This window comes from Centroberyx affinis, unplaced genomic scaffold, assembly GCF_046629955.1.
Source record: "Centroberyx affinis isolate AG114_WGS23_722 - 3 ecotype Tasmania unplaced genomic scaffold, CSIRO-AGI_Caff_v1 ptg002885l_1, whole genome shotgun sequence".
Taxonomy (NCBI): domain Eukaryota; kingdom Metazoa; phylum Chordata; class Actinopteri; order Beryciformes; family Berycidae; genus Centroberyx; species Centroberyx affinis.
Window position 1 is genome coordinate 1 of NW_027281014.1, and position 206112 is coordinate 206112.

General features: G+C 43.8%; 9 protein-coding genes across 18 annotated transcripts; 5 read left to right on the forward strand and 4 right to left on the reverse strand.

Annotated features, from left to right (window-relative positions):
* Window positions 1–9418: 9418 nt before the first annotated feature.
* Window positions 9419–24304, reverse strand: LOC139658377 (RAS guanyl-releasing protein 1-like). The gene is made up of 17 exons (XM_071536500.1): window positions 23979–24304; window positions 23027–23202; window positions 19169–19274; window positions 17578–17640; window positions 17325–17456; window positions 16603–16756; window positions 16248–16421; window positions 15297–15413; window positions 14918–15193; window positions 14330–14410; window positions 13978–14082; window positions 13692–13801; window positions 12948–13092; window positions 12677–12713; window positions 12079–12210; window positions 11082–11413; window positions 9419–10966 (listed from the first exon to the last, which is right to left on the reverse strand). The coding sequence occupies exons 1-17, from the start codon at window positions 24113–24115 to the stop codon at window positions 10832–10834; spliced, it is 2412 nt and encodes an 803-aa protein (XP_071392601.1). The 5' UTR covers window positions 24116–24304; the 3' UTR covers window positions 9419–10831.
* Window positions 24305–26664: 2360 nt separating this feature from the next.
* LOC139658375 (delta-like protein 4) lies at window positions 26665–62644 on the forward strand. Its single transcript, XM_071536493.1, has 19 exons — window positions 26665–26794; window positions 27088–27156; window positions 27295–27324; window positions 27599–27672; window positions 27807–27893; window positions 27991–28095; window positions 28192–28272; window positions 28424–28567; window positions 28661–28852; window positions 55716–55970; window positions 56511–56568; window positions 57125–57388; window positions 58436–58496; window positions 58868–58998; window positions 59256–59425; window positions 59681–59900; window positions 60020–60761; window positions 60974–61082; window positions 61235–62644. The coding sequence occupies exons 1-19, from the start codon at window positions 26665–26667 to the stop codon at window positions 61238–61240; spliced, it is 2928 nt and encodes a 975-aa protein (XP_071392594.1). The 3' UTR covers window positions 61241–62644.
* Window positions 62645–64211: 1567 nt separating this feature from the next.
* On the forward strand, window positions 64212–66690 carry LOC139658385 (glutathione-specific gamma-glutamylcyclotransferase 1-like). The gene is made up of 3 exons (XM_071536510.1): window positions 64212–64650; window positions 64844–64879; window positions 65876–66690. The coding sequence occupies exons 1-3, from the start codon at window positions 64480–64482 to the stop codon at window positions 66296–66298; spliced, it is 630 nt and encodes a 209-aa protein (XP_071392611.1). The 5' UTR covers window positions 64212–64479; the 3' UTR covers window positions 66299–66690.
* Window positions 66691–80643: 13953 nt separating this feature from the next.
* On the forward strand, window positions 80644–81494 carry LOC139658380 (rho-related GTP-binding protein RhoU-like). The gene is made up of 3 exons (XM_071536505.1): window positions 80644–80809; window positions 80899–80957; window positions 81048–81494. Exons 1-3 carry the CDS (start codon window positions 80644–80646, stop codon window positions 81492–81494), a joined length of 672 nt encoding a protein of 223 aa, XP_071392606.1.
* Window positions 81495–83163: 1669 nt separating this feature from the next.
* On the forward strand, window positions 83164–93610 carry LOC139658379 (zinc finger FYVE domain-containing protein 1-like). 4 transcript variants are annotated; one of them, XM_071536503.1, is made up of 12 exons: window positions 83164–84514; window positions 84545–84607; window positions 84743–85247; window positions 85842–86056; window positions 86401–86507; window positions 86618–86726; window positions 86892–86989; window positions 87206–87323; window positions 87465–87635; window positions 87863–88043; window positions 88168–88281; window positions 91089–93610. In XM_071536503.1, the coding sequence occupies exons 1-12, from the start codon at window positions 84098–84100 to the stop codon at window positions 91319–91321; spliced, it is 2331 nt and encodes a 776-aa protein (XP_071392604.1). In that variant the 5' UTR covers window positions 83164–84097; the 3' UTR covers window positions 91322–93610. The 4 variants fall into 4 exon arrangements, with proteins under 4 accessions (XP_071392604.1, XP_071392603.1, XP_071392605.1 ...); XM_071536502.1 differs by having other exon boundaries at window positions 83164–84614; window positions 84750–85247; XM_071536504.1 differs by having other exon boundaries at window positions 83164–84614; window positions 84750–85247; window positions 87248–87323.
* Window positions 93611–93991: 381 nt separating this feature from the next.
* LOC139658384 (zinc finger protein DPF3-like) lies at window positions 93992–112542 on the forward strand. The gene is made up of 10 exons (XM_071536509.1): window positions 93992–94027; window positions 99919–100079; window positions 100487–100594; window positions 103089–103216; window positions 104570–104665; window positions 105535–105598; window positions 107502–107642; window positions 108367–108480; window positions 109147–109983; window positions 110436–112542. Exons 1-9 carry the CDS (start codon window positions 93996–93998, stop codon window positions 109305–109307), a joined length of 1005 nt encoding a protein of 334 aa, XP_071392610.1. The 5' UTR covers window positions 93992–93995; the 3' UTR covers window positions 109308–109983; window positions 110436–112542.
* A 3827-nt stretch (window positions 112543–116369) lies between these two features.
* Window positions 116370–148179, reverse strand: LOC139658376 (regulator of G-protein signaling 6-like). Of its 6 annotated transcripts, none has more exons than XM_071536497.1 (16): window positions 148096–148179; window positions 126842–126941; window positions 125867–125917; window positions 125654–125760; window positions 123810–123861; window positions 123101–123165; window positions 121666–121742; window positions 120549–120630; window positions 120067–120141; window positions 119703–119804; window positions 119477–119559; window positions 118972–119097; window positions 118427–118613; window positions 117379–117468; window positions 116755–116811; window positions 116370–116447 (listed from the first exon to the last, which is right to left on the reverse strand). In XM_071536497.1, exons 1-16 carry the CDS (start codon window positions 148177–148179, stop codon window positions 116397–116399), a joined length of 1389 nt encoding a protein of 462 aa, XP_071392598.1. In that variant the 3' UTR covers window positions 116370–116396. The 6 variants fall into 6 exon arrangements, with proteins under 6 accessions (XP_071392598.1, XP_071392596.1, XP_071392595.1 ...); XM_071536495.1 differs by having other exon boundaries at window positions 119387–119559; XM_071536494.1 differs by having other exon boundaries at window positions 116755–116814; window positions 119387–119559.
* Window positions 148180–153799: 5620 nt separating this feature from the next.
* On the reverse strand, window positions 153800–200026 carry LOC139658382 (signal-induced proliferation-associated 1-like protein 1). 2 transcript variants are annotated; one of them, XM_071536508.1, is made up of 21 exons: window positions 199822–200026; window positions 175606–177316; window positions 175338–175468; window positions 173895–174083; window positions 170924–171098; window positions 169754–169857; window positions 169289–169446; window positions 164980–165559; window positions 163488–163762; window positions 163020–163277; window positions 162549–162695; window positions 162238–162401; window positions 161746–161828; window positions 160876–161294; window positions 159638–159862; window positions 158612–158771; window positions 158183–158387; window positions 157572–157721; window positions 157217–157331; window positions 156830–156908; window positions 153800–155912 (listed from the first exon to the last, which is right to left on the reverse strand). In XM_071536508.1, the coding sequence occupies exons 2-21, from the start codon at window positions 177089–177091 to the stop codon at window positions 155769–155771; spliced, it is 5247 nt and encodes a 1748-aa protein (XP_071392609.1). In that variant the 5' UTR covers window positions 177092–177316; window positions 199822–200026; the 3' UTR covers window positions 153800–155768. The 2 variants fall into 2 exon arrangements, with proteins under 2 accessions (XP_071392609.1, XP_071392608.1); XM_071536507.1 differs by having other exon boundaries at window positions 158612–158798.
* A 2477-nt stretch (window positions 200027–202503) lies between these two features.
* On the reverse strand, window positions 202504–205803 carry gpx2 (glutathione peroxidase 2). Its single transcript, XM_071536506.1, has 3 exons — window positions 205736–205803; window positions 203649–205603; window positions 202504–203351 (listed from the first exon to the last, which is right to left on the reverse strand). Exons 2-3 carry the CDS (start codon window positions 203868–203870, stop codon window positions 202998–203000), a joined length of 576 nt encoding a protein of 191 aa, XP_071392607.1. The 5' UTR covers window positions 203871–205603; window positions 205736–205803; the 3' UTR covers window positions 202504–202997.
* Between the last annotated feature and the right edge of the window lie 309 nt (window positions 205804–206112).

Below are 206112 nucleotides of genomic sequence, written 5' to 3' on the forward strand. Positions count from 1 at the left end.
AAAAGGTGTGCATTAATAGCAATGCATGGAAATACATGCTGCCACTACCATGGATGATGAAACATTTTGCTGGATTTTTAGAGATACTGATAATAACTTAAATTATGAAACACTATCACAGAGTGAATCATTTATAATTTAGAGATATTGAATGATAACCTTCATTTTTTTTCTCTCAAACATGTATATGCAGTGTTTGGTATGGAACTCATGATACAATAAACTGGTGAAGTGTGACTCTGTTTTGGCTCTACTTTCTGTCCTTTCCACTTCCCTTTTGTTTGTACATTAATTTAGGTTTTCTAAGGAATTCTGCTCTCACCCCCTGTGTGTAGTCCAAAAATAAAGTATCCTGAATATATTTATGTGTACAATACTGGTACAATTGCACCAGGCTACATAAATAATGTACTTCAGATAGGAATCTACAAGTGTGGACAAGTGTGTACAACAGTACATTTTTCCTGCTTAGCCATGACTGTGTGTGTGTGTGTGTACAGTAAATGAAGCATCGCGTTAGTTCAGGCAGGGCACGGACGTCACGCGTTGCTAGTCATCTACCAGCTGATCACCACACACACCAATCATAATCCATTCTCATAACAAGGCGGTCTATTTAAATGGCCTCCTCCTACACTGATTCCTGCTTCACAACTGCTGCACACTCTGCTGCTTGGTAAAGCTTTATGCTACTGCTGCTGTTACTGGTCATGCTGCTGCTCCTACCTGCTACAAGTTGCCGCTGGTCGCGCTGATTTCTCGGGCTCAAGATGTCTCATTTTCGTCAGATGAAGAATCTCTAGAGGCAGCACCATCGGCCTCCAAACCCGCTGTCGGAGCTTCCATCTCGCAAAATACAGTCTTGTAATACCGCTTCAAGAAGGCATTGTCAAGGAAAGAATGGCGTTTGCGCGACTCATCCTGCCGCGACACTGCCGCGACTCTCACAAAGGAGCGAGAGTCCGAACTCTGATTACTTCGAGCCGACGGCCGGTCATTATATCCAGCTCTCACTCGGTCGTGAATGTCCGCTTCAAGCCTGGAAACCGGTCTTTTCCTGCCAGCGTCAGCGGCCATTAGACCCCACCGCGGACCAGGGCATTCCCATGGGATTTCATTGCAAACAATGACGTCATGGCGCCGATAAGGATGCTGGGAGTTGTAGTTCCCATTGCTCCACTTCACCTAAGCTGAGTATTTGCATTGAATATTTGCTCTTATTATGGTGCAAGCATGCATCATTATGGCTGGCTGGGCGAGCTCCATTTTCGATTCAGTGTTGCTGTGTATTTAAGCATAATGCTGACATGCGGCTGCTTAGCTGGGATTGTAAGCTTGTACTACAATTGCTTGTTGCTTTACATGGGTCTGCAATAGTTAAATGCAGCTCATTTTAGTGAGAAGCAATTTCTTGTTTTGGGGGATTTTTTGCGCTCCTTAAAGAATCTCTCCCTTATATTCGACTGGACTCTTGATATTGTCTCAGCTCAAGCCATGAGTGCATATAGCCTAATTGATACTATTGCTGTCGTCAATAAATTGCATATGACATAAGAGATGCTGCATAAGGTGGTTGACTGGGTTTCACTGCTTTGATTTAGGTAGTATGACCTCACACGGGATGCATGCTTGCATCCCTCCCAAGAAGCAGTAGGTGATAGCTGAGGTCTGCAGCAGGCTTGCTGCTCACATAGATATTTCACATAACTGTAGGATGGCCTCTTTCAGGATGCATGCTTGCATCCTTATTCTTCAGATAATGAATTTCTGAGGTCTGCAGCAGGCTTGCTGCTACACATAGATATTACACATAACAGTAGAATGACCTATCAGGATGCATGCTTGCATCCTTTCATGTAGGCTCGTCTGGTGCCACTGCTTGAGGTCTGCAACAAGCTTGTTGCTACACATTGATCTTTCATTATTGATCAGCTGGTAACTTACTAAGAATCGGCTGCACCAGTTATGTTTGCCATATGGTTCTGTTTGGGGGATTTGCATGGCGCCCCTGCTATACCTTCAGCATGCTTGCCGGGTAAGCAGGGAGCTGCTCGAGCAGGGCCATATCCGCCAAATATAACTGTATTACCATTAGTTGCAATTAATGGTTTCATCTGTGACTAAAGTGTTCCTGACTGAAATGAAGCATCGCGTTAGTTCAGGCAGGGCACGGACGTCACGCGTTGCTAGTCATCTACCAGCTGATCACCACACACACCAATCATAATCCATTCTCATAACAAGGCGGTCTATTTAAATGGCCTCCTCCTACACTGATTCCTGCTTCACAACTGCTGCACACTCTGCTGCTTGGTAAAGCTTTACCTCCACCTCCCCAGCCTCCACCTGTTATAGTCTATGCAATCGAGCCACGGTGGCTCTTAAATGTCAACACTACTGAGTATTGCTGCTCTGGCTCTGCTCTGTCCACTCCCATGGGGGGATTTGCATGGCGCCCCTGCTATACCTTCAGCATGCTTGCCGGGTAAGCAGGGAGCTGCTCGAGCAGGGCCATATCCGCCAAATATAACTGTATTACCATTAGTTGCAATTAATGGTTTCATCTGTGACTAAAGTGTTCCTGACTGAACTATAGATCTTGATTTATCGTCAAAACACCCACAACTCACAACCAACATACAGAAGCATCATGACATCTCTCCCTCAGTTTGTCCAACAGCATTGCACCTCTCGCCCGCTCCTCTGGGATGTGGCGAGTTTGAGATTTTCTGACATGCTAAGTGAAAGGTTTCCTGGCGGTGTGATGTATAAATGAAGAGCTGTGGCTGCACTAGCCTGAGCTGTCAACTCACATTACCTGTGGGTGTCCTCCTCTGACGCTCTTAGCACTTCGCTAGGCAGGGGAAGGTCAGGAGTCAGTCATATTTCTGGACCTCGCGGGTCGATCGGAAGGCTGCAGCTTCTGACTCCCTGACTCATCCAGCAGCTCGTTCATGGCTGATGCCTCTGCTGGAGCAATTTTAGCCAAGGTGTGTCTCTCTTACGTTAGTTGAGCAGAGACGCTCCAAGTTCGAGTATCAGGAAACAAACGAGGACCATCTTTCACTTCCCATTAGCTTGTTTTGAAGAAGGTGAATACAGTGCTAATGGTCATTCTCCAGGGAAGCCTATGGGGAGGAAGGCATCAAATCACATTAAGCAGAACAGTTGGCCGCTCCCTGTGGGTCGGCTGCTCACAGATGGTGGAGAGTTGTGTGTGATGTGTTTAAGTTCTCTCAAGTTGACCCAAATTAACTTGCGCCCATCATACTACTGACTCCAGGGATCAACGTGGTAATCCTTGACGATCTTAATGAAAAACAAAGGTGGGAAGTAAGACCAAGTAGCAAGCAGGAGTCTTTGTACAGAGTGGGTTTCTGTGCAATGTTTGCGATTCAAAAAAGCAGGCTGTCCAATATCTGTCATAAATGAAATTTCACAGTTTAAGTTCTTAACATGTTAGATATACAAATGATGCATCCATCCTAAATGGCTTATACAAGTCTCCTGTAATCTTTGACTCCTGAACAGGGGCTCCTCACTGTGACTTTGACAGTAACCCGGAGGAATGTTTTGCTCATGTGCCTCATTGGAAGACTTTAATACGCTGTCGGTGCACATCAACTCCCTCTAGATCCATCCAGGCCTTTGAAATCTCTGGTGAGTGACTGTGAAAACGGTTCCTCTGTTGGCCTTATCTTGCTGTGCCAAGGCCACGCTCTAAAATACAGCTGAAAGGCAGCTGGTTTTGCCTAAAATGGGTGCCGGATTACCTTCAGTGTAGCCCAACCTATTTCTTTCCCCACGCGAGCGACTATGCAGCTTTTACTTCCCACTTCTTTCTCGGAGGTCTGACCTTCAAAGAGAATGCAGAGTAGATGTGTTCAATGAATGATAGAACTGGCTCTATTTCAGGACCTTTAAGTGATGTAGCGACGCTGGGAAGTAAGCGATATCGGTTGCTTTGTGTACTTATCACCGTAGGAAACTATCACTATCACCATATCCTGCAGGCAGACATGTAGACTGTGTTGTACATGTGGATTGTCCTCCTATCTAGGGTCAGTGGAGAAGGGAGCTGCAGGTGGTCGGCCACCAGCGACCAGCAGACGCTTAAATAACCTGCTGTCATTCATTAAAGTCCTGTGGCTATTTCAATCAGCCGTGCTGGAGAGGCGTTGGACTGATGGTCTCTCTCTCTCTCTCTCTCTCTCTCTCTCTCTCTCTCTCTCTCTCACTCTCTCTCTCTCCCTCTGTTTCTCTTTGCCACACTGGGGACCAAAGCTTTTTGCTGGAACAAACAACAGATCATTATACATAAATACAGGAAAAGACTTCTGAGGCAACTCCAAGCACCATTATAACTCTACTCCATGAAGACTAACAGTGGTTGTGTTTCAATAGGTATGCTGCCTGCAGTTTGAGCATCCTTTGGTTTCTAGCATTAACACACTGTGTGCTTAAGTGAAAACCACACGCACAGTCAGGTTTGCAATGTTGAATCAGGTGCCTGGAAATATTGGCCCACTCCAATCTAAGGCCTAATTATAGTGAATTAAATCCGTCAGGGAGACATAACTGAATATGATATGCGGCTTGGTGCCACTGTGTACCATTTGTCTAACAGTATAGTATTACATCTAATTTGTATTTTCACCTTTTATAGGGCCGCATTCGGTGGACATGCTACAGTTATTGCAGATGATTCATTTTATGTGCTATCACATTGTGCATAATGTATTCATATAAAAAAACATTGCTTCAGTTATTAAATTTGTCTTCCCCGTTCCTCTCCTCTCTCTACTTCCACGGAATCCAAAAGCTATTACAGTATTTGATAGCTCTGCTACTGCTGGAACATGCATTTTTGAGCAAACTATCATTGTTTGGAGATACGCTGTGTAAATGTACTGTGTACACTTCTGGTATGCATATTGAGGTGCAGCAGCTGCAAAGGTCTTGCCTCGAGGAAAACAATAAAGGCCTGCCAGTACAATAGAAAATGTGTGAGTACAGAAATTAATTCAGAGTTAATGTTCTCTGCTTTATTGTGTCTTGCAAGACTTAGCAGTAAGTGGAATAGCAAATCTACAAGCTTGTACATGTTTTATTGTTTTAAAGTGATCACAGACAACAATCTTTATGTTTTATTAAGTTTGTTGTGTATGATTATATGAATATAGGGTACAGTCATGCTCAAAATATTTTGAACTCCTGGACTTGTTAAACATTTTGTTAGAAGTAAAGGCATACAATTCAAATATAAACAAGATATAGTGTGCAAAAGTAAACACCCATGTTGTCTTGGACTAAATGGTGTATTTGTTTGTACATTTCATATCATTTTCATAACAATTGATATTATATAATTTCAAATCATTTAAAAAAATGTCCATTCAATACTGTTCTATAGAAAACTGGTCTGTTTAAGGGATCACAGAGAGGTTCTGGGATGATGAACTCTAATTCAGAAAATAGGAAAATTGTGTGGAATGTGTGTTTCACACAGGAATGACATTTGAGCCAGTTACTAAGGTCTTACATATATATATATTATATATCAGACAAGACAATTTCACTGAAAGTACACTCCGTGTGTGAGAGGGTGATAATTAATTTTTTCATTTGAAACCTTGGGAACTGTATTTCACTGCCATCCCCGTGTGAACTACATGTTCTCCAAGCTAATCTCATATTTTTTAATTAGAATCCATCCTATAGCCTAAAATCCTTATTTTTTCACTTTTTCTGTCATAGTTTCTGCAGATCTCAGTCATACAAAATCGTAAATAACTGATTTTGTAGCACGAGTTCACAAACTTTTGACTAAGCTTGACTAAGAAAGTTATAATGTATAACGTTGTCTCCTCTTCTGATGATATTTGCTCAGTCCTCGGTCCTGGGCACATAAGAGTTAGAAGAAAATAACCCAACTTGTCCAGCACAACATTATGACAATTTCTGTGTGGAAACAGGAGAAGGGGAGTTTAGAGGATTTAGATACAGGCTGGCTCAGACAAGTGCTTGATCTGCTCTATCTTACTTACCTTCTTAAGGAATTCTCAGCGGGATAACTCTCTCTCCTCCCACCGCTCCCTCTCCTCCTCGTTCTGTTCCTTTGCTGCAGTGCTTTGCCTCAGCTTCCTTGATCTTGGCAATCCGTTGTTTCAGAAGGTTCTGTTGATTGTTGATGGTGCTCTGGTCGCTCCAGCACTGCAGCATCTGCTCTTGTCTCAGCCCTTATCTCTCCAGGTTTTTCTTCTTTTTCAACTGCTTCTCTCCTTTCTTCCTCAAAAAATCCTCCTCCTCTGCAATCTTTTTTCCTGCGGTACTCATTCAGTTAGATGCCAAAGCCTTGATTCATGCCATTCTCTTTTTCACTCTTAGTGCGGGAGAGAACATTACATCAAACTGTATGCTGCAATTTGGCAGTTTAATTTTGCATAACTTATTGGCAAATAGAAGCCGCATAGAAGATGAAATACAACCTTTTCCAAATTGTAAAGGTCTGCTCTTCAATTCGTCACACGTCTGATCCACCAGGCAGCACTTATTCCAATGGAATTGCTACTTTTAATACTGGTTTGCTTGTTATTTCTCCATCTCCTTCCACCAGAATATACCTTCAGGGGCAATAACAAGCAGTGCAAATTAATCTACTTACTTCTGTCTGCTGCAATGGTGATGTGTGAATTTACATTAATCTCACATTGCCTAAACAACATGCTCTATCCCGCTTTCTTTCTCATGATGTGCATTACTGTGTTAAAGCAGTAATTAACATGCTGCAGAACCACACAAACTAATTATGATAGGACACAGAAAACCAATCCAAATAAAGAGGATCATGCTTTCTTATAGTGTCTCGCTCTTCTTTCATGTACAATATACAGTATAACCAGCATTTCTCAGCATTGCGGCTCTGTTTGTAGCCAGTCAATGTCTATGCCAGACCCATTAGGGAGCCATTACTATTACTGCTATTAGGTTCCTACAGAAGAGACCAGGAAGAGAAGTTGTGTAATGTGTGATGCCAATAAGACAAATAGTCTGGAGCCAAACCATTAGAAATACACGGGACATGAATTTGTGGAACCACAGACTAGTTTGTACTCTTACGACCCAAATGACTTTCATTCTGCAGTAGTGCAAAGAGTTCAGAGAAAGAAAATGGACTGATGTCCCCATGTGGATACTGTCACAGTCCACAGTGCTGCTCACAAATTCATTGTGGATGCAGCGGCTCCAGGTTTTTCCTCTTGTGTCTCCATTCTGGATTTACCAGGGACTGATAGTTTACTCATATTATGAAGGAGCTGGACTAATAAAACTACATGACAGTTAAAGGCCAAAAAGGACACAGGTGAGTTATGATGTTTACCTCGGCGAACTCCTATAGAGCCCGTCTCCCGCTCCACTGCTCCACTATCATCAAGGTTCATTAAAAAGTTCACCACAGCTTCTCAGAAGTTTTTAAGCTACCTCCAGAAAATTTCTGCAAAATGCATGTCTTTCCCTCTCTTTCCTTCTTGACCCCTCCCCTCCCCTACACACACACACACACACACACACACACACCACCCCCTCTTTCTCTCTCCCACTCTCTCATTCTCTCTCTCTGCTCTTCCACAAGGCTCCTTTGGCCATCATTAGAACTTAATGAACTCAGTTTAATAATCCAGGGAATTAGCTGAGTTGAGTTAGGCGGTGGTGTTGCTGTATCCTACAGGCTTTGTGGCGCTCTCCTTCGTGTTTGAAATGAGCATTGCCTAAGTGTTAAATGTGTTGTGTTCCGATTGTGTTCTCTGTGTCCCACACTCCGCTATCGGGGGGGACATAATGGGATGTTCCCACATCTTTCCCTAATTAGTTTCGGAGTGTGTTCATTAGACTTAGCAGATTTAGTTAACTTATGGGTATCTCACAATGGCCCAATTCCCCCAAGCGCACTGATGTCTGGGTGATAAATCATCTCTGTCTGCCTGCCATAATTAGGCTGACTTCTGAAGTGTCATAGTTTGGGTTTTGCTCATGCTGTCTTAATGTATGGAGGCCTGAGTTGTATTGTGTTGTACATATGCCTTGTAATCTCCTTCAGGCTTAAATGCACAACCATTAATCGTGTTTACATTCCCTGATGGACTTATGAATTGATTTTATACTAATATATTTATCTTTATGATAGCTGTGTTAACATGTCAGGGTAAATGTATTTCTCCCCTAAAGCTTGCGTTACAGCCTTGATGAAAATAAAGGGTTTTCCAAGGGCATCGTCCCCTGAGTTTAACACATGTTCTCTCTGTCACTATTTCTCAGCCAGCCATGATATTGGAAATTATTCTGCATTAGTGTGCGTGGAGCCTGGTAGTCTTGGGTGTGACTTCCCTGCAGCTGGGTGTCACATTCAAATAGAAGTAAATTAGCTGTCACCAAGGCTAGGCTTGGAAGCTGCTGCTGTGCCTCAGAGACTATTCCTTTTCTTTGGGTTTCTGCTGGGTTTATCACTAGCAGCCGATACAGCGGGCCGCAAGCCATTACAGCTACATGAAATGAGGAACCACAGTATAATTTGAGTCGGATGGTTTTCTCTATCTGAGGAGGACTATTTCTTCAGAGGTAAAATAACGTGTTATGACCCCCTGCTCTGTGTTGCGGTTGAAATACCACTACAGAAATGCATGTATTGAATCATAACAGCCAGAGTTGTGTAGCAATGCCATGTCATCTGCTGTCCACAGTGATGCTGAAGAAAGCAGCATGATTAGGTATTTGGTTTGAAGCTCTGCTCCTCCAACAGCAGACCTCCAACAGTTGCCCTCTCATTATCTACAGGCCAGCATTAACTGTGGAGCTAGACTCATTACCAGCAGTGAGGCCCAAGGGACACAGCAAATTGGCAGAGTCTTGAGACATCAGGGGGACACAGACAGATAAATAAGTGTCTTCGGCATTTTAATGGTTAAAATCTGACATATCCAACATTCACCATATTGCTGATGTTTACAAACTCACTAGTTGCATAAGTTCCCTGCAGGTCTATATTGCAATTTTGTCAAATGAAACTCTGCTTATCACTGAACTGAAGATATATATATATTTTTAGACCTTTTTCAATGTATTATTAAAGTTACAATTAACCACAAAGAGGGGAATGATCTGTTTTCAAAGTTTCTCAGCTTCTCTAATAAGACAGAAATCTTCGGCCTTAATGTTAAACACACTACATCTAATTAGAGTGAAACATTTGTGGAGGTTCACACAGGAATGATATTCCTAGTGAGTGTTACTTTCACATGACAGAAATGAAAACATCCAAATTTGGCAACACAAAGCTGAACTGCCAGGGAGGAATATTATGAGGCTTTAGTGACCCCTAGTGGTCAAGGAGAGAAACACAGGCAATTATTTTAAAGATCTTTATTATAACAAACAATAAGAACAATACTGAGAGAAAGGAACTATGATGGCACCGCCATATAGTGGCACTGGATATACTGTATTTACAGTACATTACAAACACTTGTAATGGAGAAAATTCCACTGAATCCCATACACAGCACGATACGGCTACTATGGACTACACAATAATATAAATGATATGACTGTACAGTAAAAAAACAACAACAACATAATGCAAACACACACACAAGCATAAATAATTCAATGAGAGTACCGGTATATAAAATGTTCAGTTATCAGATTTTTTATGTGATGAACTGTGTAGTGTTTCAGACAATAAATATTAACAGAAGCACTGGAAACATCTACACTGATATAAATGTTACAGGGACAGTGATGGAGAGCAACAACACTTCTGTACACCATCTCAGTGTACACCTTTCATTCTGGTGCACTAACCAGTGGCTACTGTCATCATGTTAATAATAATAATAAAAATAATAGTAATAATTATAATAATTATAATTATAATAATACCAGAAGGAAATAAGAAGAAAAGAAAGAAGAATATTTATACTGCAGTGGATGTAACTTTCATACTCCATAACTGCCTTTCAAACTTCAATCTATGACTTTAGAAAATGATTTAGCAGCAAACTGTTTACTGCAGTCATTGACTTTTGTTTGTAACTTCCATATATATGTATAGTGTATATTTAAACTCAAATACTTAGCCTGATAACTTGATCCAGAGCTGATCAGGCTCATTCTGCTATCTCCTTCACTCTAAAATACTATAGCCGATGTAGTTCATCCATTGTATTCATAACTAAGTACTTTTGACACAGGAAACGCTATTCCACCTGCAAACTATTCTGTATGGTACGCTAAATAAGGTGAGTCATGTTGAAGACTATTTTCATTCTTCTTTGAGCTATAAAATACAACAAAAGGACAATAATTTGGATTCTACTTCTTGACACTTCATACTATCTCAGTTGTAATACTTCAGACACCAGGCTTACTCCAACTCTTAACTCAGGCTTGCTGGCTTAACTCAGGCTTGTTGGCATCTTCACACGATTTTAAGTTGGTAACCTACACTTATTGTATTAATAACTGGCTACAGAATTCACTGCTGTCAGCTGCTTTCAAAAAGCTGACACACCCCAGAAAAAGATCTTTACCTAGTTACTTATTAAGACCCTATTGGTGGTACACTGACTGGTGTTTTTGATTGGCGGCGTCCCAAAACATTAAAACACCCTGTCTGGCTGAATGCATTGTATCCCATTTTATACGATATAATGCAGATTTCCTGGGTGTCATTGTACTGATTCAATGTTTGCAGTGGTCGTGACCAGTAAGTAGAACACTGGATCCAGATTTACACATGCTGCCATACGGGGGCAGCACCAGCCTCCATGTGTGGCTAGGAGGAGGAGTCCTCCTCAACAGGGTGGAGGGCGTGTCTCTTCAGCAGTGTCTTTAGTATCTCCACCTCCCGCTCCGTCTCCTTCAGCTTCCTACGTAGTGTCTCATTGTTTTTCTGCAGCTTCTGGTTGTCCTGGGAATGACAGGTCAGACTCATGTTATCTACCTGGGGTGCAGTCATGCACTGTAAGAAACACCTGGAAGGACAGAAACAATCCGCCGTGATGGAATATGGTTCTGACACTCACCGACTCCAGAGATTCATAGGTGGGTTTGCTCTCTTCCTCTGGTTCCTTGGGCTTCTGCACGATGGAGGCTCTGTTCTCCCACTTGGCACAGTGCCGCTGCTTGCGCTGGGGCACCGGGCTGGGGCATGGGGTGAGGGGGGGCGGCGCCGGGGCCAGGAGGGAAGGCTGAGGGCGGCTGGACTCTGAGGCTGCGACAGGGAGATGGGGTCCCTCCGTCTGGGTGCCACTGTGGACCCTCTGAGGCCTTCCTAGCTTCATGTGGAACGGGACCGGCGACTCCGGGCTCCAGTCTTTGCATTCATCTGGGTAAGGGAAAGGACCTTCCTCTGAACCTACAACCGATAGGGAACCATTGGAAAATAATTCAAATGGGACAAACATTGCAGATAGTCAATCATGAGGAACTTGACCTTCCATTTTGAGAAGTGCTGTATGATAAAGCCTCTGTGTTTCAAACCTTGGTACATATGTGAGTCTATATTAAGTTAAGTTGAAGGTTCATAAGCTCCAAATTTAGCACTTTTCTCGCAGCAGACAGGAAGCTTTCAGTATTACTAAGTAAGTGAAACTGCTCCTCATGACGGCTAGAGCAGAACAGAGCGGACAGCGGGAAATCACCCAGCCAGCAGGTCCTGCACTCTTTAGTATGTTTCCATTAGCTAGGTCAAACTAAGATTAAATCATGACTTGTGATTTTCAATTTATGTGTACAGTGTGGCAGATGGTGATTATGATGAAACAGCACTGCATGATGATCCACATATGCCTTAATGTTTTTTTGCCACCAGATGGCGCTAATCAAACTGACTTAATGATGACTGCTGTGCCACATGCATATCACTGTCACTATAGTTCTGGTGAGGGTGCATGTGCAGAAACCTGTGTAACCATGTGTCAATGTGCTGTATGTATCAGTTAGTGAGTGTGCATGCCTATATCATTAAATCTGACTGTGTGTGTATGTGTGTTTGCGCTGAACCCCACCACCCCCACCCACCCTCTGAGGTGCCCATGGTGACAGGCGTAGAGCTTGGTGTGGGACTGTCAATGGCGCCGGTCCCTTTGGCGTTCTTCTTGCACTCAAATGCCACCTGGTCCTTGCACAGCTTGTGGCAGTTCATCCCACAGTCTGAGCGGGCCAAAAGAATGCAGACAAGTCAGAGCAGGAACTAGCATTTGTTAAATTTCATCAACTCGCTCGCGACCGTACTCACTCACTACTTTCCTTTCTTTGAATGATGTGCATGCTGCAAGTGCAACTCTCACCACCTTTTGCATGCTTACTGGCATGTAAACAATTTATTTCTCAAAATCTTTTGAGGGAAAGGGGGAGGGGGGAAAAACTGTGGTTTTGACTGCAGACTCCACAGTCTTTCATGTGCTGCAAGGTTCAGCTCGCAGTATGCAAGACAGAAAACCACACTACACCTTCTTAAGATAACTCTGCTCCCCTGTCTTACAGCAGACACTGCCAGTACCTTTTCTAAACATTAACTGCTTGTTTAATCTATGCAGGATACTAACTGACATTTGGTAAATAAAAACAAATGGAACATGCTGGAGTTGCACAAGATTGAGTGCAATGAGATAATTACCTTTGCATCTATAGCCTTGTTTGATGACACCCCACAGCTGTGAAGGAGAAGAGGAAGTAAACACTGGTTTTCAAAGAACTGAAGAACAGCATACAAAAGATACTGTAAACTGACCTTCAATGTTTTAATCATTTCTTTACAATGTAATAGAGCAATAAAAACAATGGTATAAAAAGCCAAATTAATTACTTTTTGAGCACTTGTAAACAGTGGTGAAGTAGTTCCTGTATCTTATCATACACCCCTATCCTTGAGTTGTGCAGTGACTTACAAATCCTGAGCAGTTGTCGCAGAAGGTGGGCTTCATGTAAGTGGCCTCCTGGAAGTTGTGGACAAAGCCCAGACCCAGCTTGGAGCAGATGACACTGGCCCGCATGAAATAGGCAGTGATCTCCTCTCTGTTGATGAGCCCTTCCCTGGATAATCCCAACACATATAAATACTCATTTACTATTGGTAATAGAGTAGTAAACAGTACATAATGGCAAATGACCAGTTTCATAGACATGTTTTAGTCTAACTAAACTAAATAATACTAAACTAAATATTTTTTTATGATTGGTGACTGCAATCCATTGTCCCATGTGTACAGTAATTGTCTCATATATTTACCACTTTACATAATGCTTTGTAACTCAATTTTTCTATTCTACAACCCCTTGGGATTATGAAACCCTCTCAAAACCCACTGGATAAATCTCAAAACAAGGCTTTTCGCAGTGTCGATAAGCTACACTGAATCGATTTCAGATCTTCACTGTAGCAACATATATATACATTTTAACATGTTCAGTAAGAGGCTGCATGTACTGGACTGTGCTGCACTGGGCTTGCATGAGAGCATATGGGTGAATATTAAGTGGCAGGGTTATGGTTAGTTCTGCAGCTATTTTTTTAGTTTCCTGTTCACTCATCACTACAGATACCACTTTTGTTTCCTCTCCACTGCAGTCACAAGTGTGAGAGTGCGTGACCCGCCAGACAAGCCACAATGCGCAGGGTCCACTCCACTCACTTCTCTTTGTCCATGACACAGAAGGAGAAGGGAAAGCTAGCAGCAATTTTCTCAAAGTCCTCTTGAGAAATGAAGCCATTCTCATCATGGTCGTAGTTCTTAAAAACAGACTGAAACACAAGAGGCAAACACCATTGTTGTCAGATTGCCAGTGAACAATAACCGACAGAGCAGATTCTCAAAATGGCAGCATCCAGAATAAAATAGTTAAATTAAATGATAGTGGTTATATAACAACATTACTGAGTAGTTGTGTAGAGGCTTCACTTTAAACTGAGACACTCACATCCACCATTCTCTGCACATGCTTGCTGATGGTTCTGGGGTCGGGTTTAGGAGCCACTCCTGATGCCCAGTCCACAACCACTGGAGGTCTAGAGGGGGTGGCTGGCTAATAGAAAATAAATCAATCATCACAACAGCCTTGAGCAGGTGAACAAACAAGTACGGTATTAACTGAGTGATTCAGAACACTAAATCTATGTTTGAACTCCTCTTCAGCAGCCAACATGACTGGGCTTCCAATTGTTCCATTATTCAAACAGAAGAGTAATGTTTAAAAGCAAGGCATGGTTTGAATTTTGTGCCAGTTGGTGAACAGGTGTTAAACTCTATCTATAGTCGCCTCTGTCACTCACGGGTGCTTTACAGTTCTTGGGCTCCCTGGCATAAGACAGCTCATAGATCTCATCCTCGGTGTAATAAAGGTCCAAGGACAGCTGTGGAGAAGGAGACGGCAACGTTGAAATTTAGGAGAAAAGAGAATATTTTTTCTGTATCTCTAGACTTATCTTTGAAATGTGTTTTGATGAGAGGAAAACTAGGTTATGGGGTAAACTGTTAGCCCTTCAAGGAAAAATCTGTTGTTCAATTGTGATAAAAGCAAGACATGCAGATCGCACAATAATACAGTAATCTGCACTCGCTCTCACTCTCACTCACTTGTCCGCCACACACTCATAAATGCAGATCATCATCACACCCACACAAGCACACACACACAATCTGCATGCTGAAACACACCAACATATGGGCTTGCATTTGGGCTTGAATTAAACACCATCAAAAGCGTTTAAAACAGGGTACAAAACACAAAAAGTTCAAAGTCTTAAATCTTATGCATCATGTAAAGCTATATAATAATTTAATACAAGTCTAAGGTGCAAAGAGACTCCTCATGAAACAGCAATGGCAAAGCTACACCTGAAGTTGCGCTACTAGTTTACCGTCAATAGGTGGACCAGGTCCTTGTTAGCATCCAGCCTGGGTGGGACCTGCTGGAGCTGGATCAGCTCGTTGATGTGGCTGTAGAGCGCCTGCAGCTTCTGGACGTTCACCTTGTTGTCCTCCACGTAGTCCGACATGGCCTCGTTGACCGAAATCAGGTCTTTGAGGTGGACGCCCAGGATGGGGATCTTAAAGCCTGCACACCTGCTGTACGCCTGTCTGTAGTTGTCATAGTTCCTACAGGAGGACAGCAGGTCCGTCATCTCATTCAGGACCTGTGGAGTGAACAGGCACCGGTGAGTCTACAGCTTTCAGTTCTTTTGGAGGTTTTATTGTAAATAATTAGGATAAGGGACTGTGTGGCCAGTCGTCCCGTACCTTGGTGACCTCGTTGGGAACATGTGAGCTGGTGTCCTTCAGTCTGGAGATGGCGCTGTGACAAAGGCCTCCCACCACCGCCATTAGTGTGTTGTAGTTGTGCATAAGATGGAGGCTCTGACACACACACACACACACACACACACACACACAACACAAACACACACATGCACACACACAGATAAATACACATAATTAAACTCATTCCAGATAGCCCTAGTTACATAATCCACAACACCGCAGTTACATAAGCCACTCCTATTGTCGGCCGTTTCTTACTGAACTCTGATATCTCACTCGTTTTGGCAGAGCTTTGCCCTCTCTATCAGGTCTCTTAATTCATGCTGCAGCTAGCAGCATTATGGTGCAAAATTCATTTCCACAGCAGTGGGCTTTGAGGTTTACGGCAGTGAGCGGCAGCAGCAGACTGGTGCATTAACAGTGCAAGAGGTCCTCCAGAGTTCAAGCCCACCTGACGCCTCAATAAACCCAGCGCATCACTTCTCAATAGGCGGCACGCAGCTTCACATGGAGTGGTTTCAATAAGCGAGGCCTGATCAGCTACACTCACTAGTCGTTTCTCTCTTCTCTACTTCCCAACTCCTCAATGTCTAAGTGTCGTCCACTTGATGACTCCATTAGCTTGCACTCAGTTAATATTTCTGTATTGGTGAAATCTTTGATGCACTAAAAGCCTGTTGCAGAGCTCTTGAGAATCATTACCAGCCCTCTGTGAATATGCATTATGCAACCGCCAATTATGCAGCATCTATAATGTTGTTCATCTCACAGTGCAGAGTGTGACAATAGGCCTTCATTAGTTAGATAAGGCATGGGAACAGAAGCAGGCGATGGGGAAATGTGTTGAGAATTGTTCCGTGAGAATTCTTCGTCAGACCCGCGAAACAGGAACAGAAACTGTAATAGTGGTAGCGAGGAGCTGATGACTACCTGCGCCACGTGGATGAACTTGGTGAAGACCTCAGCTCTCAGCTGAGCCGTCGGCCTGCTCAGCACCATCAGCTGCACCCACTGGGAGATGCCGTTACACAGGGCGATGGAACGCTCCATCACGGGGATGTCCTTCATGCAGCAGCTGCGGATGTAGTTCTGATAGTCTACAAACTGGCAGAGAACAGAGGAGGATAAATAGCTGCACAGGAAACCGCTGTAAAGCATTTTCCTTGGGGAGGAAATACCAAATCGTTTTAATTTCACAAAGTATTCTCTCAAAAAGGAAAATCACGAACACACAAAAGACAACCTGTATACACTTTGTTGCGTTGGCATTAGTGCGCATACTCACTGATATCCTACAGAAGGACTTGAACTCCAGGAAGGTGAGATGCTCAGCCAACTCAATGGGCTCCAGGTGGTCAAACAGAAGAGAGACCTTCCTCTTTTTACTGCTGTTAGCTTTGATCTTCTGGCTGGCCTTCCACGACCAGTCACGCTCATTTCTACAACACACCATGGAACATAAGATGACCGCATTCACAACAATGTAAAAGGAGGCATTTGAGCTGCCTAATGTCTTGCCATAATCACCATGATATATTAAACACAACCATTAATTATTATTATTATTATTATTATTGTTGTTATTATTATTATTAATAATTAATTATGCCACTTACTACATTAATTAGCAAACATTTCTGACAGCATACTTGTCTCATGGGTCACATGGGTGGTATTGACATGAACTCTGTATCTTAAAGCATTAAGGCGTTATAGCAGTCTAAAGAAAATCTGTTTTTAATCATTAATATGCAAATTTATGTAGCAAGGTGCTCCAAAATCAAGTCAGATCAACTACTCTATAGGAGGAACCTGTGGTATAAGTATAAGATTCTATCATGTATTGTTCTTGCTTAATAAATGTGAAAATGACAGCTTTAAGCCATTTTCTCAATATATATTCTGGATCATGATCAGTGTTTCAGTCTCTTCTATGACTGAACAAACAACTGAGAGTCATGAAGCTCTGATGTCTCAGTCGCCAGCTGGTCAGAGATAAACACTTACATCCATTTGGTCTCTAGGAGAGAAGAGAGAGGCTCCTGCCCCTGGTCTCTGATCAGCTCTCTGAACTGGTCCAGGCTGTCTGACAGGCTGTGGTGCAACCGGAACATCATCCAGAACTCCTGGATCCAATACCTGGACGTGAAACATGACACCATGTGACTAACACAAAACATACAATTTCATATACTACCACAATATGTGTGAACTCTGTGTGCTGTTAGAATTCGGCCCGCTGTGATTGGACAACACTGACCTGATGAGGTAGCATATCCTCTGGCACTCTGCAGACTGCTCATTATCCACCGCTGTTTTAAATGTAAGGACTTAAGTTAAGGAACAGATGAGGCTGATTGATGATGAGAGGCCTAAGCAAACTGTGGTCTCATTGTCTTCTCAGTGAATCAACTAATCTACAGCATTGTTCAGGACAGAGAGTTAATGTTTTGGGTAAATAATGAGCATGCTGTTGATTACACTGCAGAATATCTGGTGCAAACAACTCATTAATAAAAATTAAAGAAACTAAACCAAAAGGCAAACAGAAGTGACATTTGGTAATGTGGGAGGAGGTGACCGCAAAAGGGAAAACTGTGATGTGCATCGTTGAATGAGTCATTCTGGTATTACAGAAGTACGTGAATAATCAAATGTGCTGGGAAAAGACACAATCCATGTTTCACATACAGTAGGGAAAACAGAAAACACACACAGTAAGTACGACACTCTGATCATGTGTTCATCAATGTCATGAGTCCATGAGAACATTATTCCTTAGGTTGGTCTGCCCTCCATTATGTGCAGGGTGACCAAAACTCACTAGCACTGTGGATTTATGTACAGTAAACACAAAGCATTTCCTTTTTCATATGAAGCAGCTAAAAATAGACTGACACTATGGCTCTCAATTGGCAGAAATCAGCTTGAAGTGATGCACATAAAAAGGCTAATTGCGTCATGGGAGCAGAAGAACTGCCCACGCAATCCCAGAGCCAGACTGTGATGAAGCCTGTTAATGGCTCCTGTGTCTGTTCCTTGATCTTAACCCACACGTTGAATTTATTTGATGTATCCTTTTGGGCCTTCGGCTCAGAGAGGAGAGGGTTAAAAATAGCAAAGAGGTGCATTCGGCGCTCTGCAGGTCTGACGTGGGTTTTCGTGAGCAGGGGCCTCTTAAAGCAATGGAGGGTCTGTGTTTATATATAGTTGAAGAGGACTTGTGCTGGAAAGAGCCAGAGGTAATTAACACCTGAGACCCCAAGGCTCCTCACTAGGCCAGTAAGCCCCTCTGAGAGGCTTCATGACGCCACTGCTGTATCCTGAATGGAAGCCTAGATTGCAGGCCCTGTATTGAAAACACAAGCCACTACAAAAACACATGGCTTTTTCTTTTTTTTTTTAGACATGAAGTGGGGGAAATGATGGGTTGGAATCAAGCATTTTGAATGGGAACAAATACAAGATGGTAATAGAAAGACTGTAGCTTGTAAAATGCTTGGGATACAGTGGGCATACTTTGAATGCAGCACAGAGGGAAGGAAATTTATGCTGCGGAGCTAAAAATGACTAAATGACAGAGATCTGAAAGCTCCGCAGCGACTGACAGCTGGGGTAAACACGAACTGCCACTGCCTATCAAGTTTTACAGTCACAGCTACGGCACACCGCACTGTAAGCCAAGTATGAGTTCGATTGCCCGTTGCCGTTGACAACCGAGCGAAAGCGGCAAACAGCAGAGCCGGTCAAGATCTGATCCCACGCTATATCTGGCACTCCAAACTGGCCATGCCCCCTTGTGCCACATTCCTCTCTGAATCGTTTGTCTCTCTCAGAGTGCAGAAGGATATAGAGCGGTGAGTTTGTCCAGGAGATCGCTGGATGACATGAGGAGAAGGTGCATGGTCAGGGTGATGTTCAGCAGGTGGCTGCTCCCACACACATAGCCATCTGTGTCTGCAACAGAAAAACATGCACACACTTCAGTGAACCCCCACTCCTACACAGTGGAGCGGCATATGTCTATTACAGCAAGTTCATAGTGATGTACAACACAGAAATAAGTTTGTGTGCATCTTTTTTCCCTCCAAGCCTCCCCCACCACCACCACCACCACCACCACACACACACACATACACCCTCCCTCCCTCCCTTGACTCCCTCAATAGCCCAGACAAACAAACAAACAAATAAATAAATAAATGTTTTTGTGTGATATTATCCTTTTAATTATTCAACAGTGATCCTGTATGTGTTATCAATGCAAATCGCAACATTGATCTATGTATCAACGAGCAGTAGAGGGTTAGTGTAACCATGTGCAGCACCAAATGATGTACACACACCATAAAACATTTCATAATATTAGTAACAGGCATTGTATGACTCTCTGTGGTTTGCTATCTGCTCATATCTCACTTCCTTTCTTTGTGACCAGACCACCTTTCCTGTCTTGGTCGTCTGTCTCTACACTACTGACATCATGGGATCCCTCTCTCATCAACTACTCTGTGGTTGAGGAGTATGTAGAAAGAGACATAATGGGTCTATATATGTGCAGTAAAATAATACATCATGCCACAATGTCAGATCTGACCTATAATTGCAGAATATACACTTTTCTGCCCACTTGAGCGAAGAAGCACACCACGTATCTTTTGAGAAGCATAAAACCACTGGGCTAAATACATTCAATTAATGTTTGACTTAAAGGGGGATAACACTGAATTCCAGCTTTGAAAAATATAGTTTATGTTCCTTGGGACATTTCAGTCTATGTTGAGGCATATTTACCTCTGTCTCCCACAGAAGACAAGCTCCATAGAGAATGAATTGAAAACATTAACATGGAGACTATAACAGTAAAAAAGAAAAAAAAAAGTCCTGGATTGGGAAGTCAAAGCCATGAGAACAACAGGTGTGAATTGTTAAACTGAGTGGTATTCCCCTTTAAGGTCTGGCAGAATCTTGACACCATCAAGGACATTAGGTTTCTATGGACCCACTTTGAAACCGTATCTCCTTGGAAATACTTCAGACACCATGGCAACGCGTTTTCTAATCTTTGTTATCTATATGCAGTGGGCCACTCCAGCAGCTGACTAATCCTGCTGCCACATCCTGCATGGGGTGTGTTTCTGTTTGTAACACTGCAGTCGCTACCACCTAAACCCAGTGAATGTCAATGACCTCACCAGTCCTGGTTACCAGCAGTCTGTGTTATTATTTACATGAGAGAGAAAAAGATAGTTGTACTCAAGTGATAAAATATTTACTGTATTGATAACAGCATATATGGTAAAAATAGTAAAGCTTTGGTGTAGTTAAGAGTATACACAGGTATACAAAACATCAGCAGCCACTCTTTTTCTGGGTATTTAGGGCTTTGAGTCAAAATCACATGTAATAGTATAATATTTCCCTACACTATTTCACCTAACTAAATGTTTTTGCTACTTTAATTCACAATCTACACTCATGTTTTACTTCAAAATACAGCAACAGCCAGGTGTGAATCACCCAAACCGAGACCTTCGGCAAAATCTATAACAGGAAGCCTTGATTCTCCATCAGGTAAACAATTGCTCCATCCTTTTTTTCACAACTTTCCAACCACTAACCCTCCCTCTGCCGGGTTAATTGCAGAGGAAATCCCCTCCGGACCGCTCTGTTACTCACTGGAAAATTAGGAAAGCTGCGGGCTGCTACACTTGAATAGGAGGGATACTGTAAGACGACAAACACCGCCGAGGGCACGGAGCGCTCGGCCTACTTTCAGGGTTATCTGACGCATTCATCAGCCACTCCGAACCTGCGCGGCGCATTTCCTTGTTTTGACAGAAGCTATCAGAATGGATGATCCCTTTGTTTTAAAGGAATCCGAGTCAGATCCGGGCCGATGCTTATCTCTCTGTACATGAACAAATTTCCCCATGAATAATAAGGGCTCACTCTAACTTTATGGACATTGTTTGCATGCCATATTGTACACATTATATTCACACTGTAATGAACAAGAGCTTTGTACCAGGCTAATAGAAAACTTCAGTTCTCAGCATAAGAATGCAATATTTTTAAGCTTTTTGGTACATTTCAGTACCGACTGATGCCTTAAAATTCATGTGGATAAAAAAAATAGATTTATACAGCAATGACAGGCATCACTTTTTAGATCTACCCATAGCCTCGATATTGAACACGTTTTGAATGTGCAGTGCAACAGTGCAGTGTGGTCTAGGGACAGAGAGAGATGATGTCAACAGCTATTGATCCCCGCCTCACAGCGCTCTGCATTTCAAAGACTGGTCAGCATCTAAGGATCACTGTTTGGGGAGCTGACCTTTAGGCCCGACCGGGCTTGAAGCTGCCATCAGGTAATCCTTCAAATAGCTCTTACGTGCACTCTCACATTTGAAAAGGTGGCAGGAGCCACGGACCTCAGGGGTTCGCCTGTGATGTGGGCTGCACTCCGCTTTATCAGGAGCAGCTGTTCCAGCAAAACCCCAGTCGACACATACTGTACCAATGACTGTGAGATACTCATCTTCAGCACGTACTGCACATATCTCAGAAGATTTTGCATAATGACACTCAAATGACTTTTCAAACCGAGCAACAGATTGTTCAGAAAATACTGTAGGATAAAGCATTCTGGGGTTCCTTAACTCTTCCTCTCATGAATTCTTGTTTATTGAGTTTGCTTCAATTATTTCACTGTGATATGTGAAAAGAAAAATGAATTTGAAATCACCAGCAGGCTATTATTGCCCTATTCTACCTCTCAACAGATAAAAGTAGTTAGTAGGGATGTTCAGGCCCATTGTATCACCTCTCCATTGCTCTTGCTTCATTTGTGTTTCCAGGCAACGGCGATTTGAAAGCTTTTCTCTTCAGAGACACAATCACCATAACTCTGAGAGCTCTCCAGACAACTTGCTGAAGCCCACGATCTTCACTTGATTGATCAACTAAAGCCTACTCAATCATTTTTGTTCTTTTAATATAAAAAATGTCTATAATATGACTAATTTGTAACATGTTGCATAAAATGAAAAAATACAGATACATTACTGCCTGAATTAGGAAGTACAAGTAACGCCTAAAACTGCCCAAATATAAACAATTGATCATCAAAAAACATTTTTGTCAACATTTTCAATCAACATAATATTGCAAAATCAGAATCAGAGACTGATTTCACCTTAGAAACCAAATCTTAAATCACAACAGAAACTTTTTCAGCTGTGTTGATAAGAAAAGCTATTTCACTTTCAAATGCTACGCACCCGTCTCCAATTGATCATAGAGGCCTGCCTGTACTTGTCTATGATTTATTCTGAGTAAAATGCTGAGAAATCAGGGACAACCAAGGAAATACACAACAGGATGGTGTGATCTCATATGAGGTTCAGCTTTGCCAGTCCTTAGATTTATAATTACCTGGATGGTTTCTCAAAAGCAGAGCAAGCAATTACTACAGGGTAGCGTAAGTCACCCCATCACTTCAATGCAACAAGACTAAGCGCACACATCCCTTTTTAAGAAAGACAGTGAAAGAATTGCAGACTTCAGTGCACTGTAACTCAGCAGCAACACAAGTGTGGACCACAAATACCTGAGCTACTACACTCCTCTGAGTCTTTCAACTTCGTCAAACTCTTCTACTCCTGCCAACTGGAGAGCAGCGAGGCAGGTCAGCACGGACTTACCGAAGGCCTGCAGACAGGCCTGGATGAGCTCCTCCCAGCTGGCCCCTTTGGCGAGGTGTCCCAGGGACGTCATGGCCTTGCCCTGGGTCATCTGGGCCGGGCCGGGCCTGTGGAACCTGGGAGGACGGCCGGGAGGAGAGACTCTAGACCTGGAGCTGCATCCCGCAGTCGCCCGCCTTGAGAAACAGCACAGAGGAGGAGTGAGGGGGGAGGAGGGCCAGGAGGACAGAGGGGCTTGTTGGGAGAAGTGTGTGTGTGTGTGTGTGTGTGTGTGTGTGTGTGTGAGGACTTGTAAGAAGTAGCCTATATGTGTATGTGTGTGCATACATGTGTGTATATGTTGCAAAGCTGACACAGACCACATTCTTATAAGACAACAGACTATACTGTACAACAAATAGGAAAGAATTTGTCTAATATATTTTACAAAAATGAAAGCTATTGTGTGAACATCAAAAACAAAACACCTGGGATTTTTCTGTACAGCTATGCTATTCATTGTTCTCATTTCCTTCCCTGAAGTTGGGGAAATAGCCTAACTGTTGATTGCGGACATCCAGTTTAAAACGTCGAGAGACCAGTAAACAAGGAGGATAGATTGTTCTAAAAAAATGTTGAAATATCCAGTTCTAAGTGCAGCATGCCAGACAATAACAACAATTCAGACTGAGGAAAATTGATTTGATTGCGCACAATAACCAAACCTAAAAGTTTTGCGTACAGTAAAGCGTGTGTGGGTAAAATTCAACATGTTTTTCACGCTCGCTGATACAGTATGTAGTCTAATCTTGTCCGAAATAAAGACATAATTTTATTTACGGCTATACATACAGTCATAAAAAACATCTGATTACTGAAATGATCAAGTTACTGTTGAATAAGCACGCACATTTTCGCACAAATCGTCCCTGAAATAGTTTAGTTAAAACCACGAAGAGATTATTTAACTTACGGATCTTCCTTTTCCTTCTCATTTGACGTTATATTTTCGCTTTGGTTGTTTTCTTTTGATTGACATCCCATGGCGAGATACTGGGCAACGAGCGGCTGAACTAGGCTGTCCATCTGTGTTCTCCTCGATGGGAGCATTTCATCGCTTTGCTTGGCTCTGTGCGCGTCCGCGATCTCAGCATTGTGCTGACTCGTCAATGAAGATGACACAAATTAAGATTCATCCAGCTTGTCTCTGAGTGGGCGGCCGCGTTGGAGCCTGTCACTCAGAAAAAAAGTAACTCGTTACTCATTACTCGTTTCATAAGCAGGCGAATGCTCTGACTTTGTCTCTCCGTGGGCGCAGTAATTCGTTACATTACACCCGCAAAATTGACGGTTATGCATCTTGTCATGCCTTCAAAAATCGCGACAACTCAGTTTCCTCTCTTGTGAATGATTAGGGGAACCAAACTGTTCATGTCATTCTTTGGCTTGATAAAATCAAAATAGTGGCAATAGGCCTATACTTCCACCCTTAAAGTGACAAACTATTAGTGTGAGACGACGACAACGAATTGTGAAGAAAATTTATCATAAACTGTAGTTCATAGATATAGGCCTATGTCTTAAAGACAATGATAGGTGGTGTAAATCAACTTCACCCTGATATTTAGAGGGGAAGTAACCACTTCTGTTTTGATTGGTAACTCTAGCCTAAAATACAATTCCTGAAATCAAAATAGTACTAATAGTACTACTGAAAAAAGTGTCACACTATGCCACATTACTGAGTAACTTTGTGGGTGGAAATGTTCCCCATTGTGAGTTACACAGGTTGCCAACAAAGATTTGGTTGGGTCAGTGGGTCCTAGAGTCCAGGGACCCACAGAGACCCTTGAGGGGCTTCCAGACTTCAACAAAATGAGGAATAGTTACATTGTAGTTTCATTTGAAGTTGGAATGATGAAAGAATTATATATAGGCTACATTTCTATTTTGACCATAGGTTTCACTCTCCTCTCTGTAATCTCCCCACCTACAGTAGACAGTTATTCTGGTCTATATCAAATCATATAGTCTGATCAAATGGGGGGTAACGCAGACAAAATCAATGGCCCAAAACGTATGTAAAATTAATATGTTTCGGAACGCCTGTATGTGGTGATTCCCTCTGTAGTTTCCCTCCAAGCTTCTGTCTGAGCAATCTGCAGAACAGGAAAGGGTGGGTCTTCCTCCAAAGCTGGCAGTGGTTGGTTGTTCCACTATGGCCTATATGGAGCTCAAAGCTATTGTACCATAGGGGGTCCTGGGAGGATGTTTCTGCAGGCCTGTTCAGCTGCATTAAGAAGTCTGCAGAGTCTAATCAAAATCATCCGGGTGGAGAACAGCGCTGTGTGATAAGGGTGTTTCCATAGAGCAGACGACAAGCCAAATATGAATAACGATAAATTGGTTAATGTTTGTTCCCTAGAGAGCTTAATCCCAATAATGGATTCCAAGGAACATAAAACAGATTGCTGTAAATGATCTCAGTACAGATCTTTTATTGATTAGTCATGCAGAACAATGAATATTACCATGCCAAATAACAAGACTTGACTTGCATATATGCTGCAATGGATGATGCACCAACCCTAAAACATAACATAATTTGTAATGCAATGTCTTGCCGCTTTTCTTTGGCCTCAAATAATCTCATTCGACCAAAAAGGGAATTTTGTGAAATGAGTTCAGCTCTTCAGGATCTGGAGCTTAGTGTTTGCCTCTTTCCATCTTTCTCCCCACTTTGATTGAGCAGGCTCAAGAGGAGCAATACACACCGCAGTCTTCATGTTGACAAAGGCACTGACTAATGTGTACAATCTGTGATAAAGTCTGAGACAGCTCTGTGCATTCTGCGCCCCAGTGTGCACTCCCTTTGATTAAGTGCCACCCCTGTGTGTGCTGTCTGGAGATGAACAGTACTTTAGTTCATTACTTTCCTTACAGAGGCAGGGTGAAGTCATGAGAACTTGTCTATTAGCAGCTGGCTATCACTGGAGATAGTGGGCTTACCCTCCTCTGTATTGCCGCTGTTATCTCAATAATGACATAGATTTATTGTCTACTCAGGCTGTTGGGGCCTGTGATGCCTTAAGCCTGCCCCCATGTGGCTAAAGGCCCTTCTGCCTCTGGTTTCACTTCTCTTTGTAGACAATGAGCACAATCCACAAATGTAATGCTTAAATGAATTTTCACTCTTTGTTCCGCTTTTAGTGGTCACACATTTTTGTGCATACTTGTGCATACATACGTGTCTAGTAAATTAATGAAAATATCACTTACATGCTGATATGCATTTTCCGCAGCAGATGGTGACTCTGTGCTGCTTGATTTATAAAATAGAACAAGAGTCATTAAAATAATGTTGTTACAGGGTCCATTTTGTTATTAGGCCTATTTCTAACTGAAGCACTTGAATGCGCGACAATTCGTATTTAGCCTAGGACTGGGAAGTGGAAAGTAGGAATTAACAAGGAGTACATGAACGCAGCATTAAAAGTTGTCTTAATGCGTCACGTGATAGCGCCCTGGTGTCAGGGTGTAGCTAGCTGGTAGCTAGTTCTTACTGCAGTTGTTAAACACATGTGGACAGCTAAATATATCTGAGCCGTAGCAGCTCCTTTGTTTTATTGATTGAAACAACTCGTATATGGCTGGTAAAAATGACAGTGGACGACTTCCAGTTCGCGGATATCCTCAAAGGAAAGCGCATCAAACTGACCCTCAAGACTGCGTCTTATCTCGGCGTCATCCAGCGCATCAACCCCAACAAAACAGTGGTTTTAGCGGACGGTCGGTCTATTTTTTCTTTGAACATGCATTGCCGTTCACAACATTGTTAAATGATGTATGTATGTATGAATGTAAATTATGTTGACAGTTGCTGTAGGCTACATATTACACCTTACTGGTGCTTCAACCTTGTGTCCTGAAAACCATCCAGTTAGGATAGCTAGTGAACAAAGTTAGCTAGCTGCCGTTAGCTGGTATGCTAGCAAGGTAAGTTACTGAGTGAAATTATTGGTGCATCACAAAACAATACATGCATTTGTCTGACTGCAATTTTTTTTGTTTGTCTATTTCAGTTGTTAATGGCCAGAATGGCAGAAAATTCCCCGGGCTGAAACTGTTCTTTGGGCATGAGATTGTGAATGGTGAGTGCTAGCTAGTCTTTCCCCTATCATTAGACAGGGCCAAAGAAGGTCAAGCAGCTGGACTAAATACTTAGCAATAGATCTTTCATCTCAAGCCTTGTTATATGAAATATCTTTTTTGTATAACTTAATTTGCAGTGGAATTTCCTGGTGAAACAAAGAGTGACAGTGGGTAAGTAATTAAGCAATCAGCAATGTGTAAGTGTTGGTGACAACACACAGTGTCTGGTTGTTGCTTGCCCATAAACTGCAATATGCAATCTGTTGCACAGAAAAATTCCTCACCATAAATTTGAAGACCACTTGACTGTAGAAGAGTTTCAGCCATACAGGAAGAGCATCATATTGGGTGAGTTTGATTATTAAAGAAAAGAAAAAAGGACAGGACATGCTTTGAATGACTAGCTTATCCAGAAGATTTCCATCTATGTCTTTTTTGCAGATAACGACGAAGGTGATGAAGAGTTTATCAACTTTGTAGTCATTGATGAGTTTCATGAGAAGTTTGGACCTGCTGTGAGTTGATGTATAGTTAATGATCTGTTTCATAAAGTTTTCCCAGTATGTAGTGGAGCTGGAGGAGAGGTGTGTCCTGTGACCTGTTGTCCTACAAAGTCTCTAACCCGAGTTGTCATCCTCTGTTTACCTAGGTGATGCACATCAAGAAGCAGCAGGTGATTGGTATCGGAGCTGATGGCCTCGAGGTGTTTCAGCATGGGAGACTCTGCTGGCTGCAGGTGAGGAGAAACATCTAGTACAGCAGGGAGATTTATGAAGACTGGCCATATTTTATCATAAGAAATAAAAAACTTGGGGTATTCTTCATTTTTGTAGATCGCCACTAAAAACAAGGTGTACCTATTTGACATCCTGTTGCTTGGAGCCCGTGCCTTTAAGAATGGTCTCTCCATGATCCTGGAAAATGAGCACATACTAAAGGTGAGCAAAGTGAACACTGAGATGACAAATTCAATGCAGTTGAAGTGATGATTATTAGCAGTGTGATATCTCTGTGGAATTGTACCTTCTGTACAGGTGATTCATGACTGCAGAGCCATTGCTGGATGTCTGACTGTACAGTTTGGAGTAAATCTAATCAACGTCTTTGACACACAGGTACTGCACAGTAGCCTACCGTGAAACATTTTTCAGAAATCAAACTCAGTTATGTCTTTAAGATTTGCAGGGGTCTTATAGACTATTTGTTGTTGGGCTTGTCTGTAATTTTATCTTCTGTTTTGCTTCCTGATTGTCTGCATGTGTTCAGGTGGCAGATGTCATGTGCTTCTACTCAGAGACGGGGGGCTTCCTTCCAGACAGAGTCAGTACTCTACAGGAGGTGGTGAGTCTCCATCTGAAGGTGCCTTCCTCCCGACTTTCATCCCTCCAGATGAAGTCACAGCTCAACAAGGTACACAAACCCCATCTAGATATCCTCACGGTACGGGAGAAACTTTGTAGATGTGTCTGTATGTGCTGTACTCATAAGTGTGTGGTTGTACAGGAGGAAAGGGAGATGTGGTACAAACGTCCATGTCCTGTACCGCTGCTGAAGGTGATGGCTCTGTCGGTGATCCACCTGCAGCCTCTGAGACTGGTGCTGCTGGACGCTCTCATGACCGACTATATGGGCCTGGTGGGCTCCTACCTCAACAGCAGCCACAACCAACCAGGTGAAATGGAGCACATAAGTATGGTGGGTAATTCACAAACATGCACAGATGCACATGCACATACACATGCACAGTTTTTGTGGCGACACATAGCTGATATAGAAAAAATGAAGACAAATAAGTGAGTGAACAAATTAAAATCTGCTCATATCTCTTTATTGAATGTTTTACACAGTACTTGATTCTACATGCAAAATAGTATTGGAAACTGGTGGTGAGTGACGAAAAATGTATAATATTTTGGCGAGTAAAGATTGTTCTGGCAAGTACTTTTTCTTTAGTTAACCAGCCCTTGGCAGTTGAGCCAAAAATTTCACCAAGATTTTTCCAGACAGTCTGAAGATTCAAACTGGCAACCTTCTAGTCACAAGCCCACTTCTCTAACTTATAGGCTACTGCTGCCTCATTCTGATGCATGACACTGTTGTAAACCTCCCCAGTCCTTGCATGACCTAGAGGAATATGTAGAAACTGTGTATTTCAGCAATAAACAGCGGCTAATAATGCCCCTTGGCTGTGTTAAAACTCCATCAAGCAGCTTATTGCTTTTATAAAATGGCAGCAATACACCATTGTTTTAAGAACGCCAACGTTCAAGAAATCTTTTGTTTTTGACCGACAATAGGTTATTGTTTCACTTCATCTTTCGCTCAAGGAATATAGTTTTTGAACATGAGCTAAACAAAGTGGTTGCTAGGTGACGCATAAGTACCCTATAATTACTGATTTTTGGTCAGTGCATTAATATATAAATTAACTTATGTGGTTAGAAGTGTGTGTTTGTTCGGTATCTTACAAATGCTTCAAACGTGACTTGGCCAATCAGAAGTATGTGTGAACCATCTGTTTTCTAATATAGTAAAACACAGAAGCACAAACATCCTGATTACCTGCATGCGTCTGCAGGACAGTGCGTTGGAGCTTCCCAGGGAGCTGAGGGAGCTGGAGCGCATGCGTCAGGAGCGCCAGGATTGGGCTGCTGACCGCTACCCTGTCACAGAACAGGGTCTGCTGGCTCGCTTCCAGCCCCGGCCTCAGCCTCTGCCCCAGACCTCGCCTCCAGCAGAGCAACATATTCAGGATCCTGTACCCCAGATAAAGCCAAATTCCCCTGAACCTGCAACTGTGGAACCCCCTTCCCCAGCACAAGTGGACCCTTTCTATCACCAACTATCCACAAACCCCCCATGGATGGCCAGTCCAGTCCAGTCGACAGCCGCTAACTCTGCAGCTGTGCATCCCACCCCCGACCCAGTGGCCCAGGTAACGGTCCGTGTGTCAGACCTCAGGAAGCAACCGTCTCTCAACAGCTTTGTGTCTCCAGCCGCAGGCCAAGGACTCATGGAGGTAGTGATGGACACAATGGGTAGCGGGAGGCCCGCGGGAAAAGACCTGCAGCCATCCTTCCCTGTCCTCCCCTCTATAGGAAGAGGCTTTTCCCTCCAGATACCACCAGCCCAGGTCCCCAGGGAGAGCCCCGGAGACATGAAGACTCCTGGGAGGATGGAGATGGCTCCTCCAAGTCCCAGCTCCAGGCGTGCCCAAGAAGTGAGGGCCCAGCCTGTTCCCAAACCTAATGTCCTGCTTGGAAACATGGGGGGAGGCCATTTTATCCCAACGCCCCAGTCCCTTTCCTCTCCACTCAGTCAGTCGTTCAGCTCCTTCAGAAAGACATAGAAGTGCTGTAAAACCTGCAAAGACTTGCTCTGTAAAAGTTTGCTGTTCAGAAAGTTGTGTTGCTCTACAGTGACCAGTAGATGGCAGTAAATATTCTATTTTGTTTAAAAGCTTATTGAGAAGCCAAGTGTTTATGAAAATTGTTCATCATTTGTGTTTAAAAAAACAACAACTTTTTATTATTTGGATTTTATTGAGCATTTTGCATGCCAATTTAGTGGCATGCCTCTGTGACAAAGGGCATGGTGTTATGTCTGTTTTGCTCTTGCATTTCATTTGTATTCATATTTCACAAGGTCACAAGTGTTTTGCCAATAAATCCTTTCACTTTTGCTTTATGAGTGGTAATTCATTGCACTCTGAAGGTACACAGTCATTGCTTTAAAAACAGAAAATGTGCCAGTGAACTTAACAAATCAGCTTATTTGATGAAATAAACAAACATCCAATATATTTTTATGATAGTTTTTTATTGCACAAAATGTTTTCTGGAAATGCCTATATGCCTGCTCTGTCTCAAAACATCAGAGAATAACCGCATTAGCTGTTGGAACATAAATTACAGCCAAACACGGCACCAAATACCCATTGAGCCTAAATGTGTTAAGCTTATCGTGATTGATTGACTGTACAGCTTGGCTTCTGTGTTGCAGTTAATTGAGGGTGAAAAGCAGAGACAAGCATTGATGGATCTGCTGTTAATTGTGCAAAAACATTGTTAGCTGACGGTTCTTTTGATTACCGATGACTGGAAAACCATTAGACTTGGCACAGGCTTGAACTTTGAAATTGGCTGTCTGTCGCTTCAGTCACTGCTGTAGTTCAGATGAATATGATCACAAGTGGCCCACACCTGCCATATTCTACCACGGCGCATTGAGCAGATCTTATCCATGTCGTGCTGGAAGAGGTGCCATGCCGATCTTACAGAGAGGCGCTGCACAGCCATTTTGCCTGGGATCAAAACAGGATACGAAGACAAAACAAGGCATGGAAACAACAGCAGGGCATTGCTGCAGCCTGCGCCGCAAATGGGCCCCCCGCATTAATCACATCTTATTGCCATGGTTATCTACATACAGAGGCTTGGGCTCTTGCCAGATTATTCTAATTGAAAGCATGAAACAGATAAAGTAGGATTTTAATTAACTGGGAGGCAGCCCGGCATAAAGCCTTAGCATCTCTCTTAGCAACCAGCTCCTCCTCAGCTTCTGCTAAGGACAAGCAGGGTGGATCCTACCCATATGCCTCCCTTAACCCTTTGAAACACTGCTGTAGCTGCTCTCAAACTGTATGCGGGTGGGTGGAGCGTGGAACAAAGTTTTAACACGTCAAAACATTTCTTTTGTGTGTGGGAAAAACTTAACAGTGGATGCCGTCTTTGAGCTGCTGCTCTAACAGTTTAAAAGTAACTGTGGTGGAGTCTCATGTGAGGCTGCATTGTCTGATCTATTCTTCCAGTTTCCGGAACGGGAAATCCACTGAACCAGTCCAATGTTTCAACGATTTGGGCTGTAAACACTTTATTGCAGTTGCTTGCATGTATTTGCTTGTAGGATTCAATACCAGTCCCGTGTGGGTGCAGGCTGACAGCTCATTGTGTGCCTCTCCGAGTCTGTATATATCTGCGTCACTCCAATATGAAGACTGATGGGGGTGGGGGGGCAGAATACAGGTCTCCATGGAGCTGTGGAGGACAGGCTCCTGTCATTGACGGCCAGAGTGGGGCTCTTATTTTAGAGGACCTTGCATTTCCTGTCCGTCACAATAATGCCTTATGAGCTCCACTTCCTGTTTCTCAGGCCTGGGAGGAAGGAACAGGGCGCTTGTCACACGGTAGTCACAGCTTCCTCCCTCCTCGCCCCCCCCGGCTCCCAAACTTCAGACAGTGTTGTGTCCTTCAGAGGGAAAGATGACTGCACCTTCAGCATCACAGCAGGATGCTGCTAGACTATTTTTAGGTTCAAGTCGGAAAGGTAGCATACAGACATAAACACAAACCTTAGGATGTCCAGCTGTGTTGATTTTACATCCGAAAATGGAGGTTCGTCTGTGTTGGGTCGATTGTTGTTTTGACTTTGTGCAGTGGGAACCAGGAGGCCTGCTGTTTGCTCAAGGTGTAATGAAAACAGGCCATAAACAACCATTATCACTGTTGAATGTTGTTTCACAGACTTTCTTATTCACACTTTTGATTTGCTGGTCAAAAACTATACACATAACAAACTTATAGATATTTACCATAGATGATTGCCTATTGGAAAAATTCAGATTGGATATCTGAATTTCTATTACACCTACCGTTCCAACCGCAGTGTATTGTCAGTGGGCACAACATGTCAGAGCTGGACCACAAAGCAATCCAGACACGTGCCAAACTACATTATTGATCACCTGGGCTTGTCTCCCCTTTGTGACAGAACCCAAAACAAATGCTATTGCGTCTCCCTATCCACCACTTTATTTACTTTCTGCCATATTATCGTCATCCTGAGGGGGCTCCAATTACCAATAACACTGCCGGGACATGGTATTCAGAGCAGGCCAGTGCTCCTAGGCAACCATCCCTCCTCTTGATCAGTTAGGCCACAGATTTGTTCATAATTAATAGGTTTTCATTAATTATTAAGCACGGAGGAAGGATAATTTACTGAAAACCACCCGCTTTAAATGGCACCTTGTTAGAATTGTTTTGTTGCTGGTGTGCACTCCTAAGCACATCATTAAAATTCACAGTTGAGTTGGCTGGCGAAGTGCTTATTCAGTTCACAGTGCATTTCTCTATTAGCACATTGAGCTGAAAGGAGAGAAAAGCTGAACGCTGAGTTTGGACCTCTGGGCCGTCAATAATCCCACTGTGAGTGAGCTCTTCAAATTTGTCCTCAGTCGTACTCGCTGTGATAATCAGTAGGCATGGATGATTGAGTCCTGCCACATAAACACCTCAGCTGTCCTGACAAAGCTAATTGCTGGCCACAGCTCGCACCTGGGAGTCGGTCTGTTGTCTGAGTGCAGCCTGAAGAGGCAGAGTCGGCCAGAAGCGACCGGCTCGTTAGAGAAACATGATCTGCTGGTCTTACCTGAGCAGTGTGGCACAAAGAGACACATCGATAAGCAGTATGCGGCATTTCAGACCTGTGGCACAACAAATTAGATGCATGTCAACGAAATAATCTCAATTTCATTATTCATGTAACCACATGTAATCCCTTTGTACTTTTGGGATGGGGGTAATATCATCAATTATCAGGTTCTTCTATGACACCACACTACAGCCCCAGCCCATCTTCCATCTGTTAGGAAAATGAACACTCAACTTCTCTCTCTCTCTCTCTCTCGCTCTCTCTCTCTCACATTACAAAATTAGCCCCTTTTGCTCAGCCCTGGTCATATTCAACGGCAGAATTAATATTTAACGTGAGAACGGCCAGCCTATCCAGATGGCCACTCAGGTAGAGCAAAAATGAGAACAAAACACAGCATCAATATTTCAGCGTGCCTTACTAGCGGTATGTATGTGATGCGTGTCGCTGCGGTCAGTTCCATAATGAAACTCAGCACAGGAAGGCCTATGATCACCCCTAAACACACACGGGCACACAGACACAGATGCACACACACGGTCTGCGTCTTTATGAACTGCTGTTCCGTGTTTACCCAGGCAGCATGAAGCATGGGGACCCAGAGGGGCTCTCCAAAGGAATCAGCCATATTGTGACCTTCAGCTGGAGCAGACGAGCTCAGAAACAGGATGAGTGACAGGCGAGGGAGCAGATGAGAATTTGTTTGGTGCGGAGACAGCAGGCCTTTGGAATGTCAGTCGGACAGATGCAGTACAGTATATTCAGTGTATGTATACCTATAGATAGATAGCTAGATAGACAGATTGATAGAGGAAGAGAGAGAGAAATGCCTTCCAAAACTGTGCTGGATTGGCACAAACATGAGGGAATAAAGGTTATTTGAAATCTGGGACTCCTACGCACTGTACCTCGATAGTCCCCTCCCTCTTATTTTTTTAAAGGTTATTTTTTTGGTGTTTTTGCCTTTATTTAATGGTCCACAATAGAGAGAAACCAGGAGACAGTGGGAGGCTCCCAGGCTGGATTTGAACCCAGCACATTGCAGGTACATGGTATGCACCTTAGACAACTGAGCCACCAAGATACTCCAATCCATTCCCTCTTCTGAAAGAAAAAAGTTTGCCCTTCCAGTCCCAAGCTTAGCTCAGGGGCTGAGGCTAAGGACACAGCGGGATTCAACCACAGAAACGCTCCAGCACATCAGAATAGCAGCTGAACGCTTCCGAACATTTTGGCCCTCACTTTACCAACCGCAGAGAAACTGGCCTGGCCGCAGTCCCCCGGGCTCAGTGACGCCTCTCTCGTTCACGGGAGATAATGACAAAACGAGCGGGATGTTAATGATTTGCGCAAATGAACATGGACATGTGTCAACGACAAGCATGCAAATTAATGATGCAAGCCCCCCAATGAGCTTTCAATGTTCAGCAATAATGCTGTTTTTTGTTTGTGTTTTTTTTTTCTGACAAGGGGATTCAAATCATTGTCAATAAAATATAAAATGGTACTTTGGGAGACATCTCCAAAAATCTGTTCATGTTGCCATTATTGATCATTTGTAACAACATCAGTGGGTATAAAAGGGAAAAAAGTGTCTTTCAGATTTCCTGCATCACTGGCTTTGAGAGATTTTCAGGCTTTGCTTGATTGAGAAAGGCCACTGTTGGTCAAAGGAAAAGGTGTTTATTCACCACTATTTCTGGTAATTAGTTATCAGAATATTGGCAGCATCCTCAGCTACAAATGTCTTTGATTAAAAAGATGGGAGATTAGCTTTTGGCAAGTTTGGCATAATTAAAGCCTGCATTGTGCAAGGTGCGTGTGTGTGTGCACGCACGCATGAGGGGTGGTTATAGCCACAGGGAGGGACTGGGAGGAGACGGGGTGGAAGGAGACTCCCTGTGGCTGGCTGAATTAGTGCCCGCTGGTTTGGCCTGGCAGCTGCTCTCTGGGCCTGGCACACTGACAGCCTGGCACTGTGATGCTGCGTTGTCAGGGCCAACCAGCAGACTGCGAAGGAGGCGCCAACGGCAGCCACACCAAACACAAACTTCACCATAGCAGGCTTTGTCTTCGAACCGGCTCGCCGTACTAGCATTACTTGTTGTGGCAATATCATTGGATTAGTATGAGATTAAGTTTGGTAATTAAAAAGGGCAAATTACATTCATGTCATCAGGGAAAATGTAAATGCCTCCCTAAACCGATATGACATTTAGCCATAATGAAAAATGTGACCATTATGTGTTTTGAGCACCCAAGTTATTGATTCCAAAACAGCCTGGTGTCAAATCATGCCAGTGACAGCATTGCTCTGTCCCTCTGTGCCATGAATAGGTAAAGTAAGGAACATGTCCTTATGATTCACTTAACTGAAATTCAATTTGAAATGCTCTTTTTTGTCAAGAATGCTCAACAAAAGCCCTAAATGGGGAATCTAATGTGATACACAAAGCAATGCCATCTGTTTCAACACCTGCTTTTACTACAATAATATGAAAACCACATGGCCACCCATATGTACTTTACAGTTTCACTGAAGAGCGTAGACAACTCTCAGCCTGATATGGTGGTGGAAAAAAATGTTTGCTGATGAATATTTTACAAATAGATTATGTGAACTTCTTTTTCAATAGTCAGTGTGATTGTAATTTCATCTTTATCCTTTCAAACAATAAAGTTTAGTTTTGACAATATGGTCCGTCTATATTAATCTTAAATCTAAGGAACTGAACTGACAGTTAAGACCATGTACATTTGAATCTGTCATTTCTACTGCCAAATACCCAACTACTTTGTCACCATAATAGTGACATACTGTAAGTGTCATCATGTATCTGCTGCAGGCTGCTAAAGGTGTCTATTGAGTCTTTGACCGCCCGTGTGTAGAGGGTGTCAGTGGTGGGATTTGGGGAGATCCTGGGCCTGGGTGGGCCTGCCAGGGCCGGCTGGGCCTGTCTTGGCCCAGATGCAGGGGCTTCTGTCCAGGCATGGCACTGGGATATCAGCGGGGCCCAAGCTCACCAGCTGCTATCTCCTTGTCACAGACAGCTGTATCTGAATATTCATAAAAAGCACAGATTAATGTGTGTTTGTTTGGCCCCACCTGGTGTGCCGTCAAACAGGCCGGAGGACGCAGTGTGTGACTGCCCAAAGAAGTCGTAGACTTAGACTCTTGGGCCACACTACATGGATCATGCATGGAAAACTCCCAGAGTCCCAGAACTTGTGTCTGGAAGGGAGGGACAGGACAGAGGAGGGGGAACTAGGCTGAGTCCTGCAAAAAGTGGATCAGAGTGAATGCTGAGCTCACTCTGTAAACCCGTTCAAAAATGGATTATATGTGTTACGACCTGCCAGTTTATTGACTGTGTATATATTTTGGACATTTCAAATCTGGCTATAGGAAGACAGGAGCAGCTGCCCATCCATTTGCCATGCAATGGCCGCTCCAGTGGCTCTAATGCCTCAGCTCTTGCTCTGTCCAACTTCTACTCGTTGATGCCATTCATCTAGCGCCAGTAGGAGATGAGGAGCAAAGACTCACTGCCTCTCACATTCACATTCAAAGCAATGGCCTCTGTCCCTAACAGTGGCTTGATCAACCTTGGCCTTCTTTGAGAAAAACCCTGCGTTTTGGACGGGAGTTTCGGTTGGTGTTTGGTCAAGTAATCTGCTGGCCAACCGTAATGGAACTGGTGAATGGGTAGGAGTGTTTTGAGATTGGAGTTCTATAAAATGAGCAGATGGTCTTTACTTCCCTGCCTGAATAAGTGGAGTGAACCAGTGGGCACACAGAGGGAGATTTGTGGGTAAACTGTTTTACCTCCCCTCTCTTTGTGTTGTAATGGGGAAGGCAAAATGGCTGCTAACTGCTGGGGGACACAATGGCGTGGTCCTAATGAGAGCAAAGTGTTTTGGTGCTGCTGGTATAATGAGGATGAAGTGGGACAGCTAATTATTGCAACCATCTGAAGTCATCAGGGCCAGACTGGCCTACATTTTTACCACAATACAATTCAAACGCAAATGTTGTCCGCTATGTTTTAATTAATTTGTGCATTCAGATAATATTGAAAACGGATCATTGAATCCCACATTCATTCGCAATACCACAATCCCACATTCATTCATTAAAGATTCAGTACATCTCTCTAAAGTGAGCAGAGGGAAGCTGTTCGTTGCGCTACACTGTGTTGAAGCAAAGCAAAAACTCTTCAGACCAGATTAAACACATTTAGGAGACACTGTGTGAGAGTAAAGGTGCGCTCGTTTAGCAAACAGATACATAGGAGCATCTTATCACCGCAATGAGCAGCCTGTGCTAATCCATCACAATTTAGTAAGACCTAAGGTAATTGGGCTTATTGTTTATTTGCTCAAGCTGATGCTATAGCCCTTATCTTATGTCTGGTCCCTCACCGACCCTGAGAACATGTTAGGCTGAAACAATAGCAGCAATACCAGCTGTAAAGTCACACGTCGGTGATGCTGCAGTACTTTGTTATACACTGGTGAGGGTCTCACACAGACACATTTGTCTGGTGGGCGTCTTGGTGATTTGTGGAGGAAACTGCTGTGTGGGTGTTCCTCTCCCATTCTTCCCAGCGTCATTCACTCCTCCACAGCTGGATCCCTGTCTCTCAGGTGTCTCAAAAGGATATCGTAAAGGGTTAGTGTACTCAATAAACAAATTTCCCCTGTCACCCATCGCACACCTAATGAGATGGCATTTTTGAGTGAACCGTTCCTTTAATGTGCCAGTGGAGCTGACTTGATCATATTGGTCTGAATGCGTTTGTAAAAAGCCCAGAATAACTTTATTTTGCTTCCAATCTGTGATGAATTACATCTTGTTCCACTGTAATAGCTCAGTAATGTTCTCTGATAATGAGCTGGACTACTGACTTTCCTTCCCGAACATGACGTCAATCCGTTGATTACAGAGTGGGTTAAATCCTTGAATAATCAACGTACAGCCTCTTCGTTCACAATGAGCTAGGAGTGATTGCTGTCCCGATGCCCAGGCAGAATCAAACTCAGTAGTGGTGATTTGGATGGGTGGGTGGTTCGGGTTAGGGCTGGTCTGAGTGGGTGCAACACATGAACAGCTATGACCACAATTTAGATACAGGAGGACCCCTCTAATTCAACTTGTTTTACATGGTAATGAGTGTAGAGTCAAAGAAGACACTGACTTTGTAAGCAAAATCAAAATATTATCTGACATGGAGAACCACAAGAGGGCATTGGCAGCTGGTACAGACCCTTTATTCTTGTTTCAATCAAATAAATACTGTAAAAACATATTTGAAATACGTTTAAATCTGACAAACCAACATTTATTTTAATCTTGTGCCTCCCTAGGCAATACAAGTGCCCAAAGTGTGTCTGCACCTGATCCACCTACAAAAACTGGCGCCTGTCTGCCTAAATGTGCCAAAACGTGCATAAATGTGTCATTCTTCCCTGTGTGAAAACAGGGTGTCTTGACTCTCAGTGTTATGCACCTGGGACGACACTTTCCAAAACTATAGTTGTTGTTTTTTTTAAACAAATGTAACCAATTTCAAGTTGAATTGCTCCATGAGTATGGAGGACCACAAGTGTCACGGAAATAGTAATAAAGCATTTCATTAATTAACAACTAATTGTACAACAAAAATAGGCATTAATACATTTGTTTACAGATTAATTTATAAGACTAAATTACAAAGTAATTAATTATTTGATATTTTTAATGGGCAATAAAAAGAAGAATTATAAAAAGATTTTACAAATGAAATATTAATCCATCAATAAATAGTTCAAATTAAAAAGGGATTTACAAAAACAACCATAAAACAGTCAATAAGTACATCATTTAAAAATACATTAATTAATTCATAAATAAATAATGGAATTAAAAAATCTATTTGAAAATGCAGTTTAAACAGAAATAAATAACTGGATTCACAAATTGAATTAAGAATACAGATTTTAATCAGGCATTTAAAAAGGCATGTCCTTTTCCATTTGCATTTCCATTTCCCCGCTGCTTTTCCTTTTCCGATTAGCTATTCGATTTGCTTAGTCATTTAGCTTCTCCTTTTAGCCTCTCCATTTAGCCTTTCCGTGACACTTTGGGCCTTGAGTGTTGGACATTTAAGAGAGTGAAAGCCAAGGCAAAATGCCCTGGCGCAAGCACGTACACTTATGTTCCTAAAAGGGTCTTCTTGGCGCCTAAACAGTGTTGGAAAAGATAGCTAGGGTATGAGGCGGATGGGGCTCTCTAACCAATCAGAGAGCTTGTTACATCCCATGCCTAATTTGCATTGTTTTACCTCGTTTTACCAGTGCAAGGCCCAAAGTGTCATGGAAAGGCTAAATCTTCTTTGCCCATCCTCTTTGCCCATTAAAATATCAAATAATGAATTACTTTGTAATTTAGTCTATTTATTCATAGATTAATAAATTAATTTGTAAACAAATGTATTAATGCCTATTTTTATTGTACAATTAGTTATTAATTAATGAAATGCTTTATTACTATTTCCGTGACACTTGTGGTCCTCCATACATGAGCAGTTAAGGCTGTCTAGCCCAGAGGTCGGTTTGTCATTCTCTCTTAAATAGAAAAAAACAAACTGTTTTATTGTATAAATAAAGATAAGAGACACATGCTATTTCATCATTGAAATTTATGTGGGGTTGGAAAGTGTGGGTGTAACAGAGCTCACAGAGCCCTAAAAGGAGACATTTTTGTAGAGACGCACAGTTTCCCATCAAGCCTGTGCCTTTGCTCCCTGTGGCAGCAGGGCCACAGCACTTTCCCATTATTATGAGCAGTCCGGAGGAAAAAGTCAAGCAAATTGTTTCCAGGTTTTACTCTAATCAGGGGGAGACCCAGGTAGCTTCCACATCGGGCTGTGGGAACACAGAGGGAACCAGGACGCAGTAGGGCTGGGCCACAGTGACATAACATGATATAGAATGGGCTCTTCCCTGCCTCTTCCTGCACACACACACACACACTCACACAAACACACACACACACACAAACAAACACATAGCGCACACAGGCGCACACTTACATTGACACTTCCCAAATTGATGTCAGATTTTGGTTAAACTAAACACGTTCCCACATGTCAGCTGTAATTGCTGTCAGTAACATTCTCCATATGTATCAGTCATATATCAGTCTTTCATGCATTATTCTCAGGTTGTCAGCCGGGGGCACCCATAAGAACAATGCGCATTGTGCTGTGTGACAGTGACAAACCCCTGCAATTCTATGAATGGGTCACACCGGGGGATGACACCCATATGGGGGGAAATGGGTGTAGATTAGCAGGGGAAATGACACAGCTTCCACCAAATTTAATTGTGTCACCGACAAAACTACAGCAGGAGCTGTGAGGTTTCAGAGTTTCAATAGCAAGATGACATCAGGTACAATTTAACAGTTCTAAATAGTTCCAGTTTATTCCAAGTCCGGTTTCCTTTTTGCTGGTGAATTTGGTGTTGTCATGCTAAACAAACAACACAGATTCCTGTAAAAGATGTAGTTTAGATAATAATCACATCAAAGGTATTGAACATCACTAATGCATTTATAGAGGCACTGTATTTAACACTCTGCAAACTTCAATTCAACATACTCAGCAAGCAGCCAAGGTGGGTCCTCCAGCAAGGTAACCACAATGTCTGATCAGGCGGAGTCCCCTGTCCAGAGGAGAGTCTCATTGTCTGAGGAGGAGCCATGTTGTCTAGAGAAGGTCCCATTCTCCTTTGTGCCCTGATAGATTTACCAGCAGCAACAAGGAGTAAGGAGTCCCCCTCTCCCATAGGACAAACAGGAACCGGCCTGAATGTGGCCCAGATGCTTATCTATCGCTCTCATGAGCCTACTCTATGCAAAGAGACAGCCTTGGAAATCAAATGGTACTCTAGATAATAGTGTGTCATAGCACATCATTGATGTACTAGGATGGGGGAAGCAGGTTAGAAATCTCAATTAGTAATCTTGAACCTTAACATGCGTTCAGATTCCTCAGGGTCCAGCTCAGACTATGTATTTTGTTTAATAGTAAGAAAACTGACAAAAAGTTTTAAATCAGTTTTCAATCAATAGATGAAATTTAGAACAAGTGTGAAAATTGCACAGTCGCTGCAACTGAAACTAACTCAGCCAGTAGATTTAAAAGCTTTTGTCGATTTTATTTTTCCTCCCACCCTTAATTGCCTTGTGTTTTGTTCTCCTTCCAGATTTGCATCTGCAGTGCCTCTGATATCTGGCCAAATCGGAGGCTCACAAAAGTCCACCTCACACACTCAGGATGCCCAAAGAGCACCGAGCCAAACTAGCAGTCCTGTTCCATTTGAATCTGTTTGTTTCTCCCCCAGACACACCTGCAGTACAAGGAGAAAGGGAGCCAACAAACGTTTTGGGCTTCCAATGTCATCCAACATCACACAAAACATCACCCGCTTTAATATTGTCATCCTGCCATCTTTCCCTCCAGAATAGTGGGTGCCATGGTAACAGCGCTTTAAGCAGATTGATGATGGGACAAAATAGGCCAGGCAGAGAGGAGTCTGGGGTAGTGGCCATCTTCTCCTCTGCCTCGGTGCACCCAGACCGATGTGGGACGCTCCTGTTTGCAGTCAGTATTGCGTTTGTCTGTCCTATCTCCATACACTGTGGGGTCTTGAACCATATCATAGGTGGAAGTAACCAACTTCCATACTAAGATCACTTAGAATCTAATAGAATTGGGATCTTACAAATAAAACACTTTATAGGAAAACAACAGGCAAAGCTGAAACTGAAAACTGGATCGGATATAGATTAATTGTTCTGGTGATGAGCTTCAGTTTGCAATGTTTTTCTTGTCTGCCAGTGTTAATCTTCGTCGGTCAGGAAATCAAGAGATGCAGAGCTAAACAAATGCACGCTCATTCTCAATGAGGCGTACAGTATTTGTTCCTGTGCAAAAATGGAGGCACGCCTGTGATACATTGTGACATAATTTAAAGCAAACATGCTTAGCTTTGCATAAACAATCAGAGCTGGAGAACAATCCACTCTGCTATAAGGGAGGAACTTAGTTCTACTTCCTTCTGATTTCCCCTACAGTTGCAGGAATACTGTTATTTTATGGTGGGGAAGTTGTTTTCATACTGAATCACAGCCATTTTTCATGTTCCTGATGATTGCCAGGGTCCCCTTTCCCCTGCCTTGCAACATTTCCTTATCAAAGCAATTTTGTAAAACCGTTACTTATTTGGCCTTATATCAATAGCTGTGCTGCGTACTGACGGAGGTTTTATGTGTACCAGGGGCTAATCTCAAGGTTGTGTGCTTAACTTAGTTGGTTCCCAGCATAGTTTAGCCTGGCATGAGGTAGCAGGGAGGGACCCAGCTGCAGGCGCTCCAAACAGGGCCTCATGTGTGACCTGCCCGCCCCGTCCAGGGGGGTATGACTGCACGCATAGTTGGGGGGTTCCCATGTCACAGCTGAAGGCATGCTGATGTCGTGGGCATGTTTTATAGCATGTTTTTATTTTTGACCCTCTAACAAACCTCTTGACTGTTTAGAGACCTTCACTTTCTGGCCCCACTCTGCTCAGTGTCAGTCTCCGCATCCCCGGGGGTCATTTCTATCCATGGGAACACTGGTTGTGACACTGGGATTCCCGGAGGGGATGGTACAGGGAAGAGCTTGACAGAAAAGCAGGGGGAGGCCAGAAAAGGCATACTTCCATAGTTAGGAATTCTCTGGTGCTGGCAAACTGAGGGGGTTGAGGTCAGGAGGGGCATGCTGTGGGGAGGCGATGCTCGGCCAACCTGCAGCTCCCTGTGCGGCTGGGCCGTGTGTTTTTTTAGGGAGACCTATAGGGAGTCGAAGGATGTGTGCCCTCTCCCTGGAATAGGTCACCTCTACGTGACCTTGATGATGTAGGTGAGACCATAAGGGCTGATTAAGGGCCAGGATGTGCGTGAGACATCCTCCGATGCTCAGGAATTCCCTTATTAAAGAGGGTCATGTTGATGGTCAATGGGAATCAGCCTGCAGAATAAACAGGGACGGTTCCTTCAGCCATTTCAAATAAACACACTTTCATTTACTTAACATGGAAGTGGTTGACACAAATACATTTCCTAATGGCACATTTTCTTATGGATTAGGTCAAAAAGCTTAACTCTCTTCAAATCACAAGGGAGAATAGCAATTTGTCAGTCTGCTTAAATTAAATTAATCTTAAATTAAACTTATATTTTAGTCCATCTAGTCCATTAAACAGATGCCAGTCTGAATATAACAAACTCTCACAATAGAACAGAAGTAGACCACAATAGAATAGAATTACCATTTAAGAGTCACATGGTATGACACATATGGAAATGCCCAGTACATGGTATTCAGCCTGTACATCAGTGTCAAGCATTCTGAGGGAAGCATAAAATGAGAAAATTCCTTCCAGTTAGCCCATAGTTTGGGGCTCTGGATAATGTTTTTCATAATGGCCTGAATTGCAGCAATTAGAGAGACCCATTAACATATCTGTTCGATGTATGGTTCAGCGCCGGGGCCACGTCAGGGCCCTGATTTTGTTGTTGTTTTTTTCCCTTTCCTGGCTCTCCCCCCTTCTCATGTCTGACAAATCGTTTCCAGCTAATTTACGATGGTCAGACTGTGGGAGAACAATACCCCCGTGGACGTAACACAGCGCAAGCTCTACCACATGTTGCAGAGAGGAGCGAGGTGCTCGCAGGAAGCACTTGCTGAGATAACAAGATAGTAAGGAAAGCAGGGCCGCTGAAAGGCCATGCAGGGGACCGCATAGAGGAAGGGGAGGGGGGACAGAGGGAGAGGGGTGACGGACTAGGAAGGAAAATGTCCACCGTGGGGGGGTCCGTTTGAGGCCGAGGACAGTAAGCTGACCGTCAAGGAGATGTGCGTATCTTGTACGCATATGCCCTTGTCTGTGTCTGTGATAAGGACACTCCATGTAAAAACAAATCCTAGGTTATGTAGTTATTCTTTGGACATAGCAATAATGTGGGGAGTCATAACTCAGTTGACTGAGATATGAAGCTTCTTGGGTATTGGCCAATGCCTCTTTGAGCCACTTGGCTGACCAGCGCAGAGTCTGTGACGTCACCAACGCTAAAACCCTGCCAGGACAAATAGATCTCCACCAGCATTGAGGGGCAGGGTACGACCCACGCAACCAAGCAGGGAAGCATGCGCGTGTGTTTTCACTGTCTCTCTCACACACACACACACACACACACACACACACAATGCACAGCCCTGCCTCCTGCGAGAGTAAACGTTTGATAAAACAGTTTAGAAGCGCATCTGCAGAGGTCGATTATATGTATTTAGCCCAGATAATGATTTCTGGATCTCATGTGCACTATAATTACAGACAGCACCTGTGCCCATTGCCCACCTGCAGTCATTACCATGAATGCCAAGCAGCAATTTAACCATAATTATATCAACAAGGGAAAAAGGAAACAAGCAGTCAGCTACAGTAAGACTCAATTACTTTACCCTTAAAAATGATGCTGCATTTTCAATGAGAAGGGGAAAACGTGGTCTAAGTAGGATTCCTGGAATGACCAGCAGCCAGTAGCCAGTGCATGAAAACATTTGAAAATCCTCACCTCGGGGCGTATCAGTGTTTAAATCTTGCCAGCTGGGTTAGGGTTGAGCAATACAGGTGACATGGAGGACAGCAGGGTCAGGGCTATCGTTCGGGCTGATTGATGAGCGTGCTTGTTTTCACTGAGCCCAAGTATAGGCAAGAGGAGGAAAAGGAAAGCCGTCTTCAAGGCTCCCGTGTTTGCGTTCTGAGGACCGAGGTGAGAGGTCAGCCAGAGCTTTGGGGCTTAGCTTATTAAACCGATCCCTCCGTTTGCCAGGGAGTTCTAGAGAGACAAGGGGGGAGAGAGGGAGGCTGCAAGGACAGGAGGTTCACATGTGAATCCTCACACCGGTGGATGCATGCTAAAAAACACACACACCTTCAAACTTGCCTGCGTGTTTCTCCTCTCTACAGTCATTCTGATGGGAAAGGAGAAAGGGGGAAGTGGCGAACCCTCTTAAGATCAATGAATGTGGTGGAAAAAGGAGTGGCCCGGGGCAGCCAATAGGGGCCGGGCCGCAGGGAGCTGGGGGAGATAACGTAAACAAGGAAACCACCTGATGTGAGCGGGGTCAGATAAACGCACAGCCCTCCACACAGGCAGGTGCTTCCTGAGTCCTGCTCTCTCAATCAGTCGAGCCTCGCTGCCCCCTCTCTCTTGCTTTCCTCAGTCTGTTTCTCTGTTTTCCCCCGATCTGTCCCCCGATCTGAGTTTTCCTAAAAGTGTACTTGATAGATAGCGTGATGGCATGGTTTGAGGTCGAGCCACGTTCACTGCCTGCTCTCTTCACGCCGAAGCCAAGAGTAAAACATTATGGGACAGTAAAAGGCAGAGTGCATTGAGATTCACTCATGTGATGACCATCGTACGAGCAGTAAAGATAAGAGTGGCTCGCTGCTTGCCACTGGGATAGCTAACAATGCTTCATGGCAAACATGTTTTGCTGCGGTCTGTGCCTGCAGATAGAGGACCTTTACCTTTGTAGGAGAGTGTGAGGTGAATACTAGAGATTGCAGAGACACTCGGTGTGTTTCCAGCCACAGATAAACAATCTGCACAGACTGATAGAATACCTCTTCATCTCTCAGCACGCCTCTCTTTCTCCTCTTCTTTCTCTCTCTCTCTCTTTCTCTCTGTCTCTCCCTCTCTGTCTCTCCCTCCCTTTCTCCTTCTTTCTTTCTTTTTCTCTCTCTGCTGGCTAGTCTGGGATTGTTTTGTGCTGTCCAATGAGGAAGGAAGTCGGTGTGAGAAAGTGCCTGTTTTTTTGGGACCAACAGGAATTGGCCTCATCACAAGCGGTTCCTTTTTTTGCTGCTGGAACAATGCAGTGGCGTCACACCCCTCGACTGGACCTCGGCATTTCACATGGAAAAATGTTCCCAGAATTCCGCTCCCAGGCTCGGGGTAAGGCTGAGGATGGGGTGAGGGTGAGAGGGCCGGGGGTGGAGGGCGGAGGGTGACGGCTGTTAGCAGAGCGGGTGACACAAATTGACCAATGGACACTTGTCACTGCCACAACCACTCAACTATGGAAAGCAAAGTTGCACCAATTCGAATTTGGTGTGCAAAATGAAGATTTAATACTTACAATTAAGTCAAGATAATTGTAAGTTAAACTCTCAATGTAAGCACAGAACAGTTTGACCCAAAAGAAAGTATAGCAGAGTCATTGTTGAAGTCCTGCTTGAATAAAATAAACCTTGTGAGGCTACATCACACATAATAAATACAAACTCTGGATGTGCAGCAGTGTACAAACTCATAAAACATCAGATTCTTCCCATCAGTGGTTAAGGAGAGAGAGCTTTTCAAATGCCGCCCAAAAAAAATCACTGGTGACTTGCGTAAAATTACAAGCGTTTTCCTACTGATGACCGTGGTCAGTGGTGTCCTGCCGGCATCTGACCACACAGATGAAAGGCTCAGTGAGCGGCACTGTGTGACAGGTCAGCTCAGCGCTCCTCAGGGGTTACATAAGCTTCTCATAGCACCGTGTTTGTAATTACCGTGAGAGGGTACACACTGCTGCTCTCTCAGAGCCTTATCAGCTCCAACATATCATACAGAGTTTGGTCTGCGAGCATGCGGCTCGGCCTACTGTGGTTCAGTGCTGCATTGATGCAGTGCACCCGAGTGCACCTATAGGTTACGATGATAGTGTCTGCAACCACAGAGGTTCCATTAGTCACAGGCCTACAGGTAAGGAGCCAGTATCAACAGCAGGGATGTAGTAGAGGGTAGAATAGAGTTTACTCACCTTTTTAGGCTGACACAGATTCATTCATTACATACATCATGCTAAGTATTAATATCAAACTGATGCAACTTATATAAAGTGTATGGTCTCTGAAGGGAGAAAATGCATAAATTAATGTTTTTTATTTACCCTGATCAACAGAGTAGCATCAACTCAAAAGCCTCTGCTGAGGCTGATACTGTTAGGTGGAAATTAACTCAGTTCCATTAACAGGCTATAATACTTTCCTATCTCCCCCAATGTTGCATTCATTTTTTTCAACTCAGTAACTGGTAGATGGTTCACCAAAGGTGGACCAAGGGCAAAAAGACACTGAGAACATCCTTACCTTTTAAATAATATCTATAAAGCATACTCTCTCTCTCTCTGTCACTCTTTCTCTCTCTCTCTCTCACTCTCACTCTCTGTCTCTTTCTCTCTCACTCTCTGTCTCTGTCTCTCTTTCTTTCTTGTGTGCGTAGCATCACAAAACCTTTGCATGATAATAATGACATCCATTGCAATGTAGTATTGCAATATATCACAATTTTCTATTTTTTTCAATTGACTATGATTTTAAAAAAATTGAATAATACCACTGTTAGAAATAAAATGTCAAAATCAATTATGCTTGTGAGCAAAAAGTCATGAATCTCTTTCAATGACCATTTTCTTAATGTTCAAGAACATCAGTTTCTGCTTTGCTGTGATCTTTCATGTATTGCCTTTAAAAACAAATATCAGCATAATGCTAATATCAATACAATATGATGAGGGTTGGCATCATGACATTGTATTGCATTGATTTTTCCTCAACTTCAGCAGTATAGCGCTGTTTCTCCTGGGCAAGATAAACAAATTACTGCTGGATAGGGGTTAAATGTGCTAGGTCTGCACTTATTCTATCTGTGTCATTCATCACCCTGGCTAATAAATCACCATGGGATGTATGAGAACGCAAGCTCTGCACAGGAAGATTAATTAGCATGGCGCAGTTTACATAACTATTCATCTAAATCCATTAGAAGTGCTCCCGCTTTGAAAGAAAACATCAGAAATCCATATGTCTACATCTAGGAGGGTTAAAAAAGGAAACCCGCAGTACAAGCCATCGTTATGTCACTAATCCTTTGGACAGCAATGAGATATCACACTTCTCACACATTCATATTCCTCGGTTTTCCCTCATAAGGAAGAAATCAGTTATTTAGCGTGTGAGCATTGCATGGAGTGATGTATTTTTCAAAGGATGAAATATTAAAAGCATGACATCTATTCTATGAGTATGGGCTGGAGAACACGAAGCCCTTGAGAGAAGTCGGACATCGGACAGAGACATGAAAATTGCCTATGAGAGCCGAGTCAGGAGAGTAAGGAGTGGGGCAACTGGGGAGTCATGGGGTCAGGCTGGAATAACACTCCAGCCATTACCACTGGCAGCTAGGGAGCTCCTCCTGGGCTGTGGGGCCGACTGCAGAAAGTAGGCCACATGCATCACTCCTGCAGTCTGCCAGTTAGGCCCTGTGAGAAACATCAGCCCCTTCAAACCCATCTCATCAGAGGAGGTCCAACCTCAATGAGGCTTCACTAGACAAGCAGGCTGCAGCCGTTCTCCTCACCAGCAGTCTCCCACAGAGAGAATTAATCAGACGACACCCAGTCAGCCCCTGTTGTCTCAGCGTGAGGCTGAGTAAGCATGGATGCAAGGCTTGAATGATATCAAACATGGCGCCAAGCCCACTCATTGGCCACAGGGACGCAAATTGGCCATGAAGACATATACATCTTCCCTCTGCGCTGTACACTTCTGTTAATGTCATCAGCCAGCACTTAAGTTGACTTGGATGACAATCGCTCTACACAAAGGGACGTGCATCTGTTGTTTGCTCTACGGAGCAGAGATGGGTTTGTGTGTATGTACACAGCCAGCAGTTATGAGGTCAACTGCAGTTCAGCTAAATAAATGGAATCCAAACAAAAGGTCGCATTTCACTGTGAGGGATGCTGAAAGCGTCTGTAAGTAATGCTTGACTCTTGGTAGGACGCTGAAGAGGCCTTGCTTAGGTACAACACAACAGAGACAGAGTTAGTAGAGTCCTCACACTGCTTGAGCCCTCATCTACAAACACACACATTCCCCATCCATTACCCATGCACATACACTCCCACAGACGAGGACACAAAGCACAACAAATTCCCAAGAACCGCTGTTCGCGAATCGGAAGCAAAGGTAGGAAACTGGCCGAGCATTGACCAAATGGGAAAAGGACAAAATAGGAATTTCAAATCCTCAAAGGAAACAACAACGGACCCTCCTAAAATACCTCCTGGTCCGTCCATATAAATAAACAATAATATGACCAGTGGACCATGGAGGTCATGTGCCCCTGGTCAGGAAGTGGAGGAAGAACAGCAGATAAGAGATCATTAAGTCTCTGGATAATTAAACCAGAATCGCAGGCCTTTATCGTACCAGATCACGCCATCTAACAGCGTGGCATGCCAAGGTGAAATTACCAGATCCTAATCACTCTGATGGTGTTCAGCGATTATGGTGAACTTCCCCTACGGTGACATCAGGTCAGAGTCCATTCCAACTTTGAAGACTAATATTGGCTATTACTGTAATGAAAATCCCCCCTGCCTCTGATAGTAAAGCCAGACAAACTGTGCCTGTGGGATTTTTTGGGTATATAACTTGCATCTGTGCTGCCAAACCACCAGTAGTCAAGGGAATGCACCTGTTCCCTTCTCATACTAACAGGTAGATTTATGCCTGATGGGCCCATTGTCTCAGGATGGTCGGGCTGAGAAGCTATCTGGTGCGATTTTAACAGCCCTCTTCACACCACTCTTCCCGCTCCTCTATTTCTCTCTTTCCCTTTCCTGCCGTGGGGTTTGGTCTGATGATGCTTTGACTCTCGCAAGGAAGGATTTCCTCAAGGCTACTTCCGCGCACACAATTAGCCTTGTGCTTGTAATCATTCAAATATTTGCTTGGATGAAAAAAAAAAAAAATAAAAAACATGTTCGGCTTTCATGTGCTGTGCATGTCCTTCACATATTCCTTTTCTATTCATGTGCAGAAAATATAAATACACATCAATTAAAAAAAACAAAACAGGAACAGGAAGACAACGACAGATAGACACTATTAGAAATGTATCTCCTTAAGCTGAGCAGGATGTGACATCATTAGGCAAGAGTGACAGATGTGGAGTCTATCCGGTCCCTGCTGACGCTCCATGTGTCGAAGGTGGAGCCGGTCTGTTAGGATCAATAGCCTGTATTGAAGGGATGGTTGGTCCTGCTGGCCGGTAGGAGGGAAGTGTGTGCTGCTGTTCCTGTACGGACGTCCCAATGGATGGATCACTCTTTCAAACTTGGTGGGGTAAGGGGGGCTTTTGGCACACTGGCACACAGGCAGCTGTCACACACACACACACACACCGCCTCAGATCATCCAGAAGCCTTGAAAAGTTTGTTGTTGAACCTCATATTACACTACAGGCATAATTGATGTTTTGAGGCCGCGATCCAGCAGGCCTCTCAGCACGTGTCCAACGAGCTACCACCTTCTCAATAGCCCGCATCTTTACACCTACATGCATCGCTAAATGGTGTCAGTGACTAAAGTGTGTTGTCAGTTGCGCTGTAAGGGTAGAGGAGTGCTGACACGGCGGTGTTTTGTCAACAGAGCAGCAACAGGGTGGCTGGAAAGTTCCAAAACAGCCCGGGGCTCCTATGAGACAGACAGGCGTAATGTCAGAGGCTCTGAATTCAGCTTAATGTCAACTGAAGGTTTGAAGGTTTATACTGACGATAAACTGGTGACCGTAACAGTCTTGTATACACTGGATCTTTAGAAGTCATATGTCTAAAAGCTCGGAGACATCACTTGATCCGGAGCTAATCAGTTTTTGCTCCCGAGGTGATACTAACATTTAACAATATGAAACACTAAATCACACTAACTAGGATGCCATATACTGTAGCATTACAAACTCATAGGAAACATTTTGAAGACATGCACTCAAGCAACAGGCTGCTGAAATTCAACATTTAAAATAATCCTTGTCTTTACCCTGAGCACATTATCTAAAAGTCTTTTTGGGATCATTCCATTTTCTCCCACATTTTCAGTTCAAACAAAAATCCCAACAAAACTATATGAAGGGAGTATTTTCTGTAACTATGGGTAGGTTGATGGTTAAGACGGGACAGTGAGGGAAGGCAAACAATCCTTGCCTTTCTAATTGTGGCAGCAGGTGATTTCTCCTCTGAGGGCGACATGGTTAGATGCCTCAGATCCATTGGCAGCGCACATCAAAAGCCCCATTGATTTGCTGGACAGATTGGGGCATAGAGATCAAATGCGCTGTAAAGAAGTGTTAAACTGCTGTGCATTAAACAGGGCAGATTTCTGGGCTAAAAGGGGCCATCTGTTAGCACTGTAGCTAATTTCCTATTGCACTTGCCCAGATTGTTGATACTATTGGAACAGTGACCGGGGCAGGCCCATGTCAGGCCTTACAGCCTTACAGCCTACTGATACTGCATGTTACAGAAAGGAGAGAGAACCAGTCTGAGAGGACAGCATGATAAAATAATTCTGTAAAACCTATTATTGATAAAATGATAAATGCGACTATCCTCAGGAAAATGACACACAAACACAAAACTGGTTTGTTCTCTAGCCTCCACTATTTGATACTGTCACCATTTGACAGTATATCTGTGGCAGTTGACATTTCAGTCAGGTCATTTGTCCAAATACAAATTTACAGTAAAGACAAACTGGCATTCAGCTGAGGGAAATTTAATTACAGAAGGTCTTTGATCCCTGCTATACTGATGAAGGATAAAATAATCCTCATATGTTTTGGAAATAAATCAGTATCAACAGAGTCCATTGGTGTGACTGTAGGCCTGCAGTATGAGCAAATGTGCCTTGTGTTGCTCATTTCTCACATCCGAAGAAAACCAAAGTCCAGAGTGACAGACAGCTGAAACAGCGTGTCCCTAATTGGATTAAAATATCCGTGGTTTGAGTAATGAGATTTCAAGCATGTTAAAATCTGTAAAGTATGAACAGCTTGACAAGGCAAACTTTCCTGCGAATACAGACATTACAAATCTGCCAAGCAACAAAACAATTACATCAGGCAATTTGTCATAAATAGCAACTTGCCTATTAAGTCCAAGTCCAAAAGCTCTTTCATACCTCTTCATTTCCCAATCAAAATGTTATTTTTAGGGTTTGGATGCCAGCTGAAAAGCCATAGAACAATCAGAAGTCAGCTTTACAAAACACTGTCACAAAGAAAAATGATGCCCAACAGAGGGCTGCAGATGGACTTGCGGAGGGCCGATGTCTGGTTTCCAAGGCTGTGTTTATTCTAGAGCAACACAGGAGAAAAGAGCCTGTTAGGTTATTGTTTGCATTGGCCAAGAGTAAATAACCCTACAGCAACAGACTAAAATGTTGTATTATTTCAGGCCAGGTTTTCAATCTTAAAATACACAAAATAAATTAGGGCGCAAAAAGATTGATAAAATGGGGAGATTGTGGTGTAAATATTGAGAAAGTCTGCTAACTCCATTATCAGCAAGGCGCTTCTCCGTATCTGATCCAAGCCAGTGTTTTCTCTCATGCCACACAGAGAAGATGTTCCGATCTGAGCGCCTTGTTTAGTACAGTCAAAAGCTTTGCACGGCACTGAAACCGGAGCTACAGTTGGGAAACCCTAACCAAGGTCCATCAATAATTAAAGCGTATGGATGTTTTGACGTGTATGAGGGGAAGGCTAAAGCACCATTACTGTATATAGCTCTCTCTACAAAGGAGATTGATGACGCTCTAGAGTCTCTGGCACCCATATAAACTGCAGAGATGCCTCACCAGGAGATAAGTGACTAAGGTCCAGTTTGCTCCTACCGTGCGTATACACTAAGCAGGACGTGAATATAGGGTTAAGCTGCTGCACAGTCCATTAGAGGGCCGCATTGATACTCCACAGGATCCGCGCGATGCAGTCAATGGTGGGAACGCCGAGGGCTTCAATGCAGCAGAGGTATGAGATGTCCGGGCCTCTTACTCACACTGCTCCAGACTCAATAGTCCATTGTCTCTGCCCCAAAGTGGAACCTCAAACCAATAAGTCAGAGGTGGGGGGTTGGATATGAAGTCATCTCTGCAGGAGAGCGGTGCAGCCAGACACCTTCATGTGGCCAGGGAACAGTTCCTAAATCCTGTTCCCTCACTGTAAATTCTCTCAGACAAGTTGGCCTGGTGCAGAGGTGATAAAGCCAACAATGCCTGTGCCCAGCGTGAGTTCACGTGCGATAAAAACCTATATGGCATTTCGATTTATTTTCTCAACAACCCTCCATATACTGCTTTGGGTTCATTTTGCTTTCCCTCTCTCAACAATCACTTGAACTTGAAAAGAGAAGAAAGTTTTTCAGCTGGCTCTGGTGGATGTTAGTTCAACAAATATTGTTGCACTACATGTAGGATACAGTCTTGACTTTAATTCAAACAAATGGCGCTTTCAAGAGGGGATTATGAGCTATAATGTGATATAAAGTGGCTGAACAGCTGGATGCTTGTGCTGGTTATGGTCTTTTTTTCGTATGCATAATGAATAAGTAGGCTATAAAGTAAAATATAGTCTCTCTCTCTCTCTCTCTCTCTGTGTGTGCATGTGTGTGTGCATGTGTGTGTTACAACATGCATGTAGACATTTAGTCATCTGATTAGATTTGAACAGTGTATGTTTTGTGTGTCTGCAAGAGAGACAGAGAGAGAGAGAGAGAGAGAGAGAGAGAGAGAGAGAATTTGAAATAATCAACAGAACTCCAATACAAAATCAATTAATCATTTCAGAAAGGACAGGATGATTACACTGGGCTTGTGCAAAAGATCTGAAAATAGCAACATTTCACAAGCAAAACAACTTGATTATATGAATATTAAACTCAAACTATAATCAGTATCTTCACAATAAATCTTGGAGGGACCACTCCATTGGTTGACTCAGTACTTAACCTCGCTGATGGGGATGAGAGAGACCGTAGGCCTGTTCAATTTAGCTCTCTAAATTTTCAAATGATTTATGAGTTAGACAAAGTGTGCAAGTGTTTGGAAGGAGCAGCCATTATCATACAGCTGCGGGGTTATCAACAGCTCCGTCCTCTCCGTCTAAAATAAATACAGGAGACAAGAGAGGAGGCTGCAGGGTCAGGAGCCGGCCGCATCCAAGAGAACGGAGCGCGCAAAGACGCACAACCAATTGATGATCCCTAAAGAAAAATGATATTCCTATAATGTTGCTATAGGAACTCAGTGTGTCTGTGGTACTCAACAGTGAGTTTAGTGACTCTATCGACATTTAGGGTAGATTTTATCTCCTATGAATTCATTATAATATTACAATAGGGACTTGTAACCTAGTTTGGCGGGATACTAGTGTTTTAAGGGAATGCAAAATACAGGCTGCATGCAACGTACAAGACACAGAATTCTAGTTATCATCTGAACCAGGTGAGTCAAAACATAATCTTCCTTTTCAACCATAAAAAAAATGCTGAATGTTAATCATATTCGAGGCAACAAAAAAAAAGACGGTGCAGAGGAAAGTGGGCGGGTTTATTGACTGGCAGTGTCTCTAATGACACTCCACTCCCGTATATAAACTGGGAGGGACGTCAAACATCCTTCATTAAGAGTCAGTATGCGCTGATGCACCACATGTGCGCATCACTGTTGGCAGCACAAGACTCGCATCAGCACACCAAACACAAACATCTGACCGGCACGATGGATGGGCAACAGAAAGACAGAAGAATGACTAATTTGTGGATATTGACGTTACTGGTATTTGTCTAACCTCTAGCACTGGATAACTCGGGCTTTTCCAACTTCTTCTGGATACGGATCGTGGAGCTGGATCTTGTCCCTACAGGCTTTTGAAGAAGGATTATATTTATTATCACCACTTTATTATAAGCACTCCATTTTCACCACCACTTGGAATAGGAGCGTTTTGCGGGAGGACAACTTGATTTTCAAAGGATACGCACATCAAACTCTAAAGAATGGCCGTTTGGTTCACCTCTATCCTCGCAATCATTATAACATTACTTACTCAGGTATTTTTTTTTATCTTTGCAATACAGTACAAGACTATTCTAGAAAAAAAATGTTGCATTATTTTGTGTGCTCACTGTTTGTATCCTTTTAGGTTCTGGGATCAGGTGTGTTCGAGGTAGATCTCCATCAGTTTGAGAATACTAGAGGTTTGCTGGCAAATGGACTTAGTTGCGGCAGGACTGCAGGCTGCAGGACTTTTTTCAGGGTTTGCTTGAAGAACTACCAGACGGTGGGGTCTCCTGGGAACTTTTTATTTGGCAGAGGCACCACACCTGTTCTGGGCACCAACTCCTTCAGCATCCAGCAGGACGGCAGGCTGCGTCTGCCGCTCAACTTCACCTGGCCGGTAAGAGCACCTGTCCTGCTGTCCGGACCGCGACTTTTATTTATTTAGCATTGAATTGAAGTGAAGAAAAGAAGTGGATAAACTATCTGACATCCAATCGGTGACCATCATAAGGCATCAAAACCAACAAAATGACCCAAAAAAAATCACAGATTTTCAGAAAAGCATGTTTTTTCGTAAAATACCTTATCCTCCTATCAAACTGCTGCTTACTGCATAGGATGAATTTATGTCATTAATATTTATGTAACTCACTGTCAACACTGTGGGGAGATAACTGGTGAGAGTGTAACCTATGATTACAGCACTCATTCTCCTACATTCTCTAATTGGGACAATTTATTCTGAATTATAGTGAAATTAAACTATTCCTCATTTTGCTGGGGACAACTTGGGACACTTTCAGTTAACCCCAAAAATGTTTTTTTTTGTTTTTTTTAACAATCACTATTTTCTGCCAATAGAGCCAAGTATAATGTAGACATATCAAGTTCATTTTTGTTTTTTGTGGTGACGTTTTTTCCCCATTCGTCCCCACAGGGTGCTTTCTCATTAGTTATTGAAGCCTGGCATTGTCCTGCATCGGATCTACCTGGAGGTGAGGAGCTGCGCTGTCTGTCCGCCGCTAGAGGGAGACATGTCGTGTAGCCTATGACTTATTACGCATGACACAATTCATTAATAACATCCACTTATTAATACATGTTAGCAAATGCATTTGGCGTTTTCAGCATTATGGATTCGTGTTTGTTAGCACGCGCTGTGAGTCACAGGACATTTTATACAATCGCATCTCTCCAACACAATTGCACTTCCCTTGGTTTATTTTTGGCGTGGGAAAGTGTAGAGGCTCAAGTGAGAATATGAAACCCTTGCCAAAAAATCCTATGACCGCCTTTTCCTGTATTTTACACCTTTTTTGTTAGGTCCTTCATAATAGGGGAATAATGGCTACATGTGTTGCTGACAAAAAGGAAAAGGAAATTTCAATATACTGTACGCCTATTGTTATTTGAATCACTGAAAGAATAGTTGTTAGACTGTCAAAACACAATTACATGCACTACATCATAGGCTGTGGTCACCTGATACTTACAAAATGTGTCTGCTTTACTGTAGGCCTAACTTTATATGCCATGCCCTGTTCTTCACAGATACCACCAACCCTGAATTCTTGATTAGTTCTTTTGCCATCCAAAGACAGTTGGGAATAGGGCATGAGTGGTCCCAGGATGTGCAGACCGGGACGCAGACGGAGCTAAGGTACTCATACCGGTTCATCTGCAATGAAAATTACTACGGGGACACTTGTTCCAAAATATGCGCTCCAAGAGACGACCATTTTGGCCACTACACCTGCAAGCCTGACGGGCAAATAGCCTGTCTACCAGGATGGAAGGGAGAATACTGCCAAGAACGTAAGCAATCAGAGTAAAGACACCATATGGGCACTTTTCTTTGTTTTTGATAAAGGTCACAAGTCAGATTTCAGGCCAGGGTTTGCTGTTATATTGTCTACATTGGTGCTCAGATGTCATAGTAATCGTCAAGGATGCAATGATTTAGGCATGAGTGAACTTAAGAAGTAAGATAAGAGGCCCTCCTTTACAGTGGCAGCTAAGATGCGTTAGCCTCTTGTGGAGGGATACCATTTAATACTATTGTATAAAAAGTAAGAACTAATGTATTTTATTCTTAATCAGTGATAACTGTATTCTAACAATAATGTGATTCTTCCGCGATATAAGCAATATAGTTCTTGAACATGAGCCAAAAAACTAGGTTGCAAAGCGACACATATATAGCATAGGCCTACATCCTGGTATGAATAGTGATTTTCGGCTGGCTCATTAAAACATAACTGTTATGTGATCACAGGTGTGAGTTTCTCAGGTATTTTACAACTGCTTCGAATGTGACTCAGCCAATCACAATTGAGGAACTATTTACCGGATCTATCTACACAACATTTAAACAGAGATAGGCCTACTTGGTGCACTTTCCCTCTAGGCGCGTGCGGGTTGCCTAATCCAGGGCGGTGGTCGCCCAGCAGCACGCGCCGGGGTTAATCGCGGCATTATCGTCCGCCACGCGCCACTAAATTGCGAGCTCTATTGTTGAACCGGGAGGGCAGCAGCTGCAAACGGGGCTCGAACTGCCCACCGATAACAATGGGGCAGCTGTCCCGCTTTTTGAGAACAAGCATCTGCTCCGCACTAACCAGCCGTTTAACACTAGTCTTATAACCATGCAAAATCAATGTCACATACAGTGCAGAACAGGCGCAGCAAATTATGGTTTCTCATTGAAATGGCCAGGTAACAGGTTTTATTTCGAGAAGAAAAGCATTTAAAGGTGATAAATGCCAAATTAGGAGCTTGTTATAAATGCCACATTAGAAGCTTATTAGGTCTTGAGCTTTAAGTAAGTCGTAAAATTGTCTCTTCTTTTTTTTTGTTTTACAGCACTCTGTCTTGAGGGGTGCAGTGAAAGGAATGGAAATTGCACATTACCTGGAGAGTGCAAGTGAGTATTCACTTATTTGGCTGTATGTTTACCTATTCATAAATAATTCAATTCATTGGTGCTTCATTGTCAGTGATTCCATACATTGCCAAAGCAGAAATTGACAAAAAAATTTGCATTCACTACAGAACAATAACAAATAGAACAGATTAACTATCAACAATGTTATTCTTCATTTAGTAGATATAATATATAATAGATTTTAGTAGGATTCTATACAAATATCACAGCAAAACTATAAACTATACATAATATTCTACAGTATAGTATTCTACAGTGAGTCAGAATTTCAGTGTGAGTATAATAACAGTGTGACGTTAATGTTTGTGTATGAGCCCACAGTTATTGTGTACTGTTTGTGTGTGAGACAGATGCAGAGAGGGCTGGCAGGGCCTCTTTTGTGATGTGTGTAAATGCCACCCGTCCTGTAAACACGGCACCTGCGAGGGGCCGTGGGAGTGCACCTGCAAGGAAGGCTGGGGAGGCCTGTTCTGTGACCAAGGTCAGTCCCTACCTCGCATCTGCTTTCTTTTTCAAAGCTGCAAGGGAAAAAAAGAGCAAAAGAATGAAACTGAATTGTGGTTAGGGGTCAATGGCTATGGTATGGGTAGTAAATAAAACAGTGCTGCCTCAGGCTAACATGACAACCTCAACAAACGGTTGATGAGGTGTGATCCTCAGTAGAATATAAAGACAAGAGGCAAAAGTTATTTTTGGAGATGTTCTACTTGTAATCTTTCCACACACATTTGTTTGCAGATCTGAACTACTGCACCCACCACAGACCCTGCGCTAACGGGGCCACATGTATGAACACGGGCCAGGGCAGCTACACTTGCACCTGCCTGCCAGGCTTCACAGGGGTCAACTGCGACTCAGAGGTCAGGGAGTGTGACAGCCAGCCCTGTCGGAACGGAGGCCGCTGCCTGGTGAGTCCGGAAGTCTCTCTCTCTCCTTTCCCACAACACAGGCTTTCCTGTTTTTGTTTTTGCCTCAGTCTATCTGCTAGTCCAGGAGGATGCTACCGATTGTCGAGTCGCTGGATGACCCAGTTCACAGACTCTCTACTGTAAATAGAATTCAAACTGAGGATGAAGGGGGTGCGTAGGGGGCAGTTATGAATGTGGTGCCATAAGCAAATCTGACAGGGAGCTTGTTGATAAACTTTATGTCTTTGCCTGCAGGACACTGAGAGCGGCTATAGGTGTGCATGCCCACAGGGGTTTGAAGGGACACACTGTGAGCACAGGATGCTGACCTGCGCAGATACACCCTGCTTCCACAAGGGAAAGTGCAGAGAGAGGGATAATGGGCGTAGCTACATGTGCGAGTGTCCAGCGGGCTACACTGGACTCAACTGTGAGAAGAAAGTCGATAAATGTACCTCACTGCAATGCACCAATGGTAATACAGCATATTCTCTCTGCATCAAAAATAATCTATTCTTTCTGTACATCTATACATGAAATAATAATGTGAGTGATTACAGAGAGTGAGGGACAATGCTGCTTTGTTTTGCACAGGTGGACACTGTGTGATCCATGGTAACCTCCGACTCTGCAGCTGTCGCTCGGGCTTCACGGGGCTGCGCTGCGAGATCAACATCAACGAGTGTGCCATGAACCCCTGCGCCAACGGCTCCACCTGCATAGACCGCATCAACGACTACACCTGCACCTGCCCGCCAGGCTACACGGGCCACAACTGTGACAAGCCCACAGACCGCTGTGCCTCTCAGCCCTGCCTGAACGGAGGGACCTGCACCGCCGGAGCCAAAGGCCAGCCGACCTGCGTCTGCCCCGCCCATTACAGCAGCCCCCAGTGCCAGTCCTACGACGTGCCTTCAGCCATTACCCCCAGCCCCAACATAGGCTGGGTGTCCAGTGACAGGCTGAGCTGGGCGGCCATCAGCCTGGGCGTAGGCCTGGTGGCTCTTCTAGTGCTTCTCTGCATGGTGGCGGTGGTCGTACGCCACGTCAAGAAGCAGCGGGACAGGGAGCGGGACTCGGAGACCATGAACAACCTCTCCAAGGCCGACTTTCAGAAGGAGAACCTCATCTCCACTCTAGAGCTCAAGAACACCAATAAAAAGATAGATTTGGAGGTGGACTGTCCCAGGGAAAAGTCCAACCACAAACACATCAACCACTACCACCTGGACTACAAAACCTCCAAGGGGTACAAGGGTGAACTGTCCCTTTTGGGCAAAGATGAAAACTGTGAAAAGACAATAGAAGACAAAATGCCATTGAGTAGAATGTACAGGTGAGTGCACATGAAAGGATTGAAATGAACAGCTGTAGTAAGGTGTGGCATTTATATTGCGTAGATAAACGGAAGCTCTACAAAAAGTATTTGGTCCATCAACATCTCATCATTCAGTACTGCAAAGATTGGAACATCAAATCCTTCATGTCGGTGTAAGATAACATTGGTGCTGTGCTTAATAATTGACACAAACTCTCTTTACTTCACAGTGAAAGGCCGGAGTGTAGAATATCAACGATATGTTCTTCCAGAGATTCAGTGTACCAGTCTGTGTTTGTAATAGCAGAGGAGAAAAATGAATGCGTCATAGCAACTGAGGTGAGCTTTTTTCATATTTAAACTGTTTTCCCGTTTCTTCTGAGCATGGCCTTGCATATATCATCAATTAATCAGCAACAGACAATTTGTTTTTACTTTAATTTCCGAGCTGCTGAGATGGTCACTGATTTGTTCTCTCTTCTCTCTCGCAGGTATAATAAATGGAAGATATTAGTCATTCTGAACATTGGATGTCTTCTGGACTGTTTACAAGTGTAGAGAGACTGGGATTTATTTAAATGCAACTTGCTGCTCTTGAAAACTTGATAACTGGATGGAGCCTGTGCGCTCTTTGAATGCAATAGAACTCAAGCTACTAATTTTTGTTAGAATGTAAAGACTGAAAAGACTGTTGTGGGAAATAATGAGCAAATCTGACTTACGGACGCGCCTCTGATGTTTTCGATTCAGACCCTTGTCTGGTCCGTCCAAGTTCATCCAAGGGCAGCGGGCGTAGATGTTTATGCCTGCGTGTTGATTAGTAGAAGAGGACTATCTTGATGTACTCCTCTCCACCTTATTGCGATAATCAGCAATCAACAAATCAACTTACTGCCAACAAGCCTGTGGAAGGAGCCAGCCATTTCCATTTTCAGTGGCCTGGCTATGCGCTATGCAAGCAAAAATGAGCATTGTGCTAAATAGAAGAGTGACAAAAAACTACTGAAAACGGTTCATTTTTGAAGAATATTTGAGGCATGTCAGTTTTGTAAATCTAATCCTTTTGATAAAGAATGTATGCAGCCCAGATCACAAAGCCTTATGTATGGGTTTAAGAACAACATTGTGCCCCGCCTTATCTTGATTTCTTTGCACAACAAAATGGAGGTAACATAAAAAAATCAATTGATGCAATATGCTACAGCGCCAGGGAAACTCAAGATAAGGCCTCATTTTACCTTATGCAAGATCACCCATAAATAAAGACAAAGAAATACATGAAGTGACTATCGTACCAAGGACGCCTTCAATTGAAATTACTGAACCAATAATGTTATTTTGTAAGATTAGTCTTTCATTAGTAATTTAAGAATATGAAGCACTGATCTTTTTCTTTCTATGTTTTATAAGATTATTTTGTATATAATGTATATTTATATGTTAAGATTAGAAGTATGAAATGTACATTTGTTTTTAAGTTGATGCCCCAAAAAGTTGAATTTATTTTTAAAATGTTGTTGGTGTTTCTTTCTTTTTTTTTTTTTAAGAAGAAAAAGTAACAATGAATACATATCTGGTACACTGTTTGTTTGTTGGTCTTCAATGGTTGAGTGTACGTGGTCAAATAGAGATCCTGATTTGCCTAAATGTTGGAATCATCTAGAATCTTTATTTGTGTCACCTGGTGTGGAAGTGGCTTCATTGTCTAGATAATGTTTGGCCTTGTAGCATTTCTAACGATTCCATGTGTATGTCCATGACAGGCATGTGTCAATGTGATGTGAAATCAATGTGCTAGCAATCATTCAGTGGACAGTATTGTAATTGGCAGCAATGTAAGGACTTGCTCAGACAAAAAGATATATATTTAAAAAATCTGTATGTGAAAATAAAGAATTCTCGTGGTCTTTTTACCCAACTACTGTATAAATGAACCTGTTAACTGTCACATCAAGGCTCTGAGGAACAAAGGACAAGCCTAGATATGATGCATCATACAGTATGTTCTATCAGAGTCACCTCTCATGCCTCTGCCAGTGGTAAGCTTAGAGACCAAGCTTGAAAACTGAAAGGGAGGGGTTAGACTGAGGTACTTAACAAAACTAAGCAGATGCTTGTGGCTGTGTCAATGAGAAAATCAGCATATGCCCTTTCACTGCTGGAGCGTGAGCAGAGCGAACAGGGCCCCCGGAGCCCGGCCTCTGCCAAGTCTCCAGCTCTGAAGCTGCACACACAACGCCCAACTGACACCACAGCAAATTACGTTGTTACCCATAACACCTCTTGCACTTCCTTCAACTTATGTCATTTTTCAAATTGCCTTCTCATCACCGCCCTCCCACTAGAATGCATTTTTACTGCTCTGAACTCCTGTTTGTGTGCAATACATACAACATAAACTATTTCCCCAGCACCCATAGAGGTGAATGTTCCCTTATTCTTCCCTTATGTCTTCTCATGCATCTGCCTAAAATGAAAAGCAGCAGGTTGAAGACTGTAGAAGGTGCTTGATGTCTCAAAGAGTGGAGCAATGTCTTTAACTAACACTTGGGGGCAGTAAGCCCTGTGTTTTTCCACTTCCACAACATACAGTATGTAGCTCACAAAATATCCATACATTGGTTATGAGATCATGCCATATAAGGGACATATCAATATTATACTGGCTTATAGAACTAGGCAGAGGGCAAATCAGCTCAAGCAGTCATTCATCAATGACCAGCCTGGGCACAAGTTCATTAGGTCCCAGAAACAAACCCAGGCAGGACACAGACACGTAATGAGCTTAAGACAACCTAGAAGTAACACTCCCAGCTAAATACCTCTATTTATAGGTAATCTGATTAGCTGCTGCCATCACTGACTATTTGACACTCAAGGATACAATAGGTGCTCCCAGACTAAAAATAGATAGGTGGCTAAGGAATAACATAGTAGTGATATACAGTACATGCCTTTGACCATGATGTGAAAATTCAAAATGATGTGTGAAGATAAAATATTCCTCGGTTTTGTAAAATGTGTAGGTTACTGTTAAGAGGAGTCTTTTGATGTCACTACTTTTTGTTGTTGTAATTTTGTTGCACTGGAACTTAATGTCTGATGTTTGCTAATGCAGTCACCTGAAGAGTTACAGTTGTTGAGCAAGAAAGAAAGAAAGAAAGACAGAAAGAAAGAAAGAATTCCTTCAAGCCATTACAACATTCTCAAAACGATTAAATATCTTAAGGTTTGCCTACGTTTTTTTCCACCAGGAGTTTAGTAGTCTGCCCAGTTCAGTTAGTCAGAATCCTGCTTCGTGGAATAGGCCTCTTGGTTTTACTCCTACAACGATCCTGATTGGCTTGTTCGTTTAGCTAAGCCCGCCCCTTCTGTGATTTCATTGGTCGGGACCGTTTTGTTCTGACGAGCTCTGAACAACAAATACACGTGTTTGTACTTCAGGACGATACAGCAGAGAAACTGACACATCTACACATTTTAATGATATCTTGATGATACCGGGCACAATAATAGACACTACGCTTTCGACAACACCCCGTTAGGATTTGGTATAGCAGATTGTCGTCTTCCTACAAAGCCGTGGATATTATTAGCCATTTGTAATTATAATAATGGCAGTCTGATGCATCGGAATGCATAGAAGAGGCAACATCGGACGGCAGCTACTTCTTGATAGATATAAGTTCAAATAAAAACTCAAGTCACTTTCTTAAAGCCCAGCCAAGTCATCGCAATGAAACCTCACGGCATTATAGAAGAGAAGAAGAGTATGTGGATTTTTGGCTATGGCTCCTTAGTCTGGAAACCTGATTTCGAATACAAGAGGAGCAAAATCGGCTACATTAAAGGATATAAAAGACGCTTCTGGCATGGAGATGATTTTTATCGAGGGGACAAAGAGAGGGTGAGTTGTGTACTTACTTCTGAAGCTTTGTGACTTACTAAAGTTATTGGATTGTCCTACAAATCATTCAAAACATGTGATCTGATAGCTCTATGATGATATTTATGAGTGTAAAAATGCTTGGTGTGCTTGTGTGATGTGATGATCTGTCATGTCCTCATACTGACAGTCTGTCTGTCCTTTCTCCCCACAGCCAGGCAGAGTGGTGACACTAGTGGAGGATCATGAGGTAAGAGTGTCCTTGTTTTGAAGTACCAGTAGTCTTGTGGGCTACGGTTTTATGTATTATCTATTTAGGGAAGTTCTCTTATAAGCCCATTTTGGGTTGTTTTTTTTTACCTCTCCTGGACAATTGCATTCTCTTCCATATGTGTAATATTCTTCTACTGTCTATTATTATGTACAAAGGAAAATAAATACATATCGCATATAGTATGTCTTAACCCAGTAAGACAGTAAGTATTAACCCAGTAACCATTTGCGAACAAGAACAACCGTCCCAAACCTATAAGTTGGAGTGCCAGTCTTCTAATGTGGAGACTTATTTTATAGTCTGATATAATGTTTGCCTGAACGATTCTAAGTCTAACCAGTGATGTAGTGGAAAATAAAAAGCTGGGTAAACCAGTTGTTGATCATCATAAGGCAAACAACCACCAATATGAAGAAAAATCTATTTTCTATATTTTCAGAAAAACACTGATGTGTGATTTTTTTTTTGTCTTAAAAAGAGCCTGTCCTTGTATCGTTTACATCAGCTTGATTCTACTTATGATTAATGCTGTGAATCTAGGTCATAAAGAGTCATGTCAGGCTAAAATTGTGGGTAAACTGGGTGGCTTACACTCCTTGGATTACATCCAAGTGACCTTCATTTTATGGTGATGGTTTCACTTCCCAAGCTGATTTCGTGTCCAGATATATCCTCAGATATTCCTCAGATATTCATCCTAATAACTGTCACAGTCACATTTTCTAAATTCTTGATTAAGGGATGGGACAAACTCTACAATAGGAGACAACAGTGTATGTTCACTAATACAGGTGAAACTGGGTGAGGCTCTGGGCATGTTTATAATAACAAAACTGAAATTCAGTGGTGTTCACATTTATCTATTTCTCAATTAATTACTTATATGTTGCACTGGATATGTGATATTTAGTTGTGCTGTGCCTTTGACATTTAGTATGCTCACTGTCTTCCCTCCACCTGTTCCCCCTGCAGGCCTGCACCTGGGGTGTGGCCTACGAGGTGACGGAGTCCCAGATCGAAGATTCCCTGCAGTACCTGAACATGAGAGAGGCCGTGCTGGGCGGTTACATCACGGAGACGGTGGACTTCATCCCCAGAGAGAAGGGCCAGGGCCAGGGCCAGCTGCCGGCCCTCGCCTACATCGCTACCTCTGACAACCCCATCTACCTCGGCCCCGCCTCGGACGCCGAGATCGCCGCCCAGATCACCACCTGCAGGGGCAACACGGGCCACAACCTCGAGTACCTGCTCCGCCTGGCAGAGTTCATGAGGCTGTCGTGCCCCGAGGTGCAGGACGAGCACCTCTTCTCCATCGAGGCGGCCGCCTTGGCCTTGTTCTGTGAACTCAAGGTTGATCCTTCCCCCAGACCAGTGATCCTTACTCCTGGGAACTAAACGAAAGCACTCCATATCATAAAAAAGGTTTAAGATAGCAATACAGTTATGTTGTTTCATGTAATCCTGTTGTGTGTCAATGGGTGTATCTTGTTGTTGGGATGTTTTCATACTTGGTGAAAAGGAAAGTAAGACTCGATATACATGTTGAAGGGAATGCTTGACCAGATTAGGCAGTCTGAGGAATTCTGTGCTTCTCACAGTAAATCCTAGTATAAAATATGTAGGTCACACACAGTCGACTATAAACTATATACAAGAAGCATGTGAATTTTTTTCTTCTCATCTTTTTTTTTTCCAATGTACACTATGGGATTACTTTTCCTTTCATATACCATGATCTTTTAAACCTTTGTTGTAAAAGGATGTCAAAACCTATTTGTAAATATACTGTATACATTTTTTTTTTAAATCTATTTTAATAAAAAAAAAAAAACAGGATAGCTATGTGCATCATTGATTTAACAGATATGTGACAGAGGTATTTAGATAATTATGACACATACAGATAAATGTTGTTACTGTATTTATAACAGAGACTGTTGTTTTGCTGAAGGGCTGGGCCTTGGGTAAAGCCCATAGGCTTTCACATACCTCCCCAAGGCCTTGTGAGTTTTAACATGTCACGTATATTTTTCTGGATGAGTGCCCAATCACATACTGTACATGCTCCTTTGACTCATGCTCCCAAGTCACATGGCCAGGCAATGCACAGCTGTGATCTCTGGCTTGTAGGAAATGGGGGCTTTTCCTCATAAAACTGTGAACTACAGGTCAACACGCCTTCAGAGGTTTTTCATTACAGAAACACATCTTTTGGGTAGCTGTAATACTGTGCATATGTTGTTTTGTACTTTAAATATATTTTAAATATGGAAGTTTGGTGGATCTCTGACATATGGTAGGCATAAACTCGAAACACTCAGTCATGAATGTTGTGTATTATACAGGTATATAACAGGTCAAAGTAAGGTGTTTGTAAAGTAAGTACACTTGTCAGCAGAAATCTTTTGTTCAGAGTATATGCCAAGGTTGAGTGGAAATGCTATATGTCACACACAGCAGTCTGTAAAAACAGACCGCTGTGGAGGTATCTGTTAGAGTACACCAAGTCAGCCATAGAAGAAAAACACAAACCATGCCTTCAGAGCCAGTAGATTCCTTTCCTGGAAGTCTCTCTGCACCTAGTTGAGAAGTGAAGACGGGGCATATAGGGGTGAGGGGTGTTACAGGAGCAGGGAGGTGGAGGGGCAGATTGGATTTCTCTCCCTGTCTGAGTTTTGCTCACGTTGCAAAAACATGTGCACGTGCCACATACCAGACCAAAAAAGAAGTGCTTTCAGCCCAGGATAAACACACATACATTATAAGCTGCACACTTCTGCGGCACACTGCTCCACATTCCTAGAAAACAGATGAAAACTGGGTCAAAGGTTTGAGCCATGAAACAGTGCGAGGAAGCATGCAGTCCAACAGCTGTGCACATGTACATGTAGTGTAGAGATAGACAGAAAGTCAAGTCTAAAGAGCACTTCTGATACGGGCTGAATCTTTACATGTGATCCCTCATTACGTAACTAAGGTACTGTTAGTGCTCAACTGATGTAGGAGGAAGTTGTAGCTGTTGTTAAATGACAATTGAAACACGTATGAAGAGTGACAGTTTTGCCAGAAGTTGAAATATTTCCAACTTCCATCAATCAGCACTCTGACTACTAAAAACACGTCAAGCTCACAGCGCTGTCACCAACACTCAACCACAAGGTTTTTTTCCATTCTTACAAAACAATGTAATATACAGTAACTGACTCATAACAGCTGATGATAATTCAAAGTATATTAGCTGACTCATCGCCTTCCAAGTCACACCCTGTATTTAATTTGTTTTCTACACTATGTACGTACGTATATTATCATTTGTTGTGAAGATCCCACGCAAGGTAAAGACTCCACCTACCTACATTAACAGAAAAGTCTCACCTAGGATTTGCAGCAATGACCTAATTCCTGTCAGTAAATTTCATCTCATCTTAGGACACCAAAAATGTCAGGGCTCATCCTGTGAACCCGCATTGCTGGAGACAAACCAGTTTAATCTGAAGATAAGTATTGTAAGTAGTGCATTAAATGCTGAAGAACAATATGAAGCCTGATAATTCAAGATCAATATTATCTGATTCACACTGTATGAGGAAGCTGCAGCTGCCGCAAACAGCTGCTGCTCTGTCAAGGCTGTTATCAGCCGAAAATGTCAAAGTAGATTATACATTTCTCCAGGAGGTACAGGCACATCTGATAATGTGCTTATGAGGGCTGAAGTAAGCCTTTACTTCTTTCTTTCTCTAGTTATTTTTCAAAACAATGAAACAACTCAGGACGTATATTTGAAATGACAGCTAATAAGCACTATATTAGAGCACTATGATTTAGTAAGCTGTCAGTCTCTCATAAGAACTAACAATAAAGGTCAGCCAATCAATAAATGCCCCTCACTAAGCTCTGTTAGGGCTCCTTGGAGAGGAACAGAGTGAATATGTGACCCTGGGGTCACCAAGTTAGAAAATGCTTGGTCACAAAGATGAGTGCAAGCCATGTCCGTATCTCTGACCTTTCTATTACCACTGTGGATATAAAATATAAAATCAAAGCAGGCAGATTATTCTATTGATATAAAAGAAAATTAGCAATACATGTAGACTATATATTGACATATCATGGTGTTTCATATGCACTTCAGAAACCTAATCATCAACATTATTGCCCTTCCTGAGGTCACTTGCTCTCTAGGAAAAGATGCCAGCCATTATCCTCTGAACAGAATGCACATTGATTATGTGGAACATACACAATGCTGAGAAGTGGAGACTGAGGTCATGTCCTCAGGATGTGTGCTTGGCCTATCACTGCTCAGAATAGTGGACACACATTCCAAAAACATTACTCCCACTGATCCATCCTCCACCTGCATGCTAATTTGCACCCAGGCTGAACCCTGACCCTTGACCTTGGAGTGGTCAGTGGAGGACTGAAGGTCACCCTGGAAGTGCGTTAAGGAGAAAGTGATTGGGCCGCTAATGGAGTCCTTCCACTTTAGAGCCCCGGCCTCCCTGTACTGGGCCGTGCCCCAAGGTCAGCTCTGTCTGCTAAGGATCAGCTCACCCCACTCTGGGCTCCTGCCACTGGACATGAGAGCTATGCGGTCATAAAGGCCACCGCACCACAGAAGGAAGATTGTCCACTAATAGAGCGCAAACAATGGCTAATGATTTGGCAGTAAACCACAAGCCTTCTTTCAGCCCTCTATCAATCAACCAAATAGAAAATTAAACTAATGTTCCATATGGTTGATGTTATACTGAGAGAGCAGTATTCTGAACAGTTATATCAAAAGACTCAATTTGTCTTGGCTTTTGGTTTAGAGTAAAACATGTGGAAGCACATTTCTTGCAAACTCAAAACCAAAATTACTTTAATTACACTGTGATATGTGAACTTGTTTGCCTAATTTAACGTCACAGCAGAGAAAAAACCCTGATCAGACTTGTTCATCATTGCACAGTGATATAGCCCATTTTTTCATGCATCCATCATTGTTGGTGGGTGATGTAACTATTGCTTCTTCTCATCCAAACAGAACGTAACTCACGACCACTGGATCTTTAATCCAATCTGTTTGGACCAGGACTGGTGACTGAACCAGGCCTGACCCAATTACAGCCCCGGCCAAAGAGCTGTGTCCTGCTTCATTAGTCTGGCCCGCCCCTGAGGAATGGCACTTTCACTGCTCTTAATTTAATTTCCCTAATTTCATTTACACTCAAGCCCTCCACAGCCGCCCAGGCCTGGCCCAGGGGTGTCGGGCCCTGAGGTGAAAGACCTTAGTGAGATCATCCCTTCATGAGTGAACTTAATATCTGTTTTAACTTGAAACCCTATCAGTATCTTGAAATTGGACACATTCTACGGTGTACTGTATCAGAGCATGAATTCAACCCATGTTGCCTGATGAAAATGATCAGCTGATAAGTAACATCATGATCCTACTTGTTTAGTAAGTAAGTGATATTGTATGAGCAGTAGAAATGAAATTCACAGTTGCATATGCCTGTTTTCCTTTATTTGCTTGATAAAGGGATCATGGTGAACTCAAGGATCGGCCTCTGAGGTCCTGATGGAACATGTCAGTGCCTTTCGGAGACGCTTGAAAAATGCCTTGAACTTTCCCTTCTTCTTGGTCTTTTTGGGCTTGGTTCCATCTGTATTGGAAAAACAAAAGAAAAAGAATAATAGCAGCGATATATTTTCTAGTTTTTATGGTTCTCTATTCAGATCTTCTCTCGTTTTACCTTTGTCACATTTAACAGCATCATTGTTCTTCTATATAGGCTATTACTTACTTTTGTCTGTTTGAAAATATATCAAATGGTTTGTGTAATTCACATCAACAATATCTGTAACTCACCCAGTGTGGCCACAGCTTCAGGAGCTCCAGATTCCTCCCTCCTTAAGAGCAGTTTCTACACCCTCACCAAGGACTGCTTTCATAGCAGGTGTGGAGACAAGAGGATCCACAGGTGCAGAGGTGGGAGGGTGTGGTCCAATGTGATCCTGCTCCACTTTGGCAGAATGCATGTCAATCACTATGGTCATCTTATACCTTGAAGCTGAAGAAGCCACTTTTGTTCTACATTTGTGGAGATACAAATATCTGAAGGAGTGTAGGTGAGTTTTGCAGTGGCATCTAGGCCGGCTCTGACATCCAGTTTAGTAGCAAACTTTGCAGCCACCTTTCTTACAACAGCTTTGCAAGAGTTGGAATTCTTCTTTCCTGTCTTTGCTCTGATGAAGGCCAGAGAGTCCACAGGAGCAAAGCTGAGGAGTTTTGAGATGGCTTCCTGGAATGTTGTGATGGACAACTTAGAGCCAGCCTCCAAAGCCAGTGTGTAGAAGTCACCAATGAAATGTGTGGAGTATTCATTTAAAGTCATTATTGTCATGACAGTTGCCAGGGCAGCAGAGGTGGGAAGCTGTAGAGGGGCTTCTTGTTCTACTTTGATGGCCTGTTTAGAGGAAACGTCTGAATCCAACACACTGAGTCTGGAAGACACAGAGTCCTCCTTTACAGCTCCAGAGTGGGTGGCAAGAGTGTCTACTGGAGCAGAACTCAGAGGTCTTGCAATGGCTTCTGGGATTGCTAGGGCAGCCAGCGTAATAGAAAGCTCAGGAGCCAATTTGCAGACATCCTCCTTTTTGAAATATGCTGAATTCTTATGAAACAGCATATTTGTGGTGACAAGAGTATCCAGAGGTGGAGAGGTAGAAAGCTGTGCATCAGCTTCCTGGTCTGCTTTGCCTGAGACCAAGTCATTCAGTCGGATTTTCTGCGCCTTCTTTGGCCCGTTAAGATGCTCATCCAGAAGGTATCCTGAGATTTCTGTGGCTGCTACGTTCACAATAAGTTTCCTGAACCAGTCATCCTCCAAAGGTTCCGTAGATTTGTTTTTTCTCAGGATTGCATCAACTTCTTTTGCTGTTCTCTCCACAATCAGCGACACGTCTCTGTCATAAGACTGACATTGAGCATGTTGTCCTCCTCCGTAGTGATGTAAACCCACAGGAAGTAACTGAGAAGGGTCAATAGCTTCTCCATCAGTGGTTTGACCTTGGTTCCCAGTTTTTCTCTGTCAGCAGGTGATGGAATGAAATGTTCAAAGACACCATCAAGTGTTGCCATGACAGCAGCTTCCTGGACCATTGACGCCCTGGGGGACACTGACTTCTTTGCTGGTTTGGGCTTCAGACTGTCAGCAGTTGTCTTTAGGTTAAAAAAATAAAATAAAAAAATAAAAAAAAGGATTCACAAGTTACACAACCATCAATATACAGCAATAGTCATTGTTATTTATGGTTTCACAAGAAAAAATAGTTATACCTTTCTGTTAAGGGGGCGTTTGAAGTGCTCCTTTTCAATATCCATTTGAAGCTCCACTGATATTTTTCGGAGGGTCAAAAGCCGTTTATGGTGCCATGCCTGTGTAGAACACAGAGCTTTAACACTCACTCTCTTTTCATTGATAAGCAGCATAAGTCTATATAGGTAGGTGTTTACTATGCTTACCAAGTCAAGTGGTTGGAGGGTGTCCAATAGTTTGCTGTCAGTCATTCCAATGCACCTACATGTGGAAATGAAATGTGTCACAGTTCACATTTTCAAATGTGTTACTGTCTGCCTAGAGAATCTGCAGTCTCTCCATACTTTATCTTCCATCAAAGTTTTTTCTTACTTACGTATTGACAAAGACGGTCTCCTTCCTGATCCATTTCCCTAGCTCTTTGATGTTTTCTTGAGGTAGACGGCCACGCTTCGCAGCCAGGAACCTCTTTACACGTTGTTTCTGCAGAGAGGGACATTTGGTTACAACCTCAGTGAAGGCACTGTCATGTTTATTCAGCAAAGTGACTGTTCTTACCTCAGTCAAGAAACTGTTTTCCCTCCATCCAGGACCCTCCATGCTGTTGGGTTGGAAGGAGTCTCAAAATGCTTTTCACTGAGGTACAGAGTGACATAAAGCTAATCCAAAAATGAAGTATTTTAAAATGCTGTTGAAATGTTTCATTCAGAACTGCAAATGACACTGGCAGGCTGTAGGTTGCTCCTGTTTGTGTGTGCGTCACTGTAGTATTATGGCTAACTGTTGCACCATGACAGAACACTGCTGAAGGCTCTGTATTGTAAATGCTCAAAGACACTATAGTGATTCAATGTCAAATATAAAACATATACTGCAATAACATTAATGTCTATAAAAATGTTAATTGTTTAAATTGTGTGGGAAATGAAGCAGATTGCTGTTAAAGTGTACCCAGAATATAACACAATGGCACAATGCAGAATATTTCACACATATTACACACAGTACATCTTATTGCTGAATGTTCTGTAGGTCTATTCCTTCTTTAACAAATGACTGGTATAAAGGAAATTAATAAAACATTAAACAACATACAGTACAGAATATAGTTTCACACATAATGCACAATAGATTGCAATAATATTAGTCTGTTTCCATTTATTTTTTCTGTTCCATTTTGCAAATCAGCCACAACTACAACTACTGCTACTAGTGCTACTACTAATACTAATAGCTGATATATCTAATCCTATAACTACAACTACTACTTCAACTACAACCTTAATTACAAACAACTGTGTTTTTATGTATTTGTGATAGCTATATTTTAAATTCAAACTGTAAGGGAACAGTGGACCAAGGACATTTCCTCTTTAACTCCCACTCTTAGGAAGGGAGGGATGGGAGACGCTGAGGGTATCAATTCAATGTGTAGTAATCAAACTCTCTGAAGAGAGGGAGAGGTCTGTGTATTGGTAAACACAACACACTTGTGTTTGCACAGCAGCCCGTGCCACTGAGCCGGTGGCGCAACACAGTAAAGCTGTCTTGACCATATGCTCTGCTCACTTGGTGAATGACGTTATCTTGCTCTGTCATCAGCATTGAACAATGTTGGTTGTCGAAACAGAAAGAAGCATTGCACAACTATTTTTTCCTCAGAACCACAGCAGAGCTGGTTTGAGAAGTAGATGACAGTCAAATGTGGGCAGTGGGAGTGGTGAAGTTAAGGGATGGGACTCCAGCTCCCCCTGTTGGCAGGTGCTGGCTGTATGAGAATAGGAGGCACTGCAAGACAAGCAAAGTGGGAGCAACACAGTAGATGTACATACATGACTGTTAGGATGCTATATCCTATATCAACATCGTCTCTACCCTAAACAACCACATTTGGTGTAGTGTATCTGACTTATTAGCCTGCAGGAGTTATTTTATTAGAACAAAAGGGACAGGGGCATCTAAATAATAAAAACAAGACATTTTTAACCTTAATGTAATAAATTATTATGGATGCTTGTGTGACTTTCTTAGCTACTGTTTGACTTTCGTGGAGATTTCCTCCAGGAGATCATTGGTATGATAAAGATGGCCCTGACATTAAGCTCTTGTGTACTCAAGTACTCTGAGTCACTTTCTTAGCCTGTATCAAAAGGCCCTGGAGGTTTCCTGCCATTTTTCTCAAGAACGTTTTCTCTCAAAGAACAGGAAAGGCAGCTCTGTTTCCCACAGACTCACAGAGGTTGGATATCAATGCCGTTTCACTGTAGAACTCCTGCAGCACACAATAAGGTAGATGCAGAGTCATTGTGATAGAGCCCATGTGCCTCTCTTCTTACAGCACGGAAAAAATAAGGATGCTATTCTTTATTCCATATTCTGCGTACGGTTTCATTCATACTTGTTATATGAGCTGGTACATTTTCTATTTCTATTAATATCAGCAAAGATGGATGTTGTGACGTTAAAGTTCAAACCTCTGACAGTTATGCAGTTGATTTGATTGTAAACAGCAAGCATTAGGAAATGCACCTTGTTCAACTTGATAACACCTTGTTAAAATGCTTACATTCAATTGATTATAAAAGGCCTTTACTTTTGAATACGAGGCTTTAGCGTTATCTGAATAGCATTATAATGCCAGATTTTTTTACTGTTTTTTTTTTTGGAGCATCAACAATCTGTGTGCTTAGTGATAAGGGCTTTCAAAGTGAGGAGCTTTGATCCGGCCCTATCTTTGACTTTCAGGTCAAACAGCAATGTTGGTTCATTTTGTTCATTCAACACTGGCTTTGAGATGCCCCAGCAAGATCTGCGTACAATCTAGAAATCTCATTTCATTCGTTCTTTCAAATATTCATTTGATTCTCTGCAGAGTGCTCTTTAATGTTCAGTTGATACAGTTTATCATGAACTGCTTTAATCTCCTGCCCATTTCCTCCCCTTTAACTTCTCGTTGCACATATTAAAATCTAGCTACACACATTCAATGGAAATGCACCAATTTGATGCATTTAGACAAGAGCCAATTTAGCAATTTATAAATCCGCAATCTCATCACCATGACCCTGCAGGAGCTCAGAATCCCCCTTGCTTTGGAGTGTTTACCAACATAAACATGTTTCTTGAAATGAGTTAGGCAAGAAATGATGCTTTCTGTTTGTTTGGAGAGCTTTATCCCTTTGAAAGGATCATGTTCTCTAGTTATGAGAGCAATCAGCCAATTGCAGCATAGTTTTCCTGTTTATATAGATTCTAATCGTGCTTTGAAAGATCATATGCTGCTGTGCGGACTGATGTGGAGCCAATTGCAACTACATAAGGATAAAACACAAATGCTTCAAAGGCCAAAGGGTGAGAGTCCCGTTGATATTGTTATCAGTTCCCTGTAACACATCGGTTCACCAAGCAGTCTGATGTTGTGAAAAGTCCTGGTCCCATGTGGTTTTGTCATAAAAGGGAATCGTCATGACTTTGGTAACTTCTGAGGGAAAGATTTAAAATGTATTTTTCATGCAGTTGGTCTATCATTTAAAATGAAAATCTACCTTGTAGTTTTGATGCTTGAGGAAAAATCACTAGTTACACTCAGGGATGTAGTGCTCAGTTTGCCCTATGTTTTATTAATGGTATAAATTAGGAGTAAGTACCGAGTCTTTCAAGGAAAAAAACATGTATTGATGCTTTTCTGAAAATATATTTGATTTTCATTTGTAATGGTTGTTGTTTGCCTTACGATGACCAGTGACTGGAGGTCAAAGTTTACCCACCTTTTTATTGACCAATTCATCACTGGTTGGACTCGTCAATCTCCAACATACAGTGACTAATGTAGTTTAGTGTATTGTTCTGTAAATACCTGATGTCTAATTAGCTGCTCTTGACTGATTCCTTAACATGAAGCATTACTGTAAACAAGAAATCCAATAGGCCTGAAAACCTATTCTTATACACCAGATGAGGACAATACTGGATAATACTGTGCATATTCTAAAAATGGGTTAAATCAATCCATTCATCAATTTACATATATCCTCCCATGGTCAATCAACAGGCAGATCTATTGAAGGATAATTGTTTGACAGTTTGGGAGCAGAGCTATATTGTGTGCGGGACGGGGGACAGACCCCCTGTGATGCTCTCTGGAGGGTAAAGGGGGATTAGCCCTGCTGCTCTTGACCCCCTGCCAGGGTTTAATGGAGCAGGAGTAACTGAATTGATGGGGATGTACGCTGGCTGAGAAAGCCGAGCCCAAAAACACTTGGGCTTTACTTAGAAACTGGGACAGGCCGACTTACCATAAGCTGGTGCAGATACAAATGATATAATACTGGTTATGAAACTGATTCAGATTAACAGCAAAAAACTGATCCGGACAGGACAATATATCCGGATTCACGTGACTACAATGTATATTTGCAGATGTACTTCATGCTCTCCTGCAATAACTGGCGACAAGTCAAGAATGTGAGCGACGGGAGTGGGATGGGTGGATGGAAGGGAGGGGTTGGGGGGGTTGGGGGGTCCACTGAGGTCTGAATTCCCATGAATCACTTGGTGCAGTGACCATAAGGTGCCAGAATTCCAGTTGACCTGGGAAGGGACTATATCCTGTCTCTATAAAACTGGAGGGATACATGGCATGCGGGTAAAATGTCATTGTTTTGGGTTACATTTTGTCATTTTCAGTTGGCCATTTTACATTATATTGTCATATGTAGTGGTATAACCTGCAAACATTCGGTTATGTGGTGTGGAAAATAGAAACTGTAATTGTTTTGGCTATATGTAGTGATGCATTGGCCAGAAAGCGGCATAGGTAGGTGTGTTGAAATTTGATTATATGCTCGGTTGGAGCCAATAAAGGTGATTTGTGAAAGAACACAAGGTTAAAAGTTGATTCTTGTATCATGTATTACAGTATGGTGCGTTTCAAATTCAACAGAGGTCAGGACCTCTGTCATTGGGGTTCAAACAACAACATCACAGAGATGTTATTTCATATCTACAGCGTATTACAGAGTCCCAGCTCCACCCCCGAATCACACCTAGGGAATAAGAAGGCTTTTTGCCTAGAAAGGGAGAGGGGTTCCATTATAGGGGGGATCCCATAGATCTCATGTGATGGAAGCATCCATTCTCCCCTAATCCTCACCACTTAAGAGCCTAGGCATGCGGGTGAATCTCTGCTTAAAGAGACATTATGCAGGAAATCTTATGCAAATGGCTTGTTTATCACTTCATCTCTGCGTCAGCCACTTGTTTTCTGCCCTGTCTATGCCATGCTGATCTCTGGCTTAGGGAGTGGCATAATCTTCTAACACCTATCTGACAGATTTCTCTATTGTTGTCAGATTTAACATGGGACAGGAAATTGAGTCAGTTACTGTTTTTACTCTGCAACAAACAGAGAGTAGGTTCAGGGAGACTGGGGGAGGGATTCGAGCTGACCAATCTTACAGTATTTGTGTCAGGTACAGAATATCTTCACAGTACACTGCACATAAATCCAAAGGGGTCAGACAGTCACAGCCAAGGTTATGAAGACAGTTAAGAGTGCTGTGTATTTTTATGCTAAGTGTGCTGTTTGGGGGCTCTGCTATGCGGGCGACCTAAGCTGCACGCATTGAGACACCCTTACTAAGCAGATTACATCCACAAATCTGTGTCAGGATACATTTCTGCATGTCTAGTCATGCAAAGCAGTTAAAAACTAATGGTCACGCTTCGCCGAGAGCGTGAGAACGCCTAAACAAAACATGTTTACAATGGCAGATATGCATCCTGGATGGACTAACTAGACCCTGAGCCACTGTTTAAGTCATTAGTGCACTGCTGACATCTGCTGCACAAGTTAAGGTATGCAGTCATATTTGCATTTAGTTTGTATTTGCATTTGTAACGTAAAAGAGCAGCTGACTGGTTCGTCTGAGATGGTAAAAGTGGCTGTTACAGAAAAGGCTCTTTGAAAATAGAGATATTAAAAGCCTGCTTCCTGTGTTTGACATTTACCTTGGGTTAAGGAACAGCATTGTGACTCACAGCTGTCAGAAGTGTGGCATGGGAGCTGGTAACCTGATGTGGGGGGGTGGGGGGGGGGCGACCAGATGTTGCCTTCCTACCATGGGGAATAAACTCCCTATCACTCACACTGCAGGTGGTGGGAAAAAGGGGGAGAGAAAGGGAGAAGAGAACGAGAGAGTGAGGAACAACGGCAAACAGGAAGCAGAGACCTTACAACACAATGCTCGCCAAGTTTCCTGCAGGCTCAGACAGATAAGGAGCAACGCTTTGTTTAAAGCTGTATATTCACTCCCAAACGTTTCCCACTCTCCAAAACCACAGCTCACAATGCCTGCACAATTATTTTGCGGTACAGCTGGTGGATATCGTGGGGTGGAAAATTTATCCACGACTTGCCAGTGCTTTAGTTAAAGTTCTAACCTTTATTTATCCATGGAAAACCACAGTCTTGTACTGTTAGAGCAACTGGTTGTTCCAGTGCCTTGCTCAGGGGCACATCGGCTGAAATTTTCTCACTTTCCTCACCCACATTTTCCCAGCTGATCCTAAATTTGTGCAAGCCCGCTTCTTTAAGGGAGAAGAAAACCACTGCCCCAGGTGGACACTCGACAACATTTCTATATATTGGAGTGTTTATCATAAGGGTATTGTGAGGATGCATTTTCACTTTTTTTATGATTTGCAAATCTCTCTGTGCATGAATGAACCCAGTCACCCTGAAAAAGAACACAGCTCAGAATGGAACTTGGCACATGAGCCACAATGGAGATTTCTGCTGCAAACTGTCCAGCTGTTGACAGTCTAACAATGCCCCCTCAACAGTGACCTTTGCCTTTTACATGGAAGAGTAATGCTGCCTTCGAGTGCCTTCGGAAATATTGACATTATGAGTTGAGCACAGCTGTACCGTGGTAAATAGGACTAGGAAAGTATGAATTTTCTATGATACCCGAGTTAATGAGATGAGATGTTTAGGGAGCAAAGAGCATGGAAGCCGTAGCAACAACTGATGGTAAAAGAGATGAATTGTATATGTTATTATTTGGCATTCTAAGTAAATATTTAGTATTACTGAATCCATTTAGATTTTTACTCTTTAACTTGGCCAATCAATTAATCTAAACATCAATTATATGCCTGATAGACTTTTTCTTCTCTTCACTTTTCCATTGCAGCACAAAGTAGCTCTGTGCCGCTTGATTTCTTAAATGAACAAAAAAAAAAAAACTACTTTTGTCACAGAGTTTATTTTGTTTCTGACCAAAGGAACGTGAATGCCTGCTAAATTGTACTTTATTTACGACTCATTAACTCGGAAGTAGGAGCTAACGAGGAGTACTTGAAAGCAGCATAAACCCAGAGTGGACTCAGACATGCAGAGGCCGACGCTGGAGCAACACCTCCCTCTATAGACCAAGATGAGTATAACACTGAATTATTGCATTAGTTCAGTACAGTACTAATTGTAGTGAGTGTTCAGTCACTGGCCTGCTTGACATTACAGACGCAGAAGCAAACAGAGCTCCATGATGATGCAGAATTTGCTTCTGGTATTTTAACATGACAATAAAAATGGCGCTTTCCAAACCCCAACACAAAAGCCTTATAATAGTCCTGTAATATTCCTACTGTATAGGGATTTACAGTGTATCGGTACTCAGTGGTGAGTTTAAAGAGATCTTGTCGTGCTGAGTGTGTAGCTGCTGTGTTTTGCTGCGATATTTGTGAAGTATATAAATTTTCACAGGACCATTAGAGATATAATGGCACATCTTGTCTTCAGAGCCCTAAGGCTAGCAAGTATTTTCTGAGAACTTGACAAAATATTCAACCGTTTACATATAACTTGCAGGAGGGCGTCTCGCATAATACATTCCGGTGTTACCTCGTTTTGTACATCCCTAACAAAAAATCTATTATATTCGTATGCTATTCCTATAGGGGTTTATAGTGTCTCTGTGATACTCAAAAGTGAGCATATGGTAACCTTATCATACTGAGTGTTTGTATTTTAACTCCTTTGGTATAATACACTAATACTATTACTATAGCCTACACTATAACATTACTGTATCCTACAGCGATTTATAGTTTTTACTGGGGAATAGCTATGTAGGCCTTGTACCGTTCATAAAGTTAATATCGGATTATAGTTCTTTCTCGTAAGGGATAATGACGTCAAATCAAGAATGCTAATGGCTGTGTTGTGGGAGTGACTGTAAATCTACATCAAACGGAAGCAACTTTGGAGATCACTCGTCTGATTGGCCGCCTTTGTTCTTTCAAACCAGAGGTGTCCCTCTCCCTTTGGCACAAACGGGCCCTTGGGGTTAAGAGCCACACTGTATTATTAACAGTGCGCTCCTGCACGGACCTTCAGACAGTGGGAATAATGAAATAACTGAAGAAATCATGGCACATGCCTTTCAGATCCACGATAAAGCATCCAGACTGAAGGAGCCACTGAGCTGTCTGCTGGTTGGGGATGGAGCTGTGGGGAAGACCAGCATGATCATCAGTTACATCTTCAATGGATACCCCAGCGAATACAGACAAACGGCTTTTGATGTGTTTTCTGGTAAGTGAACTTTAATTAAGGGTCAACAGGAGTAGCCTATAGGTCCAGTAGCCCAATACAACTGATGTCTCTTTCCAATTAACTTGCAGGCCTGGTTCATGTGAATGGGATTCCAACTCAAATCAAACTGATAGATACTGCTGGACAGGTAAATGTCACATACCATCTTATGTTTTTTTAAATGGCGTATGTCACTGTGTGCCTTGCTCCTCAAATCTCACTGTTCCATCCCTGACAGGAGGAGTTTGACCACTTCCGCTCTCTGTGCTATGCCCATGTGGACGTCTTCATCCTCTGCTTCAGCGTTGTCAACCCTGTGTCCTTTGACAACATCACTGCCAAATGGATCCCGCAGATCCGTGCCGGCAATTCCACCTCTCCCATTATCCTGGTTGGAACTCAGTCGGACCTTCGGCACAGTGCGAACATCCTCATTCATCTGGACCAGCTGAGAACCAAACCGGTGCACTTCTCCCAGGCCCGCAGGCTGGCACACAGGATAAGAGCTGATGAGTATGTGGAGTGTTCAGCGCTGACACAAAAGAGCCTCAAAGATGTGTTTGACTGTGCTATATTTGCTGCTGTTAAGCACAATGCCTGCAAGAAATCCAAAGACCTCAAACTGCTCGATCGTTTAAAGACTTTTTCTAATGGTGGGTGGAAGAAACTCTTCTGTTTCATCTGACATGGCATCTGAGAGTTGACTAGATATCCTCATCTTGCTGGATACTGCTTCTTTCTGGAGTTTTTTTTATGACAAACATGGAGCTTAATGACAATATCTCAGAATATGGATTGTGCACTAAAGCGATTGGGATTAGGAGGAATTAAAGCCTGCACTGACATCCTCCCTTGACGTCCTGTGAGAAATGTGACAATCATTATTCAAAAGTCATTGCATTCATGGCTGTGGGAGGCAACACATTCTTCTGTGTTTGCTTTTATCTTTGTTGTTTTCACATTTTAATTGGTGGTTTTTTTTTTCATGTTTGTTTATTTTTGTGTGAATTCCATCAAATGAAGGAATAATAAATGAGCTATGGGCCAGAACACATTTAGCGCTGGCAAATGTTTCGGCCAGTATCTTGCTTCCCTTTGATTCAATGCTTGGGAAATTGCTTTGATTAATTAGCCTTATCAGAAAACATCCAGTCTGAGGATCCTGCAATGGATGGTAATGCCACTGGGAAAATGGAGGGAAAACCACAGAAAAGTACCATTTCTACAGCGCTCTGTTAAGAGACAAATGGTCACCTGCTGTTACTTTGAAGTGCTACTTTACAAGACAAAGGGCATTTAAATCAGTCTTCATTCTGAAAGCTTATACTGAAGCATGTTTCCAATTACTTTTGGATGGTGGTTTTTTAACAAATACAGTCATCATGTCTTCATACCCCCCAAAATTTACTGTGATTAATAAAGTGATATCTTATAAGGGATATAGGCGTAATCATCAAAAGCACTCAGATATATTGTATTTTTTATGAATGGTGCTTAGGGTTTATATAGCTGAGGCCTAGCTTCAGCAATTCCAACACTGAATTTTATACCTTATAATAACTGAGTTAGTGCTAGATTAGCCTACAATATGCCTGAATTTCTGCTTTTGTGTTATGGCAATACCTAACCAACAAATTTACTGGGACAATATGAGCAAATATGCACACACACCAAGAAAATATATTAGACTACATTAATCTAAAGAAATGTGAATCTCGAATATGTGGTTTTGCTTATCTCTTCTTGTCCATCTGTTTGCTAAACTGTTTGATGTTTTACTGAGGTTGGGGCAGCAGTAGCCTAGAGGTTACAGAAACAGGCTTGTGACTGGAAGGTTGCTGGTTTGAGTCCCCACCTGTCTGACTACTACTCTCCCCTCCCTAAACAACTACTAGTTCATGCCCTTGAGCAAGACATTTTAACCTTTCTGCTAACCTTGGGGCCAACAGTGGAAGAATGTGGTTGTACTGGGCAGCTCTCAGCTGGGAATGTGTGGAACTGTGCAAATATGAAGCAGAGGGTTGTTGAAAGGTTGTGGTTCCCTGAATAAATAAAGGTTAAAAAGCTATATTTGTGCACCCATAAAAGCATATCATATTAGGAACTATACCACACAGAGATAACTTATATCATGTCCAAACAGGACATTCTGTCAACTCCTCTGCTCGAGCACCTCCGACTAAAGCTATAATGTAGAACTACGTTTCCCATCATGCAACGTACTTTCACCCTCCCTGACCCTGTGACTCAAAATAATCTGATCAGCTGATCTGACCTGGCAACAAAATAACGTAGCTAGAGAAATCTGCCAGGGAGGGGGCTGATGAACAAAACAATGACACTGCTCGGAAGGATATTAATGCAATAACACTTTTTAAGGACTCTTCAAACGGATTTGTGCCAATTTCCCTCCCGTGCTGCCTTTTATTGTAGAAGGACCCGCGGATATCCGAGCATTTGACATCGACTGGGTGTTGTTATTGTTGATATGTTGTTATAGCTCAGTTGACAAACTGGAGGCTAGCTAGCTCGTTTGAACGCATAGGAACTGTTGGGGCTTGCTGGCTTGCTAATAATATTTTTTCTTTGGATTTCGTCCATCGAAACTAGCTGTAAGTATTCATGCTAGAATGTCAAATTACCTACCGAGTTTGCCAGCGAGCTACTGAGAATCTGTTTGCTAGCTAGCCTGTTGTTAGCGGATACGTTAACATTTGCACATTCATCTTTTCAGGGAGAGTTCATTGTCTCTGGTGGTACTGGCTATCTGCACTCGTTTCTGTACCATTTTAGCAAGATAATACTTTTATTTGCTAACCCAAGCAATGTTTTATGTTTCACGCATACTGGCAGCTTCAGCAAATTGCTGAAAATAGTGGCAAAATAGTTTGGTGAGAAATCAGGTTAGCTCAAGGAGACGGCTGATTCCACCTCATTGCCTCACTGTGTATTTGCACTGAGTCTCATAATAGTAAAACTATTCTAAGTGTTTGGAATTCATGCTGCTAAAATTGATTTGATAAGCTGTGTGAATTATTGGGACTTCTTGAATTGTTAGAGGTCACAGGGAGCACTGTCACCATGCAGCTGTTTTAGGGTATTTGTTTTGTTCAAGTTGAGTTAGCCTTTGTGTATTTGGTCATTTGGCGCAACCTGTAAAGCACAATTATCACAGTATTTGCGCATGGTGTGCATTTTTCATTCACTGCTATTGGAAATTGTTGGCGTTGTAGTCAAAGCTATTCCAGTTAGCATTACACTGTGTTCAAGTTTACTTTGTAAGAAACGATGAGTGGGCATGGCTCATCTTCAGAAAAGGGAGTCAATACTAGTCTAATATGTCAAGAAAGTTATGCTTGTGGTGGCTCTGAGGAGGCTGCATTTGAATGTGACGAGTGTAAAAGCTTGCAGTGTATCCGTTGTGAGCTTGAGCTCCACAGCCAGGAGCGTCTGAAGAACCATGAGCGGGTTCAGATAGGTCCTGGGCATGTCCCCTACTGTGACAACTGCAAAGGAGGTAATGGAGATAGTGGTAAACGGCATAGATCTGTGGTCCGCTGCCAGAACTGCAAAGTTAACTTGTGCCAAGACTGTCAGAAACGCACCCACAGTGGAGGTAACAAGAAGAAACACCAGCTCACCTCTTATCCTCCACCTCCCAAACCCGCTGAGGTCAACTCTGTCCAGACATCTGTCCAGCCCTCTGTCCAAACAGCCGATGAGACCAAAGTTCAGAGAGCAAAACTGCTGGAGAAGGTGTCCAGTTTTCTCCTGGTCGATGAGAATGAGGAAATGCAGGTGAGTAGTGCAAAAATGACACTTGTCACTCAAACAGAAATGTTTAGGTCTATTACTATATCAATTCTTTGTATGGAATCTGACAGATCTATTTAAATAACTTGTTTTCACTCATAAACTCTCATTCTTCCAAAGATTAAAGATGAAGCTGCATTTGTCAAGAAACTGACTTGCGAACCGGACCGACTGCTGAAGGTGGTATCCATCTTTGGCAACACAGGAGAGGGCAAATCCCACACCCTGAACCATACGTTCTTCATGGGCCGAGAGGTGTTCAAGACTTCTCCCACACAAGAGTCCTGTACAGTGGGGGTCTGGGCGGCGTTTGACCCTAGCCGTAAAGTGGTGGTCATCGATACGGAGGGGCTGCTTGGGAACAGTTCCAAACAGGGCCAGAGAACCCGTCTCTTGCTCAAGGTGCTCGCCATTTCCGACCTCATCATTTACCGCACCCATGCTGACCGTCTCCACGATGACCTCTTCAAATTCCTTGGGGACGCGTCAGACGCCTACCTGAAGCATTTCACCAAGGAGCTGAAGGCCACAACGGCCCGCTGCGGCCTGGATGTCCCACTCTCCACCTTGGGCCCTGCAGTGGTCATCTTTCATGAAACAGTCCACACTAAGTTGCTTGGTTCAGGTATGTGTAGAGAGAAAAATCTCAATATTTTGATTACTCTCAAGTCCCACCATTAGTGAGTGCAGTGTCGTCACTTAAGCAAATTACACCTTTAAGTAGAATAGGGCTCATAGGCTGGTACTAACACAGTACATTGTTGCTGTATCACTATGAATGTAGATCTGCGTCAGCAGGTGGGACAAAAGGGAGTGCTTTTAAGTAAATTGAGGGTTAACCTCCACAGATGATTACAGGTTTAGCGAGTACCAGCCTCAAGTGTTTCACCTCGGTGATTCTTTGACATGTTCCACAACATGAGGAATAGCTGTTGGCATTCCAACTTGTGAAACAAGTAAATACTACTTTTTGGACTGTTGTCAAGGGAAATGTAGGCTTATGGTGCTGAAGTGCTGAACTGAAGATTCTTGCCACTTAGATTTTATTATTTCCTTTTAATGAGTATTTTTCTCTCACATATTTCTGTGACAATTTAAGGGAAATCTCCTTACAATGGGATAAAGCCCACTGTTCAAAGTAATAATAAGCCCAAGCTAGAGGAATGTCTATATTCTAATTACGATGTCTTTTGTCCTCTCCATCTGTCTCTTGTTTCAGATAAGTCATCCGAGTCAGTAGATCGGCTGCTATTGGAGCGCTTCAGGAAGCTGGGCCGTTTCCCAGAGGCCTTCAGCTCTGTCCAGTACCGGGGCACACAGACCCTTAGCCCCCCTACTGACTTTCGCGGCCTACAGAACAATCTGGAGCAGCTCCTGGATAACAACGCCACCCGCTCCCCTCGCACCCCTGTGGTCATCTTCAAAGCTCTGCAGGTAGGGCTGTTTATAGCTCAGAAATCCTCTGGCTTCCAACCTGCTTCAGGCTGGCTGGATGTTGTTGTAAAGCCAACACCGTGGCTGTCTTAGAGAGTCTTTGAACTGAACTAATACACCATTAAAACTGTTTCCTGGATTCACATAAAGGTGATCTTGTATGAATTTGTAGCGTTCAAGTTTAAGTATATAAGGTCTATGCTATGCAAAATTCAGTTGTTCTGTTTGTATTCGAAAATCTGTGTATGAGGAACAGGTACAATTTCTATTTGCTTTTGGGAATGCTTGTACTCTTTATGCAGTCTGACTCTGTCTCATTTCTGCTGGTATTGCTTTTCCTCCAGGCTCTGAGTGAGCGCTTCAATGGGGAAATTGCAGATGAGCTTGTAGCCCACGGCTGCTTCTTTCCCGATGAGTACTTCACTTGCTCAAGCCTCTGCCTCAGTTGTGGGTCAGTACTTTTCTTTCTTTCTTTTTTCCTAATTTTCTCCTTTGGCATCTCTCCTGCCATCTCTTGCTAGTTCCACTGTTTAACATTCTGTCTTGCGGCTCTCATCCCAGATCTGGCTGCAAGAACAGCATGAATCACTTAGGAGAAGGAGTGTGCCATGAGGCCAAGCATCGTTGCCGTTATTCTGCTCAGTATGATAATCGCATTTACACCTGTAAGGTAAGCAAGGTGGCTCGCCTCTTTAGCCTAGTTTTGCTTGAACTGTAAGCCTATATCGCTTAGATAGGATCAAGCTTTCATTCTTTACCATTGATACTCTTATCGACTCTTGCTCCATGACTGATGACCTTAAAGTTGAAATCATTGTCTGTCCTGCCACTCTAGGCTTGCTATGAAGGGGGGAAGGAAGTGATAGTTGTTCCTAAGACCTCCGCTTCCTCAGACTCTCCATGGATGGGCCTTGCCAAATACGCCTGGTCTGGGTGAGTAGCCGGGGAATGACCTAAAAGGTTGTGTGTAACGGGGCAGGGGTTAGGGTTGTGTTACCTTTACATGCCCTAATTTTAGCACTGGTGTTAAAACTGGACCTAAAACCAATATTTCCTTTCCCACTAACCTAGATGTCCCACAGCGAATCCTAGATGCTAATACATTTAATTGTTATTTTTATAATGAGTTGTACATTTCTGTATGTGCAGGTATGTGATTGAATGTCCCGGCTGTGGAGTGATCTATCGGAGCCGTCAATACTGGTATGGGAACCAGGACCCTGTGGATACGGTTGTCCGCACTGAGATACAGCATATATGGCCAGGGGTAAGAGAAACAAGCTTCTCAAATAAATTATCCAAACTTAGACTTTATTCACTTCATTATCCTTAATTGTGCCCACATAGAATTGTGCTTGGGCAACGATTTGTGTACTTGTGTAGTAAATTCAGTCTCTGCTTTTTGCAGTCGGATGGCTTTTTGAAGGACAATAGCAATGCAGCGCAGCGTCTTTTGGATGGAGTCAACTTAGTGGCCCAGTCTGTGTCAGAGCTCAGTGTCAAGCCTGCCAAGGCCGTCACCTCCTGGCTGACAGATCAGATCGCCCCAGCCTACTGGAAACCCAACTCCCTCATCTTGGTGAGTGACACACGCAGCCTCACCCTCAGCCCCCCCCACCAACAGCCGAGTCAACACTTTCCTGTCCAGAGACATGTTTACAGTCTGTCCCTGGTGTTCAGAGCCTATTACACAACCTATGTTTGCAGGTCATAAGATAAAGCTCGGATAGGCTCAAATTGTGTCCTGTTCCTTCTAGGTCTTGGCCAATAACTACTTCCCCTGTTGTTGTTTTTCTCTTGCACAAGGCGTGCCATAAGTGTCATGCAGTCTTCCAGGACAACGACACCAAGCATCACTGCCGTGCCTGTGGGGAGGGCTTCTGCGATAGCTGCTCTTCCAAAGCCACACCCGTCCCTGAGAGAGGCTGGGGTCTCGCCCCTGTTAGAGTCTGTGACGTCTGCTTCGAGCAGAGAGCTTCACACACAGGTACACACACACTCCCCCTCAAACCCACCTTCCTCTGCTGTGTTAAACGTCCTCTGTATTTCCTCTCTGTTTATTATGAAGCCATTTAACGTCTGGGTGAGCTAAGGGTTTTTTCTTTGTGCAGAGCTGCTTGAGGCGGAGCTTGAGGAGGAAGAAGGCGGGACCCTAGCCAGGAAGGTTGGAGAGGTGGTGACCAACACCCTAGGGGCGGTGGTTACTGCTATTGACATCCCACTTGGTGAGTGTTGCCCAAAACAAGACCTAGTGAGAATTATTATGTAATAGGAATCAATGACCCAGTAAACATGAGAGTATGGATACATTGCCCTCTGGTGGCAGAGGGGGATTGTGCTTGTTTACAGTAAGAAACAATCCATACTATTTTGAATAGCAGAGGGATCTTATTTCTAGAACTCTCAAACATGTTATGCAGGAGTCTAGCCAACAAGACTTCCCTTATAGGGAATATGGGATGGCCTAGTGCCCCAGTGGTAAGAGAGCCTGTCCTGGTACCGTAAGCCCCGGGTTCCTGCAACAGCCAGTGTGTACATCAACAGTGATGTGTTGAAGTGTCCTTGAGCAAGACACTAATCTCCTACCTGCTCACTCATTGTAAGTCATATAGATGGAAAAGGTCTTGCATGGAGGGAATTGATCTGTCATGATGCTCAATCATACTTACTCAAGTCTGGTGGTGGTTATGACCAAATGGTCGGTAAATAGCTTGAATTCAGACAGAGGCAGTTGATTTCCACCTTGCTCAATGGATGCTATTGTTTGTTTATATTATTTGCTGTACTAGATGAGTGATATCAACAAAATTACCTGTTTTTGTCTGATTCATGAAGCAGGTGTTGAAATACAGAATTTGCATTTGCATATAATTTGCTCTTAAAAATGTTTACAGGTTGGGAAATTGAAATCCTCCCAGACATGGTAGCACAGGATTGTAAAACTGCCTCAATTCAGTGGCAGTGATTTCAGGCAGAAGTGTCCTGCTACCTAATTCTTACATCTACATGGACCTTCAGTTCTTCTCTATTTTATCTATTGCTTAGTGCAAAGGCAAGATAGGTGAACAGTAACCCTGTTTGTTTGTTCGGCATTCCACTGTAACCTACAAACTCTATTTTGCTATGCAGTTGTCTGTCAACGATATAAACCTTTGAGCTCGCTTACAAGACATACACCTGCAGATATTTTTCAGTGGTTGTGCAGCATTGTGGATTCAGTTACTTCCAAACTGTCTGCAACAATGTATAGGATGTGGTTTTGTCCAGTATCTCTGCAGAGACTAACAATTTTATAGCAGCCTATAGAGTGATGGCAATTTACTTTTGTGTTTCTGTCAAAATGCAATATATGCATTGAATTATTCTGTAGTGTGTAACTATAGGTGTACACAAAGCATTTTAGCACTCCATTTTGAATACTATTCTTATACTGCTTGGCTGGTGCTTCATTCTCCCCTGCCAAGGACTACTTGTTTGCTTATGGTCAATTAAAGAAATAAGTTGTAGAATTAGGTGAAAGTATCATTCAAAAAAATAGGCCTTGAGATTTAGGCTATTTATATCTAAAGCTGGTTCATGTACACAGGACCATATGTCATTGGGGCTATCAGGTGGGCTCCTCCCACCACAGATGTTTCAATGATTTAGGTCTATACCATCTCCAGAAGGAGCAACCGTAAGTTCCAACCACCGCTAGACCTGCACTCGACATCAAACTATACTCAAACTGATCAAACTATACTCATCTATGCTACCCTATATCCACACTTAGGCCTACACCTAGTTCACACAATTACACCCAGTTGTTTCTACCCTGGCTAATAGTTTCAAGAGAAGGCTAAAGGGACAGCTGACCCTGCTGACTTTCAACACCTAAGAAGCCAAATATATAATACTTGATAGTCAGTCTTATCCACATGGAAAATTCAAATGAGACTGTCTGCAGCTCTAGGAGAGATTGGGTATATTTCAAGAAGATGGAATGTGACATTCTGCAAAACCAATCAAATGTGCACCACAAGTCATAGTCTTTTTTTCCTTCAGCCTACTGTTTGAGGCCTGTCTATATCATATTTGGAAAAATGCGAATAGGTTTGTTTTTTTTTTGTCCAAAACCTTATTAGTGAATAATCATTATATGATTTTTACATCTATAGTAGGCTACTGTAAAAAAAAAACAGCCATATCTATTACCAATAAATGTGGCTCACATTTATTGGGAATGTTTTTTTTTGACAACCTGATATCCTGTTGAACACTTAAGCAGATCCACACCACCAGCCCCCCAAAAATACCCTAGAGCAAGCTCTGCTCCAACCACAACAAAATCAACCTCCTTATTACCAAATCCATGTTTTAGCTACATGGTAAGTAGCTTCCCAGACTCAAGTCTGGTTCGGGCCAAGGCACATAGCTAGGCTGACCAATAACAATTCAATTTATTTTACTTTATTGTCATTTGACCTTACACAAGTGTACAGTGAAATGAAAAACCTTTTCTTGAGGTTACAAGAGTAAGAAAAGAACAGCATGGATAATACAACAAAGTACAGCTATGCAGTGGTAATTGGGGATCTAACAACTTTTTCATACGCTGTAGCACTGCACAAATCTACATTTTAACAAGTCATTTAATCTAGTTTTGAGTCTTAAAATCTGCCAATGAGATCAGATGTTTCCAATGCAAATCATCTTGTTTCAAGAATTTGAATCATTTTCTTCATACCAGGGGAGTGAGCTGCCTTATTCTGCCTTGTTTCAAGATATTGACATCTTATATTGACTATAAGCTAAACTACCTTGGAAACAATTGGAATTATCTCATCATTTTTCACTTGTTTTAAGAAAAATAAGACTGAATTGGGCAACTTAATGGCTTGTTATGATGGCAGTTGCTGCTGCTGCTTCGCGCCTTCCTCTCTCACCATGTGTCGTAAATGTAAATGACAAACCGTTACCTTACCACTATCACCAACAAGTGCTCGTGTGTGTGTGTGTGTGTGTGTATGTGTGTGTTGCGTGTTCTCCCTAGGCCTGGTGAAAGATGCTGCCCGTCCTGCCTACTGGGTGCCTGACCAGGAAATCCTGTCCTGCCACAACTGCCAGCGTGAGTTCACTGCCAAGCTGTCCAAGCACCACTGCCGCGCCTGCGGACAGGGCGTGTGTGACGACTGTTCCCCAGAGCGCCGCGCGGTTCCCTCGCGGGGCTGGGACCACCCCGTGCGCGTCTGCACTAGCTGCAACCAGAAACCTGGAGACCTTTAACAGGGACGGCCTTCCTTCCTCAGAGCACCAGAGAGAACCACTCACTCACTCAGCCCACAATCCGTTACTGCTATACCTCCGTTACTCCAATGGTTCTGTCCCGTATCTGTGGCGAGGAAGTTTTTAGCAAATATAGGACATTTAGCAGATTTTGGATTTCAGAGTTCCTGTGGCCTTGTAGAACAGCCGGAACATGTGTGTTACTTGACTTGAGTGTGAAAACTATATTTCCACTCTGATTATTGACAGAGTGAATATTTTGATTCTCACTGACACAAATCACTACTTTTATGTTGAATAAGGCTGTTGAAATATTTTTCTACTATGGGGGAAAAAAAAAAAGAAAAAATGTATCATTTAAAGAATATTAGCTAGTTGAGAACCCTGTGGGGTTGGTCTGATTAGTTTTAACTAATTCCTATTATTGAGCATTGTTTCTCTGATGTCGTATGTGTAATGGTAAGGGGATATTTTTATCCATGCAGTTACAACCGCAGGTTCCATTGCATGCTCTATTGCAACCTTTTTAGTTTTTGCACTAAGCCTTTTTCAGCTGTAAAAAGCTGTTGCTTACCATGGCTAAAAACCAGATATCCAGCTAATCAATTAGTCAGCCACAAATTGATTGGAAATCTTGGTCTAGATTTGTGGATATCTGGTGTGCCAAAAATCATTCAGGTTACTGTGTCTGTGCTATAACTTTTATATTTTACCATGCGATTGTGGTTGTATGAAGACATAGAACTACGTTAGAAGAGTGTACATTTGAAATGTGGGGAAATTATTTATGTAATGAAGATGAAAAAAAAAAACTTAGTAGCACTCTGGCATGCATGACAGTCTGAGAGATCCATGGCCTTTTAGTTGTTCAGAGGATGGTCTCTGAAAACCAATATTAAACCTCACTATCTCTTATACCGGGTGGCATTTTTGTAGTGTATTATGTTATCAAGTTTTATCTGTCCCCCATTATGTTCCTCACACACCTTGATTTTCAATGATTTCCCAATATTGACAGTTGCTATCTGCTTCACAGTATGTATATATTTTTGCAAAGCTGAAGAATATACAAATTCTTCTCCAAACCAGTTTTACATATGACATTCATGCCTCCAGGTCTCTGTAAGCACCGGCTGATGAGATAAGGAATTCTGACTAAGCTGAACACAGTTGTGTGCTGTTTCAACCCTCCATTACAGTGTGTTTTTGAATTGTTTTTCATCCATTATTGAAAGCTATTATGTCATTTTTTTTTGCTGGTTCTTGTATTATTTTGTGTGATGTTAATTAGTTATTGTATGACTACTGTATGTAGTGATCGTAAGTGAGCCATCCCTTCCCATGTTGTTTTTTTGTTTGTTTATTTTAACCAGTCATTCATATCCTATGTAATTCAACATCAAGTAAAACCTAAACAAAAGCCCAACTTAAATGTTGAGATATTGAACCGTATTTAGTGATTGAAAGCTTTAACTAACTTTTTTGACAATATCTCTTGTGTCATAAATAGTTTTATTCACTGAATAATGAGACCGTTACATCTGGATATATTACAAAGCACATGGAGATGCCTTTACAATTATGCTTGTTTTTTTTATTTTAAAAAGTGGAAAAGTGGTCTTGGTTGATTGTAAGCCTTCTAGATAAAGTTATTTTCCCTTCGCTCACAACTTGGAACTTGGTTGTAATGTCTGGGAAGATGTATCTGCCTTGTCTCCAAATAGGTTTAAATGTCTGAATGTTGCATCACACAAGCCCTCCTCTGAGATGCTAATATTGCACAAAATAGAATAGAGAATAGGAAATAGATCATGTCAGATGTCTTATGCTGAAGCTCATTCCCCTGCAGGTTTGTGCAGTCTGTCGTTTCAGATATCCTCTGTGGTGTTTGAGAGAGAAACTTTGTGACTGAGTCGTCCAGCATGCTTGATGGGGTTGGGTGCTATCATCAACACTCCTTACCTAGACTAAAGATCATGCAGGAATTACTGTTACATTTTAAACTGTTGACAATTAACTTCTAGCAATGATGTCTGGATACTTGCTAAACTGGTGGAAGAACTGCATAAGATTAAAGTCATATCAGCTCTTGTCTGTCAAAATGTATTCTGGAATTGCCTTCCTCTCTTTGATGTTTGTGTGTGTCTGTGTGTGCGCGCGCGCACGCGCGCGTGTATGTCCGTGCGCGCGTCCGCCTATGTGGGAGGGAGTGAGTGTGTGCACGCCTGTAGGCTACGTACATGTGAGCATTGGTTCCATTCCTTTCCAACACCGCAGCATCATATAAAAGAAGGGAAAATAATTTGCTTGGTGCTTGATTATGATAAATCATTTATAATTATTGTAATAAATAATGAAATACATGCTTCCTTGTTGATATTCTGTGCCGTTTGCGCTGCATGGTGTCAGCACTCCAGAGAAGGGATTGGTCTGGATATTAATGCAGACTACAGTATGGGTCTCTTTAAAAGTCTAGGAATTCAGTTGTGTACAATATAAATACAAGGGAAAACCCTTTAAAATAATTTTGACAGTTTACCCCATAGGCCACGCCTTGTTCACGTACGCGGCAGATGTATTGGCCCATGATTTCAACCCGAGCTCTGATTGGTCACTTTTTCGTAGGTTTCCCTCAGAACTGCAAGACGCCGATATTGCGTTACATTGTAGCAAAATGGCGGCTGTCATTCAGAATCCACTAAAAGCGTAAGTAATTTGGCACATTAAAGAATTTTTGAACAATTACTTTGTTGCCAACTCGTAGATTAAAGCGTGCTGTTCGTGCACGTTAATACGAGTCGTGTGCATATGGAAGATTAAGCTGTCCGAATGCATTTTGTGTATTTCTTGCATGGCAAAGTAGCCTCGTATAGTTCTTTTATTTCACAAGATTTTACATTTAGTCTCAAACATGTGCTTCAGGCAACGTGACATTTTGAATGCACTGAAAGAGCTTTTCCTCCGTACGATGTTGTATTCAACAGAACAGAGTGTCGTCTTTCTTAGGCTATAAATTTATTTGAAAAGTGTCGACAACGTGCCTTGCGCTGTACCGAATTATCAAAAGGCAATTTCCTTCGTGCTTGGCCAGGCATATCTACGGAATAACATTTGGCATTCCGAAAGTCGTTTTGTAGTTGGTGTGAATTGTCGAGATGTCAACTTTGGCTCCTCCGAGCGCAGACGTGGTCAGGACCCGGTAAAAGCAAGGGAGGAGGCATTTTGTATTTGCATGCCTGCTCCCGAAATCGAAAAAGTGACAGCAAATTGAGCTCCGTGTTGAAAATAGACTGTCACTCTGTGCTCAGATAGCCTGTGCGATTATCATTTTCATCCTCCTCCTTCAAAGCAATGCTCCACCTTTTTTTTCTATTTCTCCTTTGTTCTTCTGTATTGTTTCACCAATTCCATGGGTACATAACGTTATATCAAGTTCGAATAGAGATAATTAGCCTGCTGTGTTTCTTGTCATTTTTATTTAAAATTATAATTATTTAGCATGTCTTGAAACGAGGTTCAGCTGGACATGACAGTAGTATACAGCCTATATTACTGGGTTATCATCATAATGGGTGTTTGGGACTGTGCACTGTAGGCTTGAGGTAAGCAGACAAGCAGGCACTCCACTGTGCCTTTAAGTGGAGGAGTGCTGGAGATTAGCTTGGTCCAGGATCCTGGGCCCATCTGTCAAGAGATGCTCCAACAGAGAGGAAGTGTTGGGCACAAGCAGCAGATCCATCTGCTCCTCCACAGAGGTACCTTGGCACCTCCATGGACTGTAGTACAAGGAGTGGACCACACAACACCTTACACATCACCCACACTGTTGCCATTGTTAGTATGACATTGTTACTACACACAGGAAATGATGCAGCGTAAGGATTTTGGGCATTAGCTCAGCGCTGGCTATTTGATTGCCAGCTACAAAAAAAATGCAAACAGTGAACATTTAAATTCTGTCTGGTGAGGAGAATTTTGCACTGGTCCAGTTTGGGGAACACTAGCCACGGACTAGCAGAGTAGTAAACATTCAAATAGTTATCAGGGCGTGTGGGTTAGTAAAATTACATGAAATTATGAAGGACAGGAGGGTAGACTAGTAGTTATAGAGACAGGCCCATAATGGTGGACTCATGTTCAACAGCTGCAGAAGCCATGTGTCCTTGAGCAAGATATTAAACACTCATTGTATGTTGCTTGGGATAAGACTGTTGGCTAATTGCATTATTTTTTTAATCTTTATTTATACAGGGGAAGCTGACTGAGCGCGCATGCTCTTTTCCAGCAACACCCTGATTCACATTCACACAGTTCCACTTATTCCCTCTTGGGAACTGCGCAGTACAGCTACAGTCTTCTGCTATTGATGACTGAGCAGCTCCACTGGAGCAGTTGATGTTAAAATGTTAAGTGTAAATATTCAATAAATAAGTAATAATTCCTTGTAGCTCTTTCCATCCTCTCATCACGTGCTTGTGTTTTTAATTGGAGCAGGATTATGTTGTAAAGTGTATTTCATTATTATCTTGTTGGTCTATTTCCCTTTCTTCTGTCCCAGCAAGATTTTATGTGTGTGTGTTGCTGTCAAGTTGCTGTTTCATCTCTGAGACGTTTTAGCATTCTGATGTGGAATGTCTCCTTGCTATAAGCTGTGCTTAATGAAGTGTTTCAATCTGCTATAATTAGCCTCTGTCTCGGGTTTCTGACTTCATTTCACACGTTTGTCAGATTATAATTAGTCACACTTGACACTAATTGGATGTTGCTCCTGTGGACCAGTTTGACCTTTTTTGTATTAAGATGATTCACTTTAGGGAAATGAATTGCTGGTTTGACTTTGTTGTAGAGATGTGGTGGATGAAGTGGCAGTATGTAAGCCTGTATGCGCCTGTGTGAGGTCTGTCTCTTGTATAAGCATGGGAGGACAATAAGCTCTAGAAGCTGCTGATAAAATGGAGTCTGGAATATTTAATTAATAAAGTACCTCATAAAGCCCCTCATTAAAATCGCAGCCGCAGCTGGAGTTTTGTATCGGTTGTATCACATCTTCAGCCTCAGCTCTCTTAACATCGAATCAGCCAGATCCTTAAGGCCTTTGCATTTGTCAGCTACCTTGTCATTGCTGTTGAGTAGACTTTGAGTGAGTCACGCCTGCTGTTTATTGACGCTGCAGTGTGGAGGTGTATGGTCTGGTTTTCCTCCTGCCCTCACCCAGGCTGTGTCGTTCTGATTGGTGTAATCAGGAGGTTGTTGTCAGGATGCAGTTTATCTGTAGGCCCTCCACCACCTCCTCCTCCTCCTCCTCCTCCTCCTCTTCCTCCTCCTCCCTTGTTATGTGGCAGCTCTAGCTTCCTGTGAAGAGGCAGTGCACCTGCAAATGTAAAAGACTTTCTTAACAGAGCAGAAGAGGATGAAGTTGTGTTCAGCAGACCAGATGTATTCGTCTGTATTCTTGTTTCTTTTTTATTTAACTCAAACCTCTTGAGCATGAATCTTTGTAGTATTCTCTTGCCATTCTGGGAGTAGACGAGGACACAGTGGATTTGTGTCATTCCTCCAGATCACTTTGCTTCTGTACCCTCCTGGAAACGATGGTTTGTCGTCAAATATGCAAAATGTGTGTTGACACATGCTCACATTACGGACGTGACCATGTGACACAGCAAACCGTTGACAGGAACACACTGATAGTGGAGGCCCCACTGGCCACAAGATTTGCTTTTGTTCCTCCCCCTCATACACACACTCCCCCACTCTTCTTAACTGTAAGATCGTGAGTATGTGTAGCACATGCCTCTGAGGTACCTTTTTAGCTCTGAGATGCACACTAAATCAGAGTGTTTCGAGTTCACTCTGCTTTCACACTGTTGTCTCACCTTTAGGCAGAGCTAGACTCCAACCACTTCAGAGTCTGACAAACCTCCCAGAGTTAACTCACAATGGAAAAACAGAAACGTGCGCCCCAGACCAGACAAGGGGAAAAAGTCATGAGTGCTGAGATGGGTGTGGGTGGTGTGGGTGGTGTGCGTGTGCGAGCGGCGTGACTCTCCCTCCCCGCCTGTGTTGTCGGACATGTGGGGCTCGTCACTCATTACAAGTGTCAGAAAGATCTCTCACCTAGGCCACTGCACCTGCTGCTCGGGGCGGCGGGGCTCTGATGGAGAGCATGCCGTTGCACTGACAGCCAGCACCCGACAGAAGAGACTTTCACCGCTTGTTTGTTCTCTCTCCCCCTCAGCACTTGTTTCGCCGAGACAGATCAGCCTCCTCTCTTGGTCTGTTTGACTTGAGTAATCTCAGGAGTGCTGCTTTCTTGCTGCTCCACAGTGCGTAACCTTTGAGCATGCACTCGTAGCTGAGCCCACTTCAGGGACCATTTAGGGATGGTTTGTTTTTAGTAAGCTGATATGTCACACTGTATCCCATCAGAGCTGTATGTTGATATAAAGGAATGGCTCTAAAATACATACAGTAGGTTAGTGTAGGGTATTGGCAGTGGGAAATGCTACACTCGGTGTACATACAGTATAGATGTACCTCGAGGAACACAATTTATAAAATGTAGTCCACAGCAGTGTATTACTATTATTATATTGTATGCTTTAAATATGGACTCCTTGAACGGGCTACTGTTGAAGGTGTCAAACCTCTGAAGTTGTGTGTTAAGCTATGTGGTCAATCTGTTTTGAGTATAACTCTGTGTGATTCTTCTTGTAAAAATTCCTGTGTTTTAAAAGGCTAGTGTCTGAGCACACCTCAGGAAAGGCTGTTGCTCAGCATTGTATGCACAGAGCAACACTGTATGATATCTTTACAAGGCAGAGAGTATTGACATGATTATTAACCGCAAGGAAGCCACTAACTCAGTTAGATTGTAACATGAGGAAGAAACGCACAGCCCACTACTTATTGGTCATTATGTGATGGTTTGTCTTTAACTCCTCTCTCCCTGTCCTCTCCCTCGCTCTCTTTCTCACTCTCTTGCCTTTTTGCACCTCCCTGTTGTTTGTTGTCTTTTTCCTTGTTTTTATTTCACTTATGCGATTTCCCTCTTTTCTCTCCCTCTCTTTCTCACACCTTTCCATGTTGTGTACCTGAGAGTGTTTACTCTTCTCAGTCACACTGACGCGAAGCCTCTCGTTCCCAGAAGCCTCAAACACTGTGGCTTTGTCTCAGCCACAGAGCAGCGGTCTTTGTGCGGGACAACATTCCTAACACGGCTGTTTATCTGCTGGACGTTGTCTCACCGAGGAGCAGGGTAAAGACAGAGAGGGGGAGAGTCGGATTGGAATGACGTGGAGAAGAAGAGAGAAAAGTCAGGCTCCCACCTCCCAGGTCTAGTTGCAGGCTCGATCTGCAGTTGGCAGCTCATTAGTTTCATTTCAAAATGGCCGCCTGCTAATGTTCTAATTGATAACATGTGGAGGAACTTGATTATATGGATGTGGAGTTGCCATGTTCAGGCTGGAAGAACCACCAGCCATTATTGCAGTTGGCCCTGTGATGTGATGTGACTAGGTGGTCATGGCCAACTGTAGACTGTAGACATCCCGACTTGCCATCATTTCAGAGATCCAACATTTACCCCCATCTTTGATACAGTCAAATTAGAACCTGCCCTTGCGCTAGGCACTCTGCTGAGATTAATTAAGTAGGCTAATTACCATACCAGGCGTGTGGCAGCGATTGAGGGCTTGAATGTGAAATATCCTCCCCCATTTCACTCTGAATATTAACGTTGAAACCCTGAGGGATTGCCAAAATCTCACTGGCGCTGACAAAAGTGGAACTAAGTGCGACGGCCTTGGCTGCTTGCTGGTCGATTTGGGGGAAAGATTTTCTTTCATGAATATATCCTGGCCATCTGTTAATCACCATTTAAGTCTATGAGGAAGCCCTAAAATGAAACCTTACGTTCCACATTGCGATAATGAAACTCAGTCATCTCCCTCATTGATTCAACAGCGCCACCATAGCTCACACCCTGTCTAGAGTCAGATCACAGTGGGAGCCCGCAGAGGTTGTAACATGTTGAAGGAGGAGTGAGAGCAGCACAGTCATTGCGGTGTAGTAACTACGTTGCGTCCCTTTTCCCTTCTACAAAATCTCCCCAATGGCAAGCCAAAAAGCAGAGAGAGAAGCTCTGTTGTCAGTTGGATATCTTGATCGAACTGGTCTGATTAGCATGAATATGGGCAGACGTTAACCAGCATAATTTGTGTGGCGGACAGTTGCTAAGGGACGGTCCTTAATCTTGCATCCTTGATTATATTCTCAGCAGGGTGAGAAGGTTGAAATGTACTTCCACAGAGTTGTATGAAATGCTCTTGGCTGAAAGAAGCCACTGGTGCTTCCTTTATTTACTTATTGTATTGTATTATTGTATACTTATTGTATTGGAAATGATGCAAGCTAACAGCGTTGATCTGCATATCTGAGATTCTGCATGTATGGTCACATTTATGGTTGGCCACACGTCTCTTGATCAGTTCTCCACACCAGCTGCCACATCGGTGGCTACTGGCAAGCCTGTATGCGTTTGTGTCGACCACATCATTCAGTGTCACTGACCTCTGCTGTGACTGCTGCCCCCGCAGGTTGGGCGACCAGTTCTACAAGGAGGCCATTGAGCAGTGCCGCAGCTACAATGCCCGCCTGTGTGCCGAGCGCAGCGTGCGTCTGCCATTCCTGGACTCACAGACCGGTGTGGCCCAGAACAACTGCTACATCTGGATGGAACGCCACCACCGCAGCCCCGGTGGGCACACACAGGCACACACACACACACACACACATACATACATGCATACAAATTGTGGTGGATTGTGAAGATTATTATTTGGTCCATTAAGCTTCTGAAACATGGTATCGCCACTTGGATGTGTCTAAAGCTTGTGACTGTTTTGAGTGGCCTTATCAAATGTAATAACAAACAACAAAAAAGCAATTCAAACTGTAATCACTGTGGACACAATTTGACCAGAAATGTAAAGAATCTTTCCATGTCTAGTAATATTTACTACTATTTATTTTTTAATACTTGCGACCAAACTGTAATAAGGTGTTCACACAGAGTGGACAACAGATCCTGTAGCTTTTTGATGGTATAAAATACTGTGGTTCAAAAGGTGAACGTTTCTTGATAGTACATCTGTCTTTGTGCAGGGGTTGCAGCCGGGCAGATGTACACGTACCCCGCCCGCTGCTGGAGAAAGAAGAGGCGACTGCACACTGCCACAGACCCCCGGCTGGGCCTCTACGGTCTCCAGCTAGGTAAGAGCCCGCAACGCCTCTCCTCCACAAGTCACCTGCCCCTCACCTACTGCTCCTCTGTTTCTCCTGCTCAGCCGTCTCCTTCCCCGTCTCCCGCCCACCACCTCCGTCAGCTCATGTGATTACTGGTGATGATCTGGAATAATCTCGCTAAAAGCATATCACTCTGTCTCAGCGCGCCGAGCAGAACAGGCTGCCAGTCATTTTTCACAGGATGAAATGTGGTTGTGTTCACCCCGAATGGTAAACTTGTTTTGTGAGAAGTAGAACATGTAATTAGATTTACCACTGCTGGGAGCAGCGAGACAGAGCTCGGCCACTGCAGACAGTATTTAATAAATGTTATGGAATGGAGTTTGGCCTTCTCTGGCTGCCACTTGAAATAGCTCACTTCTCACTCAACACTTTTACCTCCTCCTTTATATTCTCCCTCTATCTCCTACTCTCTCTCTACCACCTCCCTCGCTGATTGGTTTTGTCTCTTTCTTTCTGGTGGCCCTTTCATCTCTACATCTTTCCCCTTATTCTGACATGCTAGCTGTGTGTGTTTTGTGGCCAGTGTTCCTCAGCTCAAGTAACTGGTCCATTCTGTGCCCGAGGCCCGCAGACCCACTGGGATGTTACACTATACTAAAGAATGAACTTGACTAAAGAAAGAATCCCTGTATTCTTTGACAAAAACATTATGTTACATTTTTCACTGTCTAGTAGTTTCTTAAAAAGGCTGTGTGAAATTCAGTATGCAGTTGATAGAAAACTCCATTATCAGTTTCATGCCTTTGCTCAAATTTGCATCGACTTTCTGTTGTGCATGTTGAAAGAATGAATGTTTGGGAAGTGGAGAAAGTAAGCGAGAGGGAGAGAGCCAGCAAGGGAGTGAGAGAGGGAAAGTGAGATGGAGAGATAGCATGTGAACCAAGCCTTTGTTTCCCAAACACATCCCATTGTAGCCTATTGTTTTCCACTGAGCTCTCACTCACTGTGCTGCCTACTGCCTAAGACCCCCCCTCCCCTCCCCTGCCACCCCACAGCCCCTACCCTTCTCCAACAACAGTGGATTGTATGCCCTGAATGTGAATGCCCAGCAGAGGGAAAACATTAACTGATTTAACCTGGCGTCTCTTATATGGACCACGTTGTGTAGCTGGCCAGAGGTGGCCAGCATAGGGCAGCAGCCAGAGAGTCCTGCTCGCCGGCTGGCTGGCTGTCTAGCTGCCTAGGCAGGCTGTCTAACTGATGGTGTGCTAGAGACTGGGGCTGCATGCAGAATCAGCTCCCTGCTGCAGGCTGCTGCCGGCTCTATTTTTAGCCCCCCAGCTCCCATGGGTTGGGAGGGAAGGGGGGTGGGAGGGTGGGGGGTGGGGGGGGCTGTCTCGTCGCGGAGAGTTGAAAGTCAACGTGTGCAGACACAATGGTGAGGGGCTGCCGCCGCGTGGTGGAGAGGCCCTTTTTAGCGAAGCGCGTTGCATCTGCTCCTCACGCCTACCTCCTATATCTCCCTCTCACCTATGCAGACCTCTGTTGCTTAAGCAGCATGTTCATGTTCAATATTCTGAAAAAGTCTTTTTAGTGGGCGCAGTGGGAAGATGAACGCCTATGAAGGACTGATAGAAAGCTGGAGTTGAGGGGCTTTGAAGTGTGTCCTCTTTTCAAAAATCCACCAAAGCAACTGGATGAACATGAAGCTCTCTGCGGAGAAGAGAGTGTGTAAATAAGGTGTGCGGATCTGACTGACTGTCAGAGCTTTTGTTTGTTCTCCTTTGTCTGCTCAACCTGCTTTCCTCCTACACTGTTTGTTTAGATCTTCAGCTCAACGTAGGAGGAGATATGTATGGTGCATCCACATTAAAGTGACAAGCCACTAAACTGCATCCTACCCCATAGATGCCTAAGTCAAAAGCCTTAATTAGCCTTAATTATTGAGAATTAAACACTAGGAACAGTACAGTCCCTTTTAGCATGTTTTAGATAGTCTCCGTAAAGATGGTTGTGTGTAGGATTGTGTTAATATAGTGCAGTGAAAATAGTTATGGTTATAGTGATGACATGTTTTAATGCAGGAAGAAAAAAAGGCGACAGCTGTTATTACAAACAAATGCTCCAGTGATTTGCCACATTCTTTTTTACGTCCAGTGTGAGTGGTCTTGGGCTCCATTCCTATAAAATGGGAAGAATTAATGGAAGGAAATAATGGAAATATGCTAATAGAAAGCTACGCACAGGGTCTATAGATTGTAGCACTGATGGTTCTTCACAATTTATTCACTGTTTCACATACTGCATTTCACGATGCATTAGCAATATACCCGTCTTATTGCTTGACTCAACATATACACCCTCTTAGTCAGAGGTGAAGGAAACTTTAGCTATATATGACTTGTGAAACCGATGGTCAAGTCTTTGCATGCCTCCTCAGTATGAGTCCTGCCTGCCGTGACTTCTCCTCGGAGGTTACTTTGATGATTCATCGCGTGTTGCCTTTGTCTTTGTGCAGACGGCGGCCTCATGTCCAAGGACACCCTGCCCACCCAGAGCACCACGCTGGAGGCTCTGCTACGAGGAGAGGGTCTGGACAAGAGGAATAACTCCAAGAACGACGAGGAGAGCCTGCTGGAGATCCAGGTGAGTTCTGACCAGGGATTCACTGTAATGGGGTGGCAGGTTCTCTTGGTAGTTTGAAACTCCCACTGTGCGCCCATCAGCAGCCAGGAGTTCTGTCGAAGTGTCCTTGAGCAACACACTGAACCCCTACCTGTTTACTCGCTGTACGTCACCCAGGATAAGAGCGTCAGCCAAACATTTAAAATGTAAATGTTCAGCGATAGCACTCAAACCATTGAAGGCCCTGGCATTGAAAGTGGAGTGGTGCACTCCAATTGGTTGCCAAGGCAACTTGCCAAGTTTTTCCAGCTGACCTACAGGGCTCGTTAGCCGACTGCTGTCTCGCTGAGAAGCGTTTTGGAGTAGGCTTCTTCAACTGTGACTGCCCATTTACTGATAATTATATATGTTAATGATATTTAATAATCAAGTGTGTTATTGAAATAATTATAATAATAATAGTAATGTAATAAAATATTAAATAGTTTTTCATATTATTTTAAATTAATTATTTGGTGAGTTATGGATTGGCCAATATTTGTATTGTCATTTTAAATTGTAATTGATTTAAAAACTAATCCTGTTTATTCAAAAAGCTACAGTCCTAACAACAACACTTAGTTCACTGCTGGTAGAGCTAAAAAGAGTAAAGCAAAGGAAGCAAGGTATTCTGAATTCTGAATTGATGCTCATGGTTTTCGCGCATCACCTGTCTTTTCAATCCAAACAGTTGTCCTATTTTACTGGTTACAGTACCTAAAATGATTAATCCCTGCAATCCTGTGGAAAATGAGAGGCAATCATATCTCTTAACATCACACATCCCAATAAACGTCCATGTGAAGGCCTGAAATACAGGAAGAGAAGACTTGGCACGCACCACTGTGCCTAATGGACATCTAAAAAAAGTACATTCAGTTCAAAAGTTATGAAGTTGCCTTGTCAAAGATTGTTTAATACTGTATCCAACATCACATATCCTGCTAAAAAACAAGAACAATAATTCAGGAAACACAGGATGATGAGACTTGGAGGACCATGGCTCATCCGTCCGGTCAAGACAAAGAATTTATTTTTTTTTATTTGAGAAATAAAGGGATGGTATTGATAGTTTAAATAAACCAAACAAACAAATTCTATAAAGATATTATTTCCTGCTCTTCCGCTGCTTTTGCTGTGGACTAAAAAAAATAATGACTCAAGCATCAAATGGGCAAAGTTTTATGGGGACAGAAAGTCTATCTATCATACCCAGATTGCATGGAGAATTAAATAATTGATTTTCCTATGCATTCTGCCAAGCATTTTTTCAGCAAGCTGGGGGTTTACCCAAAGCAGAGTGCTGAACTGGTCTCTCCTCTCTTTCTGCCATAGAGGGTTCTTGAGGCAGATGCAGCAGAGGATGCCTTCAATGATGATGATGACTATGAGGTGGACACTCCCAAGAGGAGGCACCGGGGCAAAGGAAGAGTAAGTGATCTGAAGGACACCACTTCTAATGTACTTAAGACTACTCCGAGTCACACAGTTGCCAGGTCTCCACTAGAGGTTCAAGGGGAATTGATGGGGCTTTTATTTTCATGCCAAGCAGTTTCCTTCTTAAAAAAAAACAAAAACATTATTTGTCAGCTGTGCCAGAGTTCAATATGAAAATAGTGCTTTCAATCCCATGTTATGAACGTTTTAAGCTGTCTTTGGTCCTTACAAGCCTCACTCAGTCCTGGTATGGAAAAGCGCCCACCTTCATACATTCATTACCCCGTTATAATGTAATTAACAAGACATCTGGTCTATGACTAAGGATTCTTGTGCCTAAGCTCCCCCACTGTGACTTGTATCTGTGTAGATGCCTTTGTAGTGATATTGTCACACACACACACACACACACACACACAAAACAGTGTGTTGTTATCATTGTTATAGTTGTTAATAACAATCTGTCTCATCATCTTGACAGGTGAATGTATTTGCTTATCTTTTTAATATGCTACTCGCTTAAGTAAAATGAGCTTCATTTTTATTTTATTTTTTTTATTTAAATATATTCTTTTCCAAATTCCTTTCCAAAATATCTTCTATTTATTGATTTTTTTTTTTTTGCCATGAACCTGAATAGAATCAGCAATAGCTTGAATGTAATGCCACCATAAATGTCGTAGAGGTTGTCAGTTTGGAATTTTTGGATTTATGCAAATCACACTAAACTCAGTGTGATTTGCATAGGGTGTGGTTAAGGCATGGCTTTCTAATATACATGCACCTGTATTGATCATGCTGTACATTGGAAGGTGCCTAGCTTGGTCTTCACAGTGATTGGTTAACTGGACGTCTTTCTCCAGGGTCGGGGTTCAGGCCGCAGGAGGACGGACATGGACGACCTCGACAAGCCATACGTCTGTGAGAGTAAGTACAGATCAGCTCTACAACATGAGGTGTGTTGTGTGTTGTGGCGTCATATCCTTTCATCTGGTTAGTTTGCAATGCTGACTTCACAATATAATACACATTTTTTAAATTATCTAGTGAGTCTCCGTTAAGTATTTTGTTTTTTTTCTTAGTTTTTTTGTACACCATTGTAAATAGAAAAACCCCTCATCTTAAAATTCTTTTGAAATGTTAAAATTTAACTTAGATGTCAGACTGAAAAATCTACTTTGAATTTTGAACATGCATTGACAAAATATCACAATATATATTGTGTACGTTTATACATTATGTAATGTATAAAATATATTGTGGAAAAACATACCACAGCCCCTGATCATTGTCATTCAGTGGGATGATATACATTTCAGAGAGTTGAATGTTTTTGGTTTCAAAAGCCTATTTCATGTACAGCTGTACATTTTTGTATATCCAGTACATGGTACACTATATTGGATATGTAAGTTCTGGATATCTAAGTTTCTTAATGCATCTCAGGCCTTATTTAGGCCTTTTTTATTGAAATGTTCTTTGACTTCTATTATAAATAATTTCAAAATTAGTCAAATTCCATTTATTTGATTATGAAGGAGGTTTTCTTGTCGATGTACTGAAAATTAGACAAAACAAGTATAACATCGATCAAGATCATTGTTTTCATGAGCTTCAACTTGACTTGTATTTTGTTGTGATTACAACATTTCTTGCACAAGAACCTTTCATAAAGCAGGTCCAGGTCTGTCTGGTCCACTTCATATCTTTGAGCTTTCTATCTGTGGAATGGAATACACACAGATCAAGATGTTATCCCAAAAATACTGTCACGGTTACTGCGGTGAATAAGGTGACCGAGGACCATGACTGAGATAGTACAGCAAGATGGGTCATAAAGTATTCTTTAAGCATTGAGTTTAGTTGAGATGAAACCACAGATGAGTGTCACTGATGTCTCAAGTATTCCCGTAGACATGAAAGTTGCATGTGGAAAACCTAGGCGGGGGGTATTGGATTTTACTCTTGTTGTGGTGACTCTTCTTCAGCGACACATACTCATGCTATTCTCCCTTTCCTTTTCTTTTTGCTTTGTGTTTTCTCTGTTTCAGACAGATACAAACAAAAGCATAACTCAAAATCTTCGACCTCAGGTATCTGGACTTGTTGACTCTTTTTGTCGGTAGTTCTTTAGGATATTTGGAGTGGTTTGATAGATTGTTGAGTGGTAGTGTGATGAATGATCTAGCCCCTACACTGTCTTGCTTTTCCCAAGCTGAAAAGTGCCCTTGGTGCTATGACTTTATTCATACATTCCTCTTCTCCAGCCCCTGCAAGGCATAGCCTGCCAAAAATGGGCTGTGCTGTCTCCTGTATTTGTACTTTATTTGACTGACTAACTTAATCAGCTCCTTAAGTTTTCATTCCTTTCCTCTTGGAGTCAGAGGTAGATAAGCTACCTCCATTGGATGCTATCAGTCATATTTATATAACCCCACTTGTTGAGTTTATCATGCCGTACTTTGCTGTTTTCTACAAATAACACTGCACTCGTGCAGACAACTATAGACATGCTGCATTATAACTTAGGGGCATTAACAGCTTTCACACAGGTGAACATCCTGATGAAAACTTGATTTTTGGTGGCGGGTGTTTGACCTCTTGCTGTGTGAAGTTCTCTTTACAATCAAGGGATACTGAGGTTTACAAGCCTCTATCCTGCAGGTGGTCAGAGAAGCAAACAACAAGCAAACAAACAAAAGATGCATGTAGAAATGGACTGTCCCTGATCTGTCTCGCAGAAATGATTTGTGGATAATAAGTACAACCGGTCATAGGAATGGTATGCCTGAACATCTAGCCTCTGTGTTTTGTGCTCTGTGTGTTGCAGTCTGTGGGAAGCGCTACAGGAACCGTACGGGGTTAAGCTACCACTACACCCATTCCCACCTGGCAGAGGAGGACAGAGCCGGGGAGAGAGGCTCTGTGTCATCCAGATCGCCCTCTGCACAACGATCCGACAGACACAAACGTAAGAGTCTGACTGCTGTCGTACCATGTGGTGCATCACGGGGCTCCGCTTCCTCAAACAAACCATCACTTACCGTCACATATTTACGTACGCCTAAAGAGTTGCGTAAACATATGCAGTACTTGTACTCTGTTGCCTGTATACAGCAGGCAGCTGGTTTGAGCTGGAAGCTGGGCTGAAACTAATTACCTTAAGTAGCTGTAGTAGTAACAGTGCACCGGCTTTAGGAACCTTGAACCTGGCTCCACCTGTACTTGCATCATCTGAGGGATCCCAACACATTTGTTCGGCTGTTATTATCTTATCATCCACTCGATTCAGGCTTTTGACAGCAGACACTTGGTACATAATTGCTGTGTAGCATATGGCAGATAAACTGTTTTTTTTACACCTGAATCATACTTAATGCCTTGAATGCATTGCTTGCAAGTGGAAGCTCATTCATTTGAAATGAGAGAATCCGTTTCCACTGTATCATTCCGTTGCAGGTGCATTGCGTTGTGATGAAGGTGCTGCATGCATTGCATTGTGTTTCTACTTCATCATGTTGATATTTTTTTTGCAGTTCTGTTTTTTGCTAGCTCTACATTAAAAATTTTTGTGATGAAAAAACTTTCTCACTGAATCAAATACACAGTTTGCAGCAACTCAAATGCATTAAGGATAAAGTGTGATGTGTTAGAGGTTAAATCTTTGTCTTTTTGTCCCTGGCGTTCCCTTGTAGGTCCGAAGGGTCCAGGTGGGACTGGCATTCCCAATAACTACTGTAATAAATGCCAGGGCTCCAACAAGAAAACGGGTAAATCTGGGTCTCCCTGCTCAGCCTGCCAATGCACAAGTGAGTGTACAAACAGTGAAATAGTTAGGAGCAAGATACTAGTGATGCTAGAACTAATTTTAACTCTGTTGGCTTATGTGTTATGCTGGGGACACACTATATGACTATTAGCCCAATTACAGCCACATTTTATCCATCACAACAGATTTTTCAAGCTCAGACCACATTTGCACTAGTTTTGTGTGGTTGCAATAGATGTTTGGTACAGATTTTCGGTACCTCACAATTATTTCATACATACATGTTTCATTTTTACACATTGAATCTTGATGTGTGAGTGTGTAGTCTCTAGTGTGAGCTGGACAATGAGCCGATGAGAGTTAGACACAAGAGAAGGGGGGGGAAAAAAGTGTGGAAAGCAATGCTCCACCTCCATGTTTGTTTTGTTTCCATGTTGTAGTAGTGTGAGAGCTTATGTTTTCACGAGATAGGGGGGTTGTGTGGCATTACAACTTTGTTACTGTGTAATCCCCGCCTTTACCTTGTTCTCAAGTGTGTGATCCCCAAATCCACCTTGTCAAGTGTGTGTGTGCCTCTACGATGGCAAGACGAAACAAATCTGCAAAAAGCCAGTCATTGTAGTCTTGTAGTGTGTCCCTAGCCTTAGATTTGTTTGTTATGTTGTTCTAGCTTCTCACTCTCTTCCTCCCCTGTCCTGCATGCCAGCCAACTGTGTAGAAGAGAAGGAAGAAGGGACTTTCACCGGGGCGGAGGAGTTGTTTGGCACCACCTCGGAGAGCGACACTTCCACCTTTCACGGCTTTGAGGACGACGAGCTGGAAGAGCCCGCCGCGAACAGCAACGGAATATCCAACCGACACAGATAGAGAAAACCTTCTAGATTTAAAGAGACATTTTTTTAATATGGATTAACCTCTGGCAAAAATCTGCTGCTTCTTTTCGATGTTTTTTGTTTGTTTGCAGAAAGCACAAAGTGATGATTTCAGGACAGAAATGCAAGTGTTATTTTATCTACTGAACATTGTTGAATAATTTATGAACACTTTTTTTTATATATATTAACTTTAAAGGCAATGAGCGACTGTCAGTGTTTCTTGACAAGCGACTTGTTCTCCATGCAAAACAGGAGAAAGTTTTTGGAGAGTAGTTTTTTTTCCCCCCACTGGAGCAGAAGGAGCAAATATGAACTATGAACAAAAACAAAACAAAAAACACTGGAATACAAATAATTCTAATTCTCAGTTCTGGATGATTTGCGAGAGAAAATGGAAATTCTAACAATTTAACTTAAATTGAAAGGCATGAATGATGAGTTTGGAAGATGATTGAATGTCATTACAGACCCATACTTCAGCTACTGGATGTTTCTGAATCAGTAGTCATTGTGACTATGAAGGCCTCCTCTTCTGCTCTAGCTCTGGATTATACTTGTATGAAAATGAAGGAACCAATGAAAGGACTGCCACAGGCCACTGAAAACTTGTTTGGAGATGAAGAAGCCTATATAGTCCTTATAGACATGGGACACTGGTTAGATGAAAGGTAAGCATCAGCAGTTCTCTTCTCATTTAGCATTTTAACAATATCTGTTGTTGATGGATCAACAAACCAATCAGACTGCCAGTGTACTATGAGTTGTAATGTGTTAGTAACTATTGTTGTCACAGCTAAGTACATTGCTGGTATCTTTTTCTGAGTGTTGATGTGTGCCAATGTACGGTTAGGACTAAATGCATCATTGTTGCACAGTAATCAGACAATCAAACAGATACAACTCTGCTTTGGCTTTGCAAATTAAAATATTCCCAGCTCCTCTCTCTTCAAGGCACATGGCTCCAATTGATAAATGCCAGAATAACAAAATACTCTTACGGTTTTTTATTTGAGAAACAGACTTTTTGTTTTTAGGAGCAAACCATATCCTATTTTATTTCAGCGACCCTCAACAAACTGAACTGCCTGTGAGTCTAACCCATATTGTCTGTGTTATGTAGGAGCACCCAGCAACATGGCATGTGGCCCCAAGGGTGGGGGTGGCCAGTGAAGAGCAGGGGTTTAACCCTTAAAACTGATGAGCCTTCAAGCCCCTCCTGAACTGTGCCCAAAATAACTGACTGAAATGGTTGGATAGCCATCCACCACCTCAATAGGCCCAGTGGCTTAATTGAAGCAACCGCTCCCTTGAGAATATGTATCGATCACTTCTGAACATTTGAAATGTGAGTAGATCCAGCTTCATTTCATCCTTCCTGCACTGTGCTGGAGCTCCACTGAACTGTGGGAACACTAACGGCCAGGCCTTTGGACTGTTTGTGCCCAAGGGACGTGTTTGGGCCCTGCGGCCCGGCCTGCCCACTCCTGCTCTGTGACTGTGTGTCTGCTGTGTGATCTAATGTGACACTAAGACGTCATTATCCTCATCACTGTGCCAGCCTGCCGCCCTGCACTGGAAACCAGCTCTGACAGCCATGACCCTCCAACCTGATTGGACCAGTGACCCCTGACCCCAGCCATAGAGACGGTGCTCAACTCCACCACTAATACAAGCAGACCTCTGGACTACTGTATTAATACTCTCACATGGACTCTAAGGTTTTCTCTTTCACCCTCTCTCTCCCTCTCTCTTTTGCTCTCTATTTCCCTGGCCTTGCTGATCTCATTATGACTTGAATGGGTCACAATAATTTTAGCTAATTTTTGCATCTTTTCTCTGTTGTATGATATTTCTATGTTTTTGAACCGTTGAAAGACTGGGTTTGATATTTGTATGATTCTGACTCCTTGGGTTTGTTCAGACTGTATTGATACCTCTGTCCTGATCAGGTGCACAATAGCCACAACTACTCAGGCATCTTTAATTTACTCTGCTGTTGATTGTTCAGCCATTCAGCCCTGATTCATGTGATTGTATTCAATTGGCAAAGAGAGACAATAACGCCTCACAAGGATCCCATTATAATCGACTCCCAAGAGGGAATTGGGATGCTGCAGTTTCATTGTCACAGTAACCAACGTCTCATGCTGTCGGACAACATTGCAATAACAAGCTTCTACTCTGTCTGCTCTCTACTGATTTATCTGGCTTTACGCTTTCCATTCAGAACCTCTTCACTTGCTTTTTGAAATTGTCATTTCAGTCTCAGATTGTGACTGAATAGAGAGAATCATCTCAGAAGCATTTGAAAACTATATTGTTGCTAGCGGGACATCATTTTGCTCAGAGCCTCACAGTTGGCGAGAAATGAAATCTATAAATCCAAGTTATCTGTGACATTTCAATTGAGTGCTTTAAAAGGCCTAATTGCTTTATGACATTTAGAAGGTGCTTGAAGTACTGTATCAAAAAGCCTTTTAGGTCCTTGTAAGTTGCACATACTGTGTAAGAGGTCTGTGTCCTTCCATGTGATTATCCAGTATAGCTGCAATGTAATAATAGTTGCTCCGTTTTTGAAGACAGCCGCTAATCCTGTGGGGACGAGGAGAGAGCTGTGCTTACATCATTATATGTGTCGGTGATGACTCTCATAAGTGCTTGTGCATTCATACCATCTTTCTACAACACTCAGTTCCCTCAGGGACCCTCCCCGCAACAATTTATTTCCTCTCGACAAAGAATGGATTTGAGACTAGTCAATGATCTTGTCTTCTCTGTATCCATTATGTGGTGTTTCCACAGTAATATGGGTCATCCATGTCTTTATCTTCCAAAGTCATGTCAATAAGTGAAAGCATGTGTCATGAATCATAGTCTTCTAAACGTTTCCTTATATGAACAGGTCTAGTCTGGTGCAGTTCTGAACAAAAAAAAAAAGCTCCTAATGCAAAGTCAGTGATGTCTGCTTAGAAATAAGTGTCACCAATCATGTAATAGCCTGTATACCTCGTCAAAGACACAGCAATAGGCCCTGGTACTCTCTGTCAAGCCTATCAGGGGTAGAGAGGGAGAATCGGGGTGGGAACGGAGCCAAGAGGAGATGAAATGGACATGACTGGGTGTTTGTTTCATCTTCAGCTGTAAATACAAGTCCAAATGGAGAGAATGAAGTCTTTGTTTGTTAAACTATTTTTATTGTTCTGAAAAAAATAAAGAATGAATCTTTGCCCTGGTAATGCTCAATATTTATTTGTATTCTGTGAGAAAGGTCATGAATAACTTGCCGTTTGCTAAAGACCATGGGTCAGCTGGGAAAGACAGCTGATAGGCGGTAGTATCCAAAACTGGCACATGACAAGCAACTGTCAGAATAGCAGTGGAGATGAAGAAGATCCAGTACAGGGACCTCGCATTGATCAGTGCCTCTTGAGAAATCACTGAAGTCAGGCAGTTGAAGTCCAGCAGCCGGTCGCAAAACCAAAGTTCGCAGTCATATCAGTTTCTCTGCCACTGAGGAGACAGGAATGTATTATTAGTGACATGCAGGGTCTGGAGAGCAGGGAGGTCAGCCAGCTGGGGAAGGAGACACTCAGCAGACAGAGAGAGACCCAGACTGAAATGATCTTGGGCCAGTGAAAAAAGGAAATGGGAATCTGAAGAGACAGATTTGAAAGTAGCTCTAGATAGGGTAAAAGCATCAGATGGCAATAAACGTGAAAAGTAGAAAGGCTTGGGGTTTCCAAGAAAGAGGGAAGGCAGTTTTAGAACCAAAGTGAAGGTGAAAGGATGAAGACAGATGGACTTAGAAGAACAGGTTTCACATGGATCCTTTTAAAGTTGTCAAAGCATTTCACCATGGAGAGGAGTGGTAGAGTGGTAGTATGAAAGTGTTTAAACCGCAATAAAATCACTAGAAAGGACACATATAGGTGTTGTAACAAGGAAACCCATAAGGAACGAAGCAACGACCTTAGAAAAAGACAATTAGTAGTGGAGTAAATACACTGCAAGGAGGAAATGGCATGCTAAAGCAAGGATGGATGCCAAATTTAGCTTATGATTGTGTAGCTATGGTATAAGAATGGGGTAGTCATTTATTGCCCATCACTCCTGGTTTAATACTCGTCACACAGTTATATCTATTTGCTGATACAATTTGGTTTCTGAAATGTTGCACAGGCTGTTTCAATGCAGAAAGGTCTGCCATCCCATTCGCTTACTGTTGTTGGGGTTGATGCTATTGAGAACAGAACTGATCCATCATAATGTTGTGGCTTAGTGTGTGAAGTGTCTGAACAGTTTGTGGCAGTGAATATCGGACAATGTCAGCAATGTACACAGAACATCAAAAGACACACAGTACAAAAAGAATTGAAGTCACACTCTTCTCTAAGTATTCCATTGTTAGGATTTACATTTGCACATATTTCAGCAGCTTTGAATTATAATACACCTGATAAAGGCATTTACATTTTATATCAGCACGTTATGAGAACATCAGCCAAAAGAGGAGACACCTTCTGTCGTTTGGTGACACAGCAGAGGAAACATCAATAAGAGAGGGGCAGACAGGTCCAGAGGTTTTATTATTTGGTACCCAGTATAAGATAGCAGGTGCATGGGTGTTTTAGAGTGCCAGTAGTTATCTTGCTGATTGAGAAACTAGAAGCACAAAATGCCCTGGATATGTTACATGCATAGTAATGTGCCCATATCATAAAGTGTGCTTTTGGATAATGAAAATCTATAGAGCCAATTTATATCTACAATGCACTCTGTACATAGTGTCATTGTGTTTGTGCTGAGAATAATATTCGGAATAATATTGGGTACATTGACTTGATGAATTAAGCATCTCTCTCTACCTTATAATCAAGAGGTTATTGGTTTTATGGTAATAATAATTATAAATATGACCTGTACAGTGCATCGCAATGACTCTAATAGAAAATAATAGTCTGGAATAGATGATTCAGCAGTGTAGTCTAATGTCACTGGCAGTTGACACCGTGGCCCCATGGGGGAGCTGTGACAACGAAATCTCTTCAGTCCAACAACGTCCTGTCTGTCGAAGAAGAGTGAAGCCACAGTGGAGCAGAGAGCAGAGGCCTTCCATGTTCAGTCTGTAGCGGCCATGACGGGTCAAACACTGTTCCCAGTTGCATTCCAGGGGTTTGATGTCCATCCACTGAAGAGTGTTGCTCCAATTCAGCGGTTTAAAGGGCTTTCCCCTGTCTGTCTGCTGTCTTTGGGGAGTACAGCGACTCCATGACTGTCCAACAACATGCACAGTTATACCAATAGTCATTAAAACACATGAAAGTTATTCAGTGAAGAGTCATGACGTACATTTTCCTCGACAAGAATGGGTATGTTTCGGCATTTCGAGAAAACGAAGGATGAGATATTCATGCAATACAAAAGCAACAAAACAGAAATGAACGTCCCATATAGGGCAGCAGGCCTTGTATGCTCTCCTCTGACCGGAGAGCGACTAGTTTTGACATCATCATAAAAAGATAGACTAACTTTCACTTCTTCCAATATGATGTGAACGCGGCATAGTACAGCCGTGTAACACTGTCTCGGTCCACCATGGCAGGTCTTGTGGTTTACCCACCACTAGATGGACTCATGGCACTGGCAACTTTTAATAGAAGACTGCACTTGGAGCCCAAAAGAAGCATGTTAGATGCTATTTCATATGTGGCATGATTAAAAGTGACATTCATACAGAATTTTTGTGACCATACACACTATAACTGTGAATGAAATAAAATCTCAAATCATTGTGATTCATACAGCAGAACTGATATAACTGTGAGGGACCATGTTTTTAAGCTTTTCAGCTATTCACACTGACTTTTCTTTATTGGGATTGACAAATTTGAGAGTATATGGCCTGAAAACCTTGTAACTTATTTGGCTTCGAAGTAGCAGGTGTGTGTTTCAGCCCGTCTGTCATCAAGCCTACTGTGCCATAAGTCTTGTTATAAAGCACTATTGTAGAAACGAAACATTAATTCTCAACAAAGACATTTTGATGAAACATGCAACGATGCATTGTCAATGCTACATTAAGCCCTTATGCCGGATTTTGGAATGTAATGAAGCATGAAAAATTATACCCTCAAAAATCTATTCTGTAGACTGCAGTAATTATAATTTATGGGAGAAAAAACAGAATTATACTCTTGATCACTGCCAAAATTATGTTATCAGTTAAGTGACATATATAATGTGCTTTATAAGAAACAGATATGATATAAATTTCAAGGATATAAAAAGAGATTGGATAAATATCTAACCAAAATGGTCTCCTGCTCTCTTTATTGCTGGCTGCCTTGTGAGTACAGAGACGTATATAGAGTAGATCTGCGTTGGTGTCGATGCGCCTCTTTGACCTTGTGTATAGTGTGTGTGTGCATGTGCGTGTGTGTGTGTGTGTCTGAATTAGGACTGTCCCCAACTATTTTAGGATTTGTCGACTAACCCAATAGTCCATTCAATCTCTAAAATTGCTCTTCTCATATTATTATCTTCCTGCAAATGTTTGCAGTCGTGCCAAATAACCTTTAGATGTAGAGTTTATCAAAGGCCAAAATCTTTAGATTGTTGCAATATTGTAACCCAACTAATCCAAGAAATACTCATACAAAACAAAATGAAACCCTTAATATAAACGGATCAACTTAGTCGACTAAAACCCTAACAACCAATTTGTCAACTAACTGACGAAGAGGGGGCAGCTCTAATCTGAATGTGCTTGTACTGTATGCTGCATGCCATGTGGTGCGTTGGCTGAGGTTCCCCTTGTCAACATTGTCCTGTCCTCAGCAGTTCTGTTGGGGGTTTTAACCCCAGCAGGCCCAGTGCTGCCCTCCCAGTACAGCAGCAGTCCCCTGGGCAGCGTCTGAGAGCCTCCACAGCAGCCCCGCCTGGCCCAGTTCTACCCTCCCTGTCCCTGTCCCTGCCCCAGTCCCTGCCCCAGTCCCTGCCCCGGCCCCGCCCCGGCCCCCGCCCCCGTGTGGCGGTCACCCCTGCATGGGGGTCTGGCCATACCCCTCCAGCCCAGGCAATGTCAGGACGACTGCATCAGGCCTGTCAGGCGCTTGCCCGTCAATGACTTGCCCTGGAAGGTCAATCAAGATGAAAACACAACATTACTGGAGTTAGATGCTGAACTTACATACAAATACAACATAAACCCCACAGAATCTCTACCAGCCTCTAAAAACACGAGCTTTTTAATCTGGAATTCTTGTTTTGCACCCATCCACATAACTGTCATTTGATTTTCTTCACAATTACACATCCTACTACAGCTACAGTGGACCATGATAGTAGAGTGTAATATGGTTGTATTTTGCAAAAGCCACCGGTAGTGAGCCAGCCAGTGTGGTTTGTGATGTGGGCAGCCCCAGCACCAGATGACTTACCACGCTGCGGGTGAACTTCTCCAAGGAGGTGCGGCGGCCCTGTTCAGTGTCTGCTGGCTGCTGTTTGGGGGTGGGGGTGGGTAGGGATAGGTAGGGGGGTGGGTAGGGGGCAAGGATGCAGGGTGAGGGTTTGGAGTCAGGTCGGGGTGCCGATGGGGTTGGGAGTGATACAGGTAGTGAGGAAAAGGGACGAGGCGGTGCAAACATGAGTGCCAGGGACAATGTGGAGGTTGCAGTTTGGGAAATGGAGTGAAATTGGTGACAGGCCAGCAGGGGGAGTAGTGTCCAAACAGGAAAGGGCAGAAAGGCTAGCATGAACAGAGGCAGCTGAGATTTGCTGAAAAGCTCCATATTACACAGTAACTGCTAACTGACTGTTTGCTTTGCTTTGCAAACCACATAGATACTCTAGGTATGAGTCAAAAATTGTGATAATGATAACATCTCAGTTCTGACTGTCTATACCTATATATGAACCCGGAATATCTTAGATTAATATGTATACTGATCTATTCCTTTGCTTTTTAAAAACAGCAAAGAATCAAACACTAGGAGAAATGAAATGAGAGAGAGAAAGGCATGTAAAGAGTGGAGGTGAGATGAGGGTCGGTGAGTGCGGCTCACCTTCTTTCTGGCTAACAGGAGGTCTTGGTAGATGTTGGATCGCAAGAAGCGTGCATAGCTGTCACTTTTCATTAGCTTGAATATGTGCTCCTGGAACAGAAAGAAAAACCGGTGAGTAGTGTGAGAGTGTGTCAGCCTGGGGGTTACAAATGAGAAAAGTGAATAAAGAGGGAAAATAAAGAGAAGAAGAGAGCAATGGGGCGGGGAGTGGGTGATGATGGTTATGTAATAGTGGTCAGTGTGTGTGTGTGTGTGTGTGTGTGTGTCAGGGGGGGGGGGTTGATGCAAACTAAGCGCGTTAACATGAAAGGCGGAGTCCTGGGAGACAGCGCTGAGTAATGTCCTGCCAGCGAGAGGCAATCGCCTTCACACAACACAAACCCACTTTGAACCTGAGGAGTCCATGGTGAACCGAGCGCGCAACCTATTCACGGACATTACCCGCCTCATTAGGCCCTGGCAACAACACACTCCCCCATTCTTCTGGTCTCCTCTCACTTTCCATTTGTCCATCCCCTTCTCATTCACTGCTGTAACGTGAGCGGGGTGGAAGGGTTCAGTGTTTCTGCCAGCAAGTGGATGAGTGAAATAATAAATGGCTGTAGTGTGTGTTATCAACAGGAAAGTGGAGGGTAAGCCCCCCTAAACTGGGTTAGGGTTTAGGGTTAGGGTTAGGGTTAAGTGACCTCTTTACTTGCAGAATAGAGCTTACCCACCTTTTTAGGTTGGCATACATTTTTACGAATTAAATTTATAGTACACATCATAGAAAATGCTATCAAATTAATGTATGTAAAGGTATATGAGTATAGGAAAAATGAATGGTTTCATGAAAATATATATATATCTATATTGGTAGTTGTTTTCCGTTACTGGCTGTAGAGAAGTGTTGGTTACGTCTATGTGTGTGTGCATGTGTGTGTGTTTGTCTGCGGTGTTTGTGCAGGTATGGAGGCGCAGGTGTGTGTGTCCATGCATGCATGAATATGTATGGGACATTTGAATCCCACTGACTACACATCTGTGATGAATAAACAGTGGTGTCCACCTGAGCGTCCTCAAAGCTGTATCGTCCCGGGTCTTTGAGGTTCTGGCTGGTGCGCTCGTAGCTGTGGGAGTCCAGGTTGATGGAGCTCGGCGCTCCCTCGGCCAGGAACTCCTGCCAGATCTCCTGGGCCCTGGAGGCCACTTCGTGAAGGGGCCGTCGCTTCAGCTCCTGCACCGCCAACCAGAACCTGGGCACAGACAGCGCACATCAGTGGGCGCATCACACTGAGTCAACAACCTCCCCAAAAGTCCTCAAAAGGTGCCCTGAGATAGTTGAGTGGCTAAGTCCCCCACTTCTCTGGAACCACATCTGTGCCCTTGATTCCTGTCAGAGCTTTCTCACCTGTGTGGCCCCCTTACTCTTTCTCCCGCTCTACTTTCCCACTGTCTAAATAAAGAATGAAAATGCTAAAGGTGAGTGCACTGCCCTAAGAAAGGGAAAAGAAACATTCCTCAAAAGATGTGAGGTGAAGCAGAACTGCAGAGAGGACTATGATACCTTAATAGACACTACTGAGTCAGACACAGCATGAGGCTCAGTCTCACCGTAGGTTCTCTGAGCTGAACTCTGACTCCAGGAACTTGAGGAACTGGTCCCGTCCGACCGGGTCCTTCAGCGCCTCCTCCAGAGAGAAGCCCCACTTCTTCACACGCTGCTGGCTGGGGTCACGGCTGCTCAGAAGAGAATAGAATAGAACGGCTTGTTGTTTATTGGACGTTTTCCCCTCATGCAAATTAGAGTGAACAGTGAGGCCAGCAAGTCAGCATGCAGTCAACCTTTAGTTGTGCCATCATTAGTTTACATTTGAGATGAGATCCAAACAGACAGAGGCCCTTCCTATTTGGGCCAACAACAGCTTGTTTATCACCTGAGGCCTCTACACACTACCTGACCTCAGCGTCAGTTGGAGGCATCATCACCCCTCCTGAACTCTCTACCCGCATCCCGACATGGCCTCACCTTGCCTCCATGTCCCAGAAGGTGGTGTCGTCACTGATCCAGGGGTTGGACGGTTCGGTTGCTGACACAAACGGGTCATATTCCATAAACTGCTCCGTGTAGCCCATCAGACTGTCGGCCACTTTGGACACCTTCATGCAGTGTCTGTCCAGCTGGATATTCAAGAAGGTGATCTGATGGAGAGAGAGCGAGAGTAACAAGAAAGCTAAATAAGGTAACGCCTCATCAGTCAGTGTCCCCGACTGTCATTATAATGGATGAGAGAGGCAGACCGGTGGTAATGACCTATGGAGAGCGCTCTCACACCATGAGTTACCTCCTTCTGAACGTCCTCTTTGGTGGCCTTCCTGGCGGGCTGGGAGGTGATGTGGACCGGACTCGGCTGGCTCTGGCTGTCGTCTGGTACTCCGTACACCGACTGGAGCGGGGGGAGGAAGAGTGACATGTTGAACCTAACTTTACTTTCATGCTATTGTGCTGTTACATCTCTAGGATCTCCAGAAACTGAAGAGATATTCACCATTTGGAAAAACAGTGGCACCTACGCCTATTCCATACTGACAGACAGTACAAAATCAAAACATCAAAACTTATTAGGGAACGTTTTAAAAGATAGTAGGTAACGTAAGACAAAACAAAACTGTCATGGATCATAACAGTAGTCTGCTCTGCCAGCTTACCTTTTTTACCCTGTGTGGATTCCTCTCTCTTCGGCACTTACGGATGTCCATCTCTGTTGTGTTGACACAGCCTGGCTGTGAGATGAAGAGAGAGAGAGAGGGAGAGAGAGAGAGAGGGAGAGAGAGAGAGAGAGTGTTTCTGGGTCAGATAACAGTATTTCTGCAGCATGTGCTGTCTCCGCCTGCCTTGGTCACACAATGCAATGCTGTTTCCCTATTCAGCACTGCCACAGTGACAAAGGCTGGTATGCAAACTGACTGGCACCAAATCTGATTCTGCTACCAACAACAAAACAAGCCTCAGCTGAACCGTCTGTGGAGCTGAACCCTCAGTTTTCAGGCTTCCTCTTTCTTTCATCTCCACTTTAGCATTTTCACACCACTGCCACATATGTCCCTCTGTTCCATCTATTTACAGTCATCCCTCTCTCTCTCTCTGTCTCTCTTTCTGACCCTTTCAGCCTCGTTCAGTCCCAACTCACCACTGGGCGATGGACATCCCAGAATGCCCTCTCCTGGCTGTCCAGGATCTTCCTCTCCGCCTTGTCTTTCTTTCTGTCGATCCTGGGAACAGATGTCAAATCAAAACTTTACAACACACATAAACAAACACTCGCTCTCTCTCACACACACCCGCAAACAATTCCCAAGGAATGGAGCTGTGCATGCAGGCCACTCATGCTCTGTGCATGCTCATTTCAAATATAGCCTTTTAGAGTACTGCACCTCTGAAAGGTCAGGTCAAAGAGCATAAAAACAATAAATCAGGCCTCAAAATTTCTCTCTCTCTCTCTCTCTCTCTCTCTCACACACACACACACACACACACACATACACACACATACACACTGAATACACCCATGCCAATCCCATTGACAGACCAGACTAGAGAGCAAAAAGCTTAAGAGTGTGGGTCTTAACCTGTCTGCTCGCCTCACCAAGCAATGCCTGGTTTTGCCGCTGGTGGGACCAAGCTCTTACATAACTGGCATTTACTGATCGGCCCTTGCTTGGCCTAGTTTGCTCTCCAGATGTAGGAGGACTTCATGCTTTCTCTGTTACCTCCACTTGCACAGACAGCAGTCACTGATCAACGACACGACTGAGTATTTCAAAAATAAGGGAGAAAAGTACAGTAGTGGCTATCTCTCCTCTCTCCTGTCCTAAACAAATGACAAGTGGGATTAGTGCTGTGCTTACACATGCCAACCACCAGATGGAAGTCTTACAATGAGATAGAAGTCGGGGAAGAATTGTGTGTATGCCAGAAATAAGTTTACATAAAGGAATACTTGCTGTATTTAATGTATGTGATTCTGCACACAAAGCATGGCACAGAAGCAATGCATTGTTTATGAGAACAGCATCAGCCTAATGCTCAGCTAACCCTGCAGACAAAAGCATTTTTTTCTCTCTTGGGGAAATAACACTCAAATCATGCATGTAGCCAAAGGTTAGTGTGAGTGTGTGTGTGTGTGTGTATATGTCAAGTGAATATGAAAAGGTTTAATCCACAGCGCTCCCGCATGTGCCAAGTTAGGATGATATTGAGGTCATATGGTGATGTTTTATGATTCACATGGATGTGTTTCCACTCACTTGACTTGCGCCTCAGCTTGCATGAAGATGAATTCCCACTTCCTGGCGAAAGCCCTCTGCAGCCGGGCAAGGTTCTCCTGCGAGAACCAATCAGGCATTAAGGCATTAAGAGGACAGGACACTTGAATTCAAGGCCTTCAGACGACCACATTATCCTTCCGCCCAGATGAAATGCCATAACTTGAGATGAGACGACACCTCACTAACATGCCCCCGAGCAAGTCACTTATCCAATGTCACTATACAGGACAGTTTTGAAAGTAGGTAGGCCTATGCATTTTTAAATACATTATTAGTACTCACTGTATCAAATGTTTCTCCTATTTCCAGGTACAACTTTTATTTATGGACTACTGAATGTTTAATTATTTTGTTCAAATCACTAAATAAATTAAAATTATACAGCTTTGATTTTCATTATTATTATTAAAAATCTATACCTACTTTTGAAACACTTGGTATCTGTTAAGTAAGGTTTTTTTAATCTCTTTATTCAGGAACATTAAAATATAGATTATCATTAGGGCATTTGTGCTCTACCAAGTATAGAGCAACTAATGTGAGACTGGGTTAGAGTGGATGATTTCCAACAAAGGTCAAGAGCCTGACTCATATCTACAGTACAGTACATAGTGTGCACCAGCCCTCTGAGCCACCACACACAGCCCATGATAAGCATTAAATCAGGCAAATGTTAAGTTTCCTTTGTAAAAAAAAAAAAAAAAAGCTCAAATCAAGCTTCATAAAGCTCTATAAAGCTGCATTATATACACATGAAAACTGCATACTAAATGCTGTGTCCTTAATAACACCACCAACAAGCATCTGTCAAAACACATGACCTCATTACAAAGAGAGAAAAAAAACTCTGAGTACCAACTACCAGGCATGAAACAGCGAGAGGAATGAGGCCTGGAGGCATAAAGTGACCTGAATAGCAGAGAAAGAAAGTCTACTGGACAATAGTTGCAGAGTGATTTAGAACAGTAAAGTGTGGTGGATTGCTAATTGTATAATGGCAAGTAAGGCTGGACGAATAAATTGGAAGAGAATACAATTACAGTAATGCCCCCCTGACATTGTATTGATCTGTTGACACCAAGTATAGATATTTTAGTTTCCATTTTATGACCAATAAATTACCACACAATGTCCTGTCAAATTGTGTTCCTACAAATGAAAAACATGCTTTAAAAGACTGCATGGCAGTAATTTAATAATGCTTTTTACTCATAAGAATGTATTTTGTCATTTTATTGGCCGCCCCAGAGCATATTAGTTCAGCTTTTTTTTTTCTTCAGTAAAGTAAAAGAAAACAAACAAACCAACAAACAAACAAAAAATTACAATATAATCATATTATGGACCATGCAGGGTGATCAAATTGAATTGGGAGCTCCCTGCCAATTCCTAACCCAAATGACAAGGTACTTACAGCCTCATAGTCAGCAAGCTCAAGCCTGGCCTTATTCTGCATGGTGCGCTTGCACAGGTAAATGGCTGGAGAGAGAGAGAGAGAGAGAGAGAGAGAGAGAGAGAGAGAAAGGCAGAAAGAGCAAAAGAAAGGGCGAAACACAAAGTTTTGTTACAACGAGACAAAAAGCAACATTTTCCCTGTTCCACCAGCTTCAGGATGGTGGTCATTTTTTATTGAAGCCCCAGCTGTGAACCAACACTAATGAATGTGTGCTGTGTCTTATTGGACCAGGCAGGCGATGTTTTTGTCACTGTAAATAACAAGCCTCAACTAAATGCCATGCAGAGACCCGTGGATATGGCCATATATCACTGAATGTCCCTTTATTTTGGCGGGCTAATCTTATCACACAGGATTGGCTTCAGCGGGGGATCCTCGGGGCCAGACACACACACACACGCACACACACACACACACACACACACACAGAGATACATTACAGGGAATGGCCCCCTGGATCGATACTGGACGAGTGTCAACAACAGATCTACAGTATAGGCTGAGTTTCAGCTGTGTGTGTGTGTGTTTGTGTGTAGGTGTGTGTGTGTGTGTGTGTAGGGGGGGTGGGTGAAAGACAGTCGAAAGCAGTGTGATTAGTGAGACTTTAATGGCTTGGAGAAAGAAGCAACCACAACAGCAAAAATGGACCAGAGAGTATGTGACTCACCATAGTCTGTGTTCTCAGGCTCCCAGCAGTTTGAAGGCCAGAAGTACGGAGACTGGTGAGAAGAGAGGAAGGCAAAATGAAAAAGTTTATTCGCTCATATAGTAAGTATTGCATTTCTGCCCACGCTATGAGCCCAGATAAACAATGCTATAATAATCTCCAATATGAACAATATGAATGCTGTAATCTCATTTCCCCCCCCACACCCAAACTCCCTCTGCACTCATCTTCCACGCTAAGTCAAAAGAGGATGGGCTGTCTGATGATGATCAATGACTTCCATGCGCTCCACATAAGTATCTGGGGAGGAACGGTAGCTGTATTCTCTCTATCCATATTTAATTGGCTATTGCAACTGATATTACAGATTCAAAGTTCATTCCCTAGCCCATTAATTATGGATCGCTCAGATCTATCATGCATTCTTAATAGTGGGCAGAATTAGAACATGGTGGTACTCGACCACATATTTCATTTCTACTATTACTCAAATGATAATTATACCCAGAACAAAAGGATGACGCTCATGAATGTGCTTTGCTGGAGTGCAACTGTAATGGACGGAAAGGTTAGCGCGCGCTCTCTCTTTTTAGTCGTCGTTTCAACTCAGAGAGGATCAAAACAAATCCGATTTTGCCACTGTGTGCACAAATCAGCAAATTTGTCACCAATGAAAGCGAGGAAGGCAGTTGTCTTTAAATCTGGGTCTTCTACCAGCGTAGTACCTATTTATAGACGCAAGGTACTAGCACACCAAAAACCCCCTGTCACTGTTCCTTACACAGAGACTAGCCAATACATTTCAAACGCATCACAGACTCTTTTTTAGTGGTTCTTATGACGTGGGACTGTTGCATCATGACAACATCAGAGCGAGTATTTTTAGCCTCCGCTGAATGAGCGAGGGTGACACACGCGCGCAGCCCCCTCCCGCCACAGGCAACATAATGGCTTTTAATCTTGGCCAATAGAGGTGTAGATAAATGGATTCTGAGGTAGATGGAGGGGGAGGAGCAGCGGAGCGGGCCGGTGACACGGTGAGAAAGCACAGAGCCAGCGCGTGCGGCCGGTTCAGCGCTTCCCATAGGAGGAGCCGGCCTGCTGTAGCCGTTCTCGGCCGGATTAGCATGCTAATGGCCCGGTCGCAGCGCGGCGGTGAGTCATGGCGGAGCCCGTAGCCCTCAGTGGGACCTGTCAAAGTTCATCCCGGATCAGATGGAACAAAGTACACCCCTCCAACTAGCTGTAGGCCCGGTGCTGCAGCCCACCTCCAGCACCGGAGCAGCGTCCAGCGAGGATATGCAGCGTCCGGTGCGAGTATTGACCTTGGTGGGGTGAGTAATAGGCTTATGGAGGATTGCTCCCGTTATCCTCACACAATAAACATATCCCACTGATAAACTATCGTCGTGTCATTATTCGATAGACATTAGTCGTTCAAAAGCCTTCTAACACACACACCGAGGGCGTTCCCATGGCAGAGCATAGTGCCTTACTGCAGTGATTCCCAATCTTTTTCATATAAAGGACCCCAAATGCAGTAGATATTAGGGCCACGGACCACCATTTGAGGGGATTTTGTCTATTGGACCCCAATCTGAGAAAATTTTTATTGTTGGATATGATTTTGTCCAGAATTCCATGACTACCTGTATTGTAGGTAGAGAGATAACAAAGAAACTATAATCAAAATAGTCATTCTGCTACATTCTCTAATTGTGTTAACTTCTTGTAAATGAAACAATGGTTAACAATTCATCAATTTGCCGGGGACCATCGGGAACCCCTTTAAGGACCCCTGGTGGTCCCCGGACACCACGTTGAGTACCACTGCTTTACTGTACCTGGAAGCGGTAAAGGGTCCCGTCGTCTTTCAGTGTCAGGACGTGGTCAGAGATGGGGAAGAGGTAGCCCTGGGCAGCAACCAGGCTACCAAGGTGGATGGCTTCAGCTGTTGACAAGAGACAAGGACACACAGGTTGGGAGGCGGTGGGAGGGAATCGCCTTTTCTCCTCAATAGAGCTGTGCTGTAGTTACTGATTTCTCAGCAGGCATACCTGCATCCTCAATGGAGAGGTTTTTCATCAGCCACTGAACAATGTCCGCTCCTGGTATTCAGAGAAAGACGGGCGGTTAGAAGTGGCATCACAATAGCACAACCGCAACAAGGAGTCATTTCTACAAAAGCATCAATCCACGAACGCAAATTAGCTTTGAGCGAGTCTTTGTGATTCCGCATTGTTGATGCAGTGTTAACGCTAGAGGGAAAACAGAATACATGCTGTAGTGCTGTAAAGCCGTGGTTCAGAACCATCAAAGCGGTGGGTCAAAGCTGAGTAGGTGTCTATATATAACATGTATAGGGAGGTTGCTGTCTTTTCTCTGTCTCAGCTCCTGGACAGCACAATATTTGGCCCGGGCTTGCTGCTTGGCAGAGGCTGTGAGAGAGAGTGAGGCCATCAGCCCCGAGGAGACATGCGAAGGAGTGACTCAGAGAGAGAGAGGGAGTAACCCCCCCTCCAACACTGTTGACTCATTCATACACATGCACACAGGCGAGCAAACACACACACACACATACACACACACACACAGACGTACGCACAAACACACACAGGCATACGGTTCATACACACAGAGACACACACACATAGAGAAAAGTAGCTACTCTGTGCTGCGACAAGGGCAGCATCACACCATAGGCATCATCCTCGGCGGCTAAGGTCTAACTGGCAAAGACATCATCTGCCTCCAACTGCAGCAGCAGCAATTTAAATGAGCCCAAAAGGTCATATTTGCTTTACTGATTCTGACTCGCTCGTTTTCTCCGCGCTCGCTCGCTGTGTGAGGCAACAACCCACACTCACACACACGACCGCCAACACATCAGGTAAGGCAAGCCGTCGTGCAGAAAGACACACACATACATGTAACTGTAGCATGTACATGTATACACACGCTCACACTCGCACATATACACACACATGCACCCACACACACGTACACACATGTGCACACATAAGGTTACGAACCTGATACCACACTTGGGATCTTGGACAGGAAACTTTTGACAGTCCGGATGGCTACACCTCCTGCTTTCTCATCTTGTATTCGCATAACAATGTCTTCAATCTGTGGGGAGGACAGAAGGAGGTCATGTTTAATGCTCGAATGAAACAACTCACATACAGTGTTTAGTTATATTCTCAAGGGAATCAAAATTCCTTGCAGTGATAGAAAGTTGAGAAAGAATGAAATCCTCCATTGTGAGGACATTTTGTCCGATTTTAGCTAAAGATTTTACCTAACACGTTTCACTCCATGTCTGCAGCATCATGTCTGCCATGCTGAACACATAATTTAAACATGTCTGCTTTTGATGATGATATAAGGTGAAGGCCAATAGGACGTTCCCATCTACGAGGCTCAGTGTGAAGTGCCTCAAAGATGGAATGGGCCCAGATCAGCAAACCATAATATTCCCACACTGCAAAAATATCTCCATCTTTCTCCATTTTAGTCTATTATTGAGTCCTAAAATCAGAATTTTCTTAAAATAAGTTTCCAACGCAAACCAACTTGTTTCAAGAATTTTGTAGAATCAAGCGTCATTTTCTTAATAGTAGAATTCTGACTTTTTTCAACATACTGACACTGATTGGTGAAACTGCATTGGAAACAAACACACCACATTGGCAGAATCTTTCTCTTGGTTTAAGAAAAATGAGGTTTGAAGGCTGAATATGAGACTAAATAACTTGTTATGTGTGAAAGGGGTATAAATCAATAGAATCAAATAGAATAGAATAGAATAGAATAGAACAGAATAGAACAGAACAGAACAGAACAGAATGGGGCACTTGAATGCATAACATGGCCGTGTCTGTGTATTGTGGCGATTTATCAAGCCCAGCTGTGTAACAAGGGCTTCGGTCAGGGAGCTTTGGCCCATTGAAAAAGGCTGTCACAGCTATTCCCCAGAGGCACAGATAAACATCACACCTCCGACGCAGCCAGAGCCCCAAACACATCACACATCAGCAGCCTAAAATTAGGCACAGCTCAGCTCGCCACTCAGCCACTACACAGGGGACAACAACACACAAACAACCGCTCACCCACAGTCACTCAAGGACACGGACACACGCACAGGGACACATACGGAAATATTCATATAAACATGCACATCTCAACACATATACGCATACTGAAGTGCTGAAAAAAGTCAACCATATAGCTGTGCTCAGGTGAAGTCCTTGAACTGGTCATTTATGAGCAGAAGCAGTCAGGTTAGGTCATGTATTGATGTGAACAGGCTCGGTCAGTGCACTGTGCTCCCTGCTGCCTCAGGCCAGGCCTGATGGAGTCTCCCACTAGAAATCAATCACCATTAAAAAGAGCCTGATTTAGCACGCTTAGCCGTATTATCCAGAGCCCACCATATAGCCGCTCAGGTTGCTGCACCGCCCATTAAAGCCCACTCTGATGCTCATACACACACACACTTGCACGCACACGAACGTATACAGTGGTTAGGCGGATTTCAAGGGTTCAGCTGAGCTTATTTGATATGGCCCCTATACACTCTCAGATCCTAAAGAAGCAATTTCTGTTTACTCCCACCTCCCATTAACAGTAGGCTACGGCATGTTAACTCCTTATCCCACCACCTTTACAGTCAACTTCAGTGAAAACACGAGTCACTGCTATCAGAGGCACTTGGAGCATCAGGCTGTGCTGTAGTTCATGTCATTCCAGCTTACTTCTGGAACCTCTCTCCTCTTTTCTCTTTCCTCCCTTCTCCACCTTTCATCCATCATTTAAACCAGCAGATCTGTGCATGAACTCCTTCCAGCTGCTCTGTGTGTGTGTGTGTGTGTGTGTGTGTGTGTGTGTGTGTGTGTGTGTGTGTGTGCGTGCGTGCGTGTGTGTGTGTGTGTGTGTGGAAGAGCAGACTTGAGCCAAGACACCAAGAGAGCTTCAGTAGTGGCAGTGGGCCACCCAGCATGCTGGCTGCCTGTCCTGGTGTCTCTATTCCACAGAGCAAGTGAAAGAACCTTATTCCTGCAGCGATAACCATGACTAGCACCTTCAAAATCTGGGTTTTACCTGTAGAATATGGTCAGACAGCTGGGATGAAGTCGGCATTTCACATAGAGCTTCTTATCAACTCTATACTCATAGACGTGGTATTTTTCTTAAGCCCAGTGCTTTCTGATCTTCTTTAATTCTGCATGATCTTGTAGGCTTAAATGAAATACGAAGTAATAACTCACGAAACCTGGTAGAAATAAGTTCTGTTATGCTATGCCGGCTCGCCCGAATCCAAGAAACCAGCCGCCCTGGAGAGAGCCAATCTAAGCCCATGGGCCTCAATCAGTGGAGCAGATATCCTGCCTTTCTGGCTGCTTTGGTTTCGAATGAGAGGAGTAGAGAGAGAGAGAGAGAGAGAGAGAGAGAGAGAGAGGTGGGGGGGCGGGGGAGTAAAGAGAAACAGAGAAGCAGAGAGCGTAGCATGCTATATTTACTCTGCCAGCTTCACAATCAAAGGTAATCATCCTGGCTGGCAAAGCATTTAATGGATGATTCACACATGCTCCCCATAAATCTACTACAAAACACCTGAGTAACACATTCTAGACGTATATGGATTTAATAATAGACATAATGCAGAGGGGAGAGGGGGGGAGAGAGAGCTGTGTGGCAAGACAATTACCATTCTCTCACCATCAGCTTGAGAGAGTGTCTTGGTATGAATTATTGAACATCCACTATGGAGAATTACTGCCTCGACTCTGTTGATAAATCTCTCAGAGGGAGGGAGATAGAGAGAGAGAGAGAGAGAGAGAGAGAGAGAGAGAGAGAGAGAGAGAGAGAGAGAGAGCAGCACGCAGCATCTGCCCTCTGTGTTGTGAATAGAGCTCTTGGTATTTTAGGCCCGCTTTCGCCTACATGTGAACGTAAACATTTTACAGGAGCACAATCAGCCGGCAGATTACCAGCAAAACATTCCAATCAATCCTTTGAAGACAAACCCTCCACACAAAACAATGAGGGGGAATAAGCTTTCAAACGGCTCCACTCGATACAACACCGAGCGACTCCTCGCACCCTCCTGAGACACAACAACATGGGAAGGATTAAGTCCTTTTGTTCTTGTGTAATAATGGACCTTCGACTGGGTAGCAGCATAGAAAAAGAACTCATTATCTCCCTATAGGATGACAGCGGACAAGTATTTGGCGCGGCTACAGAAAGTGCACATCGTATCTCCTGGCTGTAGAAGCTAATGGTGTTTGCAGCTTGGTGTGGAGGGCTTTTGAGAGCCCAACACTGCTGCTAGCCTGCGATAACAGCACTTTGCCCCTCGCCACCGAGCTCTATAAACGGTTATCAGAAGAGCGTTTGTATGGTGTCACTGTATATTTGCATTTGCAGTGCCCGTGTGTGTGTGTGTGTGTGTGCAAATTTGAATCAATGCATGACTGTGTGTGTGTGTGTGTATCTGGGGCCCTTTGTCATCTGTCCATCTTATCAGTAATAGCTCTGAAGGCCCAGGCAGCCAGCGCAGCACTAACACTCTGCCACCCTTCTGTATGGCAAATGAAGGGGGGCAAAGGTTTAGGGAGAATGGGAGGGTGCAGTGAGGTGAAGTACATGCAGTACAACACTAACAAGTGAGGCCACCAGTTTAAGAAAAGCAGTTACTTCACTTGAAAGTCAGGAGAGGACATTCAGTCGATAATATGACTAAAACAGGCAGAGCGAAACTATGGAACTATGGTAAATCGCTTTTCCGACTAATTGAAACCCGCTGTCCTTTTCCAAAAATGGCCAGAGATGAAGCTATTAAAAACTGGCCCAGTCTTCAGAAATGAGACCGCGGCTGCTAAAAGATGTATCAGGCAGTAATAGGGCCATTAATGATTCAACAGTCATCAGTGGACTCAGACATACTTGTCATTGTTGAAAGACATTTGGGTCCGTGAGGAAAACGATGGGATGGATGTCCATGCGGCGGGCAGCAAGACTAAATGTCTGACCTACTTTCTAAAGTGTGGGTCTCTTCTTCTGGGAAGTTTTGTGCCAATTCCAGCCGGTTCATATTGTATCTAATGCAGTTCATACTGCACTGTAGTTTTAATATGATGTCATGACTGCACATTATACAACAGTGATCATATATAAATCCATATATTCTGTCCTATCCACAACTTATTGGGATGATGCACCTAAGTATTAACTTCTCTAAAAAGTACACAACCTGTCACACACCACTTTTATGTGCCACTCTGACCTCTGCGCCATACTGGGCGCATAATTAAGTGAGTTCCAGCTGGTGTGCTGTGCCCTGGGGAAGGAGGTGAGAATAAGGCCTGCTGGAGAGAGAGGACCCCCCCCACCCACACACACACACACACACACACACACTCCCCTCTCTCCCCCCTCTCATCCCTTCCACAGACTGCTGGGCGTTAGCATGCCGAGTCATGATGAGGGAGCTGTGGGAGCTTCTCTGCTGGATGCGAGGCACCGGGGAGAGACTCTGTCAGAACCCGTGACAGGCCGCGCAGAGAGCAGCACGGCAGACTGGAAAAGCCCCGCCATCGGAGGGTGGTGGTCGGAAAAGTTATGCTGATTCGGAGATGTGCGACTGAATCCCATTTGCACACACTCGACCACACACGTACCGGCTGAAGCGTTTGTTATGCCTGCGAACACACATACACATCCATGCATATGGGCACAAGCACACACACGCACGAACAAAGACACACAGATTTAATTCAAAGCCCTTGGCAGTTCTCATCATTACCAAAACCAATTTACCTGCTTTTGTTAATATTGCGTTTCAGTGATGCATCAACGATGTCCAAATGCCTCTGAAAGAGACATATCCACTGATCCATTTCTATTCCAAATTGCCATCTCCACAGGAATACCCCCCAGGAAAAAAACCTTTTCTTTTTTTGCGATGAAAGACTGTTTTCCCATCAACTACTGCAGCTGAAAAATCCTTTTACACTCCAGTGAAGCCATTTTCCCTTTGCCAATACCTTTCATATATAATCCCTGTAATCATTAGAGGCGCTGGATTGTAAATGCACTAAAGTTAATTGTTCATGTGTGGAGAAAACAAAACGTAATCACTCAAATGCTGGTTCTCTGGGCTACTGGTTTCGAGAAAAGCCTGCTGAAGGTTAAATGTATGCTAGAGCACATGCCTGCATTGTTCTGCTGAAAGCTTCTTTTGGTTTTTCTTTCAAAGCTAGGGGATGAGGCAACACATTAAGAGCATCATGAAGCTACTGCGGCATCAACCTGGTTTCTTGTCAGCAAAGATATAAACACCATTATTCCATGCCTGCAAACCAGTCCCTGCATTCAAGTCAAATGTTTCAGTGACATTGTTTCCTCAAAGTCAAGTGGTGCCCTGTTAATTCATCTGTAATGCACTCACAGACTGGGCATCGGCAGTTCTCCTTTGCTTGAGTAGCCATAACAGTCATTCCTAATTGAGAGCCTGTCCTGACAAACTGGCCCAGAGGTACAGGATTCTAAAAAGAGTCCAATTAGCCGCCGCTTGATTGCCCGCCCAGCCGGATGGTCCACAGGGAGAGAGGCTGAGATCCAGAAGGGTCCAATTGTGATTCTGCACTTTGCTCAGTACCAGTCAGACCCATATGGTGGGATAGACAGAGTGTTGATGAGGATGTTTTTGTCGCTTGTTTGAGCCAGTTGAGGACCCCTTATTATGGAAACTGACGGTAGTGCGATGTAGAGATGTCAGAGATGGGATGGGTGTGTGGTGTGTGTGTGTGTGTACGTGTGTGTGTGTGTGTGTGTGTGTATGTGTGTGTAGATTCTCAATCTCCATGGCAACACAGAGGGGAGAGGAACCAAGCAATTAAAAGTTTCTCCAGTTCTCCTCCAGCATGGGCAGCCAGCCAGCTTGACTAAATTTACAATTACAGATGGAGTTTGTAGGGAGGAAGAGCTAATCTAGTTGTCAGAGCTTTCTAACTCTCTTTTTTAAAAAGAGGAATTAACAAACTCCCTTGTATGCACCACAAAATCAAAGGATGCAGACGGAGATGCTTAAAATCAAAGCCTCGGCATTAGCAACACTGTGTAAGATACTTGCACGCGACGGCAGATGGAGATGCTTGGCTGCGCTAGGCTAGGCTAAGACAGGCTATACTCAGGAGACTATAAGCCTACCCACAGACCACAGTGACTCATCAGGTCACCTTTCTGTTGATGAGACTCAAGGAGGACGGAAAAAGATCATCTGCCCTCTTGTAACTGTCTGTTGTTAGACACTCTATGGGTTGCTAAGGGCTTGAGTGCAGGAAAAACAGGAGTCTGTTCCTCTGAATAGATAGTCCACTCTTTAACAAAGTGCCCTACAGATACAGGGGCTACTTCTAAGAGACATTGTCTAAAATGAAGGGCACTCTTGAAGGGCAATCTCAAATTCAACAGACTACTTTTTATAGGCTGCTTTTGCTCTGCTCTGTCAGACTCTATCTGAAATGCCTATTCCATTTCACAATGACAAAAATCAACCACAGCTACAAAAATCCACAGAAAAAGGTAATATGCTCCAGAGGGACAGAATCACATCAACTGTGGTTAACCCCTTTGCAAGAATTGCCTTAAATATCGTTTGCTAACAATGCAAAACCAGTTACACCGCAGCTAGTGTCTTAAGCCCCAGCAAACAGCTCTCACACCACCTGCATTCTGAGTGCCTGTGGGACTGTAAAGGTTTGGAATCTAATAAGGTTCACTGTCCTTGGAGCCACTGCTCTGTAATTAGGGGAGAAGAGCTAAGGAAGGCTATTTGCATGTGGAGTAATGAAAAACAACAAGGACGGAGAGGTGGAAAGGACTGAATGAGGCTAACAGACTGCCACTATGCCATATCTGCCTGATTTTCACGTAGGAACCTCTCTTCCCTCTCTTAACACGGTGAAGACCCTGGGGATGGTTTTCTATCTGTTATCGCTTTCCATTTCTTCAAACAGTCACCGCCTTTCCCCAGTCTCTCAGCCGAGGGAGAAATCTAAGATAAGTCTCACTTCTAAGTCGCAGCATGCTCGCCTGTATGCGAGACCAAGCTAAGCTGCTAAAATGTGAGGGAGGCAAAGTGCAAATCAACAATGGAGCGACGGTGTCGGGTGAGAGGCAATGGATAACACCGTTCTATTTTCAGGAGGCAAGTGAAGATGCACACTGCTCAGCTCCCCTATGTGGGCATCAGACTGGACACAATCTCTCTGCTGCTGCCAATTTAGGAGCTGTGAGGCTACTGAAAGCTGCTCTTACTCACCATTACCGTCTGTGTGAGAGAAGGGCTACTGAAAAGCATCATTGCTCTTGCTGACTGTTATGCGCCTACTCAAAATAGCAGTGGTAATTGTCTATATATCTACGTAGGTGAGTGGCTGGGGTAAAAAGACTGACAATGCCAATGTCAATGTCTTGCAATGTCTCACTTGTAGGTCAGTGCATGCTGCTCTGCATGTCAAAGGCAAAGCTGGTGGAATTTGCATGAGGCGCAGTGGCAAAGTTTAAATTCAAGTTGAGTTTGAATTTCTCCACTTTCTAAATCAAGATATCTTCATTTTGGCTTTATTTCCGGGGCACTTCACGAACTAATCATGTAATAATTTCTGCAGGAGGTTGGTTCGAGGTGGTGGTAAAACCTCAGGACCATCTGTCTGTCTTTGATGTCGGCATCATCCCTTGACACACCACTCCTGCCGGTCCCATTCCTCGAGGCTCAGTGGTAATTGGGTTAGCGAGAGGATGTGTCATCAAGCCCAGGTTTGCCTCACCCTCACTGGGCCCACAAGCCTGTTCTTGATGTCTGAGAACACAGGAGACACACACTGTCACTCAGGAGAGGAGAGGAGAGGAGAGGAGAGGAGAGGAGAGGAGAGGAGAGGAGAGGAGAGGAAATGCTGTGGTAGGACTGGCCTGCCAAGGAGGTCGGCCAGGGAGCGATCATGCCAAATGAAGCCCAGACAATGTCAGTGACCTGTGGGTGACTTGATGAAGGATTGGGGCTTCAGAAGCAGATGACATAACTGACCCTTCCTTGTGCTCTACTAAGATGTTCAATGTTGATGCCAGTTCCGGAATATTCACATTACTATTGACAGACACAAGCAAGAACACAAGCCAGATTTGATGGTTGTCGATACCCAGTAAAAGCTAGTCTTCTATCCTTGCTCTCCAATCAATGTGTCGTTTGTGGATAAAATACTATTGATGTATTGGGCGATATGTAGGACAATGATACTTGATAGGGTTAACGTAACCACAAAGGACATGGTGCTAGTATGATGGGCAGTGAGATGAGTAACAGTTCTCTAGTAACAGTGAAATGTAAGTGGAGGGAAGGTCCATCCACTCCCATCTGTGCTGGACTCCATCCATTTGAACACAAACACAGATGCTTCTTTAGCCAAACTGTTGAATGGATAATGTGTGTATGAGTGTGTCTGTGCATGAATATGTGCACCACGTACTAGAGGCACTTTGCAGCCAAACGATGCATCACATCTTAATCAGCTTAGCCAAGTCTTGATTTAAAGGAATGTTTTTCTTTTTTTTTTTTTCTTGACTTATGTCATCATTCTATGATGCCATCTGCTCCTAATTCCTTCTGAACGTCTCTCAGGAGAGAACGCCTCTCACACGATCATGAGTGCGTTTCATCCCCCGCCATGACAAGTAAAAATACACGTTTTTTTTTACCCCAGCTCAGAATTATACTATTCCTTATCTCTGTTCCTCATGTGTTCTGATGCTCACATGCAATCAGTGAGTAAGAGAGGCCCTTGACCTTTTGAAGACACATGGATTTCCTGTCATGGCTACTGGTATAACAGAGGATTTTTATAGCTCTGCGGTGTATCATTAAGCTCCATCCCTTCCCCCTTCCACCATGGTGTGTGACAGTCACCCACACACTACTGTTACTGCAGACTTGATGTCCCTATTACCTGTGTCGGCTCTCTTCTTGAGTGTTAAAATGCTGACAGGCTTTTAGGGCCAAGGAGTGTTACTCTGACAACAGAAAGACTGAGTGAAAAGGCCTGTTATGAACGAGAGGCAGGAGCACAGGGGAAATGTGCCTCTGGACCTACAGTGTACAGATCCTTGGAAACTCACACAAACCAAGCCTGCTGTTAAACAACAACTGGCACATTTCACCCGCAGTGTGCTGTGCAGCAGTCAGCAGCGTTAGGATATTGGTTTTTTTTAACAAAATCATCTCAACACTGGCACGGCGCTATGAAAACACCTCTGTTCTTGCTAGGTGACAGATTTCCCATGCTGGCAATAAAGCCTTGTTTCTTCCAACTCACGGATATAGGTAATGAAATTCAGCAGGCTGGGCTGACAAGCAGAGGGAAAATCTCATCTCATAGTGCCAGGGGGCAGCACGCGGCTCCACACACCTGTGATGTGCTTTGCTGCCCTCGGCCCCTGGGGGACGACTCCTCTTCCTGATAGGGACCTGAGGAGGGGATGTCAGCAGCGCTGGCCTTTGTCACGCTGTCATCCTCCGCCTGACACGCCACTCGTCCAATTATCATCCTCTAATCGTCTTTTAATAAAAACTGAATGAGGCCTGAGGTGGTGGGGTTGGGGGGCATGATTGCATCACAGGGTAAAGTGTTTGATAATAGGATCTGTTACAGAGCCTTACCTTAAAGGCTGACTGCAGGTTTGGAGTAAAATTAATGATAAAATCAATGAGTGATAGTATGCGGATGCTGGATATTTTATGGCAGCAAATCCTTACTCACTGCTGATTGATTATCTATCATGTCAACAGAACACTTTCATCTCAAATGCTCAACTTGATTGAGCATTTGATTGATTATCTATCTTTTATTCTTATTCACTGATTATCTATAATGTCAGACCACCTTCAGTGCTAGCTAATGCAGGGCAAGGCAGCAACCAAATGCTCAACTTTGCTCTTTTATTCTTTTACCTCAGGGGAGCCAAAAATGAACCATCTATTATGTCCGCAAAGCTAGAATTTGCAACCTAACCATCGCACCCCCTTGAATTATTGAATAGGCTTCCTAGAAAGGGACTAGCCATACTGTGATCTAACATCCTCCCACTATATTTCAAAATGAAGTGAAGTGTCCTTTTCTGTGTTTCTCCGTGGCTGGATCCTATCTGTGTGTGACAGCTGGCTGTAATTTAGCGAGGGTTTGTGAAGGCGAATAGCTCGGCTGTACCTGCCTTAGGACTTTGCACATTGCAATTATCTTGTTATTTCCCTCACAAAGGCATCTGCTAAAAGCACTTTTCTGGGAAGGGATTAGGATATTTCTATCAAAAATCAGGGAGAAAACATTATACACTGGGACATACAGATCCGAAAAAAAGAGAGAAAGGACAAATATTGGACTCTCCGAAATTTGAAATGTCACTGTCTCCCCACAGCAGTGCAAAGATTGCAGATGGTCTTTTTAAACTCTAGAAAATTAGGCCTCTATTTGGGAGGCAATTTTCATGGCGCGGAACGCTGATGACCTCGTGTTCCTCTGGTAAAATCCTGCACAGGCTTAGACAGTGATTGTAAAAAGACCATGGTCTGTTTCATACCGAGATTTAACATCTGTTAATCCTCCTACTTTCTTATTATGCAAGTGTATTTATAGTGGATGGATACTAATGTTCGAGTTGAAATGGGAATAAAACCCTTTTTTTTTTTAATATGCCATTTCACTTTGTTAACAGAGTGACTTCCATCTGGGCTGCCACAGAATAACTTTTTTCATCGAGCTAAATGTCATACTTTAGCTCAAGATCGTGGTTTAGCTAACAGCATTATTTGGTAAATAGAGAGGATTATGCTTATCACGATGTGACCCCAAAAGAGATCTGGTGCTTTTCTATAAAATGGACACCAACACATCACAAGTGAATCACAATGAGATGTGAGCATCAATAGCCTCGGCCTGTATACGGTCACAGTTGCTTCAGTAGGATTGCATGGTCTTCCGTGACACTATACACACACATACACACACACCCTGCAGGTCACAGCACAGCTTTCAAGTGAAGTCTGCTTGCTTGGGAGACGTCCTTGCAGTATTCTCCAGTCCCAAAATGTTACAACCAGACCGGCAGCAGATGAAGAGTACTTCATTCATCATCATTTTATTGCGATATTCAAACCCAGAGCACTGTTGTGGAAAAAAAAAAACAATGTTTATGAATATGTGCATTTGCTTCTTACTGCCGGCTGGGCCTCAAAAGCGTGGGAATAACCACATTAGCTTCTTCTCCTGTTACCACCTAACTGCAGCATCGTCAAAGCCTCTCTGCCCCGAGCCCCATCGATTCCGATGATTATTATGAGCTTAAAAGCTTCGGCACTCCCTTCCTACTTTCTCTCCCTTTTATGAAGACTAATCTCCATTTAAAGAGAATGCAATGGTGTCAGATTCAAGGCTGTGTGCATGTGAGCGTCTAAACAAATTAATCCCTCACACATGTAAGTAGTTGAGAGGGAAGGTGGACTTAATAAAGGTTTGTTTCACTCTCTGGTAGAATGTATAGGATACTTGATCGCAGAGGATTCTCATATATGTGCACATGAAATGAAATTGGAACGTACTAGTGCAAATCCGCATCAAGCCCTGTGTCCCCATGGATGTAAATAGCTAAGGTATTCCAACAGCAGGTTCAACCTTCATTAAACCAGAGCCTACAAGACCAGAGTCCAGGGTCTGCGTTTTCCCTTGCTAAGGTTTTTTTTTTCTCGCTCGGTCCAGTGAAAGTAATCAGGTCTTTGTTATGGATTTGGCCACTGCCGTATGAGTTATTGACAGAACAATTGGAGTGGAAATGGGAGTCGGCACAGCAAGGTCTCCTACAAGGACAATTCTATTATTTTCAAGCTTCCTAAAGGAGAAAATCTGCCGCTGTTTATCTAACTCACTCGCACAATGTCAAATGGTGCAGCCTCCCTAACTGCACAAATTCAGTTTGAAGCTACCGGAGGATAATTTCTTAGCTACCAGAGGATAATTTAAAGTCTTATTTTTCGACAAATTGGATGGCACTTTATGACTACTGTAAACCGGACAAATTTTTCCACTGATGTATAGCAAGTTGTAGAGATGTTACAGCTGAACTGAAGAAGCCCAAGAAGCAGTTTGAGGGGTTTGTTTGGACCAGGGCAGGGAATGATTTATTGGGATGCAGGTCCATGCTCTGGAGCAGGGCCAAATGGTCTGGTATCTCCAAGGGCTGTTTAGTCAGATGAGCTGGCCATGGTGATTAACATTTGGGCCTGGGTGACTCATCCGTGCTTCATCCGCAACCCAGAGACAATTATAGAGAGCCACACCACTCCAGGAACAGACACTCCATCATTACCTATGGTTCAACACTGCACAGATGACATACTCTCTCTCTGTCTCTCTGTCTCTCTCCTCTCTCTAGTCTCTGAGTCAGGCATTCTATTTTAAGGGAAACTCATTTCTACCTATCAGATGTTATTGTAAACAATACTAAAGGGAGTGTTGGCAGATGGTGATGCGATTGCATTGGTAAGGTTGCTCAAAGGGTTTCATGATCAGTGCAGTCCATTTACAGCCACGGTTGTCTGACAAGCTGTAAGCTGTATGGCATTACAGTCTTTGTCTTTGTCAGTGGTAATTAACAGCCGTTTGACTGTCATGTTTGACTCAGTGTGTATGTGTGAGACAAGATCCTTCTCTGTTATTTTTCATTTGTTGAGAACTCATACTTGTAAGCCTTGAGAAGAAAATGAGCGATCTAACGAGGCATTCGTTAGATAAATGTGTAATTAAGAAATTAGTATGCGGCTGTCTTTTTTTTTCTTTTTTTTTTCATCTGAAAACTGTACTGTACTGCACTATCAATTTTATTCAGCATATAAGGACATTCTCATCACCAGCTGATCGTCCAACACAAGAACAAAATATACCACCAACAAAGAACTGGCAACAGTGACAAAATACCAGCCCCTTTTCTTTGATTAGCAGTGTAGTGCGAGTGAAAATGGGACAAGGGGAGGCGAGAAGCATTTCTAAACAAGGTCCCCAGAGGTTTGAACAAGTAGGAGTTGAACTAGCTGCAAGAATTGAAGCGTGAAGAACGTAAGCTTGTGAGAGAGGAACAGCGGAGCAGCAGCCTGCAATGGCAGGGTCAAATTGTGAATATAACATGACATTGGAGTGAGAGGCAGCTAACTTCCACAGACACGCATCCCACCCTGTCGCTAAACTGAAGAGGTATTCTGTTACACATCAACATTTAAAGAGAAAGAAATCTTCTCATCTTATGCTCAGGAACAGCTTTTGTAACTTTGTTGATGATGTTGATGATGGTTCAAATAATTTAGCTTAGTTTTTAAAAATCATTGAATCGTCACACACTTACGCTTGGCTTAAATATAAATGATCTGTGCACTGAGGATCTTTGTCTCTGATCACAAGTGTATTGTTTTTAACGTTCCTTTTAAAGTTGACATTTTCCAGCCATAAATGGACCATCCGTTGCCGCATCCTTAATGGTCAATCATCTATTAAATTTTCATCAGCCGAATTAAGTAAAAGCAGACTTATGGCTCATTCTGCCCATACTGTACGCACAAATGATCTAGTTAGCCGCTTTAATGACCCATGCTCATCAGCCTCCCCTGCACCCTTGAAAACCAGATCAGTTCACATTGTTAATCCATCTCCATGGCTTAATGAACAACACAGGCCCTAAAAAGAGAAGGAGAGAAAGGCTGAACACAGGCTGGAAGAAAAACCTACAATTGGAAGAAAAGCTACAAATCTTTTATGAAATTATGAAAGACTAAATGTTCAAGTATCAGAATGTGGTTAAGGATGTAAGAGTGGCGTTCTTGGTATTCTTTACCAAAAAGCTAGAATATATAACACTCCATCTACCCTCCTGACCAGTACTTATTTGATACATTTTAAGCCACTTCAAACTTGCCTAAACTGTTCCCCACATGAGGTGCTCTACCTCTCCACTTGATGCTGTTCCCACAAAGTTGCTGTCTTTGATACAGTAGGTCGTGGCATTTTTTCTATTCTAAATTGCTCTCTGGCCACTGGAATGATCGCCTCTTGTTTTGAGAATTCAATAGTTCAAGCCTTTCTGCAGAAATCTAGCCTAGATCCCTCAACCCTTAAGAACAATATGCCTATCTATACACTGCTATTTTTATCAAACGTTTTAAAAGAAGTCGTTTTTAGTCAGTTGTCATCTTTTTTGAAATGCAATCTTTTTATGAAATCCCAATCAGGTTTTAGACTGCTACATGGCACAAACACTGGCCTTCTCAAAGTAACGAATGACCTCCTTTAACAGCAGATGCATGAGATTGCTCAGTCCTATTCCTTTTAGACCCTAATGCAGCATTCGACACAGTTGATCATGCAATTTTAATTGACCGCCTTAAGGACAGGGTGGGTATCTCTGGCTCAGCACTGAGTTGGCCTAGATCCCACTTCTCAAACAGAGCCTACTCAATTACAATAGGCAATCCCTCATCTACCTCAGCAGACATCACCTGTGGGCTCCCTCAGGGCGCAATTCTAGGCCTGTTGTTTTCTCCCTCTTCATGCTCCCACTTGACAACATCATTCATGAACATAATGTCTTTTTCCATTGCTATGCAGATGATACTCAGTTATATCGTTCGAGTGACTCAGACTCCATGAACATTCTAAAGAAATGGCTCACAAGAAGTGTTAGATGTCACAGAATTGTCTACAACTCAACAATAGCCAATCTGAAATAGTCTTAATTGGCCCTTCCAGCTCCAGAAATCTTGTTCCAAAGGATCTTGGTAGTCTATCCTCCAACACAAGATTACTGGCCAGAACTTTAGAAGTGATTTTTTAACAATGATTTAACTTTTAAGGAACAGATAGAGAGAATAGTGCAGTCTTGCTTCCTACAATTGAGAAACATATCAAAAATCAAGTCATTTTTATCCTCCACAGATTTAGACTCATTAAGGCGACAGCGACTAACTGAATTCCTGCCTAAGTCAAAAGTCACTTTTACATCTCCAGCTCATTCAGAATGCAGCAGCTAGAACTTTAATTGGTGCCAAACAAAGATACCATACATTCCTTCATTTTAAAATATTTCCACTAGATAGATAGATATACTATAGGTATAGAAATGATTTTAAATGCTCACCTTTCAAAGGTGATTGTGCTTTTGCCATCAGGGCTCCTAGACTTTGGAACACCCAACCCAAGGAACTTAGGCTAGCTATTTTAGCACCATCTTTTAAATCACATTTTATAGACTTGCTTTTATGTTTATGTTTATTGTTTTGTTTATGTTTATTATTTTGTTTATGTTTATTATGTTGATTATCTTTATTTTGTCCACTTTTTATGTTGTGCTGTTAATGCTGCATCCAATGTGTTTCCTATTTTTACCTCCTCAATTGTTTTACTCTGCTTGTTTTTATGCCCTTCTGTAAAGCCCTCCTGCAAAGCACTGTGTAAACTCCACTATTAGACAAGTGCTATATAAATAAAGTTTATTATTATTGTTATTGTATTGTAAATGTTTTTGTGTTCATTTAACCATGGCAGGTCTCACAAATAGCCTCATGCTGTTCTGCTCTGTACTAAGAAGTGAAGATGGCTGAGCAAGCCCACATGGGGCTGTAATGGATCGTTCTCTCCTTCCACTCCTTCCACCCCATTTTTTACTAATTCAGTGTGTCAGCAGCACCGCAGGGCCGCGGCCCACCCTGCCAGTCACTGCAGTCACTGCTGTCAAACACGTCACAGTGTCAGTCCGGGGCAACGAGGCCACCGAGAACCAGCTGCTTTTAACATGCACCCACTACCAAGTAATGGTCAGAGCAGGTTCACATGTCCCACTAGTATTTACACTAAGGCACATGAGTTCATTCTTTATCAGCATTATCAACAAGAGCTCAATGGGAAAAGTGGTTTGCTCATTGATTCTATTATGCATCAAACTGAACACAGAAATTAGATCCAATGTGGATATCCTCCCCAAGTCAATTGCTGTAATTTTATACACATTTCCAGTATTTCCGTATCATCCGCTCTGTAGGAGTGGAGTGAACTCCCTCTGTGTCCTGCAGAGACGCTGAGGTTATTCAGAGTACAGTAAGAGGTATTTAAGACGCACTCCATCTACAGTGCAATTCCAGGCAGCCTTTTCAGCCTGCGATAAGCGGAAGGCTCGGGGGGGTTTGGAGGGCATATAGAAGTGGGGCAGAGTGGTGCCAGCCTCCCCCCCACCCAAACCACCCACCAAGCTCCCCATAAACATCACTGCATATGTATTCATACATACGCAGCTTTACGCTTCACTCCCAATAAGAAGCACCACAACGCTGGCTGCATTATTTAATGTGCTCCTATAAGAGCACATCGTCAACAGAGGGACACGGGGAGAGAGAGCAGAGGAGCACTGGCACAGGCAGGACTTTCCTCGCCGGAGCAAAGCCTTTTATTTCAGTCACAGCACTTCTCTATGGATGAGGTGAATAATCCTGTCAACACAGTGCGCAGGCTGCCAACACACTGTGAATTATCCAATTATGATTGGTTTTTCAGCTGACTTCCAGGATTTTCATGTGTTGGTCCATCCGCTTAACTGGAAAGAGAATGTCCGACACTCTAACCGGACAGGAGTTGGTTATATAAGAGATAGAGCTTTGCACTGTTACTGTTGTTTTATCTTATTGACCCAACTAGGAAAGCAACCCACACTGGCACTTAGCATCCAGGCACACAGGCTTCAGCGTGACCCTGATAGTTCAGCCAGCGCCTCAGATAAAGGCTCCCTCTGTGCCAGTGGAGACAGTGTAAAACCAGTCATACTCGATAAAACACTGGGAGGACTCGTCCCTACAGCTGCAGAGGTGCTATCCAGAGCATTCATCTGGACTGCGTTATCTTAAGTGCACACGGGAACAGCGAACGGCAGCCCATAGACACCTCGGACGGAGGTTAGTCTTAAAAGAGACTAGATATATCCTCAGTGGGGCCCCACAGGCGCTTGTCAGTGAGTATAGAGTGTGAGTCATGGGCGGCGGAGGGCAGACAGGCAGGCGAGCCTCGCTCTGACCAGCACCACTACAACGCCTAGCGGTCCCCCTGGCCCTCTCTATAAGTCATCCCAAACCCAACCAGCTGTCAGCCCCTGCTGTGGGAAGCAAATGGATGGTAGGGGAGGTTAGCGTTGCCATTGACAGTGATTTCATCTTCTCCTGTCACTCGGGGGATATTAGATTCAGCCTCTACCCAGCGGTGTGAGTCAGGTGTGATAACTTGTGTTAGTCACCCGCGGCTTCTGCCATCGGGGCAGACGTCCAGTTTGATGTTTCGCAATACAGTGCTGCTCATGCAAAGTGGAAGCTCTGTCCAATACAACCGAAAATGTGACTTTTTGGTCATGGAGTGAAAACCCATCCATTCTCGACCCACCATTTGTTCCTTTCACCTCTATTCTCCCTCTCTCCACATTTAGAAGCACATAAATAGATAACAATGCCAAGTGATGAGAACAAATGTGCTGGCTATGAATAAAATAATGAAGGAGAATGATGTCTCAGTGGACCAGATATTTTTCCAAAGATGGAATGCTTGAAATGAGCTTCAATTATTAATTAGCAATAAGCAGAAGAAAGAGTGAGAAAGGAAGGAGGTTGGGGAGAAAAAGAAGGGTAATTGAAAATAGATGGATTTTCTCTGCTGATTTGTCTTACAGATGGGCACCTCGCCTTTACATCCATTTAGAGAGAGAATATCTGCTTTCAGGTGTCTGATGAGATGAACTGAGAGCTCGAAAATAACTCAATTCTGTTGAGTCGATTGTTAGCTGGACTGTACTGTCTGATCTCTGCACTACACACCCCAAAGACACCAAGTAGCGCCTTTATGCTTCTCGGTGCGGTTCATTATCAATATTTACTCGCTAATGGCTCCTAAAACCAATCTGGATGAGAGTTTTGCACGACTGTACCGCTCATACTATAGTTACACTGCCCGCCCTCAGGTATGAGACGGCTGCCAAGCGGTATCCAATCAAACATTTAATGGCCTGAATGCAACCAAGGAGGGACGCAGCGCTAACACTTCCCTCTCCCTGGGTAGGACAGGCGTGCTACGAGTCCTTCGGCAACAATTAGCCGTGTGTGTCGACGGCAGGCAGCCGTCACAGCTCTGAATAACCAGAGTCTTGGCCTCGAGTCACAGAAGGGAAAAAGGGGAAAGACACACACGCGTACACTTAGGGACTAGAGATGCTAGCTATTAATAGTTTGTGAGCTTTACCCCATCAGAGCAGTAAAGTGGCCTCTCTTCTCAGCCTAATTGCATTTCCCTGCACAGCAGTGCCTCTCGTCACGGCTTGATTTTTCTTTCTTTCTTGCTTTTTTTTGCTTTCTTTCACTCACTTTCTGTCTCTTATTGCCAGTAGTATTCATCTACCCTTCATATTCTGTCTCCTAATCAGGCCAACAGAGCAAGGAAAAGCACAACAACTGGTAGGGAACATTAGGCAGCATGGAGTGTGTGTGTATGAGTTTATATGCGAGCGTGTGCGCGTGCGGCGGTATGTGTACGCTTATGTGCACAACCTACTTCTCCTACACCAAATTTTCTCCACAAGTTCTTGAGGCAATAAGTTGTTCCACAGTTTGTTATTGCATTGTTTTGCTTCACTTCCTTCCTTGGAGGGAGGAGAAAGACAGAGCAAGATATAATACTGCAGCAGCTTCACTGGACAGAGACAATATTCTCCCCTTCCTGGCACTCAGGGTTTCTCTAATTGCCAAATACATCACAGTTACCTTTGTCTAACTGCCCATTCAGGTAGATTAATACTGTTACATAGGCATTAGACTAAATGACAATGTAAGAAGTGGTCCTTTGTATCTCTTCACTGGGACTACACTAGCCTTTTCCTCTCTTCACAGTAAGATGCTGCTATGTCTTCCAGCTGAAAGGGGCCCAGGCCTTTGGGATGAAGCTGCCAGTGTTTTCCCAGGCGGCAGAGCATATTGGTGGCCATCTGCCTCTCTCCAAGCAGCCCCTTCACACTGCGCCAGGCTGCCCACCCACAGAGTCCAGGGGCCATGAGCGCTCTGCTCCCAGAGACCCCAGCACCACTCTCTCCTCTGGCCTCTCTGCCATCTTCAGCTAGCAACTGCCACTGAGGCGATCACTATATAGTAAAACATACAGAAAATAAGCAATCCTCCCCATTAAACTAAGGCCATACAGCTGTGTAAGCATTTAGTTGACAGTATTCTTATTTCTTTGGATGTGAAAAGAAACAGAACAGTGTTTTTCCCATCCTTCTAAATGTACAGTACAGTATATCTACATTACATCTTTAGCTCTTCCTGCCATAAAGCCCTTGCATTCTAGAGAAAGGCTTTCTGCGACCAGTTAATTCCACACTATCAAATTTTCAAAGCAGAAAGGGGAGGAGAGTCCTGTCACTCTCAGAATCATCTGTCTGTTGTCACAGTCTGACTAAAACATGAAATGATGAATATTCCCTCAGGCAGCATCCTGACAAGCAAGAACTAGCCTCCTAAACGCAGTGCCTCCAGGCTCATGTAGCATTATATAATGAAGCTTCCCTGTAAAACCCATAAAGATGTCCAGTGTTACATGCAATCAGTCTCAAACACTATTTTCTATCTGCAGCATGACAGCTTCTTTTGAAACATGTACAATAATGACAATACTGAATTAAACATTGCAAGCATTTCCATGCAGTATAGGCACTTAAACATACACACAACACACACACACACACACACACACACACACACACACACACACACACACACACACACGCTCCACAGCTACTGTGTGACACCTGTCATGGAATCCATGGCTCGGGGAGGGAAGCCATTTGCCTTCATGCTGAGGTTGTTGAATAGAAACCATGAGAAATACAGTTCTAATTTGATTAGTTGGGCCTTTCATTCGGACACATTGGCAGCACTCTGGCCAAGCTGAGATTAACTGTCAAAGCCTGCAGGATTCCTGCCAGAGACAATAAGAGGCTGGAAATGCCCACTGCCATCCTAACAGGTTGAGCATTACAGTAGAGGGCTGCATTGTTGCTGGCTGTGCACTTCCACACGTTGCCAACTGCTGACATCTGACACACTGCTCACCGTACATATACTACCAGTAGCATCATTATCAGAAGTGGCATGAATTGATTGACCTAGTTTCTTTGTATACTGAGTACACAACAGGCCCTGACAGTTTATCCAGGCGAGCTGGAGGCTGGAGATGTTTGCTCCAAAGACCGAAGTACAGTTAAATTCTTTGAGCTGTCACCGAGCCCCGAACCGCGCAGTGACGCATACTTAACAACACTGTCAACAGTTACGTCACATCTTTCCCCCATTTCTCCACTAATCTGTTTACCTCACGATATGAATGGATGCTCATTAGGAGCAGGATGAAACAACAGGTTTGTGACAACGGGACAGGTTCTGTCAACTGTGGGCTGCTCATAGCTCACTTTTACCTTAATCAGCACAACAGGCTCGGTGGCAGCGGTGGAAACTGTGTTTTAGGTCTGATCAAAAGCAGCTTTTTTCTGAGTGGACGGTCACTGTGCTGGCAGAGAGATAACAAGCTGCTCATTGGCTGTAGAGAGATAACCGCCTCCTCATTGGCCGTTCCCAAGCCCGGCCCTGGAGAATCAGCCACTTCCTCCCCAGCCTACCACTCCTCCACGTAATTAGCCACCAAATGCCGCTCTCCCTCTCCAATCAAAGGGCTGCTATTGAGAGTGAGGTGCCATGGGGACGATGTAATTACCCTTGACACTGAAAGGACCTCTCTCTCTCTGCCCAAACCCACACTGATGGGATTGAGAGCTTATTAAAACTTTGGAGGGGCTGAAGCTTGCCAGGCTGGTGGTGGATGGAGTGGTGGGTCGAGGGTCCTGGAGGGAGGGAGGGGAGGACAGAGAGAGAGACAGAGAGAGAGAGAGAGAGAGAGAGAGAGAGAGAGTTGAGCCTCCTGCCGGGTTGAAAGAGAGGCTTCCTGATTTTGCCTGAGTTTGACAGTGATACCAGTGTGTGGTATCACTGTGAGACGAACCACTGGGCCTCAGGAACCTGCGAGAGCCCGCCTATGGGTCATTGCCTCTCAGCGACGCTCTCCTCCATCGCATAGGTGAGATAGTGTAGCACACATCGAGTCAACCTTGCCTTTCTGTAGACAATCATATTGGGGGAGTCCTCCTCTGGATCGGTGGTGCCCACGCCGCTCTGGTCTCTAGACCCCTCCGCCATTTTGGCTCAGTCCTGTCAGACAAAAGACAAAACACACCATTCATGAGATATCTATCGGACAAAGCGCTTATTTGACAAACACCACAGCGCGTTCCGTTCTAAAAAATTCCTTCAGCCTTTATCGTCGTGACATTCGGCTGCCAAGATGTTCAGCGCTCTCTCAGGAGGGAGACGCCTGTCACAGTGCGGGCAGATAAGAGAGCTCAGGCAGTCAGATGTAACAGAGCCAGGTGAATATCAACCGAGTCAAATCCTGAGCGTACGTCCGCTCGGGGGAGTTAGGTCGGCTTCGCGCCTCGGCCAACAATTCTGTACGCAGCACAAACAACGCGTCTGCAAAGCTTCTGCTGATGAGATACATGTAGTCAAAGTGGCCGTGAGGTTGATGAGTCAGCGCTCTTTTACACAGCACCGATGTTCATAACACATCAATGAAGCCTCGCTGATGTGATATTGATAGTCCAACGCTGGTCAATGTTGGCTGCTATCTGTGTTTTTATGTGTCTAACGCTGATCATCAGTAAATGCTGTGAAATTGTGCATGTGTTTGGATGCAGGCAAGCGTGTGTGCGTGTTTGTAGGCTATACATGTGTGTGTGTGTGTGTGCATGTCTAACATTAACCATTAGTAAGTGATGACTCTCCATTAACCGCAGCGATGTGATGTTCACCTCTGATCTGCCTGTACTCCCCACATTAACCCCCCAGGCTTCATGTGTACTGCTGTAATGTAAGACTTTGAGAGCTGCTGTTAAGAGATTATTCACAACCTCCACACAATCCCCATCACTTCCTCCATGCTGTCTCCCCTCTCCCTATCTTCCTTGCAAGAATTAATTCTGCTTAACTAAGGATTTCCATAACCTGCGTTCCCAACAGCCCCCCCCCCCCCCGTGAAAAGGTAGCCTCCGTCTACCTTTTCACATCGAAGGTTCCTGTGTGTCTTAAATGGGTTAAAGCATTTGTTAGTCCTTTCATCATGTGGAGGGAAGGGGGGGGGGGGGGGGGGGGATTACACTGTTTGACACATTCATAATTTTGTGGTAGCCTACTTATAAAATACAGAGAGCGAGAGGATAAAGCTTCCAGGAACAGAAAAAAACACATATCACACGGCTCACTGGGCCTCACTATTTACTGTAATAACTCTTTGTGTTTGAACAGGAATCTCACTGTGGAGCTATTGAGGAGAGTCTGGGGGAGACAGAGCAGAGGAGAGAGAGGAGGCAGCATTTCATGACAGGCAGGCGGACGGACACACATGAACAGGCACAATATGAAATTTTCATACATCGACTGAACCGGTAACACGGCATCTTGCCAAGGGGCAGCCGCTGGCGAGCGAGTCGGAGGAGAGGAGTTATGTAATTGCAGTCCTGCAGTGTAACAACTTTTAACAACTACAGATATTGACTGTGGTGGAGAAAAACAGAAAAAGAAAGAAAAAAAGGAAAAAAGATGAATTCGTTAAGATAAAATTCAACGTGCCACAAGCTAGCACAACAACAGACATGCGAGGCGGCTTTGTCACCGTCGTTGAACACTTAAATCTATTACACCACGGAGCATGGGGATGCGCATGAGTGAATAAGTTATCATCCGCTCTCGCTCCGCTGTTTGTTATTGCCACCAGAAGTGTGGAGAGCAGCACTCCCCATTGGCCAGCGCCGCCTGTGCTCTTTTGTGAGTCTGAACACATTACACAGCTAATCTTTGCATCCCACTGCAGGGCCGTATAGACAGGCAGGAAGTATGGATCGCATAGCACCTGCTTAAAGAAAACAATAACGTGCCAATAGGTCCCCTGTGGACGGCGGGGTAATTCTACAGAACAACTTCCCCATTGAGCTGTCCAAGCATGCATCAAAGTCCACACAAGGCCCATCCAAGACGCTAATTAAAAGCTTGTGTCAAAGTGAACAGGATGGAACACAGACACTGACAGTTGCCGAGAGAGCACACACATGCGCTTATGCACATGTGTGTGTCCGTGCACACACACGCACACACACACACACACACACACACAGATCCAAGCACACTGCACACACAGGCAAACCAATTCATTAGGACACGAACACATATGGACAGACACACAGGTACATTGCACACACACATACATAGGGCAGAACCCCTGCAATAGCTCAAACCAACAAGCCAATAGACTGAAAAATAAACTGAATAAACTGGGAAAGAGTTCACACAGAAACATGCACAAAACAAGCCATGCACTAGATCCACCCAGCACCATGTTGTGATTGAGTCCCAAAGCCCCATTCAGTCTCAGCAGGCGAGCAGCCTAATGCAATGTAACATCTGTGACACCTGACAGCTGCCACTAATGAAGCATTCATTACCTTAGAAACAAAATAATGCCTGGTCCACTCTGCTCCCCCGTTTGGCTCCCCCTTAGCAACAAGCAGCAGGCAGGTTCATGGTATAATTGGCAGAGGGGGAGAGAAGGGGATGAAGAAGACAGGGGATGAAAGCAGTGGAGCAGAGAGAGAGAGAGAGAGAGAGAGAGAGAGCAGCTGGCTGGTCACTGCAGTATTCCTCTATTCCTCCTCTTCTCTCTCCACCAGTCCCGCCTTGCCCCGGCAGTTCAGGAGATCCTCACATGTGCGCACCTCGCTCATCCCCTCTCTCTCCGTCTGCATGTGCCTGAGTCTGAGCGAGAGTGAGAGAGAGCGTGTGTGTATGTGTGTGTGTGTGTGAGAGAGAGACAGAGAGAGAGAGAGAGAGAGGGAGAGGCTGAGCCATAAAGAGGAGCAGATCAAGTTGGTAAAGGGGGAGGGATGAAGGAATTAGAGAGAATATAAAGAGAAAAATAGAGGGAGGAGAGAGATGGGCAGAGAGTATGTATGCAGAGAGAGAGAGAGTGTGTGTGTGTTTGTGTGTGTGAGAGAGAGAGAGAGAGAGAGAGAGAGAGAGCGAGAGAGAGAGAGAGCATTAGATACACAGTGAAGAGGAAAGGAGGACAGAGAGAGATGCACACTGCAGCAGCGCCCACTGATGCTGAAAATAAGAAACATTTAGTTGTGAGGATATTGAAATGCTAATATAAAAAACAAGTTACTGTTAGAGCCCACAGAGATACAGGCTATATATATATATATAAATCAACTAGGCTCTGGGAGAGAAAGAGAGAGAGCCTCAGAGATAATGATTTTCAATTTCCATTCAAAGTGGCTGTATTTCACATCCAACTCACATTTATTCAATTCAAAGTATCTCTTAGGCTTCAATATCCGTCCAAATTACTATGAATTCCATCTTTGTGCTTGAGGATGGTAAACATGCACTCAGTTATCTCACTCTCTCTCGCCATCCATCTCTCTCCCCATTCCTCTGTCTCTCTCTCTCTCTCTCTCTCTCTCATGTCTTTTTTCTCTTCCCTCTCTCTTCATGGAAACTCTGGAATCATCCAAGCTTAAATGGCAACCCGAACGAATGAACCTTTTTTTTCCTGCAATAAATGAGATCCCAAAAGCCCCCCGAGGAATATACTCCAGAAATACATGGCATGGCCAATTTGTGAATGCATGCATGCAGAGTGAACACAGACACAAGGGTGCAAGCACACACACGCACACACAAACACACACACACACACACACACACAGTTGTTTATTTTCACAGAACCAGTTCACCAGTTATCACAGAACAATCTTGCTTGCTTTCCTGCCAGTTCTCTCTTTCAGGTCCATGTACAGTGTGTTGTGATCCAGGGTGTGTTGTGAGGTCTTGGCTCTGCAACGCCTCTCCCTCCAGAGCCACATTCCTTTTATATTGAGATTATTTCACTCTTCACCTATTCTTTCACACACACACCCTAAGTCAGACTTTGGTTTTATCAGCTCAACCGACAAAGGCAGAATTCTCATTATTGAAAGTACAACTCCCGTGGGATTTTTCTTCAGGCCAAAACAGATTAAATTCAAACAACTCAAAAAAAACGCAGTCCCTCCGTTAATGCTGTATCCAAGGGAAACTGAGGTCACACACCTAGCGTGAGTGGCATGCCTATTAGAGTATGAAACCAATCGGCAGCCCACAGTGCTTACACTGCACATTTCTCCCAGAGACCTTTTAGCAGGAAAAGAGCAGGGTTGCACATTATATCCTCACTCCTCTATCTCCCATCTCATCAGAGGTCTGCTATCACAACAACCAGCTCTCCATACATTTACCACAGCAATATGATGCAACTGCCCATCCCCCACATAACCACAAATTACACATACACACAGTACACTCACCCTCCACACTGCAATGGCCTGCAATCAGCATAATATCTCCCTGTCCCATGAGCCGCTGTGGCATTAAGGAGTGCCATCATTAACAAGGTGACAGACAGGCAGGCAGGCAGACAGTGAGTTCTCTAATCTGCTTTAAGGGGGCCAGGCCTGCCATAATCTGCATTAATGCTAAATTATTGAGCAGCCTGTTCACAGTCACACCAGCAGCAGTGGAAAACACTACCAACCATAACATTACACCTGGCACCACAGGGATCGTGCATGTGCTGATGTATTGAGAAGGGGTATAGGGGGTGATATCTGTCAACTGAACCAAGAAATAGGACAGTTGCATCTCAGGATGTGGAGATGTCAGATGTGAAAAACTCAAAATTTGTATTCTCGTCCTGGAAATTTCCAAATACAGCCTCACACTTGTAGAGAGATAATTCTGCTAGACATCACATCACAGTCACTCCTTGTATCCATAATTGTGCGCGTCATCACCCCGGCCTCTCAGGTTATCCTCATCCATCAATCTGTCCCATCTAGGCTGGTCTGTGTCAGGGCGGCTGCCTGGTGTAATCATGCCCAGGTGGAAAAACAGCAGCTCTCTGTTAATCACAATACAACAGCAGTCAGCTACCTGCTGGCGGCCCACTGCCAGGTATCCTTTTACACTTTTACCGCCCTGGGGAAGCCACCTCAAATGACTTCAGCACAGACACTACCAGTCAAAAGTTTGGACACACCTGATTGAATGTACTATGTCTTTCATTATCTTAAAGCCATTTTGATCCAAAGGCCTTATGCTTAAATGCTTCAAATGTGTTTCTTAGACAAATATAAATAGTGAAGTTGATGCCTGTGTGTGAATTTCTTTCCAAAGCCTTTGCCTTTCCATCAAGGCAAAGGGTGGCTACTTTAAAGAAATATCAGATAGTTTTGATTTGTTAGTTTTTGAACACTTTTTTGGTCGCTGCATAATTCCATTTGTGTTATTTCATAGTTTTGATGTCTCAACTATTATACTAAAATGTGGGAAATAGTAAAAATATAGAAAAATGTGGCATGTCCAAACTTTTGACTGGTAGTGTACATATTACTTGTACATGTTTTTCTGTTTCTGTCTTATTAAGGCACAGTCTTGAGTAAATGTACTCCTTCTTGCTTTGTTGATATTGATCATGTGGCTAAAAACAAACCTAACGCAGCATTGGCCACTTTGTCTCAATCCATGGGAAACGCAGTCGAAATGGAAATTGACAGTCTAGTTAAGAGGACGCTCAGATGACTGTACTTAAATTCTCACCACATAATAACACACATCACAACCTTGCAAAATAGCGCAAAAGACCACTCTGTAAAACAAAGATAGCGTATTTCAACAAAATATCTTTAATAGATATAAACATTTTTTTTTTTTACACATCACAGCTCAAAGGAAACGGAATCACATGCTGTCACACATGTTAAGAATGAAGGTGCAGGGGCGATCCGTCGGGGCTCGTCTCGTCTTCAGTTTGAGTCCGTCTCCTGGTCTCTGTCCTGTGTCGTCCGCTGCCTATCTCTCCTATATTGCCAGTCACTCTCCACTATATCCTAGCTATTAAAGCAGGAATGCATCAAAAATAATCTTAAAAAAAAAAAATAATGAAGGTGCAAATTCAGATGAGCGTCAAAGTCTTCTCTCTTATATACAGGTTGTACAGTATCAGGCTATAAAAGGAAACAGTACTGAGGCTTAAATAGGGACTTTGTCTCATATTATGCCAGGTCTCTCATCTAAAGACCAAATTCAGGTTGGGCTTACAAGCAGAATTACGTACTACAGACAACTCTGTAGCTGGAATTTCAGGATTTACACAACATCTTTATATGCCGTCACATATTGAACAGTACCGATTTAATCTATTGAGAGCATTAAGGATCAGATTTCTCTGGTGAGGCCTTTCAGCATGCTATGGATGAAGGAGGGGATCAGCTCCATGTAGTATTTTACATGTTGTCAACACTAGGTGGCACTGTCAATCGATCCATTGCAGCAGGCAAGGCTGGGACTATACTGTTGCGCTTTCAGGACAAAGAAACATAATTAGTATTTTTGATTGTTGAACCCTCTATTTCTAGTTGAAGTATCTACACAGCCAAGCCCTCAAACAGAAGATTGACTATGATGAGTTAATGCAGATGTGTAACTGCATATGGCTGTTGTTTTGCTTTTGTTGGCCATCATCTTTATCATAAATACTCTATACAGATAGCATCAAGGGCAGAGGTGACAAAATACATGTGAACATTATATATTTACAAAACAAATCTGGCACTGACTGAACTGTCAAGCTCATTGTCTTTATGGCACCCATATTGTTTTGTGTTTTTACAATATCTTTTTTTTTTTTTTAAATCAGCTTGTGACCAGTAGTCCTATTAAACTTTAACTTGCAAGAACCCTCTAGAAATCATACAGTTGATACACTTGAAAAATCTTTTACAGAAGCGACACAGACAGGCACTAGACCTTACAGTGTTTACAGTATGTGCTACCGATCTCGTCGACCAAGAGTCTGTCTGTGTCTACCTACCCACACTGCTATTAAAAAACCATGGTGTCTTGTAGCGGGCAACATCCCCCATCACCTCTAAGAGCCTGTTTTCTTTTTGTTCGGTAAAAAAAAACCAATGCTGTTCTCACTGAATTGGGAAAATTTAACAATATCTAGACACCAGTAAAATCCACAACACACCGTCTTAGAAAGCATCACCCTCTATCAGAACAATTTTGAACTATGTTAAGCAACTCTCTCACGTGGGATGAAGAAATTTGAAATTGTGTTGGCAACTGAGTTAGCTGGGAGGCTAAATCACAGGAGTGTAATGGGACATTCACTTTAAATCCTTTGGGTTAAGTTCAACATCCTGCTCTCTCTGACATGCAGGGATACCTACAATCCATTAGATTGGACACAAAGGATCACATCATCCAGCAAATCCTAGGGAAGGGACTGCATGCTGACCAAATCTGCTACACCTCCGCCTCTCACTTTTTTTCTCCATTCCTCTGTTCTTTCCAATAATATGCCTCAATCTTGCATGGTGATTGTATCAAAGATCCACAAAGCTGAAGGAGGATGGCAAGTTAGTCCATGTCGGCACCGGTTTGTAAAAGCCCAAGTGATGCAGTTCATGTTGCGAGTGAGCTCCATGTTTCGGGAGGTCCTGCAGGAAACCGTTTGTGTTGGGTGACGAGAGACCTCGTCGAGTTGTGTGTATATTGAACAACTGATGAGTTTCAGATCAACTTGGGTGGTGGTCAGGCTCCCACTGGAGAGCAGTGGGTGGCGGTGCGTGTCAGTTCATGTCGATGGTGTTGAAGACCCACTCGGTGAACTTCTTGAGCTTGGCCGAGGCGCTGTAGGACTCCTCCTGCAGACGCTGGTTGTCATCTCGCAGGCTCTGAATCTGGGCCTGCAGTGACGCCTTGGCATCCTTCTCCTGGTGGAGACAAAGAAACACACACAGTCAATTTTGTGACATTTCAAGTCTCTACACAATGTGCACCTTAGGACTACTGTAACCAGAAGCTACCATGTGCAGCAGGTAAAAATATCACAGGAGCAATCTGTCTAGGGTTATGCCATGTGCTTATGCATTTCACACAAAACGTACTCTGAAAAATCTGAGGTTCCTCTTAGTTTCTCTCCACTTGTCTATTTTAAAGTCACAAACATGACCAGAGATGGTGTGTCAGTTAAGACATCCACCAACTGACCTGGAACCACATGTACATGCATATATTTTATTTGAAAGACAGCAGGAATAACTGTCTCAAAAACGATGCTTGAAGAACAGTGCATAACTTCGATGGTAAGCTCTGAAGTAATGATAGGTTTTTCTTTCTACCCAATTAGCGCCTGTTATGTTAAAGCTATGCAACTTTTGACATTAAAATCACAATTAATAAATAGGATATATGATACCTTGTCAATCTGAGCCTGTGTGTAACCTTGTGTGTTTGATATTTATGTGACATGCATAAAGCCCCTGTTTGCCTGAAACTGGCTTTTCAATAATGTTCGGGACGCTTTCAGGTGTATACCATTCGCTATGGGCGCAGCTATCAGTGAGATGGCTATCAAGCGCAGGGAAGTCATAGCAATGATAACAATGGTGGTAAGTAGTAAGAAACTAAAGAACAGTGAAGCTGAACATGCGGCAGACAAAAACCCTTTAAAGACATAGGTGAACATTGGCATTGCTTTTTTTTGACATTGAAGATTCACTGTATTCAACGTTGGCTTCTTTAACAGCTGTGGTGGCTTTAGAAATGGCGCTTACCTCAGCCAAAGAGGAGTGGACTTCTTACTCTCCTCTCTCAAAGAATAAAGAGATGCCTCTGAACTATAACTCACCTTCTTCAGGTCGTCCTGTAGCAGCTTGACCATGGACTCCAGCTGGCTCACCTTCCCCATCAGACAAGCTGGAGTCTCACTGTGGGGAGGGACAGCCACAACATTAGCATTAGTGGGCGAACCATCAGCACATCACAGAATGAAACAGTGGCCACATGCAGTGCTGTCCAGTCCTGTGCCACTTTTGCAGGTTCTCATGCCAACCAAACAGTACCGCAGCTGATTTCACAGGCTATCATACTTTAAACCAGAGAGGAGTAATTAGTGACATCAGCTGCCATAGTGTTTGGTTGGAATGAAAACCTGCAGGGTTTTCCATGGCACAGGACTGGACACCAGTGGCTTAGAGGGAAAATTGGTCACAGGCCATAAACTGAGGCCTCTTACCCAGGCGAGGGCTGTCTCGGGGGGGCTGCCTGAGGCTCGGCCTGCTGGGGGCTGCTGCTGGCTGCGCTCTCCACCCTGGAGCTCTCTTCTTGGGCTAGCAGGACTAGCCTCTGCTCTGAATGGCATACAGATTAAAGACTCAATATTAGTCTTCAGCTGAGAGATAAAGAATAATAGTGCCCTCTTCTGGTGGGAATAAAGATGACAGTTGGGCTGCTTCAGGATATTAAGCATGTCCTTTTCCTATTCCTTTTCCTCCCCAAAGCCCCCACTGAAACGTAAGATCACAGATTCTTCCGTTTTAACCTTTAACTCCAATGATTTTGGTGAGGAGACGAGAACAGAGTGTGCCTACCCTCGAAGGCCTTGGCAGCGTCCACCAGGTGGGCCCAGTCCAGCGGGCCGTCTGCCCCGCTGTCAGGCAGGGGCATGAGGACAGGATCCTGCAGCTGCTGCCTCTTCCTCTCCTGCTCCAGCAGCGAGCTCTCTGGGGCTGACAGGTCTCCTGGGGGGGGGGAAACCAGGAAGTCAGACACACTGGACCACATATATATCTGTTCTGCAAAAACAGAAAACACGGTAGATTTGGCAGCCAACAGGGACACTACATAATGAAACTGAAACATGATTAAACTGAAGAGGATAATATTTGGAGCTTTTGGAGAAAGACCTATTTGTCTGTTTTAGGTTTTCAGACACCCATACCCCATTATTTAATATACAAGTAGCAGTATTCTGTACATTCTTGGTTAAATACTGTATAAGATATGTGCTTTCAGGTAACGTGAAACATTCGTACTCCCTATTTGGATTGATACAACTGTGAGTAAACTGCTTCTTCTTATAGGTCTTGGCAGAGTCATTGGCATCCTTTCATTAATCTTCTTACATCAACGAACGAGAGTCCCCGGGAAAAAATTACACTGCAATCCCCTCCATGATCTGCGGTATATACTGAAGGCTCACCCAGGGACTTGTGTGAGGGTCGTCTGCTCGGCGCGTGGCGGGCGGTGGGCGAGCGCGGCATGGTGGAGCAGCTGAACAGCAGGTCGGTGGGCGTGTCGCGCGGCCCACTGCAGAAGGAGGGCTCCCTCTGTCCGCTGTAGATACTCTCGTCTGATAGGGTCCTGTGGAGGGAGCGACGGCTGGGGGGCGGGCCCGGGAACAACGGCTTCGGAGAGGGGCGGAGACAGGCAGGGGGGTTGGCAAGACACAGGCAAGTCACAAAAAGTTAGATATATTTATAACCAATTTCAAATAGTATTTCATTGGAAGAATTCTTATCATGATCAAATAAACTGATGAAAAAACAGAAGAATGTACAGAGAGGTTCATTTTACTTGCATTACAGCACTTTAATTCTATGCTACCAACAGCCACTGCCTTTCTTGGTACCTTCTCTTCGTTGGTGGTGGGTGGAGGGCTGTCAAGCGTGATGAGCTTCTTCAGGTCTTCTTCCAGGCTGGACTTGGGAGCGTGGCGCTGGGGGGACTGGGCGCCCCGAAGATTGGCCCTGAGCTGCGGCTGACCCAGCGGACCCTCACTCTGGTGACGTCTGGAGATAGAGGCCCAATCTGTTAGACTGGCCAAGACCCAACTCAGATAAATATGTATGTACAGTACAGCAAAAAATTTTGTTTATTCAGACCACTTAAACTGTATTTTACACACTATACAGTAAAGCAGAACGCAACGGTAGTGGGCGGTGGTAGGCTAATAGTTAGAGGAGTTTGCCTGTGATTGGAGGTTACCAGTCGACAAGCCCTTGAGCAAGGCACTTAACCACCCACTTGTTCCAGTGGAGCTGCCTATGACTACAGGTAACAGTAGAAGACTGTGGTTTACTGAGCAGCTGCAAGACAATAGCCGTCATCCCCCACAAATGATGCAGGCCCCTCTGGGCCAAACAATAACAAATATGGCACCTTGTTTAGACCTGCAGTCGTAGCTTCCCCCTTGGGCCAATCGGTGTCGTTTGAAAATACTGTAACGCAGTGGTGAGATTTCCCCAAGTTTTGCCAAAATCTGATCAGTGGTGTCTTGAGATATCACATGTGACTGACTGATCGACGAAGAATGAATGAAAAAGAGCAAGCATGTTCAGCCAACCTTTCCTGGGAAATGAAAGTTAAAAAACAAAAGAATGATACTGCAGGAGCTTCAAGACTCACCTACACCACATGGTGGCAGTGTTGCCTGAATTAAAAACGCCACAAACATGCACTGAGCAGTCTGTGGGAAGCCTGAGAAAATATTCCCTCCTTCCTCCAGTCTCTCAAACATCAACACCACCGACAGCGGGATACATTTCTACACTGAATGAAAATGCTTTCACAACATCCAGCACAGTGTGACTTACAGTTTTAAACATTCACAGATGCAAAGCAAAAACATCGCTCATCTATTCGTCTTGTCGCTTACTTGCGAGTGCTGCCAAAGTCCACAGAGTTGACGGTGCCCCCGGGTTTCCTCCAGCCAATCAGGTACTTGGAGGTCGCTCCCTGGCGGGGGTAGAAGCTCTTGGGCCCTGGGGAATGGGCGCTCTGGGAGGTGGGGGAGGTGGCTGCTGCGGCTGCCTCCTCCTGGGGGGAACCGGGGCTGCAGCCCTGGCCCATGGGGCTCCCCGAGTGGCCAGAGCTCAGGGTGCTGGGGGGGGTGAAGAGAGGTGTCACAGACTTTAATATTTATGTGATCACTAAGTATAGCAAAGGTTTGTATGCAGAAGAGAAGAAGCACAAAGATTAGTGGCTGAAGAGTAGGCTCTAGAGAAAAGCCTAAAACCTATTCATCATGTCGAAATATTAGCTATGTTGTTTAATTTTATTTTGGCCTTGTTTTCATTTGTATAGTTTTTATACTATACGGACCAATAGCTTTAATTTGATATAAAATGCAGAATCACCCAGATGGCCACTTTCCTTCTCCTAGCTCCAAACTGTCAAAACATTTTCATAGTACACGCATGTAAAACTTCCTCAAAAAAACACTACTTAGTCTTTTCCATCGTTGCATCTCCTACTATATATTTCTGTAGATGGGTTCAACTGATGAATTCATAAATACAAAATAGGACACAGTGTCCTTCGACTTCCTTCATTTCCAACACTTTCAAATAACATTTCTCCGCGGTTTGACATGAAAGCACTCCCTCTTTCAAACAGCAAGTTTTGGGAGTACGTGTGTGTGTGTGTGTGTGTGTGTGTGTGTGTGTGTGTGTGTGCGCGCGTACTATAAAACAAAGTTGCCGATGTACAGGTGTATTGGCGCAGTAGTTATTTCTGGCTGAGTGAAGAAGAGAGGGAGGAACGCTTCAGTTGATTCAAAGAAAGTGGGATTTAGAAGAGGGAGAACGGTGCTGAGCTCACAGTCTGCATTTCCAGCAACTTCAAGCACTCCCTTTCTATCACGAATGCTGAGAGACTGACACACACACAAATGCACAACCAAACACACACACACAGACACAGACACAGACACAGTTCCTTCTTCCTCTCTCCCTCTGTTAACGCCAAACCGCAGAGCTTTGGACTTTTCCATCTGGGACAGTACAGGATATATCTGGACTACAATGAATCACTGTCTGTTTAATGAAACATTGATGCGCGAGAGCAAATTCCTCGGCTGCCTAAACAGCTGACTCCAATAGAACGACAGCACACCTGGAGTGGGAGGCGGCGTCGCTCAGGGTGTAGGAGGCGTTATCGGGAGGCAGGGGGAAAGCCGAGGGACTCTTGGCCGGGATCTCGCCGCCTCCGACAGGGACCAGAGAGTCCGGCGTAGGGGGGGAAGCGTCGGTGGCCCTGCGGCCGCCCGCTGGGTCGTCCTGCCACGGGATCTTGTCTTTGGCCCTGAAGGCACCGGTGGAGGAGGCTGTGCTGCTTTGGGTGGCGGTGAAGGAGGTGGCGTCAATGCCGCTGTCGGTGGAGGTGCCCTGAAGGTAGCCATTGAGCTCTAGGTCACTCCGCACCCCCGACCGCGAGCCGACTTCGTACCACTTCTCGTCACTGTGGGCGGAGCTGGAGGCGTTGCTGGAGAGCGTGTTGCTGCTCGATTGGCTGGAGGAATATGGAGCGTCCGCCTATTCAGAGATAAGAGATCAAATGATTATTTTCAAATATAGAAAACATCAATTATTCTCTACATTATGACAGTACTGGATGTTTCCCAATATGGTCTTACAGTGTGTGCCCTGTATATCACTTGGAGGACTCAGCAACATTAGAGTTATATTTGTAGTGAGTGGATGGTTTATTTATATAAGGACAGATATATCCACACTGACATATTGCAAGCAGTTGCTCATTCCACTGTAGAAATTCAGCTGATGTTGGGAAATTGTCAATGACTGGTCTTTGGCGCAGGTTGGTATACACATGCTCTACATGAGATGCCCTTACTCAGGCAACATTGGACACAATCGTTACCAGGGATTAAACAGCAGCCCTTTGGTTACCTCCCTAATCAGCCTGTAACCCGCTGTCCAAGAGGTGTGAGGAGGGTAAGTGTGGTGTTTGTTGCTGCTGGCTCACCTTAGTGCTCTTGTTAGGAGATACGTGGCCGCTCTGCTCCGGCTGCTGGAGTCGTGGCATCACTGCCTTGGAGAGCACAGGGTCTAAAGCAAGCAAGGAAATATGGGTAATTAAGGCTGTAGATTAGTGATAGCTTAGTAAGAGTCAGAGCCATGTCTAATTGTTGGATGCCATCACTGTCTCCGAGAGTCAGTTTTAAAATCCTAACCGATTTTGAAATCGGGTTGCATCACGCACATAAGGAGAAACTTTTCGCCGTGCAGATACTCGCAAATATCAAACAGGTTAGAAATTATTGGGGTGGCTCCGATGCGTCTTCGAACGGTTCGGGAGGGTTAAGATTTAATCTGTACACAGCTCACATTACCAGATATTCTGCGCCGAACTTCAGTTCCGAGCAAGACTCAGGTCCAGATTTCTCCTCCGATTGTTGGGAGGGGCAAATCGGGGATAAATCAGTGAAAAACTCCTGTAATCTGAGCCCGGCATTACCTGTACAAGGTTTCTCCCCCAGCCTGCTGGCTGCTTCCCCCTCCCCAGTTCTGGTCCATCCGACACCAGTGCTAGTACCAGGGGCAGGTTTGACCCCGTTGACCCCGTCACCCACCACCTGGCGCTCAGATGAGACTGGGGAGTGGCGGTTGTTGTTATTAAACCTGGAGGAGAGATGGAGAAGGTCACTTTATGCCAAGTAGTTCACTCGACAGACCGAGGTTCAGTGTTAGTATAAACAATCTTCAGCACATTTGTGTTTAACTCATCTTCAGCCTCTGTAACAGATAGTGAAGGACAGGTGAACCTACCCATCAGGCATGGACTTCTGTCTCCAGTGGGTGGAGCCCACAGTGCTGCTGTCTGTGTAGGACATGGAGGGGGAGTTTGCGTTGTGCAGTGAGCGACCCATCACAATGGAACAGGCCAAAGCGTAGTTGTCGTTCCCCGGAGAATATCTGTGGGGACACACAAGGATGACAATATAAAAACAGACATACTGTGGGTGGACACATGACAGCTATGAGTTTTAGGTGTCTGCAAGTTTCATTAAGTTATATTCACTTTTCAAGACATTTTAATGGAAGTTGGAATGAAATATGAAACCACTTTCTCTATTGAAACAACTGTCAATTCATCGGATCTCACAGTCTGGATGACTGTGCTGATTTCTCACCGGAAAAACAGTACACCAAGAAACAGCAACATTTGTAAGACGTCCAACTGTATTCAAAACCTTTAATGTTTCAGCTTAGATAACACGATTTAAGACATTTTCTTACCTTTTGGGGTTGAGGGGTCGTCCGTCGCTGGACACACTGCGAGGGATGGCAGCAGAGTTCCGGTCAGTGAAGTCCGAAGGCGGGGCCTTGATCAGCGTTCCCCCCGACCCACCAGTGCGTGTTTGAGGGCTGGACGAGGTGCGCGGCCACTTGGCGTTGTTGTTGCTGGTGCGGAAGGGGAACTTGAATTCATAGGGCATGCCCTCCTTGTGGTTCTTGTAGTCCACCAACGGCATGTGGTAGATTTCCGAGCAGCCTCTGTTGGCACGTGAAGCATTCACAGTCAGAACACTACACTGACAGCCTTATAAAAGCCACAGACAGCTGTCTTAGTGATCAATGTTTAATCTTGTTTATTGGACAGATTTGTGTAGCGAGTGTAAACAAGATAGTCCCGACTGAGCAATGAGTAAAACAATCTCTCTTGTACATGTAGGCTACAGCATGCGTGTGTCCACTGTACTCTACCTGCGTGGGGTGGAGTCGTCATGTGGGGGGATGATGACCACCTTGACAGTGACAGAGGTTCGGAGCAGGTCAATCATCTGCTCGTGGGACAGCGAGGCTACGGCCACCTTGCAGATCTCTACCAGCCGGCTGCCCTGCCTGAGCCCAGCCTGCCAGGCGTAGCCATAGGGCTCCACCTCCGCCACGATGCCCTCAAAGTTGACATGGAAGCCCAGCTGGCCCAGGGCATTACGGCGCAGGGTCATCTCTGTGGTCTGACTGCCCTTGGTCAACAGCTAGAGGGTAGACAGGGTGGAGGGGTGCAGGTGGAAGAATCAGAGGAAGAATGTAAGAAATGTACAATGTGCAAGACTTTTACAATTTCTAACAAACCCTTCTGAGCCTTTTGCAGGTAAACTCATATACTGTCGTCTACTCAAGCTCATTTTTTAAGTTAATCTCATCTGACCCTAGCAGCAACCTCACACAAGCTGAAACACGGTCTATCCATGACAACCTATGAATATAAAACCCTTCAATTTGGATGGTTAGGTGCACTTCCTGATAATTGACTACCGTTACACACCCTGTCTAGCCCTTCCCCTACCTGTGTGAAGTCGACTGAGAGGTAAATAGTGGTTAGTACAGCCCTGGAGCGAACCATAAAAGGAGCAGTGCCGGATATCAGGCTACAGCTCTGTTGCATGTCAGGATGCCCACAACAAAGGCTACAGCAAAAAATATCACACTCCTGCTGTACAAAGAAAGACACGTGCCAGCACTGGTAAGCAGGCAATGGTAATTCTTTACCTTGTTTACCATCAACAACTAGAATTGCATTGTCAGAAGAATGATCCAGATACCTCACCATAAAGCATTGCCTTACCTGCACCACTTCAAAAATAATGATATCATGTCACCAAATTACTATGTATTATGCTTAGCATAGCTTATAATCATATAGTTACAACACAACAGCTGTGGCTTTGGTTGACAGTATAATTAGAGGCTACGCCCTTATGTTCCTATCATAACATCCACAATATGATTTTATACTACTGTTGTCATGGAAGTGGACAGTGGACATAACATGTGTCCAACACTCTCTACCATAGGAATGAAAGTCACTGAAACTACCAAAAAAGCACTTTTCTCTTACATAATTGTTCTATGGTCACAGGAATATTCTAAGAGGCCCTGACCTTTGCACTCCTTACTATATTGGTTGCTTGTAATTTTGGTGATTTAGAAATTTACGCTTATCCTATTGTTGCACTCATTGTAAGTCGCTCTCGATAAGAGTGTCAGATAAATGCCTAAAATGTAAATTTAAAAGTAGTAAAACATTCATGACAATCAGAGGGTAAAGCACTGAGAAGTGTGTTCATTACAAGCTATTTGTCAGTGACGGGGTGTTTGGCACAGTGTGACCTGTGATATCTACAGCAGATGGTGTGTGTGCTAATGAGATGTATTGTCAGGACATCATAGACAGTAGCTGTGCCCCACTGACCTCCAGTCTTTTGACCACCTCTCCAAAGTCCTCTGTATTGTTATTGATGGAGCGCAGTGACACGCTCTCGCCTCGCTCGTAGTAGATCTTCATGGAGGCGGGGCTCCCCGAGGACCAACCGATCACGTCACGCGTGGCGCAATTGAACACCACGGCCTTGGCCTCCTGGTCCAATAGGATGATGAAGTCATTGGAAAGAGCCAATAGACACTCACGCTCGGCGCCAGCCACCTGGTCTTCGGCGTGGACCTGCCAGGTCACCGCCCCCAGGCTCCGAAGCTCCGCCCCGCTGTACGGACGCACCTTCTCCCGTCGCTTGTGGGCCAGAGAGATGAAGGGGAACTTCCCAGTAGGTTCTACTGGAGTGCTGGTCACATGACGCTCCGCCAGGTCCCGCAGGTACTCCTGCCGTGTGCGTGTTGCCATGGCGCCAAACTTGTCTGACTTGTGGGCAGCGTTCTCAGCGTTGATGACTTTGGCCAAAAGGAAGTCCCTGAAGACAGTGGACTTGGGGAAGGTCACGCCCTTGGGGATTGGGGGGCCGAAGGAGGGAACATCCTGGGAGCGGGTGACAGCCACACTGCAGAGAGAGACAGAGGTGTGGAGAGGCGGGGTATGAGGTCATGAGGTAAATAAATTGACATCACAATCCATTTTAGGAAATCTATATTCAGGCTTCCTAAACACACCCTATATGCCTTTGTGTCAACACGCTTTACCAGTGACAGAGAAAAATAGGCTTAGTGGGAAACGTCGCAAGGACAAACAACATATGGGCTCGTAAAAGAATGGTGGAGACATCTTTGCATAGTTTCCCCTTAGGTATTTTTGCCTTTGACCCGTTTCACTTGTGAGTATAAAGGAGGGCGTTAGACTTCCTGTGGGCAGGGCTCTCCTCCTGTTACCATCTACCTCTCCTATTCCAATTCTACACAATGGCTGTCCTAGAGTTGGATTTCTATCAATTAGTAAACCGGTGGATAATGCAGTCTCATACCTGTTGTTCATAAGAAACTGGTTGTAAAGCTATACTACTTATATAGCTTTAATTTAACTAACAAAATGTGCTTTTATAGAAATTTTGACTAATTTACTAATTCATTGATAGACATTTGGACCGCATGCATCTGGTAGCATGTTAATGCTCTCTCAGTTTTAGGAATTATGGCAAGCAATGGAAGCTATGAATGCATACACACTTAGAGCCAGTAGCATATAGAGAAGAAGCCTTGTGAATAAGGAGAGATTGAGACTTGGGCTTGGGTAGGCTGATGTGACGGTCATGACAAGCCTCCATCCAGCCCATTAAACAGATAACACAGGCTTTGCCTGCAGCAATAATGTTGCAACCCATGCCTGACTACACGCGGCATATAAATAATATAGATCCAATCACAGCTGACAAGCCAGCTCCCAGCGCAGACACACTGCCACTCTCTGCTACATCATGGTATGGAGATGGAGTGCTATAGCTAGCGCGCTAGCAAGCAACAACAGCCTACTCCTCCTTAACAAAACTCTAGTTATGCAATCTGGCTTGTTGGCCCTATGTGACTTTGAGGCAGTGGTTGAAAGCAGCAGATTAGCACCCAGCTGGCCCCAGGCCACTTACTCCTCTAATGCTCCGGTCTGGCTCAATATGACCGGGGCATTATCCAAATCTCAGCAGCAGGCAACAACAGGCTATTAATAACTTGATGACTCAACAAATCATAAACTATACTTTAATAGAGATTAGAGAAGTGATGATATTCAGAGACAGAGGGCAGTGCATTAATGACATGGTCTTACACAAGATGTGAAGACATCATCCCATGCATCGTTGGAGAAATCACAACAAAGAAAAATCTCTTTGTGTGTAATCGCCATCAAGCTAACATGTGTACATGTGGGCATTTGTGTGTGAATGTGTGTGTGCGCATGTGTGACAAGCTGAAATCCATGGAGCTTGGTATCCAGTGAGTGGCAAAGTCATTAGCACAGATATAACTTCACACTCTGCACAGGTTTCACATGCTGTCAAAGACAACACAACACAAACAAACAGCTAACTCACCTGCTGAGTTCACCAAAAAGTACATATGCTCTTCAGATTATTACTGAGCAAAATGTCCTAAATCCTTGTCAGTTACTGGTGTTTTAAAAACAAGTTGCTGTACCGGTGCTAACTTGATTCTGTTGTGTTGCTACAATGCAACAACATAAACAGACACACCACTAAATGTCGAGTAGCGGATCCTTGTAGCCGTCTCATGCCCTTCACATGCTCTCGTCCAGGACCCCCAACTTTTTCCCAATCATCAATGAAAAAGCATCCGGGAGATGACTTGAGACAAACAGTCAGGAGTGGAGGCTTGATGTATGGTGACTAGATCCACAGGATACGAGTAGAATCCAAAGCCTGGGAGCATGTGAGTGGCTCTGGGTGGGGTAGCCAGATCGTCCTCACGGCTCCCGTGTCCCGCTCCTCTCCATTTCATCCAGAAGGAAAACCAGGAAAACCAGCATTTCTCCCTTTCCTCTCTTTCTTTAAAACACTCCCTGAGTCCAAATCAAAAGATGCCCCCCTTTAGGAAAAAAAAAACAGGTCAGACTGAAAGCAGGTGTCCAGTCTTCGATGGGACAGGGGAGCTGGACAGAAAAAAAAGGGACTGGGTAGAGAGGAGGAGGAGGAGGAGGAGGGCTCAAAATAAATTAGCCCAACTTTGATGCGGGTGTGAGCTCAGAGACAGAAGCCTGGCTTGACCCGTCCGTTCTTGAGGTGGACTCTGCGAGCTCTGAGGGACTCTTGCTCTCAACAATCCTTCCCACTCGCTTGCACGTCCGGGTGAAGAGAGCCCTTGATGTGCGTGGCGCTAACTCCTTCAGAAAGCTCCGGCTCTCGCTCTGCCCAAAGGCAAAGTGGCAGGCAGGGGGAGGAGAAGGAGGGGGGCTGTATTATATGAGTGTGTGAAGAGTGAGCTTTTGAGTGAATTATTGTATGTGTGCAAGGGAAAGTGTGTGTGTGTGTGTGTGTGTCTGTCTACACGTAAGTGAATATGAGAACGAAGTAAAAGGAGAAAGGGAGAGTACGAGAGCGAGAGAGAGCGGGTATGTGTACATAATACGTGTGTACGCAAAAGACAGAGAAATACACAAGTGGAGAGCCCAGCATGTGAGTGTGTGTACTTGAATGATTGTACGAGTGTATGTATGTGTGTGTGTGTGTGTGTGTGTGTGTGTGTGTGTGTGTGTGATGGGGTAGTGATGCGTAAGTGTGAATGCCACAGAGCTGCAGTCAGATGATCACAAGGCCAAAAAGCAGCCAGTAGTGGAAGAGAGGAGCAGAACTCCCATCAGTCAGACAGCCGCTGCAGGGCCAATCTCTCCTGGTCGACCATAATCAAACAAATTTATACTCACGCAGACGCAGACACACACAGTCCAGAGAGACGGGACAGTGGTCACGCAACAGGCTTTTATGTGTGACTGCGACCCATGCCTTCCAGTCAATGCTTTTGTCTTAATGCAAGCTACCTGCATGAGAACAACACCGCTGGTAGCAGTCTAAAAGTGGTGCAGAGCTTTTAAGGTTGCAATAAAAGGGGCCACATTCTGGACAAAGATAGGAAGTTGAAGCCAGATTTCTACAAAAAAATTGCTAGTGGGTTAGATCAGTTTGGCCTACTTTACATTGTAATGAGTCTCCTAGGTCTCTAGACGTGGTCATATATATTCATGACTTGTGGGCGAACCTTAACCTCAGTGTCAATCTTGCAGTTTCATACTCAAAATTCTGTGTGACTGGAAACATTTCCAAGGCTTCTCCAAGGCTGTTAGGTTTCTTTTGTAAGCCTTTATTTATCCAGGAAGTTATTTTGTTGAGCATGCATGCTCTTTTCCAGCACCTTTCTCTTTCTTTCTTCCTTCCTTTCTTCCATTCTTCCGTTATCCCTTCCTTTCTTTCACAAACATTTAAACCACTTCACCTGTATACAAGTGAATAAAAAATGACATAACACAAGAAGATAACACCTAGGAGCTGCCCAGTACAACCACAGTCTTCTACTGTTGGCCACTGAGAAACTCCACTGGGGTGGAGCAACTGGGGGTAAAATGCCTTGCCAAAGGCACTGCGACAGTAGATATTGAGAGAGAGGAGAGCATTTGCCTAACTAGTCTGGGATTTGAATTGGTTGCTTTATGATGACAAGCCTGCTTCTCTGACCTTTAAGGTATCAACTTCTTTATAACACCTCAATTCCCTTTGGTGTGCACCTTGAGTCCAGTTGTACTCTTTGATCTCTCCTGGTCAAATAAAAAGACCCACCTGTAGCATGTGCTGTCGGAGCAGGGGTTGTGCACACGGACGATGATGAAGACGTGCTGGAAGTGGGAGCGGATGGCCTTGGGGGTGAAGGGGTGAGAGCCGGGCTCCTGGAACACGATGGTCACTATGTCGTTCCCTATGTGGCGCTTCCTCAGCAACTGGTCAATGGAAAACAATAAAGTATTTGTTAACATGGAGGAATGGGACTTGAATCTGATAGCAAAGCCATACATAACATATTGTGCATTCCATTCAATGACACACTGAAAAACTTGCTTTAGCATGGGAGTGGGATGGGACTCCAATCTGATAGCTGAGCCACGAGTCATATCATGCATTCCTCTTAATGACACAGCTCTCATGCTGTCTTTGGCTCATCATTTCCCAAACAAATTATGTAATGTTTTCATTTCCTGACATGCTAATGGTGTTGCACAGAGGTTGGGCTCTCCATCCATACTGTACCTGTTGCTTATTGTTGGGCGTGTAAGGCAGCAGCGTGGACACATGGAACATGATCTCATAGTCCTTGTATGCAGTGTACAGGGAGTGCGTGCCCGTGGAATCCGCTGGAGGAAAAATAGCAATACAATGTTAGGACCCATTGTACTATTACTGCCATCCATCTCTCTCAGATGTGCATTCTGTCTGCTCAATGCTTTCTGTACGAGACAGGATGCAGTCTCAGCATAGCCAAAACAACTACAGGATAGTGTACTTTGGATCAATGTCAGCCTGGACTGTCAAAACCAATGCCCATAATGACAACAATAAACATTTTTACCTGAGAAGTGGAGCTCTTTGCATTTTTGTTTGATATTGCAGTCTAGAACAATGGACAGTGTTTGAGCCAAAAGTTTTGCACTTTGATTCAAGTTTCAGTGTGTGGGTGGACAACAAGCTCATAAACCTTAAATGATACACTACTTCTGTCTAGTAAAAGTGAATAAGCCGCACACTGCTCTCTACTTTCAGCTACAATGCCTTCATCAGGATACTACTTCTGTCCAACATCAGGATACTAAACTGTAAGGTTTCAGTCAAGTTGTATGCACAGCCGGACAGCCTGAAATAACTTGAAGCGATTACATCCATGATTGGGATGAGCTGCCATTTGCTGCCCTCAGTAGGACCACTGAGGAACTAGAGGAGTGGACACACCAGGGAGACAGGGATACAAAGAGAGAGAGAGAGAGAGAGAGAGAGGGAGAGAGGGAGAGAGGAGAGAGAGAGAGAGAGAGAGAGAGAGAGAGAGAGAGAGAGAGAGAGAGAGAGAGTGATCAAAGATCAAAATAAAAGAGCGTCTAAAGGACAGAGCAGGAGAGGGAAAATAAGGTGAAGTGAAAGAAATACTTGATAAAGGAGCAAAGTACAAGTACTATAAAGCACAGTGGAATATAAAGAGGAGGGAAACCAAATTGAGAGAGAGAGAGAGAGAGAGAGAGAGAGAGAGAGAGAGAGAGAGAGAGAGAGAGAGAGAGAGAGAGAGAGAGACAGACAGATTTTTGTATTATATAAACTAATACAATTAAATTGTGTTTCTCCCTTTTCCCTGCTGCTTGTACATCAGAGAGGCTACAGGGAGCACAAATTGTGTGTGTCTCATTTTGTATGAGTGTGTTTGGGAGCTATTACTTTTGGTGTCCAGCTGGGCCCGGTACTTGGTGAAGCCCTTGAGGCGGACCTTGTCCCCCAGCAGCTGGAGGAACTCTTCCAGCGCAGGGCCGGCCGTCTCGTTGTTGTACATCTCCTCCTCGGTGCTCTGGCCCGCTCGGCAGTACATCACCCCCACCTTCACCTGGAAACTCAGCTGGGGACCGGCAAGCATGCAGACACACAATATTTAGTTAATTTACACCATAATTTAGTGCAAATCTTAACTACAGCTGATTGATTTGCAACAAATAATGGTGTATAGGTCTTTCTATTCACAGTGTGATTGTTTGGCTGTTTTTGTTTTGGAACTCTAAAGAACAGGTCCCCATTGACTTCAGTTGTTTTGGAGAAGGCTGCTACCAAGTTGTGCTGTCAACCTCCCTGTGTGTTACATGGACTAACAAATTTCACCTGTGTTTCAATTGGCATGAGGGTGAGTAGATGATGACAGAATTTTCATTTTTGGGTGAACTATTCCTTTAAATGTATCAACTGTCAAATGTCAAATCATTTTCATCTATGCCAGATCTTTAGTCATTATAGTGTCTCCTATATGAAATTGTAAATTATCAGGTTTTCTAAAACAGTGGTTTTTGCCTTGAGACAACTTAAAATGAAGTGATGTCTACTTGCGACACCCGTCACAAACGTGCAGAGTTCAACCAAAGAAATAATTTTCCCTTTTCAGGTTCTTTCATTTGATTCATTATCAGAGGAGGTCTTGAAGCTGCAAGCTACTCAATCGCCCCCCCCTCCCCCCTCCTACAGCCCCCCATCCTCCACTGAGGGTCCCACTTCCCCCCCCTCTGGCTCCCAGACTGACTGCCCTCTCCAACCTGACAACTCCACCCCTCCCCCTCCCCTACCTGTAACCTCTACAGTGTGCTTCACAGCTGACCATGTAAGAAGACAGCTGATGAGACTCCACTCAAGCAAGGCTGCAGGCCCTGATGGTGTCAGCCCCAGGGTGCTCAAAGCCTGTGCCCCCCAGCTATGTGGAGTACTTCACCATGTCTTCGACATGAGCCTGAGTCTTCAAAGGGTCCCCGTGCTGTGGAAGACGTCCTGCCTCGTCCCTGTGCCGAAGACGCCGCGTCCCGCTGGCTCCAAGGACTACAGACCGGTGGCATTGACCTCCCACATCATGAAGACCCTGGAGAGACTTGTCCTGGAACAGCTCCGACCCATGGTCAAGCCACTCTTGGACCCCCTCCAGTTCGCCTACCAGCCCCGACTTGGAGTTGAGGACGCCGTCATCTACCTGCTAAACCGCGTCTACGCCCACCTGGACAAACCGGCGAGCACGGTGAGGGTCATGTTTTTTGACTTCTCCAGTGCTTTCAACACCATCCGGCCGGCTCTACTGGGTGAGAAGCTGACAGCGATGCAGGTGGATGCCCCCCTCGTGTCCTGGATTGTCAACTACCTGACTGGCAGACCGCAGTATGTGCGCTTGCAACACTGTGTGTCAGACAGAGTGGTCAGCAACACTGGGGCCCCACAGGGGACAGTCCTGTCTCCCTTCCTCTTCACCCTCTACACCACGGACTTCAACTACAACACAGAGTCCTGCCATCTTCAGAAGTTCTCTGATGACTCTGCTATAGTTGGATGTATCAGCAAGGGTGAGGAGGCTGAGTATAGGGCTGTGGTGGGAAACTTTGTCACATGGTGTGAGCAGAACCATCTGCAGCTCAACGTGGCAAAGACTAAGGAGCTGGTTGTGGATCTGAGGAGGGCCAAGACACCGGTGACCCCTGTTTCCATCGAGGGGGTCAGTGTGGACACTGTGGAGGACTACAAGTACCTGGGAGTGTACATTGACAATAAACTGAACTGGGCTAAGAACACTGAAGCTCTCTACAAGAAGGGCCAGAGCCGTCTCTACTTTCTGAGGAGGCTGAGGTCCTTCAACATCTGCCGGACAATGCTGAGGATGTTTTATGAGTCTGTGGTGGCCAGTGCTCTCCTGTTTGCTGTTGTGTGCTGGGGCAGCAGGTTGAGGGCAGCAGACGCCAACAGACTCAACAAACTGATCCGCAAGGCCAGTGACGTTGTGGGGGTGGAGCTGGACTCTCTGGTGGCAGTGTCACAGAGGAGGATGCTGTCCAAGTTACATGGCATCTTGGACAATGTCTCCCACCCGCTCCATGACTTGCTGGTCAAGCACAGGAGCACATTCAGTGCAAGACTCATTCCACCGAGATGCACCACAGAGCGCCACAGGAACTCATTCCTGCCTGTGGCCATCAAACTTTTCAACTCCTCCCTCAGTCAGAAGACTAGCTCTTGAACTTATTTCACCCGGTCAGCAGTTATAACCCATAACTTATAACTTATATCTAACTGTGCAATACCAATTTTTTTGTGCAATAATTCAACTGCAATAATTCAACTGTGCAATACTTATTAATTATTTAATTATTAACACTGGTGTATGTATATATTGGAGTATGATGCATATTGTACAGAATTCTTATTTCTCTTATTTCTATATTATTATTATTATTTTTATTCTCATTGTTATATATTGTAGTATAATGCACATATTTTACATATTTCTTACTTTCGTATTTCTATTTTTCTTATAATTTCTTATAATTTCTCTACGCTTGTATATATTCACTTCTACAATGTGAGCAGCTGCAATGTAACCCAATTTCCCCTCGGGGATCAATAAAGTATTTCTGATTCTGATTCTGATTCTGATTCTGATTCAGTATTTCACAAGGAAAAAAAAAAAAAAAATTTGAGAAAAATCTGAAAAAATAGACGTGATAATAAATTTGTATAGCATAAACATGCTTTTTTCCCCTTCACCTAAATCATCTTTTGACCCCCAGGTTTAGAACCACTGTTCTAAAAGATATTCAGATATGCATTAATAGGATTCTGTGCTTTAACACTTGTGATTTTTGATATATTGGACGGTTATGTTTAATCCTCCTACCCCTTGTTCGTCCAGTTTCATCAGCTGCTCGGTGACCTTGGGCGTGTTGAGGGCCAATCTGAGGCAGGACACATCCAGCTCAGGCAGAAGGTACTCCAGCACCTCTTTAATGGGCAGCCCTCGGGTGGTGCCATGCTTAGAGGTGGAGGGCACCGCGTCCTCGAGGACAGAACCTCGAAGAGTGGTCAGCTGGATGGAAGGAGAGGGGGAGATGGGGAGAGGAGAGTAAAGACGAGGAGTGTGAGAAGAGAAGGTATGCACCTCAGGAATCCTTGATGTGCTTTGAACTTTCTCTTGGAGATGGAACGCACTGATTGCCGGCAAAACATGCCTGCCCAGACACCACCAAAAAAAAAAAAAAAAAAAGATACAAGCCGCTGCGGTTTTTAGAGTAATTCCATCCTGTGTTTTTGCCCTGAAAGAACCTGACATAAAACAACAAGACAGTTATGATTCAAGCCTTGGCCCGGGGTAAATAGAAAGTGGAACTGAGGAAGGAGGGGTGGGGGGGCTTGACCAAGCATTCTGTGTACACAGAGTCTACATTGTGCTGGGCTCTGGGAGTGAACTCAATCACTCGGCTATCATAAGCAGCTGGAACGGACGGAGACTTTCTCTCCTGCAAGCCTCGGGCGGGGCCATGACAATGGGACTGTGTTCTCCATGTTTGGAAGGAGGGAGGGTTGGGTCTTAAGGTATTTTGGTCTGGAGTGTGGGAGTTTAATCACACGCACCTGTCCTACTTCAATCCAAGAGGAAAATTCTTACAACAAACAGCCTGAGGCAAGTGCCTACCTCTGTCTGGGAATGTATGTCCATATAATAAATCCCACATAACCCAGAATCAAAACACAAAATAAAACCTAAAACCTAAACCAAACACGGATGATTTGGAAGTAAAATTGCAACTAAATATGACAGCTATTTTCACTGAAACAGAGAAGTTAAGTTCTCCACAGTGGTTTGAGGTTGTGTGGCACTGACAGGCCTTGGAGGCTGGAGGATGAGTGCACTTCTTGAAGTCTCTTCACACAGTGCTGATGTGGTGAGACAGCTGAATAGCCCGAGGGCTAGTTGCATAATGAGGAACAAGGACTGAGACTGGTTTCACCTCTAGCTGGTCTTACTGGTATGAAGCAGGAGTAGAAGTAACTGAGCTATGCACACAGGCTTCGATACAGATATACAAGAGATATACTCCTTGGGCAGGATCAGTGATTATTACATGTCTCCCAGTGGCCAGTTGAGAAATTACAACATTTTAAACACAACATTTTAAAAACACATCCAAAATAAACTTGTCTGCTCTCTTAGGCTACCAAAATGATTTTCTTAATTTTCCCACATTTTAAACAAAATTAGTGGGCAGATACATCCCAGAACAGTCAGGAATGATGTGAAGTAGTATTGAGGTTGGTGTGTAAGTAGGACACTAGGACTGACCTCGCTAGTTCTGAAGATGAGGCGGTAGTTATACTGCTGGCCATGCTCCTTGTCCTCCTCCAGCTTCTCCCTGCGCAAGCTCACCGCCACCGGACCCAGCGCCTCGTCTATCCCAAAGTAGTTCCAGTGCTCTGAGGCAGGGGAGGTGGCAGAGAAACAGACACAATTAGAAAACATCTGTTGGGGGATATTCAACACTACTGCTTTTAACAACAAACATTTATATGCTAATGAGTAAATGTAATGAAAGCAGTTAAATCCTTCTCACCCCTAAGGTAGAAGAACTTCCTATAGTAGTAGGCTCCCAGGTCCACATGCTCCACAATGTACTGCTTGCCCTTGTCACTGAGTGTGCTGGGACTCTCCTTTGGTCCCTCTAGCACTGCTACTCCAGCATTGGTGCAGTGGGGGCTAACAGAGGTTTCATACAAGTTTCCCTCCCCACTCAGGTTGCCTGAGCTACCGCTACCTGCTCCACCACCCATCAGCCCATGGGGTCCGGCCCCACCTGCTCCCATTCTACGCCTTCCAGTGCCATCGGCACCAATCTCGTTGCGGAAGCAGGGGCAGCTCAGCAGCATCTCGCTGCTCTGCTCATCCCCTGCTTCCAAACTGGGGCTGTCCCTGGCATTGAGCTCTTCCTGGCTGCCACCGGGGGAGCTGTAGGGCAGGCTGTGGGTGGAGGAGAGGGTGGAGGTGGCCGAGGCTGCGGCAGCAGCAGACGCCCCAGTGGTGATGTTCTTCCTCTTGCTTGCAGTCTGCCGCGACTGGATGACGTCATTGAGGTCAAACAGCATGCTCTGAACATCGTAGTGGGCAAAGCCTTTCTGACACACCCAGGGCTTGAGAGGTGGCCCCATCTCGTCTGACCGGCCGTCCTCTGCGTCAGACCCTGCCCTGGGGGAGTCCGACTCCCCCCGGACATTCCGAAGTTTACGGAATATTGACTCGCCCCCTGTCTCAGATTTTGTACGTCTCTTGGGGGGCTTATCTCGGTCCTTGACTTTAGGAGGCTGGCTGTCTGTGACATCCTCCTGAAGATCCAAGGTGGCTTGCTTAGGTCCCACATTCAGCAGGTCCTCCAGTCTCTCTGGAGCAGGGCTACGCTGGTCAGCCTTCTCCCCTTGGTAGCCCTTCAGCATTTCAAAGAAACTCTCTCCAGATGCTCCATGCTGGTCTATTGAGGAGGTGCTACCATACTCGCGATGGAGAGGGGACCACTTGGCCCCTGGTGGTGGACCCCAGTCCTCTCCACTGTCCCCACTGCCCTCCAACTCGCTGATAGTCATGTCACTGTTGCTGCGCTGACGGATGCGTCTCTGACGTGGGTTCCTGTGTGCAGGGCCTCGGTAGTCTCCTGGGGCCAGATAACGGTTGTCAGGACTGTAGTTGTTGGCCTGGGCCTGGGTTCGGTTTTTCAAAGTGTTGTGGATATTACGTAGCATGGATGAGTCCTGAGGGCTCATTAAGTGGCCTAACTTAACATGTCCAACAGAGGGCACACCAGGACTCTCGGGCTCCATAGTTGGGTGCCACAGGGGCCCTCCAACGTCCTTTCTCGGGGGCCAGTCAGCTACACGTGCCCGTACCCCCATTTTAGGCACTCCTGTGCCCGGAGGGGGATGGATATTGTCTGTGCGGGTTGGTATAACTCCTCCATTGACCATGCGGAGGTGGCGGGTGTAGAACTCGTCAGTGGCGGGGATGGAACCCCCGACAGTGCGTTCCATGGGTGGGCGCTTCAGGCTGGTCATAACACCAGTGCCAAAGGCTAAAGGCACTCAGCAGGTAGGCATGGATGCCACAGGGGTGGGATGCCGTTCCCTGACTTCATGAGCAGGTTGATTCTCTGAATCAGCGAGTGAAGAGGGAGAAGCAGTGACGGGGCAAGCCCACCTCTTCAGCACTCAAGCATGCATGCTGCTTCTTTGACTGAGTCTGCTACACCACTTGGCACTCTTCAATCCAAACAGAAGATCCTGAAAAACAATGAGTGGGTAAAGAGACTGGAGTAGATTAACAAACTCATCCATGTCCTGAATCCCCCAACTTTCCCTGACAAATAAGAGTGGAAATAGTAAGGGAACCTAAGATGAACTGCAGGTCTTAAATAATAAAGTTGTTGAAATAAGAACCATAGTCTTGCAGAACCAGACTACCTTACACTTAATTGGCTGTGATCAGTGCCCTGTTACCGTCTCCGGTGGAAAGCACAAAGCTTAGTCTAATTACAAACTCTCCCTTTCATTCCTAGAATTAAGCAAGCAAATTTCTTTTCTAAATTTAATCATTTGACTACTTTTTCCAGCTCCCATACTAATTCCATCCACTGCCCACCCTGATCTCTGACCTCAAAATCCTAACAGCTTGATAACAGTTTGATTCTAATCTTAGGGCATTTAGTAAATGAGATCTATCTGTCCATATAACAGGGCATTTTTCATATATAACCTTTCCAAAGGATATGTGTGAGGTCTAGAATTACGATGCTTTAGCTCATATTAGAACATCCAGGACATCTTTACAAATGTGCAGACGTTTCCGTTCTGCAAGAAGTGAGAGGGGATATCTGGATTCCACAAACCTGCCTGCAGAACAGAATTTGGATGGGAGGTTTTTTTTCCACTGACGGCTTTTTACGAGTCAGTGAAAAGTCACTGACATGTTCAATTTCAGATAAGGGGGCCTACTTTTCAAACCAATTTCAGCATAAGCATCTAGGGGAAACATGAAAGCTCAGCCAAATTCAAAATGAGTTTAACTTTGTTTTTTTTTTTCCTTCTTTAAAACCTGAGCAAAATAATGCATTTGCCCTAATCAGTTAAATTCTCCAATGAAAACTGTAAAGTGGCTTTTGCTGGCAATTTAATAAACCTACTCAGAACTTACTTATGTGATAAGCTAGCCTGCATATGAGCGAGAGCAAAACCATAAGGTCTGAATCTATCAATAAATCTCAATCTCTTCAGCTGTCACAGCTCTAGACTTCTCCCTGTCACCAATTCTGGGCTCGTGGCTTGTCTGATGCCTCCTCACGTGCAACTGGGTAGCCAACGTTGGTGAATCATAACACCAAGATGCAGTTTTCTGGATCAAACATTCCAAGCGGAACATCAAAAAACAACAACAACAACACAAAAAAAACAGGATCCCAAGCTGCACATCAAAAAGCAGGGGGGCCCTTTGAAAGTCGTCTGAGAAGTGGGTGAGGTTCCTCTGCCTGGCAGATCGGGCCAATTTGGCAGCAAGACACTAGGGGAGATTAAGGCTCCTCTCTCAGTCAGCCCTGCCTGGCTGTAGCTGTGATCACATTAGCCACTGGCAATCAGCGCACTGTGACGGGCCTACAGCATAGCCACCTTCACACAGCATCCCAACATCAATGTCAACTTCACGCCAACTCACACACAGATACACTACTCGGTGGAAAGGAGACATCCATGTGAACAGTGATTGATTTACTGTTATGCCACTACACTACACTACACTGTACAAACAAATTCTGTGCCTGACATAGTAAATTGTTAATGTATGCCAAGAGTGATTACAAGTTGCTTTAAAAAACAATAAAAGTAATCAAATGGAATGTGAACAGTTGCCAGTAAGAGGGAAAACATACCGTGTAGAGCTGTATTCCATCTAAGAAAGTAGCACATAGTACCCAGTGGCCAACAACATCACCACTATGGCAGAGACTACTGAGAGATGGGTCAAATGTTCCCGTCCCGAGACACAGTGCAGTGCTGTTTGATAATATCAACATCAATTGACAAGTCGGGAATACAGCGCGAGTAAAAAATCTCCCTCAAGTGGTTGTTCAGTTTGCAGAACGCCTAAGGCTAAGCATCCCTACTCAGCTTTGCTTCAAAACATGGAAGGGTGTTTTCTGACAACAAACCTCTAAACCTGTGCATACTGTGCAACAGACTCCCCTCCCGTCAGTCCAATATCTTGCAAAAACGAGCAGAATAAAAGCTTGCTGAGAGATTAACAGGCACGATTCCTGCTGTAAACCAACAGAGTGTCTGTCAAACAAACTTAGTTTTCATCAAAAAGCTGCTCTGATTTAATATAACTCTTTGGAGCCACAAATGTATGAACAGGACTGAAAAGGGTCCAGCAGCTCTTGTTCAAAGTCAAACCAGAAATCATACAGCCATTAATAATCTGAATAATAACCCAAAATTCCTCACGTAGACTTTAAATTTTGTTTGGTATGATAGGTGCGGCATAAACCTTTGATAATAGGAGAACATTAGCGGCTAATAGCAAAGTAAACATTTAAACTGACTATTTTCTTTGGAACACAATTTTCTTTCTAAGTATGTTTGTCTATTCAGAGGAAATGGCGTAAATGAGTTTTTGGGAAAATCTAAAGCATGGTGAGTGCAAACCAGAACTGTTCTGTGGGCGATACAACTTTCCCGTTGGAAACTTTGAAAGACAAAAGAATTGTTAAATGCCTCTATGGTTGAAAGGCTGGAAACAATAGCTATATGTATGTACATACTTTATTGACAAACATAGATGAATAATTCTGTGTAATGACTGCAGAAGGAATATATTCTGTATATTTTGTACATGTTCATCTTGGTATTGTAGAATGCGGGATTAGTCAAGTAAGTCAAAAAATTATATTCCAACTGCATGCTTTGGTTCATTTGAAATCTTCAGTTGAAAGAAATATTTTGCATGTAACCATCACCATTGTGAACTTCCATCTGTCACACAACAAAGGTTCCTCACTAGCCTATATACTCTAATGAATGGGCACTGAGCCATGGGGGCATGAGAGTGGGGAGGAGAGAGAAGCTTTAGTACTGTTTGCGGTCCATAGTCCAGTCCCAGATCCTGAAAAACAGAGTAGATAGAGAGGACATGTCTGGAGCAGATTAATATAATTTGTGCTACTAACACCTTATTAGTTAGTTTCCCTAATATGAATAAGAGTGGAAATAGCAAGGGAACCTAAAATGGCAGGTCTAGTCCCAGAGTGCTGGGCCTCATGCCCTCATGCTGACGAGTGTCCACAGGGACAGATAAATAGAACCGACACACACATACACACACACACACACACACACACACACACCAACACAACACACTGGCACCAGAAAAACAGAAACCACGGCCTTTAATCTCCTCACTGATGGACATGCACACAGAGGACCGGTTTCATGGTGCTGTCAGATTAAGAGGGAGAGTGTGACAGACAGATTGAGAGAGTGTGTGTGTGTGTGTGTGTATATGTATGTGTGTGTGTGTGTGTGAATTAAATACAAATTTCTGCATGTTTTCATTCCGTACCTAATTTTAGGTTCATACATACAGAGAGATGTGTATGTGCGTGTGTGTGCATGTGTGTGTAAGACAGTGAGAGAGAAGCTGAGGAGGAAACGGAGTAAAAATAAAAGATGCTAATGCCACAGTCTCCCTCCCACCCATCCTCCATCCATCCCCAGGACAGTGAAGCGGTGTGATTTTTTTTTTTTCTTTTTCACGGGTCTGTGGGACATGTCGAGACAGTTTGAGCCTGTTGACTAAGTGAGGTTAACTTCCTGTAATTGGGGCTCTGACCTCCCAGCTGCTCCAGAGGGCCCGTCGAGAGATGAGCAAGGCAGCGCTACAGACGGAGGGCGGGTGATATCATGGCGTGCCTCTGAGGAGACACAATTTGTTGTTAGGGACGAGTCTGGGCACCGTGCTCCGCTAGAGTAACATGCCCCTATGAGGGCTCAGCCTGCATGTTTTACAGGTGACTCAGTCAGAAAGAGGGCCTTCCGAGACTTTGTGATGAAACACACACACACACACAAACACACAGCAATATCAAAGCCACCGCGGAGGATAGACAGCAGTCAAGCAGGATAAGCAGTGAAATGAATCACAAGTATGTTCAAAATATGAACCTGGGCGCTTCATTTAGTGTTTTATAGCTGACTCACAAAAATCAGAGCAAGTCAAGCAAATCAAGCGCAAGAGAACAAGACCTGAGTCATCCTCTTGGGGCACAGCTTGGGTTGCTAGAGGATTTCAAAGCCAGGGTCTCCTAGAGTTAGACCCTCTTACGTCAATTAGCTGAGCTGGCTTGGCTAGCCGGCATCCCAGAGAGAAAGGACAACATGCTTGAGGTGTGGGGGGTGAGACCGCCCTGCCCGGTTCCCCAGACAGAAAGGGACTGAAGTCTCCCAGTAGACTGGGCAAGTGTTTCCAAAGCCCTGACAAAGGAGCCGAAAGATTGCCCTACAAGCTTGTAATTACTGCTTGGTTGAATGGGGCTGAGGGGCTGTTTGGCTGACACCAGTGGCTTTTAAATAGGCATCCCTCCGTTTATCCCACTGGCTCTCCCTGCCTCCTAGTCTTTCCCTGCTCCAAGGACTGACTGGGCTGTTGGGCAGCAGGCACAAAGTTCCCTCTGTCCTGGCCTGGCTAAGACCGGGGCCCCATTCCAGCACAGAGGAGCCTTTGAAAATTGCCTGGCACGGGAACCTCGCTATGGCTATGTATATGAGGCCTGCCAGGAAAATCGAATGAATCAGAAGCAAGGGGAGGCAGAGAGATAGAGATGAAGCGAGAAGGAGAGAGAAATGGGAAAGAGAGTGGAAGAGGGGCATCAAAGGACTAGGAGGACGAGATCGTGATGAGCACAGGAAGTCCAAAGAATGGCCCAGCTGGACAGAAAGACGAGGCAGCGGTAACAGGCCGGGATGACATGGTGGCTTACAACAAAGGACAGAAAATTATTTGTACCCTGTAGTGCGTGTGTGTATGTGAATCATATCAGGACCATGCTAGCAGTTCTGTAATCCACTGACTCACTGCTGTATAATCTCCCTCTATCTCAGACATGACAAGCACCTGGTAAGCAACATGACATAACTGGCAGACGAACGAGATCTGAGGGAGTGACACAGGAAAAAAACGTTCTTTCTGGGGAAGCTTGTATTAACAAAGACAAAAGCAGAAACTAAAGGCTGGAGTCAGACTGCAGTCAAACCTCAAACTGTTCCACAGCGAGCGAGCTTGGCCACAAGGTCGTGCACCGGTCAGACAGAGAATTATAGCTTTGGAAGAGAAAGATTCCGCAGCAATATATAGTAAATCCACTGACTCCTACACCACTTCCTTTCCTGTAATGGTGGGAGTGTTGAGGAGTGAGGGGTAAAGTGAGGTCTCTACACCTCCTCTGCGGCTGCCTATAAGCATAACAGATGCACGGGAAGTAACAAAGCATCTCTACGGCTCCCCTCTCTCCATCTGCCTCTCTCTCTGTCTGTCACTATCACTCCCTCTGTCTGCTCCCTCTTCCTGTACGTGCAGCTGGCAGAGAACCAGGCACAAACCTGTCTGATTGAGCAAACCTGAGAACCTGACACCTTCAGAGAAAAACAGGCATGCCTGCTGGCAGGCAAACGATACTCGCATCATCCAACCGCGAGCCGAGCTTCTGGAATTTCACCAATTTCAGTGGAGGAAGTGATGAACGTCTGTGTAAGAGGGGAAGAGAAAAAAAAGGGCATGTTCAGGCAAATTCTGAGAGAGAAGTGCAACACTGTGACTGTCCAAGGAATGATCTGTTCATACCAAGAGTAAAACACTTTTCTTTCTCTTTAAAGTGCCTACATCTGTGATAACTTTACAACCATAGGCTTGTCTTGTTTCTCAGCTGTCGACCAATACTGAGAGCGTTCATCTAGGGGAATGCTAGTTTCAGATGAAGTAGCACACCACCATGAACACTAACTGGAGCAATGAATTGCTCACCTGACCACACATGTGATGCAAACACATATAGTTGAAGCACTTCAGAAAACACTGGTAGCGTATCTACATCTCATCATCACCACTGTTCTGTGATTTGCTCTGCTCTGCCCTGACTCTGGCCCCCTCGCTATCAGTGCAGCACAGTTCAGTGAGTAATGGGCATAGCTAACCACTGGCAAAGTGAGTTTCACTCACAGCCCTACACAAGAAGACAGCTCTGGAGGAGTGCCAGACTAGATTCATTGACATTATCTCCAGCAGGGTGTCCTCGAGCCTTCCTCTCTTCTTATCCAAAAAGAACTCACATTTTTATGTGGGAGAGACAGCAAGATAAATGGACACTTGAAACACTTCACATAGTTTTAAGTTAGTAATGGTAAACTCATTCCTATTTCCGATGACAGTATTTGTGGGTGGGCCAGGAGTTTGACAATGAAAGCCTGTGTCCTACTCCTAGAGGGCCATTCACTTCCTCTTAAAAGGTAATTGCACTGCTAACAGCTTAGGTGGTCTCCTTGTCCGGAGTGAAACAGAACTGCTATGATCTGATCTGATTTGACAACACCCCGTCAAACCAAAAAGCTGACAGCAGACCACGAACCTCAACAGGCTTATTCCATTAATTTACAGTGTGAAAAGCCATCACCAACATTCGTCACAATAATTCCACAACTTTATGGTCCATAAATGCATGAGTCGATTGAGACAAGCTCGAGTTGGTTTAGTGCCTCATATTTGACGTGGGGTTATAGATGACTTGCCTTTACTGAGCGGCTCAGACGTAGGCTCGTCAGCTTTTAAAAGTTGTGTGGTATAAAGAGCAATGGAGGGGAAGCGGAGTGCTGGTGCCTGAAGTGGAATGTGAAAAATTCTAATGAGGTGGCTGCCTGGCTGCCGAACTGCAGCAGTGGGGAACTGCGATTTAAAAGTGGAAGTCTGCTCTAGGCTGCACTTTCCCTCTCCCTGCCCTCCCTGCCTGGCTTTCTGTCTGCCTCCGACCCTAGGACTCCATTAGAGACAGTGAGCTCCTGATGCACATGGACAGGTACACGCAGAGACAAAGACCCAGACACACAAACACATGCACACGACAAAGCAAAACCCAGAATAAACACCAAAATCTAGAGACTCTAAAAGAAGACAACACGATGGATTTGGCTCATCAGAAAAAACTTAGAGAACTTAAGGGACCAGAATTATTTTAGACTGGGACAAACCAAGCTGTTTTTATCTGCAAACATCAAAGAAACAGAACAAAAACTTAAGAATGGCGCTGTTCTATTGGTGTTAGCCCCCAGTCTGCCCCTTGAGATTTTATTTCCACAAAACTCATCTCAAACTGTGAATACTTTTCCTTGGAAACCACAGTTTTGAATGTAGGTTATGGTCTTTGTGCAGGGTGCAATCAGGGCTAACCCAGGCCTAAAGGGGGCAGATGAAGAATTTGATTTGCCTCCCCAACCCCTCTTCTTTTTGTGGTTGTGAACACATCATTCACAAACCAGATTTAGCACTGTAATATACAATAAAATACAGAAGTAACACGGTGGTTGTGTTTGAAAAAAAAAAATACAGTACTGCAGATTTATTGCATTTTAAATGACAGAAAACAAAGTTTAAAAATCAAATCAGAACTAAAAATAAAACCGTAACAGTAAAATACAGTACAATACTAATTTTATGTAAAGTAATCAACATTGTAAGCTTACGTTTTTTACTGCCCTATAGCACAAAATGACAATAATATATGTATCTGCGGAGGATTGATAGGGTTGTTGATCAATACCAGTGCCTCAATCTCATTTCACCAGGTGCTGAAATTCTGGAGTTTCAAAAATAACAATCCCAAAAAACAAAGCTGTTTAAGATACCTGAACTGACTCTTCTCAAGCTACAACTCCAAGTGTTTTGGAGTAGGAGCTATAGGGATAAATGACAGTATGCTGTGTCACAGTAAAAATATAGAAACAAATCTACCTTATGAGACCATTCACTTTTAGCTAGAACATTACTGTATGGATCTACTAGGAGATATGTGATACAACTGCAAAGATGCTATTAAATTACCATCAAACAAAAACACAGAAAAAAATTGTTGTGTATTCATTATACTAAAAGGTGACAAAGCCAAAAGTTTACCCAGTCAACCCCTATTCCACCAAGACTCTCTCTCTCACCCAATCACGTTGTAGTGATTGGCAGTTGGGCTGTTGCCATGCTGTATGAACATCCACTAATTGGGGAGGGATAAGCGATTGTTTTAAAATAAATACTGTCAGAAAATGATGCTTTCATATCAATAGGTATAGATTACTAAAAAAACAAAAATTTTTCTGGATACACAGGGCCTCAGGAGTGAGGCGAGATGCGGACACACACACTCTGCGTATAGGGAGGGGCAGGGCTGGGTGAATTCAGCACCAAAAAAAAACAATCCATAAACTAGTTTCTTAGCTTGTGTTTGTGCCCATCTCTAGTTATACTTTCCTCTGAGGGTGGCCTGCTATGAAGTTTTTTGTCACATTGTTACTGAATCCTGTTTTGGAATAATCAGTGTCCTTGGGTGGCTGGAGCTGCAACAAATCAGAGAAAACAGCCAATTGGGGTTCATTGAAAAGGCAAATGTACTCTCTCACATCTAAAAAAAACACAATCCATGTTTAGGGTGAGGGATGCCACAACTCGCGCAGATGCTTCAAAAGACATCTGGAGGTATTAAATATGACAAGCCCACCTCTATCCTCCTCCACGCAGAAAACACATTCTGACAACCATTTCCATACAGACACACTGCCAAACAGCTTACCTTTTCTCTGCAACCTACCATTCCCTCCAGGTGAAAAAGATTCATGATTTATGTGGGAATTTTTTTCCTGTGACATTCTGAGAGGGAAAGCTTTGAATTTCAGAATGCCAATGCCGCAGGCTTAGCTGAATCTTTTTCAATTGTATTATTATTGGTGTGATTGACTAACTCCTGGCTCTTGGGAACTCTCTTACCTCAGCGTCTCCCACCTCTCCCTCCCTGAGAGGAAACGTCTTTGATCCGCTATTCCCTTACAGTAATTAAGGTTGTAGTAGAAGTAGTAGTTGTAGTTATAGGATTAGATACATCAGCTATTAGTATTAGTAGTAGCACTAGTAGCAGTGGTTGTAGTTGTGGCTGACTTGCAAAATGTAACAGGAAAAAAAAAATGGAAACAGACTAATATTATTGCAATCTATTGTGCATTATGTGTAAAACTATATTCTGTAACGTGTGTTGTTTAATGTTTTATGAATTTCCTTCATACCAGTCATTTGTTAAAGAAGGAACAGACCTAAAGAACATTCAGCAATAAGATGTACTGTGTGTAATATGTGTGAAATATTCTGCATTGTGCCATTGTGTTATATTCTGGGTACACTTGAACAGCAATCTGCTTCCTTTTCCACACAATTAACATTTTTATAGACATTAATGTTATTGCAGTATATGTTTTATATTTGACACTGAATCACTATAGTGTCTTTGAGCATTTACAATACAGAGCCTTCAGCAGTGTTCTGTCATGGTGCAACAACAGACATGCTTTACTACTTTGATGAGAAAAAGGAAAATAAAGTAGACATTATTTACAGTTGAGGTCAAAAGTTTACATACACTTGTAAGGGACATGTATGTCATGGCAGTTGGGGGATTTCAATGAATTCTGCAACTTTTTCTGTGACAGAATGATTGGGAAAATGTACCTCCGTCATGAAAAGACATTTTCGTTTGGCCTTCCCAGAGTCCTGACCTCAACCCCATTGAAAATATGTGGAGTGTCCTGAAAAGACGAGAGAACCAAATTTGTTTGCACTCTACCAATTCTGCCAAGAAGAGCGGTCAAAGATACAACCAGAATTCTGCCAGAAGCTTGTTAATGGCTACCAAAAGCGGCTGATTGAGGTGAAAGGGCTAAGGGACATGCAACCAAATACTAGCTGTGCTGTATATTTTTGACCCATTACATTTTGTTAAATTTTCAGAAGACACACAATAAATTTGTTAAACAAACTAAATTTGTGAATGTTTTTTTTGAGAAAGGAAGTGCGTTTTCCAATCATTGTGTTACAGAAAAGAAAACAGCTGCAGAAATAATTGAAATCCCAATACTGCCATAATATACATGTCCCTTACAAGTGTACATAAACTTTTGACCTCAACTGTATCAATTTCTTGCATGAAAAGCAATTTAGCCATAATACTACAGTGATTCCTGTATGACATCTGAATTAGAACCTTTGTTGAAATGCCTTTATTTTGCTAACAGCAAAAGAAGTTGATGCAATCCTGAGAAAAAACAAATCTATGGAACCTTTGGAGGCGGACTGGTCAGGAAACGTATTGTGAACGTAGCAGCCACAGAAATCTCAGGATACCTTCTGGAAGAGCATCTTAACGGGCCAAAGAAGGCGCAGATAACCCAAAGATGTTGGAACATTACTGGAGGGAAAGGACAGTCAACAGTCTCATTTGGCGTTGCCTCTAAGCAGGCCATCAAAGCAGAACAAGAAGCCCCTCTACAGCTTCCCACCTCAGCCCCCTGGGGACAACTGTCATGTCAATTATAACTTTAAATGAATACTCCACACATTTCATTGGTGATTTCTTCACACTGGCTTTGGAGGCTGGCTTTAAGTTGTCCATCACAACATTCCAGGAAGCCATCTCAAAACTCCTCAGCTTTGCTCCTGTGGACTCTCTGGCCTTCATCAGAGCAAAGTCAGGAAAGAAGAATTCCAACTCTTGCAAAGCTGTTGTAAGAAAGGTGGCTGCAAAGTTTGCTACTAAACTGGATGTCAGAGCCGGCCTAGATGCCACTGCAAAACTCACCTATGCTCTTTCAGATCGTTATGCCACAAATTTGGAGGCAAAAGTGGTTACTTCAGCTTCATGGTATGAGATGGCCATTGAGATTGCTGACGTGCATTCTGCCAAAGTGGAGCAGGATCACACTGGACCTCAACCTCCCACCTCTGCATCTGTGGACGTTCATGCTGAACCATCTGCACAACTAAAAGAGGTTTGCATTGCTACACTGAATGACTTGGTCTCAGGCAAAGCAGACCAGGAAGCTGATGCACAGCTTTCTACCTCTCCTCTGGATACTCTCACCACAAATATGCTGTTTCATAAGAATTCAGCATATTTCAAAAAGGAGGATTTCTGCAAATTGGCTCCTGAGCTTTCTATTACGATGGTTGCCCTAGCAATCCCAGAAGCCATTGCAAGACCTCTGAGTTCTGCTCCAGTACACACTCTTGCCACCCACTCTGGAGCTGTAAAGGAGGACTCTGTGTCTTCCAGACTCAGTGTGTTGGATTCAGACGTTTCCTCTAAGCAGGCCATCAAAGTAGAACAAGAAGCCCCTCTGCAGCTTCCCACCTCTGCTGCCCTGGGGACAACTGTCATGACAATAATGACTTTAAATGAGCACTCCACACATTTCATTGGTGACTTCTACACACTGGCTTTGGAGGCTGGCTCTAAGTTGTCCATCACAACATTCCAGGAAGCCATTTCAAAACTCCTCAGCTTTGCTCCTGTGGACTCTCTGGCCTTCATCAGAGCAAAGTCAGGAAAGAAGAATTCAAACTCTTGCAAAGCTGTTGTAAGAAAGGTGGCTGCAAAGTTTGCTACTAAACTGGATGTCAGAGCCGGCCTAGATGCCACTTCAAAACTCACCTATGCTCCTTCAGATGTTTGTATCTCCACAAATGTAGAACAAAAGTGGTTTCTTCAGCTTCAAGGTATAAGATGACCATAGTGATTGACATGCATTCTGCCAAAGTGGAGCAGGATCACACTGGACCACACCCTCCCACCTCTGCACCTGTGGATCTTCTTGTCTCCACACCAGCTGAAAATAATGCTCTGAAAGCAGTCCTTGGTGAGGAGGAGGAATCTGGAGCTCCTGAAGCTGTGGCCACACTGGGTGAGTTACAGATATTGTTGATGTGAATTACACAAACCATCGGATATATTTTCAAACAGAGAAAAGTAAGTAATAGCCTATATAGAAGAACAATGATGCTGTTAAATGTGACAAAGGTAAAACAAGAGAAGATGTGAATAGGGAACCAAAAAATTAGAAAATATATCGCCACTATTATTCTTTTTCTTTTGTTTTTCCAAAACAGATGGAACCAAGCCCAAAAATACCAAGAAGAAGGGAAAGTTCAAGGCATTTTTCAAGCGTCTCCAAAAGGCACTGACACGTTCCATCAGGACCTCAGAGGCCGATCCTTGAGTACACCATGATCCCTTTATCAAGCAAATAAAGGAAAACATGCATATGCAACTGTGAATTTCATTTCTACTGTTCATATAATATCAGTTGTTCTTACTGAAGAACAGCTGTGAAATTATCATTTCTGGTGAATTTTATGGGGAAAATACTTAAGACTACTGATCAATAAATCAAACATGAAAATCACAAGATTTGTAAACAGTTGATTAAACCAACAGTTCAGAAAGTCACCACTAAACCAATAGTAAATTATATTTTATGCATGCTAACATTATTAATTACATTATATTATTGATATTGTCTCTGCCACCTAAGATCTGCCTCCTAGCTGGGTCTGTTTCAGACACATACACTCATGTGATACTGTTGTGTATAATACTGCCACACTGCCTGTATCTCGCTCTCTAGAGGGCCTTGTTCACATGTTTAGGTCCAGTCTCTAATCACCATTGAGTGCCGACAATAACAACAGCAAAGAAAATATAATTATTGGTACAAAAATCTCCCTGATTGGATGAATTCTTCCAACAAACAGCTTAATGCTTGATTCTAGAGCATTTTCCCCACTAATGTCCCTATAAAGAATGGTCTTTTGTGCACTTGCTCACTGCAATGGAACCTCAAATAAATAGACTAGTTTAATCTCCATCAAGATCTTTACACATCTTGAGTACACCTGGGACACAGGCCTATTTGTAAAAATCAAGAACTAAATGCTTTTAGACCACTTTCTATCTAAAGATCAGCAGAAAGCAGTTCAAAGGTCATATATATTTAATGACATGGTGTAATAAACAGCTGAAGCTAGTGTGTTTTCCATGAGAAGCCTTATCAACAGTACAGAAGCAAGCAACTATGCAATGGAGAACACCATGTTTTTTAAAAATTGATCAGATCCACTTCTGTCAGTTGCCAATCACCGCGCCTCATGTGAAGGGAAAAGTAGCTGGTGCTCCGTGCGTGGTAACCATAGAAACGCACAGCTGTGTAGTCTACAAGATGCTGCTAATGACAGCTAGCTAGCTAACATTTGCATATGTTTACATAGCCATATAACAACTGAATTGTAATACACTGAATTGTTGTACATAGCCTACCTCATACATCCACTCTTGCACCACACTTCGGGCTCTCATCAATGTCCCAGTAGCTGCTCTGTTTCTGCTTCTCATGCCATGACAGTTCCTATTAGAGGCTGTAGGATAACTCCCACCTCGGCAGTCTCTCATTTGGAATTATCAACTGTAGAGCTATTTCTATTACCTTGGAATATTTTTACCCCTACCATCATAGCTAACAATGCTGTTCACAACCCTTGACCAAAGTTTGCCTTGCTGGACTGAGCAACCGGGCCACTTACATTAACCCCTATGCAATGAGAGCATTTCCCAGCAGTGTGCCTTGTTAAATAGGGCAGTGTGGGCTGGGACAGAGAGAGAGGGATTTGTAGGGACAGTTGCTTTCTTCTGTGCTCCCTACAAAAGGTAAATATCCCCTTCGAAAGAGGGCTGAAGCTAGAAAGGCAGTGAACCTATTTGTTACCAAACAAATACCGCCCCTCTCAGCCTGGGGCTGGCATACGACTATGTGTGTGCTCAAGTGTGTGTGTGTGTGTGTGTGTGTGTGTGTGTGTGTGTGTCTTGGGATGAAGTGGTCTCCATCAGTGGAGGATTAAAATAGAAGGGATGCAAGTGTAGTAGCAGTATAATTAACACAGTGTTGATGCGGGGAGGAGGGTAGAGTGAATAGTTTGTGCATCTGCATCCTATAATTCAGCCTCTCCATGTGCCAGAGGACGGGGGCTGGGGCTGAGCCTGGGGGCCCGCCAAACACTTCCTAGCCTGCTATCAGTTCTCGCTCAGATCACAGTCACTCACCAGCACAACAAATCAGAGGGAGCCTGCAGTGCTGCTAACACATCTAGTATGTATGGATGGACTCATTTTGACTGCTCTACTGGATCAATGTCACGTTACTACCAGTCGAGCTGTAGGAAATTTTGAACAGGGGGAAATAGAGTGGGGCATCGGGCGTCAATCAAAATGTCAATTAGATCTGCGCATTTTGATTGTGGGACGGCTGGTGCCGGAGATGAGATGTTTCAGTGTGTGGCGTGCGCTGCCTGCTGCACTCTCATGCCCGGGGCTGGAGCAGCTAGTGGTCACACACACACTCCATGCCAGAGCACAGCACCCTACTGTGTGCATGTGTGTGTCCATTAGTGGTTATTGGTCACTTGCCCAGTGCCAGTCCAAGCTGGGCCCATGCCAAAACACCCATTTACTCCTATGGCCCGCAGCTACTAACAGTGAAAACACAATGGGGACACTCAATAAGTTTCCTGAAAATCATCACGCTTAGAGAAAACAAGCATGCATGACACACGCAAATATCCTTACTGGAACGCTTAATCACGTGGCCCTATTATTCCTATTGAAAAATCAATAGTCAATGTTTTTTTTTACATGCAAATAACTTAACTGTATCATACTCAAATGAAAGTTGAGCTGTGAGTTTTGGGGGGGTAGGGCCACAGAGAGAGAGAGCAGCAACTCAGTATCAGGCCTCAGTGGCAAACTGTGTATGAGCAGCAAGGTCAGTCGACAGTGACCTGACAGATTCTCTCTGCAGAGGTGTCAATATGGCAGAGTCCTGCAATGTTTGGAAGTCATCCACTGCCCTGTCCCCTCACATCCTCTGCCCGGTTACGCAGGTAAAATACAAGCAAAATCACAGAGGACTAAGAAAAAACGAATGCTCATTAGACCAGACCTAGCACAAAAAGTGAGAATAACCGTGTTATTTTTAATTACAAACTCAAAAACAATCAATTCACAGCATTACTAAATGAAGTCTTTGAAGTATATATCATCGCCTATGTTGACTGTGTGTTACACCAACATTGCATCTGTTGCCAAAACACAGATGCAATAAGTGAATGCTCAGATCAGATAACAGACTGACGGGGGAAAAAAACGCTGTCTGCTACAAAGAAATGGATAGTTCTCAGGGAACTTGAAAACCACAATCCTGGCTCATTGTATTGCTGTGAGATTTCGCTTAAAGAATGGGATACCTTGGGAGAATGACATGTCGGCTTATTCTCCTTCATTGTGACGGGGGCTGTCGGGGCAGGTTGCGGCGAGGTGATGTGATGGGAGAAGAGCTGATGTGACGGTTTGAACAGCCAGAATGGAAAGGGTCGGGAACCCACTGAGTAAACATATGAGAAGCTGCCATGAGCTCCGCTGCATTCAACAGCACCAGCAATAGCCAGAGGTTGGTCTGGCTATATAAAACATCCCCAGAGAAAGTAAATCAAATCTATCAAAACCCACAATTACGAATTCTACTATTTACCAGATCCATTTATGCCTTTGTCATCTGAATACCTTGCTTATAATGATTGAAATCACATCAATTTTGTTCACTGTCATTAGTCAAATTGATCTATCAGCCGATCACCGGCCTACTGACCAACAAATAAACCTCTTCAGCATTCGAGGTAAGGTACATAAACTGATTGATTTACACAGCCGAAGAGGGGCAGCCCTAATTGGATGCATTTCAAATGAACAAGGATTCCCCATGGAATAATATCAATGACAGAGGAGCATGAGTGTGTGTTGCTGAGAAACAATGGGATCCTTAGCCCAGAGTGAGGCAGTGCAGAGGAGAACACAGCCAGCCTTCTTGGAAGGCCAGAGTCAAGGTGAAAGCTTCATTAATATCCCCTCACATTGGCAAAATAGCTGCTCTGCTGCTGCCAGACATCAATTGCATGACTACTGCACAAGATGTGCTCTAAAAAGATGGGATCTTTTAATTAACCCCTTCAAACCTGCATGAGACAGAGAGAAAGGTAGGGGGTTAGGTGTTAAAATGTCTTTTAGGAAATATTCTGAAAGCTAGATGGGCCAGGTAAGCATTTTAACAAGTTTAGACAATGGGCTGCAGTGCTGAGGACAGGGGAAAAGCTTCAGTAACCCAGGGTGAGTTGCCAAGAGGACCAGCACTGTGAGAAGGGGGGAGGCAACAGAGGAAGGGCCTATTATCCTAGCAAGAAAAGTCAGGGGAATTCACTGCCATGTCTCTGGAGGAGCCAGGCTGACTGTGTTGTCCCCTACAGCATGGAGGGCAGGCTAATTCCCCAACTGAGGATTCGATGGAAAGCACAGGTGTGCCTCAGTGATCAGTGTTCTTTGTCAGAGATAGCAAACATTTTGTGAATGTGCTGTGCTGCATTGAAGTATATTGCAAAAATGTTCTGCATACTGGTTCACACAACTCAGTATTATCACATTCAGCCTTGGCCATTGACACATTGTATCTACAGTAATCCTGTGGACACAGTGGAAAGACTTGATGCGGACACAAAATCCACAACAGCGTAGCAAAGTTGTACACGTAAACCATTTCCAGTCATTGATTTTGGCACGTGTCCAATGCATGGCCTGCTGCACTTCCAGTCCAATTATATTCAGTCAGGCCGCAGAGTTAATCAATTCATACACAGTCATTTGGACTGCGATAATTCAGCTAGTGTTGCATAACAGTGGTGCCCTGCTATATCACAGTCCGTGCCAGAAAGCCAATGTGCAAACCTGCACAGCGCGCTGCTGCTGGCCTGCACTGCAGAGTTACTGACACACTCCAGCCAGCTCTGCAACTGTGGCCTAGCATCTTTCCATACTAGTCCCACATAAACCACATCTCATTTTAACTAGCAGGTGCTATCAGGGTGCAATGCTTCCAATATTCTTATTTCTACAAAAATGCCAAAATACAGACGGACCCCACTGATGTTGAAATGCACCACAGCAAAAGGCAAGCAGATTAACATATACTTTATTAGGCAGACAACATCAGACAGTTGTCCCACTAATTCCTCTGTTTTAGTCTTGGTTCATGGATGCGGAGTGAAGCGGAATGCAATTAACACGCCCCTCTTATCCCCCCGGCTGGCAATAATCAGGACTTTGCATCCCCACAAGTCACGGAGGAGGAAAACATGCTGAGTTTAGACTGGAGCTCTGTGTGAGCCCTTCATTTGCATCTTCTGGAGCGTGTCTCTACCTTGAGTGTGGGCACTCTCTCTCTCTCTCTCTCTCATACACACATACACACACACACACTTCTCCCCAAAGGGTGACCATAGCCACAAATGAACACAGAGCTGCACACACATGCATGTGTGCACTTCGCATGCACACACACCAAATCCATGAATGTAAAAAAACAATTCTAATAAAAGTTTCTAGGGTCCATTTAATATAAAGCAGAAGCTGAACATCCAGCACACACCAGCAAACCAGGGTGTGCACAGGTGCAGGTGTTCTCTTTGCAGCAGCAAATAGTCCCTGGTGGCCTCCTCCTAATCAGCATTCAAGGCAAGGATGAGTACCACATAAACACTAGGCCTCCTGTTACACATGGCAACGACATCACAACACATCCTTACCTCCTCCTCAGCAATAATGGTGATGATAACCATGCTGAACTAAGCACTACTTCAGGGAAACGGTCACACAGAATCATTATGACATTATGACTATTATTCAACAGCATAATACTAGGCAGTATCTGGTCAAAAAGCCTAACATCCCCAGCATTCAACTTCAAGAGCTTCCACATACATGTAAACCAGAAGCATATGCCTAACTTTATATTTATGACGAGGGGATGAACTGCTAACAGAGACATCCGTTAGCTTTTGGTTTCGGCCGCTGATATGCATTTCTCCTGTAGCGAAGCTGCAGCCAGGGTATCCAGGAATACATCAATGAAATACACAGGAAACAGGCAGGGAGAGAGGAAAGGCTGGGAAAGCAGCCATGTTTGTTATTAGGCGGCCCTATCTGCCCTCTGCACCTGGTGCAAAATGGAAAAGTTCAGTCTCTCATTGTCACACATGTTAGCACAGTCAAAACCACAGTCTTATTCATCAGTGTACTTTGATATTGTATTACCTAATCATCCTTTCTTATCAACCTTAATATTGAGTTGTTTCTATGCTCTTGTAATAAGAGTGAGGAAGCAGTACTGAACCACTCCAATACAGAACAACTGCATATACTTCGCAGTGGTATAGGGGCGTTTCCATATATACATATACAGCAGTCAGTCCACCTGCCTCCAGTCTTTGTTTCAAAAAGTATTAATGTCATCTGAATCCAGGATAAGGAAACCCTCGGTTCACAGCGGTCTCATTTTTCCTTCCCAGCTTTGCCAAGGGTAGAGCAGGAACTCGCAGGGTGGAAATGGATTCCCTGGTTCCACAGCAGAGGATGTGGAATCTTGGAGCAATATGAAGAGGGATTTCTGAGTCGCAGTACAGGAAACAAAGCACAACAGAGAGAAAAAAAAGCAAGAATGCTTTCGCTGTTTTAGGGAATGTTCGGCAGGCTTGCTTAGATAGCGTATCTGGGGTCTGTCTGTAAATAGCGTGTTCGAGCGAGAAACTCGTGCGGTGCTTTGTTGTGCTACTTTTGGATTCCACGTGGCCGTGCGCCTGAAAGTAAAGAAAACAGTTGTAAACGTGCATAGGAATGAGGACAAGCTGAACAGACCTGTCTGCGCATCGAGGATCTGTATTGAGCTCAGCCATGACCAAGCCCTCATGCATTCCTGCCTTCTTCTCAGATTTCTGTCCACAGGAGGGACAACAGTAAGCCTTTGTGGTTTTGTATGGGGAAATATTTCCACTACTGCCCACATTGGCTCTGCATGGGGCGCAGGCCTACTCCGCTTGATGTTTTGATTTTACTGGGAGGACGGTCCTGTAATCCGTTCCAGAGGGAGTGCATAGGCCAAACAGAGAGACGGTGTAGCAACTGACAGACGTGTCGAGACAACACCAAGCACGTCGTCACTATGTCAGTGGAGATAGCCTGCAGCAACACATCATCATCACAATCCCAGATTTCATTATGGAAAGTTTTTTTTCCATGCTAGGGTTTTTTTTTTGTTTTTTTTTAAGCTAAGTGGTTGTTTGTCAAACTGTTGTTTTTTTTCCCTACATCTTCCGATCTCTGCCGAATGTATTACTATTTTCGGCAGTTGTGAGGTTTGAAGGGAGCAGAAAAGGGGAATTACACACTGTCTGATCTCTGCTGTGACTGTGGGTTTTGGGTTTGGGGTTGAGGGTTTGAAGCTGAATGATAGAAACATCCCATTGACCCAAAGGTTACTCTAGTTCACGGGCATAAGTGACAAGACACCAAACATACACGGTAGGATGATAATGTTCGGTCAAGTGCGGTTCAGATCAGATCCAAAGCAACAGTTTGCACCTGTCCCACTCAGTTAGGCCCATCTCCCACATAGATAATTATACAGTCCGAATTACCAGGCATTTTTGTGGGGTCAAAATTCCCGAAACTTTGTGGCGGGTGGGGTGGAACGGAGGGGCATTTTTCTTTGTCTGTACGCATTTACTCTGTGACAGCGCACTGAAAGGGATTACATCATCGCTATTGTAGCTTCCGAGCCCTCTGGTTTCTTCCATTGGCCGGTGTACAGTGGACTGGCCCAGCCACACAAAGACACGGCATTCCAACAGTTTAGCAGGAAACGCAGACCCATAGTCACACCTCATCACAGTCAAACTCATCAACCCCCTCAACCGCCAGAGAAATGACACTCGCACTGAAAAGCACTGGAGGCCATATTATCATCAAGTCATTTGACTTCTGACTATGGTCTGACTAATATAGGCCAGGCACAATAAGTCATATTAAAACTGACTGAGCTTCCTTTTTTTCCCAGGAAGAGTGACATATTTCAATATCTCATCAATGGTCATGTGAAAACCCAGGATTACATGACTCATTTTCATCCTTGCCACAGAAAGAAACACAAGCATGAGGGAACTGGCCTTGCAGCTGACACCAGACCTGTTGGTGCACCATCCAGGGGTAGGCTATATCTCAAGGTCTGTTTAGTTTGTCTTCACCCATCAACAAGCACAAGAGGTGGCAGGGCTCCAGGGCCTGTAGCAGCCAATCAGGTGGTACTGCACATTTCCAAAAGCGGAGGCCAAGAGGTAAACCGTTTCCAACCCAAAGCAAGTTGAGAAAATCTGAAAGCTTCAAAGTTTCTGAGTGTAACCTAGAACTAGTGCATCACTGCGAAGGGAGCTCGGATGAAAACAACACTCATAAATTGGTTTAGCGCAATCATTACTGGATGTGAATATCTGAGCGTATTGAATAAACATCAAGGGTCATTAAATCAATATTGAATAATTCACTCTGAACTTGAGCATCAATAACAATGTCTCAATAATCTCATGATTCATCAAAAAAAATAAACAGTGAGTTCGTTTAAGTATTTCATGATGGCCACTTAGCATAATTGCAGCCTACACATTCCAGAGAGGCAAATTATAAAGCAGCACAATGCTCCTCTTGTTGTTGTCTCCCATCTTTGTTCATGCTATTCCCCTCCAGCCAATGCACAGGAGACAATAGAAACATAAGCTTAACTTAGCAACAGGAAGCTGCCCTCTGTGAATGCGTAGGCATGTTAGAAAGACACTACTACAAGTCAAGCAGGACAATTGTTACAGCATGAGAGGTATGGCTACTGAAAAAGAAACATTGTCCTATGGAAAGAGAGGGGAACAGGGTGGACCCTTCCTCCTTGTAAGGAGCATAAGGCGGTTGTGTTCAGAGTTTGCATGGAGGTACGTTTTGATGAAGGCAGCACAAGAGCCAGCATCAAAGAAACATTCATCTTTAGACAGATCCTGCCAACCTGCTGTTACTCATGTGGGTCTGATACTGCTATGGCTGCAAACTAGTCTGTCGTCCCCAAATGAGCTGTTTGAGGCACGCACTGTAATGTCTTATCTTAACCTTGACTGATATTTTCGTCAGTAGCATAAAACAGAGACTGGATGGCCCATTGTGGGAGATTAAAATAGAGCTAGCATGCTATTCCCAATAGTGATATAAAGCTGCTGCATTTGCACGAGATTAATTCTCTATAAGAAATCCCATCAGGAAAGGCAAGAAGCGGTCCAGTGTGAATAATAGCTATGCTTTAGAACAAGCTACATTGTGGAAAGCAAAACGGGGCAAAGCTGAGATTAGACTCAATAGTAAAAATGGCAGTGCAGCTATATGATCAGTCATGCCTGCCGTAGGTCAGCTAAGCCTATCAAGAATGCTAAAAATCCTTGATCCTGGCCCAAAGCTAATCTCCAAAGCGTCCTTTCTTCACCTGACTCATGCCAAGTTATCTAATCCAACAACCACTACTGCTGGACCGGCACTATGTTCAGGTAGGGGAGTCCACTGATTTACAATTTCCTATCTGCAGAGCTGTGAGCTGTGTTTTGTTACAGCTGATATATTGTAAATATGCTGCTTCTGAACACCTTACCACATCTGTTGGAATATGAAAGCATACCACAGCGTGTTACCATGTATCTAAGCAAATCAAAATGTGCCTTGTAGGCCTTGCATTGCCAAATATTTCCTATTCTATCAAGTTCCCATGACTGTGATAGTCTGTGTCTGGACACGTACTCGCTGTTTCTGTTTGTCTTCACAGTCATTTCAATCTGTATTTTGAACAGAAAACAGTTGTTTTAGTGTCAATTCTGCTCACAAAGGATCAACAAACCAGCAAAAGGAGGGCCTGTTCCACTCAACTTGGTATTTTCTCATAAAAACAGGCTTATTGAACAACATCCAATGTGGCAGCTGCTGTCTACTGTCATCATGACAGTAACGTTACGTTACACTTAACGGCATCCCATGTAAGATGTTGCCATCACAAAGCCAACAACAACAACAAAAATGTATAGGCAACAAATAACATGGCATATTGATCAGGCTGAGCGTTGCATTCATCATGCAATCAGCTTGGCCTAATCTAGTCAAGCAGATTCTGAACAAGGCAGGCTCTCCAGGCTGTAAACAAATCAGACCTCTTAGGGCCAGGCAGATGGGGCACAGAAAAATCACCTGGAGCCTACAACCCCCCTCGTGTGGCAACAGTACTGGGTATAACATGCTGATAACACAGACTGGTGTGGTGACAATTACATAGGGAGACATTCATACACCCTATGGTGAGCCAGTGTGCTCGATGCCACCTGTAAATCGTTCCCCCCAAAGCAGGACTGGGAACAATGCCTTGCCCTTGACTGAGCGTAAAAACATCGATGCACCAGATGTATTGCCAATATATTGTGACAGCTCCAGATACGGTCGGATAGATACGATTCTTTCCCGAATCCACTTCGCCTACCACGAGCCTTACCCACTAATTAAACAGCACACTGGCACCGACTGCGCACTGATATTACACTGCAGCTTCACACAGCACAAAGGTCTGCTTTGTCCTCACCAGACAGCGGACAGATGTTGTTTAGCCACCTTTTACCCCGAGCAACACCCCGCACATGACCATATAGCACCATGTTCCCGACTCACCTTTTCTCCTTTCTGCTTCAAGCACTGGATGTCACACAATACAGAGCGGGTTTTCCCCCTTTTGTTTTAACTCGTACAAGGTCCTAAGTCCGAAAGACGAACGCGTAACGCTCCTCCCTATCTTCGCGGGAGACGTGCTGGCTCCGGTTAAAATCAAAATTGCCCTGGCGTCTTCGTCTGAGAGGCAACTTAGAAGTTTGATACAAAGTTACGGCTTTGCCTCGCTGCGCTATGCAGCTGCTGGAGGGATGAGATCATTCAGGCACCCTCCCCTCTGTCCCGGAGTCTCGCGAGAAGGCCTCGTGGAGAAAGCAAACGTTTCTGTGGCAACAGCGCTCACCTGTAGCGTCAGAGAGGAGGAAAAAAATAAAGAGCTCTCACTCTGCGTCTACTTCCGGGTACCACAAACGAAGGGTTGTGCTAAAATTTGTACCCCCTAAAAATGTGTTTCACTGCGCACACATTCTGCGCCGTATTCAGTGTGGGTTTTAATCCATAGGGGTTGATTTGAATCACTGCCAAGAGACCTGCAAATGAGCATTCCCAAAGTGCACATGGAATGGTGACTCACAAAGGAAATGAAAGTAAAACAAAATGTGGTTATGCAAGCGGAGCTACAGTGAAACCCTTCATTCATTTTCTTCTGTCAAAAAAGCTAGCAGTCTGTCCTATAGTTTTCACTCTGGACTGTTTGGATGCTTTCATTTTGTTCTGTGCTATTGACGGTTCTATACATTTTTGTTTTTTAACATTTTTAAGTTTGCTAAGTGTGTTGTTAAAGTGTTAAATATGACTTATTTATTTGATTTAGCCTACTTATTTACAACTTTTTTGTAAAAATTTTAAGTCTCTCCCGCTAACAATAATAATATTTAATGAAACGCAGACACTATGATGTTGGTCATACCGGTCACAACGGTCACAGGTTATGTTAACTGTTTTTGTGTTGTTGTTGTTGTTGTTGTTATTGCTGTTTATTGTTGTGTCTTTGTCTTGCATCTTATGTTGCATCTTGTGTTGCAGGACCCCCTTGAAAACGAGATGCTATATCTCAAGGGGTTTTATCCTGCGAATTAAATAAATACATTTCCAACAAAATTTCCAACATACAGTGTAGTTACCATATCAATAGCATAGCTAACTAAGACCTATTATAGGCAGCTAATGTTTCCGCAAAGTTTTAAGATGTCCACCCTAATCATCTGTAGGGGGGAGCAAATCACCAGTACAGCTTTTATTGTAGACTACCTGAGATTTAGCAAGATATAGTCTTCTGTTACAGATATCCTCTGTTGAAAACATCTATGGTTTCCCAGCAAACATTTTGACGGTGAGTAGCTCTTTATACGACAGCCTGCACCAACGCTGAAGATCCGTGTAAATACAGTGCCAAATTAAAGTTGTGTCAACAACCATAGCTGCATTGTTTTTGGCCCTATATATCTTTCTGTCAGCTCAAAACTGTTTCTTCAGATGTTTTAATATGAATTTTATCATGCCATAATAGCATATTGTGAAGAAATTGTGCTTGTTTGTGTTGAACTTGGCCAATTCCTGCTTGTTGCCATCCGTCAAATGCTTCCTGAGTTAATTGGATCAAATTACAGTATTGTCAAGATACTGGGTCCGTTGTTGTTGTTGTTGTTGTTGTTGTTTTTTTAAGTATTGAGTGATTCATCATCTCAAACATAAACGATCTTCGGTGGTATTTTTCTGCAAGCCGTGTGAGGGGGGCAGTGCAGAGGCTCGAGGAGAGGCCCCCTCTAGAAGATAATGCTTGTTGGTAGTCTACATTAATTACCTGAGTGTCTGAGAAAACCCACTGCCCAGAACCAATGGGCTTGTGTGAAACATAATCTGGAAATGTCTTTAATTTAACGTGACACTACACACATTTATCATGGATATGCAAAGAGAGTGACTGAAGCTCATCCCACTACAAGAGGAAATAAAACCGGGGCGAGTGTCAGGTGCCCTAACCTTTCACTGTTGTCGCAAATGTCCGTGGGGCAAGTTGCCAGAGAAATGACATTAGGGCAGCCCGGCCTGTGGCTCTGACATCATCAGCTGCTGTGACTGCGAGTGGATATGCAGAAGTCCCTCTTCTAATCTGCAGGCTTTGCCAACAATGCATACTGAACAGTTGGAATAGGAAACTAAAGCTGGATGAAGGCTCATTGCGCAGAGGCAGGGCAGCAGTTTTCCTAGATGCATGGATTAGGATTTGTCTTCAAGTGTCACTGCTGTACAGAAGTATAGTATGGGTCAGAGTGTTGTGGGTCATGTGGAGAAAGTTGACAGATCTCAGCATCTTTACCCAGGAATGTGTTCAGTAGGCGGGTAGATGCTGAGATAAATCTGTACAATGCAGGTAGTGAGGTGGAACGGCCTGCGAGTTAGCAAGAGATCAAGTATGCAATGACAACATGCATTGTAATTCCACATTCCACCGCTTCTTGTATCTCCAGCCTGAAGCCTCATGTCTACACAGAGCTGTTTCAGACATGACTACAGTTTTTGTCAAGCTTTCATCATAGGCAAAACATCTGAACGGCAATAAAAAGTGGCTCACACGATGCTGGAGCAATAAAAAAGAAACAATAATGGGAGAGATTTTTAGAGTTTTATTCCAACACAAACAGGTTTTCGTGTGTGTGTGTGTGTGTGTGTGTGTGTGTGTGTGTGTGTGTGTGTGTGTGTGTGTGTGTGTGTGTGTGGTGAATGCTTGTTCATAAAGGCATGCGTGAGAGTCATAAGGCATGTGTATGAATAATCAAATCAGTAGCACCATCTGCTGGACAGATCAGCATAGGACTAGAGAGAATAGGACATTTTAGTTTAGTACCAACTACTCTAAGTGTTTCTTTTTTTATGAATGAATAGTTTTGGGAATGAGAACTAGAATATAAAAAATAAAGTATATGCACATTTGTTCAAAAGTTAAACTACATTGCAAGTTTCCCTCGAGTGTTTTCTCTTTCCAACAACATACTGAAGTCTGAAAAATATATTGAATGCGTTCATCCACTACTCTTAAGCACTTACAAGGCCTCAGATGATACTCCCACAGCTTTTCAGAGTATCACCCTCATTTAATAAGGCTTAAAAGGATGGACGACAGCATATCAGCTTTGACAGTTATAGATGAGAAGTCATTAAGGAGGAGTGGGCTATTTTTAGCTCTTGGTTAGTCTCAATAGTCTTTGAATGTCAGGCTCTATGTCGATGGTGGGGAACTTCTTGCTGTATCTTTTGAAGGGCTCTCCCTCTGGCCCGATGAGGAACTTCTCAAAGTTCCAAGAGACGTCCGTCCTGCTGATGGGACTCCAAACCAGAAATTTGGGGTCCTGCATGAGAGAGTTGGGGTCGTCGTCGGGATAGGGGAGTTTGTCTTTCAGGTAGGCGAAGACCGGATGTGTGCTCGTCCCGTTCACGTCGCACTTCTCAAAAATGGTGAAGCCGGGCTGGAAGCCGCCTCCTGGACGCACATGCTTCAACGAGTTCAGGATCTCGCCGTTGGAGCAGTTCTCCTGCAAAACACAAGCATTCAGCTTTCAGTGTGATGTTGTTTTGTCAGATTTTTCAGGAAGATATTTGGTTCTAATGTCTTCCCTTATTTCTCTCTGCTTGGCTCTTATTCCATTTCTTCTCTTACATTATCATTCTATGATCACAGAAATGCTGAGGGCACTAAGGGCCTTGACCTTTGCACTCCTTACTTTTGGTTGCTTCTAATTTTGGTGATAGAGGAATTAAGCTTATTCTATTCTTGAAATCATTGCAAGTCACTGTGCATGAGACAAACCTCTCCGTGCTGATCAACTGACCTGGTAGCCAAACTGGTTGCAGGGGAAACCCAGGACCACCAGCCGATGGGGGTACTTGCTCTGGAGCTGGTTGAGCTCGCTGAAGTCCCGGGTGGTGGTGCCTCAGAGCGAGGCCACATTCTCGATCAGCACCACCCGGCCCCTGAACACGTTGAAGTCCACCGGGTCCCCCTCCACTGTGGTGGCTCTCAGATCGTAGAAGGTCTTGGCGATGAACGTCATCTCGTCTCCTCCGCTTCCACACTGGCGGTGGACGGGATCTCAGCGTGCGACTGTATCCGAGCTCTGGTCACCTGACTCGCTTAGGACAGAAAGCCGCCTTCCATGGGTGTCAAATGGCTCTGCAGGAAATTGATCTGCACCTGACATACAATACACCTCAATAGTAGAAGTGGCAGATCGAATCTTACGGTTTGTACAACCACATAGGTAAATGGAATCAGAATCACATAAATCAAGCATATTGGTTGTTGTTTTGCACAACTTTTAAAGAGGAGCGTATCAGATTCACAACAACTTGATTTGACAACTTCAGCTAAAATCTAACACACATTGTCTTTGGACTCAAATACCATGTGTTGTAGATTATTTGAAGTTCTTACAAGTTTACATACTTATTACAGAGAGTGCAGAGTGGGAAATGCATTATGACATTCTGCTTTATGGTAACTCTATGACCTATATCAGTTTCTCGGTCATCAAACATTTAACAGGTCATTATCTGTCTGTCACAGCATGTGATGAAAAATAAATGAATCTACTGTCTAAACTCTCCGTGGGCCTAGCTTCACTCTTACTCCCAATCTAGTGACTCAGCAAGTCTTCCGATGTTTTAAATATGAACTTCCAATTTATTTACCTCAAAAATATCAAACATTTCATAACTGGATTTTTTGTAATATCCTGGAGTTTCAAACCCAAATCCAATGCAGTTAAACATTATATCAAAATGACAAATTTTGTGGCACCTCACTAGACCGTGAAATAAATATGAGAATAGGCAGCAGTAGGCAATGCCAATCACATTCACAGAACATACTGTACATATACTTTCAGGATGGCAAATGATAAACCTGCACTGCATTGAAGAAGCTCATCGTGCATGGGCATGAAACTGTCCCCCTTGAGTAAATAAGTCCATTGTGTAAATGAATCCACCCCTGCTTGGCTTGAGTTTCTAGGTGTAAATAATTCAACTTTGTCCTCTAGCTACCTTGTTATTGCCTCCATACTCTTCTAAGCTTCATAAACAGTGCTGAGGATTGAGCTGAAACAGTCAGATCCATGCCAAGATGTTACAAGTCAATTTGCAAATGTGTACATAACAGATGAGAAAGTAAAGATAATGGAATACAATAAAATAATAAAGTAGACATGTAGTGCAAAACAGGTTTCTACAAAGGAAAATGTAAATACAGTAGGTGTTGACGTTAGTTTTGTTACTGGAGCAGATGGATACCGCAGAACTGACTTCATAAACTGCAGATATACTCTGTATTGGCTGCAGGCTTCAGAGTGATCATGCAACAAAATTGTCCCTCTGCTGGTAGCCACTGCTAACTGCTTTTACCTCCATAGACCTACAAAAAGAGTCCAGTGCCAAGGAACACTTCCATGACAAACAGATCACAATATGGAGGAAGAGGAGGGCAGCATTTCGGCAGCATCATGGGCAAAATCTAGTTAACAAAATATTCTCTCACAAGCAACTGCGCCATGCTTGCATTAAGTCACAGCGGTAGAAAAATAAGATCTTGAGCTTATTTCTTTGCCATGGCACTATGATGGTCTTCTTGCTAACACGAGCAGCTCCTCTGAGCGTTGTCACCAGTGTCTTGACTGCTCTTCTCTTCCTCCAGAGCAGCCAGGTCCAGATAATCATCCAGGGAGTCCAGCAAGGTGTCCACATCTCTCCTGTGAGCCTGCAGCACCAGTTCTGTCAGACGGGTGAATGACTGGAGGAAAGAGGAAATATACAGAAAGAATACCTTCAACGACAATGCTTCATGCATCATAGGGAATTTCCCCAAATATTTATGAACATGTCTACTGGGATAGTTTCTTTGCTGGTATAACCTATGCCCCACCTCGTTGATGTTACTGTTGGTGCAGGCACTGGTCTCAAAGAAGTCCAATCCATAGGTTTCTGCTAGCTACAAAATACAATTGCACATTGGTTAGAAATAACTAAACCAAAATATGTTATAGTTTTAGTCTGTTTTCCACCACAATTAAAGCAACAACAACTTTTGGGGAGATTGGCCAGTTAGACAACTTCACCATGAACTGCTCTATGCTAACACCTTAGAATACACTATGTTGAGTGATAATAGGCTCCATGCTAACTGTCTAGCATACACTATGTTGATAGTGTGATAGTGATAGTTGGTGACTAGCATTATCCAAAATAAGAAGACTCACCTTTTAGTAATAAAACATAAGTAGTTTTTATTATATGGTCTGT

What these genes read in the sequence shown, in the direction of transcription:
- LOC139658377 (XM_071536500.1), bottom strand. Translation starts at nt 24,115, where the DNA reads ATGCTCCCATCGAGGAGAACACAGATGGACAGCCTAGTTCAGCCGCTC. An exon ending in AGGATATGCTACCTCATCAG is followed by an intron (nt 17,457 to 17,577) that starts GTCAGTGTTGTC and finishes TTTCACGTCCAG; the next exon opens with GTATTGGATCCAGGAGTTCT. An exon ending in TGTGTCATGGACAAAGAGAA is followed by an intron (nt 13,093 to 13,691) that starts GTGAGTGGAGTG and finishes GGGATTATCCAG; the next exon opens with GGAAGGGCTCATCAACAGAG.
- LOC139658375 (XM_071536493.1), top strand. Translation starts at nt 26,665, where the DNA reads ATGACAGTGGACGACTTCCAGTTCGCGGATATCCTCAAAGGAAAGCGC. An exon ending in ATGAGAAGTTTGGACCTGCT is followed by an intron (nt 27,673 to 27,806) that starts GTGAGTTGATGT and finishes CTGTTTACCTAG; the next exon opens with GTGATGCACATCAAGAAGCA. An exon ending in CGCTCAACTTCACCTGGCCG is followed by an intron (nt 55,971 to 56,510) that starts GTAAGAGCACCT and finishes TCGTCCCCACAG; the next exon opens with GGTGCTTTCTCATTAGTTAT.
- LOC139658385 (XM_071536510.1), top strand. Translation starts at nt 64,480, where the DNA reads ATGAAACCTCACGGCATTATAGAAGAGAAGAAGAGTATGTGGATTTTT. An exon ending in ATCGAGGGGACAAAGAGAGG is followed by an intron (nt 64,651 to 64,843) that starts GTGAGTTGTGTA and finishes TTCTCCCCACAG; the next exon opens with CCAGGCAGAGTGGTGACACT. An exon ending in CACTAGTGGAGGATCATGAG is followed by an intron (nt 64,880 to 65,875) that starts GTAAGAGTGTCC and finishes TTCCCCCTGCAG; the next exon opens with GCCTGCACCTGGGGTGTGGC.
- LOC139658380 (XM_071536505.1), top strand. Translation starts at nt 80,644, where the DNA reads ATGGCACATGCCTTTCAGATCCACGATAAAGCATCCAGACTGAAGGAG. An exon ending in GGCTTTTGATGTGTTTTCTG is followed by an intron (nt 80,810 to 80,898) that starts GTAAGTGAACTT and finishes ATTAACTTGCAG; the next exon opens with GCCTGGTTCATGTGAATGGG. An exon ending in TGATAGATACTGCTGGACAG is followed by an intron (nt 80,958 to 81,047) that starts GTAAATGTCACA and finishes CATCCCTGACAG; the next exon opens with GAGGAGTTTGACCACTTCCG.
- LOC139658379 (XM_071536502.1), top strand. Translation starts at nt 84,098, where the DNA reads ATGAGTGGGCATGGCTCATCTTCAGAAAAGGGAGTCAATACTAGTCTA. An exon ending in TGAGGAAATGCAGGTGAGTA is followed by an intron (nt 84,615 to 84,749) that starts GTGCAAAAATGA and finishes CAAAGATTAAAG; the next exon opens with ATGAAGCTGCATTTGTCAAG. An exon ending in AGCCTCTGCCTCAGTTGTGG is followed by an intron (nt 86,508 to 86,617) that starts GTCAGTACTTTT and finishes CTCTCATCCCAG; the next exon opens with ATCTGGCTGCAAGAACAGCA.
- LOC139658384 (XM_071536509.1), top strand. Translation starts at nt 93,996, where the DNA reads ATGGCGGCTGTCATTCAGAATCCACTAAAAGC. An exon ending in ACGATCCGACAGACACAAAC is followed by an intron (nt 107,643 to 108,366) that starts GTAAGAGTCTGA and finishes GTTCCCTTGTAG; the next exon opens with GTCCGAAGGGTCCAGGTGGG. An exon ending in CTCAGCCTGCCAATGCACAA is followed by an intron (nt 108,481 to 109,146) that starts GTGAGTGTACAA and finishes CCTGCATGCCAG; the next exon opens with CCAACTGTGTAGAAGAGAAG.
- LOC139658376 (XM_071536494.1), bottom strand. Translation starts at nt 148,179, where the DNA reads ATGGCGGAGGGGTCTAGAGACCAGAGCGGCGTGGGCACCACCGATCCA. An exon ending in GATCCCAAGTGTGGTATCAG is followed by an intron (nt 125,918 to 126,841) that starts GTTCGTAACCTT and finishes TCTGAATACCAG; the next exon opens with GAGCGGACATTGTTCAGTGG. An exon ending in ATCCACACAGGGTAAAAAAG is followed by an intron (nt 119,805 to 120,066) that starts GTAAGCTGGCAG and finishes CCCCCGCTCCAG; the next exon opens with TCGGTGTACGGAGTACCAGA.
- LOC139658382 (XM_071536507.1), bottom strand. Translation starts at nt 177,091, where the DNA reads ATGACCAGCCTGAAGCGCCCACCCATGGAACGCACTGTCGGGGGTTCC. An exon ending in CTCCTAACAAGAGCACTAAG is followed by an intron (nt 161,295 to 161,745) that starts GTGAGCCAGCAG and finishes ATCTCTGAATAG; the next exon opens with GCGGACGCTCCATATTCCTC. An exon ending in ACCCTCACACAAGTCCCTGG is followed by an intron (nt 157,722 to 158,182) that starts GTGAGCCTTCAG and finishes CCCCCCCCCCAG; the next exon opens with GAGACCTGTCAGCCCCAGAG.